This window comes from Lepidochelys olivacea (assembly GCF_965140295.1).
Source record: "Lepidochelys olivacea isolate rLepOli2 genome assembly, chromosome: 1".
NCBI classification, from domain to species: Eukaryota; Metazoa; Chordata; order Testudines; family Cheloniidae; genus Lepidochelys; species Lepidochelys olivacea.
Genome location: NC_140411.1, coordinates 163,293,433 through 163,581,790, shown reverse-complemented (window position 1 = coordinate 163,581,790; position 288,358 = coordinate 163,293,433). Strand labels below are relative to the sequence as shown.

General features: G+C 42.8%; 1 protein-coding gene across 3 annotated transcripts; it reads right to left on the bottom strand.

The window, feature by feature from the left end:
• Nucleotides 1-52,577: 52,577 nt before the first annotated feature.
• On the bottom strand, nucleotides 52,578-279,402 carry KCNJ6 (potassium inwardly rectifying channel subfamily J member 6). 3 transcript variants are annotated; one of them, XM_084640222.1, is made up of 4 exons: nucleotides 279,133-279,402; nucleotides 219,090-219,136; nucleotides 108,918-109,838; nucleotides 52,578-53,000 (listed from the first exon to the last, which is right to left on the bottom strand). In XM_084640222.1, the coding sequence occupies exons 2-4, from the start codon at nucleotides 219,112-219,114 to the stop codon at nucleotides 52,675-52,677; spliced, it is 1,272 nt and encodes a 423-aa protein (XP_084496348.1). In that variant the 5' UTR covers nucleotides 219,115-219,136; nucleotides 279,133-279,402; the 3' UTR covers nucleotides 52,578-52,674. The 3 variants fall into 3 exon arrangements, with proteins under 3 accessions (XP_084496348.1, XP_084496347.1, XP_084496349.1); XM_084640221.1 differs by having other exon boundaries at nucleotides 279,255-279,402; XM_084640223.1 differs by lacking the exon at nucleotides 219,090-219,136.
• Between the last annotated feature and the right edge of the window lie 8,956 nt (nucleotides 279,403-288,358).

The following is a 288,358-nucleotide window of genomic DNA, read 5'->3' as shown; positions in this document are numbered from 1 at the left end:
GCTGCGGGAGTTTCTTGAAGATGTCCGCAGCTCCCGCAACAAGGTACAGCTTGCTCTCCAGCGATGGGGGGACTTTCATCAAATCCTCCGGGCCGCAAGGGCCCTTATGGGGGAGGGTAAAGAGACCAGGAGGCAGGCTGCCGCAGCCTACTACCGGGTCTGCGGCTTCCATGACTCATTGCTCACCTATAGGGTAGGTCACAGTTTGCTGCGTGGCGCAATGGGGGCCACGAGCATCCCTGCCGGTGAGGATTCCCCCCAGCCCTCCTCATGGCACCACTCATCATCGCAACATTGAACACCTGGGGCTGTAGGATGGGTCTCTGCAGGTCCAGGTGCTCTCCTTCCTTCAGGAGTGGGGGTACTCTGTGGTTTTCCTGCAGGAGACCCATACGGAGCCGGCCGCTGAGGACAGCTGGTGGCTGGAATGGGGGGACAGAGTCTATTTTAACCATCTCACAGTTCGTACAGCTGGAGTGGCGACCCTGTTCTCCCCCGACCTACGGCCCGAGGTGCTGGGGGTCGCCACGGCTGTGCCACGCCACCTGCTGCACTTCCGGGTCCATATGGAGGGGCTTGTGGTCAACCTTGTTAATGTCTGTGTCCCAACATTAGACCTGGAGCGGCTGCGATTCTATCAGCAGGCATCCGCCTTTCTTGGCACCTTGGATCCTTGCAAGTGCCTGGTCCTGGGCAGGGACTTTAACACCACCCTCGAGAAGTGGGACCGCTCGGGGACCGAGCAGTGCCCAGCCGCCACAGACGTCCTCCAGGAGATAGTTGAACATCACTCCCTGGTAGACGTCTGGTGCGACCACCACCCGGATGACATTTCGACGTTCACCTTTGTCCGGGTGGAAGCCCATTGGTCGCGCCACTCCCGGTTGGACTGCATCTATTTATCATGCTTCCACCTTTCACGGGCCCACTTCTCCAGCATCCGGCCGGCCCCTTTTTCTGATCATCATCTAGCCACTGTGATGGCCTCCCTCTGCGCGGAGAGGCCTGGGCCGTCCCATTGCCATTTCAGCAACAGCTTGCTGGAGGATGTGGGCTTCATGGCATCCTTTCAGGAGTTCTGGCTGGCCTGGCGAGGGCACCGGCCTGCCTTTCCCTCGGCACGGCAGTGGTAGGACCTGGGGAAGGTGTGCGCCCAGCTCTTCTGGCGTGACTACACCTGGGGTGCCAGCCGACAGAGGGATGCGGCGATAGAGCAGTTGGAATGGGAGGTCTTAGAGCTGGAGAGGCGTCTGGTCGCCAGCCCCGAGGATCCATCCCTCTGCGGAGCATGCCGGGAGAAGCGGGAGGAGCTCTGGGCCCTCGAAGATCATCGGGCCCGGGGCGCCTTTGTTCGATCCTGCATCCTGATCACGGCTCCCGCTTCTTCTACGCCCTTGAGAAAAGGAGGGGGGCCAAGAAGCACATCACCTGCCTTCTAGCAGAGGACGGCACCCCCCTCACGGAAAGGGTGGAGATGAGCGGGAGGGCCAGGGCCTTCTATGCAAGCCTTTTCTTCCCAGATCCGACCGATCCTAATGCTTGCAGAGTGCTCTGGGACAAGCTCCCTACGGTCAGCGCGGGCGACCGAGACCTGCTAGAGCTGCCTCTCACTCTGGCCAAGTTCTCGGAAGCCCTCCGCCGCATGCTCACCAGTAAATCTTTAGGCATGGATGAGCTGACCATGGAGTTCTACTGCGTGTTCTGGGACGTCCTCGGCCCAGACCTAGTCACTGTCTGGGCCAAGTCTTTGCAGAGCGGGGTCCTCCCTCTTCCACACAGACGAACCGTGCTTGCCTTATTGCCAAAGAAGGGGGACCTCCGCAATTTATGAAATTGGCATCCCCTCTTGCTCCTCAGTACGGACTACAAAGTCGTAGCAAAAGCAATCTCGCTGCGGCTAGGGTCCGTGCTGGCGGACGTGGTCCACCCAGATCAGACCTATACCATCCTGGGCCGCAGAATCCTTGACAACCTGTATCTGGTCCAGGACCTCTTGGAACTCTGGTGTAGGGATGGTCCGTTGTCCGCCCTCCTGTCCTTGGATCAGGAGAAGGCATTCGACAGCGTGGACCACGGGTATCTCCTGAGCACTCTGCAAGTGTTTGGCTTTGGACCCCAGTTTGTGGGTTTTCTCCAGGTGCTGTATGCCTCTGCAGAGTGTTTGGTTAGGCTCAACTGGACCCTGACCAAACCGGTCATCTTCGGGCGAGGAGTATGGCCGGGTGCCCCCCCTTGGACCAGCTGTATGCTCTGGCGATCGAGCCCTTCCTCTGTCTCCTCTGTAGGAGGTTGACGGGGTTGGTGCTGCAGGAGCCGGAGCTGCAGCTGGTCCTGTTGGTGTACGCCGACGATGTGCTCCTCGTGGTCCAGGACCCGGGCAACTTGGCGCGGGTGGAGGCTTGCCAGGCCATCTATTCGGCAGCCTCCTCCACCCAGGTCAACTGGGTCAAGAGCTCTGGCCTGGTGGTCGGGGACAGCTGGCAGGCGAGCTCCCTCCCACCCGCGCTTCAGGCCATCTGGTGGACTGCGGGTCCACTGCTCTATCTCGGCGTTTACCTTTCTGCCACACATCCTTCTCCACCAGAGAACTGGCACGATTTAGAGGGCAGGGTGATAGAGCGGCTCCGGAAATGGACAGGACTACTCCGGTGCCTCTCCCTCTGAGGGAGAGCGCTGGTGCTTAATAAATTAGTCGTGTCCATGCTCTGGTACTGGCTCAACATCCTGGTTCTGGCCCTGGGTTTCCAGGCCAACCTCCGGACATCGATTCTGGAGTTCTTTTGGTCAAGACTGCACTGGCTCTCTGCAGGGGTTCTCCATATACCCCTGGAGGAGAGAGGGCAGGGCCTGAAATGTCTGCACACTCAGGTCGGCGTCTTCCGCCTCCAGGCGCTGCAGAGGCTCCTTTATGGTGCAGGTAGCCCAGTGTGGAGCGTACTGGCGCACACCTTCCTGCGCCACTTCTGAGGGCTCAGATATGTCCGGCAGATCCTTTATCTCCATCCGAGAGGTCTTTCGCAAGACCTCTCCAGGCTGCCGGTCTTCTACCAGGACCTCCTCCGGACCTGGAAACTACTTTCAATGACCAGGTCCGTGGCGGCCACCGAGGGGGCAGATCTCTTCGCGGAGCCCCTGCTACACAACCCCCAGCTCCGCGTACAGGTGGTGGAGTCCCCCTCGGTGCGCCAGAGGTTGGTCCTGGCAGAAGTCACAAGAGTCGGAGACCTTCTGGACTACAACCAAGGAGACTGGCTGGATCCCCTGATGCTTGCTCAGCACATGGGGCTCTCCAGACCTTGTACTCCCCGGCGCGTACTTCAGGAGGTGAGGGCCGCTTTGCTGCTTGGGTTTACTTCGACCGGGTCCTGCACGAGGGCGTGCCCCACCCACCCTCCACCCCAGGCCTGCCGGACCTTTTCATTGGGCCCCTGCCCCGTGGACCCAAACGACCTACTCTCCCCTTCACCGTGAGCGGACTGCACGAGCTGCAGCCGGTCTGCCTCCAGACTGTGCCAAGGAAACATCTATACATGCTCGTGCTCCACACCCTTCATGTCCTCACCCTTGCATCCCACCCCGATACAAAAAGGTGGGACCTCCTGCCACCTCTGGAGGGTGAGGAGCCCTGGTGGGCCAGCCTATATTCCATCTTGGTCCCGGAGCCCGCTGGGGATATCAGTTGGTGGCTCCTTCATGGAGCCATGAGCACGGGCGTGTACTTGGCGCGGTTCTGCCCTATCCCAGACACCTGCCCCTTTTGTGGTGTGAGGGAAACCCTGGCACACATATACTTGGAGTGTGCCAGGCTGCAGACCCTATTCCGGCTCCTTACGAATATTTTGTTATGCTTTTGGTTACATTTTTCTCCTCACCTTTTTATTTATGCACTCCTTATCTGCAGCCCCACAAAGTCACAGGACCTCCTGGTCAGCCTCCTCCTGGCCCTGGCTAAAGTGGCCATCTATAAAACCAGGGTGAGGAGGTTGGCCGATGGAGTCTCCTGTGACTGTGGGGCCTATTTCCGATCCTCTGTCCATTCATGTATCTGGGCAGAGTTCCTCTGGGCAGCGTCCAATGACTCCCTTGACGCCTTTGAGGAGCAGTGGGCGCTGTCTGGGGTTCTCTGCTCGGTGTCCCCGTCTGGTACCCTTCATTTGACCCTTTGACCATACTCCTGTCCCTGTTATTTCATAGTTGTCCCCCATACTCATTTGGTGTCCAGGTCCTGTGGATCCCCCTTTTAGGCTGGGGGGGATCCTTTAGCAGTGGGCGGGCTTTGCCCACCCACTTCCTGGATTCCAATAGGACCACGCTCCTGTAGCCATCTGGCCCAACCCTGTTATATATATTGACATGTGGAAAGATTTTTATTATGTTATCACTGCTTATATCTGCTAAAGATGGGCCTGAACAACCATGGACCTTGAGGAGGATGATTGAATACAACCCTGGATCCAAATTTCATGGGTGGCTTCACCCTTTTGATTCAGGTGATCACAACGAGAGAAGAGCTATTTAAGCTAAAGATGATGTTGTTACAAGAACAAATGAATCTAAACTGTCCATGAATAAATTTAGGCTGGAAATTAGAAGAAGGTTTTGAACCATCAGAGGAGTGAAGTTCTGGAACAGCCTTCCAATAGGAATTGTGAGGGCAAATAACCTAACTAGTTTTAAAATAGAGCTTGATTAAATCTGGGTGGGATTGTATGTCAGGGTTGCTTGTGATAGTGTGGGGGCAGGGCTCAGCAGCCTGGGGGTCCCTTCCAGTTTATGTCTTACATTCCTAAAATCTCATGCTCCAGGGCTTCAGTAGATCCTTCAGCAGGAAGGGAATTTGTGTTCAATTTTATTTGTCTGTCTCCTTCCTCTGAAACATCAGAGATGGCCACCGCTGGAAATGGGACATCAGATGGAATGGACTGGTACTCTGAGGTCATACTAAGAATTCTCTTTCTCAGGTGTTTGGCTCTGGTGGGTCTTGTTCACATGCTCAGGATCTAACTGATTACCATAGTTGGGGTCAGAAAATAATTTTCCCCCAGATCAGATTGGCAGGGATCTTGAGAATTTTTTACCTTCCTCTGAAGCCTGGTGTTACTGGTCATTTGCTAGGATCATCTTGGTATATCTCACCAAATAAATTCCCTGCCATTTCAGGGCCCCTGGGCATGTGCACCTCAGTTCCTCCTGTTCTCTGCATGGGGAACAGAACAGTTTAGCCTCCAAGAGCTGTACATACTTTCGTCTAATTCTTGTTCTTGGCTTGGTGTGAGAGTGGCTGGGTGGGGTTGCGTGGCTTATGGTATACAGGAGGTCAGACTAGATGATCTGGAAGTCCATTCTGGCCTTAAAATCCTGTGAAAATGTATACATATAGATGTTTGAAATTTGGTTTCAATCATTCCTGCATGTTAGATTGTAAGCTGTTATTGCAGAGGACTGTCTTCTTTTGTTCTAGTACAAGGGAGTCCTGGTCCATCACTAAGTCTTCTAGGCACTATGGTAATACAAATAACACTCCAGCTCCCATGGAAGTCAGTGGGTGTCAGATCAAGCCCTTAATACAAATCCCCAGGGTTGGTTTTTGTAGTTTTAGAAGACATTTTTTTCCATGCAATATCAATCCCTGTACTTAAAATTGCCAGACCTGGATCAGCTTTGCTATACACTGTTTAAAATGGATGGTTCATTTTGACCCCAGAGTGATATTGATCATGTAGTAGCTTCCTTAACTACTCAAGTAGGAAAATCTTCCAGAAGGATTCACTATAGGGCAATGAGGCAGGAAATTTATAGCTAACATTGAATAATGTGCCAGGCAGTTAAGTATTTTTGCTGGTCTACGACAATAATTTATAGCAAGCAAAACAAGTGTAAAGGCCAATATATATCACATTCTTAACAGGCTCTTCAAAAAGAAGTATATTGACAGTTGAAAACATCTCTATTTCCTTTCTCAAAAAACATAGTATTTTTCTGTTTCAATTACTGTTGTCACAAGCATGCAGTTTTCCAGTAAAGAAAAGAAAAATATGGGAAGAGAATCTATTGAATAAATAACCCCCAGCTGTTGTTAGAGTTTCTTTAGGTCTGTTTTAACTTGCATCCAGAGTACATTTACAGTAATCTTGTCAAGAAATGCCCTCTTTGTACCATTCATCCTGACAACATAGTATGTTTCCTTACAAGGAAGAACCTTATTTATTGGCCATTTTTTCACTCATTCATAAACAGATTTTCAGCAATCAAGTAATTAACCTTTCTAGCTGGGATAAAATACATCCAACAGAAAGGAATGAAATTAAATGAGAGAAAAATGAGCTATCAATAATAACGATAATTTATCATCCTTAATTTATAGTATGTAGACGTCAGTTTGACACCTCGCAAATATTTCTATGTTTCCTCCTCTTACTTCCGTCAAGTCCATTTGTCTCATTTGATTGAGATAAGGGATTGATTTTATAATTTGAATGAGCATTGGAATGCAATTATAGTTTAGTGATATAGCACAATGGGAGTGCTTATAATGTCAATAACATCTTTCTAATACAACTTTTTGTAGTAGTTACATTTGTTGGTGTTATAGTGGAGAGGAAGGATGGTACAGTGCTTAGGGGGCTAGCCTCGGGGTTGCCAGACCTCCGTTCAAGTCCCTGCTTCACTAAAAACTTTGTGTGACGCTGGACAAGTCACTTAGTTTTTCTATGCTGCAATTCCCTGTCTGTAAAATGGGGATAATTGTATTCTCTGCTTCACAGAGGCTAAATACATTAAAGATTGTGAGGCACTCAGGTACTATGATGACAGGGGGCCCATACAAGATTCTAAGATAGCACTAGAGATGGGTGGTGGGGAGGGGGGTGGAGAACAGATTTTACAGTCTGTCAAGCAGAGAACAGCAGCAGGAGAGGACAATATGAAAGTGGTGGATATGTGAAAGCTCTATGGGGATCCAGATCATTGGGGGAGCAGGGCGAAGGGTCCAGCCAACATGGCAGAATTCCTCCTGCCTCCAAATTTCAAACCCACAGGGAAACATGGCACAGATTACTGCAGACAGTCCTGCAGCAATTTATATTGGTTGCCTTTGGGCTCTGTGGGGACTTGTGAGCTGGTATTGGTTTGGGGGTGCTACTGGCACCAGACCTCCTTCAAGAACCTTGTTGTCAAGCAGCCTTGAAGGCAGCAATATGGAGGGAAGGGCTTCCACATAGGTGACCATTGCTTTGATGTGGTCTCCCAAGATCCATGAACTTATGAAGGTTAACCCCTGGTCTCTTCTGCAAGGGGGCAGCTCTGCCTCCCACCCTGCTCCCAGTGAAAGAATGGGGAAATTCTTTTAACTGGAACCTGTGAAGTTTCCTATATGGGAATAACTCAGACAGGGAGCATGTGGTTGTCACGGTTCCTCCCCCACTCTGAACTCTAGGGTACAGATGTGGGGACCTGCATGAAAAACCTCCTAAGCTTATCTTTACCAGCTTAGGTCAAAACTTCCCCAAGGTACAAAATATTACCCCCGTTATCCTTGGACTGGCCACTACCACCACCAAACTAATACTGGTTACTGGGGAAGAGCTGTTTGGACGCGTCCTTCCCCCCAAAATACTTCCCAAAACCTTGCACCCCACTTCCTGGACAAGGTTTGGTAAAAAGCCTCACCAATTTGCCTACGTGACTACAGACCCAGACCCTTGGATCTTAAGAACAATGAACAATCCTCCCAACACTTGCACTCCCCCTTTCCTGGGAAATGTTGGATAAAAAGCCTCACCAATTTGCATAGGTGACCACAGACCCAAACCCTTGGATCTGAAAACAATGAAAAAGCATTCAGTGTTTTACAAGAAGACTTTTAATAAAAAATAGAAGTAAATAGAAATAAAGAAATCCCCCCTGTAAAATCAGGATGGTAGATATCTTACAGGGTAATTAGATTCAAAAGCATAGAGAACCCCTCTAGGCAAAACCTTAAGTTACAAAAAAGATACACAGACAGAAATAGTTATTCTATTCAGCACAATTCTTTTCTCAGCCATTTAAAGAAATCATAATCTAACACATACCTAGCTAGATTACTTACTAAAAGTTCTAAGACTCCATTCCTGTTCTGTCCCCGGCCAAGACGACTACAGACAGACACAGACCCTTTGTTTCTCTCCCTCCTCCCAGCTTTTGAAAGTATCTTGTCTCCTCATTGGTCATTTTGGTCAGGTGCCAGCGAGGTTACCTTTAGCTTCTTAACCCTTTACAGGTGAGAGGAGCTTTCCCCTGGCCAGGAGGGATTTCAAAGGGGTTTACCCTTCCCTTTATATTTATGACAGTGGTCCATGGGATTTTAGCCTTCTTTATAATTGTGTGGCATCTTTCTATCGTCTCATTGATTTTATCCAGTAACACCGGCCTAACATGAAAAAACAAATCAGAATAAAGGGTACATTAGTATGAATTATTTGGTTCCTGAGCTTTTGGCTAAATTAAAAGGAAGATCAAATTAACCTGAGATTGAATAGATGATGTAGTCTAGTAGTCTGAGCCTGAGACTCTGGGAGTCCTGAGCTCTTCATTCCAACTCTGCCACTGAATGACTGACTGGAAAAATCACCTGTTCTCTCTGGGCATGATGCTGCAACTCCTAATCAATTCACTAACTGTTAGGAAAACAGGGATATGTATCCCAAACACAAGGCTCTGCTTCCATGCACTGACTATCAGTGGTTTCACAGGCACCGACTTTCAGCTTTCCCCAGGGAGTGCTCCGCCTCCGCTCCACCCCAAGGCCCTTCCCCCACTCTGCCCCTCCCCCCCAGTGCCTCCCGCCCACCACTGAACAGCTGATCAGCAGTGGGTGGGAGGTGCGGGGGAGGGGGGACCAGATCAGCGGGGCCCACTGAACAACTGATCGGCAGGTGACTGGCGGGTGCTCCAGCCCCAGAGCACCCACGGAGTCAGAGCCAGGGTGGTTTGGCATTGATAGCTAGGGGGCCTGATGCAAAGCCCAAGGAAGTCAATGGGGGGACTTTTCATTTACCTATAAACTAGGAAGAAAAAAGATAAGATGCATATAGATATTTGCAGAAATGTCCTCAATTTCTCTTTATTTGGATACTAAGCAGCTAATGCATTTGAGTTCTCAAAAACAAACAAAACTATGCAGTTTATCACAGAGACGGTAGGTTGTGATATGTGACATCGCATACTGGGCCTTAATCATCAGCAGTAATTGAAGAAATGGAAGGTTCAGGTTGTCCTCAGTGTTTGTATTAGCTTCCCAATGAGAAACACAGGTGCTTTACAGACAAATAGCTATCATTGTGAATCTCTGTAAATTAATCAATAATGTTTGCACTTGTGGGTTCATTCCATCAAGTCTCAACTGTTATTTCTGTAATTACAGCATGTGAATTACCATTTGAATAGTTTAGTGGCAAACCAATTTTGGATGCAACAAAAACATCTTCTCACACTAACTGGCTATTTTTTCTCCTGATACGAGTAGTAGTATCTATTTATCTTAGTTACTTATATGGACGCTATTACCATAATAGCCAAGACATCTGACAATCTTGGATGTATTGATCTTGACAGCATCCCGGTGAGGTAGGGAAGTACTATGATTTGTTTAGATTTGTACAAAAGTAAGGAAGGGAACCAAGGTTCTACATACCCTTGCCATAAATTGGAAAAACAAAACAATGAAACAATCTTCTTATCGCAAATATTTTTGTTTCTATATTTTCGGTCCATGAGCTGAATGGTCACTGCTAATTGCAGCAATACCTCTTAGATTTTGCCCTGGTCTACACTGCGTGTTTAGGTTGAATTTAGCAGCGTTAGATTGATTTAACCCTGCACCCGTCCACACAACAAAGCCATTTTTGTCGACTTAATGGGCTCTTAAAATCGATTTCTGTACTCCTCCCCGACGAGGAGATTAGCGCTGAAATCGACATTGCCGGGTCAAATTTGGGTTAGCGTGGACGCAATTCAATGGTATTGGCCTCTGGGAGCTATCCCACAGTGCTCCATTGTGACCACTCTGGACAGCACTCTGAACTCGGATGCACTGGCCAGGTAGACAGGAAAAGCCCCGCGAACTTTTGAATTTCATTTCCTGTTTGGCCAGTGTGGCAAGCTGATCAGCACAGGTGACCGTGCAGAGCTCATCAGCAGAGGTGACCATGGAGTCCCAGAATCGCAGAAGAGCTCCAGCACGGACCGAATGGGAGGTACTGGATCTGATCGCTGTATGGGGAGACGAATCAGTGCTATCAGAACTCCGTTCCAAAAGATGAAATGCCAAAATATTTGAAAAAATCTCCAAGGGCATGAAGGACAGAGGCTATCACAGGGACCTGCAGCAGTGCAGCATGAAACTTAAGGAGCTTTGGCAAGCCTACCAGAAAACCCAAGAGGCAAACGCCCACTCTGTGTTAGAGCCCCAGACATGCCCCTTCTAGGATGAGCTGCATGAAATTCTAGGGAGTGCCCCTACCAGTGCCCCACCCCTGTACATGGACTCCTGCAAGGGGGAAGTCTCATGCAACAGGGATGAGTATTTTGGGGAGGAGGAAGATGATAGCGCACACCAGGCAAATGGAGAAACCATTCTCCCCGACAGCCAGGTACTGTTTATTACCCTGGATCCAATACCCTTCCAACCCTCCCAACCCGGGCTCCCGGACCTTGAAGGCGGAGAAGGCACCTCTGGTGAGTGTACCTCTGTAAATATAATACACGGTTTAAAAACAAGCGTGTTTAATTATTGCTTTGCCCTGAAGACTTGGGATGCATTCATGGCTGCCAGTACAGCTACTGGAAAAGTCTGTTAACGTGTCTGGGGACGGGGCAGAAATCCTCCAGGAACATCTCAATAAAGCTGTCCTGGAGGTACTCCCAAAGTCTTTGCAAAAGGTTTCTGGGGAGGGCAGCCTTATTGCGGCCTCCATGGTAGGACACTTTACCACGGCAGGCCAGTAGCAAGTAGTCTGGAATCATTGCATAAGAAAGCATGGCAGCGTGTGGTCCTGGTGTTTGCTGGCATTCAAGCAACATCTGTTCTTTATCTCTCTGTGTTATCCTCAGGAGAGTGATATCATTTCATGGTCGCCTGGTTGAAATAGGGGAATTTTATTCAGGGGACATTCAGAGGTGGCCGTTCCTGCTGGACTGTTTGCCTGTGGCTGAAAAGAAATCATCCCCGCTGTTAGCCATGCGGTGGGGGAAGGGGTAAAGCGATCATCCCAGAGAATTGGGGGTGGTTAGTTGGGTTTGTGCTGCACATTAACCCGAAAACATCAGCCCCTCCTTTTAAATGGCCAATGTGTCTTTTTCAATGTTAATCTCCCTTTTTTCCCTCCCACAGCTGCAAATGTTTCAACGCTGCGACTAGCATCTCTGTCCCAGAGGCTAGTGCAGATAAGAAGGTGAAAAAAATGCACTCACAATGAAATGTTCTCTGAGCTCATGCAGCCCACCCAAACTGAAAAAGCCCAGCAGAATGCATGGAGGCAGACAATGGCAGTCCAGGAAAGCACAAAATGAACAAGAGGACAGATGGCTGGAGCAACAGGAGAGGTGGCAGCAGCATGATGAAAGGAGGAGGGATGCAATGCTGAGGCTACTGGAGAATCAAACTGATATGCTCCGGCGTATGGTTGAGGTGCAGGAAAATCATGTTGGTGGTGCCTCATGATGGTCTAAATCCATACTGGGAATCTGGAATTAATTCCTTTGCAAGAGGGAGCCGGCAATTTAGTAAGATTCTAGCAAGAATCTCTCCAGCGATTGCGAGGAGGGCAATGTCTCAGTAGTTGCCACACTGTGTGTGCGTGCCTAACGTACGCTTACTAAAACAACTGCTGTATGCCCAGCTCACCAAAGGAGAAAGGAAACGGGGATGTCAAAAGAAATGCTTTAAAGACACCCTCAAGATAAACACCAAGATATGTTTAATGCTGGGAGACAGCAGCCCAGGATAGGGATAGCTGGTGAAGACTTGTCAGAGAGGGAACATCCACTTTTGAGGAAAATTACTTGCCCTGGTCACAGAAAAATGCCAGAAAAGAAAGGAAAGACAACGGTCACTCAGCAATCACAGCCCAACCGTGTCTTCTGCAATGTCTGCCAATGAGCCTGTGGCTCAAGGATCAGACTCCTCGGTCACCAAAGGACCTATGAAAAATAATACTTGTGAAGCTCATGAAAGCTCATGCTCAAATAAATTGGTTAGTCTCTAAGGTGCCACAAGTACTCCTTTTCTACTTGTGAAAGAGTTCATCCTTGACCTTGAGGGATCACCGATGATATCTAGTCTGTCTTTCTGGGCATGAATCCTGCTATTCCCCATTTCTTTCTGTTGATGTGGTGAGTGATGGCATACTACTCTTGGTTTATTGTGCCAAAGTTCTGCAGTGCACTGCTTTACATAGCATGTAACAAGGCCCGAAAGCCAGCATATCCAGCTGCAAGAGGATCATTCCATTATAGGGTGAATGATCCCCCTGATGTGTAGAGCTAGAATAGACATCCTTATGCCACCTCCCCCCATCAGACTGCCAGTGTAGGGGGACATGGCTGAAGCAAAGGTGGCATGGCCAGAGCTCTCTTATACTAGGCTAATTCTCTTACTATGGTTTTGGTCCTATGGGGCTGTTGGTAGCTGTTGTAGCTTAGAGCAGCTTTCAGTTGCTCTAACCTATCTCATCTAGTTCCCCATGACAGGAAGAATTCAAAGGTCATCTTTATGCCACCTTTGCATCACTTTTCCCAATCTGCAACCTTTGCACCCACTCTCCCAAAGTGCAGTATATGTACCTTGGCCACAGCAAAAGATCCACTCAAAATAATTTTCAACAAGGGTTCTTCCCAGACCAAATGACAGCTTATTCACAGCCCCTTTGGCTGCATAGACATTTTTTTTAAAAAAGCCATAAAAGACTTTGTTTACTAAGGGGGGAAATGGGTTTTTTTTTCATTATCTTAATACTCAAAAAACAAAAAAAACATTTTTTCCCTCAAAATTAAAAAAAATCACTTTTAGACTAAGCCAAGTCTGGAATTTTAGCCCAAAGAGGGAAAGTTTTAGATAGTTATGAGTGACAGGAAACCAGAATGACAAGATTTATGCAACCTTAACTAAAGTGACCATTGCCCATCCCAATACAACACGAACCTGTCTTTGAGATTTTGTTATTGTTTTTTGTTCAAAGCTTACAAATAGTTTAAAAAAAAACTAAAATGTTTTGATTGTTGCTTTACACAGAAGATGAATGTTTTTAGAGCAGCAGGATCCTCTTTATATTTCATTTTGTAGCTCCCACTGATAAAATTTGATTGCAGGAATGATTTTTCTGTTCATGATTTACCTCATGCGCCTTAAAGAGAGACTTTTATCAATACAAGCTTTTCTCTTGTTTTCTTATTATAAAAATAGTTATAGTTTTATCCAGTATGCCATCTAGAGGCAGCTTCGGTGAGATTGCTTGAAGATACTCTGTACAGCAGCAGATTTATTTTCATTAGCAGATCAGGCCCAGAACTTTACCTACATTTTGTTTGCCTTTCTTTGCACTGTATAATAAAGGTTTGGGTACAATGAAAATAAAACGGATCTGTTCACCTACATTATGCTGTAAAACCATCTCCCTGGGACAGTTGTTTAAAATCCTCAGTATGACAAAGCTACTCAAGGATTATTTTTCATAAAAAAGGGGGATAATGCAGAACTGATAGCATAGAAGATAAAAAGGCAAAAAACTTGATGAAATGGACCATTATCATTGTGGGATAACTAGATGTTAATTTGATCATAGTTATATTCACATCTTCATGTTTTCTTTCATGCTATCTACATGCTTGGAATGCCTTCCTTCTCTTTTCCCCATAAGCAACGTCCCTTTCCACAGTGAAATCGTCTCTTCACAGCATCTCAGCTCTTCCAGAGGGGTAATGAATCTGTTTCTCTTAGTATAGTCTATAGAGCCTATCTAATATAAATTCTGAGGAGAAAGGAAGGGGGGAAAGAAATTAAATAAACCAGTAATCACCAACTGCATGAAAGCTTCACCATTTACCTGCTTATACATTATGCACTTACATCATTGTGATCTATCTTTAATATTATGGTAGTGCTGTGGTATCAATGTCTAATTTAGATTGTCAGCTCCTTGAGGTAAAGACTTGGGGTGGGGAGTGAGATTCTGTAGCATTGTACACTCTGGCTCTGACTTCCTTCTGCCCACAACCCCACATCCAGCACTAGGGCTTTTTTGGGAGTCCTCAGAGCAGAGCCTATGACTGTCTTCCTCAGTGCCTGCCCTGGAGGAAACAAGGCTCTTTATTCTGCTCTGGCTTTTAACCTGTCATAAAAGGGGCCAGAGTGGGGATGAGGTTCTTACTCTGAAATGTCTTCCTTGCTTTGTACAGCACCAAGCACACTTAGTAGCCTATGTAAAATGTTTCTGAAGTATGAGGAAATACATTTATTATACTGATAGGGACTGTGCAAAACCCTGATATAGGTAAGTCATGAACTGCCTTTTCTAGATTAACATAGTTAGCCGCTCCGGAATTTTGCCCATTTTTCTCAGTGCAGTGTTCAGAAAGTTCCCATGTTGGGAAGCCCTATAGAGGGTTAAATGCATTTCAAACTGCAGTTTGTGTATGGCAACAGGCATTTTTGAGCTTACAGCTCTTGGGGGCCCAACTTGCTATGAAATGGCATTATCTGAGACTCTGCTTTTGGAAAGGAGTCCAAAGTAAGAACGAATCAACTAGTTTTTATCTTAGTGTAAAATAGATTTCATAATCAGAATTACTCAATTTTTAAAAAAATCATGAGTCTTGAAGAGTAAACTGAGCTTTCTTACTGTTAGTGTCACAAACAATATTGCTTCTCAGCAAGATGGTTGCCAGCAACTGTAATCAAAAATGTTTTTTTTCTGGAATAAATTTCACAGTTTATAAATGGTACGAAGTGCTTTCCACCAGATGATCATTCAGAAAGTTGTATTGTCAAGCAAAATAGATGGTTTCCTTTTAAATTTACCCTTAGAGGATGGTTAAGTGACTGTTTCTGTGCTTGGAAACTTATTTTAAAGAAAGAAGGAGGAGACCTAAGGAGAAGAGAGTGGCTCTCTTATACAAGAAATTTAAACCTTTCTGTGATATTTTATTTATGGAAATATCCTATTTCTGCTAAGTAAAATCTAAATCATATTGGTAACTATTTTCTTTAGCTAGGTCTTTCCCTTTTCAGCCACACAGAATAGAAACTCATGTAAGGGCTTGTCTATACGGAGAATTAATGCGCAGCAAGCAACGGTGTGAATCTGCAGCACACTAGCTTGCTACACATCAACTCCTCATGTGGACCCTGCACCCGTGCACTAAAGGTTCCATAGTGTGCTTTGACCTACTGCTGTTTGAAATGGGAGTACGTCAAAGCACACTATGGAACCTTTAGTGAGCTGTAGCAGGATCCATGCAGCAAGTTACTACGCAGCAGGCTAGAGTGCTGTAGTCACACCTTAGCTTGCCATGTACTAACTCACCTTATAGACAAGCCCTAAAAGTACCGTGGGAGGATCTGGTTGTGAAGTCCCCCTTTCTTTGGTCTATTTCTGTTCTATCAATTGTTTTTGAAGAGGACTTGTGTGTGCAAGGATAGATGTTCAGTTTCTTTGCACCTGTAGTAGGAAGCCAGGCAAGGACTGGGAAAGATTTGTGGCAGCAGCTGTACAATGAAGCAAAGAGAGACAGAAGAGCTTAAAGGACAATACTGTTTTCCTTACTGAGTCTATTAACGCCAATGGTAAAACTCCCATTGGCTTTAATGGGAGCAGAGTTAAGCCAATGCTGAGCGCTTTTGAAAATTCCACCCATAATGGTGCAATACTGTCAAAAAATAAATACATTGGTGGCATCTAACATCTTTGTCATTTTAGAGATTATCTAGCAGCTTGTACACGTGATGCACTGAATTGATTAAAACCTTTTCCTGAGGGAACAGGTTGTCTTTAGCAGCTTTCTTTGCAAGTTGTTTTGCTTCAGTGGCCCTATCTATTTGATGGCTAATGGAAAGCACTGCATTTCCATGACAAATTCCTGAAGAGCAATTAATGAGGGATGTTTCAACGTCAAATGGAGTTGAGAAGGATCTTATTAAGTGCCCAAAATTGTTTACATGATGTTACATAATAAACGAGTAAAATGTAGCAGTTTCTGTTAATTGTGCCACCAGTGAACTGCCGACAGCATTGTGACAAGGCTGTATTCAAATATATTTCATCTCCGTTGGTGTTACTCTCAAGATTTCCTGGGCAAAGTACTTTCTCCTAGCTTCTTCCTGCCCCCCATCCCCACTAAATAAATAATAAAAAATCAATCAGTTCCTCACAATTCTTCTGTGAATGCCACCTCACAAATTGACTCCATACTCTTCTCTCCTGCACCAGAAATTCAGTAATCCATACCCTTTCCCTCCTCAAAGATCTGTAAAAATCCATACCCACCTCAATTTGAATCCATCAATCCTTCCAGTCCCATCCTCAACCCAGTACACCTCAGCCCAGTACACCTCAACCCACTATTCTTCTCCCTTCCCAGCATCTCAGGGAGGTTCCTTTAGGTGGTCCCCTTTCTTGGCAGGTGGGGTGTCTTGTGGCTTCTGCTGGCAGCTCTGGTGGCAAGTATGTTGTCCTGTGGCCCCTGGCTGTGGAATGATTGGTTGGGGGTAGTGGATCCCTTCTGACAGTGGGATGGATGGTCAATGGGAAATAGGTCCCCTTTGATTCCTGAAGTTGGACAAATCTCACTTCACTCCTGGTGGTCTACCTTAACTGATGTGGGGCTGGGGAAGAGAGTCTCCCAGGTTAATAGGAGGGTGGGATGAGGCCTCTATGCACTTTCTCAGAAATCAGCTCTTTGGCTTCTTTAGATTCCAGGCTGGGGATGGACTCTGAAGAGTCAAACAGCTCTGCTGATCGTAACTGTAGGAATGGCTAGAGAAGCGGTTTCTCAACGAACCAAATCTCAGACCATTTAGAACTTTATAAGTTGAAACCAATACACTGAACTTCCCCTGGAAATGTTAGTAGCTAGTTCACAATATGCAGTTATGATATAATGTGCCTTTGAAAGGAAAGATCACACACTCTTTGCCAAAAACAGATTGGAAAAATACAATCTAGTCCCACTGGTGCTACTTGGGTGCAGACTTTCTTTCCAGCTGGTGTATATGCTGTCTTGATCAGAGGTACCAACATAGATCTTGGGCCTCCATAATTAGAATTGTCTCTGAAAGATCCCATGACACTTTGGGGTTTTTTCCATTTCACATAACCATTTGGGAAAATGACAAAATATGTAATTGTGTGTTATCAGTATAAAACATGGTTTAAAAAAAAGCTGCAAGTGATCATGAATGCACCAAAAAGACAAAAGGTGACCTGATCCATAAAGTTCCCCAAATACCACCAGTATAGACAAATCTTTGAAAGGAATGGTAAAAATCATTACTCTTCCTTTCCATCTGGCCAGGCAAAGAAATAAAAATACATTAATTACTAATATCCCAACACTTTGGCATGCAACTATTCAAAAATTATTATAAGAAACTCTCTTCAAAGTTTGTTTTCAAAGAAATACATAAGAAAAGTAGTACAATCAGTCATATTTGGATAAAACAATCATTTTCTTCCACTGACGAGATCTATTTGTATAATTGAGATGAGAACAAATACTTAGCCTGATCATAGGAATAAAGTAAGAACTGCTCTTGTAACCCATAATCTGCGTTTAATGGGAGCCAAAATGAGAAATTTAAGGGGTGACATCCTGGCTCCAATAAAGTGAAGAGAGTTTGGCCAACATTTCACCCAAGGTCTGGAATTCAGTTCTTTGTCAAGAAGAAAGAAGCTTGTTGTTTTGGGTTCATTTACCAGCCCAAGAAATGATGTACACTTTATTATAGTCTGAAAGCTTTTGCCCTTAGTTTTCCAAATCTGATACATGTTTTGTTCATGGTAAATTGTAAATCCTAAAGAAATAATGACAGGCCTTTTTTGAGAGTATAAAACTTGTAGCAAGAGTAGATTGTTTTCAGTATTCCAGAAATCTTATCAGTGGGTTCAGTTCTGTTCATTATGACCCTGATTCAGCAAGGTACTTAAGCATAACTTTAATCATGTGAGCAGTAATCATGCTTAAAATTAATCATGTGCTTAAGTACCTTATTGAATCAGGGCCAAAATTACGAATGCCCCAAATACAAAACATTGCACAATTTTGCAAATTTTTCCAGATTAGTTTCTATGTAACATTATGTTATTCATTAGTATTCTTATTAGTGATTTGATGCTCTTTCTTATCATTAAAATCTTTCTGAAATGTATTAATTGAATCAGCGCTCTGCATTGGTCATTCTAAGTAAAATAACCTCTAATTTAGAATAAAATAAATCCACTTTTGCCTCTGGAGACTGGACTGCAGTGAACAGCATCTAGAAAATTCGTACAGTGAGCATAAGTAGTTTTGAAATAAATTTATATTTAGCTGATTGTACAGCCTTTCTAACAGATACACACACAGGTCTTTGTGTAAGCACAGTGATCGATCAAAAATAGATTAGGAAGAGAGCAAAGAGTCAGTATTCTAATCTTGGTCCTAACCCTGACAGTTCTTGGCCCCAATTTCCCCATTTGTAACATGGGGTTAATAAAATTTATCTATTAGTAATAATCTTGTAAACTCTGCAACAAGTGGGAGAGTTCAATTTGTCAGGAAGGTATTTGACTTAGTTCTTATTTTCCCAGCATGTTGACCCACTTCTCCTCCTAAAAACAAAATAAAATAAAAAATACCACATCACCACAATGACACACTTCTTAAAAGCCCATCTGTTCTGCAGAGTCTACAGGGAATAAAGTCTGCACACCATTCCTTTGTGGTATTTTCTGCTCCTTGTAAAGCATGATGTAAAATTACAACATTATGGCTAGATTATAAATTTACAATTGGCTTGGAGCGAGTTGCATCACCTCAGGAACAGACCAGAGAATTAATTGTGATTTAGACTGTCAAATTCCTCCCTTGCTTCTCCCTTGCTCTGGAGGGAGCAAGTTCACTTCCTCTTTTCATGGAACAGTTCGTTCACTCCTTCCTGGCGCACATAGTCAGCTGCTCTGGCCAGGGCTCATCCCACTTCTCACCCCTGCCTACCTGTCCTCTGATGCATATTCAGCAAATAGCTCCTGCTTTCCTCTTCTGGACAATCATCATCAGAGTGGGGCAATGAAAAGGAATGAGAGGAAGGCTAGTGTTGCGTTCTCAGGACAAATTTTTTGGTGGCCTCAGAGTGCGGCCATCAACTCTTGCTGGTGGCTGCTCTAACACTTTTTCCCTAAAATACTTAATTAGCTTTAGGAAAAACAAATGAATGTGCTCATATACATGCCCATATAAATGTAGTTTATTTATTGCTAGCTAGTAAGTCTGTTGTAAAAAGTGATATTAACAAACATAAAAGTATCACTTTTCACAGCAGACTTACTCAACCCTGCCAAGCCTGGGGACAAATTAAGTCCTGGATGGCAGGTCGGGGTATGCAGTAGGGGTCAGGGACAATGGAGTTGGAGGGGGCAGGGGAGATAGTGGGGGGGCAGAGCCCAAAGGTTGTGGCCAGGGGACAGGGATGGAGCCTGAAGTCGTGTGGCTGGAGCCTGCAGCCACATCACCGCAGGGGTGAAGCCCAAAGCCTGAGCCCTATCACCCCTGGGAAGGTGGGGAACTCACCAGCTGCCTGCTCCTCCAGTGTTGTGCCCCAGCTGTCTCCGGGGCAGGGGGAAGGGCCCACCCCTGCTTGCAGCACCAGCAGACAATACCAAGGTGGTGCATCCAGGAGAAATGGGTTGCAGGGTCGGGGGCGCTGCTTTGCCCTCTCTCCCCCCCCAGTCACAGCCCAGAAGGCTGTGGCCACAAGAAAAGCCACTGGTGGCTGCATTTGAGAAATGCTGGGTTAGTCTATGAAGGAGGATAGCCCATTGGTTAAGGTGCTAGCCTACTACTTGGGACCTTGAGGTCAGGTCTGCTTTGCTATCCAGGCATAGTCCGTCTGCCTCAGATGCCCACCTGTGAAATGGGGATAACATTACTTCCTCACAGGGGTGTGGGAGCATAAGTATATTAAAAATTGACAGATAATACAGTGATGGGATCAATGTAAGTACTTAAGATAGATAAAGGAGGGCCTGTACCTTTAGCTGGCTAAGGCAAGGCTGTAAGAAGCTAGTCCTTCATAAATAATCTGCTGGGCTCCCCAACATTTTGTCATATTTCAGAGCTACATCTTTGGCCTATGAAACAATTTAGTAAACAATCCTTTTTTAGATATTTTCAAATTAATTCTAAAGCTAAAACTGCACAGATTTTGTATTTCAGATGTGAAAAATGCTTTCCCTCTGCCTCTGTATGTGCTATATTTAATAACCATGACTGAACATCTGTGTATACTTTCCTACAGAGAGTAGGGATTTTATATGTAACTAATGCAACCCTAAAATGGTAGTGTGACTTGTGCCAAGAAAAATAAGCATCTAGTAATGTAAAGCATTTATTGAGTAACTGGGTAATTATAATTTCATCTCTTGCATTAAAATGGTGGTACAAAAGATATGCAAAGAAAATAATTAGTAAACCAAGGCTTTAAAATATTCTGTTCTTGAGTACAGAGCTCCTTAGATAATTAACTTTTAATTTTTTCATTTCTAAAATGAAATTTAATGCTCTTGGATGTTATCTCGATTGCTAGCGTTTGGGGATGCAAGATTTGCATGAGATTTATCAAAATGCACTTATCTAAAATCCTCTGGACCAGGCAACCTTTGGCATGCGACCCATCAGGGAAATCCCCTGGTGGGTTGGGCCAGTTTGCTTACCTGCGGCGTCCACAAGTTCAGCCAATTGCAGCTCCCACTGGCTGCGGTTCACCATTCCAGGCCAATGGGGGCTGCGGGAGGCAACACAGGCTGAGAGATGTGCTGGCCACTGCTTCTCAAAGTCCCCATTGGCCAGGAATGGTGAACCACAGCCAGTGGGAGCTGCGATCGGCTGAACCTGCAGACACTGCAGGTAAACAAATCGTCCCGGCCCGCCAGCGGATTTCCCTGATGGGCCATGTGCCAAAGGTTGCCGATCCCTGCTCTGGACTTTTGATAAGGTGTGTATATCCAGCTTGGTTCCCCTATAACTACTTATTAATTGTAACACCTATAAAAGCATCCCTTTCTAGTATGTTTCATGGTGCATATACATTTACTAAATTCATAAAATGTTGCCTCTTTTTCAAGAAGCAGAAAGAAAAGATTTCCCTAAAACCAAATAATTCTCCTGCCTACAACTCAACCAAACCTTTTAAACATTGGAGAAGGATGGGCATGCACTGTGCCTTAAAGGTCAATAGATTTGGCCTCTGTAACCCCACTGTAGGGAATGAGTTCCAGTCTGGACTATCTTCTGCGAAGAACACCCCCCCACCAAACCGAGGAACATAGAAACATATGGTCTGTAATTCTGAGCAACTCAACTGACTTAAATTTCCATGCTCTAAGAAGAGAGATGCAATGTCTCAGTTAGGTCTCAGAACATGTAGAGGTTTATAGATCAAAGTCAATACACTCTGAAATGGACCTGGAAGTGAGTAGGGAGCAAGTGTAGTGCCCGGAGAACTGGTGTAGCATATTCTCTGAGGAGCAGGCCAATACTGCCCAGCATGAAGGCAGTTGCATTCTACACTAGCTGTATTGTAACTTCTGAAGTGGTCTTCCACGTTAGTCCAAAGTAAAGCATGCTGTAATAATCCAAACTAGGAATTACAAAGGCATCTAAAGCCGAGGCACTGACAGAAAGAATATGGTTAGCCATCCCTAATTGGGCTTCTTTGAATGGATTTTGGTGCTTATGAATGTGATCCTATTAACATGGACTTGAGACAAGCATCACTGACTGGAGCTGAACAAGGCTTTCCTGTCATTAAAACCCAATTTTGATCTCCTACACTCAGGGGTGAAAGTAACTCCGAAGATTTACTGGTATGGGGGCCGGGCAGCAGCGGCAACTGGAGCACCAGGCCCTTTTAAATTGCCAGTCCCAGAGCAGCTGCTCCCTTTGCCCCCTGCCAGTTGGCAGCCGTGGTGGGGAGCAAAAGGGGCAGAGATGTTAAAGCGCTTTAAGCAGGTCCTTTGCTGTGTGAGCGCTTGGGATACAGCATGGCCAGAGGGCAGCAGGAGAGTGTTAGAAGGAGCCTTATTCCCTGTAGAGGGAAGAAAGTTTGCTATAGATTAATTAAAGCACCTGAAGCCAATCACCTGATAAAACCCCCCCTGCTTCAAGCAGACAAGGAAAGGAGTGGAAGCAGAGTGGATTGGTGTTGGAGTAGAGAGCAGTTTGGAGGGAAGCAGAGGAGAGTTTGGAGAAGTGCTGCGGTGGGTTAAGGAGACCAAGACCCGAGGTAAAGGGACACCTGGTTTGTGCAGAGGGAGGGCAGGAAGCCCCACAAGCTGAAGGGCAGGAGAGGGAAGTAGCCCAGGGGAAGGAACTGCTAATTCAAGAGGTTTACTGCTATCCCTAGGGCCCCTGGGCGGGGACCTGGAGTAGAGGGCAGGCCCAGGTCCCTCCCTCTCCACTCTCCTCCTTTAGGACACTAGTGGGGCAGTTAATATCCCAGTTCAGGGGTGAGAAATGGTGCCCTGAACCCTCCCCAAGAAGAGAAAGCATGAGACCCATCAAAGTAGTGCTGGCAATTTGCCACAGCTTTAATGTGGGCTATGTACAGGCTGGTACCAGCTTCTTACCGGTACACCGTACTGGCCTGTACCAGCTCACTTTCACCCCTGACTACACCCTACTGTTCCAGACCTCAGACAGAACTACAATGCCAAATTTGAGGGCTCACTTTGTGATATGGGCAAATGCCCGTTAAGGATGAAGCTGAGCCCCTCCAAACTCATTTTGTTTACAACCCAATCACGATTTAAACCAGACCTCCAGAAGGGAAGATTAGTGCACTAACTCATTTTACCCTTAGCAGTGCTCTCTTTCACATATATTCAGGATGGAATACCAAATCTTCTCCCCTAAAGTTAATCAGCTTGATCAATATTTAGGCACCTAAACAGGTGGCCTGCTTTTCAGAGAAGCCAAATACCTGCGTTTCCTCATGACTTCATTTACTTTTTCAAATAACTGGAGAGGTGCTAAAGGACCAGGGACAAAAAAGAAAATTCCAGTGCCTTGGACAAGAACTATCACATGAACCATCTAAATAGCTCCAGACAAAGGCTAGCCATAAATAAGAATATATCTAGTTTGGGACAAAGCAGGAAATGTGTTAGCATGAATGTCTGTGGCCCTTACTAAGTCCTATCTTAATTTAGTATTTTTATTAAAGAGCTGGAAGGGGGAATAAACAGTGTATTAAAATCACCTATTTTTACGTGTATGGTCCCCATTACTGTAGTATATAGGTGCCTCACAATCATCAATGTATTTATGCTTACAACATCCCCGTAAGGTAGAGAAGTGCTATTATCCCCGTTTTACAGATGGGGAAAGCTGTGACAGACAGCCTAAATGACTTGCACACAGGGAGTCTGTGGCAGAGAATGGAGTTGATCCTGGAATTCCCAAGTCCCAGGTTAATGCCCTAACCACTGGACAACTCTTCCTTTCCAAACTGGGGATTGTTATGAGCACTAGCGAGAACAGAAATTGTAGTGCAGAGGGCACTAGGGTATTTAAAAATGAGTATTTATTTAGTGTTTGCATATTCGTCGAGCCAAGCAATAGCATTCGTAGTGGCCAAGTGGAGCTCTCGGAGCCCACCACTGAATGTGGTTAGTGGGCACTCCTCCACAATGTGTATCATAGTTTGATCTGTGCCATGGCTGCAGCTTGGATTGTCTCAAAGACTGCACGGGTGCTGGTTGGTGGCTCAAAGGTCTGGCCCACTCCGGAATCAGTTAAGAAGGGCCTACTGACGATGTGGCAGGTTGAAGCTGGGCATGCGAGCAGTAAGGTCTGTGACACGGAACTGGTTGGTGTTAAGCACCAGTCTTCCCACCACAGGGACTCTACTGTCACATCCTGGCCTGGCAGCCTCAACCACAGTGAGTGCTGTGAGGAAAGACGTGTAGCTGGTGAGCTTAAAAAAAAAAAGGGGATTGACAATGGATCGGCATTCTTGTTGTGCCACCTGTCAGTACCTGGCACAATCTGGGGAAATCAATGATCCTAGCAAGCTCATACTTGAAGAATCCCGGTGTCGCTGCTTCCAGTAACCCTAAGAATGTGCAATCCCACAGCTTCCATACCATCGGGCCTGCACTTCAAGTCTCACAACTCCACGCTGAGGGTTTATTGACAGCCAGGCAACATATAATCAGTGCTCTTGCTTATCAAAAATCTGAGTGGGAAATAACAAAATGAGATTTAGCCTGGGAAAAATACTATGTATTGAATGGGAGGCGGGAAAACCTGTAATGCTAATAGAGGTGTTGGTGTGGTAATGGATTGCAAAATAGCTATGAGTTTGCAATATGCAACGGCATGGATATAAAGGTGAGAAGAAGGTTGGGACCCAGATTACTGGCAGTAAGGAAGGGAGGAGACAGAGATAGACCTGGAGAGAGAAGATGATTTGTGAGAATAGGGAAGTAGAGACTTATCTGCACTACCTTATTAAACCATTTTAACTAAAAGGTGACCAATCAGTGCAAAAGGCTGTGTGGATACTCTTATTTTCATTTAAATTAGACTTATTTCAGTTTAGTTTAAGTAGATTAACCATCAGTTTATGCTAAAGACAAATAAGCCACTTTTAAACCAATATATGAATCTCCACATGGGGTCTGCATCAGTTTAACTAAATGGATATAAAAATTATTTAAATTGAACTGGTGCAACTTTCTTGTATAGAAAGTCTTCAGCTGAAACAGTCATGCTCAGAGATAACAGGAGTTGGGTGCTTAAATGTATGATTATATATGGGAAGGAGAGGCTCCAGAGGACATGGACAAGAAACAGTATCACATTAACTGAGTGGGAGTTTGAAATGCAAAATGTAGAGAGGGTAATTAAGGGTTATAACAAGGATAATTTAAGTGGGAGAGGAGAGGGTGGAATGAACTAAGTGGTAACTGCAAATAAACATCAAAGGTTCAGCATTGTGGCAGAAAACTGTAGTGAAGGATCAAATCAATGAAGGATGGAAGCCTACAAATTGGTAAAGCAAGTTTGACAGAAGAATCAATCAATGAAATGATTGTGGAAGGCAACCACATATGAAATAAGGGTGTGCTGAGAGCTGTTGGCAATGTTTTTATCTGTGCTGAAACAAGGAAATGAGGTGATATCCTCCTGGGTGCCCTGCGGCTGCTTTTGGGAAAATGGCCACTGAAGTGGGAGCTGGGATAGCTACTTTCCTGGTGCTCGTGTGTCTGTTTATTTGCAATGGAGACAGTGGTGAAAGTATTTGTGCCTGACCAAGATCCTGTGCAACAAATACCAACCTCCCTATTAGCTCAGGCTCCGCTCAGCCCATGTGCTGTTAGGGAAAAATCTGCTGTCACTAAAATGGTCAGTTATTAAAGGCAACTGACGCAAAGCCTTGTGTGACAGGGAGAGGAGGAGGCTGGTAAATAACGTTCTTCCAGAATTGTGTGTGCACAGTACACACACTGTTTGTGTGATGTTTATGATAAAAAGGTAATCACAGAGGGCATGTGAGAAGGAAAACAACAAATGGAACAATATATATATAAAGTCCCAGAGTAGCACTTGTATTATCTGAAATATTTTAAATGACCTAGAAAAGGGGCTAAGAAATGAAGTGGCAAAATGTGCAGAAAAACAACACTGGAGAAAATTTGGAGGAACTTCAGAGGGACCAAACCAAGATAGGGAATTCATCCAGAATACAGTGTGCAGTTCTGGTCACACCCTCTCAAAAAGGATACAGGACAGATAGAAGGGGACGGTTTAGCAGAGATAATGGAAAATGATTAGGGTCATGGAAAAGCTCTCAAGAAAAGAGACTAAAAAGATTGGGACCATTTGTCATAGAAAGGAGACATATAAGATGGGCCATAATATAAGTATGCAGTGGTTCTCAAACTAGGGCCCCTGCTTGTTCAGGGAAAGCCCCTGGCAGGCCGGGCCGGTTTGTTTACCTGCCGTGCCCGCAGGTTCGGCCGATTGCGGTTCCCACTGGCCGCGGTTTGTCGTTCCAGGCCAATGGGGGCTGCGGGAAGCGGTACAGGCTGAAGGATGTGCTGGCCGCCTTTCCTGCAGCCCCCATTGGCCTGGAGCAATGAACCGTGGCCAGTGGGAGCCGCCATTGGCCAAACCTACCGATGCGGCAGGTAAACAAACTGGCCCGACCCGCCAGGGGCTTTCCCTGAACAAGCGGCGGCCCTAGTTTGAGAACCACTGCAGTAATGAATGATATGGAGAAAGGAAAGCAGCCCTGCTGTTCAGATTCTTTCATAATAGAAGAACAAGATGAAATTGTTACATTCAATGAAGTTTAAAGATAGCAAATTCAAACCTGAAAACAGATGAGTGCTGTTTCACACATGGCACAATTAGTCCATAAAACTCATTGCTGTAAGCTGGCACTGACGCAGAGTTTAGCAGGGTTCAAAAGAAAGGATTATGTATTTATCTGGATAACAAGAATAGCCAGTGTTATTATAGTGACTATTAAAAAACAAAAGTTGGAGGTAATATAAGCCATATAATCTTAGAGGCATAAGCCAACTTCTAACTATTGGGTGTTAGGTGAAAACTTGCCCTGCAGGGCAAGTTATCTCAAAACTGCCTACTGGAGGGTTTCTTCCTCTGAAAATCTGGTGCTCATCACTGTTATAGACAGGACACTGGACTAGAAGGCTCATTGGTCTGATCCAATATGGCAGCTCTTTCATTCTTAGAGAGGTAAATTGCTTTGACAAGCAGCCTGGGTCTCTCCTGCAGCCCTTTCCTCTATCACTAAGCCCAGACTGCCCTCCCTCTTATTCCAGAAATGGGCTCTTGTCCCTTTTTGAGTACTATCTGAACACCCATCACTTTCATACATTTTTATAAATCCCAGATTCTTAAATTAATAGATAGTCACAGTGGTCCTTTCTGGTTTGCTATCTATTCTGATCACCTGTATAAAACAGGCTATAGAACTTCCCCAAAATAATTTCTAGAAAAACATCCAGTCTTGATTTAAAAATTGCCAGACTTGATGGAGAATCCACCACAACCCTTGGTAAATTGTTCCAATGGTTAATTACTCTCACTGTTAAAAATTTACAGTTTATTTCCAGTCTGAATTTGTCTGCATTCAGCTTCCAACCATTGGATCGTGTTGTACTTTTCTCTGCTAGACTGAGGAGCTCCATTATTAAATACTTTTTCTCTATGTCAATTGTTAGGGGGCTTATTCCTTCACCCACTTACTTCCCTGGTCCTTCTCGTATGAACAGAGAGCAACAATACCCAAAGTCCAAAGGTGTAAACAATTCGATGTTTATTGGGGGGAACTTCCAGCAAGCATGATTCCAGTTTCCTTCCTTAGTGTCCCCCTTCCCAGTTCTGACACCACAGAGCCTTACCTGTGTCCCTGTTCCCATTCCCCCCCTTAGCAAAACATGATTCCAATTCTCCACCCTCATTCCCTGTTCCCATTTCCCCCCCCCCCCTTCCTGATTGACTGCAGACTATATAGTAAAACTTGAGTTCTGCTTAGCTATACCTTAACCAATCATTTTACTGAAATTTAACTAACCAATCCTAACATATTGCAACATGATTATTTAACCAATTACATCCCACCACCTTAGTTTACACCCAGCAAAATTAATTATACAGCGGACAGAAACAATCACAGAACCAGAGAGAGATTATACAGACAAACAATAAGGAAATGGGGACTACAGTGATAGAACAATGAAGAAATGAGGATTTCACATCCCAGCTATTGATAAGTGAGTTCTTGCCAGACAGGATGCTATTAAACTAAGTTTCCTTTTACATCTTCTAGGCACTTCCCTTTCTCTGGAGGTGATAGGCATTATCAGGACAGGATTGTATTCCTAACAGCCCAATAGCACCTTCTTTCAATGTGACTAGTTTGGAATGTGAGGAGGTGACCGGTCGCTTCCCAGTTTATGGCTGCCTCTGCTGCTTAGCCAAAGGCTTTAGCCTAAGCACAGGGCCTCAGACTGTCACAGTAAGAGAAGGACCTTACACTGGCAGACAGTGATTTTGATTCTTTCTTTCATACCTCTATAACTAGCTAAGTGATAAGAATACACCTAAATTCTTAGAGTGTAGGCCTTTACCGACAGGCCTGAATATCTATATCCTAACATCAATACTTACAGACTGTAATCCTGACATAATTCAAAAAAGGAGAGAGAGATTCTGTAGATTAGATAAAATGCAGAGGTTGCAACTATCAACACAGAAATACTCTCCGTGAGTTGAGCTAAGAAATATGAAGGGTGAAAGTCTATTAATAACAATGGTACATTTAAAAAAAAAATCCCACATGGGTAGATGGGAATGTAATGCTATTAGAATGGCTTGTAAAAACAGTAAGGTATGATTGAAGGGGACGTTTCAGAGTCATGCCTGTGAAGCAATGGAAACATAAAATGATAATTTCTTGAATTGAAGTCTCAGAAATCTTTGAGTTAGAGGAGGTCTGGAATCAACCAAAAACCATGCCAGAATAAAGGTATCACAGAAATAGCTGAGCTGCCATATCAAATGACCACAAGAAGATTACATTTGATATAACGTGGAAATCAAAAACCCTTGTACACATCAATCAGGAATGGAATGTGAGAGGAAGAAGAGCAGAGTGGCTAAAGCTTACAAGAAGGAAAGAATTTGGGTTGGCAAAAAGCGACATCACTCTGCTCCTCTGATGTATTCATTGTTTCACTGAGCAGGAACTCCCCCCCCCCCCTTTACTAGTGTAACCCTTCTGCCTGTCAGAGTTGGCAGCAACAAGTATCTAGGGGTTCTATTCCAATAACACAATGCAAAACCGGCTCAAGCCCCCACCCAGTGACCTGGGACAAATATATAGCACCCCTCCGGGCTCCTCCAAGAGGCAATACTTCCCCTCTTGCAAGCACGTAGTCTGAGTGTAGCAAAAAGCCTTTTAATAACAGAGAAACAATGTGGCATTATGTTGGGGAAACACCACCAACAGGATTCATAACACAACCCATGAGCAAAAAAACCCACCCCAAGCAAATGGGGGTGTGTCCTTTCCCTTTAGTTCTCGAGTCCAGCAACCCAAAGTCCCAAAAGTCTCTGTCCCTGGTCAGGGCAGCCCCAGAGTTCGAAAATTTATCTGCAGAGTTTTACCTCCAAACCTGCGTGGAGATGGGGGGGGGAGGGGTTAAGGGGCACCTTACGTGGTCCAAAGCTGATGGCCCCACCTCTCCATTGGGCTCCATTCTGCCAGCCACCCCTTGAGCTGCTCTAGGCATCCAACAAACTGCTCTGTTCCACCAGCCGCTCTTCTCCACAAACTGCAATGCTCTGCTTGCCGTCCCGCAAACTGCTCTGCTCCACAAGCCACTCTGCTCGCCGTCCTGCAAACTGCTCCACCATATATCTTCAGGCTCCCCCACTACTTAACACAACACTCAGTGATTTCAGCTCTTAGTAAGTTTAGCTTTTTTGTGATTTCAGCTTGTAGTAGGGGGAGCCTCAGTGCTGGTGCACCATTAGCCCAAAGTGAATTCAGTGCAGCAGCCTGTAACTAGACTCCTAATGGAATCAAAATTAGCTCTGATATTTCACAGTGGGGAGAGGAGGCAGTACAATTAGCATATAAGGCCCTCACCAGGGCGCCCATACCACCAAGTATTAATACCTGTCCCCAGCCTCTCTCCATTCCCAGAGTTTTGGAACCCATGTCCCTTGCCTAACGAGTGCTACTTAGTTGATGGCAAGTCCCTCCATCATAACAAAAGGCCAAGTACAGTTCCACTGTCCTTGATTCCCATAATCAGGGTAATAACTACTTATTCTTCCTGCCCCAATAACAGAGACATTAGGGATCCCACAGCAGCCAAAGTGACTTTGGGCAGCTATGGCCTCATTCTAGGCGGGGTGGGTGTGCCTATGCAAATGAGATCCACCCCTGAAGTTCTTTTCCACAACTTGCCACACCTCACCACCAGATGTCAGGGTGGAGCTCATCCTGACTCTGCTTACATCAGGAACAATATAGAAAAAGTAGTATTAGTCTGAGCAGAAAATGAAGGGCCCAATTCCAGTTAAGTCAATGGCAAACTATAGATTTCACCATGTGCAGGAGAAATGGAAGGCCAAGTGATAACTGCAAAACCCCGCTCTGGTCACATTGGAATGCAAACAACCTGGCCTACGAGACCCAAGAGAGGAATTTTAAGAAAATGTTTTTTTGCAACCTACAATATTTAATAATAATAATTAAATGGATGTAATTTAATATAGTTCCTTTCATTCAAAGATAGCATATGTTCAAAATGTCCTGTGACAGTACTGTAAGACTATGTCAGAATATGTTCAGTTCTTTATTACCAGCATGGGACTGAATCATGGGTACCGCTGCTGTACCTCCTCTTTGTTTTCATAGCTAAATTAAAAATACAGAAGCTGTTTTTTAGATCTATACTGTGGTAGTTTGATATGTATATGAATCTTTCCATATCGCCATCCTTTGTCCCTATTGCTTTTCACTCCAAATAATTTTTCAAAATACCTGGCCACCTAGCAAATATGCACTGAATATTTGCTAAGGGGTATTGTAGATACAAATAAGTAAGTAAAAAAAGCTTCTAGACAGAATATTGGAAGGAGTTTCTCATCTGCCTTTCTCCTTTAACACCTCCACTTGCCTCAGTGACCTCTTTTCATCTCCCTTGTGCCCACCCTTACCCCCTCCCTTACCCTTTTCATTCACCTCTTGCTCTACACCCCCACAATACAAGCCTGCTTTACTCTCCACCACTGTTAAAACAACTCACCCTTATGCTCACTTGCCTTTCCAACTAACACCCTATTGCTTTTCTCCCTTTCATCTCAAAGCATATTAAGCACAGTGTCTATAATCACTGTCTGGAGTTCCTCTCCTCCAGTTCCATCCTAGACTCTCTCCAGTCTGGCTTCCACCCCTTGCGCTCCACTGAAACTGCTCTTTCCAAAGTTTCTAAGGACCTCTTCCTAGCCAAAGCTCAAAACCAGCACTCCATCATCATCCTCCTTGACCTGTCAGCTGCCTTTGACACAGTTGGCTGTGCTTCTCTTCTTGAAATCTTCTCCTCCCTCATTTTTTTGTGAATCTGGCCTCTCCTGGTTCCCCCTCATCTCTATTTTCTCGTTCTGGATGCCCTTTGGAGGGAAACTCCTTATCACCCTCTAGTTTTCTGAGTGCATTCAACAGGGTTCTGTCCTCTGTCCCCTTGTCTTCTCCCTATACCTCATCTCTAAGTAATCTCATCCTAAAACACAAATTCAGCTGCCTTCTCTGGGCTAATGACTCTCAGATCTGCCTCTCTACTCCAGAATTGTCATTGTCTGTCCAGACTAAAATCTCAGTTTGTCTCTGACATCTCCCTGTGGATGTCTAGCCATCAACTCAAGCTCAACATGACTCAAACAGAGTTCTTAATCTGTACTCCCATGCCCTCCCTCTCACCTTCTTTCTCAATCACTTTCTCTTGGCAAGTAGGTGGTCAGATTAGATGATCACGGTAGTCCCTTCTGTCTTTAGAATTTAGGAATCTATGCAATAATTTTCACCAATATAGTAAATATTATGACCAATATTTTAAAAGAGGCCACTGGTTTTGGGTGTTGTGTTTGAGTTTCATGCCGTGGTCTGATTTTCCAAAGTGTTGAGGATCCTAAACTTCAGCCAAAGCTCAGCGAGAGCTGTTGGTACTCGTTGCTTCTAAAAATCAGGGACCAGGCATCTGAAGTTGGGCACCAAAAAATGGAGGCAACCAAAATTAGCCTTAACCTCTCTAAACCAAATTCAGCCAAGCAGTGGGTAAGCACAACTCCCACTGAATGATGGCAGAGTGGAATTCAATCCTTTGTCTGTCTTTCCTGCCTATAAAACTGTAACAATAACACTCACCTATATCATAGGCTGGTTGTGTGGATTAAGTAGTTAATATTTGTGTAGTGTTTGATGATATAGCTCCATTACCTTTCGGTCACTGAGGCCAGGTTTACACTATAAACGGACGTCACTATAACTACCCACCTGAGAGATGCAGTTATACCAACCTAACCCCTGGTGTAGTCAGCACTATGTCGATGAGAGAGCTTCTCCAGTCACCATAGCTATTATCTCTCATGGAGGTTGATTAATGCTGCCGACGGGAAAAGCTCTCCCATTGGCATAGTCACTGAAGTGCTACAGCACCGCGGCTGCATCAATGCACCGTTTTAAGTGTAGACCTGCCCTCAGACAGTGCAAAGATAGAGGATATTTGCTGCAAGTCTCCCTGGTGGGGAGTCTCCTAGCTTTAGGGAGCCCCTAATAGGTGTAAAGCAGATATAGCCAGCTCCTATGCTGCTCTCCCCACAGCCCCCAGTGCAGGGAATGTGTTGGAGTGAACGGGGGTGGGTGGGTGTCCAGAGTGCAGTCCTGTGGGACATGGCCTGCTGGTGCAGGTTAAACCAGCTGCTGTGCTTAGAGCTGGGACTAGAGGAAAGCAGGAAGCCATGATCGTGCCCCCCCCCACCTCCCGCCAATCCTGCTCTGCTGCACCTAATGCAAGCTGGGCACAGGAGAGTCTAGCCCATAAAGTGCTCTGTACATACATACATACATAGGCATGATTATTATTATACAGAGTCGAGAGGAAAGTAAGAACTCTGTGAGTCTCTTGAAGTCTGAGGCGTGGGCAGCTCCAGATGCAGTTTCTTACCCTCTGAGTCCAGGTGTGGGATTCCCCTGTGCTTTTTGAGCTCTTTGTCCTGGAGAAAGGAAGGGGGAGATACCTTTTTCTCTGCCCTCAAAGCACTAATTCTTTGTCTGCTCCCCCTCACCTCAGGCTGTTCATATTTTCAAACCCAAATTGTAGAAAGTTGATGCTGAAGTCTGGTCTGTGCATTCTGATGTCAGTCCTCTATATGCACTGTACATTGCTACCCAACTTACCCATGCAGCCACTGACAAAATATGGCTTGCTCTAGCTAGGCCCTGTATGTGGGTAGCTGTGGATAGGCCAGTTCTGGGGATTGAAATGTCTCCCTGCTGCTATGTAAGGGCCATGCTATGTAAATGTGCCTCTTGTTAGTTGCTGACAGAAAATATTACCTTTGGAAGTACTAATTTGCATAGCAGAGGACAAAGCTATCTGTGAGAATTGAATCCAGGAGCAGATACACAAGAATAGGTCCAATGGTATTTTGCTGAAAGATTTCATTGTGCATTGCAGCCACTGGGGCACCACTCATCAGAGGTAGGCTCAAGTTACAAATTCAGATTCTGGCTTCCAATTTCTCAAAGACTGTGGGTATGTGTTTGGCTTATTATAAGAAGTGGTTATTTGCAAAACTGTGATTGGGATCAGGGTTCAGTTAACACATTATTATTAAGTGTTGGCTGTGTGCTTGGTGCTGTACAAGGCATAGTCTGTGCCCTGAGGAGCTCACAATTTAAAAGACAATGTAGATTAGACAGTAATATTCAGGAGAAGGCCTAGGGAATGGCTGTAACTTGAGTGAGCATTTGCTTACATTTTCTTACATAGTGATTGGATGAAACCATAAATTCTGAGACAGTGATGGCACAATGCCGAGGTGGATCAGTATTTGTGGGCCTCTGGGGAAAAGTTGGTTTCAGGAAGGATATAAATGACAGGAGGGAGGGATACTAGTCTGGTGGGGAAAGGGAGGTAGTTCCGGGCATGGAGGAAGCAGATAGGATGGGAGTGGGAGAAGGAAATGAAGTAGCAGTGTGGATGGTATCACCGGTACAGCAATGATGATAAGATTTGGGGATGTCTCATCCTGTAGGAGAGCAAGGTCCTGGAACAAGTGGGTCTTGAAGAGGAATTTGAAGGAAAAGAGGGCGATTGGTGGACAGGAAAAGGAAGGTTACCCAAGCACAGGGGGCAGCCTGGGTGAAGGAGACAAAGACCCTAGGAGGCATAGATAGTGAAAGAAGAAGAAGAAATGAGAAGAGAGATGTAGTGGCATGGGGGGACATTATGTATGATCTTGTAGACGAAGGCAAGGAGATTTAATCTGATGCATAAACAAACAGGAAGGCGGTGAAGGGATTCCAAGAGGGGGCTGTGATCAGAGCAATGCAACAGGTAGATGGCCTGGCTGCGTTGCTAGACTAAAGAGAGAAGCGGGGAGAAGAATGTCACAGCAGTCAGTATGAAGGATGGCTTGGTCACAGGCAGAACACAATAGCACTCTCCACTCTAGGAAGTGCAGGGACTGCTTGGCCTTGTCCCTCCTTGGGAGGGAGGAGGCAGGGCCATAGCCTTGGCCCCAGATTGCACTAAGCCTGTCACATGGGCCCAGCACGCTCAGTGGAGCATTCTGTCCATAAGGGCTGGCACAAAATGCACATGCCCTGTTTACAGGGAGCAGTACTGAGGAAGATGGGGCCTGCCTCAGATAAGTTTTCTTCAGTTGTCCTCTGGTGGTGGTGCTGCTCTGCACTGCCTCCCACTCAGGACTTGTGGCTAAAAGTTACAAGCTAGCCCTGCAAGGAGAGAGGATCAAAGGAAAGGAGTGGAATAGAAAGGGCAAGCAAAGTAGCAGTGGAAGCCAAGCTAAGGGTTGTGCCTGACAATTATCAGAATAAAATGTTTGTATCTGTTTGGTGTTCAGCTCAGAAAGGCTCTCTGCCCACTGCTACTAAATGCATTTCTATAAGTGCAGCCATGTCACTTCAGACTGTCCGATCACATCAGAGCTCATAAACTTGGGCCAGGTTAGTACCTGGCTAGGTGACTGTACTGGATATCCCAGCTTGCTGCAGGAAGTGGTACTGAAGCATTAGGCACAAATCCAGCTCTGTGGTGCCCACGGGCAGAGTACTGGAACCCCCATTAAAGTCAGAGGGTTCTGTGTGAGCATAGCAATCTGCCTGAACAGATTAGTATGTAGCACTCTTTGTGCCCCGTCGCTCTGGGCTCAGTGCCGAGCATAGTGCTATGGAGCTATATACTACCGGAGGTGCTGTTTTTCCTTTCAGAGAGAGAACTGAGATCTTGAACACATGTGGTCATTGAAGACCCCCTGATGTCCTTGCCATATTGTTCTGTTTATTTAAAATTTGTTGTGCAGACTGTTCCAGTTGGATATATTCCTTTTCACTGCTGCTCCTAAAATGTTGTATAGTGTTGCTGTGGGCTATCAAACAACTGTTGCATTTAGCCACAGAAGGGCATCATTTCACGGTGGGAGGAGGTGACTCCTATTATGATGAATCAGGAAAATGTTTGTATTTCTTAGGAATATTACGTGCAACTTGGTTTCCCTGCTCAATTTTATATCACTGCCTGTCTGAATCTACAGAGTTAATTCAAAGAAGGCTGTAAAGGGGGGTTTGTTGACACACATAAGACAACCTCTCAGGTACCCGCTTCAAAGGAATGAAGATGGCTGTGGTAGGGGAAGAACTTATCTGGCTGGCACCTTCCAAACTAAGATGTTTTTCTCTTTCCAAGCCTAGGGCTTGAGATCAAAAGATCCTCAGGGATTAAAAGGTGCCTTAGCAGAAAGGGAGGTGGAGAGTAATCAGCTCAGCTGGAAGCCACCAAGGACCGAATGTCAGCCTGCAGGGATGCTGTCATGCAGACAGACTGACTCAAGAGTCAGGGTAGCAGCTGGCGAGCTGTAACTGGGTGCTCAGAGAGAACAGGGGATGTCAAGGCTAAGTCATGTGTACCCAGGGGCTTGAGCGGGAATGCCAAGCTTAGGTAAGACAATATGCATATAAGCCTCTTTGTTTTTTTTTTTTTAATTTTTCCTCTTCTTCTCTCAGCTCTGTGTACCGTTTGGGCAAATAAATCATACTGTAGTTTGGAGAAACTGCTTGTGTGTGTCTGCATACTATTCCTGACCACAGGCTCACAAAGGAGGTTTCAAGCAGGGTCCAAGTCCAGCTGAATCTGCTAGGAGACATAGGTGGCAGCCAGGGAGATGTAACCTGAAGGCAGTCAGAGAGTGATTGGATTGAAGGATCCTTCTCCAAAGAGAAGTGGAGGCATGGGCCTGCTGCTTGAAAGGGGTGCACTTGTGGCAGGGGGCTGTAACAGGGTCTCAGAAGGAGCAGCTCCCTCTGGGACTCTGACAGAGCAGTCCCTCTGGGACTCTGACACCTATTTTGTCACCAAATCCTGAAGCCCTTTGCCAGGCAAAAACTCTCAAGGAGGTCAGACCCTGAACACTTGCAACTCCCAGTGACTTCAAATATCATGTCGTGTATTCAGCCTGTCTCAGGAGTTTGGGATTTGCCCCAGTGTCTGTAAATGAGTAACAGGGCTGGCCTTACCATGAGGTGAACTGATGCGGCTGCCTCAGGTGCCAGACTGGGGGTGTGTGGGGGGGAATCACTAGGACCCAGAGTGTAGAAAATTGTGTCTGCTGCTGGGGCATATGTATTCTCTCTGCTCTAGATGCACAGAGATGGTGGAGCGCTGTGCTGGAGAAAGGAGGGCACAAGAGACATAACAGGCAGGCAGGAGAAAAGGTGAGAGGCAATAACAGAAAGCAGCAGGAGCTGCAGGGAGAGAGAGGAGGAGGAGCCTCTTACATACCTCTCTAGCACCCCCAGGAACCTGGACTGATTAACACCAGCTTCTCAGGGAGCTTCCTCTTTCCTCCTGCTTCCCAGAACCCACTTGAGGAGAACAGACAGTCAACTGAAGTATTATGAGCCAGTTAGGCCCTTAAGATGCTGATAAATTCCCTCACTCAGGCCCTGCTACCAGCCTGCTTATTTGTCCCCTTCACTTGAGTGTTGAGAGCCACTATAGCTGGCACAGAACAGCAGTCATGAGTGAAAGAAGAAAACGCCCCTCTGTCAGAGAGAATTTTCTAGAATTTATTGACATTGATGATACTGCAGGAGCTGGTATGACAAATGTGCTTCTTAAAAAGCTGGAAGATACAGGAATTGCGATAGCTGACATGAGAGATCAGGGCTACGATAATGGTGCCAAAATGAGAGGAAAGAACAGAGGAGTGCAGACACAGATCCGAGAGTTAAACCCTCAACCTTTTATTGTCCCACGCAGTTCTCATTCATTGAACATGGTGGTCATTGATGCAGCATCAGCTTCTAGTCAGGCTTCTGAATTTTTTAATGTAATTCAGAGCATCTATGTATTTTTCTCTGCATCAACTCATGGATGGCAAATTTTGAAGCAACATCTGGGAACATCCTCTCTGACACTGAAACCACTGAGTGCCACACAATGGGAAAGTCGAGTGGAGACGATGAAGCCTATCAAACACCAAATTGGGAAGATAGATGATGCCATAGTTGCCATTATGGAGGATAATGCTATGACAGGAGCTGTTTGTGGGAGAACAGTGGCAGAGGGAAATGGAATCACCAGAATATACATAACTTCAAATTTCTGTGTGGCTTAGTGTTGTGGCATGACATACTGTTTGAAATAAATGTTGTAAGCAAGAGACTCCAAGGTGTTGACCTTGATATATCTGGAGCAATGGAACAACTGGACAAAGCAAAGTCATACCTACTGTCTTACCGGTCAGATGAGGGATTTCAAAACATTCTGAAGAGTGCACAGAAGTTGGCAGAGGAACTTCACACTGAAGCTATTTTCCTACCCATTCAAGAATACAAGAGTCACCGAAGAAGAAGACATTTTGATTACGAGGCACGGGATAATCCCATAAGAGACCCCAAATAACAATACAATACAGTCAGCTGAATAAAATTTCATGCAGCTCAAGGAACACAGCAGAATATTTGGGATGTTGTATGATATTCCAAAACTCCTCACTATAACTGAAGACTTACACCAGCAATGCAGGGCACTAGAGACAGTGACACATGATGACATGCGCGATATTGATGCAAGTGATTTAGGTGATGACTGAAAGCCCTTTCAAGATACATTTCAGCAGGATCAACTCAAAGGCTGTTCTGGAATATATGTGCACAAATAAGATTACCACCCTCTTTCCAAATGCTTTTATTGCTCTGTGGGTACTTCTAACACTTCCTGTAACAGTTGCCAGTGGAGAACGTAGCTTCTCCAAGCTGAAGTTAACAACAACACATCTACGCTCTACAATGACACAGGAGAGGCTGGTTGGCCTTGCAACCATCTCAGTAGAGCATGAGCTGGTCCAGACTGTGGACCTTCAGGAAGCAGTTCAAATCTTTGCAACCAAGGCAGCATGGAAAGCACCACTGTGATTATTCAAACAGATAAAAATGCCAGTGTTTACTATGCAGACAAGAAAAGTTAAGTGTTACTTAACATTTTTGAATAAGGCATTTTAAGTTGTTAGTTCTCCTTTATTGGGGCAGGTAGCAGAGCAGTACCATGAGAGGAGTAGAACAGGAAGAAGGCAGAATTGAGAACTTTCAAAGTTTTGGCCCAAGCGAGGGGACATGGGGGCATCATTTGAGCTCCCCACCTCAGGTGCCAAAATATTGTGGGCCGGCCCTGATGAGTAAGGTGATTTGGGGTCCTTTGCAGTAGAAGGCACAGTAGAAATTTGAGCTATTATAGTAAGAACTGAACTCTTGTTTTATCTTAAACATAAAACTTGATTTTTTTTCAAAACCATATCAGTGTGAAAGAAAGTCATAAGTGTAATCCATGGCTGTTGGTACACTGTGACATCATATAAGGTGATGTGATGTACTATAAGGTGATGTACAAGAAGAAGTCCAGTTATATGAGACAGAAGATGGTGAAAGGCAGTTTCAAGATTTCTCAGTTCAATACTTGATATGAGCCAATGACCATTCTTTAAAATCCTCTATTGGCAGCCATCCTTGTTGCCAGCTGTCCTCGCACTTGGGGATGGGGATGCCATTCATGAAAGGACTAGGTGGGCTGGAGGGCAGACCTGTGGGAGTTTTGAGCTGGGGCTGCAGGAGAGGCCTAGAAAGCAGTCTGTCTGAGTGGCCACCAGGAGCTTGTAACTACATGTATGAATTGGCCAGGGCCCAAAGGGAAGGATGCACTGGATCGGTGACTGAGGTATTAATGCTGGAGGGGCACTGGGGCTGTTTGTTTGCTGATAAAGGTGTGGAAGTGATTTCTGGGTTAGTTTCTGCCTCCCCCAAGGCTGTAGGAGGGATCTCCACCCCAAGTTAAGGGGTGGGAGTTTGAAAGCCACTTCCAGCAAGGGGGGTGTCATAAATATAAAGGGAAGGGTAACCACCTCTTTGTATATTGAACTATAAAATCCCTCCTGGCCAGAGGCAAAACCCTTTCACCTGAAAAGGGTTAAGAAACTAAGATAACCTCACTGGCACCTGACCAAAATGACCAATGAGGAGACAAGATACTTTCAAAGCTGGAGGGAGACAGGACGGACAAAGGGTCTGTTTGTCTGTGTGATGCTTTTGCCAGTAACAGATCAGGAATGCTTTTCATAACTCCTCAGAACTTCTGTTAAGTTAGTAAGTAATCTAGCTAGAAATGCGTTAAATTTCCTTTTGTTAAATGGCTGGTAAAATAGGTTGTGCTGAATGGAATGTATATTCCTGTTTTTGTGCCTTTTTGTAACTTAAGGTTTTGCCTAGAGGGATTCTCTATGTTTTGAATCTGATTACCCTGTAAGGTATTTACCATCCTGATTTTACAGAGGTGATTCTTTTACCTTTTCTTTCATTAAAATTCTTCTTTTAAGAACCTGATTGCTTTTTCATTGTTCTTAAGATCCAAGGGTTTGGGTCTGTGTTCACCTATGCAAATTGGTGAGGATTTTTATCAAGCCTTCCCCAGGAAAGGGGATGTAGGGCTTGGGGGGATATTTTGCGGGGAAGACGTCTCCAAGTGGGCTCTTTCCCTGTTCTTTGTTTAACACGGTTGGTGGTGGCAGCATAGGGTTCAAGGACAAGGCAAAGTTTGTACCTTGAGGAAGTTTTTAACCTAAGCTGGTAAGAATAAGCTCAGGGGGTCTTTCATGCAGGTCTCCACATCTGTACCCTAGAGTTCAGAGTGGGGAAGGCACTTTGACAGGGGGCGTTCACCACAATGGCTCTTCTAAACAGGTGGAAAACTTTGTGGGAAATGGGAGGAATTAGTAAACTGCTTATGTTTGTCTTTGCTACCATCTTTCCATAGCCACAATATCAGATGCTATATCAGATGTGTAAATTACTGCTGGCTGTCGAGAAGATACTCTTTGCTTGGAGTTTTGGTACATGCGTTTCCCATAGCTCTTTTGTTCCATGTTTCAAGTCACAATCCTGACTTGAGACTTCAGTGAGACTTCAGTGAGGCTCTGCATAGGGGCAGGGACCTGCCCATGCATGTGCAGTTGCAGAAGTGGGGACTCTCTCTCACACCTCATCCCACTCAAAGGGGACATTTTGGGGATGGGACTTTTGTCATGGAGCCTGGAAACTTGGTATTGCTCTTGACATCTCATCATTTGATGGCTGAAACCTCATTGTATCATGCAGTATATTTTTGGATGTATTCTATATTCATAAACGTGACATTTTATTCTGTGCCCTTTGGAACCAACTTCAGTGATAGTCAACTGAAACAAACCGAATACCAGTGTGTTGCCAAAGAACAGAGGTAACACAGATGGTTTAATATGAATTTAATTGCTCTGGTACACTATTGTCCCTCATAGTTAGATGTGTAATACACCATCTGACCCAAAACAGAGACTAGCGCAGCTATAGAAAGTGGTGATAGATAGCTATAAAAGCAAGCACATGAGAAAGCAATTAGGGACAGATTTTTCAAGAGTGCCTAAGGGTGTGTCAATGCAGTCTGTGGCACTAAGCTTCCCAGCCTGGGTTGACAGACTCAGGCTCATGCTATCATTCTAAACGTAGCTGTACGCTCCAGCCCGAGTTGCAACTTTGAAGCACGGTTTATACAGCACAAGCCCCAGCAGCCTGAGTCTGTCGACCTGGGCTGGGAGGCTTGCTCCTGGGGGCTGTGTAAATGTACCCTAAACAAGTTAGAAGCACAAGTCCCAGGAGCATAAACTTCCATTACAATAGTATCTGAGTGCCTCACAATCTGTAATCTCATGATTTATAAACCAATCTCATGACTGTTGGGGGCCTGACTCATGGTTTTTGAACACTCCAGGGTTGCAATACTGTTGATTAATGTCCACAGGTCTTTTCAGAAGTGTTTTTTTTTGGGGGGGAAGGGGGCTACTGGATGGCTGCCACATTTTTAACTCCTAGCAAAGTGTTAATGATTTTTTAAAAGGAACAAATAAGCAGTGTTTGGCTGAAACTCTCAGACCTCAATAGCAAATAATAAAGAACATAATTCAGTGAAGAAACATGAACAGGATTTTGATTGAATGTAATGTTTTGGGAACATGGAAAATAGCATGTAAATCTTAGCTGTGATATTTTGGCTATTGTTCTGTATGGTTAGTTTTTGGGACCTTCAGTTTTCAGGCCATCATAGATTAATCACTGACTAATGAAATTCAAACTTCTTTTGACATTTGTTGCTATTGCAGGAAAGTAATCCCCAAGTGAACCAGGAAGTTCAGTGGAAATTACTATCTGTGAAGTTAACTTGTTTTTTGCTCAGGCGAGGTAGAATGTGAGCCCAGCAAAGTTCCCAAATGCAATTTCAAAACTGTGAAGCTGAAATTAAAGCAAAATGTGGTTGCTCCTACCTGCTACTTACTTTTTCAACCCACATACAGGCTTACATAGGCTTGAGGAACTGATCATGTGTGATCTGTGATGGAAATGGGAAGAAAACCGATCTCCAGCTACAACCAGCGCTGCCAATAAATATATTTTTTAAAGCAACACATCAAGTACATTTTCTGTCCTGGAAGCTGCACAAGAAATCCACTGGAAAACTTAGCTCTAAATTAGTACTAATCATGGTCCATCTTGCACAATGGTGGTAGAGTTTAGTGGATAAATAAAGACAAATCAAACCAAGGCCATGTCCAAAGTTATTTATTGTTCCAGCCAAAAGACGAAAACTTCCCCCAATGTGTAAACTGTTTTTTGTAACAGTAGTTTCACAAAGATGTTTATATTTTAAAAATGTGGCACTGTAAATTTTCTAAATACACGTTTGTCTTGTGCTTCCATAATAAGTGTGCTTTCATTTCATTGCCCGTGCAAGATACATTGAAACTGATTCAAGGGAGTTACAAAAGGATTCAAAGATAGTTCAGGAGCCAAACCAGTATTTTAGCCATTCCCAGCTGTTATAGTCTCTTATTATATGATAGAACAATTGTATAAGTAGCAGCCTGAGCATAGATAGTTAATTGTGGTTTACACATAAACGGAGAAATGAAGAAAGGGTAGAAACATTGGCTTGATTTCTGAGAGTTTGTTTTTAATATGTTTTCTTATTGATAGTCCTATGAATTGTTTGCAGCTTTTAATTATTATTAATGAACTTCCATAAATCTTGGGTAGATTAAACTTGCTTCCAAATTTGCTAGCCAAATTCTATTATTATTTAGAAGCTGAGATATATGTTGAAATTTAAGCATGATTTATTTTGTAATTCAGTAAAACTTTAGATCTTTTAATAGCAGGGGACTCGTATTAGCGTCACCCTTACCTTATGCTGCCCATTAGTGGAAAAGTTCCAAATGTAAAAAGCACTTCTCAGAATTAGTAGACTGTGGGCCAAATTCTTCAGTCTTTAATTGAGTAAATAGAGGTTTTAATTACATTTGTCACTTCTGAATCTACTCTAAACTGTGGCTGTCATTTTTTGGAAAGATGGCATTTGTGACTCTGGTAGCTGGGAACTTCTAAACCAGGGCTTGAACTTGGTTGCCTAAAACTAGTTACCTAAATCTTTATTTGTCCATCTATTGAATTCAATGGAAATCCAGACTTGTGATGCCAAAATGAGATGTCACTCTCACAGCAGAGTGTGCAGATCTTCATAATATTGTCTTTATTGTGTGATTTGATCAGCAGTTAAATAGTTAATAATGTATATATATTTTATACTGGGGTTCAGAGCTAACACCTCACTGAGATCATTGGTAACAGTCCATACCTTTCAGAGCTATTGTTTCAGGCTGTTTTCTGACCCAGACAGACATAGCTCTATTAGTGGATTTGCATTTTGAAGATTTTTGGGCACCTATACTTGAAATTGTTGGCCTTTGTTTTAATATTAAACATGCAAGTTTGTTCCGTGATTGTTATACTGGTCATCAATAGAATAGAAAAGCAATTTGGAAACTTTTTTAGCAAGATGGCTGTCAACAGTGTGTGTCACTGAAAGAGCAAGCAGGCTGAGAGAGCACAGTTGAACAGAGTTGCCAGGTGAACCCTCGACTGTATTTTTTCCTATGTTGAAGGAACTTTCCAGTGCTTCCAAGAAGAGTACTGATTCTGTGAAGCTACTGCATTGACAGGTGACATGCCTAGCAACACAATGAATTATTGACAGGAAGCCTCTGTTCAGCTGCGGTTTATAGAAGGTTCAACAATCTTTGGGAGCTGCACAAATAGGACTGGCTCTTGGAGACCGTGCCTGCTGATGGAGTCCTCTCGTATCGTTTGTACCTTTATCATGAAGGACAATAAAGCACTCTCTTGCCAGGCTGAGGTGGTGAAAAATGAGGTCTGAAGCTACAATATGTGTTTGTGGAGAGTGGAGATGTTCATCTGGAGAAGAAAGGGAAGAAAGTGGGTTTTTTTTTTAAGGCACTCTTATTTCAGGACTACTTAGAATTGACGCTGACAATTGTTTATCCCAAGGAAATATTATCAGATCTTGTGAGAGGAGTAACAGTGGAATCTGAAATGCTGTGTTTCTCCACAGAACAAGTACAACATAGAAGACAGCAATGTAAGTCTCCCCACGCTTCTTATCCAGTGTGTCTCAGCCATGACCTGGAGGAACAATCACTCATGCTTTTTTAAATCTTGGCCTCTGTGTTACTGCTGACAAGTCTGTCAGCTGTGATGGTGTTTTTCTGATGTGAACGTTAGTCTATTAGGAACTGGACTCACTCACCAGCTCATTCCAAGTAGGCCACGAGGGCCTATGATAGTGACTTTCAATCACTACCAGCTGGGGTCAGATTAAAACTGGTGACTAGCGAAAGGCCTTGAATCTCACCATCAAACTCATGAGTAGAGCTGGCTGGAATGTTTTGATTTTAGTTAAGTTTTTGTTCTGAAGGGGTGTGTGTGCAAGGGTGAGAGAGAGACTGAGTCTCTCTAGCATGGTGGTTAGATCACTGCTGTGAGATTTGGGAGATCCCGGTTCCCCACATCAGACACAGAAACACTCAGGTTTTGATCTGAACATCTACTTTTAAACACAATTCTGTTTTCGTGCAAATGTTCAAAAAGTCTTGTTTAGCTGCATAATGGATTTGGTGTCCCCTGAACAGCTCTGCTTGTGAGCAATTCAGCTTCTATTACACATTAATTAATGTTAACTGTCATGAGAGTTAAAGTAATAGCTAACTAATCGATACCATAATGGCAAGGATGGGAGCAGATTAACCTGCATTGCTAAAGATGTCTAGCCCTGAGAGTTTTTACGGTATATTGACTGATTAATATGGTAATGTAATAGTGCTCATTAACAGTGCTAATTAACTGGAATAGTTAATAAAGCATCATGCTAAACTTTTTCTTTAAAAAATTAGAATTCCTTTGAAAAGTTCAATATTTTCATGGTTACACAATTATCCAGCAAATCAGACTGTTGACTGTATAAAAAAGAGCCCAAACACTATATATATATTTTTTTTTTAAAAAAGAAAATGCTTTGAGTGCTTTGGTGGGTCTGGGCCTATATGACTGTATATATACTTGAATTCAGTCTAATTCTTCCTATATTTGTCAGGGATCTTTTGTATCTAGTAAGAGCCACTTCACCTCTTAAGTAGAAATTTTGTTTTTTTATTATTTTTTAATCCGAAATTTTGTGTTGGTGAAATGAGCTGGGTTGACAACTCGGGAGACTGAAGTCTTTCATTTGCCCCCAGAAAAGGTACAGCACAAGCAACAGGAGTGCAGGTTCCCTGCCCTGTACCCTGATTCAGAGAGACCATCTCTAAGAGGGAGAGCGAAGCTCAACTTCCACATTCATTTGATCTCCTTCCTTAGAAGTTTTTAAGATCAGGCTTGACAAAGCTCTGGCTGGGATGATTTAATTGAGTATGGGCCCTGCTTTTGAGCAAGGGGTTGGACTAGATGACCTCCTGAGGTCCCTTCCAACCCTGATATTCTATAATTGTATGATTCTCTTTAGCGAGTGTGCAAAGAAGGGTGCATAGGCCTTACATCACCAAAGCACTTATGCATGTGGTTAACTTTAAGCATCTGAATACTCCCATGGGACTTAAAGCACATGGTTGAAGTTAACCACATGCTTAAGTGGTTTGCTGAATGGAGGTATTAATTCTGGTGGTGTTTCATTGATGTGGATGCCTCTCCTGAGACTACCACGTTCGGGATTTTAAAAAGTAAGAGCAAACAGAAGGGCCAAGATCCTTACTTTGGCACCCAACTAAGTGGCCTGATTTTTCAAAAGGGTTCAGTGCCCAGCAGTTCCCACTGAAATCAGTGGGAGTTTTTGGATCTTTAGTACTTCTGAAAATTAGGCAGGTGCCTAACTGTGGATTTAGGATCTTAACTTTTTGCTCTACTTCTGAAAATTTTCACATGAGCCTAAAATGTTGCTGGCAGAGGATACCAATTTTCATTATGGCCTGAGCCAAATTCATTCTAATGACTTAGAAGTAACACATTTGTTTTTCCCTGACCCAACCAATCCCTTCTGATTAAAAATTTCAAGTGAGATACTGGTGGTTTTTACTTTAACATAAGTTTACCTTGGAATCAAATTTGATTGTAGACATATTCTTAGAGAGATCACTTATCATTCAGCAGAACTATGTATAAGTATAAAATGTGAGTTTTGATAATGTATACTTTTTTCCCACCTAAGAGCTTTATGTACTGTACATGTCAAATGGATCAATCAGCACAGCATGCTATAATCCTTTCATTATGGGTGGTGCTTGGAAAATGACAATCCCAATCCCTGCATCACAAATCATTTAACATAGATCTGTCAGTGAGGACCTCAGGCCCTCATGTTTCAGCAGATCCCTGCTACGGCAGGAGGCAAGGGATGTGGAATTGAGGACACTTGCCTCAATACCATGCATCCTTGTTTTCCCAGGCCCTGTGGAAGTCCAGAGTGGTTCAGTTTCAACAGGCTGGAATGGATGGGATGGGACCAGTAGCTCCCCATCAGTTCCTCCCGTTCAATCTGCAAATGATGCCACCACAAATAACTTCAAACAGAGGCCACAGTCACTTGAGAGGCTTCCTTTTTATGGCTTGGGAATGCGGCTGAGGTGGATTTATGCCTTTCCTCCAGCAGATCCTACGAGAGCTGCAGGTTTGGGGCTGGAATCACTGGCATCTTCACTGGGAGGCAAAGGAAGGAGCTGGCAATTGTGCCCATCTGACAGAAGAATTCAAAGCAGATTACACAAAATGAAACTCTGAATTTTGACTCTGCTGTGTGGGTTATTCTCACATTAGGGGGGAATGGGCCAGAAATGAGATGTGCATTTGTCAATTTGCTTAAAATAGAAAACTAATTTCACACCCGTGAGATGAAATACATACTTTGTCGGGTTTTAGAACAGAGTTTGTCTTTTGCTATGATAAGTGTTACATCTACATGCCATCTGGGTTATCAACATACAGTAAATCTCTAAGAGAATCATCATAGAAGTGTAGGACTGGAAGGGACGTCGAGAGGTCATCTAGTCCAGTCCCCTGCACTCAAGGCAGGAATAAGTATTATCTAGACCATCCCTGACAGGTGTTTGTCTAACCTGCTCTTAAAAATCTCCAGTGATGGAGATATCACAACCTCACTAGGCAATTTATTCCGGTGGTTAACCACCCTGACAGTTAGGAAGTTTTTCCTAATGTCCAACCTAAACCTCCCTTGCTGCAATTTAAGCCCATTGTTTCTTGTGCTATCTGCAGAAGTTAAGAACAGCAATTTTTCTCCCTCTACATACTTGAACACGGTTATCATGTCCCCTCTCAGTCTTCTCTTCTCCAGACTAAACAAACCCATATTTTTCAATCTTCCCTCATAGGTCATGTTTTCTAGACCTTTAATCATTTTTGTTGCTCTTCTCTGGACTTTCTCCAATTTGTCCACATCTTTCCTGAAATGTGGCTCCCAGAACTGGACACAATACTCCAGTTGAGGCCTAATCAGCGTGGAGTAGAGTGGAAGAATACTTCTCGCGTCTTGCTTACAATACATCTGCTAATGGTGAAGCAGGACTCAGTTACGCTATAGTCACCCATACAAGTGATTCTGAAAATCCAGTGGAGTTTGAAGTGGTGGGTGGGAGAGAGGGAAGATGGATATATTGTTAGTGTCTACATTTTTAATATTTAGTTTAAATTTTTGTTCAGGGGCATGAAACACAATCCTTTAAACTAAACGAGAGATCCTTAGGCTCTTGCATTAAGAAGAATTTAGTTCACAAAGTCCAAATCTGTCAAATAGTTCCCCCAACTGTCATTAATGTCATTCCCTTTCCTCACAGTCAATGGTGGATTAGCCACTGGGCCAATGGGGCCTGTGCCCGGGGCCCTGGCCAATTGGGGAGCCCCAGAAAAATGGGTGTCCCCACACCCTAACCTGCTCCGCCTGCCTGGTGCTCCAGCCAGGGAGTGGGATCGGAGCATGGGGGCTTTCCCTGCTCTGCCCACCCTGCACGGGGGGCAGGTGGGTGGGCAAAACGGGGCAAGCCCCTGTGCGCTGATGCCACTCCTCAGCTGGAATGCCAGGCAGAATGGGGAAAGCCCCTGACCCCACTCCCCAGCAGGAGTGCCAAGCGTGTGGAATGGGGCAAGCCCCTGTGCCCCGAACCATTTCCCTGGCAGGAGCACTGTGATAGGGGTGTGTGTGCAGGGGGGAATCCCAGGGGCCCCCCAAAACCCTAATCCGCCCCTGCTCATAGTGAGAGTCCAGCTGTATTTTCTTCTATTGTATATGATTTGCATCATGTTATCAGAATGATGTCACATAGTATCAGAATTTCAGAAGACAAACCATCTTCAGAACTGCCGGAAAGCAAAGATGTATTGAGAAAAGAAAATGCTGAAATACATTTTTCCATTGTATCTTATTTAGAAATCCCCACTAGATACAAAATAAGGGTTGTTACATCTCAGCCTCTTGAATACAGCAAGGCTATTTGGAGCAAGTCTGAATTAAGACTCTAAGATCTAGGGCCACCTCCTGCTCGTGCCTTTCCAGTGTTATTAAAAGAAAATGGTATATACTTTCTCCTAGTGGGAAACAGAAAGGGTGACTAAAATCATTGTCATGTGATCAGAAAGTCACTTCATACATATGGAAATTTCTTTTTAAAGTTATAAATAGGGTTTCCACTTTCAAATTTAAATGCCACTCAGCAAAAAATTTCAAAATAGATTTTGATGAAACGTACACCAAAAATACCCCAAATCGTAAATTTGTGCATTGTTGAAAATTGTTTGCAGATGGAATCTGTGATCCTAACAGACCTACCAGTCTCACTATGCCTTTGAACCTGCAAACTCTTACACCTGTGTGTAACTTTGCTCACACAAATTGATTTCAGAGGGATTGCTCATGTGCATAACGTTACTCACGTGTTTAAGTGTTTGCAGGATCAGGGCCTAGAAGTTCAACTCCCAGAGTGGCCAGCTTTGTTGTAATTTAAGGAATACCATTTTTATTCCTAAAATAATACACCAGAACTTGCCTTAAAATAAACATGGAGGGTCAGGTCCTCAGGTGGTATAAATTCATGTAGCTCCATTAAAGTCAGTACACCTATGCCAATTTACACCAGCTGATGATCTGACCCAGAAAATGTGGGTGCAGAAAAATGAACATGAACCAGAAACCCCTGCTATACAGAAAAAAGACTGAGAGTTGCACTATAGTCATCTGGAAGAGGTCTATACAAAGAAACTGCTCCAGTGTACCTAAGCTAGAGTACTCTCGTGTACTCTAGCTACCTAAGTAGGCAGAATCTAGCAGTATGAAAAGTTGCTGAAATATTGCATATATCTTTGAATATTGTCACTATCTCATCAATTTCACAATAGATTTTAAGAAAAAGATACCTTAGTGTATTAGTGAAATACAGAGAAATAGGAGCTTTGGATGGATTTTGGTTGCTTATGTAGCTAGCTACTCACATAAAAATGTCACATTATTTATGTTCCTTAAATTTGATTTGCCAACAATATTACTGGGCATTGGCATTTCCAAATATATTGTTTTAATAAGAGCATGAGTCAAAATTATCAGGTAAATGTATATACCTTAGTAATGAAAAACACCACTCAGTACGGTCAGCTTTGAAAATCCATTGTTAATTAACAGCATTCAATTCTTAATTGTTTTTAACAGTTCAGTTGAAGTTGTTGACACAAAATACATTGTTAAACTGCTTAATCAATCATTGTAGAAAAATAGAGGTGTTTGATAGGGACATTATAGTACAAAGTTTCTGTGAAGCTTTCCAGTTGAAACCCTTGGAGACTTTTTGTTTTTAAGCTTACATTACAAAAATGAGAGTTTTTGTAAACTTTACATTTCATACCACATTAATAGCAAAGACAACCAGAGACAGAGAGAGACCTTATGCTTTAAGTGCCCTAGTCACAAAAATATAACTTACCCATGCACATGCCCTAATAGCATAAAGTCTATTTTTTTGTACTAAAGGGCACAAAAAGGTTTAAAAGCCGCTGTTTTATTGAACACGAGAAGCTCTTCTTAAACTGCAGCGATGGATTATAGACGGGCCCAGTAAATCACAAGAGCAAAAAGCAGATTAATCCTATGAGGAGTTCTCTGCTTTAAACTCATGTACTCTGCTCTAGGACTACAGGCTGACACACACAGACCAAGCCCCCTCCACCCCCGCAGGTGGTGCTTCATTACTTTTAGCAAGTATCTTTGCTACGGGGCTCTCCCTTAGAAGACTATCTCTGATGTGCGACTAGTGTTCTCCAATGAAATTTCAGAGTGACTCCTCCTTTAAAACACCTTAAGAGGCACACATACACCCTGCTCTACTGTGTGAATTCCTTGGCTCTCAAGAACAGCCTAAAAAACAGGGTGTGCTGTATAAACCATAGTACTGAGCAGGTTCTGACACCGTGTCAGTAAACAAAGGGTACCATTGTATTTTAAAAGAGTCTGTAGCAAAACCAGTTTTCGCCAAACTAAATGAAAATAAGCAGCAATCTGTAACTACCTGATTAAATCAGTCATCCTAGTGGAGGGGATGAAAATATATCTTTTGAACAATTGCTTAAATTGTGGAATTGTATGAGTAACTTCTTTGTGAAAACCTGTTCAGGAAAATTTTCAAAAATAAAGCAAACATGAGACTTAGCTGTTTTGATTGGTGTGATCCAGGTGTGCAAAACCTCTGCCTGGAGACCATCTTAGCTGTAGGGGCCAAATCAACTCTTAAAGACTCAATGAAAATTAAGGATGGGCAATTGTGTTGCAGTAAATACAGTGTATAGATGTGAAATTAATGTGAAGGATATATCACAGTGCAAAATTTCCACCTGCCCACTAGGTTTCTCCTGAGGTTTTTTCCTTCTATTTGAATTTAAAAGCTTCTGTACAAAAAAACCCCTTTAAATTCTTTTCAGTGTATTTTTCCTTTCCAGACTAGGCAGGTACCAAAAGAAAATTAAGGCTGCAGTTTGTTTTTCTCCTGACTGAGGGAAATGGTACTCTTTATGGGCCAGAGCCAAAGCCCGTTGAAGTCTATGGGAGTCTTTTACTTGAATTAATACTATTTTATGCATACTGGGCCTGATGCAACAATCCTTACATTGAGTAATACCATACACTGTGAGTCACCTCACACTGAGTGCTTTTGAGAAGTTAGGTACTACTCTATGCGCAAGATCCTCAGCTGGTGTAAATCATGCAAATCATCATAGTTCTGTTGCATCAAATCAAAATTATTCAAATCAGCTGAGGATTTGGCCCAATATGAGTAAAGGTGGGAGGGTCTACTCATTTGAATAGAGATGTTAGGAGTGGGCTTTTATATGAGAAACCCTGACGAAAATTACCTAGGGCCAGAAAGCCTGTTGGGAATTTTCAGGACCAACAAAGTGCTAATGATGTTAATGAATGAATCTCATTGACGACAACTTTAGATGAAATTCAATTATGTCTTCCCAGACCAAGTAGTTAAAAGTGTTCCCTACTTACCTATGAATAACATTCAGAATTTTTAATGGCTTATGCTGTTTACATAGAAAACTACATAGTTTTAATCCAATGGTTTGGGGAAAAAAAGAATAGTTTCCTACGGTAGTGCACTTACAGGGTCCTAGCCCAACATGAACATGCTCTTTGTATTAGCAGCATACCGGAGATGCTTGTGTTTTCCAAGAGTCTGCCACAGTCTAATTCAGGCTGAACTGCCAAAAATAGCCAGGAATGGTTTACCCTGTAATATTACAAAAGATAGAATCATTTTTGTAAACAGTTTCACAGTATCTCAGTAATGTTTCAATTTCTCCACCCTGCCCTCCCCCAGACTTCTATGGCTTTTGAGAATCCGTAAAATGATTTGTTAGGGAGACAGTGAGGGCTTCTAACTAGCTGCCGGTCTGGTACACTGAAGAAAATGTTGGGCACGAAAAGGGCCAGATATATAGGGAAGAAACTAACATACTCCAAAGATTAAACCAGAAATGCCGATTCAATTTTTTGCATCCCAATATTTCTAGACTTATGTATCGAAACCTACATTAATTACACATCTCTGTACATTATTTAGAAGTTCTTTACTACAGTACTTTTGTACATGCTGGGTTTATTACGAAATTTAAAGAGCAAGTAATTACATAAGGCATATGTACAGTATCCTGTTGAGCTGCAGCTCTTTCTGCTCACCTCAATCTTAAAGCTGCAATGCCCATTTTCATTGGAGGCATCACATCCTGTTTATGAAACTGTCTTCAAATATATAAAAATTAGAGCCAAGGCCCATAGCATTAACAAACATTAATCAGTCTTTTTCCTTTTATTACCCCAGATAATGAGTTTTTCCCCCTGCCCCCCCCCTTTTTTGGTTCCTTTTTAAACACACCTGTGGTGGTGAACTTGTATTTATCCAGAGGAAATATGCAATTATTGGAAGGGCAGTGATCAGAGATTTCATTGTATATAAGGGATATTGCAGCTTTAACTCACGTCTTTGCTTATTTTAGGAATCACTTGATTTGTTTGGGCAGGTAGACATGTCAAACCTTAAATATTTCTTTTCTTGTCATAATAATAAAAAAGGGAAGGATCAAAAAGAAAAGAGGTTGTGTGGTGAACCTCTGCTGGTTCAAACTTTGGATTCATTCTCTAAATTTGCCACGTCACCATTCCTTTCGGTTTGGTCTTCGTGGTTCTTTCCCCTCTCTTCAGTTTCCAGGTCAGTGTGCTGGTTTAATTTGCTGGACACAGACCAAGTCAGGGGCAGTTCTGCTCGGCTGGCCATCTCTGCCAGTTCTTTGGCACTGTAAGACGGTGTGTTGGTCTCGTATGTTTCATGAAAGCTGTTGTAGTCAACTTCATAAAATCCATCCTCCAGCGTGAGGACAGGTGTAAAACGATGACCCCACAGGATCTCACTGGTTACATAAGAACTTCGAGCTTGGCATGTCATTCCTGTAAAGAGAGAGAGAGAGAGAAAATTGTAATACGGACCGAGTGCCCCAAAATGATTCTTGTTGTTGTAGTTTTACATAGCCGAGTGGTTTGTATTTAGTACTGCATGATAGAAGTGATATGCCAGACAAGTCACAAGTTCACTGCCCCTTGACAATTAAAACTAAGCAAAAATTCGCCATGTGTCATTTGACAAACTTTACCTTTATTTTTTGTGGGTATGGTCCACAAAATTCTCACATTTATTTGTTTAGTTGGAAGTAGTCTTGAATTTCATCAGCAAATAATTCTCAGGCTGCAGATGAGTCACAGTCAAATTGCTGAGACTAGTAATCATGTTTATTCTGTTCCCTGATGGAGGACTTGTGTAATTAACTCTGCCTAGATTAGCTGAAGAACTAATACAAAAACCTTTACTCCAGTTGAGCTGTCCACTGAGAGTCTGACACAGGGACCAACTTTGTCTTGCCCAAAGGTTTGGGACACCCTTAAAGTTAAGTCACTCTGAACCTCAAACTGACAGTCTACTCCGAAATTTTAGCAAATCTCTCAAGCGTACGTTGTGAAAATTTGTGGCATTGGATGGAAAGGATTGGGATAAACTTCTGCCTTAACTTTTCTTCACAATACGGCTTCCACTGGGACTTTTGCCCTTTGGAATGCTCGAAGGGGCATCAACCCTAAGGAATCCTATGGATGTTGTTAAGGAAGCTTGGGGAAAGCAGCCAAACCAAGTTCAGACTATAGTTCTGCATGTCCTCTAGATGAGGAAACGTCCGTCCACAGTGTAGAGATTTTCTCAGGAGAACCTACCTCAAACCAAACTGACCAGAGGAAGGCATTGTAATAAAGGATTATGGGAAAGGGACATACTGGTTGTGGTAAGGGACAGGAAAAAGTGTAAGGAATGGGGGATTGAAGGTTATAAAAACATTTTCCCAAAAAAGTGGGATTATGAGGCCAGGATATAGCAGTTTCCCTTAAATTATTTCCACATTGCACAATTTTTGAATAACAGTGGTCACACAACTAATATAATATGGCAAGAAAACATAATGAATAGCAAGATCATGTAACTGAAGAATGAAAAGTGAAACTATATAGGAGATAATCATAGGCAATAAAAAAAGAATGTTGAGTTTGGAGATAATAAAACGCAATCTTTAGGATCTCACATTGCACCTCTGCAGCTGCTCCTGCCAGTCAAGTCACTCAGGGAGTTTCAGGACGTACATAAGCTCGTGGCTGGGTATTATTCTTTCCAGGGATGTCCACATTGCCTTAGACAAAATAATGTTGCCCCTACCCCCTTTGAGCCTTCTCTCCAAGCTCAAGCAGAATCATTGTGGAGCTCTGAAAACATTGAGTTGACCTCTGTACTATAACATTACTTTTTATTTCGCTGATCTTGTTTGCCAGTAAAAAGACGTTTACTGACCCTTGCCACACGGTGGTACTTCTGCAGCATTCCCTGTATTTAGAATTGCAAGTAGCTGCAGCATTTCTGCTGCTGCAGGGGGGGTAACTGTGGGTAACTGTTTGCATGATGACTGCTGTACCTCTGTTACCCTTCTCTTTTTTCCCAGCTAGGAGTAGCACCAGAGGTGCTGAAATATCACACGAGAGGTTGGTTTCACGGTTTGCTACCCAACAACAAGAAGAGGGACCCTAGAAGTCTTACAAGATATCCTGTTCTAGGGAGATTTCTTCTGCAATTTCAGTCTAAAGCGGGTCATCTACTTTTTGATAATTTTGCATCAAACCATTTGACTGCTCATTTGAACTGAACCTCCAGATATTTGGAGAGTCCCCATCATTCATCCGTTCACACTTCATGAAGACTTCTCAGTGAAACGAAAGGCAAAGTGTGGAGATGTGTCATCTTCAATTTTTCTGTTACCCAGTGAGTGAAACACAAACCTCCCCTGTTCAGCCAAGTGAGGGAAAGAAAGAAAGAAAGATTTGGGTTTTGTTTTGGTCATGGGGTGGGATGAAAATGAGGTTGCTTCATCCAGGTTGCCTGGGACCTTCATAGGGAGTGAAGATCTGAAAACCAGAGACAGGATCAATGAGCAGGGAAACTGATAAACTGATATTCTTTAGGGTTTATCTGCTACTTTTCACTTCTGTTCCTGCAATTTGAAACTCGATCTCTTGAGTTTCTGGACTATGTTTCTAGTCCTCCAGGAATATGAACCATGGGAGATTCTTAGTTAAATTTTAAAGGCGGGGGAAAAATTAATCCACAAAAGTGTCTGCAAACACTTACAAGAAACTGCTTAAAAGAAAGCGGCCATTATGGAAAAAAATGGAGTAGTTATACATGCAGATGCCCCCTTTCAATATGCAAATCTGAGGTTTTTTTCGAGCAACCACATGCATTTTTGTGGTCTACGCAACTTTGAATACGTGGCCCTGTAGTAGGGTGACCAAATTTTCCAAAGGGAAAATGGGACACCGCACGGGGCTGGCCCGAGACACTTGCCCAAGCCCAGCCTCCCGCCTCCCACAAGGCTGTTGCTGGTTGCTCCAGCCCTGCCCCCCCTCCCTGTGCTGGGCTGGCATCACCACTCCCCCACCCATGTTTCTCAGCACTGCACCCCCACTTTTTTGACAACTGGTAAGAGCAAACGGGACAAATGCCCACTTTTGCAAAAAAAAAAAAAAAAAAAAAAAAAAAAAAGGTCAGGGTGGCCAGGACAGGGCTTAAAAAAGGGACTGTCTCAGCCAAAATGGGACATATAACCACCCTCCCCTGTAGCATTTCATGTATCTAAACTGATCTCTATTGGTAGTTGTGAGTTTAAACTATGATATTTGACTGTTTACTGACATTTGTTTCAAATCATGAGATAGCAAGTGAGGCAGCCAGATTATGCCACTACTCCTTCTGCTTCACAACGTTACCATCTTGGGCCCTGATCCTGCAGTGAGCTCTGCAGGGGCAGATCCCCAATGCCTACATAGAGCCTCATTGATTTCCATTAGGCTCTGAATGGGTGAAGCCTTGGTTTTTACACTGATAGCAACACAAGTTTCAGCTGGAAATGATGCTCTGCACTTTCCGACCCTAAACTGCTTTCAGTGTATGTTGCTACCAGGGTCTGCCCCAATGACAGCTGTGCTTTTCAGTGGTGGGCAATTCCTGTATGTGGTTTGCAAAATGTTTAAGAGCTCTTTGGTGTGAAGGGTGCAATATAAATGAAAGTTATGTCTAGGAAAATGTATGGAGACTAGCAGATTCTTTTTATTCGAGATAGGATACAGAAACAAGAAGGGGAAAGCATGTGCACTTGGCTTCATCAGCCACGCAGATCAGATGAATCTGTGATGAGTAATTTTGTTGTTCTGTTTACACATTGTGGAGTGACCGCCGAATTGTAAAGATAACTAAGAACTAATATAATAAGGAAATGAAATAAAACGAACAAACACAATTGCATAAGTGAAGAACCAAAAATTGCAGCTATCTACAGAAAACATTAATGGGAAAATGTAGAGTTGAATTATTAAAGTTTTCTGCTCATAAAAGCCTGTGGAACAAAAGTGGACTTGATTGCAGGATGGCCATATGAGGAGAGTTATTCCTGCTTTCCTTGGGGTATACAGCATATTTAACTGATCTGGTCCATGATAATTTTCCAGGTGTCATCTTCTGTCTGAGACCATTGCTTAGTGAGCCACATTATCGTTCTCAGACTTCCTCTTGAATGCACCCTCTTTCCCATGTTTTCATCTTAGGGCAAGTCTACACTACAGTGCTACATTAGTGCAAGTGCAGTGGTGCAGCTGTGCCCCTGTAGCGTGTCTGGTGAAGATGCGCTGTGCTGACAGGAGAGAGCTCTTCCATTGGAATGATTACTCCACCTCGGCGAGAAGTGCCGGTGTGGACAGCGTGAAACTTGCATTTTGTGTGTGTGTGTGTGTGTGTGTGTGCATTTTCACACCTCTGAGCAACGTAAGTTAGATCAACTTAAGCGGTAGCGTAGACCTGCCCGTAGTTGGCCCGATGTGTCCACTCACATTAGGTGTCTATGGATATGGGTTAAAAGCATAGCAATCTTCTCATGTACAGCAAATGTCATTCTGGGATCTTTTAGCAGGAGTGTTGTAAGCAAGACACGAGAAGTAATTTTTCTACTCTACTCCTCTCTGATTAGGCCTCAGCTGGAGTATTATGTTCAGTTCTGGGTGCCACATTTCAGGAAAGATGTGGACAAATGGGAGAAAGTCCAGGGGAGAGCAACAAAAATAATTAAAGGTCTAGAAAACATGCTCTATGAGGGAAGATTGTAAAAATTGAGTTTGTTTAGTCTGGAGAAGAGAAGAGTGAGGGGGGACATGATAACAGTTTTCAAGTACATAAAAAGTTGTTACAACGGGGGAGGTGAAAAATTGTTCTCCTTAACCTCTGAGAATAGGAGAAGAAGCAATAGGCTTAAATTACAGCAAGGGAGGTTTAGGTTGAACATTCGGAAAAACTTCCTAACTATCAGGGTAGTTAAGCACTAGAACAAATTGCCTAGGGAGGTTGTAGAATGTTTGTCATTGGAGGTTTTTACTAACAGGTTAGGCAAACACCTGTCAGGGATGGTCTAGTTATTATGTAGTCCTGCCTTGAGTGCAGGGGACTGGACTAGATGACCTCTTGAGGTCCCTTCCAGTTCTACACATCTATGATTCTGTGATTCAAGCAGTTGCAACTGGATCTGAAGAACTGAGGGGAAGAAAAACCTCCATCAGGAGTTAGAGACCATCTGTGTATTCTTGGTAGGAACTGGAACATAGGCAGTCTGGCCTAATGGGCAGAGAAGGTGTCAGGTCTAGTGGGCAGAGCAGGCATACAGGTTGGGGAACGGAAGAGTGGGTCAGAGCCAGAGTCAACTGCCAAATACCGGAATCAAGGGGTTAAGTCAGACTCAGGGCCAGGAATCGATGCTGAGGACTGAAGTCAGGATTAAATATGAATGCCAGAGCCCAGGGTTGAGCCAGAATCAGAAGTCAGAGCTGGTGTCCGATACCAAGTGCCAGGGTGAAGGGTTGAGCCAGAGATTCGGAGTCAGGATTGGTAGCTGATGGTCAGGAGCAAGGCAAAAGAGCAGGAACCGGAGAGAGGCAAGGAGTTGGCATGGAGAAGGAGCAAGGTAGGAGCTAGGAGTGAGGAGCAGGAATCTGGAACAGGGCTGGATCAGGATTGTAGGAGGCAGCCAAGAGTATGGTCTGATGTGGCAGCGGCAGCAGCAGAAAGTCTGTGCATTGCTCAGACAGCCCACCTGGGTCATTTCTAGGCTTAAGTAGTAGGTGTGAGCCAATCAGCTAACTGCAGGCCTTGGGTGCTCCAACAGAACTTCATGTGGGGCCTGACTTTTTGGGTTTAGCGAGATGCTGCTTCACCTATCTCCCCTGGCGGTGACGAGGGTGCATGAGAAATTCAGGTCCCCCACAGTCCCTGGCTCTAGACCTGTACCCTCAATCCATACAGTTCTTCCCCGTCTCTAGTTCTCTGTCCACATCTGGATTTTTCTGCTTCTCCTTCTCTCTTGGGTGAGATGACCATTTTCTATAAGGGGAGGGAATTTTCTTCTATAGGGAAGCAACAAAGAGAAAATAGTTGTGATGTTTGGAGGATTTTTGCATTTTGTCCATCATAAGGATGGGGGTGGAGCTGTTGTGGAACCTGCAGCTGATGTAGTCATTCTCCTCTGCTTGTACCATTATTTTCCCTTCGCTTCGTAGTGCTGTTGTCTCGGCCATCCAGTGATATGTCTGGAATAATATGGAGGCCCACGTCCTCCATCAAATGTGGCCATTTGAGGGCAAATTTTCAAAGGGTAAAGGCCTATTTGTACTCGGCCAAAAATGCAAGGCAACATGTATGAATGCAATTTTGCACACAGACCTCTTCTTGAAGGAAGTGTCCCAGAACAGCAACGAGGAAACGCTTGCCATGTCAGCTACAGACACGCTCACTTTTGTTATCTGCTCATTGCAATTTATGAAACACATGCAACTATTGCTGTCTTGGACAGGTCACTTCACCTCTCTGGGCCTAAAATGGAGAGAATCCTGATCCGCCCCACAGGGGTACAGAGACTTTTAATTAATGTTTGTAATGCTCTATAGTAGTCCCATTTATTTTAGAGGCACAGCACCATGAACAAAGGCTCCTTTGCTCTGAAGAGCCGTGGCTGGCTCAGTGGAGCATACGTGGCATAGGGACAGCGCTCTTCCCTGAATCCCTCCTGCACTTGCCATGTTAAGAACCCAGGAAATTACATACCTCTCAAAAGAGTTTTTGTTAATAAAGTTGGTTAAAATCCCTCACTACACAGACTCTTAGAATCAGGGAATGGCAGACCTTTGAACTGTACCTTAATGCCCCCATAGCACTGTCCTATAGCCTTTGATAAACTCCACATCTTCAAAGGGAACATGCTGCTGCTTCAGACCGATAAAGAAACACACTATTCACTACATGTTAATCGTCCTCACAGTATACCACAAAATTTTAATTGCAGCCTCATACTTTTGTCAGAAACACACAACACATGACACACTTTGTCAACACAGAATATCTGATGATGTTGCTGAGACTGTGTTGTGTTATCCTGTTAGGGAGATTAATGTCATCACTCCTTGGGTAATTTGCTTTCCTTTTTGTACTGTGCTCATTTGCTCCTTCAGCATCTCATTTGCGTTCTTCATTGAAATTTGCCCAATGGAAAACCCCTGTATGCTCTGTAACAGACCCAGACCAGTTGGGTGCAGGAGTCTGGTTGAAGGAAAATATACTGGACACTGGACGAATAGTTTTCTGTTCCCTGAGTGACCAGGGCAGGGGCTGCCCCAGAGCAGTCAAGAAGGTGCTAGAAGCAATTAAGTCAGGCAGACTCCATAAGACATCTGGAACCAATTAAGAACTGATTAAAAGCAATTAAGGGAAACAGGCAAGTCAGATCACCTGAAGCCCATTTAGAACCGCCTGGGAGTAGTTTAAAAAGAAGCTCCTTCAGAGAGGCTGGCTGGTAGGAGCTGGGAGTAAGAAGGTGTGGTGTGGGAAGATTGGGAGACAGAAGGTGCGCAGTGAAAGAGCTGGGAGGACAAGCATGGTCAGGTAACAAGGAGGGTGCTAGGAGGCTCTGTTTGGGGAAGTAGCCCAGGGAAGAGCTATAGCTGCGGTAGTATAGGAAAACTACCTGTTGCCAGTGCTATTAGGGTCCTTGGGCTGGAACCCAGTGAAGAGGGCAGGACCGGGTTCCCCCCAACCCACCGCACACCTCTACAAAAACGCTCCCTGAGTAGGAAGACAGAGACTAACGAGGGCTCTTACACCAAACCCATTGACTGGCCAGTGATGAAGGTGGCTCAGTAAGCTGTAACCCTTGCCTCTAGGAGGGGACAGAGGCTACAATGAGGGTCACAGCAAACCTCTGAGGCAAACCCTAACTGCCTAGAAGTGCAGGACCCTCCTAGGCAAAGCCAGAGCTCTGCCACAGCTCATACAAAGTAAGTAATATTTCCTCTAAAATACACTGAAGAAATACTATTGCATTTCAAGTACTCTCCATTTCCCCCTGCTCTTTCATTATGGTCATTCTTAATGCAAGTAGAAAAGGAGTGCTTGTGGCACCTTAGAGACTAACAAATTTATTTGAGCATAAGCTTTTGTGAGCTAAATAAATTGGTTAGTCTCTAAGGTGCCACAAGTACTCCTTTTCTTTTTGTGGATACAGGCTAACACGGCTGCTACTCTGAAATCTGTCTTAATGCAAGTGCCATCTTTTGCCACAGACACCAGGATCTGAACTAGCTTAAAGGAATGTGACATTCACAGAAGCATGACATTCATCAGCAAACTAGCAATCACAATACAGAAGAGCTGGTGTAAGCTGTTAGGAAATTATTTTGAAAAGTTGTCTGAGACAGGCTGCTGTGATAATATAATCTACATCTTTGTGGGCCATATGCTACTCTTGATTCGCAAACACTAAGGGGATTTATGCATGTGGATTGAGGGCTTAGAAAGCACTCCCAGTTGTCATTCCAGTTAATGGCGAGTTCTCTGTGCACTCAAATATAAAGGCAGATCGCCGAACTATAATAGTTCGGCAATGTGCTACCTCCCAAACCAAGCCAAGTGAAAACGTTTTTATAAAGCTTTTCAATAAACACCAGTCTTATTATCAAATGAGACATGAGTTTGTGCCCAGTAGGAAGTAACTTGTACATACTTAAACATGATAGACATATGGTTAGCACTTTAGGGTTTTATTATTTGTAACATTCATCAAAGTAACATGGCTTATAAATCATGTCCTCCGTTCTGCAAAGTAACTATATATTTTGAATCAACTTTTCCTCTATCACACTGCCGTGCTATTATATAGCCTGTGTGTGTTTAATATTATTACCCCTTTGTCAAGCAAGAGCAGATTCTGAGGCTCTCCAGGTTGGCTTCTTGGAAGCAGAAATTGGTGACCCGGAATCAGGGTACTTTCTTAATGTAATTGATTTCTTTATGAAATGTGCATGGGTCCTGCGTCCTTGAAGGGACACAACGCCCTTTTTACAGACCCCTCTATAGAGAGAGAGAGCTGCCTTGGGCCTCTGCATTTCCCTAGGGTCTCATAATGCTAAATTACTTCACATTTTCTCTTTCACCCTAAGTTTACACCTGGGAATCGCCTCTACCTCAAAGCCTCTCATCTGGGACCACATGGTTAACAATTAGTCTGGGTATCAACCTACCTTTTGAAAGTAGCTACTTTGCAATATAAAAAAACCCAGAGATCTTTAACTGCCAAAGGAATGTCCCCTAACCCACATTGTTTTGTTACTGTGTGGGTGGGTATTTATACGTCAGTGACCCCAATGGACAAGCCACTAGCCCATTTTGGCAGATCAATATAGCTGTATGTATGTGGGTATAGCTATAATGTAAAATGTAAAGTAAAAATCATGCTATATATAAAACCTGTGGGTCCGATTTTTCAGAGGCTGAGTATCTGTAGCTTCTGTTGACTTCAAATGGAATTGTGACTTCAGCAATCAGGCCCTGTATCTGTATCCCTTCATATACAGATACAATTATTATATGGTCATGGCTCCCCAGTTAAGTTTACAAGCCAGGATGCATTATGATCTATTTAGTAGAGCTGGTCAGAAAAATTCCAATGAAACATACATATATTTTGGTCAGAATTTGCTAATTTGTTGAAATCAAAACATTCTGTGGAGATGCGATGATGAAGTGTCAGAGGAGCCCCGGACCCTGCTTGGTTTCCTGGCAGCTTGCATGCCCACATCCAGTGTCCTGTGCACTAGGGCTGGGAACACCAGAGCTTCCAAGGTCTGCAGCTCTCATGAAGTATGCCAGGCACACTACCTTGGAGTTGGGAAAATGGGGCTTCCAGTGTCCATGGCTCTGTAGCAGCCCCACCATGCCGACTGCCCCAGAGCCAGGGCTCTACCCCCTTTTTAGGGCAAATTTCAAAGTTGTTGGTGTTCGCTACGAATAGGAATAAAACCAAATGATGAAATATCAAAGTCCTCTTTCCAGCTCAAATATGAAATGTTAATGTCTCTTCCCTTTCCCTATCTAGTTAAAACACTGTCAGAACTAGAATGTAGGTGATTTTTGAAGCAAATAAGTTGAAATAAAGCAAAGTTATTAACAATTGTTTTTATTGTGTGTGTGTTTGTGTGTGAGAGCGACAGACTTCTGAGTGCTCTCTAGTGCAGGGGTGAGCAAACTATGGCCCGTGGGCCAGATCCGGCCCGTCGGGGCTTTGGATCGGGTCTGCTGGATTGCCAACCCCGTGGTGCCGCAGGCCCTGCGCTGTTCTCAGAAGCGGCCGGCACCACGTTCCTGCGGCCCCGGGGAGGGGGGGCAGAAGGCTCTGTGCGTTGCCCTTGCCTCCAGGCACTGCCCCCCGCAGCTCCCATTGGCCAGAAACAGGGAACTGTGGCCAATGGGAGCTTCAGGGGAGGGCCCTGGAGGTGTGGGAAGGGCAGGGCGCGGAGCCCTGTGCCTCCCTGTCCTCCAGGGGCCGCGCAGGGATGTGGTGCTAGACGCTTCCCGGAGCGGCGCGGTGTGGGGGCAGGGAGCCTGCCCTGGCCCTGGTGCATGCTGCTGCCACCCTGGAGCCCGAACCCCTCCTGCACCCCACCCCCCAACTCCCTGCCCTAAGCCCCCTGCCTGCACCTTGCACCTCTCCTGCACCCCAACCCCCTGCCCTGAGCCCCCTGCCCTGAGCCCCCTCCTGCACTCCGCACCCCTCATCCCTGCCTAACCCCCTTCCCTGAGTCCCCTCATACATCCTGCACCCCTCCCCTGCCCCAATCCCTTGCTCTGAGCCCCTTCCTGCACACCGCACCCCAATCCCCTGCCCTGGCCCTGCATACAATTTCCCCACCCAGATGTGGCCCTTGGCCCAAAAAGTTTGCCCACCCCTGCTCTAGTGGCTGGTTACTGCTTAAAGAGACTAAAACAAAAAGTTACTTCTACTGCTGGCAGCCATTGGTAGTTCTACTTTAGTTCAGGTGGGAGAGGCATTCTGAGACATAAGGAGCAGAGTTCTAGCCCTAGGAATTGTATGGTTTATTCAGCAGTGGTGTAATTTGTTGGTAGTAATGGAGTTGTTGCATGATGGCATTAAAAATCAGTGTGACTTGAAATTTTGACTACTGTCCAATTTTGATGGGGTCCCTCTAGGGTGGGTGAGAGCTGGGGTCCCGGGGGGATCTTTTTTGCTCCATATTAGTCAGATTTTTTTAATAAATGAGGAAATCAAGAAACCAGAATAATTAACTTCAAGCTAATTGAAATTAAAATGATAGTTAAAATGTAAAAGGGCCAGGTGACTTTAGACCAAGGAGTTGCAACCATTCCCCGACATCTCCCCCAATTTAGTGAGTCTGAGCTCTGATCAGAAATGGAAGAATCTGCCTCACGGCCTTTGGAAGCTGTAGTACTTATGATATAAGCTTGTCCCTGTTAGATGAGTTAATTGGGGCTAATCTTAAGCAAGCATAAATTGTCGTAGCTCTGTTGGCTTCAATGGAGCTAGGTCAAGGTCATTACTGTGCCAAGGGTGTTCTAGGCCTGGTTCAAAGACTCCAGTCCAGGCCCTCCTCCCCTGTGCTACAAAAAAAACAAACCAAAACCAGAAACGCCAGCATTATCACCACTACGTACTTTTACAAAGGGACTTTTCTAGCCTTCTCTGGAGCAATCTCATTAATTATCTCATCCCACTCTATCTGCCTTGCTTCCAAGTTCTCTATAGAACAGGGGTAGTCAAGAGGCAGAACATGGGCCAAATCTGGACAGCCAGATGCTTTTGAATGGATCCCAAAATATTTTTATTTACTTATTTTATTACTATTATTTTCTCTGGAGTCTGGACCTTGACTATACTTGGACCAAGAAATTTGGACCTTGACAAGTAGAAATAACTGCCAGATCTCTTAACCTTTTCTGCCCTATGGACATTCTTAGATAGGTCTTGATTAATTTTAGCTTGCTGAAACTCCTTTCATTAGCAGCCATGGTTACTGGCAGACAGCAAAAAATATGAAGTGCTGTTTCTGTGTTAGGGAAGTTTGCATCTAATGACCTTTTGTGAATGTAGCTAAGGAGATCAGTGGACACTTTTATCCTTGAAGATTTGCTTGCAAAAAATTGGTGAAGGGCTCAATCTTATTCTCAAAATTCCAGAGTTTTAAATCCTCAGGATAGCTGGTTGCTAATTTTTCTCTCTGTCATTAGGTCTTCACTGCTGAGACTTTCAGTTTCTTGCTTGCCAGAAAAACAAAACTTCCTTCAACTCCAATTGTACTTATTCATCCTGTCATCCAATATTGTGTCTGAGATGGTGTTGGCAACCTCTCATTCAAAAGCTTTTTCAGGATCTGATGAACTTTTGTCCTTTGCAAGTTCGCCTGGCATTAATTTTCTCTGTTGAGATCATTTGCCTTTGAATTGTGTGGATATACCTAATGTTTCAGACTGTCATGCAGCAGCTTCCTTACATGCAATGAATCCAGAAGAAGACCATCATTCTGGTAAAGCATCTCAAAGGCCACCAAGTGAACTGCGAGCCATTTGAATGCCAAGATCCAGGCTCTGCTATTTTTTGGCTCACAACGTTAAGGTTTGATAGGATAGTATACCACATCTCAGCCAAAACTAGAAATGAAAACTCTGAATTGTTCACTTGTAAGCTGTCAGCTTTCGACATAAGTTTTGGCGTAAGATTGTGTGCAGTCTTGATCTTCTCTAACGTGTCAAGGACACCTTTAACCTGATTTTGTAGTGGTTGGATTGCCTCTACCTCTGCTGCCCATGTTGTCCTGCTGTGGCATTTTAATTTAAGGCTAATATGCGTTTTCAGCACATTCCAACAACCAATAGAAGTTCAAGAGAGGCTAGACAATATCTGAACAATTCGAAAAAATATAACAGCTTGGGGAACAGCCCTAGTGGCCGCTTCTCTAACACGATTCAGTGAATGAGCTTCACCTGGGACAAAAGATGCATACTGATTTACCTGCTGAATTTAATTTTGAACACCTTTGTTTGATGCTCCATTGTAATAGCTTTGACCCCTGCAATCAGCCATATTTAAATCGTGTTTTTTCTTCAGCTTCCCTAAAATAACCTCCTATTTTGGTGTGGATATCCATGAAACCTATGAAGCGCTGAACAACTTTTGATCTGTTTTTCAACATACCTTAACACCTGACACATTTGTTGCATTTGGGACAGGTGTGGAGTGCAAGCAAACATAGTAGAGACGTATTTAGCTTTCCTAACTTTGTCAAAAATAGTCTGCCATACTTTTCTTGTGATCCTACTGAACACTTTGAATTTGATTTGATAAGTATGTCACCTTTGTGACACCAGCCTTAATAGCTTCCATGTGATCTCACAAAACACTATCAGATCTTGCAAGCACTTCAAGTAAATCCAAAAAATTATCATTATGGGGCCTGTCTAATTTCATCTGAGTCTTTCAAAGCCATACATCTCTCACCTAAGCCCAGCAAAACATCCAAGAGATGATGCAAAATATTGCGCCACTTGTGTTTCTTGTATTGCATACTTTTGTCAATTGTGCAACTCTTTTCCTACTGTTCTACAAGTTCCATCCAGTGAATGATCATCTCCGTGTGTTCCTTCGAACATTCATGTTTGGCATACTGTATCACTATCATGGAAAAAGTCAGTGAACCCAGTTTTATGGTTTGGAAAGGAAGATGAGGAATTTAGCTGGAAAAGCAAACAATCGAATTGTACATCAATCAAGATTGCTAGCATAATTCTCCATTAGGAATTTTGACAAAGACCCATGATTTTAATACTTTCCTTCCTTTGTATTAACTAGGTGAAAAATCTTATTTTAAATTAATAACGGGACTGTTTTCTACCAAAAACCAGCAAATAGGATCCATCACTTGTGGGCAAGTAGCCAGACCTGCCTTGTCGGTGTCAAAATTCTGCCCCCGTTTTCAGTAATCAAACTGTGTTCAGTATCCATGTTCATAACAGTTGCACTAGCAACCAATGACCAACTTTGTGCCCTGGAATCAGAGACTCTAGGACCCAACAGTTCAATGCCAAGCTCTGTGCTGGAATCAGAGACTCCAGCACCCAACAGGCCTGACAAACCCAAATCAAAATCCTCATTAGCTATGGAAGGCCCAGTAGCGCAAGTAGCAGAAACTACTGTTCACCAGGAACAAGGCTGAACTTGGCAAGTTTCAAGAAACTCTGTAGCCTATTCACACTTTTTGGATCTTCTTTTTCATGGGCCTCCTGCAGATTGTGCTGTTGAGCCCTACTCTTGTGTTTGTAGGTATTCTGGTGGAAATCAAGACTGACCATCAGAATTCACTCACCAAGCTTGTCACGAATGAATTGCTAGGCTTGGAGTGACAGCAGGGTGGGTGAAAGATCTAATTACTATCTCTGTGAAACTCTGAGAGAAATCAGTTGAAAGGTCATAACATTTCTGTGAAACTCAGAGCTATACCAGGTGAAGCTAATGAGCCAGAGCTCAGGAATGAGAATAAGGGCAATTGTGGTCAAGTGAAGGGAGCAGATACAGAGAAGGCTAGGGCCCCACGACAAAATAAAAGCATGACAAGTAAGTAAAAAAAAAACACAAAAAATGGGGGCCATTATGGGCCAGGTTCCACCGGAACCTTTTGAACACCCTTTTGCAAGGCCCTGGCCAATGTACATCAGTTGAGGATCTGCCCCAATGCCTCTTGCTGGCAGGGAAGGAAGAGGGGGAGAGAGAGAGAGAGAGACCATTGTTGTAATTATTAAAAAGTGGGAGGCACTTAGGGTGACCAGACAGCAAGTGTAAAAAATTGGGACGGGGGTGGAGGGTGAGGTGATAGGAGCCTACATAAGAAAAAGACCCCAAAATTGGGACTGTCCCTATGAAATCAGGACATCTGGTCACCCTAGAGGCACTCCAATACTACTGTGATGCGCACCAGTGCAAGAACCTAAAAAGACATATGGATAGAACATTGTTTTCAGTGTGCAACATAATACATTTATTTATTGCTGAAGATTTCCCTTCATGTTTGTTTCATTCTTTTACATGGTGAGCATTTTTAATTAATTGTGATGCTCCTTTATATATGTCAAGGTTCCTCCCCCACTCTGAACTCTAGGGTACAGATGTGGGGACCTGCATGAAAAACCTCCTAAGCTTATCTTTACCAGCTTAGGTCAAAACTTCCCCAAGGTACAAAATATTACACCCGTTGTCCTTGGACTGGCCGCTACCACCACCAAACTAATACTGGTTACTGGGGAAGAGCTGTTTGGACGCGTCCTTCCCCCCCAAAATACTTCCCAAAACCTTGCACCCCACTTCCTGGACAAGGTTTGGTAAAAAGCCTCACCAATTTGCCTAGGTGACTACAGACCCAGACCCTTGGATCTTAAGAACAATGAACAATCCTCCCAACACTTGCACCCCCCCTTTCCTGGGAAATGTTGGATAAAAAGCCTCACCAATTTGCATAGGTGACCACAGACCCAAACCCTTGGATCTGAGAACAATGAAAAAGCATTCAGTTTTTTACAAGAAGACTTTTAATAAAAAAAATAGAAGTAAATAGAAATAAAGAAATCCCCCCTGTGAAATCAGGATGGTAGATATCTTACAGGGTAATTAGATTCAAAAGCATAGAGAACCCCTCTAGGCAAAACCTTAAGTTACAAAAAAGATACACAGACAGAAATAGTTATTCTATTCAGCACAATTCTTTTCTCAGCCATTTAAAGAAATCATAATCTAACACATACCTAGCTAGATTACTTACTAAAAGTTCTAAGACTCCATTCCTGTTCTGTCCCTGGCAAGAGCATCATACAGACAGACACAGACCCTTTGTTTCTCTCCCTCCTCCCAGCTTTTGAAAGTATCTTGTCTCCTCATTGGTCATTTTGGTCAGGTGCCAGCGAGGTTACCTTTAGCTTCTTAACCCTTTACAGGTGAGAGGAGCTTTCCCCTGGCCAGGAGGGATTTCAAAGGGGGTTACCCTTCCCTTTATATTTATGACAATATACGTTTTAATTTTAGGGAGCAACCTTAGCTTAAAGTTAATAAGATAATTTTGGTCTCTTTATTTTATATACACATGGAGACCATGGAACCACAGCCAAACATTAAATAAGAAGTAGATTGCTGGGCCAACTACCTATAAAGTAAAATTAATTGCTGTGTTATTACTTTGCGGTTTTAAAATGGTCTTTATAGTTCAGTTGTAGCTCTATGTTGTAACAATAGCGGAGTAATAAAAGTTGCCAGTAATAAAAGTTCTGTGGGAGAAATGCACCGTTTTGGATACATTCCCTAGTGCCTTCCCTTTCCCAACTCATAAGATAAAATGTTATGGAGAGAGTTGATGCTTTGAATCTTGGCCTTGGTTACTGTGGATAGTCCAGTCAATATTTGTGCCAGGGGGTCCAGCTTTGCGTGAGCCAGCCAAGGTGATATGTAAAGGTTGTTGGTTTTTTGGTTCAGATAGGCACACAGAGCTCACTTTGAAGTCACTGGGACACTATGTATGTATCTAAAGCCAATATTATTTGGTTATTGCACTTATATGACTCCCAATACCATACAATCAGAAGGTCTCACAATCTTTAATGTATTTGTCCTCTTACAGAGAGGGTAAGCAACAGAGAGATTAAGTGACTTGCCCATGATCACATGGGAAGTCTGTGGCAGAGCTGGGAATTGAACCCACCTCTCCCAAGTTCCAGGCTTAGCACCTTACCCACCTGCCTCTCAATATATATAAATGTGTTTAGAAACTGTCTGAAAGATTAAATGAAACAGTGTGACTGACTTTGCTCCCTCTGTCAGAACATTAAACAAGGACAGTGCTTCAGTAGATTATGTTAGCACTTTGTCTCACAGCCAGCGTTCAAGGTTTGATTAAGCTTAGCATGTACACAGTGCAGTCTACAGAAAATGGCCTCCTTTAATTCTGACCTGCAGACTGGTCTGTCTCCAGTGATGCTGAGGTGCCACTGGTAGATCTGCCTGCAGTTTCCTGAGAGCAGTAGGGAACAGGCAGCAAAAGGATAGTGTTCCAGCTGAGCCTCCTGCTGCTGCTTCACTTGAATTAAGTCTCTGCAAGATATTTTGCTGCTGCAGCCACGTCCACAGAGGAAGGCTAATGGTAGAGGCTGGGCCAGACGGTTCAGTTATGGCTTTGGGCTGAGTGTGGGAGAGGAAAACTGCAAGTGTATCAAGATTTACAGTGTGTCTTACGTTTTTAGATCTGTCAGGTTTTCTTTTTGGCTAGGTTGTTTCCAAATTAAAGGGACTAGTCAACTAGAAAATCATAGAATCATAGAATATCAGGGTTGGAAGGGACCCCAGAAGGTCATCTAGTCCCACCCCCTGCTCAAAGCAGGACCAATTCCCAGTTAAATCATCCCAGCCAGGGCTTTGTCAAGCCTGACCTTAAAAACCTCTAAGGAAGGAGATTCTACCACCTCCCTAGGTAACGCATTCCAGTGTTTCACCACCCTCTTAGTGAAAAAGTTTTTCCTAATATCCAATCTAAACCTTCCCCACTGCAACTTGAGACCATTACTCCTCGTTCTGTCATCTGCTACCATTGAGAACAGTCTAGAGCCATCCTCTTTGGAACCCCCTTTCAGGTAGTTGAAAGCAGCTATCAAATCCCCCCTCATTCTTCTCTTCTGCAGGCTAAACAATCCCAGCTCCCTCAGCCTCTCCTCATAACTCATGTGTTCCAGTCCCCTAATCATTTTTGTTGCCCTTCGCTGGACTCTCTCCAATTTATCCACATCCTTCTTGAAGTGTGGGGCCCAAAACTGGACACAGTACTCCAGATGAGGCCTCACCAATGTCGAATAGAGGGGAACGATCACGTCCCTCGATCTGCTCGCTATGCCCCTACTTATACATCCCAAAATGCCATTGGCCTTCTTGGCAACAAGGGCACACTGCTGACTCATATCCAGCTTCTCATCCACTGTCACCCCTAGGTCCTTTTCTGCAGAACTGCTGCCTAGCCATTCGGTCCCTAGTCTGTAGCTGTGCATTGGGTTCTTCCGTCCTAAGTGCAGGACCCTGCACTTATCCTTATTGAACCTCACCAGATTTCTTTTGGCCCAATCCTCCAATTTGTCTAGGTCTTTCTGTATCCTATCCCTCCCCTCCAGCGTATCTACCACTCCTCCCAGTTTAGTATCATCCGCAAATTTGCTGAGAGTGCAATCCACACCATCCTCCAGATCATTTATGAAGATATTGAATAAAACCGACCCCAGGACCGACCCTTGGGGTACTCCACTTGATACCGGCTGCCAACTAGATATGGAGCCATTGATCACTACCCGTTGAGCCCGACAATCTAGCCAGCTTTCTACCCACCTTATAGTGCATTCATCCAGCCCATACTTCCTTAACTTGCTGACAAGAATACTGTGGGAGACCGTGTCAAAAGCTTTGCTAAAGTCAAGAAACAATACATCCACTGCTTTCCCTTCATCCACAGAACCAGTAATCTCATCATAAAAGGCAATTAGATTAGTCAGGCATGACCTTCCCTTGGTGAATCCATGCTGGCTGTTCCTGATCACTTTCCTCTCATGCAAGTGCTTCAGGATTGATTCTTTGAGGACCTGCTCCATGATTTTTCCAGGGACTGAAGTGAGGCTGACTGGCCTGTAGTTCCCAGGATCCTCCTTCTTCCCTTTTTTAAAGATTGGCACTACATTAGCCTTTTTCCAGTCATCCGGGACTTCCCCGGTTCGCCACGAGTTTTCAAAGATAATGGCCAATGGCTCTGCAATCACAGCCGCCAATTCCTTCAACACTCTCGGATGCAACTCGTCCGGCCCCATGGACTTGTGCACGTCCAGCTTTTCTAAATAGTCCCTAACCACCTCTATCTCCACAGAGGGCTGGCCATCTCTTCCCCATTTTGTGATGCCCAGCGCAGCAGTCTGGGAGCTGACCTTGTTAGTGAAAACAGAGGCAAAAAAAGCATTGAGTACATTAGCTTTTTCCACATCCTCTGTCACTAGGTTGCCTCCCTCATTCAGTAAGGGGCCCACACATTCCTTGGCTTTCTTCTTGTTGCCAACATACCTGAAGAAACCCTTCTTGTTACTCTTGACATCTCTTGCTAGCTGCAGCTCCAGGTGCGATTTGGCCCTCCTGATAACATTCCTACATGCCCGAGCAATATTTTTATACTCTTCCCTGGTCATATGTCCAACCTTCCACTTCTTGTAAGCTTCTTTTTTATGTTTAAGATCCGCTAGGATTTCACCATTAAGCCAAGCTGGTCGCCTGCCATATTTACTATTCTTTCGACTCATCGGGATGGTTTGTCCCTGTAACCTCAACAGGGATTCCTTGAAGTACAGCCAGCTCTCCTGGACTCCTTTCCCCTTCAAGTTAGTCCCCCAGGGGATCCTGGCCATCCGTTCCCTGAGGGAGTTGAAGTCTGCTTTCCTGAAGTCCAGGGTCCGTATCCTGCTGCTTACCTTTCTTCCCTGCGTCAGGATCCTGAACTCAACCAACTCATGGTCACTGCCTCCCAGATTCCCATCCACTTTTGCTTCCCCCACTAATTCTACCCGGTTTGTGAGCAGCAGGTCAAGAAAAGCGCCCCCCCTAGTTGGCTCCTCTAGCACTTGCACCAGGAAATTGTCCCCTACGCTTTCCAAAAACTTCCTGGATTGTCTATGCAAACTTCCTGGATTGTCTATGCGAAATCACATTGTGTGCCTGAGTTGTTTCTTTTCTTTCCATGTGACACCTAAAATCCCTATAACTGCAGATGTTAGCGAACCAGAAATCCTTCCCCATGCTTTCCAGCTTGCTTATTTGAGCCTTTGAGAACACTTTGTGCAGAGTCAGCTTTTTTGTCCCTCTAGTAGTTGGCTTCTCCATTGCTGAAAAAGACCCTTATAAATATCAATGGAGGGAGGGAGGAGGGGAATGGGAGAACAGTCATCTCAAGTGTACTCTGCTGCACAGTAAATCCTGCATTACAGCTGGTTCTGTCTCCCTGTCCTGCTGCATCACATTTTCAGGTGGTGTCCCCTCAGGACAGGGAGCAGCAATTGCTGGCTGGTAGGGATGCGGGAACCTTTTTTCTCCAGCAGCAGCCTCCTAGACCTTTCTGCTCCTTGGAGAAAGAGAGGAAAAGAGTCTCCCAGGGAGGAGACACTAGAGACAACAGGGATGTTTACTTGGGTAGAGGAGGGGTGACGATGGGCCAGCTTGGGCTGCTGCATTATCCAAACGGGAAAGTGGGGAGGAGGAACTAGAGTGGGTCCCGAGCTGCTGGGCTCTGCATGGGCTGGCAGGCTGTACTCCCATTCTCTTGTGGCCCAGCCTGTTCACTGTGACCTCCCCTCCATCCTAGGGAAAACCAGGTCAGTTCTGCATAAAAGTTATTTAAACAGGGTTTAAAGTGATATGGGACTAAATTGTTGATGTAAAAGGAATATGCAAGGCCAAACACTGCTGTCAGTTAGCACCAGTGCAAGTCTGGACTAACTCTTTTCACTTTTGCTGAATTTTTCAGGATTTATACAGTAACTCCACTGAGGTATAAAACTGGTGAGATCAGAATCAGGCCCACAGCCTGGACTAGCTGGAGCTTGTGAGGTTTGTAATATAAAAGCACTGCATCAAAACAATTATAACAGCCCAGTCTAGATGTCACTAGAGCAGTATTTCTCAACTGGTGAGTCATAACCCCTCAGGGTGTGCGTGTGTCATGAGGCTTTGAAAATTTTATTACAATCTAAAATATAAAGGCCCCAAGAAAACCCTACTCCAAGCACAGCTTTCTGTAACGAGAGAAGGAATAATAAGAGTAAAAGACTCCATGCAGGCCACTAGAGACCTTGCTTTGCCAGTCTAATTAAACCTGGTATGTTCTCAGATACTACAGCGGTGGGTGGCAGATAAAGCTGCTTTGCTTCCCCCCCGCCTCAGCTGTGCCAAGTGTGCCTAGCTGAGGATCTGGGCTGTGGGGTGGGAGGATGTTGGTTAACTTCCTGTGGTGAAATTTCTGAGTGGCTAATCCATGATCCTCTCTGGCGTCAGTACATCCGAGAAAGAAGTAAGGGGGTTTTAAATACTTTTTTTTTTTAAAGAGCAAAAGGAGCAAAATGTATTTGCTAATTCCCAGCGTGCACATAAGCACTGGAAGGTAATGTGTGAAATGCAGAAGGTCTGAGCTGTAGAGAACTTAGATCTTTACTGGGTGTTATGCATTATTTTGAAAGCAGCTACAGTGCTTGGACATGTGCTGTGCATAAAGTATTAACTTCTCATTCGGTAGGATCTATCTCTATTTGCTTCCTATATTTCATCTTTTTAATTGCATTTTATTCTGGTTTTACTGGAAATGGAAGTCAATGCAAATGTAATAACATGGGAGAATATATGTTACGTCAGAATCTAGAGTCACAGTTTGTATCTCATAGAATCCGGAAACCCAGGTGGGAGGAAATTACTGGGGCCCAGGGTGGATAGTAATAATAATTACCTCTGATTTAGTACTCTTTATCTGTAGCTCTCAAAATGCTTTACAAACCAAGGAAAGCGGTACTATTCTCCTATCAAAGAGAGAAACTGAGGCTCAGTGAGGTGACTTGCCCAAGGTGTCTCAGTAGGTCCATTGCAGAGCCAAGAAAAAATGCTCCTGGTATATGGATATATAACTTTGGCATTCATTTGGGAGAGTGAAGGTTACGTTTAACCCTTTGCAGCCTGCCATCTGAACTTTTTGGCAATAGCACTGCTGCCATTTTCTTGGATTATCAACATGTGGAAATGCTGATGGCCAAGCTTCCATTAATGGCCATGCTTACATAACATAATTTTGAACTACCATTTCTACCCTGTCTAGTGGTGCTTCAGAGTGGTGAAATAGATATTTTTGCTGTGATGGTGCTGGTTTCTCTGCAGGTTTCTCTCTTTGTCTGCTTTTTTGAATGCCCCTCATTTTAATCATTATTTTAATACTACCACCATTGACTTAATGGGAATCTTCCCTGTGTAAGGACTGCAGCATCAGATGCTGTAAGGCCAGTCATATACACAAAGACAGCCGTGATTTTGATTTCGTGATTCAGGTGTTCCCAAAATAACAATTCCAGCATTCTTTAAAGTATGCCAGGGAGATCCCTCAATCCCTTCAAATAGATAAAAAGGTCGGTTGATCATCATCAAATGAAAATTACCTCTGTCATATGTGGGGAGGAGAAGGGAATTTAACTGTCAGCAGTGAGAAGACAATTAGCAGACTTCAGAGAGGCACTAGGACAGTTAAGACATTGTTACAAGAAAATAAGTGGGAAATGATGGATAGATCAGGCTATTATAAGCAGATGGTGAAATTGAACAACAAATTACCACAAGATCTTGAAATGTGGTGCGCTGAGATGAAATCAACCAACAGTTAAAACTGTTTAGCACCCAAACAGAAGGGAAATGTTTAGGTTTCATATCTTGGAAATATTTGCATTGTAACTGCATTATGTCTGAAAAGTCCTTGCAACACAATTACTGAAATTTCTAATTTTGCAAAAAGTTGCAGTAAAATTTTCAATAGTTCAGTGAAATTTAGTGGTAACCTCTGTGAAAATTTGGCTGTGAGAAAAGCCTTAATAAATGATGGATCTTGAGCTTATAGAGTCCAACTTCTTCAGTCTTGCAAATGTTCCCATAAGTATTGAGAAGTTAATTTTTTTGGAGGTATAGTTTAACCACCTATTAATCATACACAAAATATTTTGCCCTGCACAGCAAGGTGAAATAAATGTGATCAACTTGAATGCAAATACAGGGATAATTGTGCAACTAATTTTATGCTGCTCCCTAAACATTGGTTCGAAGCCAAGTAGTGCTACAAGCATTCCTCAAAGTTTTGATAAATACTATAAATTTCATGTAATAAAACCCTTTATGACAGAAAAGAAACTGTGGCCCACTTGGTTTTTTTTTGTTTTAAATTCTTCTTTATGCTTCTAACCAATAATGAATATGAGACATTATTTCCCCGAGCAAATCTACTGCTCTTGTCTTGTCACACACCTTCTGGGCAAGAGCTAGACCCATTCTCCACAAACTGTCACACAGCCACAAATGAGGTGTCCAAAGCCAGTTGAAATGTGAAGATCTGATCAGAAGTCCACTGAAGACATGGCAAGTCTCCTACTGACTTCAGTGGCTTTTGGATCAGGCTTTAAGGGAGAGATTTTCAAAAGCTCCTAAGGGAAAGGGACTTGTGCTCCTAAATCCTTTATTTAAGTGCATTTGGAAATCTCCACATCGGCCTCACTTGGCTACTGAATCTCTCAGGAAGGCTCGTGGAGTCAGGCAGCGTGTGTGTGTGTGTCACATACTGAGATGTAGGCAGTGCGACCTAGTGGTCAGAGCAGAATCACTTGTGGTCAGGAGAGAAGCCAAAGGGTGGAGCCAGGAGCTGGGAGCCTGAACAAAGCCAAAAGGCAGATCTGGAATTGTGGTAAGCAGACAAACCAGTGGTGGGAGCCAGGAGTCAGAACAGAGCCAGAGTCATGGAGGGAAACAAGCCAATGATCAGAACCAAAGGGCACAGCCAGACTCATGTCCGAAGACAAGCAAGTGATCAGAGCCAGAAGTTAAATGGCAGCACTTCAGAGGCAGGCAGGGACTAAGGCTGGAGTGGAGCAGGCAAAGGGTAGAGCAAGGGATGGACAGGAAGCAGGTCAGGCACAGCGGCAGGTGTGGAACGCATTGAGCAGCCACTCTGCTGCTGTTGCTGCCGGGCTTAAATAGTGACCCCTTGGCTCTTCTGACCAACCAGGGAGCACAGTCACATAGCGAGGATTTATTGGGCCCAGCTGAGCTCATTGGGTTGCTAGGCAGCTGAGTTCCAGACAGTATGTACACACCAGTGCTTAAGTTGTAATGAAAGAGGTGCTAGGGCTCAAGCAATTTTTTTTACTTTCATAACTGAGGTGGCAAGCCCAGAGGTGCTGGGGCTATGAACTGCTGAGCCTCGAGGTGTCCCACAGGGCTCAGCCCAAGCAAGCCCTGGCACAAATGAAGTGCTGGTGTACACGTGAATCCCTGTGCAGGTATTGCACTAGTATATATTGCATTAAAATAGAAGAATAAATCCAAAACGTCTGCTATCATCATGAGAACCTCAGAGCTGTTAATGCTGAACATTACAACTTCCAATTATCACTAGCAAACTATCTGCTCCGCTCTAGTGATCCAACAAAACACAGGACATTAGTAGTAGCCATTTTACCTCTTGGATTATGGGAGTGAGAAATGCATTTTACAATGAGGTAGAGTAGAAGCTTTACTAGGTCCTAAAACGTGAATATTCTCATAAGGTGGGCGTAGGCAAATTCACTTGCCATATACAAAGAAGAGCCTGTGTTAGAAGCTAGTGTTGTGTGCTGTAGATTTAATCACCTATCTGAGTCTTGTAATGTAGCCAGCTGTCATCGTTCCACGACTGCATGGTCCAAGCTAGGATTTACAAAAAATCTTTATGATGAATCTAGGAACTGCAAATTGTATTCGTTGAGCTAGGGAGAACTGCTGAGACGTTGGTTGATCACTTAGCAAGCTAAGAGTGCCTTTTTGAATTCACAGCAATGTAGTCTTGTCATTTTGGGGAGACTACAGATCCAAAGTGTACGAATAATGTAAAAGGGGCGTCTGGAAGTGGAAAACTTAGCAGTTACAAATGGAAAATAAAATCTGTCAGTGCTAGATTTTGATACCCATCTATTCGGGTGGTTTCAGCATTATGCAGCCAATTTGTCATAATACACAGTAGCAGACTGACTCCATATTGATCCATTCCAACCCAACTGTTTCCATGAGAGAAATTATTGAAGTCCTTAATGGATTTTAACTGGAGGGACCTAATTATTCATTTGAAATGAATCCAGAATTAGAAACTTAAACAGTTTATTCTGGCTGGTTCAATAACTGTAACTGACAATTCTTCCCTCTTTTAGAAAGGTGTGGAATTGGCTCGGATCAGATACAGTGACACGTGTATAAGAGAATGCCCTTGTTAGGTAACCTCCAGGCTGCAGACTGTGGTGTACAGGAATAGGCTAGTATCCCTTTAGTGGTGCACTCTGTGTTCTCTGTTTAGCAGAGCAGCATAGTGTATGTTTAGCGAGGTTTTGTGTGTTGTGTATAGTTAGTGAACATGGTTATGTGGACCCCACTGTGCCCATGTGGTTCTTTCATTTTATGTTTGCTGTATAAAGATCAAAAGACACAACAAAGAGGTTACCTAAAATATATTGGGTAAAATTTGTGTCCATCTTGTGATGCTGGCAGACCAGGTTGCAGCTCCTGCCAAAGTCCCTAGGCCTCACTGAACAGTGAAAAATGCACAGCTGGGAACCAGTCTGGCTCACCTGTGTGTTAGCATGTTAAAATGCATGTTAAGTTATAAGAATGTGTTTAATGTTTAGACTTGATGAAATGCTTGTAGGATGCTGCATGTATTGATCTCGCTTATAACATCTGTAGTCCATGATATATAAAGTTATATTTAGTGTTTGCATTATAAACCTCTGTAATTGCATAACAAGCCAAACAGGAAAGAAGCATTCATTAGTGTAAATTGCTGGTCCTGCACACAAGAAAGCCCACTGAGACCAAATGAACCATTGTGAAACATCAAAGGACAAAGACTTTGTTGACTGCTCCCCCTACCCCCATGAATAGGGGATCTGAGCATGAACTCATCCCATCTGCTTGAACTCTGGGGGAAGGGAATAAAGGTGTCTGACAAGGAGGAACTGTATCACTATGCTGCTTGGAGTTCGGAGAGAGCAATATTTCTAGGCATAAGCAAGGGATCCCCAAGCAGCTTAGTTTGAGTTGGCCCTAAAGGACAAAGAACACTTGCATATATAGCAGCTGCTATCACTTTTGGAACCTAAGATTGTAACTCGTGTGCGTGTGTATGTTTATCTGCTTTAACCTGAAAATAGCTTTTATTTATTTTCTTAGTTAATAAATCTTTAGTTAGTTTTTTACAGGATTGGCTACAGTCATTGGTGAGAGATCTGGGATACAATTAACCTGGGGTAAGTTACTGGTCTTTTGGGACTGGGAGTAACCTGAATTTTGTTGTGATTTTGTTGTAAGGGACCATAGATCACAAAGACAAACTTGCCTAAGTGGCAAGAGAGACTGGAGTACCTAAAGCAGGGGTGGGCAAACTATGGCCCTCAGGCCACATCCGGCCCCTGGGACTGTCCTGCCCGGCCCCTGAGCTCCTGGCCGGGGAGGCTAGACCACAGCTCCACCTCCCCTGTAGGTATGCCGCCACGTGGGCAGCGCAGCTTGTGCCTGCCTCCCAGGCTTTCCAATAAGCCAGTCCTGCCACTCTGAGTGGCATGGTAAGGGAGCGGGGGGTCCCGGGGGGAAGTCAGGGAACAGGGAGCAGTTGGATGAGGTGGAGGTTCTGGAGGCGGGGCAGTCAGGGGACAGGGAGCAGGGGGTGTTGGATAGGGGATGGGGTTCCAGGGGGTGCAGTTAGGGGCGGGGTTGCCCAGGAGGGCATGGTCAGAGGACAAGGAGCGGGGGGGGGGGGAGTTGGATGGGTTGGGGATTCTGAGGAGGGACAGTCAGAGGGCAGGAAATGGGAGGGGGCAGATAGGGGGCGGGAGCCAGGCTGTTTGGGGAGGCACAGCCTTCTCTACCCAGCCCTCCATGCCATTTTGCAACCCTGATGTGACCCTCGGGCCAAAATGTTTGCCCATCCCTGACCTAAAGGACTGTGACCCCATTGTAAGGCTGTTGTAGTGCTTGAGAAATTCACGCTTGATACTTGTTTGGTGAAATCTAAGGCTAGAATACACAACCAGTCTGCCCTGGGGTTGGCACTCATGGTCGTGAGACACTTGGTCTTTGAGGTAGTTTTTAAACTGTGCACTGGTCCTGAGGTGCATGTGCATCCCAGTGTGCCTGTTCTAAGGCTGACCCTTTAAGGGAGTTACTCCCAGGTGAGGAGAATGAGATTTGTAGGATTGGCAGCGAAGTGACGCACCACAGTATATTAGGAAAGCCAGTAGCTCAGTTTGTAGCCATGGTGCAGTCTCCCTTGGTTTTAGGTATACACCCACAATTCCTCAATTCAGTCCATAGCGTAAGAGTACTCCTGGACTTCTTGCTCATACTAAGGTCTCACATGGCAGCATCCACAAATAACTCTTTCTACCATTTCTGGTTGGCTAGAGACTGAATTTCCTCCTGGTGGATGATGATCTGGCATTTGTTATACAACCGTCATTGCCTCCTGTCTGGACCACAGTAAGGCAGTGTACCTTGGAATGAAGCCGTCAAGCCTTAGGAAACTCCTACTAGTACAGAGCACGCTAGGGCTACTGTGCACAATCACACCTGCTCTCCACCACTACCCTGGCTTCCTGTAGAATACAGAGTCACATTCAAGTCTCGGTGCTTTTGGCCTGTGACCAGTATATCTAAAAGATCGCCAACAGTTCTGGGATGAAGACGCTGGTCAACAACTCTGCTCCTTAGGCACAATGGAACTTTCTACCAGAAGGGTAAAGTTAGTCTGTGCAGGAGACCGAGCTCTCTCAGGGCCCAGTCCAAGACTGTGGAACAAACCCCCACAGGACCATCATGGACCTCACCACTTTCTGACAAGTGCAAGGTGCACACCTTTGACCTGATCTTCTCCATAAACACAGAGCAGTGTGTACATTTAAATAAACAAAACTGTAACCAGGTAGCTTGCCCTGTGGGTGAGAGAGCTTGGGGCTAAGCCAACCTGATTCCAGAATGGGGCCCACCCAGGGGGAATAGGGCAATTCCCCATAAAGGTGGCTATAGTAGAGAGAGGAAGAGCCAAGCTTAAGTGATGAGACCCAGCTGGAGGGAGAGCCAGGCAGGAAATGCAGCACAGCAACAAAAGCACTCCATGGGGGGAGGCCTGGGAGAGACCTTGACTAGAGCTGAGAAGAGGTGGAAAGAGGAAAATCCCAGTGAGGGAGGAAGGATTTTGTTCGTGTTTAAAAACATTCTGGGACTTTTAAGTGTGGACAGCTGTGACTGTGGAAGGGGTGAAGTTAAGATGGTGACCTGGCCAAGTGCCAAGTTATTGGAAGAGATGACATCACAGCACTGGAACAACTGTTGGTAAGGGGTGCTAGAGAAGCAAGAGAGCTGCTACGCTACACCTGGCCATGAAGGGTTGCCTAGCGATGAGTGAATTTATTTACAAACACCCTATCAGAACATGCAGTTCTCCCATAGGGAGAGGAGGAGAGAACGAACCCCATATGACAGATGTCAGTCACATGGCTTAATGCACTGCTGGAAGGTGCTCAGATACTACAGCGTATACAAGGTGGTACAAGAACCTATAGAGAACAGAATGGAATAGCTGAGAAAGAGATGCGGAGTGGGAGCAGGAGACTTTTCCTAGTTTCCAGGCAGAGGGTGCATGGAGCAAGACCTGCAGGGAGCAGTAGCCTGCTGAGATGGGGGTTTAAATATTGGGGAGGCCAGAGGAAGTCTCCTGGAGGAAGAGGCCCTGGGAAAAACTGAAGGATGGGGCAAAAGGTTGGGTGGCTAAGGGCAGATAGCCCATTTAAAGAGGGTTCACATGGGCAGAGACACATAGAAAAGGGCAGGTGTGGGTTTCCCTTCTCTGCTGCCATCTTGGGAAGTGGGGCAGCCACCCTGTTGACAAGGGGAAGAAGAGGTTGATTGGTGCCCAGGAGGTGGAAAACTGAGCCCAATGGTAAGACTGAAGGCTGAAGAGGACAGACCCTCAGAAGAAGGGTCGTGCCCTGACAAGAGGCTGGAATTGAAGACTGTTTGTGTTGGTTTAAGACTTCATTTGATATGCTGGAAGGGGTAAACTCAGTGGGCTAGTTGGGGGCTAAGTCAATGCACTGACGACTCCTGCCATGGACGACAACCAATGGAGCACCATGGACGACAACCAATGTGGGACAGAGATGTTATGTGAGGGGAAGCTGAAGTGGTGGATGGGCCCAGCACTGGAGTAGGTAAGCCCCTACTTACATGGCTGAGGCTTCATTATACTTAATTTCTTGAGGTTTTGTAAATTTATTTATTGCTTGGTTGCAGAGTTTCACTGGCAACTCAAAGTACCATTTTTATTTCCCAAATGTTGATATTAAAATGCAGCACTACTGCAGGACAATTGGAGACATAACTTTCATCATGCACGTAGGCCTGTCAGCAACAGAGCACAGAGCACAACTTCAAAAAATGAATATAAGCTCTGAGGATATTTGAATGATGCTATGGGAAGAGAGCAAGATCACAAGCCCAGTCAAGATGGATATCCATTATCAATGTCCTGAGCCAGTCTCTTCCCTGCACAGATAACATGTTCTATAACCTGTTGCATGATTCAGCATTTTTGAGGTGATCAAGCTATGAAAATAACACCAGGCCTATGTGGGGTGGATGTAAATCTGGGGATAAATATAGACTAGCCGACCTCTCCTAAGGAGGGACGCAGGAGAGCTATGAGCATTGTTTAATTTTCTTTGTTTTTTTTCTCTCTCTCAGTATTAGATGATGACAGATGCCTACAAGTCAAACTGACACACCATCATGGATTATCTGGAGTTGAATACAAGATTGTAACTTGATTAAGGGGTTCTGACAGGTTTAGAAACAGCAACAGTGTTTTAAAACAGAACTATAGCTGGAGGGCTTCATTCATTAATAATGTATGCGCCATTTAAATGGATTTTTCCTAAACTTTACTCCCACCCACCCTGCCCTAAAAGCATGTGGGGAGTCCGGTTGAAGCCAGTGGGACTTTATATGTGCTGAAGTATCTTGTTGAACAGGAGCCTCTATGAAGTTGAACTTCAGTGAGGTCAGATTTGGCAGATATAGTTTTGTACTGATTTGCCAGTTATTAAAAGAGCTGTGGGGAAATGCATGGAACAAAACCTGAAATTCTCACAAAACCCACCTGGTTTGGGGTTTAATTTCAAATTCTAAACTTAGAACAGTGCCAGCAAGTAGTTTATAAATCTGGGCTGATTAGTGGTCCTGTGAAATCCGTGATTTTCATATTGGATTAGCATAAAATCAGGTCAAACTTGAGTTTCAATTTGAATGCTGGGGTGCTTTCAGATTCAAAGCTCAAGGTGAAATTATGTAGGTCGGAATTGAAGAAATTATTCAAACAAGACCTTTTAGAAATTATTACAAAGGTTTTTTTCTGTGTCACATGTAAGAATCTCTGTAGGTGACAGGCATCAGGCTTGTTGTGGGTTACTCCTATAAGGTATCTCACTGAGCAGATTCACATGCATTGGTGTCATTGGTCTGGACAGCTTCCATTCAGACAGTGGAGTGGCCTGACAGAACCTTCATGGTAGCAGTGGGTTTGCTCATGGCCCAGACTCTGTATCCTGTTTGGCTTGGGCCAGAAATCTTTGCACATAGACAAAACTAAGGGATAGTTTTGATTCTGCAAAAGTCTCAAGGTTTGAGATTTTATTATTATTTTTTAAAAATCAAAAGTAAGGGTGGTTCAGATCTGGGTCCCACTTCATCTGACAGCACAAAGTGTAGCTGAGGAGTGTTCAGAGAAATGGGTTTTTGTTTATTTCCAGCTAGGATCAGGATCAGATCAGCGGGACCCAGATTTCTTTAGCTAATGCTTGTCTTGATTTATGCAGGTCCATGAGTGAACAAACAGCTGGCCCTGATGTGGAGGAAAGGAGAGATCTTGTTTCACTACCATGTGCCTATCTCAGTAACACCCACACACTGTTCCATGTATTTGGAAATTCGTAACTTTATTTGAAAATAATGTATTTTTAGTTACAGTGGAAACATTCCTTTTAAGTAAGCAGAGGAGACTGCGTCATTGGAGTCGAGCCGGTTACAAGGATGTGGGATTATTAAGGTAGATATGATGTAGGAGGGGAAGAAATGCTATCACTTTCAAAATATTATATTTCCAATATGTTTAATGTTCTCTTCCAGAAATGCTGGGCTGATATTATTAAAGTGACCATCAACAATAGATTTAGAGCCTGATTTTCTGTTGGCTTGTGCTCTCTGTACTTATCGACCTGTGCAAAGTGGTTGCAAAATGGATATAAAATGCTACTAAATCAGAAGAGCAGCAGTTTACACCAACTTTTACACTTTCTTTGCAGAGATATAAATGAGTACACAGTGTGTGGCAGTGGAAAATCAGGTCCATGATACCTAGAGGATTATTTAATTAAGTGCATGTATAAGTATATCTTCTGTTAGCCTGAGTACTGTATTAGCAGTTACGTCTACACTACAAATTAATTCACTATATCTTAGGTTACTAATGGGTGTGAATAATTCACACCCCTGAGCAACATAAATTAAACCTCCCTAAGCGCTGGTGTAGACAACACTTTGTCAGAGGAATTGCTTTTCCTGCTGTCATATCTATCGCCTCTCACAGAGGCAGGAGTTAAGCCAAGGGCAGAGCTCTCTCCCATCGACTTAGAGCATCTTCACCAGAAGTGCTACAGTGGTACAGCTGCACTGCTGTGGCTGCTGTAAAGTAGACATAGCCTCAGTCACACCACTGAATGAAATAGGCAGATGTTATACCATTCTCTTTCAGATCAAGCTAGGTCTGTCTTTTCTGAAATGACATAGAGGTTTATTTTCTGGACCATTTGTAAATTTCACCTCAGTTTTTTTTATGTCGTCACCTTGCTCAGTCTGATTTGAGCAAAAGTGGATCATCCAGTTCTAGACTCCACTGCTTTATTTTCTTCCCCGTGGAGTATTTCTTTATCCCCATCAGAAAGTGCTTTTTCTCCTTTTAGAATTTCTAGGTTTTAAAACTAACTTCGAGGGCCAGATTTTTAAAATCAGCCTCTAAAGCCCCAATCCAGCAAAGCAATTAAGAATGTGTCTCAAGTTAAGCATGTAAGTAGTCCCATTTATCAGAGTATATGTATACTGCAATTCAAGGTGTGATTGCAGCTTAGGTAGACATACCTGTGATAGCATTGCTAATAATAACAGTGTACATGTGGTTGGGCAGGCTTTAGAGCAGGCTGTAGAAACTCACCAGGAACCCTGGTTACTTACTCATGTTGCTGAAGCCTTCACCGCTGCACCTACCCCGCTATTTTTAGCAATGCTAGCATGTCTAAAGCTAGCGTGGGTGTGTCTACCTGAGCTGCAATCTCACCTTGGAATGCAATAGAGACATACCCTCAGTTCCATGTATTGACTTCAGTGGGGTTACTCCTGGGCTCTGTTTGGTATGTGCTTAAGTATTTTGCTCTATCAGGGCCTAACTTTGCAGCCATAATCTGCTTTTGGGTACAAAATAGAATATCTGATTTGTGGGTTTAAATAATATTTACATCTGCAAGTTAGGGAGCCGGACATCAAGGGCCTGATCCAAAGCCTATTGAAGTCAAAGGGCTTTGGATTGGGGCTTTGCATTTTATTTATGCCTCACCCAAATTTGTCATTGCAAATGACGGTGTGTGCAAAATTGCAGGTTCAAATTTAGCAGCCGGGTTTGAGGCACTTTTCCTAGTGTGGCCATTATTGTTTTTTCTAATTTAATGCTTTGTATTTAATGGCTTTTTCAGGGGAAAAAAGTATAGTAAAAATGAAATGTGTACTGAAACGGAGACAATGTTTGTTGCCTCCTTCGGATTGAGTGAGGTCTCATATAATTATGGGTAGCGAAGTGGAGTCCTTGTGGAAAATGTAGTTATGACCTGATCCAAAACTCTTTGAAGTCATTAGGAACTTTTCCACTGACTTCAGTGGGCTCTGGCTCAATCCCTTATTGCATATTCTTAGTAACTACTTCTTAAATCTCAGAAATCCATTTTCATTTAACCAAGTGCTCACTGGCAAGTAGTCTACAGTGTGAATCAGTCCCTTGAAAATTTCACATTTCATCTTCAGGATGTTTTTGTTCTGTAAAAAATACAAGAAAATATCTGTACAACAAAACTCCTTCCTCCCTATGGCGGAACTTAGACAACATTTCAGTGGATAAACCAATTTTAAAGAAATAAAATAAAGTTTGGTCCCTCAAGGAAATCCCCTTTTCCAGGTTTTGGCATGCAGATGCTTTTTACAGCCGTGTTCTCAATCGCGGAGTTTGCAGTGGCAAAGCTGACTGAACAAGAGTGCTAGCCATGATCATAAGTCACTACTACATAACTTAGGGTCAGGTCCTGCACCATGTTCCACATGAGCGGGCTGCTGGGGCATGTGTCTCCAAAGACATGAGAGTCTGGCAGCTTGAATGATCTGGGTCACACTGGATTTCTTTCGTTCACAGATGGATTTCACATTGTAGTAAATGACAAACTCCACAGAGATGTATGTTTGCACTAGTTAAACGTAGATGGTTTTGAAGTGGGATGAAATTTATCATGCCTGGTTCCAGAGACCAGAGAAGGAATTACTTTTCATAGAATGTTGAAATAAACAGTTTGATCTCTTTTTAAGACCTGAAAATACAAAACACTAACTGTGAATTGTTGCTTTTGAGTTCCCTTTTGACCAGAAATAATTTAAGCATAAGTGTTCCATGTGTGGCACTCTTATCAAAGTCAGTGGGGGTTCCACATGCAGGGCACATATGGATTGGACCTGGTGAACTCTACTAGCACTTACCATTACTTGCTGGGCACTGATGTATGCTCAGCATTGTACAGAACGTAAGAACATAATCCATGCTCCAAGGAATTTATAATGGAAGGCCCAATCCTGCTACTTGATGCACATGGATGAACCCTTCATCCTGTGAAGAGTCTCACTGAAGAAAATGGGGCTATACATGAATGCCAGGGTCCACCTGTATGGATCAAATTGCCGTAAGAAGGCCTTACATTTTTTTAATGAAATTAATACAATTACTATGTAAAACAGTACATTTAATTATCTTAAATAGCTGAGTGATTTTATTAGCTGGAGAAAGGTGGCTGTTTTACCAGAACAAAGTTGTGGGTTTTTTCCCCTTTAAAATACTCTACACTAACTAACATTTCCAAGAGCTTTTAAGAGAAGGACTTTTAATGATAGGTCATGTTGGCTGCTATAATTTGTCATGACTGTGGTTCACAAAGTTTCTAAGCACTGATATGTATATGGATAGGTGTATGATAACTATTCTGATCCACATCTCTCTCTCTCTCTCTCTCTCTCTCCCACATATGTGAAAGTGAAATCCATGCCATCATCTCGAGAACCATATGATAACTGTATTACATTGCTCTGAACTAGATTTATGAAGCACTTTAACTGCCCTCTGCCTGCTAATCCCTTCCCCTGGGATTGATGGTAACATTTTCAACTGCTCATTGGCTTCAGATAGCCACTATTACAAATTAGAAAAGAAAATCATCCTGAGGGAGAGATGTTCTTCCATGTCTCTCTGCATGTGAGGTACTCTCTGCACATGCTCACACACAAATATATTACTTTTGCCTACAGCATAAGACAGGCAAGATTCAATCCTTCACCTGTGCCAACTTTCCACAAATAAAAATCATTTATTCAAAGTATTTTGCACGCCTCCAGGACTAGAAACAGAAGACTTAAACCACAGGGAAGGGGAAAGTCTCAGTTTCCCAATGGGAAATAGCACTTACTCCTGGACCTGTGGTGCCATGGCGTATCAAGCTATAAAGGTGACATTTTTAGGTAGAGAAGATTGTGTGTGGCATAAAGGTTTCATCAGCCTGAATTTGGATTTAGCTCCAGAACACGCCTATGGCATCGTAACTCATAAGTAATAATGTAGCTGTATAAAAATGAATGCCAATAAAATCTTTCTAACATACCACACTAGCATGTATTCCATAGTATGGTGGTTCTAGTTGTGACTCCATTCTGAAGTTTGTGTTGAAAATGCAGCTAAATTGGGGACATATTTCATTTTTCTTCTAAAGTCAGTGGAGTATTCCTTTCCCATACTCTCACTCTCACAGTTAGAATTTTTGTGAATGTTCTAAGAGATGCCATCAAATAAGTTAAAAGTTAGAACCATTAAAATGTAACCCATTTTTAAAAAAACGTCAAACATATTTTAATAAGGGCCCTTTGGCACCCTCTATTTTTAACATTGTTAGATCTAGAGAGCCAGATTCTAAACCGGTGTAAATGGGTAAAGCTCCATTGAGGTCAATGTCCATTTACTCCAGCTGAAAATTTGGCTCATATTTACCAAATGTATAGTCATTGATAATGGCCCAAGTTCTTGGATTTGGCAGAGCTTTGCTTAGCACAGAACCCAGTGGGGAAAGGTGGCAGCTCCCTGATTCTGGGGCCTAAAATAAAGCCGCCTCAGGGCTGTGCCATGACCTATGCCCATTTGCCAATGGTGCCAAAGAGCCATACCAGCCTGGAATAGTCAGAGTGCTGCGGCATTGTAACCATGCTCCCTTCCCTCTGCTGCTGTTTGTGAGAGCAGGTGGTTTAGAGACACTGTGCTGGCTCTTCAACACCCAGGAAGTCCCCTGCACTAGAGGAATGCCCAGGTGACCAGTTCCGCTGGCTTTATGGCTCTTCTGAACCAGCAAAATGACACAAAGGGAGCATCCTGGAGAATCTGGCCAATCGCTATTTGTATTGAATTTATGACAGAGACGAGCTTAAACAGCAAGGCTGGGCTTGAGGGAACTGGTGTCTGCCAATATTGTCTTTGCCTTTAGTCTTGTACCAAAATAGCTGTGTTTCTGCCTCATTCTGCTTTCAAAACTCTCTCTCCCACAACTCCCAAGTTGTTCACCTTTTTGAACCCAGATTGTGTCAAGCAAGTGGAACTCTCACACCACAGAATGAAGTCCATGCATGGGTGCCTTGTGTCCTGTCTATGGTGGACATATTTTTCATACACATTCTTTCTCTAAGCCACAGGATGTATCTAGCCCAAGGTGCATTGGCTATTTCTTTATGGTCTTTTTAGCATTATCTTTTCCCTTGTCTCCATATTTCTGAAGTTTAACTGTAGTGGTTCTGAGGGACACTTACCCTAAGCTAAAGTATTGAGTTCTGTGGAAGCAACAGCACATGCTACAAACCAAATGAGTTCTTACACTTACCTAGTTTGTGAATTTTTAAATGTACACACTACAACTTTTGAACTACCTTTGTTTAAGTTTGGTTTAATTTTTAATAAAATACACAGTAGGTGTACCTTTATCCCTATTAATGGGGTATATGTTGCTATTGAATAGTAAATAAATGATCGCACTGATAAACTATGCTAAATCTCCCATCAGCACACTATGCAATACCCCTCCAGTCTATCAAAACTCCTCTAACCTTATACCAATTTCACTTCAGCCACACACATCTATTTTCAAATCTACATACAGCTTTGCAACTACTACTCCTAGGGCCAAAAAATGACATCCTGATATTGCATCATGTGACATCTTTTAATAGCTTTTTAAGGCCAGAAGGGACCATTGTGATCCTCTAGTCTGACCCCCATACATCATGATATACCAGAGCATTGCATCATATGGAGCCAAAAATTGGGACTGCCTCAAGAAATTGGGCCCACACATAAATTACCTTCTGATGCTGACATTGAAATATTTGGGTGGAAGATGCAACCTGAGTGCAAGATAGTATGAATTATTATTTATGCTTTGCTATGTATTCTATTATGTCCAGAGAATACAAATCTCTCTGAAATGGCTGCCTTTTTAGCAGTGCACTGATTGGGCTGGTGTGGTCCAGGAATGGCATCATTCCTCAGAATGTTTAAAATCAACATCTTTTTATTGAAATTTTCAGGTGAATTGGCCTATTCATTCCTCTGGGGGAAAAGGCAGGGCCAGGAAGAGTGGAAATGAAGGAGAAGCGCTTGCCCTGGACAGAGCAGCAATGGCCTGTCTTCTATTCCCAGAACTGTATGCATCTCGGGATATCCACAGATTTTGGTGGACGAACTCTTTCATCTTCCTGCTCTGGAAGAAGCAAGGTGGAGAACCTCAGCTCTGATGGAAAAATTTGGAGGAAACTCCTTGAGATTCCCTGATTGGACTCCTATACTGCTGTTAAGCTTCTCCTGCAGATTTTCCTGATTGGCTTAAAGTTACTCAAATACTGTGATGACGGGTGACCTTAGAAAAACCTAGCTAGGTTGATCTTGGCCGTAGTTACAAAAAATTAGGAGGAACAGCCCTGAGAGCTGTGTGTGTTTACAGGAGTCCATAGGACTCTTCCATAGTTTTTTCATCTTTTTAATGATTTCATTAACAAAAAATTTTAATGAATCCACCATCATTCTGTTCAGGGGAGTTATACCTGGTATGAATTTGGCTCTTGTTTCTTTTTTCTAACAGATTAAACACTAAACAACAACATGCAAGAGATGGAAAGTTTGGTAGGTCATGAGGGATGACAGTATGTAAAGAAGAGGATTAGGGTGAGGATTATTTCTGCAGTCTGATCAAATAATTACATAGCAGTATTTGTATGTACCATGAACACATGTTCATGTGATGAAATATTAAAGCTTTGTTTTGGTACAACTCTGCACTGGGTGTTTTTACATCTACATGTAAAGAAGGGTAGCTACACAATAGGAGAGCCCCCAGGGAATGGTTTCTTGCATAGAGGATTGACTCCTCAATATTGACTCTTTTTTTTTTAAAAAATGGCATAAAGTCCCCTTTTCTTAGACAAAAGCTTCCAGTATCAGTCCCTTGACTTCCTTGTAAATCTTTTAGCTGCTTTTAATCTGTCTTAATTAATGAGTATTTTAATTAGTGTCTTAATTGCTTGTTTTGTGAGGTGACTGGAAAACTGACAGGCACCTGTAAATTACATTTATTATTTTATGACTATTATAAAATTCCTTTGAAGTGAATGAGAGTCTTTCCATTGGCTTCAAGGGGTTTTGGATTAAGCCCATAATGTACATTAATTTTGTGATGCAAACTGACAGGAATTTCAATGTTCAGGCAGACATTCGGGGCCTGATTTTTCATTGCCTCACCTTCAATGGGGAGTCATTTATTATCTGTGAAAAAACTAGGAGTGACATGCTACCAGCATTTTACACCCATTTTGCAGAGGTGTAAGAGACAAAACAAGCAGCACGGCTGAATGGGCTTAAGCCTACTCCATTGCAAGGTTTTCATAGAATCATAGAATATCAGGGTTGGAAGGGACCTCAGGAGATCATCTAGTCCAACGCCCTGCTCACAATCCCCAACTAAATCATCCCAGCCAGAGCTTTGTCAAGCCTGACCTTAAAAACCTCAAAGGAAGGAGATTCCACCACCTCCTTAGGTAACGCATTCCAGTGCTTCACCAACCTCCTAGTGAAAAAGTTTTTCCTAATATCCAACCTAAACCTCCCCCACTGCAACTTGTGACCATTACTCTTTGTTCTGTATCTGCCACCACTGAGAACAATCTAGATCCAGCCTCTTTGGAAATCCCCTTTCAGATAGCTGAAAGCAGCTATCAAATCCCCCCTTCATTCTTCTCTTCTGCAGACTAAACAAACCCAGTTTCCTCAGCCTCTTCTCATAAATCATGTGTTCCAGTCCCCTAATCATTTTTGTTGCCCTCCGCTGGACGTTTTCAAATTTTTCCACATCCTTCTTGTAGTGTGGGGCCCAAAACTGGACACAGTACTCCAGATGAGGCCTCACCATTGTCGAATAGAGGGGAACGATCACGTCCCTCGGTCTGCTGGCAATGCCCCGACATATACAGCCCAAAATGCCGTTAGCCTTCTTGGCAACAAGGGCACACTGTTGACTCATATCCAGATTCTCGTCCACTGTCACCCCTAGGTCCTTCTCTGCAGAACTGCTGCCTACCCATTCGGTCCCTAGTCTGTAGTGGTGCATGGGATTCCTCCGTCCTAAGTGCAGGACTCTACACTTGTCCTTGTTGAACCTCATCAGATTTCTTTTGGCCCAATCCTCTAATTTGTCTAGGGCCCTCTGTATCCTATCCCTACCCTCCAGCGCATCTACCACTCCACCCAGCTTAGTGTCATCTGCAAACTTGCTAAGGATGCAATCCACACCATCCTCCAGATCATTAATGAAGATATTCAACAAAACCGGCCCCAGGACTGACCCTTGGGGCACTCCACTTGATACTGGCTGCCAACTAGACATGGAGCCATTAATCACTACCCACTGAGCCCGATGATCTAGCCAGCTTTCTGTCCACCTTATAGTCCATTGATCCAGCCCATACTTCTTTAACTTGCTGGCAAGAATACTGTGGGAGACCGTGTCAAAAGCTTTGCTAAAGTCAAGGAATAACACATCCACTGCTTTCCTCTCATCTACAGAGCCAGTTATCTCATCATAAGTTTTAAATGACTTAATGGAGTTTGAATCCACATAGTTTAAAAACTGTTACAACCATATTTGAACCTTAAAGCAGAGTCTCCAAGTGCACTTTGTAGAACACAGTGTGGAGTGTGGCTGGAATGCTGCCGGACTGCATAAGATGGTCGCCCCAGGCATCTCTTAATGCACAACATGATAACAACACGGTAAAAGTTTAGTGTCTGTTTCCAGACCAAGAATTTCAGTATGATTGAAAGTTTAAATACAATTGCTTTCATTTGAATGCATGCTATTCCCAGTTATCACTGCCCATCAGAGTGGGTATCTGAATATAACTTTAAGATCAATGAATTTATCTGTACTTGAATTTTGTTGTTATCCAATATTTTTGTTTGAAGTATTACTCTTTCTTCTAAATCTTAAACAGAGAATTGAACACTTCAGTGCACCTATGAAGCCCAGATATAAATATCTAGACAGACAGAATGTCCAGTATCACAGACCTGTGCTAACTGTTAATTTGCATATACATGTAGTGCTTGCTAGGGATTGTCAAATACTCTTTGATCAGACGAAGACAGTTAATTGAAAAATATACACAGGTTACCATTTTTCATTTACTTTGCTTGAATGTCCAAAGTTACAGAGAACTACTTTAAACTTGGGGGCCCAGTCCGAGCTAATATGTAAGTTAATGGGCAAGAATGTGTGGAAAGAGGGGGCCATGAGTCGGGTGAGGGCTAGGTTCTATTATAGCTCTGCCACAGACTTCCTATGGGAGCTTGGACAAGTCACTTAACCTCCCTATGCCTTAGTTTCCCCCTCTGTAAAATATGGAATTTTCTGTATTTTTCCCCTATTTGAGCTATTTTGTGTAAACTGCGCTCTCTGATCCTTTCATTTTGATTGTATCCTCCACCACACACAAAAAGCTGCCTATGTAAAATCCTAGTGGAGGACAAGGCACAGTTAGTTTTGATCATGACTAGCTTAATCGAGGCCAGCCCTAGGTTTGAGGGGTGGGGTACACAACTGACCTCCACTAGCTATGTCCACTCCCTATGCCTTGTCTCCACTAAGATTTTACATCAAGGTAATGGTCATGATGTAAAAAAGCCCCACATAGTTGTTCGTAATGAAGACATAACTCCAGAAATAGGTAAAAGTGGTGTGAGTGACAACCTCATTCTGGCCATGGACTGTAAGAGAGACTATAGTCCTCTGCTCTTAAGCGGTGTCAAGGAAGAGCATGAGGGCAAAGTGAGGGCAGCACAGACAGAGAAAGAAAACTGAAAGGAAATGTGTACTGTCACAATCCTCCCAGGATACACAACTGGAGCCTGATTCTCAGCCCCTTTATACTGCGCTGGCAGTTTAATTTGAATGTGTGATCATTTAGATGTGCTTCAGTGCTTTGCCAAATTGGGGCTTAAATAGATGGATATTGAAATATTAAAAGCTGACTTCTACCTTCTGAGTCACAAATTCAATTAGACTTTTTTATCTGAACCATTATTTTTGGGTAAAATTTGGTAATTTTTCATGAGTAAACATTTCTAAAAAAGCAACTTGATTTTTCTCAACATTTTCCATAATTCAATGAATACCCTGGGAAAGTTTTCAGATTTTTTTAAATTTTTTTTTATACTAGCTCTGGAGATTGATGAATCTCTTGGAAAATGAGGGGAGAAAGTTTTCTTAAGCCTTGTCTATATTCAGGCTTGCATCATTTTAAGTTTTTAAAAAAAAATTAAAGAAAATGTTTTAATTAAACTGGTGCAAAACACAAAAAGAATAAATTCTTAATGTGATGGAATCCTGTTTTATATTGATTTATCTTAAATCTGTTGGTTACCAAGCTAAACTAAATCAATATAAACCAGATTTAAATTGAATAGAATATTCACACTGTTTGGCACCTGTGTAACCAAATCTGCTTAGTGTTACATGTTTTGTTTAAACCAGTGCAGCTATATAGACAAGGCCTTGCTCTGGGATGTTCTAAAACTGCAGCACACTCTGAGGACTAAGGTGCAGATTCTCTGCTAAATTTGGGAATGGTAGCCTGGAGCAGTCAGCATACAGGCTTCTGGGACTTTCTGTAAGCAAACAGAACACCCATAGATTCTCAGAAAACTAGACCTGACTGAACTAAGTGGGTCCTGAGGTTGCCTCTTAAGGTACCAATGTCAAAGTGGAAGATACGTTGCCTGGTCTCTCCCAGAAGAGACAGACCCTCTCTTGCCCACCCTTGCAACAAGAGAAAACAGCAGGTTGGGAAAAGCAGCAGATGTGTAAAAGTGGTGGTCTCCGTTTCTGAGGAAAAATGAGATTTGTGTTGCTTAGCAGCAAGACAGCCTGACTGCTCAGGAAATGGCTTTTCCAGCTAAAAAATGGCCCTCTTAAACTAAGCCATAGACTTTTCTGAAGATGCTCAGATTAATTTATTTGGGCTTTAACATCAAACAGTAAATGACCTACTTAATTAGCCTGATTGTTCCATGACGATTTAGGAAACACTAATTTGGAATATGGCTATACCCCCAAAATATTCTCACATTGGAGCTCTTGATAGCCCTCTTCATTTAGAAAGAAAGAACTTGTTTAACTATTTTGTAGACCTATAGTTTGGAAGATGTCTATAAATTTACTGCAACCTACAATCCATGTGAGCAAACTCTGATTAATGTTGGTAGGAATTGCAGGTCTGAATCCTGAGCAGTGTATAACTCACAGAACGTAAACAACTCCATTCATATACCATGGAAAAAAAACCTGTAATACCTGGTAAAGTCTCAGGTCCAGATTGATTTTGGCTCTTTCTTGCTGTTTTGCACCTCTCTGCAAAGCGGCTGTAAATGCATTGTGACCATCCCATTAAGCTGGGTTTATGGCTGCTTTGTGTTATCAGTGGTACAAAGCAGCCAGACAGTACTGGTGAAGCTGATCCTCAGTTTGCTTCTATGTGTTTTAAATGCCATATTATAATTTTTGAGTCTCTGAGGTTCATTGTAATTCTGCAGTTTTTCTTTGCTCTAACCTCTGGAGAACTCTTTTGTGGTGGCCTCAGGAAACCCAGAAGCAATGCCATAAAAGGAGTTTTTAGTGCTGGTAACTGCCCCTTTAGATACGAGAAGGGCACATCAAAAAGCTGGGCCCTTTTAACATATTTCAGATGTCCTGTGGGATTAACTGCAGTCCATAGCCTTGTCCTTTTTAGTCTGTCAAATTCTTATCTTGAATTTACAGTATGCCTGACAATTGTATTTGCTGTTTCTTTTATATTTTCTGTCACTTCTGCCCTCATAGTAACGGTTCTGTTATATTCTGAATGAAAACTTTTTGCTACAATTGAATGTGAAGAACAACATACTAATGACATGCACTAATGCAATTACCTGTGATTTTAAGAGAACCTAACGCTATTAGAAAAGTTTGTTGTAACAGTGATGTTGACAGACCAGGGGCCAGCTCATACCAGAGCTCCAGGCCAAATCACTTGTGTATTAGTATAAATCAAAGTGATTGTTAAATGTATACAAGTGTACTTGGTGTTTAAACTTCATGAAAACTAGTGGGATATTACTTGCATTGTTTTCACTTATCTGTATCCCGTTATAGTGTAATAGCAAACATTTGTGTATACCCTGTAACTAAATAATCCATCAAAGGAGAGAGAAACCTTGTGAAAGGCAAATGAAGAACTTTAACAGAAAAGTGCTAATTTCTTAGCAAGTGGACATTGTGTGTGAGGATCGGAGGTCAAAGACTCAAAATGCATTCCTCACTCTCTGTCATCAAAGGAAAAGCCCACGCGGTTAGTGACCCTGTCAGTTTGTTTTCTGTGAGAAGAAGCTATAAGTGTGGATTCAGGGAAAGATTCTGGATCTCGGGATGTTTTGACTCTTCTAGGGAAGTGTACCAGATACAAAGTCAAGATCCCCACAGAGAATCTGGGTACCCTGAAAGGACTTTTAGGAAACTGGCAGTTTATTACATCACTGCCACCATTTGGAATTACAAACTGTGACTCACCTATGCATATGTTTTACCTGCTTTAACCTCTCAATAACTCTCATTTCCTTTTCTTAGCGAATAAACCTTTACTTAGTTTACTATAGAATTGGCTGCCAGCATTGTCTCTTGGGACTGGGAGCAACCTGAGGGACAGGGAAAGCCGCTCAGTGCCATCATCCTATCCTGCCCTGGCCCCTGAAGAAGTTCCTCTGTTGAAGCTCCATGGTGTGTTGAGGCAGGGCTGGGGGTGAATCTGAGGATCCAAGATCTCTCTGGAACATCATCCTCAGTGGACCCCTTGGATTCCCATAGAGAAATGGAAATGTCGCTGCTTAAGTGAGATTAACTCCTGCTGCGTCCACTGTGAGTCTGATACTGAGCAGTGGTAGGAGAACCCAGCCAATGGTAGCATTGACCCATGATATCCAGGGTGAGGGAGCCAGCAGAGCCATGCAGAGGGCTCAGCTACTTTCCTTGCAAAAAACTGTGCAACTTGAAAACTGTGCAGTACTTTCAGTCCCCTATGGCCCTTTCCCATGTGTTTCTCCGTGAGAGAAGGTGATATAGCCCTCTGTTAGGTAACACTTCTCAACGGTGACAGTTAAAGGTAAATTGCAAACTGGAATTTTGGGTTCCCCAAATGGACTGTAGCGATGCACCGTACCCCTGTGATGCTGCCATTAACATGAAGCATGACTATGGGCTTGGCCTAGTGACATGGAGACAGAAGCAAAATCAACCAAAGAGACCCAGGTTTCAGAGCAACTTAGTGATCCTCATTTACTCTGCCTGTGGGTATCATGTGCATCACGGAGGTGACATGTTTGGTCTCAGAGTGATAGGGCATAAGAAGAACAGAATGTTTGAGTTGCTCTGCTTCATGCTATGTGCTCTAAAGTGCCAGCCGTGGAGCAGCATTGACAGCAGACTCAGGGTCAGTGGAAAGCAGTCCTTGTGGCTTTTGTACAGGTTTTTAAATCCCAGTATTGTCTTAGTTATGAGCTCAAATCTACCAGTAAAGGTCTCTCTGCCAAATTAACCAGAAAGAGAAGCTCCTCTACTGAAAATATGTTGTTGCTAGGGCTGTCAATTAATCACGGTTAACTCATGTGATTAACTCAAAAAAATTAATCGCAATTAAAAAAATTAATCGGGATTAATCACACTTTTAATCACACTGTTAAATGACAATAGAATACCAATTGAAATGTATTAAATATTTTTGGATGTTTTTCTACATTTTCAAATATATTTCAATAACAACACAGAGTACAAAATGCACAGTGCTCACTTTATATTATTTTTATTGCAAATATTTGCACAGTAAAAATGATAAAAGAAATAGTATTTTTCAATTCACCTCACTTGTAGAGCAATCTCTTTATTGTGAAAGTGCGATTTACAACTGTAGCTTTTTTTGTTACATAACTGCACTCAAAAAGAAAACAATATAAAACTTTAGAGCCTACAAGTCCACTCAGTCCTACTTCTTGTTCAGCCAACCGCTAAGACAAACAAGCTTGTTTACATTTACAGGACTTAATGCTGCCCGCTTCTTATTTATAATGTCACCTGAATGTTAGAACAGTACATGCTTCCATGCTGACAAAGCTTGTTAAAAAATAATGTGTTAATGAAATTTGTGACTGAACTCCTTGGAGGAGAATTATATGTCTCCTGCTCTGTGTTTTACCCTCATTCTGCCATATATTTCATGTTATGGCAGTCTCGGATGATGACCTAGCACATGTTGTTCGTTTTAAGAATAGTTTCACTGCAGATCTGACAAAATGCAAAGAAGGTACCAATGTGAGATTTCTAAAGATAGCTACAGCACTCAACCCAAAGTTTAAGAATCTGAAGTGCTTTTCAAAATCTGAGATGGACGAGGTGTGGAATGCTTTCAGAAGTCTTAAAAGAGCAACACTCCGATGCGGAAACTACAGAACCCGAACCACTAAAAAAGAAAATCAACCTTCTGGTGGTGGCTTCTGACTCAGATGTTGAAAATGAACATGCGTCGGTCCACTCTGCTTTGGATCGTTATCAAGCAGAACCAGTCATCATCATGGACGCATGTCCTCTGGAATGGTGGTCGAAGCATGAAGGGACATATGAATCTTTAGCATATCTGGCATGTAAATAGCTTGTGACACTGGCTACAACAATGCCGTGCGAATGCTTGTTCTCACTTTCAGGTGATATCGTAAACAAGAAGCGGGCAGCATTATCTCCTGCAAATATAAATAAACTTGTTTGTCTGAGTGATTAGCTGAACAAGAAGAAGGACTAAGTGGACTTGCAGGCTCTAAAGTTTTACATTGTTTTATTTTTGAGTGCAGTTATTTTTTATATATAATTCTACAACTGTAAGTTCAACTTTTATGATAAAGAGATTGCACTGCAGTACTTGTAATGGGGGAACTGAAATACTATTTCTTTTTTTTACAGTGCAAATATTTGTAATAAAAAATAAATATAAAGTGAGCACTGTACACTTTGTATTCTGTGTTGTAATTGAAATCGATATATTTGAAAATGTAGGAAACATCCAAAAATATTTAAATAAATGATATTCTTGTTTGTTTAACAGCGTGATTAATCATGATTAATTATTTTAATTGCTTGACAGCCTTAGTTGTTGCTTTGTTCTCAATATCATTAAATAACAGCCATGCGACAGACTGACCATATCAGTAATATCCTGAACAAACCTTGTGGAATTAAGATAAACTTTACTGAATTAGGATTAATACCTTTAGGGTGCATTGTATTAAAAATTCAGTTGTGTATGAGTCATGGCACTGTATGTACCTTCTCTAGCAGGAAGGGAGGATGCTATCAGCCTTTGATGCCATACTCCTATGTGTATATTAGTGTTATGCAGGGCCAGGGAAGGTTAAACAATGACCTTAAGGACATACCAAAAGGGTATTACAATGGCAAACAGGGCCATGTCAAACAGAGGCATTTGTTAAGATAGGGCAATCATAAGGGGGAAGTGTGGAAACCGATTAGCATTGGAGCAAAAAGACAATAAATCATTCAATCACCAGGGTTGTAGTTAAGAGCAGACACAACTTTCTACCATGTGTGCCTAGCCAATTGCCTCATTTGCTATATAAATAACATTTTATGCGCACATTTGACTGCTTTTCACACACATTTTCTATAGCTAGTGAGCATGTTTGTTTATGTATCTATAAACCCTTCTGCAAATATTGGTCTCAAGCTGTCCATGTGTCAGAAATATAAATGAGTTATATTACAAATATATTTGTATCATTCTCCATATGAACCTGAAGATGTCTATATACTTTGCCATGCAATTTCCTGTGTTGCCTTTTATTTTTAACACATTATAAAATGTTTATAATAGCTACTGTCTCACTTTTCACATTTTCATTTTCACAAGGGGGGAACTGCCATTGGGTTTTCTAGTGCACACCCTCCCCGGCTGCCAGTGGTCACATCATAATGTGTATAGGTTATTAGTGTTGGTGCCCATGTTTTGTGACTCACTAAATATTTGCCTTCTCCAGAAGGCAATGGGTTTAAACCTTCAAAAGCATTTCTGGGGCTTGTACAAAGAAGAACACCCAGAGTGAAGTTTTAAAACTTTGTTTAAAAATAATCCCTGTCCCCATCCAACCCAATTAAACAGCCTAGTATTACCTTTTAGACGTGCTCCTCTGGCAGACAGAGTTGAGGCTCTTTTGATCTACAAAATCTACCTAAGTCCTATGTGGCAAACAGCCCCTCTAACTAGGAGTTCTGGTTCATATTCAGGCACAGTAAAAATGTTCATAGTGTAAACAAAAACTCCTCTAATTCCTCTGTAAAACAATATAAAATCAATGGTGACATTTTAATATAAACCAAAATTATGACCTGTTGGCCAATATTAATCAGCGATAACACAAATTGTCTGCATCATGCAAGTTGTGTTCCTATCAAAGGCTTGTCTATGCCAGAGATAGGAAGGAAAATAGAGTGCATATTCCCCCTTCAAAGTGGAACTCTCCTTTAAGGCACATGGGAACATTACATCCTGTTTCCCAGGACTGTACAAACATGGGCCAGATCCTCCGTAGGGGAGTAGCCACCGTGTATCATGCCACCAGTGTAATCTAGGGGTCCTAAAGTGGCTTAACTGGTCCAGGAAGGATCACCTCCCTAATCTTGTAGTGATATAAATTGACATAGGCACTCTTATGCCTCACACATCCCCACCTGCTCTCAGCACTGGAGTGAAAATAGAACATGATCTGTGGAAAGAGGGTATAGCTTGGATGTCCCTCAAGTATGCCAGTTCTTGGGTAAATGTGTGGCTCCCTGTAACTGCTGCAGTTCATCACAGGTTAAAGCAAGCCTCAGACCGCTTCAGAAAGGCACAAAGGGACCAGCGCTACATAGCACACCATCAGGAGTGTGAAAAGTTGAACTTTAAACTACCTTTGTGCACACCACTCTCCTGGGAGTATTCCGCTTCTGAATACCCTTCTGGACATGGTAGATTCTATTGAGCATTTCTTTTTAAGTCTGAGCATATTTCTGTTGTGTTTTACTCAATGCTTGGGAACGCATGACAATGAGTGACACTTTTGCAGAAAGATAACCCTTCATATCATGTGTGTTTGCATTGACTGAGATTTTAGGGTATTTGTTAATCTCAAAATACCAGGGCTCCTGTAAAATATTTGTTTTAAACTCCCCCAAACATTTCTTTTGCCAGTCATCCCACTGCCATTCTGTCCTGTCCTCTATCTGCATTTTGAGTAGAACACTTAAGTATGACAAACTAGGGATGAATTTGCTTAGATATGCTGACATACTCGTGAATCTCTGAAAGACCTCCTTGTTTTGGGATCTGTTTGTACAATTGCCATCTTTCTGCACTCTGATCAAAATCCTTTGTTACTCAGGCTGTGTCATGAGTGACTAATCTGATTCTCCCTGATCAGCATTTTTCCTGTTCGCTTTTTTTCTCTCGCTGCAGACTATAACAGTCTCTCATTGTGGTGTGCTTCATGTTCCCCCGAATCAGCAGATAATGAACAGTCATTTCCTTCAAGTATAAATTCTGAAAGATCTGGGATTCTCAAAGACCCAGTATGGCCATTCTTATGTTCTTATGTAATACTTTGGTACCAAGTCACAGCAGAAGACAAGTCACTTTAACATAGATCTACTAAAAGGGAAGTGGAAACTGCAGAGCGAAACGCTTTCTGTACTTTGGATTGGCCCAAACCCTTGCATCCAAAACTGAAAATACTTTTTGCATTATGAAATGTGGATTCTCAGCTGTTCTTCTGAGGCAATTTGGTGGCTGTATTCAAATCCTTTGGTTCTATAGGAATTCTTAACTAGTTTGGTTTTACTACAATGACTGTACTGTTAATCTAGGCCTTAAAAGTTAGGTCACCATAGTTATGGTGCTCAGGAGGGATGTGATGTGTAGACATGGCCTTAGTCAGTGCTATTTGCATTTGCTCAATAACATCTAATTTTACCACCTGGTTGAGTTCAGCTTTTACTTTCTGTCAGTCTAGTGTGATTTTGCTTAAGGAGGACAAGGGGAGGAGGGATAGCTCAGTGGTTTGAGCATTGGCCTGCTAAACCCAGGGTTGTGAGTTCAATCCTTGAGGGGGCTTGTCATAAATATAAAAGGAAGGGTAAACCCCTTTAAAATCCCTCCTGGCCAGAGGAAAAATCCTCTCACCTGTAAAGGGTTAAGAAGCTAAAGGTAACCTTGCTGGCACCTGACCAAAATGACCAATAAGGGAGACAAAATACTTTCAAAAGCTGGGAGGAGGGAGAGAAACAAAGGGTCTGTGTCTGTCTGTATGCTGCTTTTGCCAGGGATAGAACAGGAATGGAGTCTTAGAACTTTTAGTAAGTAATCTAGCTAGGTATGTGTTAGATTATGATTTCTTTAAATGGCTGAGAAAGGAACTGTGCTGAATAGAATGACTATTCCTGTCTGTGTGTCTTTTTTGTAACTTAAGGTTTTGCCTAGAGGGATTCTCTATGTTTTGAATCTAATTACCCTGTAAGGTATCTACCATCCTGATTTTACAGAGGGGATTTCTTTACTTCTATTAAAAGTCTTCTTGTAAGAAAACTGAATGCTTTTTCATTGTTCTCAAATCCAAGGGTCTGGGTCTGTGGTCACCTATGCAAATCATAGAATCACAGAATATCAGGGTTGGAAGGGACCTCAGGAGGTCATCTAGTCCAACCCCCTGCTCAAAAGCAGGACCCATCCCCAATTAAATCATCCCAGCCAGGGCTTTGTCAAGCCTGACCTTAAAAACTTCTAAGGAAGGAGATTCCACCACCTCCCTAGGCAACGTATTCCAGTGTTTCACCACCCTCCTAGTGAAAAAGTTTTTCCTAATATCCAACCTAAACCTCCCCCACTGTAACTTGAGACCATTACTCCTTGTCCTGTCCTCTTCCACCACTGAGAATAGTCTAGAACCATCCTCTCTGGAACCACCTCTCAGGTAGTTGAAAGCAGCTATCAAATCCCCCCTCATTCTTCTCTTCCGCAGACTAAACAATCCCAATTCCCTCAGCTTCTCCTCATAAGTCATGTGTTCCACACCCCTAATCATTTTTGTTGCCCTTCACTGGACTCTTTCCAATTTATCCACATCCTTCTTGTAGTGTGGGGCCCAAAACTGGACACAGTACTCCAGATGAGGCCTCACCAATGTCGAATAGAGGGGGACGATCCCGTCCCTCGATCTGCTCGCTATGCCCCTACTTATACATCCCAAAATGCCATTGGCCTTCTTGGCAACAAGGGCACACTGCTGACTCATATCCAGCTTCTCGTCCACTGTCACCCCTAGGTCCTTTTCCGCAGAACTGCTGCCTAGCCATTCGGTCCCTAGTCTGTAGCTGTGCATTGGGTTCTTCCATCCTAAGTGCAGGACCCTGCACTTATCCTTATTGAACCTCATCAGATTTCTTTTGGCCCAATCCTCCAATTTGTCTAGGTCCCTCTGTATCCTATCCCTGCCCTCCAGCATATCTACCACTCCTCCCAGTTTAGTATCATCTGCAAATTTGCTGAGAGTGCAATCCACACCATCCTCTAGATCATTTATGAAGATATTGAACAAAACCGGCCCCAGGACCGACCCCTGGGGCACTCCACTTGACACCGGCTGCCAACTAGACATGGAGCCATTGATCACTACCCATTGAGCCTGACAATCTAGCCAGCTTTCTACCCACCTTATAGTGCATTCATCCAGCCCGTACTTCTTTAACTTGCTGACAAGAATACTGTGGGAGACCGTGTCAAAATCTTTGCTAAAGTCAAGAAACAATACATCCACTGCTTTCCCTTCATCCACAGAACCAGTAATCTCATCATAGAAGGCGATTAGATTAGTCAGGCATGACCTTCCCTTGGTGAATCCATGCTGACTGTTCCTGATCACTTTCCTCTCATGTAAGTGCTTCAGGATTGATTCTTTGAGGACCTGCTCCATGATTTTTCTGGGGACTGAAGTGAGGCTTACTGGCCTGTAGTTCCCAGGATCCTCCTTCTTCCCTTTTTTAAAGATTGGCACTACATTAGCCTTTTTCCAGTCATCCGGGACTTCCCCCGTTCGCCACGAGTTTTCAAAGATAATGGCCAATGGCTCAATTGGTGAGGATTTTTACCAAACCGTTCCCAGGAAGTGGGGTGCAAGGGTTGGGAGGATTTTTGGGGGAAAGATGTGTCCAAACTATGTTTCCCAGTAAACCCAGTTAGAGTTTGGTGGTGGCAGTGGAGATCCAGGGACAAAGGATAAAATTAATTTGTACCTTGGGGAAGTTTTAACCTAAGCTGGTGAAAGTAAGCTTAGGAGGTTTTCATGCAGGTCCCCAAATCTGTATCCTAGAGTTCAGAGTAGGGGAGGAACCTTGACATGGTGGCAGAGTGGTGGGATTAACCTGAAATCATTTTGAGGTCAATTTGAGATTTTTTTGAACTAGAAATACAGATTTTAAAAAGGATTTTTTTTTCCTTTGGGGCTTCTGGAAAGGAGGTTCAACTGAAAGCAGCTAGTTTTTTCTCTGCTTTGGGGCCAGAGCAAAGACAAAAGGGGATTATCTTTGTGAATTGCAGGTTTTCTTTGCCTGGAGGCAGGGTACTTAACTCCTGCAGAGAAATTCACAGTCTTCCAACCCAGAGTTTTTTTTTTTCCTAAAAGTAAACGGGGGGGGGGGGGGCGGTGTTCTACCCATTTGCCTGGAGACAAAAGTGGCAGGGTTTTGTTTTTTTTTTAGGATTTTGATTTTTTTACAAGGAGCACCGGTTTGAAAAGGAATTTTTTTTCATTTAGGCTGCTGGTAAGCAGGTTTCCAAGTAGTTGGAGGTTTTTTGCTTTGATTTGGGACCAGAGCAGAGACAAAGGAAATTGTCTTTTTCTGTAGGCTGACAATCACTATCAGAGAATAGGTATCCTATTCCAGCACAGCAAAATTTTACAGCCAAGTTTTGTTTGTTTATTTCTAAACCTCGGGTGTAAAGTAAGTTAAAAACAGAGAGGTTAGGATGACAGAATCCACGGCTCAACAAAAGCAGGAATTAGCCAGATTTCAGGCTGAGGAAAAACAAAAGGAACATGAAAGACAGATAGAACTCATGCGGCTGGAGAAGGAGGTACAGGAGGCTGCCCACAGGAGGGAAATGGAGGCAAGGAAGCATGTGGAGGAGGAGAAGGAAAAAGAGAGGAAGCATGCACGGGAGATGGAAAAGGTAAAAAGGTAAAAAAGGTAAAAAGGTAAAAAGGTAAAAAAGGTAAAAGGTAAAAAGCAGAATATACCAACAAACCCAAGCAATCCTTCTCCAGGTACCACTTCCCATCCTAGAAAGTTCCCCACCTACAAGGCAGGCGATGATACTGAGGCCTTCTTAGAAAACTTCGAAGGGGCCTGCCTTGGGTACAGCACCTCTACAGACCAATACATGGTAGAGCTGAGGCCGCAGCTCAGTGGACCCTTAGCTGAGGTGGCGGCTGAAATGCCTAAAGAACAGATGAACAAGTATGAACTGTTTAAATCCAAGGCGAGAGTCAGAATGGGGATAACACCCAAGCATTCTCATCAGAGGTTCAGAGCCCTAAGGTGGAAACCAGACGTGTCATTTACCCGACATGCCTACCACATTGTGAAACATTGGGATGCCTGGATATCAGGAGCAAGTGTTGAATCTCCAGTAAATCTGCCCTTCCTAATGCAAATGGAACAATTCTTAGAGGGTGTTCCTGAGGAAATAGAAAGATACATCCTAGATGGGAAGCCCAAAACTGTAATCGAGGCAGGAGAGATTGGAGCCAGATGGGTGGAGGTGGCAGAGAAGAAGAAAACTGGTCGCAGTTGGAGCAGAGACCAGAAGGGACAACCCAAGACCACATCCTATTACCGGGGTCTGCCCAAGGCCCCACCTACCTCCCAAAGAACCTTCCAGACACCTTATCGTCCCACCACCCTGTTGTCCAGCAACCCACCTCGCCCCAGTGACCCGTCAGCTGGACGATGTTTTAAATGTAACGAGCTGGGGCATGTAAAGGCCAACTGCCCCAAGAACCCCAACAGATTAAAGTTCATTGCACCGGAATCACACCAGAGGTCCGCAGGCCCAGATACCTCCCAGATACCCTTGGAGCGGAGGGAAACTGTGAGTGTGGGCGGGAAGAAGGTCACCGCATGGAGGGACACTGGAGCACAAGTGTCAGCTATCCATGCTTCCTTAGTGGACCCCAATTTAATCAACCCAGAGATCCAAGTGACGATTCAACCCTTCAAGTCCAACTCTTTCGATTTGCCTACAGCCAAGTTGCCTGTCCAGTACCAGGGCTGGTCAGGAACGTGGACTTTTGCAGTCTATGATGATTATCCCATCCCCATGCTGTTGGGGGAAGACTTGGCCAATCATGTGAAGTGGGCCAAGAGGGTGGGAATGGTCACCCGCAGCCAGGCTAAACAAGCCGTGAGGCCTAGCTCTGTTCTGGAAACTTCTACCAGGACCCGGTCAGAGGTGATGGAGCCAGACCCCAGGCCAATGTCTGCAACAGCAGTAGTGGATCCAGTCCCAGAGACCCAGATAGAACCAGTCCCAGAACCGGAACCCAGTTAGAGTTTGGTGGTGGCAGTGGAGATCCAGGGACAAAGGATAAAATTAATACCTTGGGGAAGTTTTAACCTAAGTTGGTGAAAGTAAGCTTAGGAGGTTTTCATGCAGGTCCCCACATCTGTACCCTAGAGTTCAGAGTGGGGGAGGAACCTTGACAGGGCCATTTAAGTATCTGGGGCAAAAATTGGGGATTGGTCCTGCTTTGAGCAGGGGGTTGGACTAGATGACCTTTCTGAGGTCCCTTCCAACCCTGATATTCTATGACAAGGGGACCTATATCAATAGGATGTATTAAAGGATCCCAGTCCCTTTATCAAGTCATCAAATGATTTAAGAATACCTTTTTGCATCCTGCTCAGTAGACAAAGTTATACACTCATTTGATCATCTACATTTACAGACTTATCTTCAGCTCAAGCATATATGGATCTTTCTGTTTCATCATTTCAAATTCTATGAGAAGTATTTGTTCTTCTCTATACGTGCCTGTGTGGCACTGCATATGGGCTCATTTTGTTCCCATTAAATGAAGCAAGTTATGTTTGCAATTTGAACATGCGTCAGTCACTAATCGTTTTGTGTAAGTTTGCTGTGATTACATTGCATTTAGCACTAGTATCTATTTTGAGATTTGCTTTCTGTTCATTTATTTCCAGTGTCACAGACCAGTTTGCTGTAGTTCCTTGATCTGTAAATGTATTAAGAGACCCAACAAATAATTTTTTGTGTTGTCATTGTCAGAGATTTGAGCTCCAGCTGTTTATCCAGGATGTATTTTATTTTTATATTGCCTTGCAATATGTGCTAAGCAATATATGAATGAAGCCATTACTATCAGGGGCCCTCAGCATTCAGTTCTTGGTACAATACTATTCAACACTTTCATCAATGATATAGATGATGAGATGAAATCTTTTGCTGGTTAAATTTGCAGGTGACATGAAGATTGATGGGATAGTAAATAAGGAGGAGGACAGGTTACTGTTACAGAGTGATCTGAATTGCCTGGTTAAATTATCACAATCCTACAAAATGTGTTTCAATACAGATGAATGCAAGGTAATACATAATGGGAAGAAAGAAATAAGGCTATGCCTACAGGATGGGAGACTGTCTTGGAAAGCAGAGACTCAGAAAAGGACTTTGGGGGCGTCATTGTAGAACAAACTTAACATAAGCCCTCTGTGCTATGCTGTGACTAAAAGGGCTAAAGCAACCCTTGGACGAAGTAAAAGGAAAATATCAAGTAGAAGTAGGCAAGTGATCTTGCCTCTGTGCGCCGCACACAGCACTGATGAGACTGCTACTAGAGAGCTGTGTCCAGTTCTAGAATACAGAGCCCACACTCCAAGAAGGATGTGGAAATACTGGAGAGAGTTCAAAGGAGGTCCACAAAAATGATCCAGGGGCTGGAAAACAAGCCTTTTGATAGGAGGCTCAAGGAGCTCAGTCTATTCAGTTTTTGACAGAGAAGGTTGAGAGATGACTTGATCAATGTGCCTGGTTGTTTACACATGCAACAGATATCTGACACTGAGGGGCTTTTCAATCTTTCAGACAAAGGCATAACAAGATCCAGTGGCTGTAAGTTTAATTTAGACTAATTCAACCTTGAACTAAGATGGAATTTCTAGCTGTGAGAGTAATTAAACATTGGAACAGCTTAACAGGGGAGGTGGTAGACTCACAGTCTTTTGGGGTCTTTAAAACAAGTTTAGCTATCTTCCTAAAAAATATGTCTTAATCCAGTTTCTGATAACAATTCCATGGCCTGTGTACACCGGACAATCGTAGTGGCCCCTTTTGGCCTTAGAGTCTTTAAATCTATGAATCTATTGCTTTTATTCCATGTGTGACACTGCTCCCCTCATCCTGTATGCCTTTCCATCGTTTATATGCAGTGTTGTTGTAGCCATGTCGGTTCTAGGATATTAGAGAGACAAGGTGGGTGAGGTAATATTTTTTATTGGACCAACTTCTGTGGGTGAGAGAAACAAGCTTTCAAGCTGCACAAAGCTCTTCTTCTGGGAAAGGTACTAAAAATGTCACGGCTAAATACAAGAGCGAACAGATAGTTTAGCCTTAGCTGTATACACCTATTTTAAGGCTCCTGTACACTGCCAGAATGGCATAAAGGGCCTTAGTGTAAATGAGAATCAAGTCCTTGATATTTTGAATCTAAAGTAAAACCAGCCTATAAGTTAAAACAAAACAAGGATTAAAAAATAAAGTGTTAAGTTTAACATATTATCATTTCACACTCGATGCAAACATCTTTGGGGAATTCCATGGTAGAAGTTTGCACATAGCACACAGTTCTTTTTGCATTACCTATGAATAATTGGGAACAGCAGGTACTACAATATTTTCACATTATGTCTAATCAGGGGTTCAGATTAGATTTTTACAAAGCACTGTAAAGCAGTTTATCACACTAGGTTCTACAGGCTTGATTTACGCTTGTGATAGAATGATAAATAATGGAATGGGATGCTCTGGAAAATTTAGACAGCAATAAATGTTGTATCATTTTCAAATCAGATCAGAAACAAATGTGATTTCATTGGGCAGGGTTGAGCACACAATTAAACTGAGCATGCTTTTAATTTTAAACCCAACCATACTGCTGATGCCTTTTGCAAATGTAATGTCTGCTTCCGTTGTTGAAGTAATTCTTTTAAAGTGAGGTGAAAACAAAGGTTTTCTGTGGCACAAGAGGCACCAAATGGAGTATAACGACCAGTCCAATTCAGATTTACTGTATTTTCCCTGCTGAATACAGTTTGTATCTGAAATCAATTTACCTTAAAAATTAAAATGTATACTTTACACAAGGTATAAGAAACATTACCTGTTGCCTCCACCATGCCTTCTAGAATTACAACAATTTCTAGTTCCTCTTTGGGCAACTGGTCTTTGGAAATCTCCCAGAAAGGACTCTGCTGGTTAATTTCATGGCTGATGATCAGTGGTGAAACCAAAAAGAGACGATCATCCCCTGTGTAATAACCTACGTTGATATCTGTCTGGTTGAGTGGTATAAATTCCCCCTCCTTTGTCTGTTTAGATTTGATCAACTTGGCTCGTATTGATGCCTCCACAATGTGTGAATTCCTAAGGTCCCCTACTCGGAACATCAGGCACAGCTTCCCATCCCGCATGGAAATGACTGCGTTGGTAGAAAAGACCAGGGTTTCTGCCCTCTTCTTGGGCTGGGATATTTTCACAAACATGCAACCAACCATGAAAGCATTGACAATAGAACCTAAAACAGACTGAACTAAAAGCAGAATAATTCCCTCGGGACATTTGTCCGTGATGACCCGATAACCATACCCGATGGTGGTTTCTGTTTCTATTGAGAATAAAAAGGCCGAGACAAACCCATTGAGGTTACTGACACATGGGGTCCATGTATTGTCTCCTATATGTTCCATATCACCTCGGATGTAAGCAATTAGCCACCAGATCATTCCAAAGAAGAGCCACGTCACCGTGTAAACCATGACAAAAATCAAAAGGTTGAACCTCCATTTGAGGTCGACTAAGGTAGTGAAGATATCACTCAGATAACGATAAGTCTCTCTCACGTTCCCATGGTGGACGTTGCATTTCCCATCTTTCCTAACATACCTCTGAATTTTTCTCTTGGTACATACTTTGCTTATGTGTTTTGGAAGATCATCTCTAGCTTGTTTGGGCAACTTTGGCTGCTGTATCGTGACAGGGCTCTCCACATCCTGCTCCATTGAGTCTTCTTCAAATACGCTAGCTGCCATTAAAAAAAAGACATTAATATTTATGTGTTTACGGACAATTGAATACGCACACAACTTCCTTCTATATTAGCAGTAGGAAACAAGTATTAATTCACTATCTAATAGAAATAACTTTGAAAGGAAACTTTTTCTTATGTCATGGGCTTCCTATCTATTATTTCAGAGATTTGATCCTGTCTACACCAGTGTTTAAATTCTGCAACAAATATTCAAATAAATGTTTTATCCCCTTTGAAAATGTAATACATCAGTCCTGCTTATAAGCCAAGAATGATCTTCTTGGAGATAGCACTTATATAAATGAAGAAACAGATCTGCTTTGGGGCTTAAGTCACCAATATGAGCAGAGAAAATGAGCAATTTTTAGACTATTTTTTTTACATTGATGCCATTACTAAGGGGAAAAGAATTAAATACATGTAAGTGGTTTTAAAAAACACTTTATTTTCTGCTGTCATTGACCTCAATGGAAGAAAGTTTGGGCCTTAGAATAATATACACCAACAGCAATTCTAACTAATTGCTATACAAAATAGATGTATTTATATTGAGCCTGAGCAGTCTGTTTCCTCCTCTCACTAATGTAAAACACAGTACTTCAGAAGTTGGTGCCATGCTAGTTTACTTGGGTGAGGACCCAAGAATGAGGCTATTAATCGTAGTGCACCTTCCTTTCTATGGATGCGAGCCCCTAGCCACCCTCATATCTGAGTGCCTCCCAAATATTTAAAAAACGGAAACAACAGTAACAATCTCTTTCTCTGTCCCCACTTCCTTCCCACCCTTTTGAGAGAAATAGCTTGATTAGTTTATACAGTTTTTGTTTGTGTGTGAGAATGTGGGGGTGTGAAAAACTTACTGAGGGAAAGCTAAGTCAAATGAACGAGTTTTGCACGTCATTCTGAGCACAGGGAGACCTGTGGTTATTCTTATTTCTTGTAGGAATGCATTTCGAGCTCCTGTGTGAATTACAGCTCCTGCTCTCCCAAACCTCACCCTATTGGCTGATTTTTGTTGTTCCAATAGAATATAGTGGAGGGAGAAGCAGTCTCTCAAGTAGCTAGAAGCAATGCCATAGAAGGCTTTGAATATCAAAACAGAGGCCTTGAACTATGAGATTGGCTCTAGTTCAAAAGGAATTATTTTGGGGCTTGGAAATCTATGAATCTGTGAATTAGGCTCTCTATTCAGATTGCAGAACGCTTAGGTGATTTGTTTTTAGCAACCGGTGTAGCTAAGCAGATGGTTTGCTGAGTTTTGAATCACTTCGAGTTTTTTGGGATGTGTATGGCTTCATTCCTCTGGAGCAGAGTCAGAAGCTCTCTGTAAAATTCTAGGTGCAGGTAAAATACACATGAAAAGAAGATGTCGCAAAAATACAACTGTCTCTCTACCCCATCCAGCTGTCAGCCATGCCCTTGTCTACCCAATTGCCTTTTCTGTGAAATAAAGGCATGAAGGTTGGTAGTAGCATTGAAACCTGCTAGCATTTTTGTGTGTTCATGTTATGGACTCCATCCTGTGTCATTTTCTAATCTTGTTACTATTTCTTTAAAAGAATTTTATTCCAGCTGATTTCAGGGGCAGCATTTACAGCGATGTTCCAACAAGTCAGTTCTGGATGAATTTATCCCAGCTGGTGACAGTGCTGCCTTCTTGGATTACCACTAATGCAGTATAATGAAATAAACACATAAAAAGCGCATTCAAGAAACCTTTTGGGGCTGACTTAAACTAAAGCCAGGAAATTTGGTGTTAAGGCTTTACACTCTATGCTTAACTCACAATTGTGTCTAAGGGAATTTCAGTCCCTGGAATCCATAAAATCAATCCAGTAGCAGCCCCTTGAAATAGCCAGGAGTGGGTTATGAAGCCTCTGGCTTAGAGTTTTAATGTAATGTTAGTTAGACTTGTAATGTCCATGTAATGGTTTATTATATTTAAAATGCTTGAAATATTTTGCTTTCCCATTATAGTTAGACTCTGGCATATGCAAAGAGACACTGTGTAAGCTTTGACAATGCATTTCAGTCTTTGCAGATGGTCTCTGCTGAGTTTTGTTATTCAAGCAAACTTTGTTGCACAACTCCAGTTCCGAGCCTTTCTTGAGCAAAGACTGCAAGTGGCACCAAATAATGTAGTGGAACTAGGAGGAGACAAGCACACTAATTCCACTTGTGGTTTAAGAATAAATTTGAAAGGATGTCTCCAGAGATTGAACTTCCCAGCTACCAGGTACTGCACTCTGTAGCCTACTTTGTAGGTTTATTTTTGCTTTTAAAGCACTTATTAATACTGCTATTACTTTGCATTTATTTGGCATATTTAATTTGAAGCTCACAAAGTGCTTTATGTTAAGTAAGATCCTCCACATTGAGTGATCTGAAGCACAAGAAAGGTTTAGGTCCAGAATTTCCAAGGTGGCCACTGATTTTCTAGTAGAAATGAGCAGTCCTTATGCACCCCAGAGCACAGGGAGTGCAGAGACTTCTAGTGTGAGTGGCCCTCACAGACCTCTCTCTGTTGAGTGGGGGGAAGCCTCTTTCACACCCATAAGGCTACGTAAGAATCATAGAATCATAGAATATCAGGGTTGGAAGGGACCTCAGGAGGTCATCTAGTCCAACCCCCTGCTCAAACGTAGGACCCATACCCAATTAAATCATCCCAGCCAGGGCTTTGTCAAGCCTGACCTTAAAAACTTCTAAGGAAGGAGATTCCACCACCTCCCTAGGCAACGCATTCCAGTGTTTCACCACCCTCCTAGTGAAAAAGTTTTTTCTAATATCCAACCTAAATCTCCCCCACTGCAACTTGAGACCATTACTCCTTGTCCTGTCCTCTTCCACCACTGAGAATAGTCTAGAACCATCCTCTCTGGAACTACCTCTCAGGTAGTTGAAAGCAGCTATCAAATCCCCCCTCATTCTTCTCTTCCACAGACTAAACAATCCCAGTTCCCTCAGCCTCTCCTCATAACTCATGTGTTCCAGACCCCTAATCATTTTTGTTGCCCTTCGCTGGACTCTTTCCAATTTATCCACATCCTTCTTGTAGTGTGGGGCCCAAAACTGGACACAGTACTCCAGATGAGGCCTTACCAATGTCGAATAGAGGGGGACGATCCCGTCCCTCGATCTGCTCGCTATGCCCCTACTTATACATCCCAAAATGCCATTGGCCTTCTTGGCAACAAGGGCACACTGCTGGCTCATATCCAGCTTCTCATCCACTGTCACCCCTAGGTCCTTTTCCGCAGAACTGCTGCCTAGCCATTCGGTCCTGCTCACATTCTGGTTCTTTGCATACAAAAAAACAAACACTTCAAACTCACGTTTATTAACCAAAGACAATCACTAACTTTAATCTAAAACTGTTTCAATAGAACATCTTACAAATAGGTGCTCACAGAGACTTAGATTATGTTGGAGACATCTGCATGGATCTTCAGCCAATTCCCAATGCCAACCTCTCTAGACTGTCAGGCAGTCTCCGAAAAAGTTAAACTCAATACTCCAACCTTTTCACAGCAATTCAAGATACCCAATTAATCCTATTACTCTTTCCACCACCCAAGCAAGTCATAACCAAACGTGTCCTCCTTGTGGCTGTCAGCAACTAGACATGCTCTCAGTCTGGAGTTTAGCTCCAAAGGGAAACACAAGAGCAGCAAGTCCCTAACTAAATGATGCCCGGAATGTGCATCTGTGTGTTGACAGAGATGCCAGGCAAACATCTTTTAAGCACCTGGCAGGATCCCTTGTACATCCCCAGGGCCAGTGAAAAGTCACACATGGGTGGTGCTGTAGCCACAAGACATTTAGTCTAATGATATTTTTACTTGGCATCAAGCCAATTAGCTTATGCTGTTTATCTCATTTCATTCTCTCTGCAGTTATATAATGGTTGTCATAATTCCAGGGACGCAGGAGTGAATGGCTGCTATCTTACTTGAAAGCTATTTTTATTCTTAGTGGTTTTCTTCATGGCAAACATATATAGATAATTAACCCACATGCTGAATAAGTATTTTCTACCTTGGACTGTTTATAGACCAGTCTGCATTAAACATGTGTGAACACGATGGCACAGGTAGCAATACCCTGGCTATTTAGCATATTCTGTTCAATGTAATACTCAGTGGGGCATCCCTTAGATGGTTAAATTTTGTGCCTAGATGCCTGCAGGGTGCTCATGTCACATTCTGTCCAATTACATGAATGTGTAAACATTAATAAGTCCGCTTACTGGTTCAGTCCTATTTAATCATAGCAGTACCTAGCGATGCGCATTTGTTCTTGTCTCTATTACTGTGAACTCAAAAAGGAACCCTCTAATGGCTTCACAAACAAAGCGATCTGTATAGTCCTGGATAACGGGAATATGATACTACTGATGAACTATTGTATGGGAAACCAAAAGTATAGCTCTGTCATTAGCTTCAGGGCTGCAGGTGAACAAAAATTAATAACGATACCTTAAGTGTTGTTGTTAGTGGTGGCAATAGTACTTATTTGTATTGTGGTAACTCGTGGTAACTCCTGGGAGCCCCAGTCATGGACCCAAACTCCATTGTGCTAGGGGCTGCCAAACAGAAGAAAAAGACAATCTTTGCTCCATAGGGCTTATATCTCTCTAAATGAAATACTCATATCAATGTGACTGTAGAGCAGTGTGAATGTATATTACATTGGAGGTGACAATATACAAAATTATTAAGTGGTTTTGCTAAGGTCAGTATGAATTATAACTAAGGCTACGATTTTATCCCGGAGGTTGTGAAATCTGTGACTTCCAGTGATCTTTCGTGACTGTAGCCCACAGCGGCCAGGAGCTGCAGGGTCCCCCATGGTGGCCAGGAGCCACGGGGAGCTCCAAGCTGTGGAGGGCGATGGGGGTAACCCGCAGCTCCTGGCTGCCACAGGTGGCAGGGTCCCACAGAGCTCTGAGCTGTGGGCAGCAGGCGTCCCTCGCAGCTCCAAGCCGCGGGTGGTGGGGGACCCCAGAGCTCCGAGCAGGGACCTTGAAGCTGCTCAGCCACTGTGGGCGGTGTGGGGACCCTGTAGCTGAACTGCCCATTTTGTCATAGATATTTTTAGTAAAGTCATGGATAGGTCACTGGCTTCCGTGAATTTTTCTTTGTTGCCTGTGACCTGTTTGTGACTTTTACTAAAAATATTCATGACAAAATCTTAGCCTTAATTACAACCTTTACCATTTGCAACAGAACTCTGGTATAAATAGAGCCGCATGAATGTTCCCTAGTGAAAGCGGCAAAGAGTCCTATGGCACCTTGCTGCTTTTACAGATCCAGACTAACACGGCTACCCCTCTGATACTTGTTCCCTAGTGAATAACTTATGAGATGAATTAAGCCTCTTTATGGGTCTGTGAATTGTTTGTGTACAATTTACTATCTCGTCCAATTTATTAGTAATTGAAAGTTATTCACCTAGTTTCAAAGAAGATTATTCTCAAGTAGTTCATTGCAGGTATTTAAAATTAATGCAGCATTAGTTAGTTTTGATTATAGTTTGACTTAATTTACGTGGTATTCCTCTCCTTTCCTGGTTGGATGTGTGTAATCTTTAGAATTAAGTTTATGGTGCAGATGCTTACATTATAAACTGCAATCTTGCTTTTTGTTAATATTCTCTAATATTCACTTTAACTTTGCTGTTTTCCTCATTGTTCCTGCCAATAAACTCCTTTACTAGAATATTTGTGGAATTGGAACAAAAAGTGACATGAAAACAATAACTTTTTGATTTGAGTGGATATTTATAAGGATACATTTGGGCAATATGATATTTAAGCCTTCTATCTGAATAATCTCTATAGCCCAGTGGTGCCCAAACTTTTCCTGCTGCGCCCTTGCCTCCCCCCCCCCACAGTTATGGAATCTGTCTGCGCCCCTCCTCCCTTGCTGCACAGTTGACTCAGCAGAGCAGCTTGGGATGAAGGCGGAGCTGGGCTGGAGGCGGAGTATGGGGTGGAGCTGGGCTGGGGGCAGAGCTGGCCTGCCGGCAAAGCAGGGCTGGGTGGTGCTCCCTCCTTGCCCCCCATGGGGGCTGGCCTGGGACCTGCCACGCGTCCCCCAAACATTCCTCTGTGCCCCCCTAAGGGGGTGTGCCCCACAGTTTCTGGACCACTGCTATAGCCAAACTGAGTGAATGAGGTGGACATCAGTTACTTAATATGCCACTCCAGTTTGTTTCCAGTAACATAGTTTATTACATTATTTCTGATGCCTTCTCCCTATGAATTTGTTAAGCAAACATTATATCTGGCTCTCCAGGAATCCAGCTGTTCCCCATTGCTGTGGTGAGATTGTCGGCCCCTCTAGATCAGGAGAGGACTGTTCAGCTGCATAGTGCAAACAGATGCCTGCTCTGTCAGAGCTCCTGCTCTGCTGAGTCTTTGCTGCTCTTTCTCCGCCCATGCTCCAGACCCAGGCTGGACAGCGAGCCACACAAAGCGTTGCCTTTGGTTTTGATGAGGACAGTCACAGGGGCTTTGAAATGCCTTGCCAGGTTTCCCTGGCTTGGTTTAGGCGCTGTCTCAGCTCTGTAAAATCTCAGCTTCGCTGAGCCCTGGGCTCACACTAGCAGATATTTTCAGAATGGGGAGAGATATGCTTGCACGGTGAACTAGACTTTTATTTATACTTGTGATGAGCAAACCTCTAAAGAGTCAGTTAGATAAGGAAACCTGCCCCTCAAATCTGTACCTTCACACACATTATTCTAACATCTTAAATAAGGATTAGTGCCTCAATTCAGCAGGGTAGCTAAGCCCATGAGTAGTCCCATTGAAATCCATGGCACTACTCACATGCTTAAAGATAGTCACGTACATCAATACTGTGCTGAAACAGAGACGAGGGCAGGATGGCTCTTGGTGGACAAGGTTGACTGTTATTGTTCCTCTGAGCAAGATCAATAGGCACACCTATCTCCAACTACCTAGCACTTGCTATTGCTGACAGGGCACATTCTCCCAGGCTTGCGGTGCATCCTCATTCCCTGTACAATAGACACTCCCTAGACAATTGCACATGCATTCCCTGTCACATTTTACCCATTCAGCTGCAAAACTGTATGGAGGGCCAGGTAGGGAAGGCTGTGCCTCCCCAAACAGCCTGGCCCCTGCCCCCTATCTGCCCCCTCCCACTTCCTGCCCCCTGACTGCCCCCCTCAGAATCCCTGACCCATCCAAGCCCCCTGCTCCTTGTCCCCTGACTGCCCCAACCCTATCCACACCCCTGACAGCCCCCCCAGGACCCCACCCCCTATCCAACCCCCCGTTTCCTGTCCCCTGACTTCCCTCCCCCGAATCCCCAACCCATCCAACCGCCCCCTGCTACCCTTCCCCTGACTGCCACTCCGGGACCCCCCGTTCCCCACCCCCTTACCATGCCGGAGCAGGCCATGCCGCCGGGCTGCCCAGCCGGAGCGGCGGGACAGAGCCCTGGCAGTCCAGCACGGCACGCTCAGGCTGGCGGGGGAGGAGGGACAGCAGGGGAGCGGCTGTGATCTAGCCTCCCCAGCCGGAGCTCAGGGGCCAGGCAGGACGGTCCCGTGGGCCGTAGTTCGCCCACCTCTGAGTTACGGGTTACTGATGATGCACGGAAGTGGACTGCAGCTGATAGTTTACAAATGGTGGTCCCTCGTGGAAATCTACAAAAGAGATGCATAATCCAGAGTGTTGGCCAGCGTTCCAGGCTGGCATTAAAATCAGAGGGATAGGTAAGTGCATGGCTGTTCACAGAGATGCAGGAGCAATGCCCCACCATGTACAAGAGAATTAAATCCTTTGGGCATGAAAAGGGGGGGTTCCAGCCATCCCTCTTCCCTCTGAAAGATCAGTAGGTGGCAAGTTTAACACAGAAGGAGGCAAGGATCAGCAGCAGGGAGGGTCTGAACACCATCAGATCAGACTAGCTACACAGTCATTCTAAGTACCACTGTATAGAAAAAGAGAGAGAAGGAAAAGAGGAGAAAACGGTCTCCTCCCACCCAGCTGTTCTGAGAAGTAGTGGGCCAGACTCAGACGCAGAATGAGTGGGTATAGGCTCCTTTGACTTTATGGGACCTGTACCCATGTATCCCAGGTCTGAGTTTGTCTGCAATAAATACAAATTCATTGGTTTGATTTCTCTACACCCTAATGAGAAACAAACCTTGCCACACTGTGGTTGTTTACAAACAGGTAACATACAGTCTGATCTGTGGGTACCTTGGTAGGGGTAAGTCTGGGACAAGTATGTGCTATCTCTGTGCAGAGAGGCCCATATGTATGGGTGCTTGTTAGACCCAGGTACAGTTCTGGGGGCAGTTATATAACTCTTCCTGCTCTGTGACAGAGATTAACTTTCAGAAAAGTTTTCCTATGTTTTCTGTCATCAGTCCAATTCTGTTGTAACTGACCATCATATCCTCCTCAGATCTAGCCGTCTTTTTGAGAAGACAGCCAAGATACAGAGGATGCATTTTTACCCTCGAGAGATTAGTCTCTATATTGCAGCAGCTCCCAGCAATGGTGCAGCCACACCAGTGCTAAGCCACTAGTGTAGATGCAGCTTAGGTTTCTCCCATTAAAAATATCCTCCCTATACCAGAGCTTGCACCTTCTCTTCCCCTTGTGAAGCTGCACCACTGCTGGAAATTGCTGTAATGTTTCACAATGAAAACAATGCCTTAGTAGCAATAGCTTCAAATGTTGGCCAAATGCTTTACCTCTGATACTTTAACGTAAAGTATATGTCTCCCAGCGTAGCTGAAGAGCGGCAGCATTACTCACATGGCCTGTGAGATTTCCTTTGTAGCTATCTGACTCCTGATATTTTTCTCAGAGGACCTTTGTTTACTCTCAGTTTCCACTGGCCTGTTGGTAAGGGTTGGTTAATATTGCATAAGATGTACTAGTAGGAGGTGACTGGGCTCTGCTGACTTGTTGTGGGGTGTAGTTGGAAAAGGAGAGAGTCAGCGTACAAGAAATACCCATGTCTGAACGTCATCAGTTAAAGACTGCTTATGGTTATATGCCTCATTTTGTGGCTCTGTTTACTATTAGCCCAGAAATGATTGTTCCTGAAGTGAGAGACTAACAGTGTAGATGTCTTGATTTTCTCAATAGCTGCTAGTTTTCTGTCAGTGGTCAAATGCCCAAGCAGCATTATGACATATGGCAGGGCCTGGCTGAGTTCTGGATTTTCCACTCATTTTCTCAGTTAGTTTTCAACAGATGGAAGAATGGAATAACTTGACGTAGGAATGCTTTCTGAGATCTCTGCTCTCTGGTGCCAGTCATAAAGAGCTTGTAGATCAATAAGAACTACTTCAGCAATGGAGAATAGTGTATGTTATTGGCCTGATGTCACTGTGAAAAAGGGGTAGAATGATTGCTATTTTCTGATCAATGACGCAAGAGCGAACATCATGTAACAGGAAGAATTTGGTGCAGGTATTGAAAATAGTTGATTTTTTACAATTTGAGGTATTTGGATTGGATGCAAATCACCCCGTATGTGTCTGTTCCCTGATTGGAATCAGAAGTCTGATGTGAATACTGACAACAATGAATTTAAAACTTGGATATTCTGCAACATTTGGCTGTTTTGGTGAAGCTTTCTGCTGTAAAATCATGCACGAGAACATTCATAGGAAGTGAATGCTAAAGGCACATGGATGCAGTTGAAGTGAATTTGTTTAAAATTCAAATGAAAATCAGCGAATAACTTTTTTCAGTATTTGCCCAACTCTAGTTATTACAATTTTCTGTAACAAAGAGCTGCATGTAAGACGCTATTCACTAATCCAGATATTTCAGCTGCTTCTGAAAGGTGTTGAAAGTAATGTTGAACCCCCATTTTACTTAGTATTGCATAGAGCTGTGCCAAAAACTTATTTTTGGTTCACTAGCCGTTCTGAAAAATGAAATTAATTTCATATCGAGCTGAACATTTTTCAAAATTTTCAGCAAATCGAAAAAAAAAAAAGAAAGAAAGAAAACATTTTCTTCACCCAAAATGAAATGTTTCATTTTGAGCTTTTTCTTAATTTTTGTTTTAAATTAAATACAATTGAAGGACATTTTGAAACATCAAGTTGTTTTAAACCAAAAAATCGAAATGTTTAGAAAATGTCAAAATGAAACATTTTGATTTTTTTCAGATTTTTTTTTTTAACCAATGCAATTCGGCAAAATGGACATGCAATCATTGAATGTTTTGGTTGACACAAATCTGAATTTTTGGCTGAGAAAATGTCCAAAATTTTTTACCCAGCTCTAGTATTGCGTGTGCTACTTCCAGTGCCTCTGCTTAGTAGCATTGGTAATGACCACAGAGCGCTGCTATCAGGTTCTGAAAAAGGATTGTACGTAAGAACTTCTACTCTCTCAGATTAAAATAATTATTTGGATGCATGTGCATAGATCAGTGGTAAAAGATATGACCTTTCCCTTTGCTTCTGGAAATGTGCGCTGCTTTGATCAATAAATATAAGGCATAGAAATATGGGAAAAGAATATTCACCTTTGGAAGGAATAGCTTGGCTCAATCAATATGCTATACCAGTCCTTTGAAGCTAATATCTTATACAGTGGAATATACCTGCAGATGAAGGACAAGAATTTCTATTACTTTTCAAGAGACATGGGCTGGAGATACAAAATATAGATCTAGATTTGAGCTCTTCAGTTTGGGGATCATGAATTTGGGAAGACTGTGAACATTTAACTTTCTTCTGAAAAGTACATAGCTGTGATCTATGCAGAATGGAATTTTTTGTTCAGGGGTGTGCTGACTTATGCATATTCCTACAATTCTCATCCTTGGTATTGCCAACTTTTATGATTTAGTGTGAGTTTTGTGGTTTTGCTGTTTTTCCTGAAGCCCCAGCTCCTGGAGTCAGTGAATTACATGGGAATCTCAGATTTCAGTTTTTTAAAGTGAGTTTCCAGAGATTGCAGAGAAAACCTTGAAAATGTGAACCTTATATGCTCAAAAAGAAGACAAATAAAAAGAAGCCCAACGTTGTTTTTTAAAAATCTCTTGATTTCTTTTGGAGGGCTAATGATTTTTGAATGCTTATGTTTGGTAATACTACAACCTCATTGTTCAGAGGGTCTCTCACACTTGTCTCTTCTTCCTCTCCATCGCTGTCACTAATGGTATGGCTATACTGTGGAGACTATACCAGCATAGCAAGGTATACCAGCATAACCCCATAGTATAGATGCAGCCTACACTGACAGGAGGGGTTTTTCTGTCAGTGTAGGAACACCACCTCTGTGAATGAAGTTAGCTGCATCAACAGAAAAATGCTTCCATTGACACAGCTGCTTCTACACTGGTGTCGGCACAGCCATCTCAGTCAGGGTGTGTTATTTTCACACACCTGACCAACGTAGCTATGTCGACTAACTTTCACGGGTAGACCAAGCCTAAGTTTGTTGGGCTTTTTCTTTTGCCTAACTGCTGCAGAATATTTGTGAAATTGCAGAAGGGTCCACTACTCTCTCAGTTTGGGGATGAGAAAAGAAAAAAAGGCGAAACACAGCCAGAGCTTTTGTTTTTAACTGATCCTGTTGCTTTCTTGTCTGATAACTTCTTCCCAATCTGCTACAGATTGCAATGGTTTATGCTCCTAGTCTTCAGGTTTTACAGGTGGCCAGAAACTTCTGCCTTCCACTATCCTCAATGGAGAACAAGGGAGATTTTCATGTTGTGTTCTTGTTCTCTTGAGAATGAAAATCATTAGAATCTGACAGTGACATCTTCCTAGACTGGGAGGAAAAAGAGTTTGTGAATTCTGCTGTTGAATCTCATGATGTTGATTTACCAGTGCAGGTGTATTTACCAATATTATCTAACTATCTTATGTAAATAAGAGTCTTTCCTTTGATTTGCTTCAAAGTTCAGTGGCTTTGCTCAGAAAAATAAAACTAACAAGCCACAGTGAGCTGTGATTTATAGTTTATTATTATTATTCTTATAGTAGTAGAACCAAGGGGCCTCAATCAGGATTAGAGCCTGCTTGTGCTAGGAGCTACAAACCTATGTAAGAGCGTAGGGTCCAACGGATTGTTGCCCTGCACTTTGTGTAGTCACACCAATGGAAAGTGGTTGCAAAATGTTACCGCTCTGATTGAGTAGTGTTTTACATCCATTTTGCATTCATCTTGTGCTAGTGTAAATGACTGTATATGGTGCAGACAAAGACTGACCCAAATAGACAGGACAGATAAAGTGTGAGGAACAGGAATGCAACAGATAAGCAGACTGACCAGAATGGGGGGTGGTTAGTAAATGTCATGCTAGTTACATTTTTTGTGGGGGTGAAGGGGGTCTGGTGCCAGTTCATGTGAAGGCCCCAGGCCTCACTGAACACTGACAAATGCATAGCTGGAAACCAGTCTGTCTCACCTGTATGTTAGTATTGCTAAGATAGATATTAGAGTTGTAAGAATGTGTTTGGTGTTTAGACCTTAGGAGTAGCTTGTAGGATGCTGCATGCATTATTAGTCTCACTTATTGGTACCCCATGTTATAAAACAATAGCAAATGTTTTCATTTCATTGGCACTGTGTAACTCATCAAACAGGAAAGAAGCCTTCTATAATGTAAATGCTGGCTTCCTACGGAAGACATTTGGTCCTGCCCAAAGAGAAGGCCTTTGAAATCAAATGAGCTACTTTGACACCGGGATACCGGGAGGAAGCACAGGCAGGAATGTCTGTGAGGGGAGGGCTCCTGCCTCATACTGGCAATGAGGGGCGATCAACAGGTTATCTCAAGTGCTTATATACAAATGCACAAAGCCTTGGAAACAAGCAGGGAGAACTGGAGGTCCTGGTGATGTCAAGGAACTATGACGTGATCGGAATAACAGAGACTTGGTGGGATAACTCACATGACTGGAGTACTGTCATGGATGGTTATAAACTGTTCAGGAAGGACAGGCAGGGCAGAAAAGGTGGGGGAGTAGCCCTGTATGTAAGGGAGCAATATGACTGCTCAGAGCTCCGGTACGAAACTGCAGAAAAACCTGAGTGTCTCTGGATTAAGTTTAGAAGTGTGTGCAACAAGAGTGATGTAGTGGTGGGAGTCTGCTATAGACCACCGGACCAGGGGGATGAGGTGGATGAGGCTTTCTTCTGGCAGCTCACGGAAGCTACTAGATCGCATGCCCTGATTCTCATGGGTGACTTTAATTTTCCTGATATCTGCTGGGAGAGCAATACAGCGGTGCATAGACAATCCAGGAAGTTTTTGGAAAGCGTAGGGGACAATTTCCTGGCGCAAGTGCTAGAGGAGCCAACTAGGGGGGGCGCTTTTCTTGACCTGCTGCTCACAAACCGGGTAGAATTAGTGGGGGAAGCAAAAGTGGATGGGAATCTGGGAGGCAGTGACCATGAGTTGGTTGAGTTCAGGATCCTGACGCAGGGAAGAAAGGTAAGCAGCAGGATACGGACCCTGGACTTCAGGAAAGCAGACTTCGACTCCCTCAGGGAATGGATGGCCAGGATCCCCTGGGGGACTAACTTGAAGGGGAAAGGAGTCCAGGAGAGCTGGCTGTATTTCAAGGAATCCCTGTTGAGGTTACAGGGACAAACCATCCCGATGAGTCGAAAGAATAGTAAATATGGCAGGCGACCAGCTTGGCTTAATGGTGAAATCCTAGCGGATCTTAAACATAAAAAAGAAGCTTACAAGAAGTGGAAGGTTGGACATATGACCAGGGAAGAGTATAAAAATATTGCTCGGGCATGTAGGAATGTTATCAGGAGGGCCAAATCGCACCTGGAGCTGCAGCTAGCCAGAGATGTCAAGAGTAACAAGAAGGGTTTCTTCAGGTATGTTGGCAACAAGAAGAAAGCCAAGGAATGTATGGGCCCCTTACTGAATGAGGGAGGCAACCTAGTGACAGAGGATGTGGAAAAAGCTAATGTACTCAATGCTTTTTTTGCCTCTGTTTTCACTAACAAGGTCAGCTCCCAGACTGCTGCGCTGGGCATCACAAAATGCGGAAGAGATGGCCAGCCCTCTGTGGAGATAGAGGCGGTTAGGGACTATTTAGAAAAGCTGGACGTGCACAAGTCCATGGGGCCGGACGAGTTGCATCCGAGAGTGCTGAAGGAATTGGCGGCTGTGATTGCAGAGCCACTGGCCATTATCTTTGAAAACTCGTGGCGAACCGGGGAAGTCCCGGATGACTGGAAAAAGGCTAATGTAGTGCCAATCTTTAAAAAAGGGAAGAAGGAAGATCCTGGGAACTACAGGCCAGTCAGCCTCACCTCAATCCCTGGAAAAATCATGGAGCAGGTCCTCAAAGAATCAATCCTGAAGCACTTGCATGAAAGGAAAGTGATCAGGAACAGCCAGCATGGATTCACCAAGGGAAGGTCATGCCTGACTAATCTAATCGCCTTTTACGATGAGATTACTGGTTCTGTGGATGAAGGGAAAGCAGTGGATGTATTGTTTCTTGACTTTAGCAAAGCTTTTGACACGGTCTCCCATAGTATTCTTGTCAGCAAGTTAAGGAAGTACGGGCTGGATGAATGCACTATAAGGTGGGTAGAAAGCTGGCTAGATTGTCGGGCTCAACGGGTAGTGATCAATGGCTCCATGTCTAGTTGGCAGCCGGTATCAAGTGGAGTGCCCCAAGGGTCGGTCCTGGGGCCGGTTTTATTCAATATCTTCATAAATGATCTGGAGGATGGTGTGGATTGCACTCTCAGCAAATTTGCGGATGATACTAAACTGGGAGGAGTGGTAGATACGCTGGAGGGGAGGGATAGGATACAGAAGGACCTAGACCAATTGGAAGATTGGGCCAAAAGGAATCTGATGAGGTTCAATAAGGACAAGTGCAGGGTCCTGCACTTAGGACGGAAGAACCCAATGCACAGCTACAGACTAGGGACCGAATGGCTAGGCAGCAGTTCTGCGGAAAAGGACCTAGGGGTGACAGTGGACGAGAAGCTGGATATGAGTCAGCAGTGTGCCCTTGTTGCCAAGAAGGCCAATGGCATTTTGGGATGTATAAGTAGGGGCATAGCGAGCAGATCGAGGGACGTGATCGTTCCCCTCTATTCGACATTGGTGAGGCCTCATCTGGAGTACTGTGTCCAGTTTTGGGCCCCACACTTCAAGAAGGATGTGGATAAATTGGAGAGAGTCCAGCGAAGGGCAACAAAAATGATTAGGGGACTGGAACACATGAGTTATGAGGAGAGGCTGAGGGAGCTGGGATTGTTTAGTCTGCAGAAGAGAAGAATGAGGGGGGATTTGATAGCTGCTTTCAACTACCTGAAAGGGGGTTCCAAAGAGGATGGCTCTAGACTGTTCTCAATGGTAGCAGATGACAGAACGAGGAGTAATGGTCTCAAGTTGCAGTGGGGGAGGTTTAGATTGGATATTAGGAAAAACTTTTTCACTAAGAGGGTGGTGAAACACTGGAATGCGTTACCTAGGGAGGTGGTAGAATCTCCTTCCTTAGAGGGTTTTAAGGTCAGGCTTGACAAAGCCCTGGCTGGGATGATTTAACTGGGAATTGGTCCTGCTTTGAGCAGGGGGTTGGACTAGATGACCTTCTGGGGTCCCTTCCAACCCTGATATTCTATGATTCTGTGATTCTATGACACATCAAGGGTATATCAACACTGCAATGTAAGCCCAGGGTTAGTGGGACATGAATCAGCTGACCTGTGTTAAGGAACCCTGGGCGTGAGCATCTATGTTATATTTTAACCCTATGTGAAGACTTTTCTAGCCCTTGCTTGAATCTAGGGCTCTGGTGTCCACACTGCAAAGTAACCATATCTCACAGTTCCTAGTGCCCCCTGCCTGAAATATGGCTTCTCTAGCCTTAGGACCATGGTAGGAAAATTTTACTGCCCGCCCTGCACGTTACCAGGAAGAAGCTCACTTTGTAAAAGGCTTGATTGGGTCGCTCTCCTTTGCAAACCCAGGCTCTCTGATAGTTTGCTTGCAATTCAGTGATCAGAAGTTAATGGGTTAATGCTGATCTGAGTTGCTGCCATTTGCAAAAGTGGGGGGATGGCTTCCATTTTCAATGGAGTGGATTACAGTTTGTTGGGATAGAAAGGACTAAGGAAATTGTCCCATGGAATTGTGGGATACTTCTGTCTGACTTCCGGGACCTGAGTCAAGCAGGGCTGTGTCTACACTGCAGAGCAATAGGACTCGGACCCTGGGTCCTGGCGTAACTCGAGCTCAGACTTTCCAGACCAGCAGGGTTCTGGGACCGTGGGTCCAAGCCCTGGGTTAGCACAATTGCAGTGTAGGTGCAAGGGGGGTTAGGCTTCAGCCCAGGTTCAAGCACGGGCTTATGTTGCAGTGTCGACATACCCCAAAAGAACAAAGACATTGTTAATTGCACTCTTCATTCTCTCCAGGAAGAGGAAACCTGTGCATGAACTCATCCCATCAGCTTGGGCTCTGGGGGAGAAGGGGATAAAAATCCCTGAAAAGGAGAAACTTGATTATTTTTGCTGCTTGGACTCTGAAGGGGCAAGAATCACCAAGCATAAGCAAACACCCCCCCACCCTGCTGTTTTGCCTGGGTTAGTCCTAAAGACATATGGAGTTTGCTTATTATAGAAGTTTCTATCCTCTTTCGGAACTTAAGAGTGTAACCCATTTGTGTGTGTAAGTTTATCTTCCTTAATCTTATAAATAACTCTCTTATTTCTTTTTCCTACTTAATAAAGCTTTAGTTAGTTGGTTACAGCAGTGGATCTCAAGCTTTCCAGACTACTGCACCCCTTTCAGGAGGCTGATTTGTCTTGCAGACCCCCAAGTTTCACTTCACTTAAAAACTCCTTGCTTACAAAATCAGATATAACAATACAAAAGAGTCACAGCACACTATTACTGAAAAGTGCTTACTTTCTCATTTTTACCATATTTTTATAAAATAAATCAATTGGAATATAAATACTGTACTTACATTTCAGTGTATAGTATATAGAGCAGCATAAACAAGTCATTGTCTGTATGAAATTTTAGTTTGTATTGACTTCTATAGTGCTTTTTATGTAGCCTGTTGTAAAACTAGGCAAATAGCTAGATGAGTTGACATGCCCCCTGGAAGATCTCTGCGTACCCCCAGGGGTACGTGCACTCCTGGTTGAGAACCACTGTGTTACAGGATTGGCTACAAGTGTTGTCTTTGGTTTGAGATCTGAGTACAATTGATCTGAGGTAAGTGATGGGTCCTTTGGGACTGGGAGTAACCTGAATATTGTTGTGATTACTGGTATAAGGGACCATATATCACAGAAGTAAGCTTACCTGGAGTGGTAAGATAGATTGGAGTACCCAAGGGGACTTGTTACTTGGTTAGTGAAAAATAATTATAGACTATATAACCAATGTGGGGTTTGTCCCTTATTTCCTGACAGGCTGCCCTGAGGTTGGCAATCACATTCATGAGCCACCCAGGACAGCATGACAGGGAGTATTTAAATGTTTTTAGTTATGTCTTATAAGATCCTCTGTGTGCACCTGGCAGTATGCATGCCCCCAGGAGAGCTGGGTGAATTTTTTCAGACTGCACCATTTTTTGCTGAAAAATGCAGATTTGAGTTCACCAAAATATTTTGTGAATTTGCAGAATAGCTTCAACAGAAAAGCTCCCTCTACAATACTGAAAAAATGAAATATTTTGTTCTGACATTTTTGAAACACATTTCAGTTTTTTCAATCTGAAATAACTTTTCGTTGATGATTTTACCTCAATACCATTTAAATTTTTTTTTAAAAAAACCCATTCCTCTGAAACAAAATGTTTAGTTTTGGGTGGAATGAATATTTTGTTTGACACAAAAACCAATTTTTTTCAACTTTTTTGGTTAATCAAAAAACTAATTTTCATTTTGGGTTGACCCTGAAGAAACCAAAAAATCGATTATTTGCACTGCTCTGAAAGTGAGCAGCAGCTCTGTGTGACTTCCAGCACTGCAGTTGTTGGATTTCTGCAGTTCCTTAATAGAATACAAAAAAGGCCAATGCATTTTGCTGATTAGCTGGGAAGGGAATAAAGGCAGTTGCACCATATCTGTGTGAGACCGTAAGTGGCAGCTTGTTTAACACAGTCACTGACACCGAAATTGTCAACCACCTGCCTCAGAACATTACAGCACAAATAACGCTGGTTGTCTTGGGGAGCTGCTGTGATGTTTTTCATTCTGTTGGCTTCTTCCCCTTATGGAAGGTGTTCAGACAGACTAATCTTTCTCTTTCATCCCTCCCTTTCTGAATTTTGAACAAAATCCTGTTTGTAATTGGGGCTGCGTTTGCTCTTTTTTAGGCTAAATAATTAGACCATCAGTAACCCTATCTCCTTTCCTCTCCCAAAAAACATTTAGTCACAAAGACCAGCTCCCAACCTCCCTTTTCCATTCCCAGCAATTTACAGGCTGAAAAGAAAACATAACTGAAAATGATGCTTGAAATGAGGGTCACAAGGTTTTAAGCACCTCATCATTTTGGCTGGGTTGCTATTTTGTTTTGGACTATGGTATTTTGGTGTCCTGATGCCAGGAAGTACAGAAATGCTCAACATTGAAAAATATGACTTAGCTCTTACGTAGCACGTTTCATTATCCAAGAGCTTTTCAGACATTAACTAATTATTCCCCCTACTGTCCCTGTGAAGTAGGTAGATAAAAGTTATCCTGATGATTATTTTTCCCACTTTATAGATAGAGAAGTGGAGGCAAAAAGTGAGGGCCTATTTCAACATGATGCTGTGCATAGACACTGACTCCGTGGATGCTCCAGGGCTGGAGCACCCATGGGGAAAAAAATAGTGAGTGCTCAGCACCCACTGGCAGCCTCACTGATCAGCTCCTCCCCTGCTTTCCCCCAGGCAGGGCCCACTAGTGGGTGGGAGATGCTATCAGCTCCCCGTCCTTCCTGCCAGCACCTCCTGCCTGCAACGATCAGCTGTTCAGCAGCATGCAGGAGGCACTGGGGAGAGGGGAAGGAGCGAGCGCAAGAAGAGGCAGGGCGGGGGGAGGAGCAGGGGCAAGAACAGGTGGGGCAGAGGTGGAGGCTTGGGGGAAGGAGTGGAATGGGGGTGGGGTCTGGGGCTGAGCGGGGCTTGAGCAACCCCTGGGGAAATCCCAAAGTCAGTGCCTCTGCTGTGCCCTCTCAATTCCTGGCATCAAGCAACATTCTGGCTTAGGCTCTCAGGGTATGTGTACCCAGTAAAGAAAAACCCATGGCTGGCCTGTGCCGACTGACTCGGGCTTGCAGGGCCGTTCCGTTGCTGTGTAGCTGTTCAGACTCAGGCTGGCGCCCAAGCTCTGGGACCCTTCCACCTCGCAGGATCCTAGAGCTCAGGCTCCAGACGAAGACTGAAAGTCTATACAGCAACGGACTACACAGTCTACACAGCAACAGCCCAGCAGAGGGAGGGCATGTCTACGCAGCAAAGAAAAACCCATGGCTGGCCTCTGCCAGCCAATGCGGGCTCATGGGGCTGGCACAGGCCAGCGGTGGGTTTTTCTTTGCTGTGTAGACATGCCCTCTGCAGGCCTTGCATCAGGACTTCAGAGCACTGCTCCCCAAACTTGTTCCTCCATTTGTGCAGGGAAAGCCCCTGGTGGGCCGGGTCGGCTTGTTTACCTGCCACGTCCGCAGGTTCGTCCGATCGCGGCTCCCACTGGCCGCGGTTCGCTGCTCCAGGCCAATGGGAGCTGCTGGAAGTGGCGGCCAGTACGTCCCTCGGCCTGCGCTGCTTCCCGCAGCCCCCAGTGGCCTGGAGCAGCGAACCGTGGCCAGTGGGAGCCGTGATCGGACGAACCTGTGGACGTGGCAGGCAAACAAACTGGCCCGGCCCACCAGATGCTTTCCCTGCACAAGCGGTGGAATAACTTTGGGAACCACTGCTTCAGAGTTTGTTTAGACTACAGTTTGTGGCCTTGTCTACATAAGAAAGTTGCACTCTAAAGGTATGAGTTTTTTCAACTGATTAAGTTAAACTAGTCCAAAAAGCTATATAGACAAACTGTTTAATCCACGCTTTTTCTAGCTTAGTTTATAAAGGATTAGAAATCAATTTAAACTAAACCACTGTTACTGAAATAAGAGTCTCCACACAAGACTTTGTACTTGATTGTCTAAACTGGTTTAAAAACATGATGGTTTAAAAACAATTTTAAACCAGTACAAATTTCTCATGTAGAGATTGAAAACGCTGGTGTAGACACAAACTACTAATCTCTCTGTCCTGGAACAAACACTGTTTCGTGTCTAAACTAGCATTTAATCAACCGTGTGCTCAACTCACTAGACCATGGTTTTCATGAAGAGAGAACTGAATTTTCCTGAACGGGCAAAAAGACTTGATCATGATTAGTTTTTATTTCATCCCAGCTGGTCTAACTGTAACATTCCGTTCTCACAAATCTGTCAAGTAATCTCATGGCATTTGATTCTGGACTGCTGAATTTAAAGCCTAGTCTAAACATAAAATCCTACTATGATTTTCAATTTTTCTCTCCATTATGTGGATGTTACCAGAACAGGCTGAACTGATGTCATGCTTTTTAAGTAATTCACATTTAGATGGCACAAGAGCCTTCAGCCAGCATAGCCCATACATCTTAATGGAGCTAGCAAAGCTCAGCATGAGCACCAATAATTCAAATCTTTCACAGCCTTTAGAACTCTTGCGCGAAAAGAGTAGTTCTACTTTTTAACATAAATCCCTTGAGTTTTGTAGGGGGAAGATCTACCTCCAATATGTGTGTGTGTTGTATTTTAGGGATTTGTTCATAGGGATCAGAAAAACACAGGTTGCTTTTGTTAGAGACACTAACTGAAGGAGTACACTGAGATAAAAGAGGAATTCTATGTCTTTTGTAGGCAGGTACATAGAGTGGTACCCGTTTAAATGAGTGCCTAATAAAGGAACTGACCTCTTAGTTGGAAAGATTTCCTCTGAAGTAAATGAGAATGTATAGCCCTTTGAAGTGAGTTCCTGATAAAGGAATAGACTTGTTCTAAGAACAGACCTGTGCATCCAAAAAAAAAAGAAAAAAGAAAAAAGAAAATTGAGATGATAAAAATATAGTTTGCTATGTGCTTAATAAGTTTGTATTGTTCCTTTATTAAAATGCATTTGAAGCTTATTAGAGAAGACGAGGCCCATGACAGAGGGGTAGCACTTTGCCTGGAGTAACACAGACGTTCAGTTACTGGCCATGGTCTCTGACTTCCTCGGCCAGCAGGGGTTGGGATAGCTCTGAAGGTAGAAGTGTTCAGTGGAAGTGGTGGGCAGGATTGATTCTTAGTGCAATGACAAAAACTTAGAGGACCCTCTTGGAAAAATAAAATATCTTAAGGCCAAATTCTGCCTGCTGGAGTGTGTGTATGTGTGTGTGCATATACAGCTCCCACTGAGTTGCACACTGTATGCTATCCAAGAAGTGGGGAGGCCAAAACCGAAGGCAAAAAAAAAGAAGTCCTCTCCAAACAGACCCCAGCCAGCAGAGTGCCTAGTTCTCTTAGTGTTCTAAGAGGCATGCAGGCCTTTTCTCTTTCCTTTAGACAGCAAATTAGGGAAGGAGCAATTTAGCCAAGTTTATAAGGCTCTTTTCTCAGAGCCTTGAGTCATACCAGACAAACTTATATTCAGAAAATAAAGTCTCTAAGACCCAAATCAAGTTAATGTCCTAGGGCCTACAGCCCATAGCAGCCAACAGTCCCTTCTCTAAGCTGCCTTTTTCTGTTTATATATCCCAGCCCTAAAGGTGGGATGCTCCTTGACTATATCCAGGCAGTCTTGGCTGGGAGCGCCAGACTGTCCCTTAAAGCGGTAGAACACACATCTGTGGGTTGTATATAATTTGTACTGAACTAGCATTCTGACTTACTTTGATATTAGTGTTTTAAACAGATGAATGCCACTGAATAGCCACAATACCCTGTGGGTTTCTACTGTCCAGTTAAATTTCATTGATTACTACAATTCCTTCATCAATAAAAAAGAACAACTTATAAATATGGGTCAAATTCTAAGTAAGGATCTCTTGGAAGTTAAAAGGAGTGACCTGGCTAATGTGCTTACATTATCTCTGTGATTAGTCAGATACATTTACAATGGCCAGTTTGATATTTTTGGTTAATATCAATTATAATATTATCAATAATACAAATACTTATTTTCCCCTCTTGTGCAGTGTTGTAGCCAGATTGGTTCCAGAATATCAGAGGGACAAGGTGGGTGAGGTAATATCTTCTATTGGACCAACTTCTGTTGGTGAGAGGGACAAGCTTTCAAGCTTACACAGAGCTCTTCTTCAAGTTCGGTCTAAGCTGGGAAGCTTGTCTCTCTCACCAACAGAAATCAGTCCAATAAAAGATATTACCTCACCCTCCCTGTCTCCCTGTTTCCCCCCCTCTTCATTTTGACTTATAAGAAACTAGAGTTTCCCTTCATAAGGTGCAGGCTCTGCAAGGGTGGTGGTGTTTATATAGGCTCCCTTAACTGAGGGGGTGCTTAGCAATTGCTAGTCAGGTTTGCAATGCCAGTTCCCCAGCTGCTGCTGGATGTTCAGATAGCAGCGGTGGTCACCTTTTTGCCACCTGGGCTTGGCAAATAGCCTTAAATGCAAGAGGTGCTTACTTGATGCAGTCAAATGTTTCAGAACTTGATGTAGCAGTCAATGAGACTTACCCTGAAAACTTTGCAAGCATGAGGATTTTCCTTTTCTTCTTTGGAGTTTTCAGGGGGATCAAAATTAGCCTGTGTTATGAAGAAACTACCACATTTCTATGAAGAAAATCACTGAGACCTGCAGAGCTAGGGTTAGAAGCTTTGCTTTGGTTGCCAAATCTTAGCAATTTTTATAACAAATCTTGTGATATCCTGGGGATGGAAGTTGGTTCTCATCAGTTTCTGACTTATGGCTTCAGTCACGTGAATTTTTACCCATATCTAAAATGATTGCTGTCTCGTCTCACGTCAGTGGTGCTGGAGCTATAAACTATCCTCAGCAAGATGGCCAGCGTATTTTTTGACATTTACATGTGAACATGAGGCTGCCCCCCTCAGAGGTGGCTGCCTCCCATTGTTTCCACTGGGGCTGAAGCCAGGCTGCACTTGGAGAGGATGATGTCCCCTTACTCCTGGGTGAGGGCCTGGGAAGAAGCAGGAGAATCTGGAGGTGCCGGGAATGATACTGGGATGGTCACATCAGGGACTAGAAACAGGTGAGGAAACTATGGAGAGTCAGGGAAGTGTGTCTGTGTGTGTGTGTGTGGGGGGGGGCGAACGGGAGGCAGACTGAATAGGTTGTATGTTCAGGTGAATGTGGGAGAGCAGGAGGGAGATTCGGGACAAAGGAGGACCCTGGGGTACAGATACTGGAGGCGGATCACTATAGAGCAAGAGAAGCAGGAGGCAGCAAAAGTAAGTGGTTTTGGAAGGTTGGGAGAAAAGTTGTTTCTTGTGTTAAAACTTCAGTGGGTTTGTGCATAGTTGGGGTGATGCTGTGGTGCTACAGATGAATGTCTGTATCTCCTTCCCCATAACTTTTTGGGCAAAATTACTCCACTGTTGCAGTAGTTCTCTAACTTTTTACTGAGATGACCCACCACCTGCATTTTGTCTCTTTTTTGCAACCCACCATCACATATATACTGTATGCCTTCTCCTCTTCTGCTGCTGCTTTCTTCTTGCCCTGCTATGGGGGCACTGACCAACCACAGCAGCACCCTCTGCTCTGGCACTGCAACCTTAATCCTGGCCTGGTGCAAATGGGAGGCCCCTAGGAGGGAGCGGTATTAGAGTGCAAGCCCTCCCCACATACACCCTGCAGCAGAGGCTCCTGTGCCAAGGGGCTTGGCCCACCTCCCAGCTCCGGGCACTGTGACAGGGCACATGGGTTTACAAAGCCACTCAGGTTTGGCTCAGTTGTCTCTCTGTTATGACGGACAGGTGACTGGGCCAAATCTGAGTGAGTGGCTTTGTTACCTCATGCCCAGGTTCACAGTGCCCCAAAGGTTTAACCTGGCTGCCCTTCCATCATAACGGAGGGCTGGCTATGCCAAATCTGAATGATGCTGCTACCCCATGCACCATGTTGCAATACTCAGGGTGGGGTGCTGGGCCCAGTCCCTAGGACAGGAGCTGCCACTGCAGGCTGAATGCAGGGCTGACCTCACTCTCCATGTCTCCCCTCTCACTCCAGGCCTCCTCTCACTCAGGGCCCACAACCCATTTAGAACCTTCCCGCGTCCCACTGTTTGGGAGATACTGAGCTACTGGAAGGACCCTGATGCTCTTTCTAAGCAAAAGAGGGCAACATACTCTCACAAACACAGAAAGCCCAATCCTAGTCCCTCTGAAGTCGGTGGCACAAAACAACTCCTGCTGAGATCAGTGGGAGCAGCATCGGGCCTACAAAAAGTGGGTAGCAAAGGAGGAGATTGTTTCTATTTTTAAATATTTAGGTAGCATTCAGATACAATAGCCTTGTGGACCATTTAAGTACTTTGCAAGACTGAAATCAAGGAGAAGAGAATTGGGCCCTAATCTATCCAGGACAAAAATCACTAATAAGTTTAATTACAACCTGTTTTCTTCAAATGTAGCTAGGTTTCCAAGGATATTTAATAATACGAAAAGCCTGAAGGGGCAATAACAAGTCGCTGGTGAGCTAATGACAAACGAATGAGCAAAAGTCAAAATTTCAATTTTTGTAATGGCCTACAACTCACATCAAATTGTTTTTTATTTCCTTCAGGCTTGGCAGAAGCATTCTCCTTTGCATTCAGAGTAAATCTCATAATTTTCAGCCTAACCCAGTTTTTCAAAGCCAAATGTATGGGAGTGCTAAGATAGGGATTTAAAATGGAAGCTGTTTGCTGTCTTAATTTTGGAAAAGCTAGGGCCTTTCAGTAACTAACCAAATACAATCTGTTGGGAGTATTTAAAGGAATAAATAAACAGTTTATTTAGAACCAAACCTGTCCTGAACCATGCAGTTTTATCCTAGGTATTGAATATATACAGTATGGCCCAAGTGGTAATTGTTACTTTTGAGGAATTGTTGCATGAGTATAATGAGTTCCACAGGACTCCGATTAATGTTATGAGCTTGACACTGACCCTCTATACCCAGGAGATGTGACACAAATTTTATTAGCAATGTGTACGGAGTATGAGTTAAATGGAGTCTGTGGAATGGCAGATATGGAACATAAAACAATTTATACATATTTTTGTGTTGGTGCCAACCCCATCCCAGGTAGTACATAACATGAATTCTTTCATCAGATTCTTGGTCCTGAAATGGTGACCTCTCTAGCCCAGTGGTTTTCAACCAGGGGTACGTGTATCCCTGGGGGTACGCAGAAGTCTTCCAGGGGGTACATTGACTCATCCAGATATCTGCCTACTTTTACAACAGGCTACGTAAAAAGCACCAGCGAAGTCAGTGCAAATTAAAATTTCATAGAGACAATGACTTGTTTATACTGTTCTATATACTATACCCTGAAATGTAAGTACAATATTCCAATATTCCAATTGATTTATTTTATAATTATATGGTAAAAATGAGAAAGTAAGCAATTTTTTGGTAACTGTGTGCTGTGACACTTCTGTAGTTTTATGTCTGATTTTGTAAGCAAGTGGTTTTTAAGTGAAGTGAATCTTGGGGGTACGGAAGACAAATCAGACTCCTGAAAGGGGTACAGTAGCCTGGAGAGTTTGAAAGCCACTGGTCTAGGCCAAACCCAATTCCTTTATTCTGGGCTGTTACTTCCCTCTCTGTGTTCCCCTCCAATTCATGAGACTGACACTTTGTGGAAGGACAGTACAAACAGGCAACTACCTCAGGGACTGATTTTCTACTGCTTTATGAAGCAGGTGATAGGGAGTGCTGACTGTCAGAAGCTGGGACTGGACAACAGGGGATGGATCACTCAGTAATTGTCTTGTTCTGTTCATTCCCTCTGAATCATGTGGCACTGTCCACTGTTGGAAGACAGAATAGTGGACTAGAAGGACCATTGGTCTGACCCAGTACAGCCACTCTTGTGTTCTTATATTCATAGTGGAATGTCGTCCTCTCTGTGATGTGCCTGACTGTTCACAGCCTAGGGAGAGTTCCATAGCTGCTATTGCATTCAAAAAGAACAGGAGGACTTGTGGCACCTTAGAGACTAACAAATTTATTTGAGCATAAGCTTTCGTGAGCTACAGCTCACTTCATTACATTCAAGTTATTCTACCCCTAACACCCACTATTTGATTCAAAATAAAAAAAGGAGTAAGTTGGTTCATCTTCTGAGGCAGTCTCTCTCCCATCAACAAAGCATCATTAAAGTAAAGCGGAAGAAGCACTGCTCTTTTTGGCCACCGATCACAATCTGTGATCTGTGGGAGAATCTTTGGGAGGGACGGCAAATGGGACTTACCTGCTTACCTATACACTATTGGCAGTGAGGCAGGGAGAAAGATGTAATAATAATACAAAGTGACATCTCACTCTCCTGACACCTTAGCAAATGTCTACAGTAGAAAAAAGCTGGGGGATAGATACTTCTAATGGGTTGTTATGTAATAGGAACTCTTGATTCTCTCACATTTCCCCTCCTTGTGCAGTTGGACAGCCCCTCAGGATAATTTTATTAGCATGTACAGTATATTAAGCAGTTTCTAGAAAAACTTCTTTGTAGGAGAAAGTGTGGCCTAGTAACCGAGGGATGCAAGAGAACCTGGGTTTGAATCCGAGTGCTGTGTGACCTTGGCTAAGTCACTTAAACCTTTCAGTGGCTCAGTTTCATAATCTGTATAATGGAAAGAATGATACTTACCTACCTTTATAAAGAGCATTCATATCTACAGATAGATGTGCTGGTTTCTGTGGGATGTTAACAACACTGGTACCAGTACCAAGGGTGCTAATAATGATTCTCTTTGTTAATCTTTAGCTTGATCTTTGGTCTGTACAGAAAGCTAATGTCAGTTGCTATGGGACTTTTCTATACCTGGTGATGAAACATCTAACAGGTGCAATCTGCTGACAGGTTGTGTCTTCCCAAGGAAGGAGATGGATTTTTTTCTACAAGCATGACAGTTACTGAGCCTGGGCCACATTAATATATTTACTCATTGTCTGCTGCTCACAGAGCCCTCTCCAAGCTCAGCTAACAACAGCTGGCAAGCCATTAATAACAGCTGACTGTGATAAATGTCTGTTCACTACAACTGACTTCAGCATTACATGGCTGACCTGAGTTTAGGCAACCAGACTTTAATAGAATTCACAGGTAAATTAGGTACAAGTCCTTATTGGAGTGGTGCTGTGGTTAAATGCGCAATCTCTTGTCATGTGTGAGCAATTTTAACAAATTGCCCTGTTTCCTTGCTTTTGCTTTCCCTCTCTTTTCTCTCTTGCAATTTCCTTGATTATTTGTTTCTACATCTGGCATTAGTGTATGATGTTAGCAGTCATGTTTCCCTGTCAAAGAGTTAAGGAACATGGTTCTTCCATGACCCCACCCTTCCCTTCCGTACAGATTAATCACACTGGATTATTGGATCCTGCAGAAAAAAGCCCCAGTTCAATATACTAATATACTCTGTGGCTGGCATGGGTGTATTGGAACAGATGTGTGTTGTCTCCAGGATGATGGAGGTGCAAAGCTAAACTGAGCAGTTCTGATTCCTGCATGGTTCACACAATGGCTCTCCTAATTGGTAGAATGAACCGATTAACCATTTTGTGATAATGTACTAGGAGTGTTTGTGATGAGTCTCTCCTTCAACTGAAATGGAGGTGCTACCACAAAGCCCTTCCTTATAGTGCCAGGCTTATGTATGTTTTAGAGTAGTGGTTCTCAATCAGGGGTATACAGAAGTCTTTCGGGGGTACATTAACTCATCTAGATATTTGCCTAATTTTACAACAGGCTATGTAAAAAGCACTAGCGAAGCCTGTACAAACTAAAATTTCATACAGATAATGACTTGTTTATATGGCTCTATATAGTATACACTGAAATGTAAGTACAATATTTATATTCCAATGGATTTATTTTATAATTATATGGTAAAAATGAGAGAGCAATTTTTCAGTAATAGTGTGCTGTGATACTTTTGTATTTTCATGTCTGATTTTGTAAGCAAGTAGTCTTTAAGTGAGGTGAAACTTGAGGTATGCAAGACAAATCAGCCTCCTGAAGAGCTGCTGTTTTAGAGGAGGAGCAGCAAGAATTGCCTTGAAGTGGAGGGCCTTTAGCTGCAACATTCAGACTCCCTTTTTGCCTTCTTCCTGAAAAACCAAGGGAAAATACGTTCTAGCTCAACCACAGGATATAGGCTTGATGCAGGAATTGCAGGGTGAAATTATATGTCCTATGTTATACAGGATGTCAGACTAGATTACCATAATGGACCTTTCTGCTCTTAAAATATATGAAATTCCTGCTACTCTTCCTGCAATGAAGCTGCCACTGTTTTCACTACTTCTGTTCTCTTCCTATTTACAAAACTGTTTGGCTGTGGTCAAGTCATTTAACCAGTGCCTGTCTCCTGAGCTGTAACACGAGGTAAGGTTTGTGCAGTGCTTTCACTATGTAGAGTGGATAAGGCAGGCAATGTGGGGTCTATTCCTAGCGGTGTCAATGATTTGCTCTGTGACCAGCCAAGTCCCTTAGGGTATGTCTACACAGCAATTAAACACCCTCAATACAACACAGGTCAGCTGACTTGGGCTTTCAAGGCTTGGGCTGTGGGGCTGTAAAATTGATGTGTAGACATTCAGGCTCAGTCTGGAACTCTCCTTCTCAGCGTCCCAGAGCTCAGGCTCTTGTGGAAGTGTGAACATCTACATGGCAATTTTTAGCCCCGTGAGCTAGAGTCAGCTGCCCAGGGCCAGCTGTGGCCGTGCTGTGGGTCTTTTATTCCAGTGTAGATGTCCTCTGAGGGCCCAGTTGTGCCTGGTGCTTACATGGCATGGGAGGGGGTCCAACATCCCATTTGCCTTTGCAGAGCCCACATGAGAAGGCCAAGCATAATTGAGGACTTTGCTCTCAGAGGAATACAGGGACTAATCCCTCTTTCTTCATTTGGGCATGCAAAGTTACCAAAAGGCAGGGGAGAAACAGTCTCTCTCTGCACTACTGCCAGCACCTTTTAACTTATAGATCGCTATGTAACAGCCAAGTATTATCATTTAGTACTAGTCGATGAATCACTCCACTAAGTGGAGAGGCTTATTCTGACGTTCTGTGGGTAACTTGTTCTAGTGCAGCTAAACTCTGTGAATATGTTTTTAGGGCTCCAAACAACAGGCTCTGTGGAATGGCTATTTGGGTCTCCTGAAGTGTCAGCTTGGAATGAGTGACAAACACGAAGGCTTTGTAGTAGCAAGGCAGTGAAATCCCTAGTTTTCCTTCCCAACCAACCCCATTAAAGCTCCTGGATTTCAGGAATAGCTGAACTGCACTATTATGCGTTTCCATTCCTCTGTTTTCAGTGATTGATAAGCCTCTTGTTAGTTGAAGGTGAACTGAAGAGAATACATATATTGAATGTGAGTAGGAAGGCCTTCATATTATCTGTGAAAGTCCACCAAATATGCAACACTGGAGATGGATTCTGCATTTGGCATTAAGTTCCACCATGCTGCCATTCTTTTTCTACTGATCCAAGGGCTTCAAATGGGGGGTGGGGGAAACTGTGAGACTGAAACAAGCACTCCGACACTACTGTCATGGGGGCCATGTAGGTAGTAGTAAAAACAGCCTCAAGCTCTAGCAAAATAAAAGAAATATGTGGCATAAACTACAGGATGGTGGTATAAAGATTTTATTGCCACCTGTCCTGGAAGATCTGTATAACACAGGTGTCTCTCTACCTTTTGTGAATGGTATAATCACATTAATCCATGTGTTCTGCCTCATCTATCAGATTATCTAGTGGTTGCAGTAGGGTACTTAGAGGGAGAGCACCTGAGTTCTCTTTTCTGAGAGAGGTAGTCTGGTTGACTAACACTCTCTCCAGAGGTTGGGGCACTAGCCTGGGGCTTGGGAATACAGGTTCAGTTCGCATAGGCTTCCTTAGGGTATATCTACATTGCAACGTCATTACAGCACATGTAGACACACTCAAACTAGCTTTAATCTAGCTAGATCAAAGTTAGTTTGAGTAACAGTAGCAGTGAAGGTGCTGCAGCATCAGTGGTGTCACGGGCTAATCCTGCCTGCCTGGGAACCTGGGTACACACTCTAGCAGCTAGCTTGTGCCACCTGGCCCTGCTGCTATGGCTTCACTACTGTTGGTACCCAAGCTAGCTAGGTTGAAGCTGGCTTGAGTAGGTCCACCTGTGCTACAATCACACCTTCCAATTGTAATATAGACATACCCTCTTCTCTCTGCGCATAAGTTCCGCATTTCTCAAATGCACTTCCCTACCTCACAGGAGTGAAGATAAATACATTAAAGATTGTGAGTGCTCAGATACTATGATAATGAAGGTCACATTAGGTACCTTAGCTAGACTCTAACAATGAGTCAATGTATGACCTTTAATAATCACTCAAGAGAGGGATCTCACTTTATCTATGCCTTAGTTTACCTATCTGTATATGGGGCATGTTTACCTTACAGGGATGTTCTAAGACTTGGTGTTTGTGAAGCCCTTTGAAATCCCTTGTTGAGAGGTTGAAGTATTATATTTGCTGTAAATAACATTTACAGAAATACTTGTCTGGCGCAACACAGAAGGAGGTAAAGAATGGCCCAATATCCAGATTTTAGCTGCAACAATTCACTTAGCCCTTGTGATTTTTTTTTAATAAGATGTGATTTGAATAAATAAACTGTTCAGTCCTGTAGATTGATGAGGCAGATTCTCTGTGGAGTCAAGCTCCTGCTGAGCTTACCTGGGTGGGGGTCTTGGAAAACTGGCTCCCTGATTCTCTGCTCCAGCACAAGTTAAAACAGACTGTAGTACCCGGCAAAAGTTGGAGTAGTGGGGGCTGAAGGAAAGGAGGCGTAGAAGCTGGCTTTGGCAGTTGTTTGTCTACAGGGCAATCCCACACACTTGGGATATATTCAGGAGGGAATTTAGAGGAGGCTTCTGTGTTGCATTTGTGCCACGTGAATCAGCAGAGAATGTGCTGTCTATATGCAAGGAATATAGACAAAGAAGAAAAATGACCATCCTAATGGAAGCAGCCTGAGTCTCTCCACCTCCTCCAGAGTGTCTGCTCTGTATTGTTCTGAGTCAGAACTATAAAGGCAGGGCTGGTGCTGAAGCCTTATTAACTTTATCTGTGGCTCATCCTACAAATGTCTTGTCCTCCATTTTGGATTCCTTCTCCAAACAAACATAGTTCCTGTATAAAAAGCAGCTACAAGTAGGTCTGCTTCAAGCAAAAGAAAGGTAATGGGAAGAAATAAAATGCAAGAGGGATGTAAAATGCTGGGAGCATATCCTTTCTGTCCAGCTCACCTGTTCCCAAATTAACAAGTAAGGAGAGAAAAAGGGAGAAAGGAAATTAAAGATTTATTCCCTGGAATTCACCAGGGCAAGGAGTATTTGAGACTTCTTTGTCACAGGCCCTTTGGCTCTAATGCAATTATATTTAATCATCCCCCTTACAATCACATTTTCATCTGCTTATGTGCCTTTCCTCAGGGTGTGTGTGTGGTGGGTTTTTTTTTTTTGTAATTACCTTTGTGTTTGAGTGTAATGATGCTTACAGTTTTGATCCTTCATGAGGGCTGGTTTAGTTTTTGAAGATGGGCCTGAACCAGATAGCTGAGATCTAGATCTCAGCTCTGTCTGCAGTGTTCAATGATTTATGGATTCTTGGTCTCAGTTTAGCCAGACATAACATTTAGATCCAGATCTGGATCCAGGTTCCAACTCAAATTGTTCTCAAAATCAGATGCAAAGTTTTGTGTTCAGTGCTATTTGTAACTTATTTTTGTTACTGTTGCATAGCTTTCACTACCATATAGTACTCCAGTCACCATGTTTTTGCTCCTCCTTCAAATACTGATGCAAAAGTAAAGCAAAACTCATATGAATAAGTGTATCTACTTGGTAGTATAAATTTTATTTTTATATATAAAAACTCTTTAAGAGGAATAAATAACAGCAAATGAGATACTTACCCAACCCCCCCCCCCAGCCCCAAACAAAACCAAAAAACTACCCTGCCCTGGCTATACTTTCATGTACCTCTGGGTCCTTCATTGTGTCCTGGCTTCTCTGTGGCCCCAATCCTGCAAAACCATTATGCATGAGGTTTGCTCTGATGAAACTCATTGCAGAATTGGGGCCTAAATCTGTGTCTAAGGACCTGATCCTATAAATCTTTAGGCCCAGATCCTTAAAGGTATTAGGCACCTGACTCTTAGTGATTTAAATGGTAGTTAGGTGCCTAACTACCATTTAAAGGATCTGGGCCTTAACTCACTTGAGTGCTGCCATTGACTTAAATGACTAAGGTCTACTAATATGTATAAGGATTTGCAGGATTAGGTCATTAGATGATAAATTTCTTGTGGCAGGGACCGTCTCTGCACTCGTGAACTGTACTGTACTGAGTTCATTACATGCTTAAATAATAATACAAAAGTAAGAAGGTTTGATCCACTGTTCTTAATGTACATATTTTATTTTCATCATGCAAATATTTTATGATGAAGACTTTGTTTAAAAAAAGACCTAGACAGACTCCTCACATGGGAGAAATATTTGGTAACTATTGAATGCTATGTTGTTTAACAAGGGTGTGTTTGTCACTCTGCTCAACTAGGAAGTTCAGTTCTTACAGTACTTGATGGTTTATATTTGCTTTATGAAGAGGTGGAGTTATGATAGATGTTTGCTTTAGTCTCTCCCAACCAAAAGGCCCCTACCCTTGATTGCATTTACCTCTCCAACTACTGCCCATCTCCCATTCATCTCTAAACATATTACACTTGGTGTCTACAATCACTATCTGAAGTCTCTCCTCCATTTTCATCCTAGATCCACTCCAATCTGCCCCCGATCTCCACTGAAACTGCTCTTGCCAAAGTATCTAATGACCTCTTCCTAGCCAAAGCTCAGAGCCAGTACTCCATCCTTGTCCTCCTTGATCCATCAGCTGCCTTCAACACAGTTGGCCATGTTCTCTTCTTGAAATCTTCTCCATTGACTTCTGTGACACTGTCCACTCCTGGTTCTCATTCTACCTCTCTAATTGCTCCTTCTTTATGTCCTTCAGAGGATCCTCCATTTTGTGTGAGGGTTTCACAGGGCTCTGTCCTTGGTCCCCTTCTCTTCTCCATCTACACCTGATCTCCAGGTAATTTAATCTGTAAACACAAATTCAATTCAACATCTCCGTGCTGTCGACTCACAGATCTTCCTCTCTGTTCCAGCCTCCGTCCAGACAAAAATCTCAGCCTGTCTCTTTGACATCTCTTCATGAATGTTGAAACATGGATAAAACAGAGCTCATAATTTTTCCCTCTGGCCCTCCCCACTACCTTCTTTCTTGATCATTGTGAACAACACCACCATCTTGCCTGTCACTCAGGTCTGTAACCAGGGCATCCATCTTTGACTCAGACCTAGGGTGACCATATTTCCCTATGCTGAATACGGGACACCTGGTAAAATTACTCCTATTCAAGCAAGTTCCACGGCAATCAATCAGAACTGTACAGTACAAAGATTCAAATTAACATTAAGTTGACTGAGCCCATGTTAAAAAGAAATACTGCGTAGTTGGGATCTTTTTATTTACCTTCTTATCTTTAAGGCTTTAGGGCTCACACGGAGAGGGGTGACACACACACCCCTACCTCCCCCACTTGGGGAGAGGTCTCGCATACACACACGGGGGGAAGTGACCGACTGATCTGACCCTCCCTGCTCAGCCCTCTCTGCCCTCCATGCCTGGCCGGGCCCCTGGGATGAACCCATCTCTCCTGGTACCTGCTGCCACATCTTCCTGTGGCAACACATGGAGGGGGGGGGCGGCATGCAGGGTCACATGCCCTACCACTCGGATCAGGGTTCGCACCAGAAGGTGGCCAGCAGCAACTTTTCAGCACTGTGCAGAAGGAAAGGGGTGGGGCGTGGGGGAGGGATGACCTGGCCTGTGTCTTTGCAGAGCTCATCTCTTTTTCTCCCCCTCTCCTCCCCTCTGGCTCAAAGCAGCTTGCCCCTTCCTTCCTGCCTGCATCGTGTCAAAAGCCAGCTAACACCTCCAGGCTGCTGCTGGCCACCGACATACCCCAGCCGCCTCTTGCCCCCACCTACAGCATGGGCAGGAAGGGGTTAAGCCCTAAGGATGCATTGTGCACCAGGGCCCAGGGAACCTGACTGCAGGGGCTTCAGCAAACCCAGCCAGAGAGGTAGCTCAGCAGAAGAGGGTGCCTAGAGAATGGAGCAACAGCACGCTCCCTGGGGGCAGGGCCCAGGGCACTGGAGGGGCAGGTGAAGGGCTGCAGTGGAGCCTGCAGGGTCAGGGCATGAACAGGTGGGAAATCACTTCCCCCCGCCACTCCAGAGCTTAGCTGAGGGGTGGAGAGGTTTTCCTGTGCCAGCACTGTGTCGGGATTTGGCCCATGCAGGGCTCGGTTCCTCCTGGCCAGCGCCCCAGGCCGGAGGGTCTTGGGCTTTCCTGGGGTGCCGTCCCAGCCAGGGGCAGTGGGGGAAGGAAGGAGCCTGCCGGCCAGGCTGTTGGTGAGCTGAGTGCTACGACCAGGGGCTGGTTCTCTGCACAGCGTTGGGGGCAGGACTTGCCCTGCTGGGGGGGATATGTAGGAGCAGTGGAGTTAGTGGGGGTGAAGGGGCAAAGCAGGGAGACAGTGATAGGGGGAGCATGTAAAGGGCCGATGGGTAGACAGCAGAAGTCACAAGTAACCAGCTGTTGCCTGGTGCCTGCCTGCACTCACTAGCCAGTGCCGGCCAGAAACAGGATGGCGGTGGGGCCTTGCTGGCCGAGAGCCGGCATGCAGAGCGGGCTGTGCTGATGGGCCAGCCCTGTGTGTTGCAGATTTGCCTCGCTACCAACCTTGCACACCCACCCCAATCGTGGGCCACTTTGCCCCCTCCTCCCTCCCTCACTGCTGGTGTGTGGGTGGCTGACGAGTAGGGAGCTGGCTGGCAGCAAGGACCCACCAGTACCGATGCAGGGGAGACAAAAAATACAGGACAACTTGCCCCTTTTCAAGAAAAAGTTGGGATGCCTTCAGGAGAACTTAAATATGAGACTATCCCTTTAAAAACAGGACATCTGGTCACCCTACGCAGACCTCTTCCTAGGTCAGAGGTGGGCAGGCTATGGCCTGTGGGACCATCCTGCCCAGCCCTTGAGCTTCCCGCTGGGGAGGCTAGCCCCCGGCCCCTCCCCCACTATCTCCCCACTCCTGCAGCCATGCCGCTGCGTGGGCAGTGCTCTGGGTGGCGGGGCTGCGCGGCAGCATGTTTGGCTCTGGCTGGGCAGCGTGGCTGCCAGACATGCTGCTCTGAGTGGCATGGTAAGGGGCTGGAGCTGGGAGGTCCTGGGGGCAGTCAGGGGACTGGGAGCAGGGGGCTCTTGGAAGGTGTGGGAGTCCTGGGGGGCCTGTCAGGGGGTGGTTGGATGGGGCAGAGGTTCTGGGGGAGCTGTCAGGGGACAGGGAACAGGAGGAGTTGAAAAGGTGTGGGAGTCCTGGGGGGCCTATCAGGGGGTATGGTTGTGGATAGGGGTTGGGGCAGTCAGGGAGCAGGGGGGGTTGGATAGGGGTGGGAGGTCCCAGCAGTCAGGGGGCGGATAGGGGATGGGGGCCAGGCTTTTTGCGGAGGTACAGCTTTCCCTACGTGGCCCTCCATACAGTTTTGCAACCCCAATGTGGCCCTCGGGCCAAAAAGTTTGCCCATCCCTTTCCTAGGTCATCACATTGAGGCTATGGATAAATATTGCAGTTTCTTTTTGCATAACAGCTCTGAGATACAGCCTTTTCTGTCCATCCACACAGCTAGAACTCTCATCCAGGCTTTCATCATCTCATGTCTCAGATACTGCAACATCCATCTCTCTGGCCTTGACAAATGCAGTCTTGCCTCACTTATAGCCATTCAGAATGTATTGCAAACATCATTTTGCCCATGTCACCTCTCTCTTTGCATCCCCCCCCTTCTCTATCACATCAAACGTAAGCAGCTTGTATTTACTTTCCACGCCCTTCATGGGCTATCCCCACTCAACCCATCCTCTTTCACTACTGAGATGTTGATTGCCAACTATGAATGGCCCATAGTACCAGCCTCCATTGCTCATTTGTTAATTTGCTAACAAGCACTTTCTTGCTTTCTCCCATTCTTCCTTTACACTTGTGGAAGCTCTCTCTAAACATCTGCAAAACTACTGCATTAAAATCCCTTCAAGTCCATCTTTAAAGCTCTCCTTTGCCATGATGTCTACAAAAAACTTGATACTGGTTAGGCAGCTGTTGTGCTGATACCACTATTATGCTGACCAACATTGTTTCCTTGTACTCTCCCATCAAACTGTCTCTATCCATCTGTTGTCTCCTATCTTATACTTAGATTGTAAGTTCTGTGGGGCAGGGCCATCTTTTCATTCTGTTTGTACAGTGCCGAGCACAGTGTGATCTTGGTCCATGACTAGGGCTGCTAGGTACTATGGCAGTACAAATAAAGCATTTGGAGGGAAGAGTGAGGTGCTCTGAATGTGAAAAGTTTCTGTTATAAATGAAAGGCTTCCCAGAGAGAGAAATCTAAGTAGGGTTTTCTAGAGAGGGGGATAATGATATGCTAGTTGCAATGGACTAAAGCAGCAAAGAAATCTGACAGGTTGCCTCTAGGGTTTTTTAATTTGGTTTTTAGTTTCCAGTAGCATTTCTACCTAAAATGAAAGAGAAATATAATTTATTTCTAAATTACATTGGGATGGTTGCTGTCCTCTAAATATTAAATCCAATGCTGGTGTTTTGTTTTTCTAATCCCTTGTTGTTTTTAGTGGTTGCATTTTTACAATCTTCTAGTTTTTAGAGCTTTGTAACGTGCATGTTTGTGACTTAATAGGATGAGAAACTGATGCTACCTTAATATCCCATAGTTCTCTGTTTTCTAATGAATCATGAGTGCCAAATCTGCAGGAGTGCTATTTTCACATATCAGAAAGCCTGCGGAACTTTAATTTATTAGTTCAAGCTCACTGAATATTCTGGCATTTCTGCTGTTAAAGGGTTAATGTGCGCTCCCCCTCTCTGCTGAGCAACCCAGCTACCAATGATAACTAGCTTTACACATGGATAGATATGTAAAACTTTGAAATCTCTGTGTTATACACGCCATTAATCACCAATCGAGACAGGAAAACAGCTTGCCGGAGAATGTGAGCAATAAAAAAATGGAAAAGTCAACCAAGTCACAACTGAAATACTGTTCTGGTTTTTTCAAATCCATTTTGCTACAAAGTTTTGGTTTAAATCTTATCTGCCAATGATCAGGATCTAGCATTGAAGTAATTATTCATGCCAATATAGCTATTAACGCTATCAAGAACACCTTTGTTTACTATTATGGACTCTATCAACCTATTATCTCAAATCGGATACTTGTCAGTTTTTATGTCAAGTATTAGACTTGTTAGGGCAGGTAGATGCATAGCACTATGATCCAGATACTAATTGTTATGAACACCATCATTATAAAGAAAAATGGGTGACAGAAAAGCTAACGAGCTCAGGAGTTTGGTTTGAACAAACAGCTAGAGTGAGATTCTCTGCTGTGCCTTTAACGGAGGAGCGCCGAACTCGCAGCCCTGAAAAATGGAGTGGACTCTGGTGGTTTTAAGCCATCTTTTGTGCCCCCCTCACCATGGCCTGTATCAAGGCCTTCAGTGTAACTTAGACATCCCTGGGGGCCTGTCTAAGGGTATGTCTACAATGGAGCTGGAGGTATGATTTCCAGCACAAACAGACATGCGTCTGCTAGCTCTGATCCAGTGGGCTAAATATAGACGTGGTGCGATGGAGGTACAAGTGGTGGTAGGGGCTCGCCACCCTGGGTATGACACCATTCAAGGCTCTGGGTATATCCTCGGGTGGCTAGCCGCTTGTCCCCATAGCCACGCTTCTACTTTGGGTGCACTAGCTCTCTCACAGCAAGTGCAGGTGTGTCTACCTGAGCCAGAAATTACACCTCCAGCTCCAGTGTAGATACCCTAAGTTATGTCATCCCCTTTTGCTGCCCTTCGGGTTATGGAACTGCTTGGAATTTCTGAAGCAACATGGCCTCCCTGCTGACGTGAGGGACACCTGGGGCAGGAGGGTCATGTGTCAGGTCTTGTAAAGGAGTCTTGGGGAAGTAGCCTGACGGCTGTAGTCTGCAGTGTATATTCTGGGGGAATCCTCCTCTGGCCAGAACTGGGGCTTTTAAGGGCCTCTTTATGCCACTCTGCCCTTTTGTGCAGCGTAAAGAGGCTGGATAAAGTATGAGAATCTCATTTCTAAAGGTTAAGGAGAGTGTCTTGATTCTGTAAAATTTGGAAACAAACCAGGGGGGAGGGAATAGTTAACTGAAAATCTTAGCACCTTTTGAAATCCCATTTGGCATTGGTTCAAGAATGGGGCAAAGGTTTGATGGTGGTGGTGCCGTGGTTCTTGGTTTCTCTCTGTGCGTTACTTTGTTGTGAGGGTAAACAAAAGGAATAATGCCATCTGGTAAATAAAGCCCCAATCCTGCCATCAATTCTGTCCTGGGGGTTCCTTGCACCTGCGTGGAGACCTGTTGACTTGCTCTGCAGGGACCTGCCTGCTTGGATCCCACTGCAGTACTGGAGTTGTCTCTAATACTGGATACTCTGTCTCTCAGTCTCTGGTGACAAAAAGAATAGAGCTGTTATCTTTTTCTACATACAGAATCCAGCACTTATGTCTCACAGTATCACTTCAGCCTTATTGAGAGCAACAGCCTTTACACCTGCAAGTGTAATTTTACATGCGTTTTTGTTTTGAAGTCAGGCTTTTCAGTTCAATGTTCTTGGGCACATTTGGTGCCTGTGCATCTTCTGTGTTACAAACAATATATAATTAGCAAACAAAGATTTGGTAGCACTTTATGGACCTAAGACCACATTCACTGTAGAACACAAACTTTGAACTGAAGTTTTCAGAATAATAAGACTGTAGTATTAGCATCAGATTTTCATTTAAGTAGCTACAGAAATTGCTCATGGAATAAATACAAATTTCAGTGTTAAACTAGCATCCATAACTTATGCTTAGCCTCGCCTCACTTTTTTTGTTCTACTGCCTGAATTGGAGGGAAGTCTCGGGGAAAAGGAGGAAGCTCATTTACAGTTCCTCTAGTCTGAGGAAAATTTAGAGCCTCCTCCATGAAGACTGAAATTCAGTGTGAATCTAATTACTGCATTCAACTCCCAGCAGCATTCTGCCTGAGAACTTTATGGCCTTTCTTTCTTTCTTTAAAACTGAAATTCACTATATTTTCCTATTACACATTTGAAAGTTAAAATAACAGCATGTTTTTTGGATGGGAGTGGGTGAGGGGAGGGAGTGTTTCCTGTCCATAGAATACTTTAAATTGTCTCTTCATTTTCCAGTCTATGCCTCTAAGAGCTCTCACATTAATAGTTTTATTAGCTATTTTTGATTATTATACTTTCCTTAGTTTATTTGTGTGAAACGCTCTAGCTAAGTGTGTCTTTGTCCCCCTCCAGTGATGGATCATGTAAAAGAAGTGAAGTCTGCTACTGTGTCCAGTTGTTGGACTGAGCCCCTTGGCCCAGGGTGTAGAGACCTGTACATTAGAGCTAGAGGTCTGGGGCTTAGGCCCTGCTGAAAACCCACTCATGAGATCATTATGTTTTGTAATCCTATAAAGCTTCCATGACTCACAACGTGAAAAGTTTTATCTGTGTTTTTTTTAATGCTGCTTTTCCAGCTTCAGATCAAACTCCTCAGAGCTACAAGCAGGATCTTGACTTATGCTCTCTCCACCCTCTGGCCAGTAAGGAGAACCTGAAGTCAAAGGCATTGCAAATTGTGCAGTGGATGTAGTGCTCCCCTCATTCAAAGCAATGGGCTAGACATGCAGAGTGAAGTAATTATTTTTTCTTAATAAAACAGTAAGTCAGTCAGAGAGAGAGGACAGAACATTGGTGATCTCCTGGTTTGGCCATGAGATGGACTGGTGAAACAAGCAATTCTTGCACTTCCTCTAAAAATAATTGGATAGTCTGTAGAGAAGAAGGTAATCAATTGATTTGTCTCATTTTCAAGTTGTGAGCTGTTAATGATTTCCTGGGATATATTTTTGTTGTTGGAAATTACTTGATAATATTTTTGTTTTTTTTTTTGTTTAAATTTTCCCCCCTTGATGGATTGATCCTGAGAGTCAGCTATCTGTCTGAAATACACTGTATTTTAAATTTGAACTGTATTAGCTGGTTGTGACTGGTTACATAAATTACATGGTATTGTTCCTGTTCTGTAATTAGATGAATGAAAATGCTTTGAAACTGTAAGTCCTCAGTTTGTGGAGAGATTCAGGCAAGCTGGATGAGGGGATTTTGGGGAAAATATTAACCCCATTTTTTCAGAACCACACAAGCCATGGCCAAGGCATCATTCCTAGAAAAATTAAGCTACTGTAAGACTTTAAGACTACTACAGAGTTAAAAAGGAATGTTTCCTTGCATTCACTCTCAGTAATCTTATTTGCATCTGTGGTCCTAGCTTTGAAGGATGCAGTTAGATCCTCTGACAAGAACTTTGGGAATAAGGTCCCACTGCTGGGTCAAACGGTATATAAGCACACATAAAATATGCCATTTCTAGCCTAAATATTCAAGAATGCAAGCTTCATATGAGCTTTTTCTGAGTAAAACTAGACCGCTTATGGTAGGAGCAAAGCTGAGACACATTTATTGTTAAATTCAAAACATACTTGCAACATTTCTGCACTAATCTCTGAACTCTAATATAAACTAAATTTTTGGAAATGCAACCAACAAATGCTGTAGTGAATTGAACCAATGTACTTCTCCTCTTGTCTAAATCCTGCAATTCACAAATACTGGAAGCTAAATGTTTTTGTCACTTCTGGTAGTTCTTGTGGCATACAGTGGAAGTCTCCATGGCAAATGCTCGTAGGGTGACTTTTTTTATTAAAGTGAAAATATTCCATTTGCTTTGACACAATTTACTACTTCTATATTCTGCCAAGTGATACTTTTAAGAAGAAAACTCAGACATCTATTGATACCAGTAGTGAATGACTAGTTTAAACTATTAAATGGAGCAACAAACCAGTAATTAACAGGAGGTAACCAATGATTTACAGGAAATTACATAATTTAATCCAAATAATCCACTTTAAATTGATCTATGATCAGCTACAGTCAATGGCTTTATTGCATTTTCATTCTTTCTGATATGAATGTAAAGCACAAAGACTAGCTTATGTTAACAATATTTTTTCCAGCAGTTATTTAGAAGTTCTACAGAACTGAATAAAGGATGCATTATGCAAACTTTAAAAAGGTTATCAATGCTTCAGCATAACACATCCAACTATATTTAGTATGTCCCTGTGCACCTGCACACACTGTCCCCTACCTATGGAAGCTACAGATTGGGTGGATGTACTGTAGATGAAGTCTAACTGAGAATGATTGTCAGGTTTAATTCACTTATCTACTTTCCAATCGCTGAAGTTAATCATAGCATTTTCATAACAGAGGAGTTGTTAAAATTTTAAAATACAAGGATGTAGAAAGAGCTAAGGTTAAAAAAAGAAACACCCACCCAAAACTCAGCCACCCAGCAAAATCAGTGAAATTGATTATGCCAGTTTTGGAAAAAGTGAAAAATGCAACTTTTTGCCATTTATGATTTAACTGATCATGAGACTGAGTCTGTCTAAATTGTCAAAAAATAAATACAGTATTGCTGATGTCAACCATTCAAAAATTTGTAATGAACCCTGCCCCCGCCCCCCCAAAAAACGATGAGACTGACTTAAAAATAATGAGATTTATTAAAAAAACAATTTTGGGGATATTTTTCTTTGCCTTCTGGCTTTTGAGCCTTTAGGGTGCAACTCACTGCACATTTTCATCACTTGTCCACAATCATGAGGGGTAGAAACTTTTTTTTTTAATGAAGGCCGAGAGTCCCATACAATCTCTTGATTCCAGAAGCTGGGATTTGAGTAAAAACACCAATACTGTGAAACTTGGCTAAAATTGTGAGAGTTGACAACTTTGGAAATAAAACTTTTTGTGAGCACTTTGTCCACTGACCTGTAGGTTCCATATTTGGTTGGGTTACTGACTCCTGAATCTTGTACTGTCCTAGGACCTTGTTCAGACTTGTTTTTCATTCATTTTGTAACGTGTTAATTACAACAATTGTAAAAGCTAATAAAGGCACTTCCTGAGCATTTATTCCTGGTCATGGTTCATACCGGATTGAGGTGAAAGGATAATGTTCGGTATCTAATCACCAGCAAAATGTGTATTAAAATTTAGCGTGAGCCTAGGGGAAAAAAAAAAAAGATGGCAACAGCACTTAAAAATCACTAATCTACAGCAGTGAGATCAAACACTTGTAATCATGTCTTTGATTTTGCTACTAAATCATCTTAAATCCTCCCAGAAAACCTGGTTTGTATACTTTATCACACACTGGGACTTGGCAGGCAAGTGGTAATTCGGTTTGCACTGCTATCAACATATATAGCAACTGGCTTATTTTAGCGTATCAAGACTGTAAATTAACAAGCTTAATCAAGCTAGAAAAACCCAGATTCCATGGAAACCAAAAGCACCTGAATCAATGCAGATCTAGGGTCATATTAGTATTTCTTCCTTTTGAATAGACCATTCCAAGCAATGTGCTGGGGAATTAGGGCTGTACCTGCAGTCTGTGGGGGCCTGTGATGAGATACAGTTGGCAAGCTCTAAAGAAGTCTGAGCCTAGGAGGTGGAATCTTTAAAACAAGTGTTTTCACTAGCATTGAAAAATGGTTACATCTCTCGCTGTCTCATCTCTGTTTCTGCTCTTCTCTAAACCTAAAAAGATTTCCTGATCATTACCGTAGCATTAACAGTCTTAGAGCTGCTCATCTGATGCCTGCTAACACAGGAGGGATAGAAGCTGCTGAAGTGCTAACTAAATTGCTGTTACTGACTGTAGGGCTCAACCCTTCAAGTAATCGATGTGTATGGCACTTCCATGGACTTCAGAGGGAGTCATGCACCCTCAAGGCTTGTAAACCAGGCTCTAAATCAGTATAAGCAATGCATTGTAGCAGCACCAGACACAGGGATTCTGAAACTAACTAGGAGGCAAGTCTGCACCCAGAAGGCTCTTCCATCTCATAAATATTTCATAATAGAATGAGGTAGAATTGTGCATTAACTTCTGGTATGAAATCTGAAATCTCAGGAAAACTTGCCAGTTTTTTGGCACATTTACAAATCTGTAACTCAGACCACCTTTGTCAAAAATTTACAAGTAGAGCTGGCCAGAGAACGGTTACTCCATTTTGTGACAGCTTTTGAAGTTGGAAGATTTGTTTTCGTTTCACATTGGAGGAAACCAAACCTTTCAAAAAGGTTTTTGTGAAACAGAATTGTAGCAAAACATCTGGTTTTGGATTGAAAAGGATAGGTTTTTGGCTTGGGGTCTCTGGTCTGAGAGAAAGAGATAAGGACCTTAGAAATCTTCCCATTGAAAACTTAGTTGATACATCTCTCCAAAACTTTTCAGTTTTGATGAGACCGCATATTGAGGAAAAGTTTGTTGAAAATGTTTCAACCAGTTCTACTTATTAAGGAGCATAGGTTCAGTTCTGGGAGAACTTGTGTTCTCAAAGATTTCTGCAGAAACCATGCAAAATGTGTGGACTTTACTGATTTGGCTTTATCTGAACTTGGAACGTTAAACCTAAGAAACTGAAGAAAAAGTTTGCACACATTGAATTGAAACAACTTAGTTTCACACAAGTGCGCCATGTAGGTCTAAACTCCGTGAGTTAAATGAAAACTTTGGGAGTGCTGGTGTCTTCAATGAGATTGTGCTTGGCGAAGGCAAAGTGCAAAGGTTTTTCCCTACTTTAAAGTTCCCATTTCTTCAAGTTTTTATATTTAATCTAACTGTTGCTAACCTCAAGACATTTGGCCTTTTAATTCTTTTAGACTATTTTTGATAAACAATTTACCAAAGATGGGGTGGTAAAAGAGGGAGAGCTTATTCAGTCCAAGAATGACCAGAGAAATTCTCACTTACATCAATAGTATGCTTACAATTTGGGAACAAGTAACTGAGGAGAAATTGCCTCCAGAGACATGCAGTCTAATCTGTAACTGAATACATTTCCTGATGACCTTGGATATAAACATATTGTAATAAAAGTGTTATGGGGGAGTGGCTCTTCATCAACCGGTCAGGGTTACTAAAATATTATTGGTCAAATAAGGGCACAGTTGTCCTCTCTGATCCACGTAGAGGATTTTGACTCTAATAAACTGTCCTCCCTTCAGGCAGGCATCTCCTCTGATCTGTCACATGGACCTGAGAGGACATATTAGCCTTAGGAAAGCTTCAATACTTTGTAGAATCCTGGAAGTTTACTGGCTGAGTAGGCAGTGATTCTAATGAACATTATATTGCTTGGCTGGCCATAGTGTATGGATTCATAAACATGATATAAAATGGGAAGTTTATGCTCATGTATTATTGGCAAAATGTAAGTTTAGCCTCTTAAGTGAACTGTTCTAGATTGGGGATTGCAGTGTTAAATAATATGTGCCACCAAGGTTTCCCCTTAGTCACATTTGCTGTAATCTCCCACCCATGTATGCATTTCGTCTGACATTGTTTACGAGGACAGCAGTGTCAGAGATGCATTAAATCATTTAATTTGATCAGGGCCCAGTTGGCACTGACATCTAGTCCCTAACTATATCATTAGAGTTAGCTGACCTGCTCTCTGATTGTTGTTTAAGTTGTCCAGAGGAACATGATCACATTGTATCAACTTGTCTCGTCCATGCCTCGTTGCTTCCCGCCGCAGTCCCTCCCCCCTCCCCCAAAACAAAATAATAGTGTAAAAAAAAAAAAAAAACCACTCACTCCAGAAAAAAATAAATGAGCTGCTCTACACGAAGCCCAGCCCAATGTTTTCTGTTTTGTTGAACTTTTCTATGAATAAACTGATGATTTTAAGGGTTGTTTAGACTCTGACATGAAACACCAGTGTGTGTTGTTTTATTTACTGCTTGTACTGCAATGACTCAATGTAGAGTATTAGGACAAAATGCTGTTTAGAGTAATGAAAGGAATGGATACTTCGATGACAACATTGATTTTTGAGTTAACACAGAATAATATCGAATACCGGCACACTACAGATCAAAGCCAAATGAGATTTTCACTTTCTGCAACAGAAAATCATTAATATATAATACTCAGGAAATGCATTAACATGTCATAATATGACTGTGAACCCGTCTCCACTCAGCAGAGCTTAGAGAGAGCAACATATCTTGAACTCTTCCCACTCCGTAACCAGATATTTCCTAGTCAAACAGGAGTGAACAGTTAAACCAGAGGGCTCCTGTTTCTAGACTCTGGCCTTAAACTTTCGGCCTGATTCTGATTCTAGATATCCTGAGGGGTATCCAAGGTCAGATGAGTTGAGATAGGTTGGGTCCAATTCTAAGTTTCACACTCTCTCTCTTTTAATAGTATTTGGGCATAATTTGGCAAAAGGCTTCTCCTCAAGCAGGCTTCACTGGGATCATATGGTTAAAAACATTTATGCTTACTCACGTGAAGAGCTGCCGTAAGCAAAGGAGTCCAGAGTAGGTCTATAGAAAAGACTGGTCTATAGATAGTGCAATTCATTTTCATGTTGGGATTCACAGTCCTTGTATTGCTTAGACCCAAGATATTGGGAGGAATAGGAATATATATTGGGGCAAGCCATAGAAAGAAGCCAAAAAATAAGATGGTGGTCATATGAGGCTGGGGTGGGTTCACTGGGGAATATTAATATCACTTGAGTATTAGTCTGATTTTCTAACCACTGTGTCAAAGTCAGACTGGCTAGCTGTAAGATAGGGGCGCAAGGCAGGTATATCAGCCCTAGAATGCTAAAGGCCCTTTTCCCCAGGAGCTGAAAAGAGGTTACCTCAGGTCAACTAAGGACACCTGAGTCTAATTAAGGGCTGCCTGTGACCTCTTGGGGGGGGGGTGTTAGAGAGAGACAAATTGCAGCAGGAAGAGAGGCTTCTCCTAGATGGAAGACTGGTCTCCTCTCTATGGGGGAAGCAACTGTTTGGGGGAAGATATGGCACCCAGAAGCCAGCATAACAAAGCAACACCCCAGAGAGGGGTGAGGGAAAGGTATTTCCTTTCTGCGTTGTGAATTTGTGGTTTTGGTTTGGTGGAAGAGGGCCTATTCTGAGGCCTAATTTGTGGGAAAAAAAAATTGAAAAATAAAACCTGAGTAAGGAATAAAAACTCTTCAGAGCGGGAGTGATTTACTCTAGGCACCCCCTCATCAGAGGCAGGAAATGCTGAGCCCAGCGAGGCAAAGGAGGAGCCCTGCCTTCTGCTCAAGATCACGTACAGCCAGTTGCTAAACCTTAGAAGGTGGTATCCACCCTGCCATTAACATAGGAGGTGAAAGAACGTCTCACTCTTCAGCTGCTTGATGGGGAAGCAGGTATTGGTCTGTTTGACCCACCCTAGCATCTCCTGGGGACTGCATGTGTGGGTTCCATGTGGATTCTGGAACAGGTGGAGAGAGGTAGCGAAAGATGAAGGGGGGAAGTCAGAGGGGATAGCTGAGTTTAAATTACATCAGCCCAAGTCTCAAAAACTTCTGGCTTTATTGTTCATGGGTTGGGGTCGAATCCAAACCCATATTGATTTCTGACAGATTCAGGTTCCAGCCAAACCTTTTATGTAGCCTGGGTACCTAGAGTCCTACAGTGATTTAGATTCTAAGTAAAAGGAATTCACACAAAAGGCATTCCTGCCTAGAGCAGGAGAGAAACTATAATAATTAAATGGAAATGTGGTGAGGGTTTTGGGAGGAAAGAAATGAAGTACGCACCTTCTCTCTTCCACTCTTGGGAGAAATACACATGAAAGAATGGCCAGAAAATCTCTAAGCTTCCTGACAGCCTGCCCTGCAAGACCCAGAGCTTCTAAAAATGAGAGTTAAACTGTACCATGTTCCAGGGGAAGGGGAATGTTTTAAAATGAAATTTTAGACCGGGTGCTTTTAGGGGAAAAAAATCTTTCTCGCACTCACACACAGTGCCACAGCTGGTAAAGGGTTCTGTAAGATGAAAGCATTCAAATAATGCTACTGAAATTGCGTTCTCGGTTTCCTTGTGTTGCTGTACCGTACAATACACCAGCTCTCTTTGCTTCAGTTCACTGCTGTATTGCTAATCATCGCATCGCTGTTTGGGCAGAAGAAGCAGCCTACTATAGAAATGAGGAAAAGCAGTAGGAAAGAGGGTCAGATTCAGTGCAGTGCCCAGTCTCCTCTGGGTAGACAATAATTGGAGTGCCTTTGTTTTCAGGATTGGCCTGGCATAGTTTAGAGAAGACTTGGTGCTGCTCTAAACTACTCTAGCTGGTAGTGATCCCTGGGAGGCTCTCGGCCAGCAGAGAGTAGCTGGAGTGCAGTAGTGCTCTGGCAGCGCCCACTATGCAGAAGCTGGAGGGGATCTGGCATAGGAGACCTATGCAGCTGAGGATTCTTCCTATGCTGGGGAATTGTGAAGCATGTTGATCTTCAGCTCTGAGATCTCTATCTCCGATAACTGTAGTTCAGTGATTGTGTTCCTCTTCCAACAACACGCGGGGCACTGAGCACCAGAATAAAAACAAGTATGTTCCAAAAACAATAGAATCCTAAAACACCAATCTTTTAAAAATAAGAAGCAAACTAATGTTGGGGTCCAATGTAGAAACACACAACGAGAGAGAGTGAGTGTTCCGATGAAGTGAGCTGTAGCTCATGAAAGCTTATGCTCAAATAAATTGGTTAGTCTCTAAGGTGCCACTAGTACTCCTTTTTCTTTTTGTGAATACAGACTAACACGGCTGCTACTCTGAAACCTGTTAAAGGGAAGGTAGGCAGGGGCCAAGAATAGTCATTCTAAAACACCGGTAAAAAGAAAATTTTGGGGACAGATCCTTAGCTGGTGTAAATCAGCATAGATTCAGTGACTGACTTCATTGAAGCTACACTTGTTTATATCAGCTGAGGATCTTCTCCAAGGTGTTGTGTTGTGTTGTTTTCTCCCACTGCACTTTTAAAAAAAAAAAAAAAAAAAAAAAAGACAGATTTCAGTGAGGAGGGAGCTCTGTGATTGTAGGCAATTTAATTAATCAGTTCATATGCATTTAGTAGCCCGAGTGTTTCTTGCCGATTTGTACAGCTGGCTGGTTAAAAGTTCATAGTGGCCATCTGTCAGTCTGAGTTGCTTGTCAGCACAATCACCTTATGAAATAAAGCTGAAAAAGAGCCTTGGGCCATAACATCAAATGGGTGATAAAACAGATAATAGAATGCTTACAGCCTAAGACAGCCAATCAGAAGACATTTCAGACTGAACACTGACTCATGTTGGAACCAGAATCTACTGGACTGTTCCCATCTTTCCCACAAACGCATGTGTAGGTAGCTCTAGGGTACAGATCGCAAAGTGCTCTTTTATTGCTATTTTTAAAAATAGTAATCTAATAAGAATTTGTTCATTTTAGTGGTGGGTTCTATCAAGCTACGGTTGGAAAGCATTGTGTGCGTTTCCCTTCAGCCAGGGTATTTTAATAACTAGCATCCCAATAAATGATTGGGTGGTAAAATGTGCAATAAGAAGGGGACTACTGTTTTTTCATAAAAACAAGAATTTGTGTTCTCTTACAAGGATTTTTTTTTTTTTTAGTGCTATCTGTTAGTTACACAGAAATTATATGGGGCAGTATTTCTGCAATAATAATTCCTGAATCATTTGCTGTTCAGAACCTGCCTACATCCATTAAAATATTATCCAGGTTATAAACAGATAAATTGTTGTTCCCCTTCCCCCACTTCTAAACTGAAGATGATAAACAGGATTTCTCTGCAAAGATATTTTGAGCGACCTAAGAGCTCCATGATGTGAAAATGACGATGTCTCCAAATAAATTGCAGAAACAATTCATCTCATGGTAAGAACATCTTTTATAGCAGGGTGCGATATAGTAGGAAATTCTGTGTCTGAATTAAATATGTCTGGATGGCATAATAGAATATACACTCTGGTAAATAGAGAATTTCAAATTGTTTGAAAGAGAAGATGGATTTCTTTAGAATCTGGTTTTGGAGCTGGATGAGAGGTAGTGCTGTGTTAAGAAAATTGCTCTCTCTTTACCATAACAGGCCAGATCCTTCTGATGGTGTAAATAATTATTTACATCAATCAACAGTCTGGTCCAACATCTATCTACATAACATAACCCCCACAAAAATCTCTCTTAATTTAGCATTAACATTGCTCAAATGTATTTCCTCATACAGAGCAAACCATAAAAGGCAAGTTAAGGTAACATTCACACCCCACACAACACTCTCCAAGCCATCACAAAATTTAACAGCACCAACAAACTAATACCTTCTTTAACTCACTTTAAGTTCAACAATGGCAGCCACAAAGACACAACAGAAAAGGCCATCTATATTAAAATTATGGTGCAGGCCATTGCTTGTTGGGCATCTTCCCAGGACGTGGCTGATATGTTGTTGGTTTATTGTCATGGGAGAAGCTTGTGGATTTTGGTAGTGAATGACTTTTTCACCCTGTTCTGTTAGACCTTCTACGCTGATGACAGGTATTGAATCAAGTTCACACTGTCAGTGACGTCCTTACAACTGTGCATTAATACTTTGGTTTGCAAAATGTGCTTCCAACTTCTTGTGCTTTGTTTTTCCATTGCTCAGCCTGTCTTTGGTGAATGACAGTAGCTAAGACCAAGAGCTGTTCGCCTCCATTTGACTGACCTACCAGTGTTTGGGTTTTTCCTTTTACTCACTGACTTATCTGCCAAAGAGGGTTTCCTTGGGGAGGAGAAGCTGATGCCTGCCCTGGGGTGAGCTGATTTTCTGATGTTTCTATTCCTTTCTACATCCTTTATAGGGCCATGGTTTGAGCAACATGGCTCCATCCTTGACTGGCTGGCTTGCCTGTCATTTTTCTCCTTTCCAGTGAAAGATGAACTCCTATGCCCAGTTTGTATGCATTTTTTTTTTTTTACTCTCAAATGTGTCTGCGTTTGGTTTGATCAGGCCCCAGATTGTTTAAATGCATGTACGTGTTGATCCTAGTGTTCCTTCCCTCACCATCTTCCTTCCATCTGTTCTACTTAATAGTGAACTATAAATATTTGAAATGGAAAAATGTGAACAATTTATTTTTGTTTTAATTTTTAATAAGTAGCTTGAATATTTCAACTCCTCAGAACCCCCCCTCCCACGGCAAACCAAGACTGCATTGTCATTATTTATTACTTTATACATTTAAAATAAAGTACTGTACTGCTGCTAATGTAACCCACACACCTCCTGGGTGTGGTGTTCTGTCCCGTCTAGAGGCACTGAGACAAGAGACGGGGGGAGGATTAGATTTGATTAATGAGTCTGCTCTACAGCCTTAGCTAATGGCCATATGGCTTTTAGCCTATGCAGTAAAGGCTCAGGTATTCAGCTCCAGAGGTCCCAGTTTCAATCCCGATGACCGGGGCCTATCAGCGTTACACTAACTTCCAATAGACTTTAGTGTTATGTTCCTTCAGCATTTGGAGATTTTTGTTAGATGCAAACATTTATTAGAATTCTCTTGGGTTCCATTGACTATAATGTTGTCCAGCCCACTTTGCTCCATAGATAGATATCATACACTTCTGCTCCCCCCCCCCATTAGGAAATGGCACATTGCCCTTCTTCTGAACTGCTTTGCAGGGACGTTCATGGGAGACGCAGTGCATGTTCGCATGCCAAGTAGTGGAAAGCTTACACTAGAGATGGTGCATTCTGTAGACAAAGAGCATCAAGACTGACATCACAGCCAGCTTTTCCCTTACCTCTTAGTAGTTAAAAATGCGCTCTTTGGGTATGTCTACACTATAATTGGACACCCAGAGCTGGCTCATGCTAGCAGACTCAGGCTCGCGGGACTCAGGCTAAGGGGCTGTTTAATTGCAATGTAGACATTCAGGCTTGGGCTACACACCGGACTCAAGGACCCTGTGAGGTGAGAGGATCCCAGAGCTCGGGCTTCAGCCCAAGCCTGAACATCTACACTGCAATTAAACAGCCCCTGAATTTGAGTCAGCTGGCACCGGCCAGCCGCGGGTGTCTAATTGCAGTGTAGAGGTACCCTTAGGCTCATGTTTGACATGAAGCTCTGGGTTTGGAGGTGCGGGCAGGTGAAATGCAACCCTGAAGCTGTAGTGCTCAGTGTATATATAGGCAGAGTCCTACTGGTCAGGAATAATTGATGTTGTTTTATTCTGGAGTTATATTCATTTCTTTGACTTGGAAAGAAACCAAGATATATATTTCAACACCCTATATTTTCTATGTGTACATAGAGTACTTTTCTAGTTAGTGGCAGTTTTGTTCTGTGCTGGGAGTGAGATGTGGATCGTTGGCTGAGAAGAGTGTCATTGGTAAATGCAGTAGTTGGTGGAGGCTGGGAGCCCTAAAACAAGTTCAAATTAGAAATCGGGCACCATTTTTAACAGAGAAGGTAATTAGTCATTGGAACAAACTATCAAGGGAAGTGGTGTATTCACCATCTCTTGAAGGCTTCAGTTCAAGACTGAATGCCTTTTTGGAAAATACGTTTTAGCCAAGCACAAGCTATTGGATACACGACAGGGGTAACTGGATAGAATTCTATGGCTTATGTTATACAGGACATCAGACTAGAGGATCTAATCATTCCTTCAGGCCTTAAAATCTATGAATCTGTGAAAAGCCACAAAAAAAAAATGGAATAAAAAACTCCACAATGAAAAGTCTCTGTATTCCTTCCTTAGGCACAAATCCCCAGTTACTGTGGGATTTAGACCTTTATAATTTTTTTTTTTCCTGTAGAGTGTTTTTTTCAGGAGACTTGGGAAATTCTTTTAATTGAAATGGGTGGGTGTCTATAAAATTGTTTTTTTTTGGTTATGTAGGATGAGTCACACAGTCTTCTGATTCTGTTCTTTCATATGTTGGCCTCATTATCTTTCTGCTATAGCTTGTTTAATACACTTTGATACAATTAAGACCCCACACAGGTCAATATGACGGGAGAAGTCAAGTACCTGTGAAAATTCTTCAGCTGTGTGGGGGAAAATCTTATACAATACTTGATGGATTCTTGCTCTTGCATGCATTAAGAACATTGTTGGTTATTTAGGAACCAACTTTCTTTGGGCCTGATCCTCCAGGGTGCTGATGGCACTCAGCAGTCTGCAGAACTGGACCTGCTATTTGTCCGTATTTACTTTAAAAGAAAACTACATAGTTCTACATAAAAGAAAACTCCTAAGTTGCTGCTGCTCTGACTTCTAAAAGATTTGTAGTAGATTGACTGACTAGAGCAGTGGCCTTCAAACTGTAGTCTGTAGACCACTGCTGGCCCTACAGCACTTTTTGGGGGTCTGCAGAGAACTGACTGGTCATACTCTGCTGTCTTCTCTTTGTTTCCTGCTGCTAAATTTATATGAAAAAGACTTCTAAAATACTTTACTTTGCTAATGTTACTCTTCTGCTTAAACAACTGCTGTACTTTATCCAAGGGATGTCCTGGGATTGCTTACATAAGTAGATGGTCTGTACAATTGGGAAAGGGAGGCAAAGATTTCTCTATCTGTGGTACGGGTATGTCTGCTCTGCAGCAGCAATTAATTTGGAGCTCACATAGACATGCCTGGTTTAGCTTTAATCTAGTTAGCTCAGGTATTGGAGCAGTGAAGGTGTGCAGGTGCAAGTTTCAGTGTGGGCTAACTGCTTGAAATAGTCATCCAGCTTTCCAGGCGGGCGCTTACAGTCTGTGCTGAAGTCCATGATGCTGCAGCTTCACTGCTGATCTAACTAGATTCAGGTGAGCTTGCTTACATCCTGTGATTGCAATGTAGCCATACCCTATGAAAAGCTCTGAGAACCCCAGATATTCAGTGTTGTCACTATATTTGATTAAGAATGAGTGCCTACATTTGGGAGCAAGTTTGTAATGTCTTTTTTTCTTATTTTTATGGATCATTTGCCATCTAATGGACTGTCATCTTTCTGCTTCACATGAGAGAACCTTGATGCCATTCTTTAAGATCATTAAAGATTACTGAAAATATGGGATGTGCACAAATAGAAATCACGAATAGTTAAATATTATTGGGTATGGAACATGGTTCCAGAATATAAATGTTTCAGGTGCAGAAATATTAGTTACCAGAGGATTCTCGTGAATATAAATGTTGCAATGGGCAGAGATTACCTGATAAGTGATAGGCCTGGTCAGAGGTGCTGGAACAATTTGTATAGTGGGCGTGCTGAGAGCCATTGAACCAAACTATAAATCCTGTATATAACGGAAACCACTTCAAGCCAGGGGTGCGGCAGCACCCCTAGTTCCAGCACCTAAGGGCCTGGTACTGTCAGCACCCAGACTGAGTGTCTTTGGGGATGTCAGCATGGATATAGATGACAGCTCTTCTTCACTAATTTGGTATTTCATGGCCATCATGAAACCAAGCCCCTTGAGGGTTAGAAATACTGTGTGGTCCTGATCCTGCAGTTGGATCGGGGGAGACAGACCCTTGTGTCCACATAGATTTATTGCAGGTCCAGTGGTCTATATATATTCTCTCAGTGCTACAGATAAGATTTTTAGGGTTTTTAGAATGCATTTATTTTAAATTTTTTTTAAAAAAACCTATATATCAGACAAACAATGACCGAGAGGTATAAAGCTTCCATCAGAAAACATATTTAAAACATATTTTGAGTGTTTTTATCTTATTATTTATATTGACATCCAAGGACTGGAAACAGAAAAGACATGATTCTTTGTGAGGTCTTTGGGACAGACGTAACCCCCTGATTCTACAAGCTGCTCTGGATGGGTTGACTTCCCTCTCTTCTCTTTGAAATCAGTGGGAGTTGGCATAGGTAGAGGGATCAGCCTGAACAGAGCAGCTTGAAGAATCATGACCCAAATTATTCATGACTTGGGGAGAAACAAGATGGTAGGAAGTGAGGGAGGAGGCAAGGGGATGAAAAGAATACATAATCTCTGTGTAATAAAACCAGGTTTTTTTTTTAGATAGGGCAAGGGTGCTAACAGAGAGAGGTGTTCATTAATAATGTAATTATCCACTGCAATTTCTCTTCTTGCAGCTGTTCTTTCAAGACTAGTTCAATTTTCCGTTACTCCACATAGAGCCAATCACTAATGCTTTAGACTCTGTAAATACAACGTAACTTTCTGTGTCTTTCCCTTTTCATTATTGTGGTGCCATACAAAAGCCCACATATCGAACAAAGAGGATAAAGCAAAACCCTGAATAGCTGCTCATTAAGTGAGGATTGTCCATCCTGGGTGCAGTTGACTTTGCAACCTTAATAATGTTCTTCTAACACAGGTATGTGTGTGTGCCTGTGTTTGGGTGTGGAATTTCCTAGGCTTTTAAAAAAGGAAACGGAAAAGACAAATTCTGTGATGTGGCATCATATTGACACTCACATAGTTCATCAGGAGGGTTGGAACCCTTATGTCCAGTGCACAGACATCTGACACTTGAGCTAAAGAAGTAACGGATAGCAGTCATAGGTTTTCATCCTCTATAGGGACGCACACCAGGGGGGTTGGGGGGTGAGACATACACTTTGCCAGTGTATTTTGCAGATATATGCTGACAGCAGAGGAATGGTGAGACTCGGGAATTTTGAGGTCCATTCCAGACTCTGTGGCCGGAGGGGCGGGGATATGCTCTACTGGACACAGTCTCTTCTGCCTGTTTCCCCCAGCTTTGACCCCTTCTGCTCTATCCCAGTCCTCTCTCTTCCCCACACCTGGCTCCTTGTTCCAGTCCCAATGCCCTTACCTACCCAGTCCAGTTCTCCACTCCAAATTTTTCATCCCAATCCATTCTTCTTGCCCAGTCAGTCTAGTCTGCACCTTTGGGCTCCCTGTCTGAGTTCCATCTCCCTTCCCTACTGTCTCCATGCCCAGCAAGTCACAGTTCCCTTTCTCCTGCCTCAACTCCTTTTTCCCACTCCTAGCTTCTCATTTATCTGTCTCTTCCCCCCCCCCCCCAACCACCCCAATAGCTCCCAGTCTCCATCTCTGGACTCATCATCCAATCTCAATCTTCCCTCCAATAGCTCCTTGTCCCAGTTTGGGAGGAGAGCCCCATCTGAATCTCCTTGCCCAGCCAGTTCCAATCTCCCCACTCCAAATCCCAGTCAGTTTCTCTACTTCCCCCTCCAGTCCCTGTCTCACCAGAGTTATTGTACCAATCTATTCTTTTGGCTCCCCCTGATCTGGCTTTTGTTCCCTTTGCATTTGAATCAGATGGCTTCCTCCTCTGTGCTGCCTAGGTGCCAGTGTTGGATCATATTAAAGAAGTTCTGTATTAAAATCACAAATGAGTTTGATTCCCCAGAGTTTAAATTCCAGGGTATTACAAATTAAGAGGTCTCTTGGTTTTTGGTACTGTTTCTCTCCCTCTGTGTGAAACTTGCAAGCTGCTAATTGCGTTAGTACATTCTAAGACAGAGTCTGTTCTCAAAGCAATTCGCACAGAGAGAGACTCAAAGCAATACTCTGTAACAACAGAAAAAGCACCCAGAGACTCCCCGCCCTTTTGTTGTATTAACAATTGTGATTAAAATAGAGAGAGAGGATGTATGTGGATGGATGCTTGGTGTGGATAATAACTGAATGATCAGGGAGGTGCCAGCCTAAGAATCCAGTGTCCATCGGCTGAAGAAGGCGTCAAGCGGAAATAACCAGAGGACCCCTGGAGGACAGGCTGGAATCCACCCAACAGCCTCAAGAATGGGAGAACCAAAGAACAAGATAACATCTAGCAGCAGGGAGCCGCCAGGAATGTGCTATCTGCTGATTGATTCAGCAACAGCATGATGAAGCAATTCCCATAGACTGGCATAGGAAGAAATTCCTATAAAAATGGACTCTAGAAAGTGAGAACTTTGGGGGTCTGATTCTGAAAACCAACTTCCAGGAACATCAGATGAGCATCTGACAAGGCCCTGCTCCCTCCTCGTGTCCAGGCCACCTGGCCAGTGGCTTGGCATGAGCAACTCTAAGGCTGGTAACTATGATAACAACCTTGCAGAACCTGTGTGTGTGTGTATATATGAATGAATGTGTGAATAAATATGAGATTGAATGGAATGTTATAACTAACTGCTTACTAGGATTCTTTCTGTATTCACAATAAATGTGGTATTTTGCCTTTTCCCCTTTAATAAGATCCTGCTGGTTTTTAATTTATTGGTATAACACCAGCTGGGGGTCACTGACAGCATGGGAGAGACAGTTTTCAATTCAATTCCCTGTTTTCAATTCCAGTCCCCAGTCCCACCCCAGAATAACGTTTACATGGAAAGTCCTTCTGAGCCCACATAGTTCTGGGCAGGAATGTGCTCAGTTACTTTGTGGGGGTGGTGCATGTGCAATCCTGTTACAGGTAGGAACTGTGAGGGCTTGGCACATGCTCAGTCTCTCTATAGGGATGGCACATGTGTTTGATCATGTCTAGGATCTGTGAGAGGCTTAAGCTTCCTCACTGAGGACAGAATCTTTAGAGATTTTACCTGATAAAATGGAAGTGTCTACTGAATGTGTGAACTGCAATTTGTCCAAGATTTATAACTTGGCCAAATTTGGGCAAATTTTCACGGGACTGGCAAAAAGCACGTCCCTGACACAAATGCCACCCCTCCTGCCAAGTTTCAAGTCCTTACTCCAAAGCACTGGGTGCGGGGGGGGGGGGGAGGTTTAAAGCATTTTAAAGAAAAAGTCTTAAAACTTATTTAATATGGGCAAAGACATGTATTTTTTTTCCTAGCTTCATACTCAGAAATGATTGAACTGTTGTGGCTGAAATGTAAAAAAAAAAAAAAAAAAATAATTGAGCCTGAGGCAGAGCCGGCATGGAAAATTTCAGGCAGAACTGTTAAAGTTTGGCACAAATGTAAGCAATTGAAAACACTTTGCCAGATAAGGTCTTCTAATAGACAGTTAGTCCTAGGTAGTGCTACCAGCCCAACCCATCATATACACTTCAAATAAAACTAATTTGGCAGTAAAAATCCACTTTAATTTAATTTACTTGCTGTTGAAAAGATCTAACAAACTGCATTATGGAGCTGGCTGCTAGTTTGGGGCTTAGAGATAGTAAATGTCATCACATTTTTAGCTGCCTGTCAAGGTGCTAGCCTTGATCAGCTTCTGAGAGAACAAAACAAAATAGATCACATAATGGTTTACTTGTAGGGTGTTGGTAACCATAAGGCGGGTAGGGTTGGCAATTTTCTAATAGCACAAAACTGAACACCCTTGCCCCGCCCCTTCTCTGGGGCCCCGCCTCCCACTCACTCCATCCCCCCTCCCTCAGTCACACTCTCTCCCTCGCGCTCACTCACTTGCACTGTCTGGGACAGGGGGTTGGGGTGTGGGAGGAAGTGAGGGCTCTGTCTGGGGGTGCAGGCTCTGGGGTGGGGCTGGGGAGGAGGGGTTTAGGGTGCAGGAGGGGGCTATGGGCTGGGGCCGAGGGGTTCGGAGTACAGGAGGGGGCTCAGGGCGGGGTTGGGGTGTGGGAGGGAGGTCAGGGTGTGGGCTCCAGGTGGCGCTTACGTCAGGTGGCTCTCAGAAGTGGCCAGCTTGCCTGGCTCCTAGGTGGAGGGGCCAGGGGGTTCTGCGCGCTACCTGTGCCCACAGGTGCTGCCCCTGCAGCTCCCATTGACTGTGGTTCCCAGCCAATGGGAGCTGCAGAGCCAGCACTGGTGGTGGGGTGGGGGCAGCGCATGGAGCTCCCATGGCCGTCCCTATGCCTAGGAGCCAGATATACCAGCCGATTCTGGGAGCCGAGCAGAGCCAGGCAGGCAGGGAGCCTGTCTTAGCCTTGCTGCGCTGCCGACCAGACGTTTAGCCGCTGGTGCTGGCTGGAGCTGTTAGGGTCCTTTTTCAACGGGCGTTCTGGTCGAAAACTGGATGCCTGGCAACCCTAAAGAAGGATGGGGTGTCCTGAAGTATGCTGCACTCATATGGATATTAGAAATCAGATTCAACCAGAGAAACTTGACTTCACCTATCATCCAATATTAATTAAAGCACCAACGCTACTTGATTATCCTCCATCCTTAAACTTCATGGATTTCAAAAAATCCTGCTGTTTCTGAATGAGTAAATCCCAGTGTCAGATTGGATCCTAGGCTCTGCACTATTTCCCAATTAAACATCCCTTTCTCTGCTCTGGGAATTAGTCAAACAATCCAAGGTTCTGTGCAGTGGACAGAAAGCAGCTGGAACTGGATTCTACAGCCAAGACTTTTAAAGTAGTTATGTTCTATTAAAAAAATATAAACAAGATACTATATAAGTACAGGTAAGTCTTGAAAGAACTTTACTGAAGTACATTATTATGCAATTTATTCAAAGAAGGGTTAATAGTCTAAAAACTGTCATTCTGAATAAGAATTGGTTCCAATCTAGACAACATATCAAAACACAACCAAATCTTCAAAATGAGTATTCAATACAGTTTACATACTGTGGTTATCCCAAAGGATACTTACTGAAAACAAAGCTTACAGTTTAATAGGTAAATTCATCATTAACTTTGCATTTTACCTTTTCAAATTTAGTATTTATTTTAGTCTTCAAATTCTTTTAGAGGATGAAAATGATTTTTTGATCTACAAGGTAAATTTACTGTGCAAATGTGGACATTTATGGGAGGATAGCATAGGGAGAGAGTGCTTTGTGTGATCTGAGACTTTATTATGGCTGTTAGAAATTACTTTAAGATTTTCTCTTCCTTTTGCTGTTACTGAAATTGAAGATTCAAGTAATAAAGTACAATTAAATATTCTGGATTTAATATGTTGATGCTTGGGAAGTTTCTAGAAAATTGTTAATAGTTCTGCATTCTGCTCATTATCATTTCCCTATTTGAGTGTATTTTTATGCCTGTGAGAATCATTTGTCGATTTTTTTTTTTTTTGGCTTCCTGATTTCCCTTGTTTTGCTCCTCTGAGTGCCCCTGCTGTCCCCTTTTCAGCCACTGTTGAGACATTAAACGATGGGAAGTAATGCCAAACACTTAATCAGTGCGGTATTGCTCTCCTGATGTCTTGCCCTTTTGTAATGAATTGACTTTAGATTGCAACACTTTTTCAGAATCTATATGGGTTTAGACCTCTTTTGTGTCACACTTTCAAACTTCTTATTCTGGGAGCAGCGTGAGCTTATTAATCAAGACAAGATGCTGTTGAAATCTCTGCATGTGAACGGTTTGCTTTTAGGGATTTACAGCACGTTAAAGAAAATGTAACAACATGGGGAAAAGTTAAAACATTTGAACTATATTTCCAGATAGCTAAAATGGCAAATTATAAACCCTAGTAAGTAAAATTAACTACCCCCTAATCAGAAAATCTTTTTATCAAAGGAAAACAGGTGGACACATGCCCTATACCGCTGTTAGGGAACTTGCAGCATAGCAGAGACATGTAGTTCTGTTGTTAATGTTGTCCTCTGCCACTGTGTAGATTTAGACCTGCTGCTGTTGACAGTGGTGGGGCATTCTGGCACTTTCTCCTGGTAAATGTCCCACACTCAAGGAGGCCCAATGCAAATACTAAGCATCAGATGTGTACCGTGAAGAAGACAGCATAGCTTCCCGCTGCAGCAGCTCAGCTTCTCCCTGTACAAAGCCTCCACAATAAACAGCTGAAGGAGCTGTTGTGACCTCTGCTCCCTGCTCAGAGAACCTACAGTTGCCCAAGAGGGAGTAAAAATGAGCAGAGCATAGAATATCGGGGTTGGAAGGGACCTCAGGAGGTCATCTAGTCCAACACCCTGCTCAAAGCAGTACCGATCCCCAATTAAATCATCCCAGCCAGGGCTTTGTCAAGCCTGACCTTAAAAACTTCTAAGGAAGGAGATTCCACCACCTCCCTAGGTAACGCATTCCAGTGTTTCACCACCCACCTAGTGAAAGAGTTTTTCCTAATATCCAACCTAAATCTCCCCCACTGCAACTTGAGACCATTACTCCTTGTTCTGTCATCTGCTACCACTGAGAACAGTCTAGATCCATCCTCTTTGGTAGTTGAAAGTGGCTATCAAATACCCCCTCATTCTTCTCTTCCGCAGACTAAACAATCCCAGTTCCCTCAGACTCTCCTCATAACTCATGTGTTCCAGTCCCCTAATCATTTTTGTTGCCCTCCGCTGGACTCTTTCCAATTTTTCCACATCCTTCTTGTAGTGTGGGGCCCAAAACTGGACACAGCACTCCAGATGAGGCCTCACCAATGTCAAATAGAGGGGAATGATCACGTCCCTCGATCTGCTGGCAATGCCCCTACTTATACATCCCAAAATGCCATTGGCCTTCTTGGCAACAAGGGCACACTGTTGGCTCATATCCAGCTTCTCGTCCACTGTAACCCCATGGTCCTTTTCTGCAGAACTGCTGCCTAGCCATTCGGTCCCTAGTCTGTAGCGGTGCATGGGATTCTTCTGTCCTAAGTGCAGGACTCTGCACTTGTCCTTGTTGAACCTCATCAGATTGGGCCAATCCTCCAATTTGTCTAGGTCCCTCTGTATCCTATCCCTACCCTCCAGCATATCTACTTCTCCTCCCAGTTTAGTGTCATCTGCAAACTTGCTGAGGGTGCAATCCACACCATCCTCCAGATCGTTTATGAAGATCTCTCTTCTGCTGTGTGTATTCTTGGCTGGCCAGAAGAGGAGAGTGCCGGAGGAGTTGAGAATCAGAGGAGAGAAGAAGAATGAAGGGAAAGAGTTAGAGAGGAAAGTGGTGGTGGGAAGACTTTAAATGGAGGGTAAAACACTGAAATGTCCTCTCTCAGACTAAATAAGTATAGAAGGAAAGAAAAATGTGGAGGGGGTATAAGAAAAAGAACAAAATACCTCATGGTAGAGTGGGATTCTGTTCCACTCAGCTTTTCACAAAACAGTCTGTGGCAGAATGTTTTGAATCAAGTACAGTATCTGGTAAGAATATGGTCTACATATGTCTATTTTTGCCATGGTGGATGTATTAACAAAAGCTAACTTTTCACTGACAAATAAATCTAGAACAGAATACCAGGCACCTTCTGGGCACGCTATTGTATTTCATACAGTTCTGATCTGAGATGTCATACATTTTTTCAGGGAATTACCCTGGATATTTCCAGCTGTTCTAAGTGAAGCCGGATCCCCTGTTTAAACTTTTTTTCAACTTCAGAATAATTTCTTCCACCTGAGCAAGTTCTAAATGTTGGGACAGTGAATGTGGAGTGGGCTCTGTCAGCTTCTTACCTCTTACATCGGGGGTGGGCAAACTTTTTGGCCCGAGGGCCACATCGGGTTGTGAAACGGTATGAAGGGCTGGGTAGGGAAGGCTGTGCCTCCCCAAACAACCTGGCCCCTGCCCCCTGACTGCCCCCCTCAGAATCCCTAACCCATCCAACGCCCCTGTTCCCTGTCCCCTGACAGGCCCCCTGGGACTCCCAACCATCCACCTTTCCCGCTCCTTGTCCTCTGACCGCCCCCAGGATGCCACCCCCCCATCCAACCTCCCCTGCTTCCGGTCTCCTCACCGCGCCCCCCCACCCCCTTACAATGCCCCTCAGAGCAGCAGGACTGGCTTATTGGAAAGCCTGGGAGGTGGGCGGGCACAAGCCATGCTGCCCGCATGGTGGCGTGGCTGTGGAGGTGGGGGCTAGCCTCCCTGGCCGGGAGCTCAGAGGCTGGGCGGGATGGTCCCGTGGGCTGGATGTGGCCCACAGGCAGTAGTTTGCCCACCTCTATCTTACATGGTTTTATAGAGCCCCCATGTTTTGGGTTAGGGTTGTGTCTGTATCTGAGGGAATGTGCCTGGGGGGAATGGGGGAGAGAGAGGCATGGGAGGTGGCATTGTGATGTGGCTCAAAATATTGTCTTCTGTGTCAAGCTTGATCAGATTGCTTAAAAAGCTTCCTGACCCCTGTTCTATCCTGAAATTTGTGGAAATGTTATAAGTAAGGCTGCTATTCTGTCACGGAGGTCGTGGAAGTCTCGGATTCCATGTCTTTTCGCAACCTCTGTGACTTTGGAGCGGCCCTGAAGACAGCTGCACCGGCCACTGCTCAGGCAGTCCGGTTCTGGGGGCAGCTCTGAGGAGCACCCAAGCAGCGGTCCCGGGGGCCTCAGAGCAGGTGTGGCTGGGGGCAGTCAGCCCCTGTGGCCAGTGCAAGGGCTAGCCGTCAGTCCCCGGGTGACCACAGCAGCGGTGTCCTGTGGCCCCCGAGAGCAGCAGTGCCCAGGGTTCCAGGAGCTGCTAAGTTTTAGTCAGGGTATTTTTATAGTAAAAGTCATGGACAGGTCATGGGCCCTGAATTTTTGTTTACTGTCCATGACTTTTACTAAAAATACCCAAGACTAAATCTTAGCCTTAGTTATCAGTCTGCTCCCTTGTCTTTCGCTGTGTGTGAATAATAAACCTTGACTGCTCCTGATTAGAAGATTTTTTTTGATAGTTCAGATTCTTTTAGGAATGTGAGACCCAGGAGCTTGAACATCTATTTTGTTTGTTGTTTAAAATGTTGTTCTCTGGAATAAACTTGGGGCACAAACACCTTGGGGCTGATTCCCCTCTCAATCACACCAGGTTTGCACTGAAGTCAGTGTATATACTCCCGATACACACAGATGGGAGCTGAGAATTGGATTCCTTTTTTGTGATAATCCCAGGGGGCAGCAGACATACAGGTTTACTGAAGAACACTGCCATTCAGTACAATACAAATGAGACTGTGCGATGCTCAGTCTAAAATAGCAATGAATAAAGGAAGACTCAAGCAACTGTAATGTAAATGTATTTTGCTAGGACAAGACTTAAAAGAAGAGATTAAGGTTTACTGAAAACCAAACCTGTGGCTACCTGTACCCATTTACCATCTGCAGTAACGACTGTTGTTGAAATACGGTTTTCAAGCAAGAAGCTGTTTCATTTTTAATTATTTTATGAATAGAGCAAACCAATCATTAGCACAATAAGCAGATTCTGATCTATCAAGTTTACACTGAAGTTGGTGTGTGTAACTTACCTGCATGTACAATACATGTGACTTATTTCTCTAGTCTTTCAGGTGAAAGGAGCTGGATGCAGGCCTATTATTTCCCTTTCATACACATGTAACTCTTATTGATGCTGATGGGAGGTATGTACATATATGGAAGGGAGAATAGGTCTCAATCTGCAGGGTGCTGAACTCCAAATGAAAAACTAACTCTGCTCCTTACAGGTAGAAATCAGAGGCCTGACGGAGAACTGGCCCCTGGGTGCGGAAGAGTATGGAGAGAGAGACTCATGTCTATTGAAGGACATTGTCGGAATTGTGCGCTGTTGCAACAGGAACACTAAATGGGTTTATTTATCAATTGATCATCTATGTAGTGCAGCTTAGATCGCATTGTGACAGTCATTTCATGCAGATCAGACATCCAAGATATCCACAGAGCATAAGAAAATTTGCTTCTTATTCCATGGCACAAGATGATAGCAGGGCTTTTGATTAAATGGAGGAAAATAGTAAGGGGAAGGAGAAGGGAGCAAGAGGTGGAACTTAAATAACTAAAGCCATTCCACTTATGCCTTGGTGGGTTTCCAAACCACTAAATTTGATATGGAGGTTTAATTTCAAAGGAAACTGAACTAACTTTTCTGGTTGTAGACCAGAGATAAACATCCAGCATGACAACATGCCAGAGATAACGGATTAGTTTTCTCCCAGACTAGTACTTCGCACTCGCAGGGTTAAATGTTTTCTGTGGATTACACTTGTAAATGATTTAAAACCTCAATTTACCAGGAATCCTGAAATGCAAGAATTGGAAGACCTTTCATTGTAATAAATATTTTAGGGCATTGTAGGAAGGGAAAAGGATTCTTAGTGATCAGACAATATCTGAACACAATCAGAGCAAGCACCAGCTTGGGCCCAATGCCACATTCAAGCTCAGACCTGTGGGCCAGCCTTTTCTTCTTCTCTAGCAGTGGGACTGGGAAGGGAGGAAACCATTCCATAGGTGCCGCTCTCTCCCCCAAACCTCCAGCAGCAGGACTGAGGTTTAGGGTCAGAGGTTCAACTCCTGGTCTGACCCAGCAGCGAAGCATTCCCTCATGGTTGGGAACATAAAATGGTAAGGTCATTCTTCCGAGTGTGAGTGAGTGAGTTGTTTGTGTGTGTCTGTGAATGTAAAAGCGGGAGTGGAGTGCAGGGTGGGGGAGACAGTTGCTGATTTCCCTCTCCGCACACACCCTTAAAAAAACCTGTAAACCATTAAATAAAATTCAAGATGAGCTGATGGTGAAGTGTCTGGCTGAAATGCTCATTGATTCTGCAGATCACAAAGAGCCTGTGGCCGCCCTTAGTTCTTCCCTGACATCCCAGGATACTAATCTAAAGAGACAGCGGATCCTTTCGTTACTCTGATACAACAAACAGCAGCCTGTGAGGTTTTCCTGGAGTCACCTAATGAACAATCCCTTATCTTTTCCTTTTGGTTCACAAACCTGATTATTTGCTTCTAGCGATGACACCAAGCTTTTTTGGTTTTGTTTTTGAACGCCAGATAAAAATGGTGAGAACTCATCATTTATTGTAGTTTAGCTGACTATGTCTAGTAAAAAGAATGAACAGCATTGACTATGCCAAGTCAAATAGGGTGAAGAAGCCACAACTTGCCTGATAATAAATCCTGTTACATAATGAAGAGTCGCAAAGCGGACGCTTAGGCTGCTGAGCAGCATGGCAAGCTGTGTGGGCAGTCCATAGAATAGACTCATAGAATATCAGGGTTGGAAGGGACATCAGGGAGATCATCTAGTCCAACCCCCTGCTCAAAGCAGGACCAATCCTCCATTTTTGCCCCAGATCCCTAAATGGCCCCCTCAAGGATTGAAGGGTTTAGCAGGCCAACGCTCAAACCACTGAGCTATCCCTCCCCCCAGTCTAGATGTGTTTACTGGGATGCTGCGGTGGGTATGCCAGTCTGCCTGTGTGGGTCACAAGGCAGGATCAGGACCTTGGTTTTTTCTAAACAATGAGTAAAAAATGAGAAAATTGATTCCGAAGAGTGAAAGGTCAGAATGACAATCTAGCAGGCGGAGAAAACATCACCCATCTCGCTTGCCTCATTAAATGCTCCTTCGGGCTTGGACCATTAGTTGCAACAGTGTTATCACCTTTAATGTTCTGAAGCACACAACAGCTATTCACATGGACTGTAGTTTAATTTATGTACCTATGCTGTGAGAAATTTAACCCTTATTGGACTGGATTAAAATACTCTGAAAAATGAATATTTCATGGAAGCAATGGCCTTCAAATGAAATAGCTATGCCAAAAACTAGAAAATGGCTACTTTGTCCAGATTCCCTACGTAGAAGGATGGGGCTTTCACATGTCAAACTAGAAGGCAGTTTACTTGTTAGATATTGCCTCTCAGATCTGCATCCTAATCCTTCATCCTGTGATCTGCTTTTCAACACACGTCACAGACTGTTTTTATTAAAACAGAGTTCCTTGTTGTATGGGTCATGACAGCAATCTAGGCAATATTACCCAAGGAATGTCGGGTTACATTCTTCTTTCTAGAGTGTTTAGTCACAAAGATGCTGTGACAAATATTTTCACGTGTAAGCAGCCAAGCCTAATGACTAACTGAGGATCAAGGCAGTAAATTGCAAAATTCTTAAAGTAATTTTAAGTTATTCTTTAAAAAGAATATATGGAAAATTATATACATGACCATATTCGCATCATGACTATCAGGCAGAATTGTTCATGAACATCACAAAGTATGGCTCCTATTCTCCCCTTTACTTCTATACCCTGGTCTCCATTCTCCACCTGCCAGGGGTTTTGGGAGCCCCCACTCTCCTTCCCATTCCATTCGATGAAGTGAGCTGTAGCTCACGAAAGTTTATGCTCAAATAAATTTGTTAGTCTCCAAGATGCCACAAGTCCTCCTGTTCTTTTTTTCAGGGTTTCTGTGTACACTTCTGTTCCCACCATTCTTATTTTTTTCTTTCTCATCCTTCTAATACAGCGTTAAAACATTGACCCCATGGAAAGGAAAAGGAGAGCTGAGATGGTGAGTATTGTTATGCTGGAAGCTGTTATCCACTGGTTCTTTGATCTATAGACCATTACTGAGGTGATGGAAGCTTTTGGTTCTGCTAATCAGTTGCTGGGGGCTCTGGGTGTCCCCCATTTCCCTTTTCAAAATCAGCAGGGTTCCGCCAATTAGTGCCTGAACTTTCCCTAAAGTTTTGGAATTGATTGGATGTGGCGTTCCAAAGTTATTGTGTTACAGACAGAGAATTATTCTTGAGTTGAGTGTAAGGCCTTGCTTTGTTGGGCCATCTAAGAGATCTTAAAAATAAAAATAAACAAATACATTGCAAAAAGAATATTCCCTGCAAATGGCCGAGAATGTTATGTAGTTGGGTTCTGCTCTATTCCGGTATGTCAAACTACGGTACTGAAAGGTACCTAGAATAGCATAATTTTCTTTCTCTGTCTTGAATCATTAGCATAACAACACAATGCTAAAAGAAAAGGAGGACTTGTGGCACCTTAGAGACTAACCAATTTATTAGAGCATAAGCTTTCGTGAGCTACAGCTCACTTCCTCAGATGCATATCGTGGAAACTGCAGCAGGCTTTATATATACACAGAGAATATGAAACAATACCTATTCCCACCCCACTGTCCTGCTGGTAATAGCTTATCTAAAGTGATTTCCAGCACAAATCCAGGTTTTCTCACCCTCCACCCCCCCACACAAATTCACTCTCCTGCTGGTGATAGCCCATCCAAAGTGACAACTCTTTACACAATGGAATGTTACAATTCTTGACATCTGATTTGTGTCCATTTATTCTTTTACGTAGAGACTGTCCAGTTTGACCAATGTACATGGCAGAGGGGCATTGCTGGCACATGATGGCATATATCACATTGGTGGATGTGCAGGTGAATGAGCCTCTGATAGTGTGGCTGATGTTATTAGGCCCTGTGATGGTGTCCCCTGAATAGATATGTGGGCACAGTTGGCAACGGGCTTTGTTGCAAGGATAAGTTCCTGGGTTAGTGGTTCTGTTGTGTGGTATGTGGTTGTTGGTGAGTATTTGCTTCAGGTTGCGGGGCTGTCTGTAGGCAAGGACTGGCCTGTCTCCCAAGATTTGTGAGAGTGTTGGGTCATCCTTTAGGATAGGTTGTAGATCCTTAATAATGCGTTGGAGGGGTTTTAGTTGGGGGCTGAAGGTGACGGCTAGTGGCGTTCTGTTATTTTCTTTGTTAGGCCTGTCCTGTAGTAGGTAACTTCTGGGAACTCTTCTGGCTCTATCAATCTGTTTCTTTACTTCTGCAGGTGGGTATTGTAGTTGTAAGAAAGCTTGACAGAGATCTTGTAGGTGTTTGTCTCTGTCTGAGGGGTTGGAGCAAATGCGGTTGTATCGCAGAGCTTGGCTGTAGACGATGGATCGTGTGGTGTGGTCAGGGTGAAAGCTGGAGGCATGCAGGTAGGAATAGCGGTCAGTAGGTTTCCGGTATAGGGTGGTGTTTATGTGACCATTGTTTATTAGCACTGTAGTGTCCAGGAAGTGGATCTCTTGTGTGGACTGGACCAGGCTGAGGTTGGTGGTGGGATGGAAATTGTTGAAATCATGGTGGAATTCCTCAAGGGCTTCTTTTCCATGGGTCCAGATGATGAAGATGTCATCAATATAGCGCAAGTAGAGTAGGGGCTTTAGGGGACGAGAGCTGAGGAAGCGTTGTTCTAAATCAGCCATAAAAATGTTGGCATACTGTGGGGCCATGCGGGTACCCATAGCAGTGCCGCTGATCTGAAGGTATACATTGTCCCCAAATGTGAAGTAGTTATGGGTAAGGACAAAGTCACAAAGTTCAGCCACCAGGTTAGCCGTGACATTATCGGGGATAGTGTTCTTGACGGCTTGTAGTCCATCTTTGTGTGGAATGTTGGTGTAGAGGGCTTCTACATCCATAGTGGCCAGGATGGTGTTATCAGGAAGATCACCGATGGATTGTAGTTTCCTCAGGAAGTCAGTGGTGTCTCGAAGGTAGCTGGGAGTGCTGGTAGCGTAGGGCCTGAGGAGGGAGTCTACATAGCCAGACAATCCTGCTGTCAGGGTGCCAATGCCTGAGATGATGGGGCGCCCAGGATTTCCAGGTTTATGGATCTTGGGTAGTAGATAGAATATCCCAGGTCGGGGTTCCAGGGGTGTGTCTGTGCGGATTTGATCTTGTGCTTTTTCAGGAAGTTTCTTGAGCAAATGCTGTAGTTGCTTTTGGTAACTCTCAGTGGGATCAGAGGGTAATGGCTTGTAGAAACTCGTGTTGGAGAGCTGCCGAGCAGCCTCTTGTTCATATTCCGACCTATTCATGACGACAACAGCACCTCCTTTGTCAGCCTTTTTGATTATGATTTCAAATCCAGACTCCAGCGAGAAACTGCTGAATTGGAATTCATTTGCAAATTGGATACTATTAATTTAGGCTTAAATAGAGACTTGGAGTGGCTAAGTCATTATGCAAGGTAGCCTGTTTCCTCTTGTTTTTTCCTACCCCCCCCCCCCAGATGTTCTGGTTTAACTTGGATTTTAACTTGAAGAGTGGTCAGTTTGGATGAGCTATTACCAGCAGGAGAGTGAGTTTGTGTGTGTATGGGGGTGGGGGGGATGTGAGAACCTGGATTTATGCAGGAAATAGCCCAGCTTGATTGTCATGCACATTGTGTAAAGAGTTGTCACTTTGGATGGGCTATCACCAGCAGGAGAGTGAATTTGTGTGGGGGGGTGGAGGGTGAGAAAACCTGGATTTGTGCTGGAAATCACTTTAGATAAGCTATTACCAGCAGGACAGTGGGGTGGGAATAGGTATTGTTTCATATTCTCTGTGTATATATAAAGCCTGCTGCAGTTTCCACGATATGCATCTGAGGAAGTGAGCTGTAGCTCACGAAAGCTTATGCTCTAATAAATTGGTTAGTCTCTAAGGTGCCACAAGTCCTCCTTTTCTTTTTGCGAATACAGACTAACACGGCTGCTACTCTGAAACCCAACACAATGCTAGTACACTTGAGAAATAGGGATGCAGATAATCTCCTATAAAAGATAGTCTGTGCATCTACTGCAGTGAGTCTTGATGAATTTTATGCCAGCAATTGATTCTGCAGTCTACAGTACCCATTAGTCAGCCAGACATACTCCAGCAACGACATTTGTATTTTTTTTTTACTGCTGCCTACTGCGTTTTTAAAAATGCCCCAAACCCAACATATAAATCTCAGCTTTGCCTTTATATATGCCAAAAAAAATCTAACTTGAAGCCTTTTTAGGCACTTAGAACAAAAAACATTTTTGAAGTCCATTCAGAAATAATCTAGCAAAGTGGCTGTAGTCTACAGAATGTAACTATTTTAATTCCTTCTCCCCTCTGTACTTTGCTCAAGTTCCTTCTCAATCACATCAAATCAGTAGTCAGACAGTAAAACATGAACAAGTCTCTACATAGTTTACCATTTCCTAGCTATAATATTTAGAGTTTTTAATTTTTTCAAAACCTCTCAAAATTCACAATTTTGAGTTCAGAAAACATTTTTTATCGGATAAGGATGATGCCATTAAAAACAAAACTATAGGAAGTCTATACAATGATTTAGGCATAGAAGAGTATCCTTCAAAAGCTCAGCTTACTTAAGTGGGATGACAGATGTTCTGAATTTAATTTAAAAAAAATTCCCTCGTCTCCCCAGCACTACAGATTTTTATGAGGGTGACATTTCAGTTAGACAACTACAGTATGTAATTGACTACTGCTTTATTTTAATGGGCCTAAGACCTTGATTCTTCAACTTCTGAATAATTCCACTGAATCACGTCTTTGTAAGAACTGCATGCATAGGTAAAGGTTGTGGGATTGGGCCCCTAATTTGAATATGGAAATTGAGAGGCATGATTTAAAGAGACATATGATGTCACTTGCTATTTCTAGGAACAGTGCCACTGACATTTTGTAAAATGACTTCTGGATTGTATCATGGTAAAGGAAATCGCGGCTTGCTTTTTTGTAGGTAAACTGAGTAAGAAAAACTAGCAGATTTTTCCAACTCAGCAGTACCTGGTACTATTGCATTAAAAAAAAATCCTATTTGTCTATGTTCTGTGGAGCATAGGAAAGGGGGAAAGTTGTTTCTGGAGAAGGGTGACGGGCCAGAGGGAAAAGTGTTGCCATTCCACTTTACTCTCTGTACATCAAACTTTATTAGATTTGGTTCATTTTCTTAAATAGGTTCTCATAGATTCTAAATTTGTGCTTCAGCTGGACCATTTGAGCACAGGCTCTAGATCAGAGACCAAGAACTATCTGGTCTCAGACTCAAGCATAGTCAGTAAACATCACAATAAAGGGCAGAGAGAATATATATGTACATGTTTATTACAGAGCACACAGCCTGCTTTTAGATCTAAAATACACAGTGTCACAGTTCCAGGGTAACTGAACCTGTAGTTCCTCCTCCATGGTCCCTTCAGGGGCCCCATTAAAAGGGTTCTAGCTCCAAGCCATCACCTCTCCCAGGCAGAACTCCATGTTGTCACTCCCTTCTGACCAGGAGTTTGAAGTTTGCACAGCTCCCTGATCTACATTCTGATATCCCCAGCAAGCCTACATGGCCAATGCCTGTGCTTTGCTTTCTCTCTGAAGGTTATGACCAGTGAATTGTCAGCAGTTATAAGTTAGCACATAGCTCCTGCTAAGCAAGCACATTTATTCTTAAGGTAAAAGCATTTAAAACAATACATGAGCCAGCATGCATGCCAAAAAGCTTACTAGAGGTCACTCTCAGCTCCAACATAGGGCTCTGGTAGGAGTCAGTCTTTCAACCATCCTCCCCAGCTGGGTTTTCCCTGAGGTTACAAGTTCATATCCTTTTTTACATAAGGAACCAGAATTATGGCTGGGTAGATCAGCCATTTCTTTATGTGGCTTGAGCCTCTGAACTCCAGTCTCTGGGAAGAGGTAATCACCAGCTAATGGCCCTCTCTTCAGGGTGTAGTTTCAAAAGGCTGTTTTTTCCCCATAAAACACTCACAAGGATTCCCCAGGAAACCCATTTAGCCCCTTTATTGCCCCAGAAGTCCATGCTTGTCTGGAACTTTTCAATATAGTCATTTAAACTCATTATACTTCCCAAGTCTCACGTCTGTCTCACACACACTAATAAAAACTCCTCCTTAGTGTTCCCATTCAAATGAAATGTAACAAAAACATGGTGAAATGTATATTTTGATATGGCAGGTTAGGGAATGATTATATTGATTTTAGTAAAACAAGACACTGAGAGGAAAATGTGAATTTCTGATCTCCATATGGAGAACTCATGCCACCAATGTAAATAAAGCTAACCTCCTTCCCAAGAGAAGTAATGTTTTTTTGAAAGGAAAATATAGCATTTCAGTTACAAAGATATGAAACAAGGTTGTAAAAATTATCAGAACAGTTCAGATATGGAACTGAGAAGCACCATGAAAGAAGTGGGGAAGAAACCGCAGAATAATACGTAGATTAAGGATATGAATTTTTTCCTAAGGTACATTCTTGATTGGACGCATCATTAACCCCTTGGAAATGACTTATTTCTATTTTTCGTCCTGGTGGTGGTCAGCCTCCCAGAGATAAGTTGTCTTGACCCATCTCACTTGGAGAATTTTCTGCAATGCACAGGTGGGATTTTGTGGTGACTCTTTGGGAGGCAGTTGGTCCAGTGGACAGGGAGCTGGATTTAGAATTAGGAGATCGGCGTTCCAGTTCTGATTGGGCTGCTAACCTGCTGGGTGAGTTAGGGAAGTCATTTCCCCTCTCTGGGCCTCAGTTTCCCTATATTTAAAATGGGAATGATACTTGCCTTCTTTTGTAAAATGCTTGATGATCTATGGATGAATAGAACTACATACAATCTATATATTACTATTTTTCATGCAATTTTGGGGACACAACTCTGTGTCTAGTCTGTCTAATATACCAACACTGCAAATAATTTTATATTGTCTTTCATGTGCCTGCTAAGTGTTGCAACATGAGTTCATATGTTTTTGTTGGGTACAATCTATTCTAAGATGCTTTTGGTCCAGTAAGTTGAAATACTGATGGAGAATAGAACATACCTCTTTTAAGAAAAAAAAAAAAAGAAAAAAAAGTCATATAGTGTGTGTTTAGGTTCTCTTTCCCTATTGGAATCAGTAGATAAATCAGTCCCTTGACATAGACAGCATAGAAGGGGTTAAATTTTCTTTGAATTTCAGGTTCAGTTCTTACATTACTGAGGTCATAGATGAAAACCATAAGGTGCCTTGGAGCAAAGTTTGGTATTGAGCTATTCTCTTTATTGCTTTGTAGCTGAAGCAGTCCCTTTAAGAGTTTGATATGTCTGCTTATATGAATGACACATCTCACCTGCCTCCTAAGTAGGCAGTGATAGCTGGAAGAAAAAGATCTGCTTTCCTTCATAAATGTTTCTTACTATGAGCTGGCAGTTACCTAGACTATTGTCTGCTCCTAAAATATGTACTGTTCTTCTAGTGTTGTAGATTGAGGCTAGGCTGTGTGTGTGTGTGTCTGAGTGAGAGAACGAGAGAAAGCGTGAAACTCTGAATCTGCAGGACAAATCATACGCCTGTCAATGTGATTGCCAGCTGACACACAGTTGTAATTTCTGCTTCCTGAACCGCCGTACAATTCAATTTCTGAATTGTCATTTAAAATAGTCCCCTCTGCAACTTGCACTACGCAGAAAAAATCTTGCCTGCACCTGGGTGGTCTTTGAGAACACAATGTAAAGACTCACTTCAGTATTTCCAACTGAAGGCAATAAAAACACCTTCTCTGTATTTGCTGCTGGATAATTAGTTAAGGGCAGTTTGGCACATCCCTCTCAGACCTATTCAGCAAAAATATGGAGTTCTGCAGTTTTTGCCTCAGGGGATCAGCAAGCCTGTGAGCAGCTGCCTAAGAGTCTTACTTTGTGTCTGGAATCAAGCTAACACCTTTTCAGCCAGAGTTTTCGAGTCCTCTTTGACTTTACCCTCCCCTCCTTCAACTCGGGCTACCGGAAAAAAGGAAAACATATGTCCTTCCCCAATATACATGGAAATTTACGCACTCCTAATGTTAGGGTTGAACTGAGCATGGGTGAAAGCAACAAAGGGATTATGTGCTTGCTCCAATTGTGAGAAATCAGGGCAGGAGTCTCAATTATTGTTTATTAAATTATCTGAATTTGCCACCCCCAATTTGGAAGTTTAAATGGATACAATATTGCTAGTCAACAAAGAGCGGAACAAAGACAGCTTCCAAAGCTGCAGACGATGAGTTGTTGCATCCAGTGAATCAGAGCCTGTGTTTTGGGGGAAGGCTGCTGTGCCTATAAACACACTTCTAGCACTATATACATAATTAGGGGGAAGGTATCATTTTAAGAGGGAAAATTCTACCTTCTTGGCTGTCTGCAGAGATGCCTTCCCACCCCTATAATAAGCTACAATGTGGTTCTGTGAAATGGGCCACTCCTTATGAATAGAATGAGAGAGGGAAGACGGAGTCAGCTTGGTGCTGTTTCTTTGTGCCAAATGTGTGTATATATGTCACTAGATTTAAAATCAGTCTCTCAGGGGCATTTTTACTCCTTTTTATGGGATAGCAGTAAGCTATATACGTAGGTGTATTTCCATCGGCACTTTCCCTGGACATGCCAATAAAGTAATATCTTACAGAGGAAGAATGATCTTGTGCTCAAGACACAGCAGCAGGTGCCTGGGACACCTGAGTTCTAGTCCCTGTACTGCTGCAGATCTCCCATGTGAACCTTGGGCAAGTCTTGTAGGCAAAGTTTTTGAAAACTGGCCACTGATTTAGGGTGTCCAACTTCACACACTTAAGTGCCTCCAGTTTAGCACTCAAACTCAGTTGAGATCTTAGAATATATGTAGGCCTCAACCTCTCTGTGCCTGAGGGAATAATAGTTCCTTATCTAACTCGGGTACTGTGAGACTAAGTTAATTAATGTTTGAGAGGTGCTCAAATATTACAGTAATACCTATAGATAATAAAAATAAAATAAAACTACCTTGCCATTGCTTGAATTTTCCTTATAAGTTGGCTACTTTCTTTTTGACCCGAACAACTGAAGATGTATTATTAAAGCTCAGGAAATGCAAATACAAAGTAACGTGAAAAATAAATTGACAAACCAACCTAATAGCTTTCTTTGACAGGGTAACAAGCCATGTGGATAGGGGGAAGCAGTAGATGTGGTATATCTTGACTTCAGTAAGGCTTTTGATACTGTCTTGCATGACTTTCTCATAAACAAACTAGGGAAATACAACCTAGCTGGAGCTATTGTAAGGTGGGCACATAACTGGTTGGAAAACCATTCCCAGAGAGTAATTATCAGTGGCTCACAGTCAAACTTGGAAGGCAGGCAGCCCAGGCTTAGGCTCTCCTCCCTGCCGCTCTAATCCCTCACTTGAAGGCAGCGGGGCGCCAGCTGTTAGTCCTGGGGTAGCAGTAGCAGCGCAGAAGTATGGGTGGCAAGGGGGTGCTAAATCTGCTGTGAAAAGTGATATTGACTAATATCACTATTCACATTTTAATTGTCTAATATCACTTTTCACATTGCCATCCTTACTTCTGTGATGCTGCTGGCACGGCACTGCCTTCAGAGCTGGACACCTGGCCAGTAGCTGCAGCTGCTCTGCTCTGCCTTCAGAGCTGGGTGGCAGTATATGTAGGTGGGTGGGGCGTAAACTACTATAGACAGAAAGAATGGGTGTGTGTGTGTGGGGGGGGAATATCAAATATATTTGAGAACCACTGCTTTGGAGGATTGGATTAAAATTCAAAATGGAAGGAACAATCAGTTGCACACATACAAAATGGGAACTGACAGCCTAGGAAGGAGTACTGTGGAAAGGGATATGGGGGTCATAGTGGATCACAAGCTAAATATGAGTCAACAGTGTAGAACGGTTGCAGAAAAAGCGAACAGCATTCTGGGATGTATTAGCAGGAGTGTTGTAAGCAAGACACGAGAAGTAATTCTTCCGCTTTACTCTGTGCTGATACAACCTCAATTGTGGAATTGTGTCCAGTTCTGGACATTTTAGGAAAGATGTGGACAAAGTCCAGGGAGAGCAACAAAAAGGATCAAGGTCAAGAAAACGTGACCTATAAGGAAGATTGGAAAAAAAATAGGTTTGTTTACCCTGGAGAAGAGAAGACTGAAGGGAGACATATCTCTTTTCAAGTACATAAAAGGTTGTACAAGGAAGAGGGTGAAAAATTGTTGTTGTTAACCTCTGAGGTGAGGACAAGAAGCAATGGGCTTAAATAGCAGCAAGGGAGGTTTAGCATGGACATTAGGAAAAATTTCCTAACTGTCAGGGTAGTTAAGCATTGGAACAAATTGCCTAGGGCGGCTGTGGAATCTCCGTTGTTGGAGGTTTTTAAGAATAGGTTAGACAAACACCTGTCAGGAATGGTCTAGTTATTTTATGTAGTCCTGCCATGAGTGCAGAAGACTGGACTAGATGACCTCTCAAGGTCCCTTCCAGTCCTCCACTTCTATGATTATATGAAGAGTTTGACTCAGACCTAGAGTTAAAGCTGTAAGTAATTCTGTCCTTAATCCAATCTTGCCATGCCCTGTGGTAACATAGCTTGTCATGCCGGAAGTCTAATACCCTGCTTACATTTTTCAAAAGGCTGGCATGAAGAGTAGAACAAGCCAGTCAGGGCACAGTTTCACTGCAGGATGTATTATTATTCATTTATAGTTAATGATTAAAAGACTGTCTAAAGTTGTAATTACTTTGGTATAGGTATTTCCTTGTTGCGTGAATAGGTATGCAAAAGCAGATTGTTTTTAGAATGAGCAATGTGGTATTTTACACATATACATTCATTTAAGCGATAGTATAAATGGTGAGGATACTGTAATATGCTAACTACATTCCTGTAACTGTTAACTTCCATATTTTAACTGATTAGTTTTTTGTTTTCTGATTGTACCATTTTTTGGCACAAATCAGTTCCAACTGTAGTGTTAACTTTGACCTTTAAGTTAAAGTTGCTAGTTATTTCGTGTATATGTATGTAGGTAGGTTATTGCTATAGTTTTAGGGAGAGATGTTCAATGGCAGAAAGGACAATCTTTAGAGCTCTGAAAATCTCAACCTTGGAAAAACAGGAGCATCATTTCAGAAAAATTCAAGGGCAATAGTGACAAAGTTGTGTCAGCATACAGAATGTTCTCTGTTCCAAAGAGCATCATGAATGAAGAAAAACTAGACAATTATTGCGTTCCTAATGACGGTGTCTAAAGTTGCGGGGGTGGGAGGGAGGAAGTGGAAGACATAAAGGAGACTACAGAGCTATGAAAAGACTTGGGGGAGAGGGGCAACTTACCCCATTTCCCATAGCTAGTGATGTCTCTGTTGAAAAGTGTTGAGATAGAATTATGCAATGTATATGTGTATCTATATACAGTGTGTGTGTTGTAATAATATTTAGCTTTTCATTGATAGATCTTAAAGCACTTTCCAAAGGGAGGTAATCCATTGGTATCCCCTTCTTATAGATAGGGAAACTGAAGCATTGGGTGATTACTAGGACTAGTGCGAAGTGACGACACAGCAAGTGAGTAGCAGAGCATGGAATAGACTATATGTCAAACATAGACTTCCTGTATGATCTTTTGCCAGTTATTTCATCAGTAATTTCATCTCCCTGTGACTCAGTTTCTGATCTGTAAGATGGAGATTCTAATATCTACCTCACAGGAATATTGCAAAGCTTAATTGATTGATGTTTCCAAAGTGTGTTGAGATCTTCAGCTGGAAGTTACTTATAAAATAATGCTTTTCATATTATATATAATATGCAAAGTATTATTATTACTAGATGTTAGCTGGAAGTTCTTCAGGGAGCCATTGCTATCAAAATTGATACTGTCCTCAAGCTCCCACTTTTAAATATTGCAACATTAGTTTTATATTATTAGAGTTGCCAACCCTGCCAGATTGGCTGGGAGTCTCTCAAATCGATCTCCCAGTGGCTACTGAAACCAATCCAGGAGATTTTAATAGGCCGCTAAAAGTCTGGTTGGTGGCGCAGCGGGGCTGACGCTGGCTCCCTATCTGCCCCGGCTCCGCATGGCTCCCAGAAGCGACTGGCACATCCCTCTGGCTCCTATGTGCAGGAGTGACCAGGGGGTCTCTGGGTGCTGCCCCTGCCTCAAACGCTGACTCCACAGCTCCCATTGGCTGGGAAGCGTGGTCAATGGGAGCTGCAGCAGCAGTGCCTGCAGGCAGGGGCAATGCACAGAGCCACTTGGCTGCCCCTGAGTGTAGGAGCAGGACATGCTGGTCGCTTCCGGGAGCCGCCCGAGGTAAGCGCTGCCGGACGGAACCCCATCCCGTTCCCCAATTGCCTTCCCCAGCCCTGAGCCCCCTCCTTCACCCAAAGTCCCTCTCAGAGCCTGCACCCCAAGCCTCTGCTCCAGGCTCAACCTTTACCCCCTCCTGCATCCCAACCCCTTGCCTCAGCCTGGTGAAAGTGAGTGAGGGGGGAAGAGTAAGTGACGGAGGGAGGGGGGAATGGAGTGAGCAGGGGGCGGGGCCTCAGGGAAGGGACTTGGCCTCAGGGCACTGGCGGGGCAGATGTGGGGCAAGGATGTTTGGATTTGTGTGATTAGACTGTTGGCAACCCTCTACATTATTACTAAATGAGAATGATCAGTAAAAGGATGTTTATATCTTTATTTTAAGCCCTTAAACATATATGGTGAAAGTCCCTCCTGTGCAGAGAGCCCAAACAAGACCCTTCAGTCACTTACATCTCTCTTAAGCCTATTTAAGTGGTGAAGAGATAAATCAGGATCAGTCTATTATGTTCATCTGTTCAAATCTTTTCTCTTGAGGTCCCTGTGCTTTTGATTGACAGCTCTCTGGATCTCACTCATGTTGGCAGGCTCATGTTAGTCATTGGTATGAGACGGAAACCTGCTGCATGAAGTTCTCAACCTATAAATAAGAATCGTCTGATGTGATCCTGAATGGATCACTGGGTAGGTTCAAAAGGCAAAGATGTCAGCACAAATCACGCTCTGTTGCATCAAGAAAGTGTTACTGCTGCAAAGAGCAATTAGTGTTGCAGATGTGTCAGCATGGAATGCACAGTAGATGTTCTTTGCAGGGGCAATTATAGCCATATAGACACATGCATGAAGCATGTAGTGTTGCTGTGTTGGGAAATAATGGGTGTAGGCATGCAGGGAGAAATGGCCTTCAAATGAGATCATTCTAATTGCTTGTTTCGCTTAATTGTATTTCTGCTAGAGTTGGGTGAAAAATTTTGGAAGAATATTTTATTAGCTGAAAAATATAGTTTTTGGTGGATCCAAAACTACCTGTGAATTTGACACAAATTTGTGGAATAGTTTCAGCCAAAAGGTTTCTGGGTTAGATTCTCAATGGGATTTAGAATCCCTTTCACAACACAGGAGAAAGAGCCCTCCCTTTCTTTCCACCCATAACTAGGATTAGAAGGATTAGATTATCAGTAAATGTCAGAAAACGTCAATTTTACCGCATACACACAAATAGACAAAAACATTTCCATTATTAATAACTGAAGTTTACAGATAGACAAAGTAAGAAAAATGCTGCTTGAGAACTTATTAGAAGCTGTTTTCTTTGTATATTTTGACATGATGTGGACAATTTGCGTTAACAGTTATAAAGCTTTAGCTTGATGAATCTCGAATGAATGAAAGCTTTAACTTTATGAATCTTTATAATCTACTCTTAAATTAAATTGTCTGATTCTCCCCATGATTTCCTGCAGCTGTAAAAACTTAGTGATTAAAAATAAAAGTTCAAATCGCCACTCTGGAACAGGGATTTGAACCCAGCTCTCCCTCCTCCTTGCTAAATTCTCTTATTTCCAGGCTATCCTGGGGTAGGTCTCTTAAGGCAAGTCTACACCTAAAACGCTGCGCTGGTGCAGCTGTAGTGTTTTAATGCAGACTCTCTAAGTCCATGCAAGAGAGCTCCTCTGCATGAGGGGTTAGGTCGGTATAACTGTGTCGCTTAGGAGGGTGGATTTCTCACAGCCTTGAGTGACATAGCTATACCAATATAGGTCTGTGTAGTAGGAAGAGAGCCTGAGACACAAGCCCTTCTTTAAGGGGCCTGGTATAAGGCAAGACCTGCTTACAGAATTTGGCAAGAACAGGGCTGATATTGCAGAAATACACATTTTTAAGAAGTACTAGTCACAGAGTGCTCACACAAACACATCCTGATATCAAGTGGTACCAGAACATCCCGATATCAAGGATGATCCAAAAACATTCCCCAAGGATAACAGGAACACACTGACCTCTCCTAAAAGATAAGGTCAGGATAACAGTATGTAATAGAGATGTTTTTATCGAACCAACATGTACAAGGTGATGGGTGATAAGTAGCCACATCAGGGGACAGTAACTAACTATGTCAGAGGGGCAGTACTAACTTGTTTGCATCGTGGTATAAAAATGTATCTCAGAGGGAATATCTTTGTCTGGCCTAGGGAGGAGCAGGTCCATTGTTACGGGCATACACGTATTAGTGGTAGAATCTGTGGGATACTAGTACTGTGCTTCGTTGACCATAAACCTGGTGGGTGCCTTTGTACCTTAGCAGATCTTGTGGTCATTGGGCAGTTCGCTCGAGGTCTGCTGTGCCAGCTGTCTGCGCAGGCCTGGGGCGGCACACAGAGAGAACACACGCAGCCGAACATCTATCAACATCTAACCACAGTCTGTAGTGTAGACCAGACCTTAGTCTCTCCTGTTGAAACTGTTCCACTTTTTATAAATACTTAAATAGTCATTGGAGCAGGGACTTGACTTGAATTTGGATCCCTACCCTCACAGCTGAGTGCCCTAAACATTGGGCTAGAGAGTCGTTCTCACTTTCTCTCTCTCTGGCCCAATGACTATTTAACTATTTTAAACAAAGTAAAGCCGTTTCAGCTGGAGAGATTGAGAGATCATAGAATCATAGAATATCAGGGTTGGAAGGGACCCCCGAAGGTCATCTAGTCCAACCCCCTGCTCGAAGCAGGACCAATTCCCAGTTAAATCATCCCAGCCAGGGCTTTGTCAAGCCTGACCTTAAAAACCTCTAAGGAAGGAGATTCTACCACCTCCCTAGGTAACGCATTCTAGTGTTTCACCACCCTCTTAGTCAAAAAGTTTTTCCTAATATCCAGTCAAAACCTCCCCCACTGCAACTTGATCCTTACCCCAGAATATCCAATACCTTGGTGGTGAGGGTCCTCGCCTGGGAGGTGGGGAGATGTGGGTTTAAATCCTTATCCCAGAGCAGGGATTTGAATCTAGGTCACCCCCATCGCAGGTGAGCACCTTAAGCACTGGGCTAAAGATTATAAGGAGGGCACCACCAACTCCTCATCCTCCAGCTGTTTTGTGACTCTAGCCTAGAAACAAATGGTTTGGGTCAAATGAAATGTGTCATTCAATCTGAAATGGACTTGTGTAACATGCCAAAAATTTTGGATTCACTTCAGGTTGAACCAAACCCTTTCCCCCAGATGATTATTATTTAGGAACTCCCAGCGAACCAACAAATCAGTTATTCACCCAGCTCTAATACGGCCACATTTTGTTTTGTGCTCATTCATTCATTTGAAGGCTGAGGCTCCAGTCATGAAATAGAACACATGATACGTTCTAGTTTGTGATTACAGTAAATGCAAGACCAACAACCACCCTTGCTGGCAGCAGAAACTCCTCATTCCTTTATATGGGGAAGTTTTTTTTTTTTTTTAAAAAAAAGCAGGGGTCTACAGGAATAGTGGGACAAAAAGGGCCAGTGCCACTCCAACAGACTTTGAATTGCAGACTTTGAAGCAATTGCAGGCTTTGAAGCAATCCCTGCCAACTCTGTGAAGTACTTTTTAACACAACTGCATGTTAATCAGTAGTAAACACTCATTTTCCGTCTCGTCTGGTGTTTATTTCTCAAGTGTGCTTTGGAATGATTTAGGTTTTGGCTTGTTTCTGTTTTGTTTCTGCAGTCTGGATTGTCCACTTAGGCCTGTCTATGTTTTGGGAAACCTCGGGTCATCAGGAAGTTTAGGGAATATATTTTTCTCTTGAGCCCGAATTGTCCCCTCTGGTGGGTGATATGGAGGGGAGCCAAAAAAAAATGCAGAAACCCTCAAGAAGTGGACTGGGGACAGAACATGGAAGGGAGAGGTAGCTATGCAGTATGCTCATCCCCATCCTTCTAGGATGATACACTGGTTCCGAGCTCTCTGGCTGGAGATGTGACCAGCCAGAGGGAAGGAGTAGTTGGGGTGGGGAGAGAAGGGACTGCCCAATTTGTACATACCCATCTTGGAGTAGCCTCTGTTTTGGTGCAAAATGCATCATAAGCCACCACTCTCCAGAGCCATAGTAACTCCTGCTCTATTCTTTGAGAACTGTGTCGGGGGTGTGTGGGGGGGCAGGGTGGCATGACTGTGCAGACTTCTGTATTTGCAGAGGAGCCTGTGGGGGAGAGCAGACAGACTGAAAGCAATGGGAAACAGACCTGTTTTTCTCAGGGATCTAAGCTGTTTGAGTACTGGTGGCATGCCTTCACACTACCCTGCTCTGTGAGTAACCCTGCCTCTGGGACTAGGGGAGACATGTAGGAATGATGGGGAAACAAAGCCCATTGTTCTTTTTCTACATGTTTTTTTGCTGAGATGAATAAAAGGCTCAATGTGTGCACATAACTTCTTATGCATGCACATGGAGAGAAGAGGACCCCTCTATTCCTGTTAAAGCTACAAGCCATTGTTTCACTAGGGATCCCAGACACCAAGCAGACTTCTGTCATTATTGCTGCTTTTCTTGTGGTCCGAATCATAGAATCATAGAATATCAGGGTTGGAAGGGACCCCCGAAGGTCATCTAGTCCAACCCCCTGCTCGAAGCAGGACCAATTCCCAGTTAAATCATCCCAGCCAGGGCTTTGTCAAGCCTGACCTTAAAAACCTCTAAGGAAGGAGATTCTACCACCTCCCTAGGTAACGCATTCCAGTGTTTCACCACCCTCTTAGTGAAAAAGTTTTTCCTAATATCCAATCTAAACCTCCCCCACTGCAACTTGAGACCATTACTCCTCGTTCTGTCATCTGCTACCATTGAGAACAGTCTAGAGCCATCCTCTTTGGAACCCCCTTTCAGGTAGTTGAAAGCAGCTATCAAATCCCCCCTCATTCTTCTCTTCTGCAGGCTAAACAATCCCAGCTCCCTCAGCCTCTCCTCATAACTCATGTGTTCCAGACCCCTAATCATTTTTGTTGCCCTTCGTTGGACTCTCTCCAATTTATCCACATCCTTCTTGTAGTGTGGGGCCCAAAACTGGACACAGTACTCCAGATGAGGGCTCACCAATGTTGAATAGAGGGGAACGATCATGTCCCTCGATCTGCTCGCTATGCCCCTACTTATACATCCCAAAATGCCATTGGCCTTCTTGGCAACAAGGGCACACTGCTGACTCATATCCAGCTTCTCGTCCACTGTCACCCCTAGGTCCTTTTCCGCAGAACTGCTGCCTAGCCATTCGGTCCCTAGTCTGTAGCGGTGCATTGGATTCTTCCATCCTAAGTGCAGGGTCCTGCACTTATCCTTATTGAACCTCATCAGATTTCTTTTGGCCCAATCCTCCAATTTGTCTAGGTCCTTCTGTATCCTATCCCTCCCCTCCAGCGTATCTACCACTCCTCCCAGTTTAGTATCATCCGCAAATTTGCTGAGAGTGCAATCCACACCATCCTCCAGATCATTTATGAAGATATTGAACAAAACCGGCCCCAGGACCGACCCTTGGGGCACTCCACTTGATACCGGCTGGCAACTAGACATGGAGCCATTGATCACTACCCGTTGAGCCCGACAATCTAGCCAGCTTTCTACCCACCTTATAGTGCATTCATCCAGCCCATACTTCCTTAACTTGCTGACAAGAATACTGTGGGAGACCGTGTCAAAAGCTTTGCTAAAGTCAAGAAACAATACATCCACTGCTTTCCCTTCATCCACAGAACTAGTAATCTCATCATAAAAGGCGATTAGATTAGTCAGGCATGACCTTCCCTTGGTGAATCCATGCTGGCTGTTCCTGATCACTTTGCTCTCATGCAAGTGCATCAGGATTGATTCTTTGAGGACCTGCTCCATGATTTTTCCAGGGACTGAGGTGAGGCTGACTGGCCTGTAGTTCCCAGGATCCTCCTTCTTCCCTTTTTTAAAGATTGGCACTACATTAGCCTTTTTCCAGTCATCCGGGACTTCCCCGGTTCGCCACGAGTTTTCAAAGATAATGGCCAATGGCTCTGCAATCACAGCCACCAATTCCTTCAGCACTCTCGGATGCAACTCGTCCGGCCCCATGGACTTGTGCACATCCAGCTTTTCTAAATAGTCCCTAACCACCTCTATCTCCACAGAGGGCTGGCCATCTCTTCCGCATTTTGTGATGCCCAGCGCAGCAGTCTGGGAGCTGAACTTGTTGGTGAAGACAGAGGCAAAAAAAGCATTGAGTACATTAGCTTTTTCCACATCCTCTGTCACTAGGTTGCCTCCCTCATTCAGTAAGGGGCCCACACTTTCCTTGGCTTTCTTCTTGTTGCCAACATACCTGAAGAAACCCTTCTTGTTACTCTTGACATCTCTTGCTAGCTGCAGCTCCAGGTGCGATTTGGCCCTCCTGATATTATTCCTACATGCCCGAGCAATATTTTTATACTCTTCCCTGGTCATATGTCCAACCTTACACTTCTTGTAAGCTTCTTTTTTATGTTTAAGATCCGCTAGGATTTCACCATTAAGCCAAGCTGGTCGCCTGCCATATTTACTATTCTTTCGACTCATTGGGATGGTTTGTCCCTGTAACCTCAACAGGGATTCCTTGAAATACAGCCAGCTCTCCTGGACTCCTTTCCCCTTCAAGTTAGTCCCCCAGGGGATCCTGGCCATCCGTTCCCTGAGGGAGTCGAAGTCTGCTTTCCTGAAGTCCAGGGTCCGTATCCTGCTGCTTACTTTTTCCCCCTGCGTCAGGATCCTGAACTCAACCAACTCATGGTCACTGCCTCCCAGATTCCCATCCACTTTTGTTTCCCCTACTAATTCTACCCGGTTTGTGAGCAGCAGGTCAAGAAAAGCGCCCCCCCACAGTTGGCTCCTCTAGCACTTGCGCCAGGAAATTGTCCCCTACGCTTTCCAAAAACTTCCTGGATTGTCTATGCACCACTGTATTGCTCTCCCAGCAGATATCAGGAAAATTAAAGTCACCCATGAGAATCAGGGCATGCGATCTAGTAGCTTCCGTGAGCTGCCGGAAGAAAGCCTCATCTACCTCATCCCCCTGGTCCGGTGGCCTATAGCAGACTCCCACCACTACATCACTCTTGTTGCGCACACTTCTAAACTTAATCCAGAGACACTCAGGTTTTTCTACAGTTTCGTACCGGAGCTCTGAGCAGTCATACTGCTCCCTTACATACAGTGCTACTCCCCCACTCTGATACTTACAGTGTTCGGAAATATTCCACCCCATCCCAGTGTGCTGAAATGAATCTTGCAGGGGAATTTGGAAGTGGAATGGCATAGGCAAACACATGCAAGCTTACTGTAGTTATGGTTGCTTAAGACATAACTGGGATTTGGAATAGCAGCAGTGATATAAATCAAGTTAGCGGTACACTGTTTAGGGAAGCACGCAAAGCATCTCCCTGAACTGCTCTGGGCTTTATCTATTGTCAGTCTCTCATTTGCATAAGCCCTAAAACGTGTCCTTCAAAATGGAAGTTTTAAATTTCTCAGACATCAGTTATTTGAAATATTGCCTATGCAAATTTGTTAAAATATACATGAAATGAAATTCAACTAATATATTATTAATTTTGGTAATGTCAGAACTCTTCTAGCAACCTCAAATACATTGAGTAATAAATATTAATCCTTAGAAATAGTGTGAGCAATATAATATATTTCTATATCTTTGTGCATATAAATTTATAAAATACATACAGACATTGAAATATATTGGCTACTATTCAAACTTGATATTTATTTGAGATAAGATTTTGATCAATATTTCCTTTTTTAATTTTCTGTTTAACAAACTCCTGTGATAATGTGAAGGGAACTGAAATGAAAGTTTTCACCATTCATTTGTACAAAAGGATTTTAAAATAATATTTAACGGGGATTTTCCAAGGAGCTTTTTATTTGCATTTTAAAGCCAAAATAAATAGTTACATGAAATACTGTCATGCTTCTTACAGCCTTCATAGTATTTATTTTTGTTTCATAACTTTCATGTACTGCCTTCTATCAAAACTAATCAAATTATAATATATTTGAAAATGACTTTATTCATTAAGGATGTTACCACTGTAGTGTTAGAACTTCCTATTCTATTTTGAACCATACTGTGTATACATTGAAGCTACCAGCAAGTAATAACCATCCTTGATGGCATAACTTTAGTAAGATACCATGGGAAGCAAGTCTAAGAGGAAAAACAGTTCAAGAGAGTTGGCAGTTTTTCCAAGAGACTTTATTAAAGGCACAAGAGCAACTATCCCACTAGGTAGAAAAGACAGGAAGTAGGGCAAGAGACCACCCTGGCTTAACCAGGAAATCTTTAGTGATCTGAAACTCAAGAAAGAGTCCTACAAAAAGTGGAAACTAGGTCAAATTACAAAGGATGAATATAAAAAAATAACACAAGTATGTAGGGATAAAATTAGAAAGACCAAGGCACAAAATGAGATTAAACTAGCTAGAGACATAAAGGGTAACAAGAAAACATTCTACAAATACATTAGAAGCAAGAAGACAACCAAGAACAGGGTAGACCCATTATTGAATGGGGGAGGAGGAACAATAACAGAAAATGTGGAAATGGCTAAATGACTCTCTTTTTTGTTTCAGTTTTCAGCAAAAAGGTTAGTAGCTATTGGACGTCTAACATAGTGAACAACAATGAAATTGACATAGGATCAAAGGCTAAAATAGGAAAGAACAAGTTAAAAAATACTTAGACAAGTTAAATGTCTTCAAATCACCAGGGCCTGATGAAATAATCCGAGAATACTCAAGGAGCTGACTGAGGAGATATCTGAGCCATTAGCGATTATCTTTGAAAAGTCATGGAAGATGGGAGAGGTTCCAGAGGACTGGAAAAGGGCAAATATAGTGCCAATCTATAAAAAGGGGAATAAAGACAACCTGGGGAATTACAGACCAGTCAGCTTAAGTACTCCACTTAGGGAGGAACAACCAGTTGCACATATACAAAATGGGAAATGAGTGCCTAGGAAGGAGTACCGCAGAAAGGGATCTGGGGGTCATAGTGGATCACAAGTCAACTTTGTAGAACTGTTGCAAAAAAAAGCAAACAATTCTGGGAGGTATTAGCAGGAGTGTTGTAAGGAAGTCATAAGAAATAATTCTTCCACTCTACTCTGCACTGATTAGGCCTCAACTTGAGTATTGTGTGCAGTTCTGGGCACAACATTTCAGGAAAGATGTGGACAAATTGGAGAAAGTCCAGAGAAGAGCAACAAAAGTGATTAAAGGTCTAGAAAACATGACTTATGAGGGAAGATTGAAAAAAACTGGGTTTGTTTAGTCTGGAAAAGACAGGACTGAGAGGGGACATAACAGTTTTCAAGTCCATAAAAGGTTGTTACAAGGAGGAGGGAGAAAAATTGTTCTCCTTAACTTCTGAGAATAGGCGAAGAAGCAATGGGCTTAAATTGCAGCTAGGGCAGTTCCTAACTGTCTGAGTGGTTAAGCATGGGAATAAATTGCCCAGGGCGGTTGTGGAATCTCCATCATTGGAGATTTTTAAGAGTAGGTTAGACAGACACCTGTCAGGGATGGACTAGATAATACTTAGTCCTGCCATGAGTGCAGGGGACTCGACGACTTGACCTGTCAAGGTACCTTCCAGTCTTATGATTCTCTGATTCTGTATTAGGGGCTTTGTCTCATATATGCATCTATACCTCCGCACCCCCTGAGAAAAAAGTGTCCTGATTTTTGACACTTGCTATCTGGTCACCCTACACCACGTTATCCTTCTGCACTGCTACAGGAGAACTGACTGCTGCATTAAGGGACTATTATGTTACTTTGTCATATTATTCTGAAGATGGTGCTAAATGACTGCAATCTGGTTAAATACTTCCTGTGTGTGTGTGTGTGGGGGGAGAACCTATCACATCACATAGAGTTGAAATTTTGATAGAAATTTTCTTCTGAATCCTATTTTAAGATGTATGTGTCTGAATATACTGGAGTGAGCCCACACTGTAATGGTTTTGTTAAATATATATTCTTTTCCACAGACTATTTTCTCTCATAGTTTTATATAGCACTTTCTTAGGATCCTGCAGTGATCTCAGTGTAACTTTCGCTGAGACTGCAGGATCGGGCAATAAGAAAAACACATTAGTGGCATGTTGGATTTTCAGATGGAAACATAGCTCGGTAGAATCCATAAATAGTTAATATTTGTCAAAGTTGAATAATACAAGAATTTGAAATGTAGTGATCTCATAAAGATAAGGGAAAACACAGGTGATCTCAGATACCACTGTATGACAGCTGCTGGTAAGTGCTGACTTGTTAATGGTGACCATAGCAATGATTCCAGTAATTGGGAGATTCCATATAGAAGTCAGATCCTTAAATAGTGGAAACTAGCATAATTGCATTAACTTCAATGGAGCTATGTTCATTTCCATCTGCTGAGGATCTATCCCTGAGCGGTTTTAAGTTCTATGATGGGGAGTTCACACCACACAGGGTTAGAAGTGGTTAGGTAGGCCATCTAACTGCCCAGGCTGCACCTGGCCTATAATGCCCAGGAGTTGAGAACAGACACAGCAGTGGGGAAAGAGCAGTTACTCCCTGAGAAGAGGGAGCAGTGTTTAGAGGCTGCAGGGAGATAGTCTGCAGTCACTTTCTGGGAAGAGGGAGGAAGGAATTGGCTTGGAACTGGTACTCCCAGAAAAGTGGGAGAACCAGGAAGTGTAGGAAGCAGTTCAGGGAAGAAGCAGTGAGGGCTGAGATGGTAGAGCCCAGAATTGCTGAGCTGAGGGTCCCTGGACTGGAATCTGGAGTAGAGGGCAGGCTGGGTTCCCCTACTGGCAACTGGGGAAGTGGCACCTCCAGGACAGCCCAGGAGAAGACTGCCTGAGACTGTTTGCGTAGAGGGACTTGGTTAACCCCAGAAGCGGGAAACATGGATGGTTCCTGGCAGGGCCGCAGGGTGAGAAGACGATGGGAGAGGCACCACCAGAAGAGGGCGCACGAACTGGCAGAGCTAGTCCCCAGGATGGCCAGCAGGAGGCTCTGCTGTGGTGAGTGGACCCCATGACACATTAATTAAACTGGTTTACTAGTCTTCCTTTTTAAAAAGAAAATGAGAACTGCTGGATTAATCACAACATACTGATATATTGTGTCTCATGTACTGCATTAATGGACATATCCATACATGGTTAAAATTTCCTCTGCCCATACTGGCTTACTGTTACCATGTGCTGAATGATATATGACAGGCAACATAACAAGTGACAGATGAGAAAATAGTTTCTCTATCTTATTTCTGCAAATATACTCAAGATAATCTCAAACTACTTTGTCATTTGCTGTGCAAAGCCAGATATCTTGCACCAACTAAATGATGACCTTTCACTGATGTTAAAAGAAATGGGAATATTTTAAGCAAATATTTGGTAAATCTGATTGGCTAATCAGAATTTCTGAGGGCTAGATGCTCTTCTGTGCCACAATCCATGTGCAGACTTGGCCTAGAGGTTTGAATAAACTTGATAGAGCAGATCTAGAATCTTCTTTAAATGTTGCTCTCCCACAGAGAACTTTCATCACCATGGAAAATATGCATGGAACCTGGCAGCCTCCTTCCCATCTACAATTGCAGATGAGCAATCCCTATGTTAAGGCTTCCTAAGGCTTTCCATTATACAATTTCTAGTAACCTCTTCTTTGAAAAGCTCTATGGCTTGTGCTGTTTGCAGCAGGACTTTGAAATTTGGCAAGAGGATAGGGCCTAGTCCCGGGAGGTGCCTTTTGCTGGCCTTGTGAAAATCTGCCTAGATTTGGGTGAGTTATAAACTGTTGAAAGTTACCATTTTCCATTTATTGTTTGTGTAGTGTAGTTTGTTTTAGGGAGCATGCCAACCCCACTTTCTCCCACCCCAATGTCGTATAACACTAGGCATGCACTGCCCTAGTGTCTCTTCAGCATTTCATAGAGAGCTCAAACTCTGGATGGACACAGATAGGATGATGATGGAGGAAGATTTCTCTTACGAAAGGAATGTACTTTGCATGGAGAGCCAGGAGATCATGAGTTTCAGACTCATTTCTTGTCGTGACTGATGTTAGTAAGGGTGGTGAAGGGTACAGAATTATTAATAATTTAGGCCTTATAATCCACTGAGAAGATACACTAGCTGGAAATAGAACCTAGCTCTCTAATACATCAGACTCTAATCTCATCCTGTGATAAAGTGCCTAGCAGGTGGTAGCATCTAGTGCTCAGCCCACCCCACCACCTGACATGATCCTTTCAGGGTTTGGAAGGTCCAGTAGATGTACAGAGAAACCTAAGGGTCCTTGGAATGAATGGTGCTTGGGGGGAAAGGTATCCTGACACTGTACCTTTAAGGGCCCAAAACCTTGCAGAGAGGGCAGGGTTTCCTTGCTCACCCGATCAGCTAGGAAGAAAGTGGGAGAATGGGGGCCAGCATAAAAACTGCCTCTTCCCTCACAATACATGGATGCTGACAGGAGAAAGCTGGCCTGCTGAACCCTCCAGATTGGAAGGCTAACTGGAGAGTGTGTTCAGCTGTGGCCAATTGGCAAAAGCCTTGCACTTGAGACTATTCCAAGGCAAGAGGCCTGAGACACAGGCTCAGCTCCAGCAAGAGGGCTGAGCGGTAACTCCTGTTCGGAGGAGGAAGATAATGACTGCTTGAAAGGTGACAGGCAGAGGGAGTGCATGTAATACGGTCAAGCTGCTGCAGAGAAGGGCAGGGAATGGTCTTCATAGCGGGCTAAGGAGAAGATGTGAGGGAACCACAGATCCAGGCTGGAACAGCAGAGTCCGGAGAACTGGTGAAGACATCAACAAGTGGGGTGAAGATAGGAGCAGCTCAGAGAAACTGCAGAAGGATCAAAGGACCCCAGGAAAAGAGTGGGCCTGTGTTCCCCTTGCCTGTCCCCCAGACCGAGAGAGGATGCGTGGATGTCAAAAGAGGCCAAGAAAGGCAAGTTTCAGATAGACATTGGGAGACAGGTTTGAAGGCCATTTGTTTCCTATTTTTGGATTTTTCTGTTTACCCTGGAAGGGGAATGGACTGAGTAGTGATCTGGCTGGAGAGCTAAGCCATGGAAAATGGCAGATCACTGCATAATTGGAACAGGTAAAGGGAGTGCTAAACTGCAAACCCCCTGCAACATTGCACCTGAACATGCTCTGAAGGTGAGAGGCATGATTACTCATCCACTTAGCTATACTACCTCTCAGAAAGAACTCAGTGTTTTTTTGCCCTTGCCCTTGTAAAGTGGGGCTTCTCATAAATAGGTAACACACTGTTTCAGTGTGTTGTGTCCTTTCTTAGTAATTGGTTCAAGCAGGATAACAGTCTTCTTTGGGCATCTGCTAGTGTAGTTAGTTCTATAGCTCAAATGGTAGACTTTTTTGCTGCAATACTGAAGATTCAGGAATCAAATCCTGCTGCTGCTATCTGGTGGAGAGTTGCAAATAACTGAATTTATTGTTTTTTCCCTTTAAAACAACTAGTAAATGACACACAGGAAACTATATTAAAAGAAAGCTATTTAGGTTGCAAAGTCAGGCACTCAAAAGTTAGCAAATGCCATCACTTAGGTTGCATGTGTAACCTTAATTTGGCTACCCTGCCCATATGCATTATGATACAGTTTTTAATTACGTGATCACATACTTTTCCCCCACAGAACCCCTACCTCATTCTGTGCGCAGGATGGATGATGATCAGTGTCGTGTAGTGAATAAGATTGTTGGTTGTAGGGCTCCTGTTTCATTTGCCCTATAAGATGGAAGGTGTGTGGCGAAAGGGCTGGTTTTGTGACTGAATTCTATCCCTGCCATAGTCTTCCTGTGTGATGCTGGGAAAGTCACTTAAACCAAAAGTTTGGTAGGTGACCACTAATTGTGTGAGCTTCATTTTCTCAGTGCCCAACTTGAGACACCTGGGGACTTATTTTCAGAAGCACTAAGCACTTGCACCTGCAGCTTATACAAATGGGAGCTGTGGCTCTCAGCACTTTTGGCAGATTTGGGTGTCAGGAGGTCTTGAATTCTAATCTTGACACTGCAACAGATTCTCCTTGTGGCCTTAGACAAATAACTTTGGCCTAAATTCACAAAGAAACTTAAGCATGGAGATTCTGAGTCCTATGGCACTCAAGGAACTAACTGAGGCAGTCTCGAAACTATTAGTGATTATCTTTGAGAACTCAGGGAGGATGAGTGAGGTCCCAGAGGACTGGAAACTGACAGACCTAGTACCTGTGTTTAAAATGGGGAGCAAGGAGGACCCAGGAAATTATAGACGGTCAGCCCAACTTCAATACCTGGAAAGATACTAGAACAAATTATGAAACAATCAGTTTGTAAGCACCTAGAGGATAATAGAGTGAAAAATAACAGCTAAGCTGGATTTGTCAAGAACAAATTAATGCCAAACCAAACTAATTTCCTTCTTTGACAGGGTTACTGGCCTAGTGGGTAGGGTAGGTTGACCAGACAGCAAGTGTGAAAAATCAGGACAGGGTGTGTGTGTAGGGGAAATGTCTTATATAGGCACCTAAGCCCTGAATATGGGGACTGTCCTTATAAAATCAGGATACCTGGTCATCTGAGATTGTGGGGGGAAGCACTAGATGTGCTATATCTTGATTTTAATAAAGCTTTTGACACCGTTCCACATGACCGTCTCAAAGCAAATTAGGGAAATGTGGTCTTGATGAAATTATTATGAGGTGGGTGCATGACTGGTTGAAAGACCGAACTTCTAGAATAGTTACAGGTGGTTCACTGACAAACTGGAGGATGTATCTAGTGGGGGTCCCACAGGGATCTGTCTTGGGTCCAGCACTAGTCTGTAAATTTTATAAACATATTCTCCACTCCATTATCCAAGTCATTAATGAAAATACTGACACCACCAAACTGGGAGGGGTTGTAAGTACTTTGGAGAATTGATCTGAAATCAACAAGATGAAATTCAATAAAGACAAGTGCAAAGTTCTATGCTTGGCGCCCCAAATTTATTTATATCCTGTAGCCCAATAGCTAGGGCATGCAACTGAGAGGTGGCAGATCCCAATTAAAATCCCTTCTCCCCCTCGGGTGGAAGAGGGTCTTGAAGTGGGGGCTCTAACCACCAGCCTAGTAGTTATAAGGTGGATGATGGCACTGCCTCCACTTTCTCGCTCCCTCTCTGTTTTGTTTGCCTATTGGGGCCCCATCTGGTAGGTGAGGTCTAAGCATGCTTACTGGGTTGGGCCTCTCAGACAAGTTAGGCAGAGGAAACCTACTTCTCCCTGACTTGTTCATTCCACTTGGGCTAAGGTATCTGGATGCCTGGTGTGGGGTAGTAGTGCGTGTACTCTGAGGCAGAAACATAAGCACCTAGGGAAATTTCACAGCAAAAAATTTGGGGCTGGGCAAATTTAGGTGGCTACAGGATTCAGGGCAGTTGAATGGAGGTTTTGTGAATCCCAGTCAGGTCTGATTCTGGGATTAGGTACCTAAATCCTTTTGTGAATCTAACCCTTTGTCCTCTTGTCTCAGTTTCTCTCTCTGTAAAACAGGGATGATAATAGTTTCCTGTCTTTGAAAGTCTGTCAAATCCATTAGTGTTTGTGAAGCACTTAGAGACTATGACGAGAAACCCCCAGGAGGAAACTTAATAAGCACAAGAGGCTATATTAAGTTTGCAAGGGAAACCTTAATTCTGGTATTTCCTAACTTTCGAGTGGTTGACTTCTGAACCTTATTACGTCTTTGACATTTTGTGTGTGTAATATACATGCCTATGAATATGTTTCCATATTGGTATCATACATCCCTTTTGCTAGCTGTAAATTTTGCTCTGTTCTGAAATCTGAGATAGAAGGTCTCAGTCCAGGGTAAATTTACTATTCCTCCACAGCACCTCTGTAATAAATCAGTAGTTCAAAACTTGTGCATTTAAATAATGAAAGCATGTTATTAAAAGAGATGCTTTCTGTATCTCAGAAACAACTTTAGTTTAAACTGAAAGTTTTTAGGCCTGTAATCCTTACTGTATGGGTTATTGCCTCTGGGTGTTTTAGAGGGAAGATAAACCACAGAACAACTGAACTGTTTATTAAAGTGGTTAATGCACATGGGCAATAATTTGTTGTCAATAACCCCCCCAAAAAAATCCCCAAGGATTTTTAGTAGATGAGTTACAGGTGCATGCACAGCATCTCTATATATTGGGGTCAATATTTCACAGACCAAGAATAATTTACATGACCCTGTAAATTATAATATCTCCAAACAGGCAACCGCTATAAATGGATTCTAAGCAGTATGAATCAAGAGATACTCCTGACAAATTATCCCTAGTATTGGTGGTAGATCAGAGCTAAGGCATCACATGTGGTGTTCTGCTCTCTCTTTCCTGCCAAGGAATGATTGCTACTGTACACCCCATGTAGATCTTTGGAATTGGTCTGACAAGACTCTCAAAGTTTGCCATTGAAACTCGTGTCACAGTATTGTATAAACTTGTATAGGAACATGAATTTAGAGCTGGCAGGAAAACAAGAGCTTTTTCTTTTGCAAATTTTTTTTTTATGTTTGAAATTTGTTTTTGTTCTGCATCAGAACAATGTGACAACCTGCCCCCATTGACTTCATGGCCTACCGTTGGGAGTAGGAAGAAGATTTCCCCAATGGTATGTCTCAGCAGAGTTGTGAGGATTAACTAGTGAACATTTTGTGAAGTATCAAGTGTCTTTCTTGGGGAGGTAGAAATTATGAGATGCTTTGTCAAGGAGAAAATAGTCCATCTGTCAGCCTTGCATTCTTTTCCTCCAGGTCTATGATTTGCTACTGTGCAATCCCACTTTCACTCATTTAACTTATTTGAAACAGCTCCCATTCATGTTATTAATAGATTCCTTGATCAGTTTACTTTAATAGAGCTGATCAGTCCCTTCCTTTCCACATACACGGTGCTACACAATCTTTGCTATCCCCTTTCCTTTCTGTCTGTCTTCTCCCTTTTGGGGATACCAGCTATTTTCTGTATTTGAATTTGAATCCCTCAGAGCTCCATGACTGGACTTCTCACCCTATGTTATCTTCCTGCAGGATCTCATTAAATCTTGTAGGTTCTATTACTGCTTTTCAATTATAACTCCTAAATAACCATCTCTGTTCAGTTCTAGAGCCATTTTTCTCTTCCTGGATGTGTCCCTGACACCCCAAACTCAACATGGCTACAAGTGGGTTTATTTTCCTCCCAAGCCCTCTCCTTGCCCCCAGTTCTGTATCCCTGTGAACACAAGTTCCATGATGGCTGTCCCCAAAGCTTATAATTTTAGTGTAATCCTTTGAGTTCTCATTCCTTCTCCCCTCATCCCTTCCTTTGAGTTTCTCTACTTGCTAAGACACTATCCCATGATCTGGTTATTCCTTTTGTCTAATTACATAATTAACAATTGGAGAAAAGCTGGTGCCAAGATCATTCTCTCCCTGCTTCCCACATTCTGCCTGTGCCCCCCTCTTCTGTCTCTGCACTGGGTTCCTCTCCATTAAATTCAAGCTTCTCCTTCTTCCTTTCAAAAGTACCCCATAACTTTGACCCTGAGTATACTCTGCACTTTCCTTCATCTTGTTACCTTAAGACACCTTCTGTCGTGATGCACCTTATATGTGAAACAGCCCATCAGTCAATGTGCTGTCCACCAAGAGTCATCCCTCTTCTCAGCATTCCAACCTTAATGACCGCTAGTCATCCTGTGCTTATTCCTTATTGCATTTTTCTTTCTCCTGCCTTAGGACTGTGAACCCTTCGGGGCAGGGACTTTAATTATTTGCTCTATGTTGCTTGTTGTACAGCCCACTGTAAGCTGATGGTGATATATATAATTGTAATATAAGCATGAAAAGGAATAGGAAACATTTAAATATGATATTCTAACTTATAATTGGGATGCAGTGAGAACTTCCCAGTATATCTTTATGGGATAGTAGCTTGCTAAACCACAGAGCAAATGCTGTAAATTCCTTCATGCATCTGTGTGTGTGAAGGGGACTGCGGGAGTGGGAAATCAGAGCAAAATATACCTTGCCTTTTCTTGCCTTCCACAATAGTCTTTAGATATTTGGCTGAGATGGGCTAATATTAAAAATTAAACCACACTGTCACACACTTCCCACACCTCAGAGCAACAGATTTTAATCATAAGATACAGTGCTTAGTATCTGACTACAGCACTTTCACGGTGCCAAGAAATGGGTGGAAATGGTATCAACACCTTGCCTTAAAAACATTGTAAGCAAAGATTTAAAAAAAACCGTATATTTGGACCTCAAACTGCGATTTACACTGACAGTTTCGGTGGTAAGCAATTCCGTTGTTTCACTGCCCACTTGAGAGGCTTTTAGCTCTTAGCTTTGCCTCAGGCTATAACCCATCTCAAGCAGACTAAACCAGTGGGAGCTGTAGCCGTCTTTTAGGCAACACTGCCTTTTTATCTTCTGCTCTCCTCCCTCATCCTGAAGAGGGAAACATAATAGAAATGCGATAAGCTTCTTTCTTTCACCCCCCTCCCCGCTTTCTGGTCTATTGTGGTTCCTTAGACTTTCTCTCAGCCTCCCCCTACCAGACTCTGCTGTTTCGGTTCGCTAGCGTCTCTTGCTATATATAGCCAATTTGTCTAACTGAGGAGAAAAAAAAATTCTTTACTTTCTGTAGGGAATACCAGCAAAGCAGCAAATATCACCATGGCAACAAGCCTCTCAATCCATCAGTCTCCTGCAGTATCTAATACATAATCTGTGAGGCGGAGATGCAGTTGAAAATTAATATGGCATATGTCACTTCAGGATTTAATGCCCCTTCCTCATGACCTTAATTAGCTTGCCTTTTTCTAATTATTCTATTTCTAATAATTCTATTTTATTTTGTAACCCTGAAGAAGAAAATGTGCTATTTGCCTGCATTAAAATGCAACTTTTGACCATTTTCTGCACAAACATGCCACAAAATGGAAGTTTCTATAGTAACACATGATGCAGACTTAATTTGAAATTATAATCTCTCAACAAAGATGAGGGTATTTCCTCCCCCCCTCCCCCCAGTGAGGTTTCTTTTTAAATTCTGTGACTTCGCCACAGAGGTACACCTCTCTTCTGTTCTAGTGGCACATTTGAAAATAGTTCCTCATTTTAAAAAGAAGCTGCATCTAATGGCACTGTTGAAGTTAAAATACACATTTTCAAGCAATCATTTTCCTTATACATGAGCATCATGAATTCTGTATAATTCATCAGGTTTTGGCCTCATCTTGTGCTTTAAATAATTTTAATTATCACTACTACTGTCTATTTCATAATGTGCAGAAAAGATAATTGTGTATTCAAAGGAAATAAGACTTACAAAAGTTACAGTTGACTAGTGAGATGATTAAAGCAGAATGCATTTTTAAAATCTAATTGACTTTTCACCGCTCATGCTGTTTGTTTAAGGTTTGCATTTCACTTAGCTTGGCAAAGAAATTAGACTGCACAGTTTAGCTTTTGTTTCTACTGAAGCTCTATGAAAATTTCCCATTCAGTCCTGGAACGGAGATTCCCTATTCATGCAGTGCCTTTAAAGAGCCAGCAACAGGACAGGAGCATTTCCCCACTGCTGAATGGGAGATCTACACTGAATTTTCATTCCAGGGATTTGGGGTGTGGGGGGAGGGGAGAGAAGGCAGCTTACTTTCCAACTGCACCTGCCAAAATGGGAGCTGAGGGAGTGAGGCAACTGGTTGGCATGTGAGTTTCCTAGCAAGAGGGAAGGGGCCAGCCACTTGCCTCCAAAGTCATTGGGATGTTCAGGGTGGAAGTTGTAAGCCATTGCGAATGGTGCATATTTGAAAACTTTTGTCAAATAATTTTTATGACCATGTTTATGCTTTGGACTTTCAGGTGGTATCAGATGAAAATCCGATTGCAGTCAATGAACATCCTTCCATTGATTTCTATGGACTTTGGATCAGGTGTAATCTGTCCACAATGTTCATTCAGTTGATGATTTGTAATTTGCTATTCAAACTTTGTAATTGGTCACATAAGGCACACAGTTACATTCCTATTCTGACTGTATGACCTTAAACTTTGTAAATTACTTACACCCCAAATACATTTTTAAAAATTAAATGATCAATTATGGACTCCATACTTCATGAGCATTTGTATGGAGCTGTGCAAACGTTCATGAACAGTGAATAATAGAGGTGGTGCAAATAGTGTGATTCAAAACCTGCTTCCTAATTCAATAAACTGTTTGCAAACAAGTTTTTATACTATTCAATCAGCTCTATTCAACAATCAATTTACTTTCTTCAAACGAGAAGAAATCAAATGTAGCAATTTATACATTTAAGTTGCATTGCAATTTTGTGTTCAAAGATCCCTACCTGAGGCTTCATTTTCATCAGCAGATATATGATGATAAAAAATATCAAACCATTACATGTTCAAATTGCAAAATGCAAATCAGAGTATATTACAGTAGAGGCATAAAACTGAGTGGAGAAGACATCAAGCCTTGCATAGCTGTTGTACATTTGCACACCCACCCTTCCCAAATAAGGTAATTTAGCAATACATGGTAATTAAGGCCCTAATACTGCAACTGACTCCACGCAAGTGGACCCGTGTCCACAGTAAAATCAGTGACACTACACAGAAGCACAGGTGTCTGCCTATACAGAGTTACATGCAGAATTGGAACCTACAAGCCTACTCAAGGATAACAGAAACACATTCAGACTAATGCACAAGGCCATTTGTTGCCTTTGCACATCAGTAGCCAGATCACCATATAGGGGATGAGGAGAGTGAGGGGAAAAGGAGGGAGGACGATTTGAGCCAAAGCCCATTGAAATCGGTGGGAATTTTTCTATTGACTTTAGAGGTGTTTAGATCAGGTTTTTAATGAACAAATTTTTAAACAATTTTTATGTGGATAAAGAACATTTTAGTCAAGCAAATGTAGTCGTACGGGTCCTACAAATAAATATTCAGCCACAGATTAATACTACAGCAAGAATTATTTGGGTCTTACATACTGACTGGTAGTACACCCCTAAATAGAAAATTGGTGCACACACAGTTCTCCCCCCCCCTTAACATTTGGAGCAATATCCCCTAGGAACAAGTTGACTTGACTTGATAGGAATACTCTAGCTAGTCCTTTCCTGACCTACAAAAGAGCAACTATAGGGATATGGGAACTCCAAACACCATTTTATGTTTTTGTAGATTTGGTGGGACCAATCTTTACCCAGCTAGCCAAATAAAGAGGCAAACAGATCAATAAAACAGCATCCCAAACTTTCAAAAATATGATATCAGTTCTCTGAACTAAACTGAAATGTGCTGTTTCTAAGGACAAGTAATTGTGCTTTTTTTTTATCCTTTCAATGTACAGTTAGATTAGCAAACCCTACATGACATGATCCCATTATATTAGTTCCTAGGAGTGACAGAGGAAATCTACTGTATGTAATAGCTGGCTCAGCTTGACAATGATAAACATGTCAGGCTGTGACAATCATTCTGTTTCTTATGAATGAAATGAAGATGTGATTTTTTAAATGTCATGATTTGGGTGCTTAATCTTCTCGGTATCAATCATTTACAATAACTGTAGTAGGATATAGCCTCGTACAACTTTATGTACTATCTGTGAGCTCTATGATTATGGTAGGTGGGTTGGAAGCATGGGATTATACAGGCCAAATATGCGGAGGGGTTCTGCTCAATGTAAATATCTTAAGGTGACCTCAGTGAACGCATGTAAATACAGGAAATTGTTCCTTGTCTTGTATTCTGGGTTATAAAGAGAGCTGGCAAGAAAATGGAAATCCATTCCCACAAAAATGTGATGGTTTTGAAAAATTTTCTATCCTCTAGGAGACGGACATATATTTTTGGTGTTGGTGCCCTTGAAATCTCATTATTTCTCTTAATGGATGTATGTCAGTATAGCACAGGACAGGGAGAGAACAGAATTCTGTGGTACCAAATAGATCAGGGCCATGGTGTAGTTAGTGATCACTACTCTAAATACAGCTCGTGACGAAGGATTCAAACAACCGTTCTCAGGCAGGATAACAGTATCTTATGACTGATCTTATGTATGCTGTGGTGAGGTTTAAGAGCAGGAGACTCTTATTTATCCATGGGAAACAGAAATAGTCCATCCTGGCCTGAAACCTGATCTGGGATTTTGGTTGTAGACAGATGTGCTTGGTGACAGATATTTGCTGTGTCCTTAATAAGCTTGCTTAGGAAAGGTAGATTTGACGCTGGCAAGGTCCACTGCATCTAGGAAGGGTTTCTTCAGAGACAGTTAGAATAAAGAATGAGTTTAGGTGGGAAGTAGAATTCGTTTTTTGAATGAGGAATCTGGGGAGGAAGGTGGTAAGGTTTTGTGCATTTGTGTATGGTTTTACCTCTTTTCTCATATGTGAGTAGCCTTCTTCAAAGAAGGACGAAAGCCCCTTGCAGTGAGTAGTACTAGAGTGTGCTGTGGGCTTCAGATACTCTAGTTGATGAAGTGATTTGCTACCCTAAATAACTCCCTTTAGTATATTTTGGTGGTTGCTATGGAGGCAGAGAAGAGGGATCTCTTGGCATGTAATATAGCCCAGGTATAAGTCTATAGAAACTTTGTTTCAAACTGTCTGCTTCAGGCCAAGAATTATTTTGCTATTGGTCAATCATGTGTCCACCACGGTCCACCTTAATCAAGGCATCTGAGAACCATAGATACCTGTATTGGCAACTGGGAGAAAGGGGCTATATGAAAGCCACTGTGGTGGTGGCGGCTAGTGTATGTTCATAATGTTTCATGGGCGCCATAGCTCCACAGTCTGTTGTTCAGCTATTGCCTTGAGCATATTTTGGAATTTGGTGGGGTCCATAAACCTTTGGGGATTAATTGTAATTGCCTGGCAGTCACATTGCTTTAAACATGGGGAAGCTCTGACCAGTGCTGGCATAAATTGATACTGTGTCCAACACAGAGGCTGGATTATGATATTCTGTAGTCTAAAGATATAGAAAGATAGGAAGTGCCATATTGGATCTGACTAGTGATTCACCTAGGCCTGTATCCTGACAGTGGTTAGTACCAGATGCTAAAGACAGAGGTGTAAAAATCTCTAAAATGGGCTGTTATGGAATAATCTCTTCAAGGGGAAGTTTCTCCCTCGTCTCTAGTAATTAGAAGTTTTATCCCCTTAAATGTGAAACTGTATATCCCTTCCAAACCCTTTTTTTTTTTTATAAAATCTGTATTATTATGAAACTGGATATTCATATATACCATCCATTCCTTATTAGACTTCTGTTAAATGCTGTAATTCTCTCTCTCAGCAATGAGTTCCATAGGTTAAATGTGTGTTGTGAGAAATAGCATTTCTTCTTATCTGTTTTAAATTCACTGCCTTTCAGTTTCATTGCATGTCTCCCTTGTACTCACATTGTCAGGAGGGGTGAATAGACATGCCCAGGTCTAAGGTGTAGTTGTCTGGGCTGGACTGAAATGACCTGTGAGAGTCCTAAAATGGGTGGAAGGGAATGAGGGGTTTTTTATGGATCTTGTCAATTTGGATGCTGAAGTCCTCCAGGGTGAATCTGGGGAACTACACCGCTGTCTCCAGCAACATCTGTCATTTCCTTTCATGGAAACGTGAGTTTTTTTGGGTGCATAGAAAAGTAGAAAGTCCGTGTTGGTTTTGGCTCTCATTTGACAGACTGAGTAGAAGAACTCAAAGAGAAAGTGAGCAGTGCTGCTCCAGTGCTCAGAGCCTGCTAGTTAAAGGCACAGGCCCCCCAGAAGCAGCTCCTTTTGTGGCAGGGATGCATGCTCAAGCTCTGCAGCTGCTCCTGTGTTGGGAGGGGGAGAAAAGAAGCATTTCTAAACACTTCATATATGTGGATGGTGGTGGTGGTAAATTGCCAATTAGGGAAGTAAGACCTCTGTGCTTGTTTTTTACAGCTGCATGAGCATGTTTTCTTCTGCGAGGGCCTTGATGTTTTTCACCAGCTCTCAAATCTGTGTATGTGGATGTTTAATTAAGAGAAATAATTGTGAATTATGATTATGAAAAACTGGAGTGAGTTCAGAGAAGAGCCACAAAAATGATGAGGAGATTGAAGGGACTGAATGATGAGGCAAGATTAAAAGAGCTTAATGTGTGGTTTAGCTCGGAGATTATTAAAGGGGCCAAATTCCTGCATATATCTGAAGAGTGTAATCATGAAGGAGAGGAATTATTTAGTGTGACATGGGTGGGGGGTATAATTAGTAGTAAGAGGCAGAAACTAAGAAAAGGAAAACTTAGGCTATATAGCAGGAAAAAGTTACATAAAATGTGATATTGGGCTGTTGAAGAGCCTCTGTGAAAGTGGCAGTATCCCCATAGCTAGAGATTTTAAAAATTCTCCACTTTTTAGTGTATTATTCAGGCTAAAGGAAGCAAACCATTGGCAAAGGAGGTGAACTGTGTATTCTAATAGGTCTTTTCCAACTTCTTATGATTTTTGTTTCTTTTTTTATAGCTCTTTTTTAAACTTTTGGTGTTTTTCTGTTTCTCTTCTTTATATATAAAATGTTAAAAGAAAGGTAAAAGGATAGGTGGTTTTTTTTTTTTTTTTTTAAAAGAAGTTGGAAGATCCAGCATTTTGAGTGGGGATAGCTGGCTGTGTATAAGTAGCATAGTCTGAGTGAATAAAAGGTGTTTAGGCCCCATGAGATATTGTAACTTGTGAGTACTGCTGTAATGTACAGTACCTCTTACCTGTGCTGAATGCCTAATAGAAGATTGTGATGGGAGGATACAGTCTAACCTAATGATTTAATTGATAGCAGATTACAGGATTTTGAAAAATTAGTCACTAAACATATTCTGGCAAAACCCACCTCCCTTTGATAGGAGTATAAAATAATTCAGACTTGACCCTGTTTTGATAGTGGGATATTTATCCTTCACATCAAATCCTTTAGCTCTTACTTTTCTATGACCAGATTTTCCAGACATTTGATTCTACAGGGTTTTTCAACTTACCTTCCCTCAAAGTCTAGGGTTTTTAAAAGCCAGTAGTTTTATGAATATGAACCTTATGAATCTTATGAATAGCGGTTCTCTTCTACCTCAAATACAGTTATTTCAGGATCACTCTTCTGTTAAACGTTCACCAGCTTTGTGTGTTCATCGTGCCGTGGTTACATCTTAGAACTGAAATCCATTAGTTTCTTTATCTGTTTGATGGCTCAATAAACCTGCTAACAGGTCAGACAGTTTTGTATAGCTTTCAGAAACACTGATCCTTTCTTGCACCATTTCACTGTTGTCATCTGCTCAGTGTGAAGACAATTGATCAGTACTTGAGTCATTTTTAAATTCCTTTCTTCTCTTGAGTGAACACCAGCTTACTGCTTTTTCTGTGTAGTGGTTCTTTTTCAGAATTGCAGACAACTAACAACTCCAATAGAAGTATATGTGGAGGGAGGTGCAGTGGCTCAGTATCTCTGGAAAATTTAAGCTGATAAGAAATAAATATTACATAATAAAACCAACCAACTGCCCTCCCCACACATTAACAGAACATTATTAAGATTGCAAAATCAAATGTTGAAAAGTTAGAAAATACCAGAATTAAGGATGTCTGTGCAACCTTAATTTGTCCCCCTTTATGTGTATGCATTATGATACAATCTTTAATTACATGATCACATACAATTTTTTTTTCACAGCCTCATTCAGTGCACAGGACGGACTGTGCTCACTTAATGGGCAGCTATTCAATATTTTGTTTTCTCCTCATTGTTCAATGTGTGGTCCCAGGCCTTATTTACTGCACACTATCCAAACCCTGCTCTGAAGACAGAATTAATAATTTCTTCTTGGGCTTCTTCGGTGCTCATCACTATGGCTTCACAAATATTAGTTAATTTTCACAACAACCTGTTAAATGAATGGGAGGGTTGTAATCTTTGCCCTCCCTGGCCAAATTTCTGTGGCTTTTCACAAGTTATAAGCTTTTTTCAGAGCACTTAGTATTCTACAGAACTTAATACAAAGCAAAAGACGCATTGACTTCAGTTGTAATAGTGAGTGCTCGGCACTTCTGCAAATCAGACCCGGGGGTCTCAAGTTAACAACTGAAAAAATGAAGGATGTACAATTAGTGATCACTGGTGAAAAGTTTGACTTAAGTGTCTCACCCAGCATCACACAGGAACGTGAGGCAAAGGCAGGGATAGAATCCAGTTCTTCAGGGCAGAATTCAACTGCCTTAACCATGAGCCCAGTCTTTCTCATCCTGTAATCTCCTACCTTGCTCTTCACACACATTGCAACTTCTACAACAAATGAAACAAGGGTCCTACAGACAACAGCCTATGTCACTACACTACCCTGATTCATCCCCAGAATAGATCCTTCCTGTGCAATGAATGAGGTAGGCCTGTTGGGGGGAGGAGAATGGTACTATATGATGTAATTAAAGATTGTGTCATAATATATAAGCACAAGGGAGCTGATTTAAAGTGACATGTGCAACCTTAATTCTGGTATTTCCTAACTTTTGAGTTCTTGCCACTTTTCAGCTTTAATACTGTTCTTTTAATCTAATGTGTGTCACTTCCTAGGCTTTTTTTTTTTAAAGCAAATTGAAAAAATTGAATCTTATGGCATTATATTGATACTCACATGGGTAATTAGCAGGGTTGTAATCTTTAGATCCACCTTTCCTACCTCTGCCACTTTAATGGAGTAACTGGTAGCAACAATAGGTTGCATTCTCTATGCACCAGGACTAGAAGTAAATGGGACAGTTTGCCAGTGGGTTCACAGATATTTGCTGACAGAGTAATGGTGAGACTTAGGAATCTTGGGGTCCAGTCCAGGATCTAGAGGGGAGTGTGCTCTAATGGGCACGGACTCTTCCCCTTGGCCCCCAAACTAGAGAACTTCTGCCCTGTCCCAGTCCTAGCTCCTCAACTCAGTCCCAGTCTGCTCATCTAGGCAGTTCCAGTCTCCACTCTTCATGTTTCTCATCCCAGTCTTCCCCAACCCAAATCCCATTCTCTTTGACCAGCCATTCCAAGTTTCCCTCTTGTCCCCAGTCCATATTCGCAGTTCCCACCCTCCTGACCCCTCATCTGATCTCTCTTTCTCATATCCCACTAGCCTCCAGTCCCCCCTCCCTCCTGGCCCATGTCCCCTGTCCCCTTGGCTCCCAGTCTCCTCCTTCTGCCTCCTCATCTGATTTCAGTCACCCCTAACCCACTGGCTTTTGATCCGCCCCATTTCCCTTTCTTGGCTCCCAGTACCAGTCTACTTGCCCAGTCAGTCCCAGACTCCCTGCTGCTGCCACCCCTCCCCAGACACCAGTCCATTTCCCCCCCCCCCGGCTCCTCGTTTGAATCTATTCCCCACTCTCCTGGCCTGGCTCTTATCTTCTCTGCATTTGTATCAGGAAGCTTCCTCTTCCATGTGTCTGAGTGCCAGCAGGGTGTGTATTAGAACAGTGGCTCTCAAAGCCAGTCTGCTGCTTGTTCAGGGAAAGCCCCTGGCAGGCCGGACCAGTTTGTTTACCTGCCGCGTCCGCAGGTTTGGCCGATTGCGGCTCCCACTGGCCCCTTCCCGCAGCCCACATTGGCTTGAGCGGTGAACCGCAGCCAGTGGGAGCCGCAATCGGCCAAACCTGCGGACGCGGCAGGTAAACAAACTGGCCCGGCCTGCCAGGGGCTTTCCCTGAACAAGCGGTGGACCGGCTTTGAGAACCACTGTATTAGAGTACAAGGACAGACAGGCTCCCTGCTTTCGGTTCCTATCCCTGGACCAGCACAGCTCACCATAGACCAAAGCTGCAATTGCAAGGAAAATCCTGTGCAAACCTGGTCTGGTGCATGCTCAATGCAGACAGAATCTTTAGACCTTTTAGCTGCAAAAGTCTGCAAGTCTCTGAGCATGTGCAAACAGTGAGTTTTTCAAAGGCTTATAACTTGTCCAGATTTATGCAGATTTTCAAGGAGAAGGCAAAAGGTGCATCCCTGACACACAGGCCATGCGCTTGCCAAATTTCAAATCCCTGCTTCAAAACATGGGGGGCTCTGGAGCTTTTCAAAGAAAAAATCACCAGAATTTTTTTTTAATGTGGGCAGATCAAAATGTGTTTTTATCTAGAAATAACTGAACCATTTTGACTTAAATACATTAAAAAAGTATATCCGCCTAAGGCAGACACCTGGCATGGAAAATTTCAGGTCAACTGGTTAAAGTGTGGCAAAGTTATAAGCAATTGAAAACTGGGTCATACAGTGGGATGTGTTGGCCAACTTCTAATAATAGGTGGTGCAATGAGCCCCACCTATAATCATCGTTTCTCTTTAGGCAAACAGAAATGACTCCTTTCACTTAGAATTCAGTTCTTGGCTAGCCTGCCTTTAGTTCTTTTGAGTTTGAGAAAAATAAAATTTTCTCATCTTGGCATGGGTAGAATTAAGTGTTGTCCACTCTGATGATAGCTGATCAGTTTCGTAAGGCCCAGCACATGGAGTCATATGATTATATGGGATGGTCAACATTCATTTAAATAGTAAGTTTCTGTCCCTCACAGTTGTTGAGAAAAGCTTGACATTTTGAACCTGAAAGGCTTAAAACCATAAGGCAAACAAACTCAACTATTTTAAAATATTATATGATGGTGGGCTGGATCAAGATTTTTTGCATGGTAGGGATCAGCAATACTGTATTAATAACATAGTTTCCTGATTAAGGCAAATCTTTGTTTCCTCAGTGTTATTTCTCATTATAGATATAAATTCACAATCCTGCTATCCTTTTGTTAATGCTGTTCGTATTTGTATAGAGGCAAGAGAGCTCTTTGCTTTATTGCCTAATGAACTTCTATTTTAGAATTTCATTCTCCTCACAGAACTCAACCTTTGTCATGAAGAAGAGATTGTATTTTCATTTTATTACAATTGTATTGTCCTCTCTGTTCTTTTCTATTCATTACATGGATCAGGCTAATCTCATCTGAAAGAAAAAAAAACACAGGCTTTTATTTGTTTTAAGTTTGAATTTGCCCAAAGAGAGTTAATCTTGAAATTAATTCCATCAAACTGTACGTGTAGGATCAAATCAAGTGTGATTCATGTTCCATTTAATATAAATTAATAGAACACCCTATTCACGGCAGTGGCTTGGTATCCACTGTGAAACTACCTTTCTGTAATTAGCTGTTATTCTAGCAAGGGAAGGGCCCTGTTATAAGAAGAGAGCCTGCAAACACATTTTATGGGAAACAAAGATTAATATTCTGTCACCTGAATGACAGAGTTCTCTCATTATTCTACTGTTCATAAACCATGATGAAAAGGTGAACAAACGCACCTTGGAACGGGATATGTTGGAGAGCTAAACCTCTTTAAGCACAGACTAATAATAGCTCAGTTGAATTAGCCTTCTAAATGTCTTCTTCGTAGATTTTAAGGCCCAATGGGACAACTGTGATCATCTAGTCTGAGCTCCTCTATAACACATGCCATAAACTTCCTTAGAGTTTCTGCAATTTCATTTTGCAAGGTAAAAATCTGTTTTAAGTTATACAGTCACAGTTTCTGACTAAACAATGTGACACATCAGTATTCAAATATTACACGAGAAGTCATACTGTGTACAGTTCATCATAATGCTTAGGAACACTTTTTGAGACCCATGATTCACTTAACTGGGTTTTTTGTTGGGGAGATCTACTAGTCCTGTAGAATAGAAATAGATACTTAGGGCCAATTCTTCAAAGGGCTTCTACTTGTGTACATGCAAATTACTTACACAAGTGATTTTGCGCACACAGAAGATAGCATTTATGCACACACAATCCATCTGTAAAAGGTAACAGTATACTCCTGATTATCTGAATAGCATGGAGTACATGTATTTTGTTCATATAATTGGGAGTTTGGGTAATCAAGAAGGCAGGAGCCATTCAGCAGCGAGGTGGCCTCCTCCCACAGCTGAGGGTTCAACCTCCTCCTTGCAGTCCTGACCACACCTCTCTGTGCTGCCTTGCTTGCTCACTCCCATGACAGCAGGGCTCCAGAAGGCTCCCTGTACTGCCACAGAGCCAGTGACACCTGATTCCTGCAAGCACAAGGTGCAGGGAGGAAGCTGTGGTCCTGGTGAGGCGGAGCACACACATCAGCCTTTGACCATTCTTTTTAATGACCCATTCAGTCCACTCAGGGGAGTGTGTTGCCTAGCTACCTAAGTCCCTTAGATCAAACACAATCTTTTTTCCCCTCACTGGGTAGCCATGCAAGGCATAGAAGAAAACTGAGGCACACACAGGCATCATAAAAATATTACAAAAAAACTCCCACTTCATCATAGCACTTCTTTTAGAACAGTAGTTTCAGATCACTTAACCTGGAAAATCGTAACCTGGATCAACTTTCAAATGCAGAAAAACCCTAAGAGAATAGTTTCACTTTTTATAAAATGGTATCTTAGCATTAGCCAGACAGAGTAAAATATTTTCTTTTCTCCCTTTTAAAATTCACCTTATTTAAGCTCTCCTAGACCCATGCATTGGACAAGCTTTCAGGGGAAAAATAGTCAGTTTCCAGGATCTTCCTTTAATTTCTCTCAGTTCTTTTGGGAGAATAACTGAATAACTTTGTCAGCTTATGAACTTGGGTCTTACTCTTCCAAGCTCACAAGAAATATAGACAATTCTTCATCAACCATATCTCAAATTATAGAACAAGCCCCAAATGTACAGTTAGCGGTTACATATTCAAAACAATGTACATATACCAGAGCCCTAAGAAATCATTGAGAGGCCTCTCACATACCTCTGAGGGCATAATTCATATGGGGCACATTCTGCAGATATGCATCCTGTGCAGTCCCATTGAATTCAGTGGGACTGTGCTGAGTGTAAGAATTTACACTATGGCCCTGATCCAGTATAGTGCTTAAATCATGTGCTTGACTTTAGTAGTCCTATCAACTTTAGAACTAAGAGTAATCCCATTGAAGTCAAACATGTACTTAGCTGGATAAGGACCTAAATCCACAAAGACCCAAATAAATCTACTTTAATAAAAGAATAGGTGTGAGGAAGGAGAAATTTGTCTTGTCTTCAAGTGGGGTTTAAGAAAGGAATGATTCAAGGCATGGAGGTGGGGGTGAGTAATGGGCTTGGAAGAAATCTTTGTTTCCAGGAAGTATTTCCTATTTTTTGTGCTATTGTATGAAAAAACAAAACGAGTAGGGAGGAAAAAAGTTGAACTTCCTATTTGTACTCACTCATCGACTCTGTCAATTTGGCCATCTCTTTCTCTTTTGTGCTTCTCCTAGAGACAAAATAAAAACAAACAAATATATATAAAATACACTTGACTGGAGGTGGTGCTATGTGGGATATTGTCGTCTGAATCACTTCTTTGTATATCTTATTTCCTAAATAATGTTGGAATAATCAATGATCAAATTTTTTGAACAGGAAAATCCTCCAGATACTTCTACAGTGTTTTGTTGTTCTAATTTTGCTGTTAAATGGGCCCTTCCTTAGGGAGCTCTTATTGTGCTTGAACTGTATTCATGAAGTATGAGAAGCATGTGTGTGTAGATAGAGGTATTGAACTTCTTCTATCAAAGAGACTGTGGAGGAGGAAATTGCTCTTTCTTTTCCACACTGCAATGCTTTAAGACATCTCAGTTCTAGTGAACCCCCTCAGATGACACTTTAGATAAAGAAATGATAGTGGAGAGGTTAGGCAGTTTGGGTGAATGTCAAACCATTGAAAATAAACACTGAAAGGAACCAATCAACAAGTCAGTTCATTTATCCCTATGGCACATAAGGATGCATATGCTCCACCTAACCATCCACTTGTTCCTTTGTGCTGTTTGTTTGCATAAAAAATACTGTACAAGCTTAAAAATAAAAAACTTCCTAAAATCTGTTTCCTTGTTCTGGTCACATTGTTTGTTGGGTCTGCTGCTGCTAAGCCCCTCATTGCTAAGGCCTGATCCAAAGCCAATTGAATTCAATAGACTCCCACTGACTGACAGTGGGCTGTAGCTCGGGCCCCAGCACAGCGTGGTTTGTTATGCAGACTTGTCCTGGTCAGAGCAGTGAGGGCCTGGTGTGTTCTAGTGGCAGTTTGGGGTTTGGTGACTCTCTCTGGTGCAAGATGCATGCAGACTCAGGTAGTTAACAGTGCAGAATTAAAATAATCCTGGGGCTCTAGGCGTGTCCCAGGTTGGGACTTTGCCCTGATGTGTGTCCCCCGAATTCCTTCAAAGCCCACGGCTTCACCCCTGTGTGGGGTATCAGTAGCTGGGCCTCTCCCATCTGCTAGGAGATGAGGTAGTGTCTGTGATGCCCTTCCTCCCAGGTACCTAGATGACACCTGAGCTAGAAGCGGGGACGCCTCCTTCTTCAGTGTCTGGGGCCCATCTCTTGGCTGTGTACAGGAGGTGGGGACCACTTTTCTACTCTGGACTGGTGGTGCTGTCTCCCTTGCCAGTGGTGGGTGTAGTGGTAAGGACCCCTTTTCCCTTGAGCATCTGTTGTGGGGGCCGCACCCAGAGTAGGAGGCGGTGGTTTGGGAGCCAGGCAACTCTGTCTGCTGGAAGATGGGTCTACATCACTGCATGAATTACCTTGGGTCATGTTTACATGCTGCTCACAAATCTGAGAGCTAACCCTCCACATGTATTTTTTTTAAAATGAAAGCTGAAATTCTGATATTACATAGCTCTGGGAGCCAAGGCTCTAGGCACGGGACCTATAGTCCCCATGTCTTAATCCAGTGCTGGCTGCTACTCAGAACAAGTATCTGAAAAATTGTATGTGAACTAATTTGCTTCTATGTTTATCTCAAAACCCAAGAGTTTTACTAACAAAAATCCCACAAATCTAACATTTCTTAGCAATAGAAAGAATTAGAATTTGTGACTTTAACAGAAGGATACTAAATAATGTTGCTCTGCTGTATCTGTCACACAATATATTTCGCACTGTGTGACAGAGTTAAGGTCACGCTCCAAGTCAGTGAAGGTGAGTAAGGTTAATGACCCAAGCCATACTCATAAGGTAGCAATGTGGAGCCAGGTTTTTGCATTGTTGTGAAAAGGAAGAATGAGAGAGAGAGCACTAATTAGAACCAACGCAGCAGTGCCAATAATAGAGAGAAATATTCAGAATGTTGTAGATTAGTGACTTCTATAATATCCAGCATCAAGGCAAAACACTTATCCCTTTGAAAATCCTTATCCGTATCATGTCTGTTTTTTTAAATTACTCAGAAGTGTTTTTAAGATCAAATTCTGTTACCGAATTTATAGTTGACAGATGAACGAATAGTCAATTGAAGACAAACTTTTGGCTCTGAAGACAAAGGGCTAGATCTATCAGACAGAAACAAGTTATAATATTAACAATTAAGTATTTAGTCTTCAATATTATTGAACAGCCCTGCTAATGATAAGGCCTCATAATGAGGGAGGAGGAGACTAGAATGTCATTCTATTCGTTAAAATAAAATATCTAGTGTAATAAAGAAGGATAGGGCTAGACAGTTTTGTCATTTTGAACTCTGATAATGACCAAGTATCTGTTTAGGACAGTGGTTCCCAAACTTGTTCTGCCGCTTGTGCAGGGAAAGCCCCTGGCGGGCCGGGCTGGTTTGTTTACCTGCCACGTCCACAGGTTCGGCCGGTCGCGGCTCCCACTGGCCGCGGTTCGCTGCTCCAGGCCAATGGGAGCTGTTGGAAGTGGCGCGGGCCGAGGGATGTGCTGCTTCCAGTGAGCACCGTGGCCAGTGGGAGCTGCCATCGGCTGAACCTGCAGACGTGGCAGGTAAACAAACTGGCCCGGCCCGCCAGGAGCTTTCCCTGCACAAGTGGCGGAACAAGTTTGGGAACCACTGGTTTAGGAGAACCTAGCACACTGAAATCCTAACAGAATGTCCACTTTCCTACAATAATGACCTGAAACACTCTCAGATAAATGCTTACGTGAAGCAGAGACAATGATCAGTGAATCAGTAACAGACTCTTATTGGAGCAAAAACTTGAATTTCAATGAGCAGTTTTGCCATTGTATTGTACCAGATTTAAAAAGAAATCTGAGCAATTCAAGCTTCTAAAAACATTACCAACCTGGATCGCCTATCACAGAGAGAACCCAAGATGACAACCAAGATTCAGCTTGTTGCAGCAGTTTTAGAATATTTAAATAATTTTTTGTCTATTGGAAACTACTAAATCATCTTATACTCTGGCATCTCTTCTTCAGATGGTAAAGAATCTGCTTTTGGAACTTAGTTAACAATAGAGCTGGTTTGAAAAAAAAATTCATTTCTTTTTTGTTACTGTTGAAAATCAAAATTTCTGTGAAGATTTGAAATTTTTCATATACCTCCAAAAGCAGAATTAAATTCTAGTCAGAAATTTCAGCCCATTTTTGTTTTAAAAAAAATTCTGACAAACTGTTGTCAAAATTGCAAATTTTGTGAATTTGCAACTAGCTCTAATGAAAAGGAAGGAATCTAGCGCTCACTCCTCTAGCTAGATGAGCTCTGACACACATTTTTTAAAAAGGAAAAAAAAATTTTTTTTGACTCTGAACACACAATGGGAGCAAGAAGTTGCTATTTTTACCATTGTCACTTTTCAGAGTAGAACTGAACTTCATGTGGACATTGTTGTATGCAGTGTTGTTGTAGCCATGTCAGTCCCAGAATATTAGAGACAAGGTGGGTGAAGTAATATGTTTTATTGGACCAACTTCTGTTGAGGAGAGAGACAAGCTTTCAAGCTCCACAGAGCTCTTCTTCAGGTCTGGGAATGTTCTCAGAGTGCCACAGCTAAATACATGATCAAACAGATAGGACAGCGTAAGTAGTTACCACGTATTCTAAGGGACAGTTCAAGGTGAAGTGGGCCATTAACAGCCCTGCAGTCATATGATGAAATGGTGGGGGGTTGTTAATGGGTTACAGATGGCTGTAATAAGCCATAAATCAGTGTCTTTATTAAGACCATGATTTTTAGTGTCTAGCAAATTTATGAATTTAAGCTCCCAGGCTCCCTTAGGTAAGAGATGGTACAGAGCTGCCACCGCAGATGGAGCACCAGGGAGATTAACTCTCACTCAGTCTCTCCAGATACAGGGAGGTGTGTTGTTTGCACTAGTATTAGGCTGGCACAGAATGATCCCTCTGGTATGTTAGCTTTATGGGCTGATGCACAGGGCGTATTAGGGCCATGGCCCCACCTCTTGTATGATCCTGGGGCAAGCAAGAGCAAGCAGTCCTTGTGCTCCTCTGAGGGCAAGTCTACACTACAGCGCTACATCGGTGCAACTGCACCGCTGTAGCACGTCTGGTAAAGACATGCTATGTTGGTAGGAGATTGTTCTCCCGTCAGCATAACAGCTCCCCCTTGGTGAGAAGCGGAAGCTATGTGTCTCCCACCAACATAGCGCCGGTGTAGTCTGCACGAAACTTGTGTCCCTTGGGGTGGGGGAGGGGCTTTTTCACACGCCTGAGCACTGTAAGTTATATTGACTTAGGCGGTAGTGTAGACCTGCCCTAAGTGTTTGGGCTGCTGCTATGTCCTGCTCTTGAACAAATGTGCGGTGTGGATAAGGGACTTCCTGCATGCCCACATCCATCTCAGCAAGGAAAGCACAATATGAGTACAAAGTGCAGGAGGCAGATTCTACCTTTTTGTGGTGTTAGTAAACTGGTGTATGAAAAATATATTGCTACATAAAGCACCTTAGCTTGGACTTATTTAAAAAAAAACTGCTTTAAATCCCACCTTCCTCCCCACCTACCAATATTAGTACTTTCAGATGGCCTCCTTCATTCCAACCCAGGATCACTGTGTAGGATAGGAGCTGGTAACAAGGCTCCTGCAGTTTGATCAGCTGATCAAAGCACACTCCTCAACTGAAATGGGCTAGCTATTAGCAGCCATCATTTCACTCAAGGGATTGTGGATTCTCTTTGTCTCCAGAGAATCTGTATTTCTTGTAGCACCTTAGAGACTAACCAATTTATTTGAGCATAAGCTTTCGTGAGCTACAGCTCACTTCATCGGATGCATACTGTGGAAAGTGTAGAAGATCTTATTATATACACACAAAGCATGAAAAAATACCTCCTCCCACCCCACTCTCCTGCTGGTAATAGCTTATCTAAAGTGACCACTCTCCTTACAATGTGTATGATAATCAAGTTGGGCCATTTCCAGCACAAATCCAGGTTTTCTCACCCCCCCCCCCCAACAAACTCACACTCCTGCTGGTAATAGCTTATCCAAAGTGACCACTCTCCTTACATTGTGTATGATAATCAAGGTGGGCCATTTCTAGCACAAATCCAGGGTTTAACAAGAACGTCGGGGGGGGGGGGTAGGAAAAAACAAGGGGAAATAGGCTACCTTGCGTAATGACTAAGCCACTCCCAATCTCTATTCAAGCCTAAGTTAATTGTATCCAATTTGCAAATGAATTCCAATTCAGCAGTTTCTCGCTTTCTGGAGTCTGGATTTGAAGTTTTTTTGTTGTAAAATAGCGACTTTCATGTCTGTAATCGCGTGACTATTACCAGCAGGAGAGTGGGGTGGGAGAAGGTATTTTTTCATGCTTTGTGTGTATATAACAAGATCTTCTACACTTTCCACAGTATGCATCCGATGAAGTGAGCTGTAGCTCACGAAAGCTCATGCTCAAATAAATGGGTTAGTCTCTAAGGTGCCACAAGTCCTCTTTTTCTTTTTGCGAATACAGACTAACACGGCTGTTACTCTGAAACCTGTATTTCTTGTCTTTCTCTGAGCTACACGTTCAGCCGTGGTTCTTTTTGATGGGTTTGTTGGAGGCTGCAGTACACTTCAAACACCATTGTTGTTCCCTGTTGTTAACCTGTTCCAGTGTACGTTGAGAAACTTAGGGATACATGCTTTCTATATGCTGTCTTAAGGCAAACATAGAACAGCCTGATATTGCATTGTCAGACTGTGGCACTGCACTACTTGCTGTGATTTGAGTCTAGATCAGTGTCACACACAGTACTGAGACAGTGGCAGCCGCATTATTATGCCCTCTTGGCCAGTATACCATGTTTGGCTTCATATCATGCACTGTGTTCTAAAGAAAAATGGCGACCCTTGTGTAAAAACCTGTCTGGTTGCCTGCTCCTGAGTCCTTGGCATTCTGTCACAGGATGTATATCAGGACCGTCTGGAAAGGTAGCAGAGACTTGAAATTCCTTAGGTCCTAGTGTTGCACATGACAATATGTGAATCACACATGAGTGGAAGGGGAAAATCACCTGTATCCCAAATGAAACCCAAGAGTAATCAAAATGTGGAGTATTAAAGCCACCTGAGTTGCAGTGAATAAGCATGGGCTGAGACATATTCTTTTTGCAATTCTTCTGTGAATCTTATGAAAGGATAGTAAAATCTATTGTAATGTTTTCCTCAACTATAGTCAGTGATGAGCTGCCAAAATCTTAACGGGTTCCCTCTTCATCCCACGAGGGGGTCGTTGCCCCCCCCCGACCGCCCCGGGACACCTGCCACATCCAAGCCCCCTGCGTTCCTTGACACCCCCCCCAGGACCACTGCCCCCAGAACCAGGCAGGAGGGTCTTATGGGCCACCGTAGTGGGTGCCCACCCCACGCCTAAGAGCCAGAGGCAACTGCTGGGGCGTGAGGTGGGGAGTCCCGGCGGTGCTTACCTGGAGCAGCTCCCAGAAAGCATCAGGCAGGTCCCTCTAGCTCCTAGGGGCGGGGGAGTGTAGCTGGGGGGAGCAGAGGGAGCGGCCACTCCCCGCACTGATCACATCAAAAGTGGCGCCTTAGGCGCCGACTCCCTGGGTGCTCCGGGGCTGGAGCACGCATGGGGAAAATTTGGTGGGTGCAGAGCACCCACTGGCAGCTCCCGGCCCCAGCTCACCTCACCTCCACTCTGCCTCCTCCCCTGAACTTGTGGCCCCGCTCTGCTTCTCTGCCCCGCCCTCCCCCCGGCCTGGCTTCCCGTGAATCAGCTGTTCGGCGGGAAGCCGGGGAGGGCTGAGAAGCAGACGGTGGCTTCCCGCTCAGGCCGAGTGTGGCGGAGGTGAGCTGGGGAAGGGAGAGGTTCCCCTGCGCCCCCCCCACCCCCCCGCCGGCTTACCTGCTGCGGTGCAGGCGGCCCTCCTCACGTCCCCCTGCCCCAGCTCCCCTCCACCTCCCTGGGCCTGAGCGGGAAGCTGTGGCCTGCTTCTCAACCTGCTCCAGCTTCCTGCATGAACAGCTGATTCGCGGGAAGCCTGGGGTGGGGGGGCGGAGAAGCAGAGTGGGGCAGCGCGTTCAGGGGAGGAGGCGGAGCGGAGGTGAGCTGGGGCCGGTGGGTGCTCTGCACCCACCAAATTTTCCCCTTGGGTGCTCCAGGGCTGGAGCACCCATGGAGTCGGCGCCCAGGGTGCCACTTTTGGCCGGTTAAATTTAGAAGCCCTTTAGAGACCGGTTGTCCATCGCAGAACAACCGGTTCTAAAAGGGCTTCTAAATTTAACAACCGGTTCAAGCTCATCACTGACTATAGTGTTTCCTTTGACTTGGATTAAGCTATTTAGATCATTGTCCTTTAGTTTGGTTTGATAACAAGGTGGTGACAAGAGTGACTGTACTATATATGCAGATGTGCACTAATAAATTGGAGGGCGTTTAGCACATTTCTAGTTAAAACCTCTTATTAGTATTTCCTTACCTTATTATTGGCCATACATTTCCAACTATGGATCAGAACGGAAATATACTGTTTTTATTATACTATCTTTTTGTGGAGTTTTGTCATTTTCAAAAGAAATTCAGTGACAAATCCCTAGTAATTGCATTGATATATCCTCTTTGGTAGTGGCTAATTAACCACTAAATGCAACTTTTACCTCAATGAGCTTGTAGGATGGTGTAATCTATCTTGGGATATCTTAAATTACTTTTCAAAACTGCACAGAAATAGTGTTCTGTTTGATACACTATTAAAAGAGAATAATAGAATTTCATTTTATGTAGCGCCTTTCATACTCAAGACATCCCCAAATGCTTTACAGAAATGATTTAGACACTTGTTGTTCAGTGATGGTGTGTAGGCAAATGCAGCAGTCATTATGCGTTATTCGCTCAGGAATAGTCTACACACAACCTTGGAAAGTAGAGCCTAATTTAGTCAAAATCCTCTCTGACTAGGGTGTTGGAGTTACTCTTTTTTCAAAAAAGTGCCACAGGATCTTTCATTTCCACCTGGGCACATACTAGACACAGAAGAAAAGACCACGTTTAACATCTCATCTGTAGGACCTCAAATAATGCAGCACACTCTAGTACTGTGCTGTATTAGCACTTTCCCCATCATTCACATTGGTCCATGAGATATGCATTTGAAAACCTCAATTTTTCCTAGCCACAAAAATCAAGCTCTCACTTTGAGCAAGTTTTTCAGCTCCTATTAGAGCCAAGGTACATAGCATGGAGAATAGTATGTGAAATCTGCTGTAGAAAAAACTGAATTGATTAGCTGCATAATATAAGCATTAACATCTTAGGAGCATTTGAATAATCTTTCCACACACTGGTGGTGGTGTGGGATAGGTTTGGGAGTAGAAATGCTTTCTAAGAGCAGGAATAACAGGTAAATGTTGTTGACCCTAGTAATGCTTAGGATGTAAGCATACTTTTCATTAATCTCCCTGAATCTGCCAGAATAAGAATAAATGAAAGAATATTTTGAACAGGAGAAAATGCCTAAGATGTGTATGAGCAAGAGAGAGTACAGTGTACTTGTATTCACGAGAAAGAAAGTCATGTTTGGCATTTTAAGTAAGGATTGAGCTACAGTAAATCACAATTTATCATTTTTGATCAAATAACCTTAAGATTTTCTCATATCTTTACATTAACAATATTCCACTGCAGAGAACATGAATCTGAAAAATATTTTTAAGAAGCCACCTTTGGCAGTGAGTCTCAGCACTGCTGATTTCAAAAATCTACTTAATTTATTGTGCTAATGCTGCCAAGATACGCAGGTTATTTTATGAACATTTCTCTTTTACCTTTTTATGCAGTTAAATACTTGCAGCTTCTGCTGTCAGCTGTAGAAGAGCTATTTAAATAGCATTTGAAGGCATTGGTAAGGAAATAATGGGAGCATTTACAGTTTGTAGAATAATGATGAAATATCGGGGGGGGGTGGAGCAAAAGTAAAAGGTAAAAAAAGTGGTGATATTGTCATGTAATTAAAGGCAGATTTAGCTTCTTAGTATCTTTGCTATGAAAGACAAAATACACATCTGATTTTCATCTGTCATTACAAAAGTCCTACAGCACACCTGAAGGTTTAACTTGAAGCCCTCAAACCCTTTTAAATATCTCTCTACCAACACAGCTGTGCTAGCTAAAACCACAGAGCGTTTATTTATTTTGCTTAGCCCAGGTGGCATGTATATGTACTTCTGTCCATTGAGAAGTTAGACTTTTTTGTTTAGATCCACTTTGGTCTCCTAAGTTCAAATTTTAGATCCTCAAAACCCCTGCTCAGTTGCTGCCTAATCCTGTTGGCACCTAAGTTTCTGTCGATAAAGTCCCCATAGGACCTAAACTTCTCTGAGCATGTGCAGAGCTGCTAAAATTCATGTGTCCAGTGCCTAGCTCATACCTAAACTTCAACCAGATTCCCCCACTAGGCATTTCCCTGCCTATCTTGCCAATGAGGTCTGAGCTGGTCGGCATGCTCTGAGGCCACTTATATATTTGTTGAGCTAGACAGAAAGTAAGAATGACTTGGTAGCCCAGTGGTTAGGGCACTCTCCTGGGATGTGGGTAAGTCATAATCATGCCCCTCCTCCAATGAATATTTAAATATTTAATGCAAAGTGGAACAGTTCAACCTACCCCAGAGTACCCCATAGCTTCCTGGTTAATCCAGGTAGGAAACCCAGGTTCAAGTCTCTGTTCCTCTTGGCCAGAATCCCATGTGAGTATTCTACCCAGTAGGGAATCAGGAGGGCTCCTCCTCCTCCTCTTCCTCCTCCTCTGTTTGTGAGAAAGGACTGGCTGGGCGTAGTGCTTAATTTCAGCACAGTTCATGGCTGCTGTGAATCCCAAGCGAAGATAAGCGCCTCCCTCTAGCCTCAATTTAGGCACTTAAGTCGCTTTGAGAGGTGGGGCCTAGGCCCAACCCCCATCCTTAGCATTTCCTATTGGGTAGTTTAAGTGGCTCCATGCTCAGCATGCTGACTTCTGTAGATCTCATTCTTTAGGTGCATAACTCTCCTTATGCATTGTATAGGGAGCCTGGGCAACTAATTCGGGGCTGTGGATCCCACTGCAGTGAGGCTCAGTGTTGCAATGAACTAAGTCCCCATAGTGGATCTAGTCCTTCTGAGGACCAGGAGGAATTCCACATAACTAAAAGTTACCAATTGATACCAAGTCCCCAGCATGGAAACTGTGAAGGAAATCTTTTGAGGTCATTCCCTTGAAGCAGCTAGGAGAAATGTAAGGGACACACCCATCGATGGCAGCTCGGCCCACCCTGTAAGAAAACCAAGCTTGCCCACAAAAATCTCCAGCCACCCAAGGAAGACAGATGCTCCTAGTAGGGTATTCAATACTCAGAATAATAATAATGAAAAATTCTGCAAAGGACAGGCAGACAGCAGGATGGACAGTGTGCTGTCTTCCCGGAGCCAAGACATGAGACATCACTCTAAGACTGGAAAAGCTTCTGAAGTTTACATTGCTGATGATTCATATCCTGCAACAGTGTCATTAGTGCCAATATCTCACAGATAACAGATGACTCAGGGAACTCAGAAAAAGAAGAATGTCCAAGTGACCTTCTCTGAGATCCTTCCTGTCCCATGAGGGAAGGAAGATAGAATGCACAGAAGATTCTGGAACTGAAGTGCTGACTAGGTAAGTGTTGCAGGGTGGAGGGTTTGGGTTTTGTGGAACATTGGTCCACCTTCTGTGGGGAGAGGAGGCTGTATAGTTTGGATGGCCTTCACCTCAATAGAAAGGGAACCAATCACCTTGGGACAGGCTGGCTAGAGTAGTCAAGAGGGTGTTAAAGTAATAGCAAAAAGGGAAGATAAAAAGAGAAGAAATGAATACTCATTTAGCACAAAATCAAGATACTGAGGAAAAATTTTTATCAAGGAACCAAAAGATATGAAGAGAAGAAATTCTTTAATTGCCTATACACCAATGCTTGGAGCCTGGGTAACAAACAAGAGGACTGGAATTGTTCAGTTTATGAGTATAAATTTAATCTAGTTGGTATTACTGAAACCTGGTGGGATGATTCATGTGATTGGAATATTAAAATTGATTATTATAACTCTTTTAGGAAGGATCGAATGGGCAAAAGAGGAAGGAGAGTGGCATTCAATGTCAAAAGTGGCATTGTCTGTTTCAAAGTCACTGTTTTTGTCTGAGTTATCAATCTTGAATGCTTGTGGATAAATGTCCTAACAGTAAAGCAAAAGATATGGGATTAGCTGGTGTCTGCTACAGGCCAACAAATCACAGTAGGGAACAGGATGACCAGTGATTTATGCACCTATCGCTAATATGCAGGAATAAAAGCTGTTTGATCACGAGAGACTTTAATTTGAGTGACGCATACTAGAGGTCTCATGCTGCCAGTACTAAAATATCCTTGGATTTTCTAAATATTATAGATGACACTTTCCTAGCTCAATAAGTGTTGCATCTAATGTGGAAGAATTCTATATTAGACCTCATCTTCATCGATAAAGAGAAAATGATCACAGAACTAAAAGTTAATAGTAGTTTAGGTACAAGTGATCATGACTTTGTGTTTGTATATTATAAATATGATAAAGTCCAGACCAGTAATATATATAGTTGGCACTTTAAAAGGGCCAATTGCACAAAGATGAAAACAATTATGAGCCAGACCAGCTCGGAGGAAGAATTTAATCAGAAAAAATAGGAATAATATTTGGGAATTTTTGAAGTTCACTGTACTCGATGCCCCAAAAGCCACAATCTCACAGCTGAGGAAGAAAGCCGTATTGAGTACCCCCCCCCAAAAAAAGACCTGGTTTAGGTGGGAAGTGAAGGCAGCTATTATATATAAAACAAATGGAAGAAAGGGAAAGTTGACAATAATGAATATAAATCAGAAGCTAGGAATTGTGGAAAATTGAAAAGGAAAGCAAAGGGACATAAGGAGAAATTTATGGACAGCTGAGTTAAGGACAATAAGAATGACGATAAGTATATTGGGAAGAAAAAGAATCCTAACAATGGTATTTGTCCATTAATAGATGGAAATAGGAGAATTACAGGAATATTTCAGATTGGTAATGAGGCATACATTTTTAACAGTGAGAGTAATTAATCATTGGAACACTTTACCAAGGTTCATGGTAGATTCTCCATTACTGACCATTTTTAAATCAAGATCAGATCTTTTTCTAAAAGATGTGCTCTAGGAAATATTTTTGGGAAGTTCTGTGGCCTGTGTTATACAGGAGGTCAGACTAGATGATCACAATGTTCCCTTCTGGCCTTGGAATCTATAAAAAGGTAGTAATGAAAGTGTGACGCTACGCCCCATATTCTTTATAGAGATATGCTTAAGATATAAATATGGCATAATTAAGATATGGTTTATGCAAGATGGGTCATGTGAGATATCATTGGAAAGGTTATGATTTACTGAATGTGATTATCCAATTTTATGCATGTATCATTTCTGTATCTGAAGTTAGAAATATTGACTATGTAACAATTTCAACTGTGTTTTCACCTGGGGAATGCCCACCAGACTATGCAATCAACCTGGAATGGGCCATTAGGGAGAACAATAGGATTTTGAATATACTAATCTCCCTCCTTCTTGAGAAGTTTCCTGGGATGCTGCTTTGACACTGCAGGGTCAGGTGATCATGTCACCTGGTAGTGGATACAATCTTGGATTTTTAGTGTTTTTCCATTAAGAGGGGGATGCGGGCCAAACTGGGAAACAAAGGATTCCCGCCATATGCAAATCTTATTTAAGGCTGGGCAAAGAGTTAATCTTGGCTCTTCTCCACTTCCTCCCTGTCCAAGAAGGAAGACTGCTAAAAAACACCTGAAGAACAAAGGAACTAAGCTTGGGAGGGGGGCAGGGGCTGAGCCCAGGCAAGAGAGGTCTGGCCTGCAAGGAATACCTGGAAATTTAAGCTGCAAGCAGTGCAGTTTACCTTCAAGAAACTCTGCCACCTGCATGAAACAACGTTTAGGGTGAGAATTTGCTACTATTAACCATTAATTTAGTGTATTAAGTTTAGGTTGCATATTTTATTTCATTTGCTCAGTAATCTACTTTGATCTGTTTGCTGTCCCTTATAATCACTTAAAATATATATTTTGTAGTAAATAAATTTGTTTTTTGTTTGTTCTATAACCAGTTTGTGTAATTCATAATGGGGGCCAAGAAACTGTGCATATCTTCCTCCACACTGAAGGAGGGAGCAAACTTCATGAGCTTATGTTGTTATAGATCTCTGTACAGTGCAAAACAATATAATTTTGGGTTTGCACCCCAAAGGAGGTGTGCACCTGACTGCTGGGCAATTGCCCAGCTGAAAGCCTTCCCATGTAGCGCCAATTTCAATATCGGTGTCATTGTGCAACTGGGTGTGTTGCTGCATGCGTGTGTGTGTACAGCAGGACAGGATGAGGGAGTCCAGGCTGGTGGAACCCCAGTACATCAGGGGGCACCCTGGAGTGGGGGATAAGCCGTGTCAGAGAGTCATTGCAATGGGGATTTAAGGCAGTTGGGCACCAAGGTAAAGTAGCCTAATAATGAAGTCTACAGAGTTAGTGTTGCAGGAGAGCCCTATAAGGAAAGTGGAGTATAGTTATGTAGATACCATTTTGTAAATTATATCATACAATGCACACTTCAGATGAAGTGGCTAAAGCTATGTATCCGTCAGTAAAGCTGTGTGATGATTTTAACTCAACAGTTTTTGGGTTTCAGAATTAGCTGTGAATTTGGAACGCTCTGAGATTTGCATGTGAACCTCTAAAAGAGAATTCACCAGGGACATTCCCTTTCCCTGTATTTCTACAGGTCCACTGGGAGTTCTAGAAAAAGTTCCAGTCTGGGCAATTACATTCTGCAAAGCCAAATTCCATCTCTGGTTTAGAATAGGATAAGGTATTTCTCATTTTCTCTCCTAAACTGCTGTTATAAATGCCACTGAAGATAGAGATATAATACAAAGGGATCCACAGAAATTAGAAACGGCAGAAAGTAACAAAATGAGCTTCCATATGGAAAACTAAGCTAATTTATCTGGGGGGAAGTAATCTGAAGCACATGTACTCAATGGGAAGGAGAACTTGGAAAGCTGTAATACCTCAGGGTGATAGTAAGGCACAAAATTAGATGAGTTTGCAAGTGACATGATCACCAGACCCTGACTTCTTGAGAAGTTTCCTGGGATGCTGCTTTGACACTGCAGGGTCAGGTGATCATGTCACTTGCAAACTCATCTAATTTAGTGCCTTACTATCACCCTGAGGTATTACAGCTTTCCAAGTTCTCCTTCCCATTGAGTACATGTGCTTCAGATTACTTCCCCCCAGATAAATTAGCTTAGTTTTCCATATGGAAGCTCATTTTGTTACTTTCTGCCGTTTCTAATTTCTGTGGATCCCTTTGTATTATATCTCTATCTTCAGTGGCATTTATAACAGCAGTTTAGGAGAGAAAATGAGAAATACCTTATCCTATTCTAAACCAGAGATGGAATTTGGCTTTGCAGAATGTAATTGCCCAGACTGGAACTTTTTCTAGAACTCCCAGTGGACCTGTAGAAATACAGGGAAAGGGAATGTCCCTGGTGAATTCTCTTTTAGAGGTTCACATGCAAATCTCAGAGCGTTCCAAATTCACAGCTAATTCTGAAACCCAAAAACTGTTGAGTTAAAATCATCACACAGCTTTACTGACGGATACATAGCTTTAGCCACTTCATCTGAAGTGTGCATTGTATGATATAATTTACAAAATGGTATCTACATAACTATACTCCACTTTCCTTATAGGGCTCTCCTGCAACACTAACTCTGTAGACTTCATTATTAGGCTACTTTACCTTGGTGCCCAACTGCCTTAAATCCCCATTGCAATGACTCTCTGACACGGCTTATCCCCCACTCCAGGGTGCCCCCTGATGTACTGGGGTTCCACCAGCCTGGACTCCCTCATCCTGTCCTGCTGTACACACACACGCATGCAGCAACACACCCAGTTGCACAATGACACCGATATTGAAATTGGCGCTACATGGGAAGGCTTTCAGCTGGGCAATTGCCCAGCAGTCAGGTGCACACCTCCTTTGGGGTGCAAACCCAAAATTATATTGTTTTGCACTGTACAGAGATCTATAACAACATAAGCTCATGAAGTTTGCTCCCTCCTTCAGTGTGGAGGAAGATATGCACAGTTTCTTGGCCCCCATTATGAATTACACAAACTGGTTATAGAACAAACAAAAAACAAATTTATTTACTACAAAATATATATTTTAAGTGATTATAAGGGACAGCAAACAGATCAAAGTAGATTACTGAGCAAATGAAATAAAATATGCAACCTAAACTTAATACACTAAATTAATGGTTAATAGTAGCAAATTCTCACCCTAAACGTTGTTTCATGCAGGTGGCAGAGTTTCTTGAAGGTAAACTGCACTGCTTGCAGCTTAAATTTCCAGGTATTCCTTGCAGGCCAGACCTCTCTTGCCTGGGCTCAGCCCCTGCCCCCCTCCCAAGCTTAGTTCCTTTGTTCTTCAGGTGTTTTTTAGCAGTCTTCCTTCTTGGACAGGGAGGAAGTGGAGAAGAGCCAAGATTAACTCTTTGCCCAGCCTTAAATAAGATTTGCATATGGCGGGAATCCTTTGTTTCCCAGTTTGGCCCGCATCCCCCTCTTAATGGAAAAACACTAAAAATCCAAGATTGTATCCACTACCAGGTGACATGATCACCTGACCCTGCAGTGTCAAAGCAGCATCCCAGGAAACTTCTCAAGAAGGAGGGAGATTAGTATATTCAAAATCCTATTGTTCTCCCTAATGGCCCATTCCAGGTTGATTGCATAGTCTGGTGGGCATTCCCCAGGTGAAAACACAGTTGAAATTGTTACATAGTCAATATTTCTAACTTCAGATACAGAAACGATATGGCAGAAAAAACGGTCAAAGTAATTATGGGCTGTCAATGCCGAAATATCAGATTATGCAGCAGGGACATAACGTTCCCCCTTTAGATGACTCTGCTGCAACTGCACTTGCAATATTGCATTCAAGTTTGGGGCATCAGGTTTCCAGAAAGAGATTGAAAAATTGGGGCAAATTCACAGCATAGCAACAATAACGAGTAGAAGACTGGACAGACTGAATTGCGAAGATTGGCAAGACTAAATATGCATAGCTTCCCTGAGTTATGATCAAGGGTGGACACAGTAACCATCTACAGGTATTTGAATGTTGTAGGCACCAGGGTGGGAGAGGAATTGTTGAGTATGTGTAGTACCTAGGATACTACGAGGGGAAAATTAAAACAGGAAACTTGGTGCTGAAAATCAGGAAGACCTTCCTGACAATGAGATGAACTAGACTGTGGAATAGCATGTGAAGAAAAGTGGTGGACACCCTATTGCTTGCCATTTTAAAAGTTAGCTTGGACAGAACACTAGAAATAGTCTCTCAGGGAATAATCCTGTATCTCAGAGAACGTTCCTCAGGTGATGAGCTAATGAACCTTTTCCATCTATATCTTCTGATTCCATGTAGAGTTGCTGTGTAGTATTAGGGCATAATCCAAAGCTCATTGTAGTCCATGTTCTCACTTACTTCAATGGGCTTTGGATCAAGCCATTAAGAAACTTTCATCCCGTGCTGCGGTGACTGTATTTCTGAGGTGATCCCCATAAATACTCTGTATAAAGACTGATGTGCTTGGGGATGACAGATGCTATCTAAATGTAAAAGTCTGATTAATTTAAAAAATAAATAAGAACAAGACCTACACTATTATAAAATGGGTCTTATAAATCTTTACCCTAATTTTAATTGATGGTGATCCAAATTTTTGTGTTATCATGAAGTCATCTGTATAGAGGGAATTTCCAAACTGATTGATAGTCCTATTGTATGGTCACACAATTAGTTTAGCCAATCACAATCCAGGATTTTTATATCCCTTCTGTAATATACATCTAAAGAAAATTCACAGACTGGGAATTTGAAATGGAAAATTAAGATAACACATTTGAACTAATCTGGAAAACCTCTTAATTGTCTCAGAGAATAAGGGCCTAATAAAATATGTTTTATTAATCACTTGTGTAGCCAAATTAACAGATTGAGCATTCCAGATCGCAAATCATTTAATATCCAGAGCTGACAGTTAACAGTGAGAATCTGACAGGGCCTAAATGATGAGCATGTTACAAGAGGAACCAACCTTCCCTTTTGTCCTCTGATTATATGTATTTAAGTATAACTACTTTATTTTAATGGGAAATGGTAATCTCCCTTGTTCTGTGTTCTTCAGTTTTAGCCTTGTAATGCCAATGTAGCTCAGATAATCACAGATTTTTAGCAGCCCTGTGTGTTTTAAGCATTACAAACATGTTCTTTTAAAAATGGATGTATGTGAAAACAAATAAGGCATAGGATTTGTGACAGGCAGCATGGAAACTCTGACAATGAAAATATTTCTTTAAATATTGTCATTTACTCCCCGAGCCAAAATTTAAATTCCAGTTATTGATTTTGGTTGTTGGGCCTAATTTATCACTGTATCGCTCCAGTTTTACCCAGCTGTGTCTCAGTGGAGTTACACCAGTGTCAAACTACAGTAATGCTGAGGTAAATCAGGCTGTTTGATTTTAAAAATCCAGATTTTGGTTAAGTTTTTGTCTTCCGCATGGAGTTAGCATACCTGTAGCATTGCTGTACCCACTGAGGTACAAAACATTTTTGTAAAAATATTTTGATTGTTTCTTCAGTCCACATGCTCACAATAACATCCTTAACAACAATTGCTGTTTCTTAGTTGCTTTAGTATCTCCACGCAGGAAAGAAAGAGACTCTTTTTTAGTCAAACAAAAGTTATGTTTTTTGTTTGTATTTATTGAAGACTAATACCCAAGCCTGACATTATCCACCTTCTAATAATGTCAGTGTGAAACAAGTCTGCTCAAAATTAAATAATCAGTTTGGACTTTTATGTGCCACAATATACAGCTTTTCAGAGCTAAGGCATAATCTGATAGGAGCAGCTACAGAAACAGCCGGAGTAGGGATTGGTGCAATTTGCGGGAGGGGGTAAAAAGGAGCCCAGTCAGCACCACCTCTCTTGATCCAGTACTGTTCAGAGAAGACTTCCTGCCCCCCTGGCATTATTCTGTGGGGAACTTGGATTCAGGTGATACCTCTCCCTGTCCCCCCACATGTGGCCTTGGGGAAAAACTGCAGAGAGGAAGCAGCCAGAGACTCCAGCCAAGAGCCAAAGCTGGGACCATTGGACATTGAGAACTTCCTGCAATTTAGACTGGATGTTCTCTGCCCTGTGCTGATTGGCTGTTTGCTCCAAACTGCACCCCCACCTCTTCATCTCAGTTTAACTCCACACCTGTCCTTCCTACCCTCTTCTCCCCTGCTCTGTTCCGTTCACCCTCCCTCTCCTCCCCCACCCTGTGTCAGTCTTGTCTATTTAGATTTTAAGCTCTTTGGGACAGGGACTATCTACGTCTGAGTCTGTACAGGGCCTAGCACAATGGTGGGTCCTTAGGCACAACCATAATAATCACGTTTAATAATATGTACAGAACATGCAGATGTAAAGCCCAAAGCTGTGCAAAACATTATTAGCCAACCTCCATAGCAGGTGAATCTCAACTGGCTTTGGTTTTATCATCATGATATTGTAGCTAAGTTAACAAAGGTTTTTTGAGCCTGCCACTAAACCTGTGTTTAGTGTTGGAGAGGGATTTATGGCTTCAGATTAAAACTGGAGACCACTAGGATTCAGCGGTTTCAATCTACAGTAAGGCAAAAGGCAGTTTTCTTTGGATTTTGGGTGTGTTGGAACTGGAGTGTCAGAGAGAAACTGAGTGGGATGCAAACCACAACAAAAGATGTACACGATGCCCCTGCAAAGAACGTACCAAATTTTGTGCTTCCCTGAGCCAGTTCACATGGCTATACCTTCATAAACACAGCCAAAGCTACTTCCAGCGTGTTGTGGAGCCACCCGTTTTATCATGTTGATTTATCAAACTTCAGTCTTTCCTGAAATAATACGCTAGGTACCAGAAATTAAAGGTCAGTTCATAAAGCCATCAATTTGTCTCTTCTAATCCAATTAAGTGTTAATGGTAATAAAATGTTACTAGTTATTGGCTCATAAGGGGGAAAAAGTTACATGCTACAGTAGAACTGAGATATTTAGCATTTTAGTGCCTATCAGACTGCCGTTACAAAGGCACCAGTAAATGAGTTTCCTAAGTTGCTCCATGTCCTTCAACATCTCTTCAGTCCTGAGGGACTTCTTAGCTATAGATTTCCCCATTCCCTCCAGTGTGGCTCTCCCTTGTGGGCTCTGTGACATCCCTATGTTAGACTCCTTTTCTTTCTCTATTTACAGGGCAATCTTACTTATCTCCCTATCCCAAGATTCCTCTTCTTCCTCCACCTCCTTATTCGTAATATTGACTTTTTTTTTTAAGCCTACAAACATAAGGGATTTTTCTTCTTGCAGGCTATACAGGGGAATAATACACTTTGCCTTGGATGCGGGAGACCTGGGTTCAATTCCCCCTTCAGTTCACCGGGGGAAGGAGACCAAAGCCCTGAGGCAAGTGGGGAAGTGGGATACCGGGAGGAAGCACAAGCACGAGCGCGTGAGAGGGCAGGGGTCCTGCCTCATACTGAGAAAGAGGGACGATGAGTGAGTTATCTCAAGTGCCTATACACAAATGCAAGAAGCCTGGGAAACAAGCAGGGAGAACTGGAAGTCCTGGCACAGTCAAGGAATTATGATGTGATTGGAATAACAGAGACTTGGTGGGATAACTCACATGACTGGAGTACTGTCATGGATGGATATAAACTGTTCAGGAAGGACAGGCAGGGCAGAAAAAGTGGGGGAGTTGCACTGTATGTGAAGGAGCAGTATGACTGCTCAGAGCTCAAGTATGAAACTGCAGAAAAACCTGAGTGTCTCTGGAGTAAGTTTAGAAGTGTGAGCAACAAGGGTGATGTCGTGGTGGGAGTCTGCTATAGACCACCGGACCAGGGGGATGAGATGGACGAGGCTTTCTTCCAGCAACTCACGGAAGTTACTAGATCGCAGGCCCTGGTTCTCATGGGAGACTTCAATCACCCTGATATCTGCTGGGAGAGCAATACAGCGGTGCACAGACAATCCAGGAAGTTTTTGGAAAGTGTAGGGGACAATTTCCTGGTGCAAGTGCTGGAGGAACCAACGAGGGGCAGAGCTCTTCTTGACCTGCTGCTCACAAACCGGGAAGAATTAGTAGGGGAAGCAAAAGTGGATGGGAACCTGGGAGGCAGTGACCATGAGATGGTCGAGTTCAGGATCCTGACACAGGGAAGAAAGGAGAGCAGCAGAATACGGACACTGGACTTCAGAAAAGCAGACTTTGACTCCCTCAGGGAACTGATGGGCAGGATCCCCTGGGAGAATAACATGAGGGGGAAAGGAGTCCAGGAGAGCTGGCTGTATTTTAAAGAATCCTTATTGAGGTTACAGGGACAAACCATCCCGATATGTAGAAAGAATAGTAAATATGGCAGGCAACCAGCTTGGCTTAACAGTGAAATCCTTGCTGATCTTGAACACAAAAAAGAAGCTTACAAGAAGTGGAAGATTGGACAGGGAAGAGTATAAAAATATTGCTCGGGGATGCAGGAGTGAAATCAGGAAGGCCAAATTACACCTGGAGTTGCAGCTAGCAAGAGATGTTAAGAATAACAAGAAGGGTTTCTTCAGGTATGTTAGCAACAAGAAGAAAGTCAAGGAAAGTGTGGGCCCCTTACTGAATGAGGGAGACAACCTAGTGACAGAGGGTGTGGAAAAAGCTAATGTACTCAATGCTTTTTTTGCCTCTGTCTTCACAAACAAGGTCAGCTCCCAGACTGCTGCGCTGGGCAGCACAGTATGGGGAGGAGGTGACCAGTCCTCTGTGGAGAAAGAAGTGGTTCCGGACTATTTAGAAAAGCTGGACGAGCACAAGTCCATGGGGCCAGATGCGCTGCATCCGAGAGTGCTAAAGGAGTTGGCGGATGTGATTGCAGAGCCATTGGCCATTATCTTTGAAAACTCGTGGCGAACCGGGGAAGTCCCTGACGACTGGAAAAAGGCTAATGTAGTGCCCATCTTTAAAAAAGGGAAGAAGGAGGATCCTGGGAACTACAGGCCAGTCAGCCTCACCTCAGTCCCTGGAAAAATCATGGAGCAGGTCCTCAAAGATCAATTCTGAAGCACTTAGAGGAGAGGAAAGTGATCAGGAACAGTCAGCATGGATTCACCAAGGGTAAGTCATGCCTGACTAATCTAATTGCCTTCTATGACAAGATACCTGGCTCTGTGGATGAGGGGAAAGCGGTGGATGTGTTGTTCCTTGACTTTAGCAAAGCTTTTGACCCGGTCTCCCACAGTATTCTTGCCAGCAAGTTAAAGAAGTATGGGCTGGATGAATGGACTATAAGGTGGATAGAAATCTGGCTAGATTGTTGGGCTCAACGGGTAGTGATCAATGGCTCCATGTCCAGTTGGCAGCCGGTATCAAGTAGAGTGCCCCAAGGGTCAGTCCTGGGGCCGGTTTTGTTCAATATCTTCATAAATGATCTGGAGGATGGTGTGGATTGCACCCTCAGCAAGTTTGCAGACAACACTAACCTGGGAGGAGAGGTAGATACGCTGGAGGGTAGGGATAGGATACAGAGGGGCCTAGACAAATTGGAGGATTGGGCCAAAAGAAATCTGATGAGGTTCAACAAGGACAAGTGCAGAGTCCTGCACTTAGGACAGAAGAATCCCATGCACCGCTACAGAGTAGGGACCGAATGGCTCGGCAGCAGTTCTGCAGAAAAGGACCATGGGGTTACAGTGGACGAGAATCTGGATATGAGTCAACAGTGTGCCCTTGTTGCCAAGAAGGCCAATGGCATTTTGGGATGTATAGGTACGGGCATTGCCAGCAGATCGAGGGACGTGATCGTTCCCCTCTATTCGACATTGGTGAGGCCTCATCTGGAGTACTGTGTCCAGTTTTGGGCCCCACACTACAAGAAGGATGTGGAAAAATTGGAAAGAGTCCAGCGGAGGGCAACAAAAATGATTAGGGGACTGGAACACATGAGTTATGAGGAGAGTCTGAGGGAACTGGGATTGTTTAGTCTGCGGAAGAGAAGAACGAGGGGGGATTTGATAGCTGCTTTCAACTCCTGAAAGGGGGTTTCAAAGAGGATGGATCTAGACTGTTCTCAGTGGTAGCTGATGACAGAACAAGGAGTTATGATCTCAAGTTGCTGTGGGGGAGGTTTAGGTTGGATATTAGGAAAAACTTTTTCACTAGGTGGGTGGTGAAACACTGGAATGGGTTACCTAGGGAAGTGGTGGAATCTCCTTCCTTAGATATTTTTAAGATCAGGCTTGACAAAGCACTGGCTGGGATGATTTAGTTGGGGATTGGTCCTGCTTTGAGCAGGGGGTTGGATTAGATGACCTTCTGAGGTCCCTTCCAGCCCTGATATTCTATGATTCTATGATTCTGCCAGACAGGCAAAAAGGAGACCTCTGTTTAAATCCTACCTCTTAGGAGTGTGCCCTCACCATTGAGCCATAGGATATCATGAGGTGGGGCTCCCTCAGTGTCTTCTGTTGCAGCTGTTTCACTTTGGCTAAATACTTAAACAGGCATTGGCTCAGAGTGAGTGTGAGAATTACTTTGTAGTCTCGGGGGTAGGGCACTCACTTGAGAGGTAGGAGGTCCAGGCCCCCAGCTCCCATGACTAATTATTTATCCAGTGTGGAACAGCTTCAATGGGTGAGAGACCCACACCAGAATAGCCCAGTTGCTAGGGAGGTAGGAGACCCCTGTTCAAATCCTGTCTCCATCAGGGACAGGGGGAATGTGATCCCAGGTGAGTGCTCTAGTCCAGGGATCAGCAACGTTTGGCACACAGCCTGCTAGGGTAAACCCCCTGGTGGGCCGGGCTGGGTTGTTTACCTGCCGTGTCTGCAGGTTCGGCCGATTGCGGCTCTCACTGGCCGTGGTTCGCCATTCCAGGCCAATGGGGGCTGTGGGAAGCAGTGTGGGCCAAGGGATGTGCTGGCCACTGCTTCTCACAGCCCCCATTGACCTGGAGCGGCGAACCGCGGACAGTGAAGCCGCGATTGGACGAACCTGTGGCTGCGGCAGGTAAACAAACCTGCCTGGCCCACCAGGGGGCTTACCCTGGCGGGCTGCGTGCCAAAAGTTGCCAATCCCTGCTCTAGTCACTGGGCTGAAAGTTATAAGGGAGTCCGTTCCTCCTTATGGTTGGATTTTGAATAGGCCCCGATCTGGTAGGTGTGCTCTGAGATTAGGTGAGGTAAACTGGGAATGTCTCTCTTCACCTGGTTTGAGGATTGCAGTGGGTTTAGGTGTTGAGATAAGCATATAGGCACTTAGAGTGAGGCATTGTGCATATGCCCAGGGGCAAAAATGTAGGTGCTTAGGGAACTTTTACCGCAAAAATGTAGGAGCTGAATTAGGCATTTACAGGATGAGACAGCAGCTGAGTGGGAAGCTAGTGGATCTCAGTCGTACCTAAAGCCTGGATTTAGGCACCTAAATCCCTTTGTAGATCTGGGCCAAGATGTTTGGGTTTGTCTGTGTCTCTCTCTTTTTTGACCAAACAGCATTTCCTGTATCTAAACTGAGTTTGAAGTTACATTCTTACCAACATTTGAGAATATATTCTTTTAGCTTGCTTTTGAAATAATCACCAAGAACAATTTGCGGTCATAAAGAGCATTTGACTACAATTTGCTGTTTCCTTTTGTAAGACTTGTTTCTCAGGCTGTGTATTGTCTGTTCTCCTGATTTTCCCGTCCCTCCACAAGATTCTAGACTAAGTCTAATATTGATTCAATTATGGTCAGATCTAGCCAATCGCATGTTACATAGGATAAGCAAATGACAGTTCCGGTGCTGTCGTATTAACATAAGCATTCTAGCATTGTGCTGAACTGAGGAGATACATTACCACATTGAGTTTTTCAACTTAGTTTGACTTGCTTGCTGTATAATAGCACTTCAGATAACGTAGTGCTAAATCTTGCTTGTTTTATAGAAAGGGAGAGAAAGACTTAGGTTAAACATGTTTTGTTTTTATCTATATTTTCTTTAAATCTTTGAGGTGAAGTTCCAGCGTTTCCAAAATCTGGATTTTTGTCATTCATTCTGCAGCATTACTTTCCAGGAAGGCAAAGCTAATCTGATGAAGTGAGCTGTAGCTCACGAAAGCTTATGCTCAAATAAATTGGTTAGTCTCTAAGGTGCCACAAGTACTCCTTTTCTTTTTGCTAATCTGCTGCAGGCATTCTTGCCTGCAGTCAGCCAGCAGTGTCTGGCTCGTGGGACAGAATGATGTGGAACATAATCAATGATTTTTTCCTTCTTTTTCAAGAGTAGATTTATCTGTGGAAGTCTGGAAAATGTTACTCAGAGCAAAAGTGAGGGCCCGATCCTGCAATTAGCTGCACACAGTCATGCCCTTCTATTTGCATGGAGCTGGGCTGAATACAGTGGGACTCCATGTGAGCTCCGGGATCTACCTGAACAGCCCTCAATTCATGCTCAGGGTGTAGGACTCTAATCTGCCGAGGAGCTCTGCTTTAGTATTTGAAGGGGCCAAGATCAAAACTAGGAGATTCATCCTTCATTTATTAGATTGAAATATCTATTTTTCTGTTAGGTATCTACTATCAGGGTTGCTTTCAATGTGGCTTCTCTTCTCAGGATGTCTTTCATTTTGGTAAATTAAATGATTGCTTTCTAATTACTAATTATATATGAGTTGTTAAGAGTCATTGCCACAGAGGTTTCGTACAAAACACTTAAAAGGGACATGATACAATAATAATAATAATAATAACTGAAAAATCTAAAGTAGAAAATAAGTCTTCTAACAATTGTGCAAAGAAAAAACTATTCATTTTTGTGTTTTAGGACAATAGGTAATTGCTACTGTAACTGAGCAGATAAGTTTATGGCATATCACAAGAGTAGTGCAAAGCAGATGGAGTGTACCAGTGAATCTAGTCCTTTTCCTGAGCAGGGTACAGTAAATTAAGAACCCAGAAATGCATACAAGTTATACTTTTTAATGTCCTAGCCTTACATTTGCCAACAGTGAACTTCATTTTTAGCTTGTGCCTATTCATTTAGCGTTGTTAGGTCCCTTTGAAATTCTCTCATCTTCTCAAGTCTTGGCTAACACAAATAATTTTGTATCATCTGCAGGTTTTGCCATCTCATTGGTCATCCCTCTTTCCAAATTTTGAGTAAATGACACTGGTAAGTGTAGAACTATGGGGGCCCCACTGTAAGCCTTTTGCCATGAAATAAATGAATACAGTGATCCGAATAAATTTGCCATTAATGAAAAATTACCATTTATTCCTGATTTTTGCTTTGTCCCATTCTAATACTTTATCTTTCTCTACATGACTGCTTAGTTTCTTAACAGCCTCATGTGAAGGACTTTGACAAATATTTTTAACAGTCCAAATAAACCATATCAGTCCATTATTTTATTCACAAATTGTTCTTGTAGATAAAAGAAGCACAATTTTCCATTACATCTTCTAATGCTTTTATAATTCTATTTTCAAGTATCATTTCAACCAGTTTTTCTGGTATTTGAAGTAACAAACACTGGTCTGTAATTCCCAGGATCAGTACTTAACACCTTCCCTCCCCCCTTTTCTTTTCTTTTTTTTTTAAAGATGGGTACAACATGTGCTACCTCTGTCTACTGCCTAGCTTCCTCATTGTTATGAAATTCTTTCTGAAGTTTAGTGTATCTAGGCTAGTTATTCCTATGATCCCTCCTCAGAGGATGTTGAACTTAATTATATTGTGATCTCTATTATTTAGTGATGCAGCTATAGTTACTTCTTGAGATGTGACTCTTAGTTACATTGAAATTATTGGTAAGTCTCCCAAAGGTACTAGGTATTTACAGCTTCTATTAAAGTTATGGGTGCTTAGTACCTTTGAAAATCAGGCCATAAAAGTTTCAATAGGCTTACAGCCATTATTCTTGTGTTTTCTCAGAATAGCTGAATCCCTTCAAGGGTAGAGACCTAAATGGCAAATTACATCTGTAAATAGCAATAAATTTGGGTATGTGTAATTATCACCACAGAAAGCATTGTGGTTTCCATGCTCATTTAGTCATATGTCTCTCTGCTTGAGACTGACAGTAAGGGTACCAATTAGTGACAATCTAATGGCTTTTCTAATGTGGACACCTGCCCACTAGGAGCTACCAACTCCTTACATGTACAGTAAGCTGTCATATGGTAATTACATTTTGTTCACTTTTGCCTTGGTCTCCAAAGGAAAAGTCTTTCTGTCTCAGTATCAGTCCTTTGAGACATCTAGCATCTTGGAAATGTTTTTAGTTCCTTGCTTAGTTGCTGTTTTTTATGTTTTATTGGCTTCATTTAACTTTATTCCCAAAATGGTGGAGACTTCGAAAATCACTTGTTAATGCATAAAGGCACTACTAAAATATTATTAAATTGCTTCTCAAAATCACTTTGGCGTTACAGAATACAAATTAGTAGTAGTTAGGAAGTAATGGATTTATCATGTCAAAGCACTGCCTCCATAAAAAGGTACCACCTGCTATCCAACCTATATGCTTTTTTAAAAAAATGACACCCAAATACTTCTTACTCTTGGGCTAATCTTCAGCAGAATTTTAATATTTTAAATTATTTGTTCAGCACAGACAATGTACTTAGCACTGTATAAGACAGTCCCTGCCTGATACAGATAGTGGAATATATCTTCAGTACATGTGGAAAATCACAATGGTAATTTGAGCCAAGTTAGATAATGAACTCTATCATTACAATCTAGAATAATAATAATAATACTGGGAGTTCTATTTCTGGATTAAATGTATAGCCAAAATATAGAAGCATGATTGTTTTCTCTATACATTGTTAATAAGTAAAATTCACTAAATTTAAATCTGATTTTCATTATATCTTTCATATATGTAGATGTCATTTTGATTTAGGGAATGAATTCTATTTGAATTATAAAGCTTAAATCTGATTTTCATTATATTTTCCATTTATATAGATCTAACTGTGACCTAAGGAATATATTCTATTTGAACTATAAAGCCTTTATTCCATTATTCCTTTCTCTCTCTAATATATGTATTCTTTTTGGATCCAATCTTGAGGTCCTTAATTCAGGATCGGATTCTACCACATTTACTCACATAAAGTGGTACCTTACTCTTGAGAGTAAAAGTATCAGAATCTAGCCCTCTGTGATTTAATCCCATTGAAATCAGATTACAGGGCGTGGTTTGGGGCCCTCAGAAGTTAACCTCAGGTTTTCTGGCCCAATATATTTCCATTGCCTTAATAGAATATTTTTTCCAGATACTCTGAGGGGGAGGTGACATTCAGGTTCAAATAAATACCATTGATATTTGGGTTCAAATTTTTTTCCCTAGTCAAAACAATGGTAGTTGAATGGATGAATCATGGGCCTTGTCTGGCAAGGCTCAGTTAATGAATTTAAAATGGTAACATTTCCTTCACACTTTAACAGAAATTGCTTTAGAAAAGGTATTTTTGACTAAAAAAAAATTGACTAAATTCTTCAGTTTGCAGACAGTTAACATGTGACAGAATGCAGGGAGTGAGTGAACAGATCAGCTTGCACTCTGATCACTTAAAGGCCAGTTGGTTCACCAGGGAAAGTTGATTGAGATAATTAGAGAAGCAGGCTGGTGGGCTGAGTGGGATAAAATGCTAACTAGCCCATGAGCTCCACTCTGATAAAGACCCAAAGGAAGAAAGCCTCGGGGTAAATGGGGGAAGGGGAACTCAAAATAAAAGGCACTCTGAATGCACAACTAATGGAGCCTGTGCAGTTTTTTGCAGGGCAAGAAAACAGGCTCAAAGGCATACCCCTATTACACAATGTTAATGTCTTAACTATTATGCCAAAACTAGATCAGGCTTGTGTGCTCCAGATATTATAAATGAAGGTGTTATGATCAACACTTAGTACATAAAGGGATTTTAAAAAATTATCTCATTGAGAATTCATACCAACAAAGGGTCAAATCCATCCCTGATGTGACTTCAGCGAAGGTGTAACTTCTTTATAAGGCATCTCATTTGATGTTCAAATCAACAAAGGCACAAATGTATCCCTAGAGTAACTCTGACTTCAGATGTAGTTACACCAGATACTAATTTGGCCCAAGTAAGGAATCTAACCAGGTAAGAGAAAACCGCACCACCACTGCTGTGGTGTTGGGGTTTTTTGTGTGAAAGGGCTGACCTGGCTTAATTGCAGGAGAGGGATCACAGCTGTGACTCGCTTGTGGCGATAAGCCTAACTGTTCTTGAAGGGCGGAGCTTTGGCACCACCCTTCTCCTTGACCTTTCTTATTGGTTAGTTTAGGCAGCTCTCCACTGAGTATGCTGGCTATAGTGAATACCTTTATTAGGCTCACTTTCCCTAACATTCCCATGCATTGGATAGAGAGCCTGCTTGCCTAACTCAGGATTCCATTGGGTGGCAGGGTGCCTAAAATTAGGCATTGCAATGCTAAGCCTAAGTCACACTGACTTTTAGTGAGACTTAGGTGCCTAGATGGCTATGTCACTTTTGGAAATGGGATTTAGGCTCCTCAGTCAGTTAAGATTTCCAGTGCTGAGCAGAACAATGCCTGTATACTTTATAAAAATCTGGGCCTACATGATTTAGGAGCTTAAGTTCCATTTTCAAAAGTGAATCAGGCACTTGCATTATGGGCCCTAGAAGCCCAATTAAAGTATTGCATTATGGGCCCTAGAACTTGGGCTTCTAGGGCCTGATTTACAAAGTTATTTAGGTGCATAAAGATGCATATGCGTACTTCTGAAAATCCCACTAGGCACCTAAGTGAGTTAGGTGCCTAACTCCAATTGATTTTCAATGGGAATTCATGGGATTTAGGTACCCAAGTCACTTGAAAATGGAATTTAGGCTCCAAAGTCACTTAGGTTATAATTTTCATAATCACCTATGTACTTTAACACTAGATCCTATAGTGTCTTCTCCAGTCTCTCCTGCTGAAGTTAGTAGGATGTTTGCATGTGGAAAAGCTGCTCCATGTGGGAAAAAAAAAAGAGCAGTGTGTAACCAGGCAAAAAAACCCCTTTTTATTGTAGCCTTAGGGAGGTTCAGCATAACTTTTTCAATAAAAGAAACATTCTAAAGAAAAGAGACAGGAAGGTACTACCAGATGTACAGTTGATAAGGGGTGTGCCTTCACACATGTGTGAGCAATAACGGAAATACAGCTAATTAAGGACCTGCTCCAGGGTCCACTGAAGTCCATGGAAAGGCTCCCCTGGAGTTCAATGGACACTGGATCAGACTTTTAGGGTATGTCTACACTGCAACAGAAGCTGTGTCCCAGCCATGGCTGGTCTGAGTCAGTTGACTTGGGTTTCTAAGGGATTGGGCTGCAGGGCTAGAAATTGTAGAATAGATATTCAGGCTTGGGCTGGAGCCTGGGCTCTGAAACGCTGGCAGGGGGTGGAATTAACCATAGAGAACATATTGTCACTGGTAAGACTTTGCTTGGCCAGCTGTATCGGATGGGCTGGTGTGCTAGAATTGGAAGCCACTGATTCCATAAGATAATGGTACCAATTTTGTCATTTCTTTCAACTTAAGGCCCATATCAGTTTTGGTAAAAAGAAATCTAAAGGTTGGAAATTCTTTGATTGCATTATGTTCCTCAATTTTTCCTTTCTACTTCTTTGATCGTCAATAGTACGACTACTTAATTACTAATGGATACATAGTGTTCTAGTAAATCTCAATAGGAGCTCCCCTACAACAGCCTTCTTATTGCTGTGCCTACATTCACCTTCAAAGTTTGTGGCATAAAGGACTATAAAGATTGACTTACAGTGTATCACAAAGACACATGTGGTTCTTATAGCTGGGATTTGCACTCCAAACAGGAACTCAAAAAACCATATCTTTGATTTCTAGTGCTCTGTATTGTGTTACTCCTCTGCTTTTATATCTTGTAAAAAGTGTAATCTCAAAATAGAGGATCATTTCCTTACCTCAAAACATCAATAGATATGGCCATGTATAGCCTTTTATTTATCTATTTACTGGGCATTTTGAGCCTCAGAAATGCTTTTCAGAAGGAACATGATGCAGTATATTAACACCTAATAAAAATTAACTTGGTTATCTTTACACCAACAGCACCAACTTCAGTGCTGCATGATCCGGTGCTGTGAAACTATCCAGATTGAAAATACTTTTCTTATTTCCATTGTCATATTTGTCCTAAGCTGGAAAATGTGTATTTTCCTCACAATGCTAAGATTGATAGGTAGAGTACAAGAACTTGTCAAAATAATTTATCAAGCCAGTACGGTTATTAAACAAACCAACTTCAAGGTGCGGACTCTGCCAAGTTTTATCAAGAAAGAGAAAGTTAACTTGGTAGAGTCGGGAGCAGTGCAAATATATAAAGCATCTGTAATTATTATTACTTATTGTAGTGCCTAGGAGCCCCAATCATGGAGCAGGACTGTATTGTGCTAGGTGCAGTACAAATACAGAAGAAAAAGACAGTTCCTGCCACAAAGAGCTTACAATGTAAATAATGCTGGCAATCTATGGATATGTCTACACTTGGAACTGGGGGTGTGATTCCCAACTTGAGCAGACATACTTGTGCTACCACTCATTGAACTAGCATACTAAAAATAGAAAGTAAACACAGCACTGTGGGAGGAGCTAGCCGCTCTGAGTGTTTGCCTGTTGCTGATGCTAGGTACTTCTGTGGGGTGGTCATTCCCTCATACTCACTCTATTTCTAGCATGCTAGCTTAGCATGTCTTGGCAGTGAGAGTGTCTCCCTGAGCTAGGAATCACACCTCCAGCTCCAAGCATAGCCATAACCTAGGTGCCAAACTAGGTGAAATATTGTACCCACATTCTAGCCATAATTAAAACAAAAGCACATCCCAGCCTCCAGTTCCAAAATAACACTGACAAAGAAGAACAGGTGTGGAGAGTAAGTAGAAAATATGAAGATTGCTATTGTGTTAATCTGGAAAAAGTAACTGTTGCAAAAGAAAGGTGGGGAAGAGCTTGAGTCAGTCTCTCGCTTTTTTTTTTAATTCACCAGTCTGCTAATTCTGATTCTCACCAGTCTGAGATTCTGACAGAAAGAGATTCAGGCAGTAAGACTGCTGGAACATGTGGTGAGAGACACTTTTGCTTTGAACTCAGCTTGTTAAGCAAGGTGCTTGTTGCATTTTACCTTTTATTTCTTTGTAGCCAGTTCTAACTTGTATGCCTCATTGCTTGTAATCACTTGAAATCTATCTTTCTGTAATTAATACACTTATTTTGTTGTCTTTATTTAAAGCAGTATGTTTGGACTGAAGTGTTTAGGAAACTCCATTTCTGTTAATGAAATGATGGACTTTATAGGAGCTTGTATCCTCCGGGAGGGCGATGGGCAGTATAAGATGAACATTTCAGGGACAGTCTGGGACTGAGAATTTGCTGGTGTTAGTCTGTAGTGTAATTCAAGAGTGGCTGGATACAGCATTCATATAATGTAGTTTGGAGTGGTTTACATGCTGGAGGCTGTGCGAGAGCAGATCAGGAGTGGTGGCTTTTATAGTGAAGCAGTGTAAAAGGCACCCCAGGTTGGAGGATTGAGGAGACATTGCTGTTCAGCAGACCAGATTGCACGCTGGGTAATATCACACGTAGGTTTCTGAAAAATAGATCCTAGATACCTTTTTTTGATGAGATTGCATATTTGGTTGATAAAAGTAATAGCATTGATGTAATACATTTAGCCTTCTGTAAAGTATTTGACTTGGTACTACATGATATTTTGGTTACCCCCCCAGAATAATAGAAAATTTACATGGCACACATTAAATGGATTTAAAACTGGCTAATTGATAGGTCACCAAATGTAATTTTAAAGGGGGAGGGGGAGTCACTGCGTGGGTGTGTCCCACAAGATCAATTCTTGGTCCTCTGCCATTTAACATTTATTAGCAATGACTTTGAAAAAAACAAATTCATCGCTGATAAAGGTGGAAGATAACACAAAGATTGGGGCACTGGTAAATAATGAAGAGGACAGGTCACAGCTGTAGAGAGATATAGATCACTTGGTGAGCTGGGAGCAAGCAAACAATATGTGTTTTAATATGGATAAACATATACATTTAGGAAAAATTAATGTTGGCATTACAAGATGGGGGACTCCCTCCTAGGAAGCAATGACTCAGGAAAAATATTTGGGGTCATGCTGGATCATCAGCTGAACATGAGCTCCCAGTCCAATGCTATGGCCAAAAGGAATAATGCGATCCTGGGGTGCTTAATCCTCAGTAGGAGTAGAACAGTTATTTGATTTCTGTATTTGGCACTGGTGTAACTGCTGCTGGAATACTGTGTTCAGTTCCGGTGTCCACAATTCAAGAGGGAGGTTGATAAATTGGAGAGGGTTCAGATAATAGCTGCAACAATTATTAAAGGATTAGAAAACATGTTGAATAGTTATTTAGCTGGGTGGAATTTTTTCAATGAATAGTGAATTCATCAAAAGTGTGTGTGTGTGTTTTTTTTCCACATCTGAGAGAATATGTGAATTCAGATAAAATTCAGTGAGCAGTTTCAGTTGAAACAAAAATGGAAAATGCACAACACTTGGTAAATTGTTCTAATGGTTAATTACCTGTGCTGTTAAAAGTTAACACCTTATTTTCAGTCTGAATTTGTCTAGCTTCAACTTCCAACCATTGGATCATGTTATACTTTTGTCGGTTAGATTGAAGAGTCCATTATCAAATATTTATTCTCCATGTACACTATAATCAAATCACCACTTGCCCTTCTCTTTGTTAAGCTAAATAATTTTTCTAACTGACATTTCATTTTGAATATATCATTTTGAATTGAAAAGTCATTTTGAAATGACATTCAAAATGTTTTGTTCACCTCTGTTAGTGACCCCCCAGAGTCTGAGATGTGGACAGGGGGTTGAAAATTAAAATCATGAACACTGTTTTTGACCACCAGAGGTATAGGAGGGGGAGCAAGAGGAGCTACTGAGACTTGGTGGTGTGTGTGCCCTGTGCCCCTGCTGAGGTGCTGGTGCCTTTTCCCCTACCCAATTCCAATGTGCTGGTTTGGTGCACCTGCTCTGAATTCTGCCCTTCCCCTGGGTGGGGTGTCTCTACCACATGTTTCCCACCTGCTCCATGGTGGCTGGCCTGATTGAGTCCGCCCCAGCGGTGGCTCCAGCCCCTCCTCTGGCTGCCACTCTTATTTTTGCGAGATGTGTGGGAGTGGAAAACATTATGAGGAGGGGAGCAAAAACATACATCTGCCCCCACCCTCCCAACATCTCACTATCCCCCCCCCCCCTTCACAGTACCCTTTTGCTACCCTCCCTCACTGGGAGTTGCGATCCATAGTTTGGGAAATACTGGTGTAGACAGGACAGGCACACATCTGTGCTGTGGATAGATCTATTCAAACTCCAACAAGGTCAGTCCAGGACATCTCTCTTGAAAAAACATAAAACCAGTGACAGAGCGAGGATCTTTAAAGGAGGAAAAGAGAGACAATAATTCTGATCACTTCAGTAGCAGGGCAAATCTAGAGATTCCCAACAGGGGAGAACTCAGATGACTGGATTATTGAAGCTTTTGTGCCACAGAATGTGAATTTAGATATATACAACATTTAGAATAAGTAGTTTTTAAATCGCACTGAATTCTCTTCCTTGGACAAGCAAGGTTCTTGTGAAAGTATTTTTAACTCTTTAAAAGAGTTGCAAATAGTTTAATTTGTTTTTCTGAAAAGCTTCGTTTTCCCATCCACAATCAGAGATGAGAACTACACATGAGTAGTTGCCAGGGTTCATTTCAGATGCCATCTATAAAAAAGCCATCTATAAAAACTGGATTGACTCTCTCTCTCTCGGGTGATTTTCAGCTCTGCTGCTTCTGGTTCTATCAAATTCACTTCGGGCTTGTCTACATGGGGACACTCAAGAAAATTAATCTGAATTAACTAAAGGTGTGAATTTAAAGTAAATTAGTTAAACTGCATTAAATTCCTGTGGCGGACACTTCCATTCAAAATTTTAAGTGGCCTTAATTTGGTTTAGTTTAATGGAAACAAATTAAACTAACCTGAATTAAGGCTACTTTAATTCTGAATGAGAGTGTCCATTGCAGGAATTTAATGCAGTTTAACTTTTTATTTTTTTCTGAGTGTAGACAAACCCTTTGAATGTGGTGCTATAAATTTAAAAGTTTGGAGAGTGGCGGTTTCTTATTTTATCCAGATTAGGTCACTGGTCTCTAATTCTAATGAGTCCATTTATTTTTAGCCACAATTTATTATCATGGGTCTCTGACTATCTCTGTTTTATAGACTGGTTTGTGTCTTTGCCAGTTTAGATATTTGGTCCAGCGCCTAAACAGATTAATTATGGATTAGAAATAAAAAGGACAGGTTAGAAATCCATTTTTCTCCTGAAATCTGTGGTTAATAGTAGTCATTGCTGACATTTTCTACTATTAAACTTTAATTTGTCTAACCTGAGAAAGTTATTAGCCCAATCATTTCTCACTAAGTAAAAAAATAAAGTATGGGCAATACCAACATGTACAACTGATAATTGAAATTTACAGTTAAGAAGACAATTTCACTGATATATGCCAAATCATAAAAGCAAATAATATTCTGAAGGCAGTTGTGATGGAGTAGCCTGTCCACTTAATGGTAGTGGAGTCTAAGGGTCTGCCCACCTCCATCACATAGCAGAGCTCTCTAAAATTTTGGGAGGTCTGATATATACAAAGACCAAGGAGATATTGGAAGAAAGGAAATTATTCTGGAAGTAAGCAGTGTTTGGAAGGAAATCCTGTTACTGTGTGATCAGGGGGACCAGGAACCCTGCAGAGTTGGTGGGGCAAGATCCCCTCCTTTCCTCATTAGGAAGTGGACCAGATATCTGATGTCTCTTCCCTCATAGCAATGGAGATGCAAGAAGAAGGCTCATCTGTTGAACTCTCTGGGCTAGAGGACTAACTTTGGGGGGAGGAGAAACTGGCTAAGGCCCCATAGCTGGTCTGTTAACCAGAGGAGAGCTGTGGGGACCCCTGGTTCAAGGACGGAGATCCTGACTGCCTTAGCCACAACTGCAACTCCATGAGGAGGGCTGGGGGACTTCTGTCTTAAGGAGAGAGAGAGACTGGCTGCCTGAAGTACAACCCAGGTGCTACCAGAGAGGCTGAGGCTCTGTCTATACTTATGGCTAAATCAACACTGCTGTGATTGATGCAATGGTTGATTTAGCGAGTCTGGTGAAGACCCAGTAAGTCGATGGCAGAGCGCTCTCCCATTGACTTCTGTACTCCAGCTCCCTGAGAAGCATAAGGTAAGTTGGTGGGAGAGTATCTTCCATGGACACAGCACAGTGTAGACACCGCTGTAAGTCGACCTAAGTTATGTTGACTTCAGTTACGTAACTTAAGTAGCATAACTTAGCTTGACTTACAGATGTAGTGTAGACCAGCTTTAAGTGTGGCATTGAGGATGCTCGTCAGTAACTGGCTGCGAAGAAGATAGTTGAAAAGAGAGCAGTTCAGAGTGGCAGGAGTGGAAGCTGTGACCCTCGGAGGGATGCTGACAAACAGGGAAAAGGTAGGAGCAGCCCAGGGAAGTGCTGAGAAATTGTAAGGAGCAATCTGTAGGTGTCCAACGTGGGGTCCGGGTCTGGAACCCAAAGGAGAAGACTGGCCAGGGTTTCCATATCTCTTCCTCAGCAAAGGAGACAGTCTGAGCCTCAGGGTGGGGAAAAGACATGACTGAGAAGGTATCCGAGGGGAGTGAGGGCTTGCTGGGAAGGCCCAGAGCTTTTGCGACTATTCTTTTATCTCAGAAGCAAACTAGATTTGAAAGGTGACTTGCCTGGGGGTAGGACACAGGAGCCACAGACCATAAGATTAGACAGGGCTGGCCTTAGGTGTGGGGAATCAGAACGGTTACGCTGGGCACCAACTTCCAAGGGTGTCAAATCAACATCTAGGGTAAGGTACCAAATAGGGTTGGGTGTGGGGTTTTTTTTTGGTTTGTTTTTGTTTTTTGCTTGGTTGTTTGAGATATGCTGAAAACATTTTCTGCCCTGGATGACAAAACACGTTGGTCTGGCCCTGAGGTGAGAATGCCAGACAACAATATACTATCTCTTTTGTTGAAAAAAAGTATACCCCAATTGGTGAATTCCAGCAATATTCTAGAAAAATTAGGAATATTGCTAAATACAGTTTCAAAGCAGTTTGCTAGTATTTGCAAAAATGTGTTTGGTGGTTTGGTGTTTGCAGCATAGATTAGAGACCAATTTTAAAAGAATTTGTGATGCAGCATTAATAGGAACAGTAGTGCTATCTTTGCATCATTTTTTTTCATTTCCTAAAAGGGATAACAGAGTTACAGAATAGTTCCATTCTGTATAGAACACATCCCTTTGCTGACAAGACTTAGTGGTAGGGCGGTAGGTGCATTTCTATGTTAAAAATAACTCGGGGCCAGAATTTTAAACAGTATTTAGGTGCCTAAAGATGCAGATGGCATCTAGTGGGATTTTCAAAAGCACCTAAGGAGATAGGCACGTAGGCACTTCTGAAAATCTGTACCTGTTGAAATCTGCCTCTTTAGACACCTAGAAATCTAGCCCTTAGTTTTTCCAGACTGGAAGGGTTGAGAGACCTGTGAAAACAGCATTATCAGTAATAACCTCTGTGATTCAAACCATATTGCAGGGTTAAACCATTTGGGTAATACGTCTTGAGCAGTGAAGAAATATTAAGTAATAGGACTATAGTTAGTCTTAGCAGAATTCAGTTTTGTCTTTATAATTTCAACAGGTAATACTGATGTTTATTTTAAAGCATTTTTTATTTTCATCAATTTAAATTTTCACAATTGTGGGACATTATGGGGGGAAGGGGGTTAAACAATGGGAAGAGTCGGACAATAGTTATTTAGTGACAGTAGATGTTGAGATTCAAAAAGCTAAGCTGTATAGTCATTAAAACACATTTTGACAACATCATATGTCAAAACTTAAGTCAAACTCTGTGTTCTCCAGGAGCATTTTTCTTTCTTTGCTTATCTGTAAATTTCAATTATGATTGATGGAAGTGTTTTTTTCATTGGTTGTGTGTGTACTGTAAAATTGATCACCAACATTTACGGATTTAAAAAAAAAATCTAATCATGAAGCCTAGTTATAGTGTACAAGAGGTTTCATGCAGAGCTCAATTTGGCAGGCCTGCTCTTAAGTACCATCTGAGAAGGCCTACTGGATAAGGCCCTGGAAGGAGATAGATGGAGGGACGCCTAGTTTGAGGATCTAGCGTGGGATTTAGGTGCTGAGCAGCTTGGCCGTGTAAGAACTAAGATGTTTCTTCACATGCCCACCAGCAGAAATTTAGACACAATGGAAGTTTAAGTGCCTGCAGGGTTAGGCAGCAGTTGAGCAGGGTTTATGAGGATCTAATTTTTGGACTTATGTTCCTAAAGTGGTGCTTAGGTGTATAACTTCCTTTGTGGAGCCAGTCCTGAAGTCAATTTAAAAAAATGAGACGACAGGCTCCTAAGTCAGTTAAGTGTTGCAACACTGAGCAAAGCAATGTCTAAATATCTTTAAAAACCTGGGCCTTAGGTGCCTTTGAAAATTATACCCACATAGCTCAGTTTATCAATGTATGCAATAGCTATTGAAAAAGAAAATAAATATATGCTGGTAATTAGAGATGCTCCATTTAATTTAATTTTATTGAAACTTAAGAATGCTTTCTTGTGATTTCTGAGATTCCCAACTAGTCATTTGGGGCCAGATTGTGATATCCTTACTTACACAGAGTAGTATCTTACACCACAAGTGTTCCCATTGGCTTTAGTAGGACTGCTCATGCTGGAGAGTTACTATCCTCTGTCTGGGTCATGATGAACAAAAAGAGAAGGAGGAAAATTACAAATAGTTTTCTTCATTAAAGAGAAAATTGTGCCATCTTTATGACTGGAAAACTCCTAGGTTTTTTTCTCGTTGGGAATTGAATACATAAGATCTGCAGGATTTTCAGGAGGGCTAGGAATATGTCCTTAGGGATGGGAGGGGGGATATTGTCTGCTCTACCAAATCCACAGGCATTGTGCTACTTGAGTTGCGACTTTTCAGATCAGAAACAAATCCATCTGATTTGTCATTTGGGGCAATTGCATTTCTAATGTCACTTTTTATAAGACTGATGATAACACTCCTGTCTTGGCAAAATCCCAATGTTTGTAATTCCATTCTGTAGTCTTCACATTTCCTCTGTAGTTTCAACTGCAGAAGTGATTCCTAATTTTCCTCCTCCTTAAAATTGTTCTGTAGTGTTGCTGGTGTAAAATGACTTCTGGATGTCACCCTGGAGGTGGCTTCATTTTAGGGGTGGGCGAATGATCCTTTTTATATCTAAAGGTCCTTAAAAGATAAGTGCTGTCTGAATTTGAGTGATTTATAGTTAACAGTAATACTTGTACAGAAAAAAAATCTTCTGATACATATGATATACAGAACAAAATACACACACATATGAACACACTTTTATGGATAGAGGTACTAATTTTAATTATTTCTGGTGTATTTTCATGGCACACAAATGATTTGGTGCTATATTTACCACCCTTTACATCAGCTGTCTTCACTGTGGTTTGATATCCCTCACTATCCTTCACTGAACAATAAATTATTAATTTCCAGCTAACAATTGACACTACTTCATGAAAAGTGAGTTTCCTGGTTTTCTCCCTATCACATAAGCCTCCCAGTCAAGATTCTGTTAGGGAGGAATAATACCTCTTTATATTATGTGTTAAACCTTAACTATGTATAGCCCAGGTCTGCTGCCCTTATTTATGTGGTGTGAAACCTTGCTTCACTGGAAGGTGAAAAAAATGTAACTACTTACAAAGTAAGACACTTCATCGGGGAGAACTTAAGCCCTGATAATCAGCTGAGCTAACCAGCTCTCCTGGCAATGTGTGGTCACACATGGAAGAATCCTAAACAAACCCTTGTGGTCTTAGCAGGCACCTGAAGAGAACCATAGCAAGTGGATCGCTTTCCAGTGTGCCCTCTGCGACCTGCCTTGGAGATGCAGATAATGTAAGTCACATCAAGTCGCCAGCAAAGGACATCTTGCACCAGAAGAGGCCAATGCTAGCAGACTATGTTGCCCCTACCCCATCTCTTTTTCAAATGCAGAAACGCTGCAAGCTCCAGCTTCCGACTCCCCAAATACCCTGGCTACTGCATCCCAGCCAACTCCCCCAGAGCCAGAATAAGAAAAGGTGGACCAACAATTTACGACTGATGGAAGGATTACCCCTGTCCCTTTGGCTCACCGAACAGGATGCTACCAATAAAAGTATAAGCGCTGCTTCAAAGATCCCTAAACTGGATCCCACCAATAGGAGGATTGGCGCCCCCTTGTAGCTTATGCAAGGCCAACTCCGTCTCCAGACGGCTTAGTGCTTCCTCACTGAATGTCCAGCACAATGCCATCATCAGAAGGGTCAGCACCCCCAGCCCCCACAGGTAACTTCACGGGATCCTGTCATTGGAAGGGTTAGCCCATCAAGACCCACACAATGGGTCCTCATTCCTAGACAGACTAGCACGGCCTCCAAGACCACCCAGCGGGACCTTGCTCCCGGAAGGTCCCACACTGCATCAAAGACGCCCCAGACAGAACTCATTCAGAGAAGGACCAGTGTCGTCCCTGAAACTCCCAAGCAAGACCCCATCCCTAAGGGCCAGTACCGGTGCCTCCAAGACTGTCTTGTTTGTATTTTTGTATGTTTGTAATTTCTACATTTCCAGTGTGGTACATGAGTTTTAGTCATGTGACTATTGCAGTAGTTCTAAAGATGTTGCAAGGTGCTTATCAAATACAGCAGAAAATAAGTCCCATATGCTTTCAATAAAGAGAAGTTCTTGGTTATCCGTTGGACTTGTTTAATGTGGTTTAGCCAAAATAGCTTGCTGATAATACCAGGGATTTGAGACACTTGTATATCAAACAAGCATAGGCTGCTTTTTAAATTTGGTGGTAAAAGGAAAAATTTCGTTGGGGGCAGGTGGTTGTGAGTGGTAACCATGTGTATTTTCCCCTCCCCCTCAGATTTACTGTTATTATCGTGAAGGATGTGTGGTTGCTAAGGCACTGGACTGGGATGCAGGACATCTGGGTTCTGTTGCCAGCTCTGCCACAGGCCTCCTGTGTGACCTTGGGCAAATCACTTTATTCTTAGTGTTTGTTTCTATCTGAATAATACTGCCCTCCCTCATAGCAGTGTGGTGATACTTGCAAGGCACTCAGTGATGTGGGTCATATAAATATCCAGCAATTGCCAATCACAGGAAAGAGACATGTTGCAAACTCAGTTTCATTTGTGTGTGCACATACACACCTTCATTTACCATCCACTATTTAATTTTAACCCCAATTACATTGCATTTCTGTTTTTCCTTGCTATTGCCTATGTGACTTCAGTTGTCTTCCTTTTTCCTCATTGATTCCTAAATAATTTTATTTAGTATTGCTGTTAATATTATAGGAAAATGAGCAGAGAAGTTAGCATAAGGGAATAGGGCATGAGAAAAGTTCTCCTCTGCAGACCACAGTGTGTATCTGTTGTAAACTGTGGGCTTATTCAAGAATGTGGCACCTTCCATACTGTCAATGGGCATTCTGATCTCAGAGCCACTGTGGAGTGTGCAAGAGTGATCCACAGTGAAGACTGGAGGAAATAATTCAGTTCTTGTAGATGAACTAGCTCCTTCATAGATTTCTGGCTACATTTCCAGTAACCTCCGATACAGGAAAAAAGGGTTCACAAAAGTTACTCATGGGCTTAAAATATACTTGAAAAGATGTATGGTATTATTTAAACTATAATGGAACTCCACAGCTTTCCAGATTTTCACAACTGACCTAAAATCATAGATATTTAAATATTTCATTTTGGCATACTATTATTATGCATGACAGTATATTTAATACTAAAATTTGTCATGACTTTAAAACTTTATACATGCAGCCCTCTCTAGGCAGGAAGGCAGCAGGTGATATATAGCATACTACAAAACAGTAGTGGGAAAAGAAGATTTTTGACTAAGGAAATTGGCACACGGATCTGGATTGATAGATCAGAAGATGTGGAATAGGTTACAAAACTTTTTACCTTTAGGTCCTCGTTTTATGTCTAGCTTAGGTCAGCATCTCCTGAAAGTCCCTACCATCTAAGGTCTCTATGAAATTATCTGGCCATTTCATTCCAGTTCCTGGCTGCATCATAAATGGAGTTACATCACAAATGTCTCTTTAATCTAGTGGGGAAAGGCATAACAGGAACCAATAGCAGGAAGTTAAAACTAGACAAATTCAAATGAGAAATTAGGCATCCTTTTTTTTTTGACAGTGCAGGTGATTAACCCATTGGAACAAACTACCAAAGGGGAGTGATAGATTCTCTATTTCATAGTGTCTTCCAATCAAGACTGAATGCCTTTCTGAAAAATGTGCTTAGTCAAACACAAATTGTTGGGCTCAATACAGAAGCAACTGGGTGAAATTATATGGCCTGTGTGGCATAGGCAGTCAGACTAGGTGATTCTTTCTGGCCTTAAAATCTATGAATGAATTGGCTTCCTTGTTGGCAGGCTCAGTAGAGCAGAATAAAATAGTAAAGCTGAGGGCTGAATGGACCCAGAAATACACCATTGTCTCCTAAGAGCGATCCCTCCAGGTTAGTGCTGAGGCAGATTGATGGGACAGCATGGGACCTGTGCCATACCTGTATTGTGGACTTCAGTTTCTAGTGCTTTCTGTTAACTGTGTTTCACTAAAACTACATTCAGCTTAGGGGAAAAAATCTAAATGAATTATTTAAGTTGATTTTGAATCACATGCCATTAATGATGAGTTCTGCAATGTATAAGTATAATGAACATTTAATACAATTCCAGCTCTGGCTTTATTAGAGAGCAGACCTTTCTGTTGCCCCTGCGTGACACATTCTATTGTTGTTCAACTAGTTAATCACCTGTTTTGTTAAGTCACGATATATTTTTACATTTCTACCCCTCAAGTGTTGGTTCTTTATTTTTAGTATTGAACCACCTATTGCAGTGGTCTCAAACTCTTGGAGTTCTAAGATCAATTAAAAGTTTGTATCCCTTTCCCTTTTGTATTGCATTTAAATTCATGTCACGTGAAAACATGCAGCCATGTATAAATGACTACTAGAATTCCATCCATGATTCACAAAGAGGCATGAGCTGCATTCACTGATATACTGCACAACAAATGTATTATTGTAGAAAGGCTCACAAAAAGGAGGATTAGTTTTGGTCTCTGTGTTTTGCAGTTTTCTCCCATCCTTCATCCTACGTATGCCCAATGAAATCTGAAAATCACTGAAACTTAGCGTTGGGAGGGACCCTGAGAGGTCATTAAGAACAGCCTCCTGCACTGAGGCAGGACCAAGTAAACTTAGACCATCCCTGACCATGCCGTCCAAGCTGTTTTAAAAACCTCCAATAATGGGGATTTCACAGCCTCCCAGAAAGCCTATTCCAGTGCTTAGCTATCCTTGTAGTTGGAAAGTTTTTCTGAATATTTAACAAACTCCCCTTCCTAAAGGTTAAGCTGATTACACCATATCCTACCTTCAGTGGACATGGAGAATAATTGGTCACCATTGGTCACCATCCTCTTTATAACAGCCGTTAACATATTTTGAAGATTATCAGGTCCACCCTCAAGCTTCTTTTCTCAAGACTAAACATGCATAGGGTTTTTTAACCTTTCCTCAGAGCTCAGGTTTTCTAAAACCTTTTTATCATTTTTGTTGCTCTCCTCTGGACTCTCTTCAATTTATCCGTGTCATTCTTGGAGTTTGGTGCCCAGAACTGGACACAGTACTCCCGCTGAGATCTCACCAGTGCTGAGTAGAATGGGGCAATTACCTTGAGTGTCTTACATACAACAGGTTTCAGAGTAACAGCCGTGTTAGTCTGTATTCGCAAAAAGAAAAGGAGTACTTGTGGCACCTTAGAGACTAACCAATTTATTTGAGCATGAGCTTTCGTGAGCTACAGCTCACTTCATCGGATGCATACTGTGGAAACTGCAGCAGACTTTATATACACACAGAGAATATGAACCAATACCTCCTCCCACCCCACTGTCCTGCTGGTAATAGCTTATCTAAAGTGATCATCAGGTTGGGCCATTTCCAGCACAATTTGTGCAGGAAATGGCCCAACTTGATTATCATGCACATTGTGTAAAGAGTTGTCACTTTGGATGGGCTATCACCAGCAGGAGAGTGAATTTGTGTGGGGGGGCGGAGGGTGAGAAAACCTGGATTTGTGCTGGAAATGGCCCAACTTGATGATCACTTTAGATAAGCTATAACCAGCAGGACATTGGGGTGGGAGGAGGTATTGGTTCATATTCTCTGTGTGTATATAAAGTCTGCTGCAGTTTCCACGGTATGCATCCGATGAAGTGAGCTGTAGCTCACGAAAGCTCATGCTCAAATAAATTGGTTAGTCTCTAAGGTGCCACAAGTACTCCTTTTCTTTTTACATACAACACTCCTGTTAATGCACCCCAGAATGACATCAGCCTTTTTTTGCAGCTGTATGACGTTGTTGACTCATATTCAATTTGTGATCCTCTATAACCCCTAGATCTTTTAACAGTACTACTGTGTCTGAGTTCAGTTATAGTGCTTTCCCAAATTGACACATCCTATTTCTAACTCGTTCTGTAAACTTTTATTGAAATAGGTAGAAATACCACATTTAGATATTTCACAGAGGATTAAAGAAGACATAAAGGATGAATTCTCCACTTTTTTCTTTACCATACCATTCACCCATGAAAAATGAGCTTTTAGCCTCTATTGATGTCTATTGTGCTGAATACACAGCTACAACCTAGGAATGTCAGATTTCTGAAAACAATTTGCTATGTGCCCTTTGGCTATACCGTATACCACTTCCCTGGGCTGCATACTTTTTATTTCAACAGAATTGTACCCACTTATACCAGGCTGATTTTTCTCTATCTGCTTCCCCATTTGTAAAACACTTACCTAGTATCACAGGAGTTATGTAAGAGTTAATGAGTAAATGTCTGTACAGTGCTTTGAAACTGTAAAATATAAGTGAAGATTATAATTGGTTGATATAGTGCAGGTTATTTCTGATGTCCTGCAAAGAATACGGCTGTGCAGGATCAGCTTCCTTATACTTGATCAAGTGCATGTTTTGCAGATTAGACCTTCAGGTCTTTGATTTGATGCTTTTTTTAAAAAAATAGGCCACATTTAAATCCCATCAGAATGAATGTGATCTATTGGAAATTATTTTTGAAATTCCAGTTTTCAATGCTGAAATTCATATCACTCATCTTTCAAAAGATTTCTTGTCAGACTGACATTTTTACTTTAAAATCACACATCTAAGTTGCAGATGTTTTCTGTATTTTAGCTAAAATTACATATTTGCGTTAGACATCAAAGTGGAATGTATAATATGGCATCAAACTCTTTTTCCTGTTTTAATGTGACACCATAAACTGGAAAAATAACCCTGAAAATTATTGTTGATGTTTAATGTTTGCTGATACTTTTACAGTAGAAGTAAAGCTCTGTCCACCTGCACACAGACATGAAAGTACATTTTGAGTGGGTAGCAGAGAAGCTGTGCATTTTATGACCTATTCATCATGAAACCTTATTGTGTGACTGGGATACATACTGGACTCCTGCAGGCTCTAAGGCAAACTGACAGATTTCAGCACGAATAAGCACATACACAACAGGGGAGTACTACATTAGAATTGAGGGACTTGCCAAAAGATGGATTATAAAGCAGCAAGATTATTCAAAGGAAAATGGTATTGTATAAATAAAGGAAGCAATTCTGCAGTCCAACTGACTCCAACGCTAGAGATGCCAACAGAGTTTCTTGGATTTTGCCAAGGGAGCAGATGCCACTGGCAAAAAAAAAAAAAAATATTGCCTTAACATCTGGTTATTGTTGTTTTCCATCAAAAATGAGAAAGGGACAATGAGTTGTTCTAATATGCATGAGTGAAAAGATCTCAGATTTTTGAGCATTGAAATAACCTTGTGTGAACAGGTGCTGTTTCTAACCTGCTTTCATACATATCCTACACAAATTCTAGGCATTTGATTTTTATTCACACTACAACATAAAGTTCAGCTCAAGCTTCCTCTCCAGGCATGGCTGCTCCTAGGGTTCCTACCTCAGGACTGCTAAGCTCACGTCACAGATCTCTGTTGCTCTAAAGAGCTACTCCCCTCTCCTCCTTGTCCAGACAGGGTAATGAGCCACTTGCCTCAGTCAGTCAGCAGAATCCACTTAATCCTTCCCAAGTAGGATGAACATCTCCTAAGAGGATGGGTGTCTCTGGCACACACTACCAGGCTGTTACACCTCATGAACAGCCTGATTCAGCAGCTATCTCAATGAAGGATCCAGTCCTATGAAGTGTTGAGCCCCTTCCTTACGCCTTAAGAGAAGAGGCTATTTGGTTGAGAAAGGATTAAACATAAATACTGTATTTAAGTGAATGAAAATAAAATAATTGATTTAAGCTTCTCAGGGCAGGGACTGTGCTTTTACCTGTATTTTATTCAGTGCCAAGTGTGCTCTTAGTGTGTAGCAAATACTAAATATTGATAGTCAAATATGTTGCCTTTATCTCTTTTTAATCTTTATTCAAGCACATCAGGTGAAATTCACCCTTGTGCAGAGGGAAAGCCCAAACTCCATTTCAAGATGTGTCTCTGAGACCCTAATGCTGGAGGTGTTATCTTTAACTTGCTAATGTATTTTTAAAAAGGAATTTCTCACTTTATTTTACTGATACAAGGTCCGATTCTCCACTGCTATGCACCTTGTGTGGTCATTTACACCAAGGTGAAATGCTTCCATGCTCTTTTGGTAGTGCTTTATAGCCACTGTAAATGACCACCCGATGTTCAAGGCAGGGGAGAATCAGGCCTGCAGTATATTAACATAATTACTTTTTGGTAGGAACGGGTCACTTGATGGTTCCTACCCTCCCTATCAAAATGAATAAGTACAGCTTGCTCCCCTGTGTTTGCCACACTGAAGTGACAAGTTAAGCTTGGCTTTTAAGCCTGCACATGCAGCTCTTGCACATGACTAGTTATATAATATTGCAGCAGCCCAGCATGGGGAGGCAAGAATTACTAGCAGTGGAATGGAGCAGTGCACTCGGTTTGAACGGTGAACAATTTCAGTCCAGCTTGTGACAACTGAGAGAGAAGTTCTGAGCCAGTGATCACGTACACTACAAGAAAAGTGTACAGGGGAAAAGATGCATCTCTCTGTATATGTAATAAGCAAATGATTTAATTCAACATTTATGACCGATGGAAAAAAATTAAACCACCTATTGGGGCCAGATTCTTGACTCTGCTGCAGACCCTTTGTGCTGCTCCAGTGTTGTAAATGGGATGGACAGTTGGCTTAACTTGAGATGCAGGAATATCCATATGCCTTTGTGACCATCCCACTATTTTGGAAGTATGGTAAGAATGCTGTTGTGCTCTGGTGGTCTCCAGCTAGTGCATCAGGCCTGTGGGCCGACAGTCGGCCAGCCTGGCTGCTCTAAACTATGCTATGAATCGGGTCAGCATAGAACTAGCATGAGGACTAGGGAGAGACACCAGACACAAGAGAGTCTCCTTTCTGGGCCCCCTCCACACAGTTGTCCCCTGCCCAGGTTGAAATTCTATATACTATATGGTAACAATTACTGCAAAGTATGGCTGTGGTTATGAAGGTGCCTATTTCTACTCACCATACCTGCTTCCTTTGAGCCCATTTCTTCTCTGGTATACTGTCTATCTCCTGCAATCCCCATAAATCTATAAGATTGCACAGGGCTGAACGTAGCCCTTTATCTCTTTTAATCATAGTCTTCTTTTAGGGCACTGACAAAACAGAAAAGCAAACTGAATTCTAGCCTTCCTCATGCAGCAGCAACACAATTGCCTGCTAAATTCCAAATATTGACTCTTTATTAATTGCAATGCTGTAAGAAGCAGAACACAGCTTGACTTTCAGAACCCACTAAGAATTCACAGTGCTGGTAGTTAGGGAAACCATCGCTTGACTTGAAACTGAGCACATGGGTTACAGAGGTCGTTGAGAGAGACTAAATATGGAACCTCAACCTTTCACAGTCACGTTTCTGACTATAGCATCATTTTAAGATTCCTAAGCCTAAACTCAACTTTGTTTCTCTATCTTTTAGCCACAGGACTGTAGTGTTCTGTCATTTTGTCCAATTGCCTATAACAGTGCTCCAAGTTAAAACAGGACAATAACTGCTTTTTGTCTTGAGAATTTGAAAATGCTCTCTAAATGTTTTGAATGTTACTGTGATTGGTGTAATGCTATGAAGTGTATCTCAACACTTCTTTGCCCTAGGATGTCCTTGGAAACAAAATATTTAATTTCATTAGGAAGGTGAAAGCCTTCTCATTGATATACAGAGAGAGAGAAAAAAACCACACACACACCCTAGGGAGGGATACAGGCCAGAGGCACGTGTAGCAATGTAGTTTAGAAGGGAGTTGTAGAAAACTGGCTGGTCAAAGACAAAGCAGAGTGGGTACACACTAGTTGCTGAATCCTTAGCAAGGGCTTTGCTCTGTGATGATTATTAGATTGAAATGATAATCGCTTCTTTAGAGCCCCTACCATATCAGTGTAAGTCAATCAGAAACTTTCCTGCACTATAATAAACGCTCACTACATGACAGCTGATGCAATTGATTCTTATTTTCAACTGTTGTCGTGTCAGAATATGTCTAGGAGAGAAATGTTACTATGCAAAGGTTCCTCCACTGAGATCAGTGGAGATGACAAAATGTAATTAAGGGATTGATTCTTCTCCCACTGAAATTAATGCTAAAACTCCCATTCTCATTGTTGGGAACTGGATGGGGCCTTCTGTGTGATTAACCACTGCCTCTAAGCAGTAGCTATCTTTTAAATGTTATTATCTTTGCTATATCAAAAAGCAAACATTGAAATATCAGGAGAAACCAATTTATAGTAAGGGCTCCTCAGCACATACCAAATTTGGACCAAAATCCTGCAAATACTCACACCTGTAACTTTATGCACCTGAGTACTCCCACTGAATTCAGGTGTGTCAAGTTACTCGCATGTGTGAGTGAGAACAGAATGGGGGTTTAACCACTTCAGCAAAACAAAGGTTAATATTTACAGACATGTTAATTTCCAGCATCCCCAAAAAACCTCCTCTCCTCATAAAATAAAGTCTGATTCACCCAATAAATGTTCTGCTTTCCTCAAAAAAACACAGCTAAGATATATTTTGTGTGGAAATTTTATAAAAAGGGGAAAAAACCAAAACCAAAACCAAATAATCTTCTAGGCTGAGATTTTGTATGCCAGAACTCTGTCCAGGGGAAAATTTTGTCATGAAATATTATACCACTAAACTGGAATGGGCATTGATGCCTATATCCAGATTTTGCAATCAGCCTTATCTTTATAACAGACCAAGTCCAAACCCAGGGAAACTGAATACACTGAACTTTGGGATGTTTAAAATCCAGATCTGAATTTTTCAGCTTTAGTCCATCTCTAGTTTTGGGTTAGATTTGCAATCATTGAACACTAATGGAGACACAGAATTTGTCACTAGCATGTGCAGAAGGGATCTGGGGTCATTACTGCAAAGCTTCAGTCCACTCTGCCACAGAATAAACAAGCCATGGAGACAAACGTCTGGATAATATTTATCCAAAACTTATGCTTGCATGTACTGCACAGCAGTCACCATTCCCAAGTGAACATTTACCAGCAGTTTTGAATAGGAAATCACCATAATTCTGCAGATATTGCTGCACGACAACTGGTTGTTGGTGAGAGCTAGTTGATAAGGGCTAGTTTTAATTTAAGTCCGCCCTAGAGAGATTAATATGATTTTATTTTTAATTCTGACAGATTTCTGGTCCTGTTCATATTTTAATTTAAAAAAGATTTTCTACAGCTGAAATGCAACAATGTACTAATTATTCCTCATGTCTCTGCCTGTTGGTTTGCTGAGAGAAGTATATATTCAGTTTATTTAACACAGTTCCTGTCTGAAGTGTTAAAATTCTTACACCTACAACTGGTACTATCCTATAATTCAAGGATAACTGGCGAGATGCCCCATTCTGAGGCAACAGTAGCTCCTGGTTCTACAAACTCTGAGGGTAAAGGCTGAATAATCCCTGATTTTTCAGGCCCTGTTTCACCAGCCCATCCCACTTCAGCAAAGTACTGAAGCATGCACTTAACTTTAGGCATGTGTTTATGTCCCATCCGCTGGGAGCTGGCAGATGCTGAAATGTTTTGCTGAAGATTCTGGCCTGGCACTCAGAATATCTGGGTTCAATTGTTGTCTTCTCCAAAATCTTCCTTTGTGACCCAGGGGTGATAATTTAGGATGAAATCCTGGTCACATTAATGGCAAAACTCCCATTGACTTTGACTTCACTGAAGCCAGGATTTCACTCTTCACCTCAGAAGGACTAGTGAACTGGGAGAAGAGGAAGGAAATTTTACTTGGGTGTTAATAATTGTTTTAAAGTGGGAGAAATTGGTATGACAAACTGATGGAAGTTGCAGACTGGTAGGGGAGGGGAGGAACTAATTCAGGCAGTTATGAGATGTCATTTTCTCATTCTTCAGTTTGATACTTTGAAGAATAGTCTGTCAATTGCCCTTAGTTTTGATTGTCCTCCTAATCATTCAGTATTTATCACATGCCAAACTTCTCTTTGGCTTATGCTGCCAAAAAAATCTACATTAACAAGACACTAGTTGTTTGGTTTCTTTTTTTTTTTTTGGATAGTGCTTATAATGGGAAGAAAAAGGCAGAGGATTTCCTGCAATGCTGCAGCACAGATCTGAGCTGGTGAGCTGAACGTAGGGCTCCTCTGTGATAAGCACTGCACAACAAGGTTGATTAGACCACTTAATTAACTGCTCTTTTACTTGTCATCTTGTACTTCCTTTCAGCTTTCTGTTTCATCTCTCAATCTGTACATTATTGTTTTCTCATTCAAGAAAGCAAGTAAGAAACTTTTCTGACTTTTCAGCACAAACACTGGGTCTTGGCTTCTACTGGAAAACAAGCCCCAGAGTTCTGCTCTAATGAGTTCCTATGCGCTATGAGCACAGATTAATTCTTGGGGCCACATTCTGATACTCTTATAGTAAGAAAGAATACATTCAATCCAGTGGGATTACTCATGAAATAAGAATAAGGGTATCAAAATCTGGGTCTTAGGGTATACCTGTATAATGTCCTGGCTGAGTCATCAACAGCGTGGCTCAAACCTGAGACTTCTGGATGTAAACATGAGCATCTACTCATTGAGCTAAAAGACACTGTTAGTGCAAAAACTGTACCAGCTCATAAACCTCTACATTATCCAGCCACTGGAAAGGGACAGAGTCACTTTTTGTACTAACACAGAGTGATAGGGCCATCCTGCCTAGAGTGCCCTCCTTTGGCAGGTCATGGCACAATGGGTGTGCTGCCTCAGTTTCCCTCCTTCAGAGTCTTCATTAGCTTCACTTCAAGGCTTTCTTGACTCAATAATACCCTCTTTGGTAGCTGGTTTATTATTTTTAAAAAGTATTGCAAAATAGTCCATAACAAAAGTCCCAAATATATAGTCCACTTCTTACCAAAGTGCAAGCAGTCATTAAAACTCAAGACATCTCGTCCCTTGATGCCCCACATACCTGTACCTTCAAGCACAACTGTGCTGTCTGCCAGTCCACTTCAGTCCCTGGGCAGCCGCCCCACCCCTTCCAGTTGAAGTGCAACCTTACTCTTCCCAGCAGAAACCCACACAGCCTCTCTGCTGGGAGCATGAGGAGAATAAGGCAAGTGTCCCTCATTCTCCTTGGCCCTCTCAAAACTCTCCAGTCCTGAAGATGTCAGTAGGTTAGCTCCTCCACTACACCCGCCTTTAGCCCTCTCCAGCTTGTTGCTCTGGATCTCTGGCTTAGAGCCAGCAGGCAGCTACCTCTGCTGCTCTCTGGCCTTCAGCCTTCTCCCAGAAGCCACCTTCTGCTCCCTTTCAGGATTGCTCCAGTCCCCTTGTCTCAGGCAACTCTCATCCACCCTTCCTGATCAAACTAGTCTGCTCTGACTCTCTGGGCCCCCTTTCCCCACCCACCCCCAAGCTCGCTCTCTCCCTGGGCCTTTATAGCCCCTAGATGCTGCCCCTTCCTCTTAACTAGACAAATGGGAGCACCTGTTCTGGCATAGGGGCACTGGACGTACTTCATTTACTGGGACCAGCCACCCTGTGGCATATAGGTTACATGTTCCCCTGTCTGGGAAAGCTGATCCTGAGTTTCTCAGGTTCACAGCAACTCAAATCCCCTTATGAGTCACTGTGTGCTCCTGTAGATGGATCGTTGGCAGTAGGGGTCAAGTTCAGGAGCTCTGGATCTATAAGTTCTGTCCTTTACTACCTGAGCCAAAAGACCCAGCTCTGTTATCTCAAAGGGTTTACAGACTCAGACCTCCATAGTCCAGACACTAGAGAGGGACAGAGCCACACAGTGTAAATTGTAGGTTATATGGTAGAACCTCAGAGTTACAAACACTTGGGGAATGGAGGTTGTTTGTAACTCTGAACAAAATGTTATGCTTGTTCTTTCAAAAGTTGACAGATGAACGTTGACTTAATACAGCTTTGAAACTTTACTATGCAGAAGAAAAATTCTGCTTTTCCTTTATTTTTTTAGTAGCTTATGTTTAACACAGTTCTGTACTGTATTTTTTTTTTTTGGTCTCTGCTGCTGCCTGATTGCATATTTCTGGTTCCAAATGCTGTTGACCAGTCAGTTCATACTCTGGTGTTTGTAACTCTGAGGTTCTACTATACCTGTAAATAATAGGCTTTCAGATCCTACACCAAATATATGACCTTGGTTATGTTCCTACTGAAGTGAGAATGGAATGTGTGTATCTGAGGGTGAAGACTAAGGAATACTAGAAGGGAGCATACATTTAATCATAACATCCCTATGTCTAATAGACTAAAAAGGAAATGACTGATTCTAATACACTAAGCAGATATTTCATTGTTGATCATTCATAAATAGAACAGTGTTTCTTTGAAAGGAATTTATAATCCTACAGGCAGTTAAGCCTCCAGGGCAGATTGGCAGAGGCCCTGGTGGTTTTTCGCCTTCCTCTGCAGCGTGGGTCACGGGTCACTTGCTGGAGGATTCTCTGCACCTTGAAGTCTTTAAACCACGATTTGAGGAATACAATAGCTCAGACATATGTTAGGGGTTTGTTACAGGAGTGGATGGGTGAGATTCTATGGCCTGTGTTGTGCAGGAGGTCAGACTAGACAATCATAATGGTCCCTTCTGACCTTAAAGTCTATGAGTCTAAAGAAAAGGCATGACTCTTGTTCTTTTTTGATGCTGATACTAGAAAGTGTATCCAATATTCAGATATCACTAAAAAAAGTTATATTAGGTGAAGAAAACCACTGAATTAATTAGCAGGTTGACTTCAGTTACAAATTACTTCTAAACTACTGCTTTACACTTCAAAGCAATCTTTTATTCTTAGCCACTGGCACCGAAGGCCTTGATGCTGCATTTGTGTTTGTGTGGGCAGATTGCGGCACTCATGCAGAAGCCCCATTGATTTCATTGAAACCCATTGTGGCTGCCATGGTCCATCTATATGGATCTGATTGTAGGATCTGTGCCTACATTAGAAATCTACAGGATAGATTGATTTTTAATTGATGCAGTACAAAATACTAGTGCTTACAGCAATAGGCCCATTAAGACTCTTGAAATTCACTTCACTGGGAGAGTGCTTATACAGCTGAGGGAAGAATAGTGGTAGCAGCTAAACAACCTAAATCTAAAAGCCCACAAATAAAGTGCATATTACCGGCCAACAACAATGTATTTTCCTGTGACATTTAAACCCCAAACAAAATGTAATTTCTTGGTTGTGAAAGTCACTACTCACCTCATAATGCCCAAATAAACAGACTTTGTATGGGGAATTCAGTGGACTTTGGGGGAGATTACATTCACGAGTCTTCTCACCTGCAGGCAGGGTAGCTAGCACACAGCACAGTGGCCATTCTAGCTTATATAGACTGCAATAGCCACAGTCTTGCTCATCCAAGATTCCTAGCCACAGCTACCCCCCTCCCCACAGTTTCCTCTGTACATTGCTGTTCTGAGGCACCATGAAACTCTCCTGCTGCAGTGCACTGCGGGTGTGGAGGTGGCTTGCATGGCTCTCTCTCTCTCTCTCTCTCTCTCTCACACCTCCTCTACCATGAGGTTCAGTGCAGAGGGCTTTGTGTTTCAGAGACTTTCACCCTTTTTGCACAGCTGATTGGACTCTAACTGAAAGTTTTTTCTGGATTACAAGAAAATAGTTACCGATAGCTCATTGTTCAACTCCTCATCTCAGCTGTTCTTTCCACCAGTTGCAATATAATTGGATTTCAATTATCAATAGCATTCTAGTATTACATACAGCCCAGAATTTCTAGAAACACAGCTCCAGACTTCTTCATTCTAGAAGAAGAAGAAGAGTTATCTTCTCTCCTTGGATTTAATTGATACCGGGATTAGTATTTCTTCTTGAAGAACCCCTGATCTGTTTTAAAACGATCAACATTTAAATATTGATGCTTAATGTTAGAATCAGGAATTTCATTTTTTTCAGACTATTGGACTGATTCACCCTCTCACTCATATATATTGCAAATACACAAATTTCAAAATGAACCTTATGTGCTAATTCAGTGCTAGTCTTTCTTAATTTGCCAATGTTTTTTCCCAGGTAAACACTTCCATCATTCAGCAGAGACACTTTAAATTACAATGAAAATAAAAGAAACAATATAATAAAGTTCAAATGTGTGTTCTCTACATGCTTAAACAATAATGTTACTTTAGAAGCAGTTTACTTATATGTGGAAGGAGCTAAACATTTACTATATTCCTTTTATAAAGTATGTTTACAAAATTTCAAATACATGGAGAAAAATGATTGCACATGTGGAAATGCTAAACATCTAAAAAATGATAGTGAAGACCCAATGACTGTCCCACAAACCTCCTGAATTCCTTAATTTATTTAAAGTAAGGACCTTAAATAAAGCTTCCCTTTCTGAAGCATTTATATAAGCCTCTAGTGGGGACATGTTATGACAATGCATGTGGTATTCTATTTCTCTTATGTAATTTTGGAGAGTGAACATGTCTTACCTTCAAAATGTTTTGTTTCGTAAAGTGAATATAAAACACACTAAAATAATAATGTAACAAAATACACTTGACTACCAATTAAATATTTACTGGAGTAAAAGTATATGTGTCTTTGTAAGTTTATGTTGATTTCACTGAAAATATACTCACAGAAATTATGCAAGAATTCTTCTTCTGATTAAAAGGTAGAATTTTGGGCTTTGCTATTAATATATTTATTTCAATGATCTTTCTTTTCTTCTTATATTGCTTTATATGTGGTAAAATTAGTTTGTCAGACTGCCATGTTAGAATGTTGGCTTGTGTAATAAAATTAAGAATCTAAAATCTTCTAAGTGATCTTTTTAGATGTACTCTAAATACCTTTCTTTTTAAAATGCTTTTCATGTTTTTGCCTGAAGATGAAACAATATTTGTAGGATTGTCAGAATTCAATTTATATTTTTTAATAATTTCAGTGGATAATATCGGTGTTTATTTTAAAGCATTTTTGATTGCTTTCAATTTAAATTTTCACAGTTGCACAAAAGTATAAGTTATGTATTTTTAATTTTTAATCCATTTTAAATTTTTCATAATTGCAGGAAATTATGGGAGGTCAGACAGTGGGGAAAGGGGTACAGACAATAATTATTTAATGACAGTAGACATGGAGTTTCAAAAAGATACAAAGCTTTGTAACTGTTAAAACACAAATTGTCAACATCAAATCAAAATATACAAAGTAAATATCCTTAAATCAAACTCTAATAAGTTCTCAAGCAGTATTTTTCTTATTTTGCCTATCTGTAAATTTTTATTATTACTTATTGATATATTGGTTTGTGTATACAGTGAAATTGATGTTTAACAACGGGAAAAAATGGTCAGTTTTCATAATGGAGAGAGGTAAATAGTGGTGTCCCCCAGAGGTCTGTAGTGGGACCAGTCCTATTCAATGTATTCATAAATTATATGGAAAACTGTAAACAGTGAGGTTGCAAAATTTGCAGATGATACAGAACTACTCAAGATAGTTAAGTCCAAAGCAGACTGTGAAGAGTTACAAAGGGATCTCACAGAACTGGGTGACTGGGCAACAAAATGGCAGGTGAAATTCAATGTTGATAAATGCAAAGTAAAATCACATTGGAAAACATAATCCCAACTATACATATTAAAAGGATGGGGTCTAGAAAGAGATTTTGGAGTCATTGTGGATAGGTCTCTGAAAACATCCTCTCAGTGTGCAGTGGCAGTCAAAAAACTAACAGAATGTTGGGAATTATTAGGAAAGGGATAGATAATAAGACAGAAAATATCATACTGCCTCTATATAAATCCATGGTATGCCCACATCTTGAATACGGCATGCAGATCTGGTCACCCCATCTCAAAAAAGATATATTGGAATTGGAAAAGAAAAGGGCAACAAAAATGATTAGGGGTATGGAACAGCTTCTGTATGAGGAAAGATTAATAAAACTGAGACTCTTCTGCTTGGAAAAGAGACGACTAAGGGGGGATATGCTAGAGAGCTATAAAATCATGACTGGTGTGGAGAAAGTAAATAAGGAAGTGTTATTTACTCCTTCTCATAACACAGCCACCAAATGAAAGTAACAGGCAGCAGGTTTAAAACAAACCAAAGGAAGCATTTCTTACACAACACACAGTCAGCCTGTGGCACTCTTTGGCAGAGGATGTTGTGAAGACCAAAACTATAACAGGGTTCAAAAAAGAACTAGATAAGTTCATGGAGGATAAGTCCAACAGCCAGGATAGGCAGGGATGCAAAACCAAGCTCTGAAGCATTCCTAGCCTCTGTTTGCCAGAAGCTGGGAATGGGCAACAGGAGACTGATCACTTGATGACTACCTGTTCTGTTCATTCCTTCTGAAGCACCTGGCATTCGCTGCTGTCGGGAGAGAGGATAATGGGCTAGAGGGACCATTGATCTGACCCAGTATGGCCATTCTTATGTTCTTAACATTTACTGATAAAAAATCTAATCCTTCCAAGAATATTTGCAGCTGTTTTATCTTTCTTTAATTTACATGCTCTCTATCATGTATTGGAGTTGCAAATACTCAGTCCCTTCCAGATTTAGGTCACTTGCTTGCTCCACCTGTCAAGAACTGGTGTTTTGGCAACTTTAAATCAGACAGTTGAAGAGATTATATCTAGATTTACAGGCTGTGAGCCTTCATAAACAACCGCATTGGTGCACCCTTGGCACAGAGTCCCACTGACTTCAGTAGGGTTCCATAGGGACATATACCCATATGTATGCCCATCCCTTCAGTTGTCTTTGCAAGAACAGGGCAAGATTATAATCAGTTTGAAACAGGTAATTTATTGCAAAGTGAGCTGTGTGAATGAACTGCTTAATTACATAGATAAAGTATGCCCTCAAGAGTGGAGGTATCTGGATGCTGAATCTGTAATTCTACATATAAAACTATAATATCTACAGTTTATTGCCTCACAGGACTATGGAAAGATTAAACAAATCTTGTTTGCCTAATGGAAAAAAGAACACATGGACACAGTGAACAGCACAAAGGTGATTAATCCAAGTATATTGTCCCTGAATGAAGAGTATTCATTTTGCTGTATTTTTTTCTAGAGTATATTTCTTAATGCTAAGTAATAATTATCTATATATACTAGTAGTTCCGTAAGCTTTTTATTAACATGTCTAGAACTGTGCAAATAATATACAACTGACTAGTATATTTGAAGAAGATACCCGGGTTGCTGTTGGTGAACTGTCAATAAGCATAATGAATAATTGACTTTTATTTATTACTTGAAATTATTTGCCAGCTACTGATAATAATTATTGATCAGGAGCTGATTTGCAAGCACTTCATTGTAACTATTTGATATTCAAAATTCAAGCTGTGTCATTGGTCATGTAGATCACATGGTATGCTTCGGCTCCCTTATTGGTTGTTGTAGCTCTGAGAAATAATTTCCCAAAATGAATGTTTATGGAAGTAAATTTAAAATTCACTTTTCTGCGAATTCTCCCTCAATGTTCACTTAAAATATGCTGTTTCTGTGACTGTTCCTTCCAGTAAACTTACTAGCACTGCCAGAACATTCCTAGGAGGCGACTGCAAAAGGGTCATTGGACCTCAGCGGAGGCAAATTCATTTAAGACGTTTGAATGAGTATTTGCAGGATTTTTACAGTATTCGCTCATCTGGAACCTTCAGGCTTCTTTAGGTGTTTTTTAGCACTGGACAAAGGACTTGTGCAACTTCTAAAAAACATCGCTTTAGTATTGTCTTTGCAAAACTACAATGATCAGAGACCAGCAAAACGTTAATAGGCAGTTTATCTGCACTTTGCTATTTTAGCTTGAAAACAATCACAGGTGGAGTTTAGGGAATCATTTACTTTTGTGTTCGTCTGTTTCTAACAATCCACGGGCCTGATCCAAAGGCACTGAAGTCAGTGATAGTCTTTGCACTGACCGGGGTCAGAGTCCAATTGCCTTCTTCCCATCTTTAGGGGTAAGGAAAGAAAGTTTTGTCGTGCTCAATGTAATTTTATTTCAGCCTCTTTTCAGGAGCCAGTGCACCGACTGACCTCTCTCTCTCGCTCGCTCGCTCTCTCTGATTAGCTGAGTTCCACATTTATTTCCGAGCAGTCATTGAGACAGTGATTAGCATTAAAACTGTCTCTCTTCCACTTATCTCGCTTACTAGACCCAGCACAGAGGCCTGTATTTATAGCCCTGACCTAGGTGCTGAAACAGCTTCTCGGCTGCTGTTCTGGGTCCTGAAAAGTTGGAGAGAGAAACCAACGCGCATGAAGTGACTGACTGACTGATTTGCAAGCATAGACACCATTTAAACCAGGAAAGTCTCTCTTAGCTGCCGGACCCGTGACCTTTTCTAGCTACTGAAACAGTTTCAGTTCAGCTGTGCTCTCGACTCCCAAGAGCTACTCTGATGCACCTCTAGGAGTGAAATGGATGATTTCCAGGCTGTGCAATCCCAGGTAATGCTACGAATAACAACAGGTGTCTCCCAGTTTTCCCTGAACATGGAAATCTGTTTGTTAACAGAGCGATCGAGGGATCGCCACAGCGGACCTCTCTAGGGCAGACATATGGAGCTAGTCTTCACTCAAGCGTCGTGTCCCCGCTCCCCACCTCTGAAACGTGTTTCCTGGTACCAGGGTCTCTAATCCCGGGCCGCTGATCTTGTGGCTGTGTTTTCAGCGGCAGCAAATGGCATGCAAGCTCGGAGCTTTGCCGACAGTCCCAGCGAGTGTAGTTGCGAGCCAGCTGTGGCAGGCATGACAGGCATCTGCAGTATTTCCCCCCTGAGCCCAGGAAAGTTTTGTCCCGCAATTTCTGCGAGACTGGAGCCGATTTCCCCGCTCCCTCCAGGTCGCCATGGTGATACCCTGCTCCCTCTCCCCCGGATCAAGACGAAACGGGCATCGCTGCGTTAGCAGAGCCCGGCTCGCAGCTGTTCCTCGTCTGCAGCCAGCTCCCCCTGCGGCTCCGCGCTCACCGCCCGGCCGGCAGACTCCGGAAGGCAACAGTACCCCTGCCTACGTCACAATGCCACTCGGACTTTCTCCCCAGGCTGCCATCGCCCCGGCCCCGCGCTTCCGCGGGTTGCTGCGGCGGGGTGCCGCTACCCCAAGGCACAGCCCGGGCAGCGAGAGACGCGCCTTTGCACCCAGCCAGGGGGCTGGGAACGTGGAGCTCCGTGGCCCTTGCCGCGAGACAACGGATTCGATCGTCCCCGACACGCTCAGCTCAGCTCAGCTCTGTAGCCCCGAGCCATCCCGGGCACATCTAGCGAAGGAAAGTACGAGCAAACGTGGAACTCAGTGCCACGCACAAGTCGCCTCTTCCCTGAGCAGCGATCTGGCTGAAATGGCACCAGCTTCCAGGGATCTCCACGCTGCATGGCGTTTACTGCTTAATTATCACACCACACCTAGGGCTGTATCTCACCAAAACCCCTACGGGGGGGGGGGGTGTCTCTCTCCGGAAAGCAGAAGCCCGAGCTTCACATGACTAGGATACTTGATTTCCTTAACTGCCAAAAAAAAAAAAAAAAAACCAAAACCAAAAAAACCCCCAAAACCATTGCATGCAACGTCTGACAGTTGGCGCCCCCAGCTTTAGAAAGAGAGGAGGACCCGATCTTTAAAACCACAATTTGCTGGATCTTTCTGAATCCAGTGTTTTTTCCCGTCCCTGCGAGTTTCCAGTTGCTAATGAAAGGCATATGAAATTGATCTCCCTTCTGTTATGTAACTGCCTTCTCCCCGGTCTTTCTGTACTTGGGGGTGACATTTCTCCCAGAGTAGGGAGTTCAGGGACAAAAGAAAAAGGCAAGAATTGGATTTCTTGTGGGAATGGACAACAGCTGGTTTCCCATTAGCAACTCCACCGTCTTACCTGTTTGGGGCACGTTGTTTTCATTCGATCATGATTTTCTTTGTGGAATGGAGCAGGATGCTGCTGGCTGATGGTTCACTCAATGATGGGTTAAACAATAAGATGATGATGCTCAGTTTTACCTCGACCCTAAGCTGCTCTCTCGCGCCTCCATCCTCCCCTCTGCTCGCCCACCTCTTGATCCAGCTTGGCTTCCCCACATACACAGCCAGGTGCAGTATTCAAGTCCAATACGCTCTGTGTTGCTAGGACAGAGTTAAATGAGACCTGGAGGAGATCAGACAGCAGGGGGTGGGGAGGGGGTGGGTGGGGAAGACCCGGGCGGAATAAAAAAGCACAGGCAGAGAGAAAAGTGTTGGACAACGCAGGGAAACGTCATGAAATCCGCAGATTCAATGAATTCTACTCAATTTCAGGCGAGTGGCTGCTGTGCTCTCCAGTCAGAAGCTGTAACAAACAAGGCGGAGGAAATGAAACTGTGCACAGTGCCATCTGCTGGAGCAATGCTGCAGCACAAAGCAGGCGGGAGTAGGGGCGTGGGTGGGTTTTACCGGTTGCTTGCTTTGTTTCTTTCTTTCTTTCCTACCTTCTGACAGAGCAGGGAGACTAATGGAAAGTTTACGATCTGTATAGAGCTTTGCAAAGCCAGCCTGGTCGCTTTCCTGCAGTATTTCTCATTGGGAGAGAAGGAAACTAGTGTTCACCCTGGACATGGACAGGGAGGACTGGCCTGGGATTCTTTTTATTTGCAGCTGAACTTGAGAAGGGCTGAGGTGGTGGTGGGAGGGGGAGAGATCATTTTGATTGCTTTACTTTGGCCTAAGGAAATGGAAATATACAAAATAGGAAAAGGGAAGGAAGAAGGAGGAAATAGCATTAATCAGCCTTTCAGGCTTGCGAATGAGCCCCAGGGAGCTAAGAGGGACCCCCTTGACTCTCAACAAGGTTAGGAGCAGAGTGGCAGTGGCAGAAGTGGGGCAGAGATGAGACCCAGCAGTGGCATCATTAGGCTTTCAACATGATTGTCATCAGAATCTGGTTTCCCCAGTTTTGACTGGCATTTCCCCCTCTCTTCATCTCAACCCTGCTCCCTCAGTCCCTCCACAGCATCCTCGCTCTCCTGGCCCTCATGTACCTACTAACCCCCCCTCCCCACTTTTCATCTCCTTATCTCCCCTTCCCCTCCTCTCCTCCTCAATAATGCCCTCTTTCCCCCTTTTCCTGTTTCTGTAATCCTATAAACGAATCCTTCCCCATGTTACATATAAAGAAAAAAAAACAGCAACAGATTACCTATAAAGAAATCCAACAAAGTGGAACCAACGCAATATTTTCCAGTCATAACTCTGACCACTCTGCTTGTATAGTTCATCCTTTCCCCTCCATCTTTTCATTTGTCATGTGTACATAGACAGAGATAGGGACTGTCTCTTACTCTGTCTGTTCAGTGCCTGGCTGCCTGGCAGAATGGGCCCCCTAGGTGCTACTATAATATAGATAATAATCCTTGATACAATAATTCAAGAGAAGGAGGAAGGGCTGCTGACTGCTTTTTCTGAAAGTCTGATCAGTTTTCCAGCGTGTTCTTGTAAGGTTAGTTTCAGCCCCCACCATCAGCTCCAAAGTTCACACCTGCTCAGTAATAATAGATCAGCAATTACCCTTCTTTTTTATGCTTCTGAAATGACAGGAACCTTTAAAAGAGTCACTTTATTTTGTAAAATCTCTTCAGTCTCTTCATCTGCAAACCCTTCCTATATTTTCCTAATGCACTGTCTGAGATTTGTTTCTCACAAGAATTCATGTTGAAATGTATTACATCATGCTAGCTGTGTAAATGACTATGTTCTAGTTTCTTTAAAATTTTCAGTAAAAGGAACCCTTCAGTGATTGTTGAAAGTAGTAATATAAGGCGTCATCCTTCAAGGAGATTCATGGGAGCACTCCTTGTATCACCCAGTAACCACCCACTTTCACATCCCTTCCAGTGTGCTAGACTAGAAGATTACCTAATGGAGTTGCAGCTACTCCACATGCTGAACCAGACTGCTGACCCTTAACTCATCCCCCGTGCTTGCATCCTAGATGGAGCTACTATAAGGTGGGTGCATAACTGGTTGGAAAACCATTCCCAGAGAGTAGTTACCAGTGGTTCACAATCAAGCTGGAAGGGCATATTGAGTGGGGTCCCACACGGATTGGTCCTGGGTCTGGTTCTGTTCAACTGGTAGATAATGGCATAGAGATTTGTGGATGATACCAAGCTGGGAGGGGTTTCAAGTGCTTTGGAGGATAGGATTACAATTCAAAAAGTATATACAAAGTTTTTGCAAGGAGGAGGGAGAAAAATTGTTCCCTTTAACATCTGAGGCTAGGAGAAGAAGCAATGGGCTTAAATTGCAGCAAGGGTGGTTTAGGTTGGACATCAGCATGGATTCACCAAGGGCGAGTCATGCCTGACTAATCTAATTGCCTTCTATAATGAGAGAACTGGCTCTGTGGATGAGGGGAAAGCAGTGGACGTGTTATTCCTTGACTTTAGCAAAGCTTTTGACACGATCTCTCACAGTATTCTTGCCAGCAAGTTAAAGAAGTATGGGCTGGATGAATGGACTATAAGGTGAATAGAAAGCTGGCTAAATTGTCGGGCTCAATGGGTAGTGATCAATGGCTCCATGTCTAGCTGGCAGCCAGTATCAAGTGGAGTGCCCCAAGGGTCGGTCCTTGGGCCAGTTTTGTTCAATACCTTCATTAATGGTCTGGAGGATGGCGTGGATTGCACCCTCAGCAAGTTTGCAGATGACACTAAACTGGGAGGAGAGGTAGATATGCTGGAGGGTAGGGATAGGATATAGAGGGCCCTAGACAAATTGGAGGATTGGGCCTGCTTTGAGCAGGGGGTTGGACTAGATGACCTCCTGAGGTCCCTTCCAACCCTGATATTATATGATTCTATGATTAGGAAAAACTTCCTAACTGTCAGAGTGGCTAAGCCCTGGAATAAATTGCCTAGGGAGGTTGTGGAATCTCTGTCATTGGAGATTTTTAAGAGCAGGTTAGACAAACACCTGTCAGGGATGGTCTAGGTAATATTTACATAAGAATGGCCATAATGGGTCACACCAAAGGTCCATCCAGCCTAGTATCCTGTCTACTGACAGTGGCCAAATCCAGGTGCCCCAGAGGGAGTGAACCTAACAGGGAATGATCAAATGATCTCTCTCCTGCCATCCATCTCCACCCTCTGACAAACAGAGGCTAGGGACAAAATTCCTTACCCATCCTGGCTAATAGCCATTAATGGACTTAACCTCCATGAATTTATCCAGTTCTCTTTTAAACCCTGTTATAGTCCTAGCCTTCACAACCTCCCCAGGCAAGGAGTTCCAGAGGTTGACAGTGCACTGTGTGAAGAACTTCCTTTTATTTGTTTTAAACCTGCTGCCCATTAATTTCATTTGGTGGCCCCTAATTCTTATATTATGGGAACAAGTAAATAACTTTTCCTTATTCACTTTCTCCACATCACTCATGATTTTGTATACCTCTATCATATCCCCCCTCAATCTCCTCTTTTCCAAGCTGAAAAGTCTTAGCCTCTTTAATCTCTCCTCATATGGGACATGTTCCAAACCCCTAATAATTTTAGTTGCACTTTTCTTAACCTTTTCTAATGCCACTATATCTTTTTTGAGATGAGGGGACCACTTCATCCTGCCTTGAGTGCAGGGGACTGGACTAGATGACCTCTCAAGGTCCCTTCCAGTCCTATGATTCTATCTACCAGAATAGCAGGAAAAGTGGACATGGTTCAAATTTGAGAGGAGATGTGTCAGGACTCATCCTCTCTTACTCTGTATGCTGGACACCCAAAGTGCTGCATGAGAAGACCTTTTATGTTTATTAATTGTTAAATATTTTATGAGTAGCAGCATATGGATGGTTACATTAAATAGCTTGGAACCACAATAAAGCCAAGCAATATGCTTAGTGATAAAATGAATGGTCCTTTATTCCTTCAGAATGGTGCTTTCTCTCTTGAGGCAACTAAACTAAAATGTCTCTTTAACAGGTGTACGATAATCATTTTATACTTAGCCTGCCTTACCTCCTCCATCTATTTCATGAAGCCAGTTATGTGAATTTAGCTGCAGAACCACACAGAGCCTGTTAATGCTAGTGCTCGCACACACAGAAGTCAGTGTTTAGGGCTATATGTTCCAAAGATCACAGGCTAATGCCTGACTAGCATATTGCTGAGGCAGCTCTCCCTTTGTAATCCAACATCGTAGTTGAGGTCTGATGGGACATCTGATCTGGCAGTCTCTAACTTTGTAGTAGTTGGGGCAGGTGGTCTCAGTCAAGAGGCCTCAACTCTGGGACTCACTTTCCCTTTGGCTTACAGCCCGTGAATTTGCTTGACGTACAGGACTCAGGCTTTTCCTGAAGGTATGGTTTATGGGAAATGTTGAGGTTTATTTCTGGTTGGGAAGTTTATTACTATTAGTTGACGTGCCAGTACATTGAATTATATATGTGGTTTTGAGGTTTTTCATACGTATGACTAGTGATTGCTAGTGTATTTTTACAAATGGGGGAAAAATGCGGAAAACATTTCTACAGTTCCTGTTTCTTTTTTGCAGACATTATTTGCACCCACATTTTTTATCTGCAAAAACAAATCTCAGGCATATAGCTGAGTTTATAACTACCCAATTTGTGCCTCCAGTCAGGTAGCTAGAGATCCACCTATGCAGATAGGCATCCACGAAAGAATTGCACTTGTTTATGAAAAATGTAGGTGTAGGTTGTTCCTGTAAAAAACAGGGAGCAATCCTTCTAAATTTGGTCCCGAATGATTCAGACCTACTGCTGAAGCCAACCAAAATAAATTTTGATTTTTCAAATGATATAGCTAGTAGTTCGGGGGGAACTGAGGCCAGAACTTCCCTCTCACAGCCTGATCCTGCAAATGCATGTGAGCAACTTTACTGATCTCAAAAGGATTACTTACATGCATAAAGTTACTCACATATATATGTAAGTGTTTGCAGGGTCAGCCGCTAGATACCTAGTGCCACCTACCCTTCATCTACACTGTACTGTGCAATATAATGAACTAGTCATGCAATATGGTATATATGGATTGACTTGATCTCTAGAAAATCCCTGTAAGTGCAATTCATACATGGGAAACAGCTTTGCATGTTTAAAGTCTGCTTATCTGAGCCAGTGTTCATTTACCTTAAAAACATATCAGGGTCCAGACACCTTGGGGAAGACCGGAGGGTCTGAGTCCAAAGAATAAGCAACTGAATCAACTTATTGTATACAATATTACTGTATTATAAAAGTGCACCAAGAAAGGTCTTTTATGAAAGCTGGTGACACACTGGTGATTAATACCACTGTGCAATGTATGTGTTTACACTGTATGAGGAATTATGAATACTCACTGATAGTATGCTTTAAAGTCTGTGACCAATCAAAGGGAGAAACAGGTTTTGTCCCAGACAGGAGGGAAGGAAGTTATCTACCGATCTCCAGTGTAAATTAAGCATTATGGAATCAAAACAACAGAAGCCCCTTTACATATGAATCAGCAGGGGGTTGGGAAGTCAACAAGAAGGAAAGGATAATAGGAAGCTGTCATAAATATAAAGGGAAGGGTAAACCCCTTTAAAATCCCTCCTGGCCAGAGGAAAAATCCTCTCACCTGTAAAGGGTTAAGAAGCTAAAGGTAACCTCGCTGGCACCTGACCAAAATGACCAATGAGGAATCATAGAATCATAGAATATCAGGGTTGGAAGGGACCTCAGGAGGTCATCTAGTCCAACCCCCTGCTCAAAGCAGGAACAATCCCCAATTAAATCATCCCAGCCAGGGCTTTGTCAAGCCTGACCTTAAAAACTTCTAAGGAAGGAGATTCTACCACCTCCCTAGGTAACGCATTCCAGTGTTTCACCACCCTCCTAGTGAAAAAGTTTTTCCTAATATCCAACCTAAACCTCCCCCACTGCAACTTGAGACCATTTACTTTCAAGATACAAGGAGACAAGATACTTTCAAAAGCTGGGAGGAGGGAGAGAAACAAAGGGTCTGTGGCTGTTGGTACGCTGCTTTTGCCGGGGATAGAACAGGAATGGAGTCTTAGAACTTTTAGTAAGTAATCTAGCTAGGTATGTGTTAGATTATGATTTCTTTAAATGGCTGAGAAAAGAACTGTGCTGAATAGAATGACTATTTCTGTCTGTGTGTCTTTTTTGTAACTTAAGGTTTTGCCTAGAGGGATTCTCTATGTTTTGAATCTAATTACCCTGTAAGGTATCTACCATCCTGATTTTACAGAGGTGATTCCTTTACTTCTATTTACTTCTATTTCTATTAAAAGTCTTCTTGTAAGAAAACTGGATGCTTTTTCATTGTTCTCAGATCCAAGGGTTTGGGTCTGTGGTCACCTATGCAAATTGGTGAGGATTTTTACCAAACCTTTCTCAGGAAGTGGGGTGCAAGGGTTGGGAGGATTTTGGGGGGAAAGACGTGTCCAAACTACGTTTCCCAGTAAACCCAGTTAGAGTTTGGTGGTGGCAGTGGATATTCCAAGGACAAAGGATAAAATTAATTTGTACCTTGGGGAAGTTTTAACCTAATCTGGTAAAAGTAAGCTTAGGAGGTTTTCATGCAGGTCCCCACATCTGTACCCTAGAGTTCAGAATGTGGGAGGAACCTTGACAGAAGCCTTCCTGCCTCTTATAAAAGGGTCAATGAACTTCAGGAGATATAAACAGAAACAGAGAGCCATTTTGGTATCCTTCCTCTGAGGAGACAAAGAAAATGAGTGCTTTGGGTTCTGGGTTGGACCCTAGCTAAAGGCCAGCCATGCTGGAAGAATGACTGCTGAGAAAACTACTTTGAACAAAAGACTCTAGCTTGTTAAGTTAGACTAGAGTCTTAGAAACGTATTTTTATTTTTGTTTGTAACCATTCCTATCCCTATTCCTTCTACTTGGTATCACTTAAATCAATGTTCTTTTGTTAGTAAACTTGTTTTACTTTTACGGTTCTGGGTATTGAAGTGCAAGGTGTGTTAGCCCCAGTTAAGCTTTTTGGGCAGAGGGCTGTCTTTCATTGTATCTGTGCATTGCTGGGCCCTGTTCTCTGTTAGGCCCCAGGCCCCGCAATAAACATGATGGTTAAAAATGGGGAAGCATTAGAAAAACTATTGAGCTGTATAGAATATCATACCAACTACTTATGTAAAGCTGTTCTGCATCCTTAGCAAAGGTGTGGCATCACACCTGCAATTTTTGCGCATAAAGCGAGGCAAAATCCCTACTTGTTTTTCCAAATTTCCCGAATAGATCTGCTAACAATCTTCTCATCTGCTACTGTACTTTGTTAGCTGGACAGCAGATCTTTTCTGGACTTTGCTTTCTTTTTTTGTAAACTCCAGCACATGCACTAATCATATGCAAAAACATTTCCACATGCCACTTTAATTAGTCCAGACTTGTTTTATTTTAATCCCCTTCTATTCCTTTTCTATGTAATTATGACAGCTCTTTTTAAATCACCAGTGACTTCCTTCAGCTGCTTGGCTTGGATTTCTTAATCAATAATGAATTTTAATTAGCAACTTGTAAGTTATTGTTCTGGGAGATGGGTTTCATGGTCGATTTATGGTTTCTCTCCTTTATATCACAGAGAAGTATAACACTACTTCTCTTTTACTGCATCCAATCAGCCCCCACCCCACATCTCCTGGTTTTCCTGATATTTGGCTGCTGTTCTGTAAAAGGCAGCAGTAAACTCTGCTGCTTTGTTATGCGATGCTATTTTACAATGTATGATAATGTTGTTATGTGTCTCATCCTGTTTCCCCTAATTTACAGCCTCATTTATCTACATGGGAGAAAGAAAATAGCTAGACAATCAGAATTCCAGTGCACATCCTATTGTTATATTTCCTAGGCAAATGTAAGGTATTAAAGAGATTATACCTCACTCTGGTAACAAAAGTTGTATCAAAACAATTGATTTCTGTGTCATTAACTCCAGTTCTGCCATCAGATCCAGTGGGTGGACTCCTGTGTCCATGTGAAGCTCCTCTGAAATCAGTGAACCTCCACACAGGTGCAAGGATTCTCCTGTATAGATCATATAAAAGGATTGGGGTCAGTATTTCTAATGAGTACATAATTGTGCAATGTTGCGGTTCAAATACAAGACAGAACAAGGCTTTAAGCAAGCAAGCAGGCTGGTCTGCCGACGGCTGGTCTGCCTGTCAGCTTTTCACCCTCTCTTTTATTTCTCTCTCTCCCCCCGCGCATTACATACTCCAACAGATAAAAGGAATACACTGGCTTTGTATAATATCCTTATTTACCAATATCTATCTACCGCATTCCTTGCTCTCGGGCCCTGAGCCCAGTCCTGGGAGGCTTCCCACGGTTCATGTCATCTGGGCGAGATTCCAAGGTTCATGCCCTTGAGAGGAGCCATGTGTGCACTGCTCCTACACAACACTCCGGGTGTGCCCTGAATGTTGCCAAGTGCATGAACCTTGCATGAATGCTACAGTGCAAACTAGCCAATCAGTATGCATGCAACACCTATTGACATTAGTGGAAGTTCTATGTATGGCATAGGGTAGGAAATCACCATTAGAGTATTGTCATTTCAATTCTAAGGCTGTTTTTTACGCTCCTCCCCAGATGTTGTACTTATGCAGGGAGCTGAAACTGAAAGCCAAAAAAGTCCTAGAAAACATGGTTAATTAGGAGGAGAGTGCAAAATTTGCTTTGCAAAATGATAAGTATAAAATGGTCAATTTAGTTCACAAAGAGATGGTTGTAAAACACTGCCAGTAGACATCAGGTAATGAACAGCAGCTAAAATGCAGCAATTATATACTTATCAAAATGTATAAAGAAGCTTATACAATATACCTTTCAACCTATCCCTATTTCTTAAAACGTACACTTTCGAATGTTGGATTATTTATGTATTGGTAAGGCTCCAAATGTATAACAAGTACCTTGAGCCATTTGTTTGTATAAAATAATACAATTCTGAAATAGAATGTATATTGGGCTGAATCAGCATGTGGAGTGAACTACCCTTTCACACTAAAAGGAACATTGGTGGATGGGTTGGGTTGGATTGGATTGAGAAGCTTATATTGCCACTACCTTTGCTGTACCTGTTCTGGGGAGGGAGGATTTG

Coding starts and splice junctions, on each gene's coding strand:
- KCNJ6 (XM_084640221.1), bottom strand. CDS start 279,334: ATGTGGGGAAGCCAAGCTGGATCAAGAGGTGGGCGAGCAGAGGGGAGG. Junction 109,839..219,089: donor CAAATTGACAGAGTCGATGA/GTGAGTACAAAT, acceptor TTTTAATGGCAG/CTAGCGTATTTGAAGAAGAC. Junction 53,001..108,917: donor AGGCATGGTGGAGGCAACAG/GTAATGTTTCTT, acceptor CTCTCTTTACAG/GAATGACATGCCAAGCTCGA.